We start from the raw sequence: 288,358 nt of genomic DNA, 5'->3' as shown, positions 1-288,358 counted from the left end.
CTAGAGAGACGTATAAGATATAGTTCTTGTTTGTCAAGAGCTGTGTTACTGGGAACCCTGAAAGCAGTATTAAAAAGGGGGGGGCAATGCAGAAAGTTGAAACAAAAAGCTATGTGTAGAAGATATTTATATTCATTGATTCAACAGATATTTGCAGAGCACCTTTGAGTGTGGGCACTGTTTAAGCACTGGGATTATGGCAGAGAACAAAACAAGGTCTCTCCCCTTGTGTAGTTTAGTTTTAGTGGAGGGAGACTGAGTGAACAAATAAATAAATATATACTATATCAGCTGGAGAAAAGTGCTGTGAAGAAAACTAAAGCAGGTAAAGGGCCCTGGAGGGTGGTGGGAATGGGGGTTGCTATTTTGTATGGGATGGCCGAGGAAGGTGTTCTGATAAGCATGCACTTGAATGGAAACCTGTGGAAGTGAGGGGCAGACATGCTGTCTGTCATGGGGCAAAGACCTTCACATAAGAGCGTGCTTGACATATCCAAACAAAACCTTCATCTCTAGAATGTTGGCTCCCAGAAAATATCACCAAACTATCAACCTGTTGATAAGACAAAGGTGAGTTTGTTCTCACCAAGGGAAGGAAGAGCAATACTTTGACACAATCTTCATAGCTTCCTGTGAGTGGGGAGGGAACCTAAGTATCCACTCTTCAAGGCATGGTTGAGTAAGCTACAAGGGATTGTTGTCATGGATACAAATCTTCACATATCCAGATGAGCAGGAAAAACAACTTTCTTTATTTTCCTATAACTCCATTTATTTTCTAGGTAAGAACCTACCAGTGAGTAGCAGAAACTTAAAGCCCTGGAATCCTTTCTCTAAGAGTTCATCTCAGTTCTGGGGGCAGAGGCGGGGCAGAAGCAGGGCAGATGAAATGACAAGGGATTGGCAGTTGGGGCATGGTCATCTGATGCTCAGGCACCTTCATTCCAAATGGTCTGCCGTGACCAGTCCCTGAAGTTTATAGCTATGTCCTCCCACCCCCTGCTGCCAGGCCTCTTGAGGTGGGCTTTCTCTCAGCTGTTTCTGTATCCTTTTCAGCACATGGAAAACACTGGGTTTTTTTTTTTCCTGTCCTATGCTGAACATGGGGAAACTGAGGCTGTCTTACACCCTCCTGCGTAGAAACCCCACACAGCCATCTGTTCTCCTCATAAGTTGCTTTGGGTCTGGGGTCAGCTCCAAGGTTCATGACCTGCCCAGGGTTTCAGATCTGGGGCCCTCTATTGAGTTCCCCCTGCCCTGCCCCTTGGCCTAAGCAGGATGGCCCAGGGCTTTTTCTCAGGGAGCCTCTAACACCTGACTCTCTCACCCTCCCACACTGCTTTCTGTGCCCTACTCCTTTGGGATGGGAAAACCTGCTCCTGACGTTACATAATCTTCCATATCTCCTTTGTCATGTGTCCAGATATCAGCTCTAAAACCCAAAAGCCAAGAAGTTGACACTTTTCTTCTCATAATCTCTTCCTGAAGCCATAGGTGATGCCCAAGATCTAGGTTGAGTGAGAGAAAGTCGTGGATAAAAAGTAAAGAGTGGGAGGAAAGAGAGAACATTGTGAATTTCTCCCACCACATTACATAACTTGCCCACTAATTCTAGGTATTAAAACTTAGAATATATATATACACAAAATAAATCAAATATATATATATGTTACAATAAAGAACACATAACAGTCTATACACAATGTTTATAGTCAGTTAACAAGGAGTATATAGGTATCATTGCTTTTATAATCACAAAAACCTAAATGTTATTTTAAAAATTCATATATATACATTGTACCTACCCCATAGTATGATTGTGAGACCTAAATGAGACTAATTAGGCTGGGTAGGCTGGGTGTGGTGGCTCATGCCTGTAATTCTAGTACTTTGGGAAGCTGAGGCAGGAGGATTGCTTGAGCTTAGCAGTTCAACATCAGCCTGAGCAAGAGCGAGACCCCATCTCTACTAAAAAATAGAAAGAAATTAGCTGGACAACTAAAAATATATATAGAAAAAATTAGCCCGGCATGGTGGTGCATGCCTGTAGTCCCAGCTACTCAGGAGGCTGAGGCAGGAGGATTGCATGAGCCCAGGAGTTTGAGGCTGCTGTGAGCTAGGCTGATGCCATGGCACTCTAGTCCAATCTCCATCTCAAAAAAAAAAAAAAAAGACTAATTACCATGGAAGTCTCTAGTGTGTTCTAAGGGTAGATAGATAGGTTAGATAGACAGGATAAGATATAGATAATTAACTTTTAGAGGTGATGGATATGTTTATGGCATAGATTGTGGTGATGGTTTTATGGGTATATTCTTATCTCCTGACTCATCAGGTTGTATACATTAAATATGGATAGGTTTTGTATGTCAGTCCTACCTCAATAAAGTCATTTTATAAAAGATAGATAATAGATGATACATAGATAGATATGGAAATAGGTAGGTGAGTAAAGATCTGAAAAGTCCACAAAGCAGGGAGAGGTGGCAGAGGGTGTATGGGGGGGGCAAGTTTGAGAGTCCCCGAGTGTAGTGGGAAACACCAAGGCTGAGCATGTGTGCCCCTGACAGTGTACAGGGAGGAAGAAGGTTGAGCGATGCTGTCAGAGGGAGCATGAAAGTCAGCATTTCCAGGACTGCAGTTCCAGACTGCTTTAGGAAATGTGCTGCGGCATCAACGCTTCCTTGTGAAGCCAGAGATGGTTCAGCATGGAGATACCACACTGCCCGAGAGTGGGGACTGCCAGGGAGAATGGCTCACAGGGACCTTCCTGGAGGCGAAGGCTGGGAAGTGGTGGGCAGCTCCCTCCCACCAGGGGAGCATGTCCCATGACTGCTGTAACAAATGACCACAAACTTCGTGACTTAAACAACACAGATTTATTCTCATATAGCTCTGGATGTTAGAGGTCCACAGTGGGTTTCACTGGGCTAAAATCAAGGCATCAGCCAGGCAACATTCCTCTGGAAGGCTGCAAATCCGCTCCCTGCCGTTTCCAGTTCTGGAGGTTGCCTGCATGCCTGGGCTTCTGGCCTCTTCCTCCATCTTCAAAGCCAGCAGCATAATATCTTCATGTCCATCTCTGCTTCTGCCTCACATGTCCTGTTCGACTCTGCCTTTCCTACTTCCTCTTCAGAAGGACCCTTGTGCTTACATTGGGCCCACCCAGGTAATCCAGGATCATCTGCCCATCTCAAGGTCTTTAGCTGGAGGGACATCTGCAAGGTCCTTTTTGCCACATAAAAACATGTTCACAGGTTCTGGGGATTAGGACACAGACATCTTTGGGGACCATTATTCTACCTACCACACGCAGTGAGGGCTACTAGGTGTTTGTGTTGCAAAGCCCTCTTCTGACCATCCGACTTTTGGCTTTTAAAAATATTACCAAGTGCCGAGTGTTCAGACAGGCTCGCCCAACTCCTGACATTGCCCCTTTATCCCTGTCCACCCTGAATCTAACCCAGGCCTGGTCCCAATCTCCTCCTGACATGCACCACATCCCACAGCCTCCCCGACTCCAGCCCTCCCCACACCATACCTTAGAGGCTCAGGGAGAGGAAGGGAAGGGATGGAATTAAATGTTAGTAAGGGTCAGGAAAAGGTCAAAGTCTGGCCTGAAGGAGTCAGGTGAGAATGTCAAAGTGTCCACAACCAACCAAGTGCGGGGAGCAGAGTCTGTGGTCTCTTCAAGTCCATCTATAGCCAGTGTTAATTTACTATATTCGTTTCCTAGGGCTGCCATTACAAATAGCCATAAACTGGGTGGCTTAAAACAATAGAAACTTACTCTCTTACAGCTCAGGAGGCTAGAAGTCAGAAATCAAGGCGTTGGCAGGGTTGGTTTCTTCCAGAGGCTCTGAGAGAGAATCTGTTCCATGCCTGTCTCCTCACTCCTGCTGGATGCCAGCAATCCTGTAGATGCCTCACTCCAATCTCTGCTTCCATCTTCATGTCGCCACCCCCTCTGTGTGTCTTTCTGTGTGACCTCTGCACTTCTTACAAGGACTGCAGTCATCGGGTTTAGGGCCCACCCTAAATTCAGTATGTTTTTATCTCGAGATCCTTAACTAATTACATCTGCAAGGGCCCTATTTCCAAATAAGGCCACATTCTGAGGTTCAGGGCAGACATGAATTGTAGGGAAGACAGTATTCAACTCACTATAATTACTATTGCTCTGTATATACCCTTCTTTAGAATATAACTTACCCCATACCTCTGCCTACTCCTTTTCCATGTGGTCCATTTCAATTTAGTTGGTGACTCATGTTTAAAGCTCATGAAAAATTTGGAGCAAATGCAGCAAATAAAAAAATATGAAATGTGGGTTTATGAAAACATTTTCTGGCCCTTGGAGCTTTAGGAAGAGATTGACATTGTAGCTTACCCATAAGGCAGCCTCTCAGGGCACTAAGGCACCATGTGGATAAACTCACCCTCCAGATTTGCTGAATTTGAATTTTTTGAATGAGCCCCAATCATGTATTTTCCTATCCCTTATATTTTGACTTCTCCTGTCTTCAAGATGATGGGAGTTGAGACTCAGGTCACCCAGAGGGCAAGTACCTTTCTATAAAACCAGTTCATAAATACGCCTTTGTGTGCTTCTGCCAAGGTCAGCATTTCCTACGTGCTGCCCATGCTTCTGGGGAAGCCCCTTCTCACTCTTTCCCTTCCCTGGCTGTTTTTATGAGCCAAGTCACCTGTCGAAATGTGTCATCGGCCTGCCAGCAAAGAGAGTGCAAGTCAGCAAAAAGCTCAAAGAAATCAAAGACTAATGCCTGATTCTGAAGATGCAAAGAGAGAGAGAGGGAGGGAAAGATTAATAGGGTAGCAAAGTGCTGGGGTGAGCCACATGTAAACACCTGTCCTCGGTGTGGAAGAGCCTTTTCCCGACTTTGATGTGGAGATGAAAAGAAGATGACAGAATCTGGAAGCATTTCAAAGGTTGAGAAAGCGCTTACTTTCAGAAAGTCTTTTCCGCTCCCAACCCTAGTAGTCCAACAGTTTCTGTATTTTTATGGCATTTTAATTGAACCTGCTGTTCTGTGACACTACAGACAAGGTGGGAAAGTAACAATTGCTTTCATGAAGAACAAATGTACTGCACTTGATTTTCCAGGGATTGTTAAAGTTCAGTTCTTTGGACATTGTTTCTGGTGAGCTTGATTCATACTTCACCCTTGTTAGTTGCTAATATTTATCACCTTAAGTTGAGAGAGCACTTTCACATGTTACTTACTTTTCTCAGGAACCCTATGATGAGGTGTAATTCCCAGCTGAGAAAACTGAGGCTCAGAGAAGATGGATACATTTTCCAAAGCCACATGGTAGAGAAGAGCATTGAAGTCAATTTTCAGACTATAATTCCAATGATTTTTCCCCTTCCAACCCTAACAAAGTGGTCCCCAACATTTTTGGCAGCAGGGACCATTTTCATGGAAGACAATTTTTCCATGGACCGCGGTGGAGGGATGGTTTTGGGATGATACAAGCACATTACATTTATTGTGCACTTTATTTCTGTTAGTATTACACTGTAATATATAATGAAATAATTTTACAACTCACCATAGGTTGGGGAACCCTGCCTTAACACATTGAGAGAAAGAGAGGTCGAGAGCTGTCTTAACGAAAGGCCATGAGATCTGTGGAGGAAAAAGGGAGAGCTTTATTTTCTATTTAAAAAAAAAAATTCTGCACAGCCTTCAGTACAAGTGATAGTGTGCTCTCCAAAGAACAAAGAGAAGGTTAGAGGTTTTATAAAAAGGAGAAATGTTACGTATTGCTCTTTGAGAAGTTTCATTGGCACTAGTAAGGTTTTGAGTTGCTGGCAAGCTCTGGTGATGGCAGTGAGCAAAACCAGCCTGAGAGTTGCAGCAGATTATTTCAGTAGTCATTAGACAAAACTAGTTTCAGGTTACTGCAGGAAGTTTCAGCTGCCAAGCTTGCAGAGAATTACAATTTTGGAATAATGTTTTGTGCCCTGACTGCTTTTTTCCCCTCTGGTTTCTCCACTCTGTTTTAGTTGGGTATGACAAGAATGACCCAATTCATATGATCAACTTTCCCAGCTGGGTACACGCTAAATGAGCTATAATAAGCATAGCGGTGATAGCAACAATGTGATTATGAGCATGGGCTTTGGGGTTAGACAACTTGCTTACATATCTGGCTGTTGGCTGGAGAAACAGAGCAGCTGGGCCATGTGTCTTTGGTGTCTAGCAGGCCAGCTCAGGCTCTTTCACATGGTGGCTGGGTTCCAACAGCAGCAAGAGTGAAGACAAACCCAGTGCATAAGTACTTTTCAAGCTTCCTCTAGCATCATATCTGCTAATGACTTAGTCAAAGCAAGGAATACGGCCAAACCTAGATTCAGGGGGTGGGGAAATAGACTACTCTTCTTGGGAAAAGCTGTAAAACATTGCAGTCATTTTTTGCAATCAACCAGAGGGGAAACACCTGAATTTGTTTCTCTTTCTACTTCTCTTCCTCTTTCCACCTCCAATTCTATTTTGATGGCTCATGTAGAGTGAAATTTGAGAAATGTAAATACATATAAGATGGACAGTCAGGCCAGTGTTAGTCTGTTAACCAAGAAAGTTGATGAAAACTTGTAAGGATTGGTTATCTTTTCTCTCCCAATTCTTGTCCAGGTAGTCTTATATTCTCATTTGGAATTTTGTGTCATCCTCTGATCCCTTTCTGGTCCAACCTGTGTTGGTCACTTCCTTTTTATCTCAGGTCTCAGGTCTGTCACCTACAACTACTCACAAAGTTCAGACACTATAAAGTCTGCATTCATGTTGCTTTAGTGATTCTGTTCCTGTTTGGTATTCTATAGGATCCCACACTCAGAACCTTCTAGAGATGTGAATTGTTCATTCACTGGCTAAAATGTCTGTAAATATCTATGAGAAATTGATATTTATGATAATGGTGAGAGCAATTTAATGGATTTCCCTGGTTATATGCTAAGAGTTGTTTTAAAGACCTTCCCCTTTTAAAACTTGACAATTCTTTTCTCCACCATCAAGTGTTTTGCAGCTGTTGATTTGGGGTTAACTGCTCTCCACTTGCTACCTCATCTGTGGGTTTCTCTGTTAAATATTTCATGCCGACTTCCATATAAATTCTATTGTCTGATAATATTTTGTGTCTAGATGGAATTTAGTGACTTAAAGAGTTTCAGAAGACCCTGCCTGCTCTGGCCCCTTCCTAATCTCATCCTCTATGACTCACTCCCTTGTTTATTGGCCTTTTTCTCTCTTTATGCCCATTACACACATTGTTCCCTGTGACTGAAAGGTCTTGTCCCAACTCTTTGCCTGTTTTCTTCTTATCTTTCAGGTCTCAGTTTAAATGTCACCTCCTTGGAGAAATCTTTTTTTTTTCTTTCCTTTCTTTTTCTTTTTTTTTTAAATAGCTTTATTGAGGCATAATTTATATTCCATAAAATTCACCCATTTAAAGCATACAACTCAATGGTTTTAATATATTTACAGAGTTTTGCAACCATCACCATAGTCTAACTTGAGAACATTCTCATCATCCTAAAAAGAAACCTTGAACAAATTAACACTTACCACTCCCCACCCCCACTCTAAAACTAGGCAACCATTGATCTACTTTCTGCCTCTAGAGGTTTGCCTCTGGACATTTCATAAAAACAAAATCATACAGTATGTGGTCTTTTGTGAATGACTTCTTTCGTTTAGCATAATGTTTTCAAGGTTCATCCATGTTGTGGCATGTATGAGTACTTCATTTCTTTTTATGGCTGAGTAATATTCCATTGTATGGATATATCACATTTTGTTTCTCCATTCATCAGTTGATGGACATTGTGGTGTTTTCACTTTCTGGCTACTATAAATAATGCTGACATGAACATTCATGTTTTTGTGTGGACATGTTTCCATTTCTCTTGGGTACATACCTAAGACTGGATTTGCTGATAATGGTAACTCTATTTTTAACCAACTTCTAGATGGTCTTTCAAAAGAAATTTTTGGTATTGGTACCTGAATAATGACTCTAATGGTATGGTAGTGTCCACCTAATTGAGATGTCAATATGTAATAACACTTGGGACAAAGTAGAGATAACCAAGAATTGGTTGAGAAGCTCTAAGCTTATAGCCTGTAGTTATAAACTCCATATAGTCCTCTACAATGTAGTAATATGAAATGAACTGCCATGCATGTTCAGAGGCATCTGAGATCAGTGTTCAGTTTCATCTACCTAAGAAAGTGAACACATCTACCTGGTAGGACTAAGGGCTGAGTTCAGTGCAGGCTGGGTTCTACCACATTCTATTCTGGCGTACCAAACTCTGCTGAGATGCCCACTTCTTGTGTCAACATCCTTATAACTGGGTCTAAGTCTTTGCTCAAGTACCATTTATTAATGTTGAATCCTTATTAATCGACTCCTACATGATACTTGACTTTCCTCCAAAATATTGCAAATGCTGGCTCTGACTAAGGGTTGCTGCAGCACATTGCATCTCTAACCAGAGCATTTACTATTTACAATTCTCAATGAGAAAGCCCACTATGATGTAGGAGTGAGGGTATATTGATGTTTGTATATTTTTAAATATAAGTAATTCATGCATATGGTAAAAAAAAAAGTTAAACTGTGGAGTATCACATGGAAATTAAAATTTTTCCTTCCTCTCAAGTTCTTATTCACTCTTCAAATATATTCATGGCAAAAGTATTTTGTATATTCTTGAAAATACAATGGAGTTTACCTCCACATACCCACATCCATACACACACATTCGCTTACTTTTCTCTTTCTTTTTATAAGACAGGCATTTTAAATTTCTAATGAAGAAAGTACTTATTGTCCAGAAGTCTGAGCTGAAAACAAAGTCCCCATTTGTGAGGCCCTGTGAGAATTCCATTGCAACACCATTAATACATCCTCAAAAAGAGGGCTCAACTGACAAATAAGTGATAACCAATAAATAAAATGTGGCATATCCATACAATAGAATGTTATTCAGCCATAAAACAGAATGAAGTACTGATACATGTTACAACATGGATTAACCTTGAATGCATTATGCTAAGTGAAAGAAACTAGTCACAGAAAGACCACATATTGTATGGTTCCATTTGCATGCAATGTCTAGGCTAAGCAAATCCATGTAGACAGAAAGTAGATAACTGGTTAAGGAGAGGAAGGAATGAGGAGTCACTGCTAATGGAACAAGTGCTAATGGTTTCTTTTGGGATGAAAATGTTCTAAAATTGATTGTCATAATGATTGCACAATCCTGTAAATACTCTAGAAACCACTGAATTGTACACTTTACGTGGTAAATAGTATGACATGTGAGTTATATTTCAATAAAGCTGATATATATAAAAGAGCACTCAATATATTAATATATAATTTTCTGTACTATATTGCATGGTTAAAGTAGGTATCATTATTTCTCTTCCTCCTACAAGAAAATTGGACCTAAACTTGGTATTCTTATTCAGTCCAATGTTATGAAACTTTTGTCATGTAAATAATATTAAATTAAAAATAAAAGCCATAAATGAAAAAAATTAATAGAGAGTGGTTGATGCAAGAGTTGAGCAATATGATTTCTTAGTTCTCCTTTAGGACTAACTTACAGACAGACCTACAGAATTACAAGTCAACAAAATTAAAATGGCAATAAAAATACATCGTAAGTCTTCACTTTCTGGGTAGAAGCCAGAGTGTTGGGTGTCCTGGCCAGAATTTAATATTGCCCAGGAGTTAGGTTCCTGCTGGGAAATTTCTCCTAATTTGTTACATAAAATTAAAGTTCCAAGATGAGAATTATATCCATGAAACAAATAGGAGGTGACAACATCCACTCCACTTGCCCCTCTACAGTGATTGCCTTCCTCATCCTTCTTCTCCTGTCTCCCTTGATAACAGCAACTAAGTAGATAAATGCGACACCATCTGCTGATGGTATTTTGGGAACTTCACAAAGCCTAAAACGCTAAACCTCACTGCTAAGTCCTGCCCCTGTGTAATTTCATCTTAGGCACCGCAGACCGTTTCTTGGCAGAGGGTAGGGTCTGAGAAGGCAAAAACAACAACAAAAAAAGATGCCTTTAAAGGGATTTCATTATTTAACTGTTAATGATCTTTTTAGCTAATCCTCCTTTGGACATCTGTCATCCCACCTATGGGGGTCTTGGTGAGGAGGCTCATCAGCTCCCGCCAGCAGGAGGATGAATGAGAGGGGCGTGGAGTAGGACCCGGGTTGCCAGGATCAGTGTGTAGGGAAACTCGGTGCTGGCAGGGAGACAGCTGCTCTAGCCAAAGCTCCCATTGAAATGCGCAGGTGGGTGGTCAGGGTCTTCCCTGGGGCTTCTGGCAGGAACGAGAACAGCTGAAGGCTAGACTGCCGGGGGAGTGAAAGGGTAGTCTGTTCAGGAAAGGAATGTGCTCTAGGTGGCCAAGGCTTGGAACTCGTTTCTGCTTTTTTCCACTGGCTTGGCTGGTTTGCTCCTCTAGCCTAGATCGCAGACTCCTTGATTAAGCCAAAAGCTCCCTTTTGTATTGTGAACTATTCTTAATCTTCCAGTAGATGGTCAGCCCATCTATCAGACTTCACATTGGCAGAGGGTATTCTCTTAACCAGCCTCCTCAGTTTCTATTTTCTCATCTGTGAAATGGGACTCATAATTCCTATACATGGAATTGTGAGGACTTAATCATAAAAGCCAACACTTTTATAGAACGTACAAGGTGACTGGCTCTGTTCAAAGTGCTCTGTTAATAACACGTAGTGTGCGTTAACTTATTTAGTTCTCACAACAGCCCTATGAGATAGGTGCTGTTGTTATTGCCACTGGTAAGGCAAGGAAACCGAGCCAACAGAACGGGCAAGAAATATGTCCAAGTCCACACAAATAGGAAATGGAAAAGCTGAATTCAATACCATACGAGTCTGGCTCTATAGCATTTGTAATCATTAAGTACTACTGCCTATTAAAGTCTTGTAGTTAAGGTCCTTACACAGTGCTTGGTGCGTAGTAGGCTCTATAATAAATGCTATGTATCAAAATAATTATTATCTCAAGACTGAAAATGTCCTGTGTGCAGAGACAGCACCTCCCTCAGGGCAAGCCTGGAATGCCTAAACAGTGTCTTACATCTAGTCATTATGCAATATGTATTTGTTTAACTGAATCCATTTTGTCAACTTGATTCAACAGACTTTTCTTAAGCCCCCTCTCTGTGCCAGTTGCTGTGCCAAAAAGAGAGAAAGCCCAAAGATGATTTGGACACAAACACACAGTGTGATGCTGCTGATCCAGAAAAGCTAATAAAACGCTCAGCTGCATTCACAGAGAGTACCAGGGAGATAAAATTCACACCTGCTTGTTCTTCACCATCCAAATCCTAGATGGTTCTTGAATCTCTCTCCCCCAAGCCCTAGTCCAAGCTGCCGTCCTCCCTCCTGGACCACTTAACTGCTCCTGATCTCTTACCTGGTCTCCCAGCATTTACTGTGGTCCCTCACCAATCCATTTCATCATATCAGCTCCTTGCTTTGCTATTAAAACCCTTCTATGGCTTTTTGCTCTTTTTTTTTTTTTTTTTTTTTTTTTTTTTTTTTTTTTTTTTTTTTTTGTTGTTGAGACAGAGTCTCACTTTGTTGCCCAGGCTAGAGTGAGTGCCGTGGCGTCAGCTTAGCTCACAGCAACCTCAAACTCCTGGGCTTAAGCGATCCTACTGCCTCAGCCTCCCGAGTAGCTGGGACTACAGGCATGCGCCACTATGCCCGGCTAATTTTTTCTATATAGATTTTTAGGTGTCCATATAATGTCTTTCTATTTTTAGTAGAGACGGGGTCTCGCTCAGGCTGGTCTCGAACTCCTGACCTTGAGCAATCCACCCGCCTCGGCCTCCCAGAGTGCTAGGATTACAGGCGTGAGCCACCGCGCCCGGCCTGCTCTTAAGATAATTTATGATCTGGCTTAGAATTCCTGCATATCTGGCCCCTGACTGCCAATCACTCCCGTCCCATCTACACCACCCTCGACTCTAGGCACACTGGCTTTCTTTCGGTCCCTTGTATGCACTGTGCCCACCTCCTTCCTCAAGGCCTTTACACACACAGTGGCATCCATTTGGAACACATGCCTGGGTCATATGTCCACCCCCGATTCAGTCAGCCACAGCCAAGGCAGCAGGGCCTCATGGAATGACAATCGTGGCCAGCAGAGCTCATTCCTAAGGCCCTATAGATGGGGGTGGGGTGGGATAGGGCTTGTCTCAAAGAAGGGGTGTCTTAATTGGCTGAGCAGGTATGTGCCAGCCTTCCTTCCAGGAAGATATTCAGGCAGAGGCAGGGTGACCATCCTCCAGGAATGTGACAGGACGGATTCCTGTACTCTTGGTGACTTCCATCACCTCAGCTGAATCAATGAATTTGTGATTTTTTCTTGTAAATGAGTCACATTTCTGTTTTTTTTTTTTCACAGAAAAATAATAGCAGTGATGTTTAATCAGGACGGAGGCATGGTGATCAGCAAAAAAGGAAAAATCGTAAGGGAATGGATGTGGCCTTCAAAGGGAAAACTTGATGATCCAGTTGAAATTTGGGTATCATTTCACAATTTTTACGGTTATTTCTTATGTTGCAACAATTTACTTTGAATTTTAAAAATGTACTATCATGGGAAAAGAGAGGACTGAATTACTCAGTTTGGCTGTCTACACTAGCCAATGGATGCGCTACATTTTTTGTCTTTTATTATTTTTTCACTTGTGCAAATTTACAAATTTACGTACACGTGAAATTTTGTTACATGTATATAATGTAGAGTAATCAAGTCAGGGTATTTACGGTGTCCATCACCTGAGGACATTGTTTTTTTTGAGGCAGTGTCTTGCTCTGTTACCCTGGGTAGAGTGCAGCAGTGTCATCATAGCTCACTGCAACCTCAAACTCCTAGGCTCACGGATTCTCCTGCCTCAGCCTCCCGAGTAGCTGGTGGCGTGTGCCCCCATCTGCCTAATTTTTTCGCTTTTTTGTAAGATGGGGTCTCACTCTTGCTCAGGCTGGTCTCAAACTCCTGGCCTCAAGTGATCTTCCCGCCTCAGCCTCCCATAGTTCTAGGATTACAGCCACGGCGCCTGGCTGAGTACAATACATTTTTAAGTATAGTCATCCTACTCTGCTATCAAACACTGAGTTTATTCCTTCTGTCTTACTGTATGTTTGCATCCTTCAACTTGCTTCTCTTCATCTTCCCTCCACTGCCTACTCTCCCTTCCCACTCTCTGTTATCTATCTTTCCACTTTCTACCCCCACGTGATCAAAATTTTTAACTCCCACGTATAAGTGAGAACGTGTGATATTTGTCTTTTTGTGCCTGGCTTATTTCACTTAAGATAATGATCTCCAGTTCCTAGATGTGATAAATTTTTATTTCAGTCCTTCATTTCACTTGGCAAGCCATGCTTGGCCCTTTCTTGATGGATTTGTCTTTGCTAAGCAGTAGTTGCTTTAAATAGCAATTTTAAAAAATCGTTATTAGAAAAGCATTTCAGGCCTACTGTAAAAACATTTTTAAAATAAGAAAGTATACAATTTTCAAGGCGAAAGTTTTCCTCCCCCTCAATCTCATGCTGCAGAAATCAACCCTGTTAAGAGGTTGGTGTATATCTTTGTAGGATCAAGGATTCCAAATTCAAACAATAGAAGAGTGAGCCTGCCAGGCAGGAACCGTGGTGAACTGGAAGTGTCCCACCTGAAGGGGGCAGCCTCTACCCAGGGCCAGAAGACTATTGCCACATGGGACTATGGGCCTGGGATTGCTATATTTTATGATTTTTTTAAGTCAAAAATTTAGATTTTTATATGAAATATTCTGATATTTTAAAGTTGGGAATTAATTCAAACTTTGAGAAGACTAAACCAAACACTCCTGAGCTGCCAATCTTCAAGTTTCATGCTAGACTTTCTTGATTCATATACAGTTATTTCGTGTGTGTGTGTGTGTGTGTGTGTGTGTGGATGCGTTTGTCTGTTCAAAATGGGCTGCACTAGTTCGGGGCCGCTGTGTATGGATGTGTGAGTGGTGCACTCCACAACTAACCTTCAGGGCACCATGAATATAGAACTGTGCTGTCCAGTATGGTACCCACTGGCCAACCATCATTATTAAATCCTTGAAATACACTGTAAGTATAAAATACACACCAGATTTCAAAGTCTTACTACAGAAAAAAGAGAACATAAACTATCTTATTAGTAATTTTTATATGTAGCATGTTGAAATGCTAGTATTTAGAGATATTTGGTTATAAAATATGTTATTAAAATTAATGTTACATGCTTTTTACTCTTTTTAACATGTCTACTCATGAAATTACTCATGTGGCTCACATTTGCGGCTTGCATTATATTTGTACTGGACAGCACAGTTATAGGGTATTGTGTGGAGAGTAACCTCTAGGTCTCTGTTCTATACAATTTACAAAATCATCTGTGCTGGCCATGTGCCCTAAAAATATTATTTAGGAGGTAAATTTTAAAGTACTGTTTAGCTCTGGAGGCTTAGGGAAGTAAAGAGTAGACAAATAAATTTTATCAGGTAAGATTCCATGTGCAAATTTCCTGACACTCTGAAGTCAGGATTTCCTTACTCTTCATCTAAAAAAAAAAAAAATCAGAATCACTAATGGAGTAGATTTTTTAGTTCAGATTACCTCAGCTGGTAGCCTTCAGCAAGCAAAGGAGCATAATTTGTAACCAAAATAAGAGTCGTTGCTGCTTGGAGCTGTTTACTTAATTAGGATACTTTCTCTGCAGATGCCCTTTAAATATGCTTTACTAATCTGCAGATGTTCCCTTGAGTTTTTAAGAAGTTGTTCGTTTATTGTTACTTTTCCATTCCTGTCCCTTATAAAATCTTTTGGAACTTTAATGAGTTTCACAGTCAAATTAAGGCTTGTAAAACTTCTAAGCATTTGGCAGCCATTAATGACTTTGCTCAACACCAAGGCAGGCAGATGTTATCAACCGTATTTTATAGATGAGACTGTCTGTATCTCAAGGATAGAATTAGGGCTCAGAAGTACTTGTAAATCAACCCAGCATTTTCTCAACCTAAAATGAATCTGACCTTTATAAGACATGACTATGTTACTTGCAAAATAATTCTTCCCCCCTCATCTTCCTTCTCTCAGTAAGTTATAGCAACATATGAATTAGCAGCACAAAACCCATAACCCATTCTTGACTTAATGGAATTAAGTGAAGAGACTGAAGTGGTCTGCAAATGTCGGTCCCAAATTTCCTTCCATGCATTATGCAAATATCTGATTTCCACCTGAATTATGAGAATGAACATTCTGTGCAGGAAATGACCTTCCTTTCTGTTGTCCTCAGGTGAATAGTTTCATCACTGTGAAGATTTCTGGGCGTTTTGCCATCACTTTGCTCTACAAATGGCATCCCCAAAGCCTGAAGCTGTCTCTGGCACCTGTAAAATGCAAGCCTTATGCTCCATGCTTACCTGAGGTGGTAGGTCCAGAGGTTTCTTCATCATCTTCATGTCACCTCTTCAGTGCAACCAGAGCAGGAGCCATGTTAACGATTTTAGATTCTTAACTTTTAGAGTCACCTAGTAAATTCTATGAAAAGGATGCTGAATTCTTGCCTAGTTAAAAATACTACCAGGGCTATTTATGGACCTTACCTGTGAAATAACTGAAAGTTTGGAAAGAGGAGAGATTAGAAGGCAAAGGTAGAGTTGGGAGAAAAATGAACACAGTGTCTTCTAAGGCCATGATCCCTAAGCTTTGGAGAATTAATTTGCTGTCTCCTAATTGGATGAATTGTTCGCATTTATATAATCTATGATCTCTTATTAAAAAACAGAAATGACATAGGGCTTATATATGCTTATATATTGCTTTTTAAGTCAGATGAAATTAAATAAATTTAAAGTTACATTCCAAAGAAACATGGAGATGGTTGAGCATTGTTAAAACTGTGGCCCAGAATAACATCCCTAAATAATCATTTCACACTTACACTAAATCTCTGTTGAAGTATTCTAGACTAAAACCTTTTGTTTGTCGAGAGGTGAGACACTAAACCATTAGTATCTCTAGTTTCATGAGTTAAGTAGTGAGCTAGCTTGATTGATTTTGATCAAACTGTTGAAACTTTAAAAATTTTTGAGTGCATTTATGTGAAGGTTACACAAATTGTAGAACATGTACGAACACATATAAGAGATCTTTAATTTTAGGGACAGGCATCAAAACTGTTACTCTTTAGAAGTCTTGCTTCCTTGGGTTTTTATGAACCATGTCTTCTGAAAAGACCTTACAATCTTTCTCAGTCATTCCCTGATATCAATCCCACCTCTGGAGAAGCCAGGGCATTATTCAAGGCCTACAAAATGAAGTGCAAACAGTGGGGATTCACAACACAGAACAAAGACGTAAGTGTGAAATATTTTCATATTGCAGACAAAGGAGGGTTTTGGTTTTCATGTTGTTCTAGAGGTGTGTTTTTCTCTTCTGAAATAGGTAGGATTTGTTTTAGAGAGCCAAAGAGTCACGCTATAGAACACAAGTAGGATCATTTATATAATTCCTGGAAGGAGCGTAGGCTGACTTTTATTTGGGTGTTTTTTTGTATTTAACCATTTTTAAATATACAGGTCAATAGCGTTATGTGCAGTCACATTGTGCAACCATCACCACCGTTCATCTCTAGAACTTTTTCCTCATTCAAAACTGAAACTCTGTACCCATTAAACATTAACGCTCTGTTTCTCCCTCTCTCTGGCCTCTGACAATCACCATTCTGCTTTCTATCTCTATGAATCTGACTACTCTAGGAACTTCATATGAGTAGAATCACACAGTTATTTGTCCTTTTGTAACTAGCTTATTTCACTTAGCCTAATGTCTTCAAGGTTCATCCATGTTGTAGCATGTTTCAGAATTTTCTTCCTTTTTAAGGCTGAATAATATTCCATTGTTTGGATATACCATATTGTATTTATCCAGCCATCTGTCAGTAGACATTTTGATTGCTTCTACCTCTTGGCTATTGTGAATAATGCTGCTATGAACATGAGTATACAAATATCAGTTGAGACCCTGCTTTCAATTCTTTTGGCTATATACCAGAAGTGGAGTTGTTAGATCACATGGTAATTCTATTTTTAACTGTTTGAGGAACCACCATACTATTTTCCATAGCAGCTGCACCATTTCACATTCTTACCAATAGCACATAAGGGTTCCAATTTCTCTGCACCCTCACCAACACTTGTTATTTTCTGTTGTTTACTTTTATAGTAGCCATCCTAATGGGTGTGAGGTAGTATATTAACTTTTTAAAAATCCACTTTATTGAGGTATGGTTTCTATACAGTAAATGCATACGACTTGATGAGTTTTGGCAAATGTATACACCTGTGTAACCACCACAATCAAGATATAGATCATTTCCATCGCACCAAAAGGTTCCCATGTGTCCCTTCCCAGTCAGTTCCCCCACCCTGGGCCTAGATAACCACTGATCTTCTCTCTAGCACTATTAATTAGATTTGTATTTCTAGTGTTTCATGCAGACAGAATCCTTCACATTAGTAGAACCAGTATGCACTCTGTCCTGTCTGGCTACTTTTGCTCAGAAAAACATGTTATTGCATTATCTGTAGGTTTTTAAAAAATGGTTTAGGGGTGAGTGTATTGCAGTGTATGGATGGACCACACTTTGTTCATCCATTCACCAGTTGATGGACATTTGGGTTGTTTCCAGTCTTTGGCTCTTATGAATAAAGCTGCTATGAACATTTATATACAAGGTTTTTGGGGGGAATTAAATGTCTTTTATTTTATGAAACAATAGTGGTAGAAGATGGTAGTAATTTTGTTTGATGTACTTACTTAGTAAAATTAAAAGTTGACAATCTGTTTCGGTTCCCACCATTTTTTGAAATTTAATGGTCTACAAAATCCTGAATCTAGAAATCCTTATTTCTCGAGGGGGCATTAACAACATTTGGGGCAGGATAATTCTTAGTTATGCGGGACCATCTTTCACGTTGCAGGATCCATCCCTGGTCCCCACAAACTAAATGCCAGTTGTGCCATCAATCAAAAGGCCCATGGACACTTCTGAATGCCCCCAAGGAAGGATATACTCACTTGGGTTGAGGACTACTGTTCTATATTGATTATTCCTGGGGAAATATTTTGTTATGTAGTATGGGGAGATCAATTATAAGATTATTGCACTAATCTAGTCAAAATATTATGAACTGGACTAAGATAGTGAGAATGGAAAATAGACAAAAGCTACAAGTTAATTAGGAGGCAGAATCCATAGGACAGTCTTCTGGTTTATGTGATGAGATGGAGCATCTATCACTAAATAAGAGTAGGTAAAATGTGAAAAGAAGACGGCCAAGTCAACCTGCACCAAGGAGCAGGCAGAGAGGGAGGAGGAAAAACCATGTCACCATGGTGGGCACAGTGAGCTCCATGTTTTTTCTCCACTCCCTCTATTATACCTTTCTGTACTGCAGAGGTTGGAAAGCCGAAAACTACATTTTCAGACTCTTTTGCAGATGGATTTCTGGAGGCATATTAATTCCCACCAATGAAATGCATTAATGTGAGATTTGGAAGATGGAAATAAGGTTGAGACCATCTTCCTGTTGCTTTGATAAGCAAGATCACGGAGAGGTTGGGTTCCCCACGGCAGCACTGCATTATCCAGTCACTAACATCATGGCTACTGAGATGTGAACAATCACAGCTTCCCGGTTCTGAGATCACAGCTTTGGTAGACTGTCCCCAAGCCCAGTGGCTCCAGTGGAGTCTCCTGATCACCACCTTGCTGATATGACAGAGGTAGCTGCTACCCTGAGCCATCAGCAGCTGGAGATGACCATTCCTGCTCTTTCTGTGATTTTATAATTGGGTACTTACAAGTAGCTAGAGAGATTTCTATTTCCTATAATTGATAACAACATGCAAACTAAAGGGAAAGAGTTTCAAAACGAGAGAGTAGTAACAGGGTGAGTGTTCCAGAAAGGCCAAGCAAATGAGAAATAAAAAGTGTCCATTTGTCTCTAAGGCGATCAGTGGTGACTTCAGCAAGAGCCATTTCAGGGGACAGGTTGAAATGGAATCCTGATTAGAATGCATTGAGGAACAGATACCTGAAAACATAGATGTTCTTGTGCTATTGTTAGCATCTGCCTGTGCTTTGGATTTGTGTGATGTGAGAGAAGACATGAGGGCCTGACTGTCCCAAGTCTGTGTTTTCGACCCTAGCTCTCAAGGTTTCCTAGACCTGGGTCAAACCGTTTAACTTCTCAGTTTGCTCTGGGGCAGCCTCCAGATTCCCGTTTTTCATTGAGGCAAACTTAGCAGCAACCCCAGGGTTCAGTTCTGTGTGTTGCTACAGGAGGGAACAATCTGGAAACTTGCACTGAGATGGCATGATTTCTTGTACATAGCTCCCAAGCCCTATTTCCCCTTTTAGCCATGCTGGATCCTTCTGGAAATGATTTTACCTCCATGTAATTCCCCTGCACTACCAGGTAGGTGAGAAGGCCCTTGCTGGTTTCTGTCTCAGATGGAGGAAGCCAGAGCCATACTCTCTGGCCCAAGCCTCTATAGCTCCTCTCACCTCAAGTTGGATAATCTTCAACTCTTAAGTTGTCAAAAGAACTTGGCACTGTTAAACTGGTGATTATTCTTCAGTTATTTAATACAAACCAACATTTAGAAATGTTCTTTATAATGTTTATAAATGGAGTTAAATATGCTTCTAGTCATAGTTTCTCAGCATGAAGAATTTGGTTCTTTTTCATATGTAAGGTCTTTAGTTTCTAAAGAAAATAATACCACAAAGGTTCTTTGATGTTCATAGTATGTTAAGTATGGGAAAAAAGTAGATGACAAGGCAGCATGCACTGTATGATTCCATATTAAGTCAAAGAAAAAAATATTCTTATATGATTTAAATAGACAGGCTGTATACCTAATTTTTTATATTAAATACATTACCTTTGAAATAAGAAAAAAAGATATTTGTGAAATATATAAAGTATGTCAAAGGTGAAACCATCATGTGCAATATTAGCAGAGAAACCAAATCAGAAAAAAAGAACATTGTAATTATTAAAGGTCTGTGGTTCTGAAGGTTTGAGCACCATAATTTATGCTCATTTCTGTCATGAAATCTACCATTTTCCAGACTGAGAATGAGGACACTTCCCCACATGCGTGAAAAGCCTTCTTGTACTATTTTCTTAATAAAGATTGACATATTTATCTCTTGCATTCACAAACGGTAGAAGTTATCATCGCCCCTTTTTGTCACTTCTGTAAATAACTCCTACAATCAGCAATTTTCCCAGGCATCCTTTCCCCTTAAAAATAAACGCTCAATGTTGTGTGAGCAAGAATAGTGAATCAATTTCTCAACTGTGACAATTTATTCTTTTTTCAAATCTTTTTGAAATATGGATTCTTTTGTTTCTTAGATGTTTTATATTTTCTTTGTACAATATTCCCAAAGGAGAATGTTAAGGCATGATATTTTCAAAGAAAATTTTTTGTTTATTTGTTTAAGTTTCTCCCAGTAATTTAAGCTTTCACATGAATATCTGATGGGCTAACTCTAGCATACCAAAACACCAATTATAACAAGTATACCATTGTGTTTTCTACTTTTGAAGCTTTACACATAATTCACAGATAGACGTCTGACACTTAGGAAACTATTTTCCTACCATACATTTCTGTGACCACCTTTGTCTGTGGCCTGACATGAAAGCCAAGGTGCTTTTCAAGCATATTATCCTTCCCAGGACCCTCACTCTACCCAATGCGTTTGCAAATTAAGCTAATTATGAAGTCAAGAAGGGAGTTGGGAAAGTATATTTAAGATCAAATAAGTGATATAATTCAACTCAAACAAAAAAGCCCAACGAAAAATGAAATAGAAATGCAGCTTTGTGTGATATATACACAACCTATCCAAAGAAGACAACTGAAGGAAACAAAAGTATTGGTGGTTTGGGGGTGCCTATTGCTCCCTCTTCCTCCTTTTTGAGTCTGATTGCAAATACAAGGAACCAAACAGAAATCAAGATATTTATTACTGAAAGGATAGGCCTCCCTGCTAGAGCTGTATTAGAGACGATAGTTTGGATTTGAGGCCAAAATGGGGTTTCCTAAGCCCTTCCTCTAAATTGAAGAAAATTATTTACCTAATCCACCAGTGTGCAAGAAACTGGAGCTAGAAAGAAACTGCTAGAAACTTGAGCAGGGAGTACAGACACACCTCACAGGGATTCCTCTTGGATCTTCTTACGCCACAAGGATTGGATGTGCAAGGCAGACTCACTCTACATGCTGGGTAGTGTTCTGTGAACTATCACATCTCGTCAATTTTACTTACTGTGGCGTGTGTCTCTCTCTCTCTTTCTCTCTCTCTCTCGCTCTCTTCTGACAAATTGTGTGTTTTAGCAACTCTTAGAGAATTTTCTGTCAATTTTATTCTATTAAAAGAAAACCTCTAAAGAGATTCACCTTGGTTGTGATTAATCAATGCAGTTAACCTTTAACGGGGAAAGGCTTTAAAAAGTGTAGCCTAGGTACATGGGAGGTTTTTAATGTCCAAGATATTTTTGTGAATAGAGAAATGCAGTCACTTTGGTTTTAAAATTAGAATTCGTTTTAGTAGAGTGACCCATTAAAAACCCTACTTTTCATTAAGTTTTAAGGCCATTAAAAATCTATAAATATTCTATCTATAAAGTCTACTTAAGGTAACACTTATCTTTATTTTTTCCTTGATTAATGTTTGCTTAATTCAAATTGAGCTGACTAAACTTCCTTTAACAATTAGACTCATATGCAATTTAATGAACAACTCTTTATATTAATATATTTTTAAATGTATTTATAATTTTAATATATTTTATTCTCCTTTAAGTACTTTAAATGCATATTTATAACCCTAACAAAATGTTCTCAAGTTCTTAACTTTTGTAAAGCAAATAAATTAAATTTGGGGGAATCTCAAGTTCTGTTAAATATTCCAATTATATATTTTAACTTAGTCAAATTATCTTAAACTTTTAAACTTAATGATCATAAGCCTAAAATCTGTTTACTGAATTAAAATTAAAAGCCCAATTGAAATCTCTCAGATTCTCCAATTTACCAAAATCTCTTTAATATTTCAAACATAACAAATACACAAGATTATCCCATAACTCAAAATCCATTCATCTTCATTAAAGTTTCAATACTATAGGATTGATATACTTTATCTCTCTACTTAAACTCTAAACTTTTCTGGAGTTTATTTACCCACCAGATTTTGGAGGCTGAGACTCTGGACCTAAGTTACACATTTTTGAGTGATTTTTATCAATGCCACAAATGGGTTCTCTGAGTCCTTTTTGGAGTCATTAATGCAAGGGAGTTTCAAGTTCATGCCCTTTAGATGTGGTTGATTTTTCCCAGATTTAAGTTAAAATCTCAACTCTTACCTGATTTCTGTAGACCAAATTCCTCAAAATCTTCCCCATCCACCTCAATAATCTCTTCCTGGATCACTGAATCCTGTGTTCTCTTCATATTCCTCCTGGTTTCTGCACATCTTCCTCTGGCCCTGCTGTAACACACCAAAATTATGCAAATGATACCTGGATAATGAGTTAAGTATACAGTTATGCATAATTTCATAAATATGTAAATTTTCATCTAATTATGTATACTTAATGAATATATATAAAACTAAACTATCAACAATTTTCGTAGTCACAAAATCTCATCCCAACCTAAATTACTTCTCTATATACCCAATTTATTGTGAAAAGATGACACATAATAGTCACTGTAACTATATATTTTAAAGTCTAATGTCTTCATGATGTACTCCTTTGAAACTTTCTTCTGCTAAATAGAAACTCAACATTACAAACACTAAATTTTCTACTTATGTTCTTGTAACGTTCTGCTTACATCTAATATAGCCCTTGTACTGTAGGGTAATTGTTTACCCATTCAGTTCTTCCACTGACTCTGAGCTCCTTGAGGATAGGGAAATGGCTTTTTTTCCCTCCATTTTTTATTGTAGTCAGATATACATAACAAAATTTGCCATTTTAACCATTTTTAAGTGTATAATTCAGTGGCATTAAGTACATTCACAAGGGAATGTGGCTTTTTTCTTTTCTTTTTTTTTCTTTTTTTTTGAGGCAGAGTCTCACTCTGTCACCCCAGGTAGAATGCGGTGACGTCATCATAGCTCACTGCAACCTCAATCTCCTGGGCTCAAACAATCCTCCTGCCTCAGCCTCCAGAGTAGCTGTGACTACAGGTGCGCACCACTGCACCTGGCTAATTTTTCTATTTTTTAGTAGAGACGAGGTCTCACTCTTGCTCAGGCTGGTCTGGAACTCCAAGTGATCATCCTGCCTTGGCCTCCCAGAGTGCTAGTATTACATGGGTGAGTCACGGTGCCCAGCCTCAGAATGTGGCTTTGATATATGTCTTTAGTCTGTTTCTGGCATAGTGTCTGGCCTATAAATGGTATAAACGCTTGTTAGATGACCTATCTAATGAATGAATGAGTGAATAAATAAATGATAGAATTGATATTTGTTAATCATGTAGTAAGTAGTCTCTCTCTTTCTATATATGTGTATATATACATATACACACACACACACACACACACACACATATGTCTTCTTGTTTTGAAGCCTTCAAGTTTAGCAGATCCAGTGGATACAGATACGTTTGATCCAGCGATGGACATAAGCCCTATGCATGACATTGCCACAGCTATCAAATTAAGAAGACTACAGAGGAAAGTCAAGCACATTCTCCTTCACTGGCTGAATCACTACAGATTTGTATTAGGTCAGTTATGAAATCCATTGTGTTGCTTCCTATAACCAGTTCCCATCATTCAGACTTGCAGAGAACCGACATTTAAACACTTCCTGCCTCCAGGGTTCCTGAGGTGGTGAGTTTGGATACTGTAAAGCCCTGTCTGTACAGATTCTTGGCATGGATTGAGGAGATTGGCTATAATAGGAAAACAGAAAAAGCTTGATTTCATTTCCTTTCTCTTTTTGGAGAAGAGAATCTATTTGATCACTTCTGTGTATTTATAAGGAGAGGTGCTTTCATATTCATCTTTTGGATTAGAAAATCCTCTCACCCCTCAACCATCACCCCTCGATCTCCCCACCAAAATTTCAATCCTTGTCTTTTATCTGCTTGCTGTGTTGAGAAGGGTCTATGTCTTCATGTTACAATGTGATGTTGCAATGTCGACTCATAGTTGGTGGTTAATTACAGAGCCTATCACAGTTTCAGTTCTTGACTGGTGATATAACACAGTTTATTCTTCTTATTCATGGAAGTTAGGTTCTATAAAGTCTCTGCAAATGCTAACCTAGTGAATACTGAACCATTACTCGTAGGGGTAGCTCACAGGGTCATCAGTTGGTCAGTAGATAACCTTATTTTATGTGTGTTTCTGTCTAAAGACACCTCATTTAATATATGTTGTTGATACATTAACATTGAATTCATGGCCAACAGTGCTGTAAATCGTGCCCGAGAAAAGCTTATCTAACACATGTATTTTTTTCCTTACAGCACATCACAGCCTTCTTGAGCTTAGGAACATAGACAGCACTTGCAGGCCATTTGAAACAGCAAAATCACCAACAAAAAGCACAAAAATGCAAAACAACTGACATTAAGTAGACCATGATGAGGATGCTTATTTACAGTCTGAGAGCTGAAATCAGGCAGAGCATGGCTTGTTCCACTTCAGCTGGGAACATGCACAAGAGGCAACTCAAATTTTTCACTGCTCTGCACATGTCTGCAAATGACCACAGGAGTTCTATGCATACTGACTTTGGGGTTACAGATAAATTTTAGTGAGTAGACACATTCAAAAATGCGGAACCCGTAAATAACGAGCATCAGATATGTGCTAAATCCAAAGGCAAGCACCTCCATTTGAAGAGGTAGTTTGCTACACACGGTGGCATACAGCAGAGCTTCCCAAGGGTTATGCCACAAATGTTTTACACAGGAACTGAGAAATGGAAATTCTCAGCCCTCAGAGCCGCCCAGCTAGGCTGGGTGATTAAGCCCCTGGGACCGTGGCCTCCACTTACAAGCTGCCTAGTAAATTTATCCCAATGTGCTGCACAAATACATCATATTTTCTTTTTTAAATATCACATTTTCTATGATAAGAATCTCTCTATATAAGGCTTTACAGTTTGTAGTTTTCTATGTGATTAAAAAAATAGTTTGGGAAGTACTGATCTATACATAGCATGGGAAAAGCACAGTCTTGAGAATCAAATAGACCTGTCCAAAGCCTGATTGTGCCTCTGTCTAGCTGGGTGACTTGGACTTGCCTGTGATATCCTGAAAATAAGAGTACTCAACTCACAGGGGTACTTAATTCAATGGGATAATGTATTTAAAGTTCTTGGCTCATTTCCTGGCACAAGGTAAGCACAACTTCTATGGACTAGATTTGCTGATAGCCTAGAAATATTCCTTGCTTATTACATAGATGCCATGTATCCTCTGAGCAGACCAAGAGGTGCATTTAAAAGAAAAGAACCCACAGAAAGGAAGTTCTGTAAATGCATGAAGGAGCATCCAGGCTATAGCAGGCAACTGGACCCCTACAGCTCAGCCCGCGGATGCCTTGTTCTACTAAGGCTGTTCAGTGGGATGTTTATATTTCAGGAATGGAATCACTGCACATTTGCAAAGTACCCATGTTTCCACACAAAGTAGTCAGGAAACAAGAAGTCTCTTTAGCAAATCTTCCTCTGAAACAAGGAGCAAAGGAAAAAGACGAAGAGAAGGAGTACCTTCGATACCGAAATACTTTCCTGGAGCTGAAGGGTGTCTTTAAGCCGTTGCCTCTCCGTCGCACCCAGAGGACCCCAGCCAGCAATCGGTCCTTCCGGTAACCAGCTTCATTTGTCTTAATAGTTCATAGTCCAGCTCATGTTTGAAAGGGCATTACGTGAACGTCTCATTCAGTCCACTTGTAAATGGTGAGCAAGGCCTGTTGTTAAGTTGCTTGACACACGGGTTCTCTCTAAGCAGGCTGAGCTAAGAACTTGCCACTTTCATGTAATCAATGAAAAATCTTTCCCGAAACAGGGACAAACTTGCATGCCTAGGTTCAAGCATTTGAGTTCTCTTCAGTCTGTTTCCTACAAGGCCTCCCATTTAGCAGTGGAATTCGAATCAATCAGGAACAAGACTCACTTTGTTTTTACCCCTTTAGTGAATGCTTCTTTAAAACTGACCCTAGCTGAAAATTCCTTACTCTATGCTTGCTGATAGTATACAAGCACCACAAGTTACTGCTTCTCCTGCTCTTCTCATACCAGTTCTTCTGAGGGAAATGTGCTCTTGTTTTCTTCATCAGCATAAAAAGCTTGGTTCTCTACGGTTTTGTATCTCTGGGGTGAACCGGCAAACAGGGATGGTTCCTACCTCAGGTGGAGAAGGCCTTGGTGTCACCTGTGTCCAGGTCTAGGTAGAATGGGGAGGGGGGGACCCTGGAGGAGCAGGTTGGTTGGTCTCTCCACTTAGCGGCAGCTGTCAGAAGCCAGAGGAGATACCTCACCCCCTCCCACCACACAGTACTGCAAACAGCTGGGCACACATCTGCCAAGGGCCCCAGGAGCTGAGAATCCCAAACCTAATATCACTTCACTAACATTTGGTGAAGACCATAAATCGAAAGAAAAGTTGTAAATACAATGAAGGAAATGTTTCCTGTATCTGAAGTCTTGCCATTGTACCTCACTAATGCTGCTAAACAGAGCAGTGCTGTCAGACAGACACCTGGACATGGAAAGAGTTCATGCAACCAGTAGCTGTCACCTCCTTTATGTTGCTGTTGGCCAGGCAGAGCCAGCAACATAAAGATTTGGCCCCAGTCCTCTGAGGCTTCAAGTCTGCAGGAAGACTTAAGATGTACTGTATACTATTAATCAATGGAAAATAAGGAAAAAGTGCTAGCAGAGCTATTATATATAGATAGAATGCTAAAGAAGTTTTGGGGAGGGAGAATATTTTTGGAAAGGAAGGATTTTTTAGGGAGCACTTGACTAGAGTCTTGAGTAATGGGAGAGAATTTGGGTATCAAGCAGGAGGGAAAAGCACTCTAGGTGGAGAGATGAGTGATGAGAAGGGCAGTGATCATACTAACCACGTCAGGGATGGTTAGCATTTACTGAACACTTACTATACATTAGACCCCATGTTAAACACTGTGCTTGCAGCATTTCATTTAATGTTCATGACACATCTCAGGGGTAACTGTAATTAATCCCTCACTGTTCTCCCCATCCCTATTTTAGAGCTAAGGAAACTAAGCTCAGAGAAGTTAAGTAATTTGCCCAAAGACACAGCTAGTGAGCAGCAGAGCAAGAATTTGAGCAAAGTCCTGTAGGAGGGACGGTCAGGCAAATTGGAGGAATGCTGAGCAGCTTGGTTTTGCTGGAGCTTTGGGTGTGGATGACAGAGACAATAGGCAGGGTTGGGGCCAGATTATGGCCCCTTGACTCCAGGCCAGAACTGTATGCAAGTAACAAAATTAACCAATCCTTAAAAATCTGCAATAATGAAGTGAACAGGCACTGTGGAAGGCAGCTCTAAAACATTTGTTCAAACTTTCAAAACTACTCAAAGAAGGATGGGCGTGGTGGCTCACGCCTGTAATCCTACACTTTGGGAAGCCAAAGTGGGAGGATCACTTGAGGCCAGGAGTTTAAGAGCAGGCTGGGCAACATAGCAAGACCCTATCTCTACAAAAAAACAGAAAAATTAGCCAGGAGGCTGAGGCAGAAGGATCACCTGAGCCCAGGAGTTTGAGATTGTGGTAAGCTGTGATGATACCACTGCACTCTACCTGGGGCAAGAGAGTGAGACTCTGTCTCAAAAACAAAAACAAAAAAACATTTAGAAGAAAACATAAGGAGAATATTTTTTTATCACCTCAAGGTAGAAAATAAATTCTTAAACCAAATGAACACAAAAAAATGCAATTATAAGAGAAAAGGTTGATTAGTTTACATTAAAATGAAAATCTCCCATACAGTAAAAGCATACCATAAACAAAAAGACAAGCCACTAGACAGGGAGAAAATACTAGCAAAACATATGATTGGCAAATAGACTCTTTGCTGAACAATATGGCAATACCTAGTAAAGTTGAAGAGGCAAATATGTTGTAATCCAGAGAAACTCTGTACCCTAGGAAATGTACAAAAATTTCATTGCAGCAGTTTGCAATAGTAGAAAAATTGGAAACTACCTATAAGTATATATATCTCTTACACAAGAGAATGTGTAAATGGTTTGTTATGGACAACTGCCATTTGCTCTGACCATGCAGCATCTGCACTTCCCTCCTGTGTGTGTGGACTCCCCTACCTGCGGAGGCAGAGTCCACTCCCACGATAGAAACTGATAATGCCAGATTCTTAATTTACAGTCTCGCCTGCAGCTAGGGCCCAGGCACGTGATAGGCTCCACCAATCAGATGTGCCTGCCCCTGCCTTTCACCCAGCTTCAGGGGCTGCCCAGACTCCCCTGGGAGGAAGGGCAGTAGTAGCACGTGGCTTCCAGAGGCTGCAGTGGCTGTGGTTCCCACAGCAGTGTCCGGGGTCAACAGGATCAGCAGTGCGACCTGTAGGGTCCGCCCAGCAGCTACGGCTGTGGTGTCACTACTGGACACGTTCTACAGCATGATTAGGGACATTTTCCCTAGCAGTGGATCCTGCAGGTCTGAGTCTTCCACTCTTGAAAAGATTTTCCAAGTTCTCTAATAAACTCTTTTTTCTTCATTTGCTTAAATTAACTAGTTTGTTTCTGCTGCTTGTAAATAAAAATCCTAATCCTGATAGATTATGGAATATTATATATTCATATGACAAGCATGAGAATGACATAAACCAAAATCAGGGTAAAAAAATTGATTGAAATCAGGCAGGGGTTCTTGGGCCCGTCAGTTGTATCTGAAACTATAACAATGAAAAAACAAAATCTATATATATATATAGCAAATGGAGTAAAATATTAAGATTCAGTAAAGCTAGGTAGTGTATACAAGGGTGTTTGTTATATTATTTTTCATATTTTTATGAATATGTGAACTGTTCCATTATATGCGCATACCAACACACATAAACTTTTAGTATAATTAATACCAACCTGACCAGATTCTGAACATTTCAGACAAACAATATTCTACTGGTATTATTTGCCCTTTTTTTCCCATAAAAGAAGATCCATTTCTAAGTTAACCTGTATCTAAATTCACTAATAAATATTTTGCTGAAAAAGGAGGGAAAAAACATTGAAAACAGATCTGGTGGGGCATTAAGGCAAGTGCTGAAATAATGCATTATATTTACCTGCATGGGTTTTCTTATGACAAGTAAATACTGTATGTAATCATCCTTTCATAGAAATGTGTTTCTACTGAGGGGAGGCATCGAGACATTTCAAAAAGCATGACTTTAATAAACATAACTGGTCATTTATCACATTAAGTTTCTCAGTGTATTAATCTGCTTGAGCTTCTTTGACAAAATACCACAGACTGGGTGACTTAAACAACAGCAATTAATTTTCTCACAGTTCTGGAAGTCCATGACCAGGTTGGTTCCTGTGAGAGCTCTCTTCCTGGCTTGCAGATGGCCACCTTCTTGCTGTGTCCTCATATGGCAGAGATAGCAAAAGCCAGCTCTTTGGTGTCCTCTTCTTATAAGGACACTAATCCTATCGGATCAGGGACTCACCCTTATGACATCATTTAACCTTGATTCCCTCCACAGAGGCCCTATCTCCAAATATCTTGAGGATTAGGGCATCAACATAAAAATTTTGGGAGGACTCAAACATTGAGTCCACAATACTGAGCTTCAAGGTAAAGAAACTGAAGCCAATAGTGAATATTTTAATGACAATAAAATGTACTCTTCTAGCTACCCAGGAATGCCAGTTTTAAATAACTTAATTAAAATATTATATTTTTAAAACAAATTTTAGCATCTCATAAAAATTCTTTAAGCTAATGAAAATTCATGAAATGTGGTTTTATAAGCTTCATAATCTCCCTGGAAGATTTGTGGAAATATGAATTTACCCCTACATAACAGATGTTAGTACTGAGGCACAAAGAAGTCAGATTTACAGTCACATTGAGAGTAAGTGACAGATGATGGGTCCAAGCTTAGCTTTCTGATTTCTGTTCTGGCTACTGAGTTACATGGCTTATGCAGTCTATTAATAGACATAATAAACCAATTCAGAAGTATGTTATAGATATTTCATCTTCAGGAGTCAGCAAGATAGCAGTATTATAATAGGAAAAAAAAAAACATGGGTTCAAATCATAGCTCTGTTATTTACTACTTACGTGTTTTTGGTCAAATTACTAAATTTCCAGAGCCCTCAATTTTCTCATCTCTAAGAGAATAAAAGTATTAATAAGTATCTTATAGACCAGCCTTGTGCTCATTCCTCTTGCAATTAACACTCTAATTAATCATTCTTACTGGTTAATTATTTGCAATCATTTGGATTAGTTGGTCCTCTGAACACATAGCTTATGTTTGTTTCAGAGCCGTAGGTGCCCGTGTAGCCGAAAAGGCTTACATTTTAGTGTATCGACAAGTATTTTTATGTGTTGGCAAGTACAATTCTGTCCAGAATTAAATGTCAGTGCTTTACCAAAGCAGCCACTTTCAATTCAGGGATGTTTCAGTTCTTTGATATGATTTCCAACCACTACTTTTCTAGGGTTCCTCCTCTCATGGAAAGCAAGGATACATGGTTTGCTTCCCAGCTTATTTGTCCTGCGGTCCTAAGGAGAATATTGTGTGGGAAGGAAGGGGACATATGCCGATGTAGCCCTCACAGCATCCCTGAAGTGACAGACCTGGAGTTTGATCGCCTTATAAGCAGGCAGCTGTCCTCTGTGGATCAGATCATCATAGTCTGTGTGTTCTCAGCCAAGAAGGACAAGAATATAAATGAGGTGGCCAAAGTATATAGAGAACTGAATAGATCTAGAAGCATGCCTTGCATTCAGGTGGGTGTCATGTGTATAAAGACAAATTGTGGGAAAATGTTTACTTGTGTGTTTCATCTTAATAAATTTGCTTAGCTACAGAGAGGATCATAGAAGGGATGTCCCCCCACCATCTTATTGAGGTACATATTCATGTAAAAAAGGTCACAAATCTTAAGGGTCTATAGCTCAATGAGTTATTAATATTAGGATGTCTACACATGTGTAATCACCACCCAGATCAAGATATAGAAGATTTCCAGGCTGGAAAAAAGTTTCTCCTGTACCTTCTCAGTCAATAACCCACCCACTTGCCCATCCCTAGGTAACCACTGACTTTTATCATCATAAATTAGTTTTGTCTGTTCTAGATCTTCATTGAATCACACAGTTGTGCACTTTTTGAAACACACAGTTCATTTTAATGCTTCTTCCTCCAAATAATAGTACTTGTGGATACCAGTCGTGTGTCTACATTCTCCGATTCTGCATCCCTGGCAGACATTATTAATCCATCATTCTTTTCAAAGAAGCCTAGACTGGGCCCTAACTTATTTTTTTCTTATTTTACTCTAGGTAGCCACTACCAGTTGATCTCAGTAGCCACTCATGAAACCTCTTCTACATTTCATAAGTCACTAAGCCTTATGGATTCTATCACTGTGACTTTTTTTCTAACTGCCCCTTCTTTCCAATCCCACTGCTTCTGCTTACTTTAGGCCTTCATCACCTCCCACCTGGTTTTCCCCAATTCCCTCTGCAGCTGTTTTTCCTGCTTCTGTCTTGTTCCCTCTGATATTTCCTATCCACTTCAGGGTGTTCTTTTTAATATATGAACATGACTACATTTTTCTCCTGCTTGAAACCCTCCAGGAACTTCCCTTTGAGTCAAGTCCATGTTCCTTGGCATGACATTGAGGGCCACTCCCACTGGGGCTGTCCCCACCCTGCCTGTTCAGCTCCCCATCCCAACCCCCGGGGATAGGTTAGAGAGCCCAGGTCTTGTTTTCTACCATGCTGAAGCGTGTGTGAACTGTAAGCTTGGGCTGTGTCAAAGTACTGAACTGCTCTCATTGAGTTGCCTTTTAGGGTGTTGCCTTAAATACGCCCTGAGCTCCTTTTGAGGGATATTACAATATTTGCTACAGGCCTGGTGTCCCCAGTATGAAGCCCAATGTGAAAATCATCTCTCTGAATGAGAAGCTAGAAAAGCTTTACTTCCCATGAGGATGTTGTAAGTTTCCTCTTCCCCAGTAACGAGATTTTTGGTGCCCACCTTGTTTCTCTTTTCACTTTGCCTGAAAGTACAAAGTCTACGAGTGAACTATAATAAAAGGGCAAGAACTTATAGACCACTTACCCGAAATCCATTTCTTCTTTTGGATTTAGAGCTTCTTTTTATATTGAAATTTTCTGATTATATTTTTTTAATTTATAATTTTCTCTTACGCTATACTTGCTTCCTATAAACCACATCAGATCTTTTGCTAAAAATGCAGTGCATAAACAAATTAAAATATAAATTTTGACTAAGGAAATATTGTGTCCAGTAGGGTTGATAGCAACCTTGCAAGGAGGTGATATGCCATTTTTTAACACTGAATGCAGAAGAAAGAGAATCTGGGCATAAATGGCTGAGTACCCTAAGCTTCCAAAAAGTAGATTATTTTTCACATCAGAAAAAGGAGAGGAATGATTTCATGACCAAGAACGTACAGCGAATACAAATAAGAATGAAAACCATTATAAAACATGGACAACTTCGCCAAGAACTCTAGTCTCCTCCAAAAGGGCTGCCTGGCTGGACCAGAGCCTTGGCGGCTTTCCCATTCTCTTTCATCCCATCTAACCAGGGAACCACAAGGCCTGCATGGTGGTGAAATTATTGAGCTGTACTTAGAAGCTGAACAGCAGTGGGAATTTGCCAGGTACTCTGGTGGAAGCATCAGGGTGTAGACAAAGCCCCCAAAAGGGTGGCCTGAGCCACAGAGGGTGTGTGGTGAGTTCTGGGAAAACAGGGAAGACAGCCTCATCCTCCTAGCCTGCCTTGAAGCTGGAATCCTCTGCCTATAGATTGGAAGCTTCTCGATGGCAAGACTGTGTCTTGTTCACCACTGCGGCCCCAGTACCTATTCTTGGGCGTAGCTCATGGTAAACATTTAAAACATATTTGTTGAATGAATAAATGAACCAATGAGTGAGTGAATGGCCCCTCAGTCTGATGGCCCTGGTCACTGCCAATTCTTTCTTGGTCTCACTGGAGGCGTTTCTAGGACCACAGGCTTGTGAGCTGAGCTAGGTTTCATCTGAAGAGACAGACAAGCTGAGTGGATAAGGGGGGCAGAGTCACAGTCCAGAGGAGTCACACTCCTCACTGGGACAACAAGGTGCATCAAATCCCACAGGCTATGATATCCTTGGGTATAGAAAGGGTCTTATTTATGTACCCCCACCCCTTACCTGGCACCTAATAAAGGGTATGTTTGCTGCACTGATCAGAAATGGCAAGGTAGGAATAAGCAAGAGAGCAAATACTTATTGAGCACTTCCTGTGTTGTGACCACTGTTTACATGGAGTATCATTTAATCCTCAAAAGAACCCTAAATGGCTGGCCCTCTGCATGAGTCCATTGGGCACGGTTCAGCGGGGGAGACAGGGACAATTAAGTTACTTGTCCAAGGTTACACAGCTGGAAGTGGTGGGCCTGAGCTGCGGACCAGGCAGTCTCACTCCAGGACACACACTCTTAAGCACCGTGCCGTGCCACACAGTGGTGTGTGGTAGAAAAGCCAGCGGCTCAGGGGGTCAAGAGTGGAGCAAATGAGGTGAATGGATTGGGAAGAATGGCTCATATGCAGCTCGTGCTCACACGTGGAGGCAGGAGGCGTGCGAGAGGCTTCATATTATGCTCAGCTGATAAAGGCTGCCATGCCTGGCTGAACCCTTTTAACCATGAAGAAATACACTCATCATACTAGGAATATCTCCTTGGAGATGATCAATCTAAGAAGCATTTTTGATAGCACAGTTGTATATATTCATTAATTCAGACAAACATTTACCGAGCTCGTACAACATGCTGGGGAGCGTGATAGGATTTGGAGAAAGAAAAACAAATTCGACTCTGATCTCGTCCTCAAGGAAAAGACAATTCAGAGACCAGACAGTCATCACATGGTAAGATGAAGGCTGGGTCAGAAGTGCAAACAGAGCGTCTGGGCAAGAAGCATCTTGTAGGACTAGAGAAGGTTAGATGGAAGACATCTCCCGCACTCTGCCTTTTGGATGGCATGTTGGGAAACTGCATGTTGGAGAGCAAGAGGGGAGAAGATAGTCAGCTGAATCTGGGAGATGGGAAATAAGTCAGGACTGGGGGGTGCATGTTGAGGGAGCTGGCAGCTAGTCAGGTTCCTGGAAGCCTGATGGTGAGATTTGATAGGGAATTTGAACTCTCCTTGAAAAGCAGGAGGATTCATTAAAGGCTTTTAAAAACTTTTTATTTTTATTTTTTTTAGAGATGGGGTCTTGCTCTGTCACCCAGGCTGGAGTGCAGTGGTGTGATCATAGCTCCCCGTAACCTCCAATTCCTGGGCTCAAGTGATCCTCCTGCCTCAGCCCCCAGTAGCTGGGGTTACAGGTGTGCACCACAATGCCGGACCATTAAAGGATTTTAAGCATACAAGTGACATAAAGAGGGTTTGTCTTTTAAAAGGATCATTTTGACAGTATGATAGGGGAAAGGCCAGAGTGACAGGGAGATCTGTTGCATTTAACCAGGTGAGAAATGATCAGGCAGTGACAGTGAGAATGGACAAGGATGCTGGGTATGAGTGATAGTTATTAATAGAAGCAAGACTGTAAGATTTGACGTGTTAAGTGAGAAAGAATTTTAGGTGTCTCTCAGCTTCTCATTTGGACAATTAGAAGAGCAGCACTATTTTTTGAGATAGAGAGTTCAGAGGAGGATGAGAAATGTCTCAGTTATCTATTACTACATAACAAACCACGCCAAAACTTTGAAGCTTAAAATAACCGCCATATATTTACTTATGACCCTGCTCAGGACTTAGCAAGGATGGCTTGACTCTGCTTCACGTAGCAACGCTGCTGGGGCAGTTTGAGTGCGGCTGGAGAGTAGCCTCAAAAAGAGCCTCTTTCACAGGGCTGGCAGGTGGCGCTGCTGCCATGTGGGAGCTCAGTTCTGGCCGTTGGCCAGGGGTCTCTGTTCTTACGAGGGCCTTTCCACGTAGCTGCCTGAGTCTCCTCAGAACATGGTGTCTGTTTGAAGAAGAAATGTTCCAAGAGGTGAAGATGGAAGCTATGCATCTTTTAATGCCTGGTCTCAAACGTTATGCAATATGCTATTTGTCAAAGCCTGTCACAGGTCAGCCCAGATTGAAGGGGAGTCAAAACAGACTCCCATCTCTGGATGGGTGGAGCGGCAAAGAATTTACAGCCATCTTTAATTTGCCATAAGAACATTTGAAGAAAAAGATGAAAATTTCAGGCTGGACAGGTTGAGTTTGAGGTACCCGAGTAACATCACTATGGAGCCGTCCAGAAACAGGGAATTCCGTGCACAGGTCTGGTACTCAGAGGAGAGCAGTAGCTTTGGTAGACATTTGGTCATTTGGCAGACATAAATTCTAACATAATAGTTAGAATTATGGGTCACCCAAGGAATGTGTGAAGAGACTGAATGGCAGGAGACCAGACTGGAGCTTTTATTAATAGTACAGTAAATATCTAGAAGGCAAGTGGGGAAAAAGTTGTGCATGATGAAAACTAGCAAGGAAAACTTAGAGAAACAGGAAGAAGATGCAAGAGAAAGAGGCCAGAGAAGCCCAGGAGAGAGCTGGAGAAGGAGGGTCCATTCAATGATTTCAAATGCCATAAAGAGGCCAAGTAATATAAGAAACATGAAAATGTCCAGTGGCAACACAGAGATCTTTGGTAAGCTTTTGAAAGCATTTTTAATGGAGTAGTGGGGATAGAATTTAGAATTTTTGGTTCAAGGATGCAAATACTGCCAATGGAATAAAAGATTTGTTGCCTGGGATTTAATATCTTTACAACTCATTTTTTTTTTATTGTAGAGTCATTTGGATTCCTTTCGATTGCTCAAGTACAACATCACCTCTGCATCTAAATTTACAGGCAGCAATTGTCCACTTCTGGTTCAAAGGCACAATGTCATCCCAGGAATTTTTTTGGTATGTGCTTTGAGACATATGATTCTTTTAACTGATTATGTATGATGCTTGCATGACTTGGAGATCATTCATAGACTCAACAGAAGGCTAGAGAGAGTGCAGAAATAGCTCAACTTGAATCACAACCTTCTGTGATAACCCTTGACTACAGGTCTTCTTATAACTGCAGGTTGTAACTGGTAATCTTATAACTGTTGGACTATCCTTACTGTTACTCTAATGAAGTTAAAAACTGGATACTCTGTTAAAACTGAGGTGGCCAATCATCCATCTCATGAGTTCATATGGAAATTGTTTTAAGTGCTATAATTTAATTCTCACCTTTGAGAAGCTTATAACCTAGTTGAGGAAATAAGGGTACATAAAAATCCATAATCTAAGCCCCAGTAGAATAACTACCATCAGTGAGACAGCCTAGTTTGGTAGAGAAAGCATGGACTTTGAAAACTAACAGATCTGAGTCCAAACCTTGGTTCTACTATTTGCTTGCTGTGTGACCTTGGGCAAATTACTAAGCCTCTCTGAGCCTGTTTCCTCCCTTTCAAAAGGAGGAAATTGCCGGTGTGGTGGCTCCTATAGTCCTAGCACTCTGGGAGGCCGAGGCCAGAGATTGGTTGAGCTCAGGAGTTCGAGACCAACCTGAGAAAAAGTGAGACCCGTCTCTACTAAAAATAGAAAAATTAGCCAGGCATCATGGTGCGTGCCTGTAGGCCCAGCTACTCAGGAGGCTGAGGCAGGAGGATTGCTTGAGTACAGGAGTTTGAGGCTGCAGTGAGCCACAGTGACACCACTGCACTCTACACAGGCCAACAGAGTGAGACTCTGTCTCAAAAAAAAGGAGGAAATTATAACTCACAAAATCATTGTAAAAACTCATTGAGACAATGTGCACAAAGTGCTTATTTCAATTCCTGGCACATTGTAGGCACTTAATAAATGTTAATTCCCTTCCACTGATTTTTCAGTTCAACAAATGTTTATTGACTGCTCTGTGACCAACATAGTATTGGCTCCTGCAGATACACTCACTCACTCAGTCAATCAATAAAAAAATAAGCCACCATCCCTTCTGCCAAGGAGCTCTTAGTTCAGTGGGGAGAGCCACACCCCGAGGCTTCGTGAGAAGTGTCATAGCTTTCCACGTAGCTGCTTGGGGTTCCTCTAACATAGTGTCTGTTTGAAGAAGGAATGTTCCAAAAGGTGAAGATGGAAACTGTCCATTTCTTAAAGCCTGGCCTCAAATGTTATGCAGTATGCTATTGATCATGCTATTGGTCATGCTATTGGCCAAAGCCAATAGCATACCGGGCCCTAAAGGTGGGTGGGATTTTAACAGAGAGAGATGAGAAGAAGGAGGAAAAGAAAGAGGTTCCAGGCAGATGAAATGTTGTAAGGTAAGGTTTGAAAAACAACGAGCTAGGAGACCTGGTTTTTAGTCTTTGACCTTCCACTATAACCAGCTGTATTTGTCTGGGTTAATCTCATCTGGAAGAGCGGAAGACTGGATTAGATCAGTGGCTCTCAACCCTAGCTGATGCCCTGAGTGCCTGAAAAAAATAATGATTTCTGGGCCTCGCCCTCAAACAATTAGCATTTCTGTGGGTGAGACCCAGCATCAGTATTCTCTTTATTATGACACAGTTCACACACAGTGTGCTGTGCTCATTTTAAGTGAACAGCTCTGATGAGTTTTGACAAATGCATATACCTGAGTAAACACCTCCGTGATCAAGATAGAAAACATGGCCATCACCCCAAAAAGTTTCCTTTGGCCCATTAGCTGTCAGTCCTTCCAACTTCATCCCCAGGCAACCACTGATCTGCTGTCACTATAGATTAAGTTTGCCTTTTCTAGAATTTTATCTAAAAGGATTCATATAAGTATCCTTTTGTCTGGCTACTCTGGGGTATCAGTGTTTTTTAAAAGCTTCTCTGGGTGATTTTAATGAGAAGGAGTGACTGGATGATCTCTCGGGACCCTTCCAGCTAAAAAAAAAAAAAAAAACAAAACCATGATTTTATCTGCTCGTCTAGAGGTACTTTATGAAAGCTGCATTTGGGGAATAATAATATGATGGCTGTCATTGTAAAAATTATGATAATGGTAACACTAATGTTTATTGGCTTCTAAATATGTGCCCAGGCACTGTGCTAAGTTATTATTCATGTGTACTTTTTTTTTTTTTTTGAGACACAGTCTCACTTTGTCACCCTGAGTAGAGTGCAGTGGCATTATTGTAGCTCACTGCAACCTCAAACTCCTGGGCTAAAGGAATTTCTTGCCTCAGCCTCCCTAGTAGCTGGAACTACAGGCACATGCCACAATGCCCAGATAATTTTCTATTTTTAGTAGATATGGGGGAACTCAGGGTTGGGGGGTGGTTCTCATTCTTGCTCAGGCTGGTCTTGAACTCCTGAGCTCAAGCAATCCTCTGGCCTCGGCCTCCTGGAGTGCTAGGATTATAGGCGTGGGCCACCAGGCCTGGCCCGGAGATTTTGCTTTTAATCAAGACTCTTCTAGAGCTCCTGCAAGGTAAAGTCTCAGCCCTCACCACTTTGGACATGCTTCAGAAGTGTAAAATGATACCAGATGAATGCTTTCACTTTGTTGATGAGTTCCAGCTGGGGAGAAGAAACTAATTTAAATGTATATTTAGCAAGAAGGCACAGAGCTGCTTACTTCAATATGCAAAGTAAGCCAGCTTGTTGCAAGTGTCAAATGACAGCTTAGAGAAGGGGACTCAGTACAAATGAGATGAGACAGAGGCCACATCCCACACTTGTCTTCTGAGATATATACAAAACAGAGAAAACAAGAGTAGCTCATCTGCTGGTTTCACTACAGTAAAGCAAATTATTTCCTGAGATTTTAATCCACACATACACAAATCTATCTTCAGTTTTCAAAAGACACATCGTGGTCGCTGTGAACAGTGAGTCTTAGTCTGTGGTAGGGGAGTCCTGCCACAGTACCTGGCAGGTGTCCAAACATCACCCTGCTGCTGCAAGCCTATTTGATCCTGGAGTCTTGGCAGACATGCTTAGTGGGTTTATAACCTGCACTTCCTATAAATTCACTAGTGGCTTAAAACAAAAAGGCATAAGCACAATGAAAATGTATGTCTTCCTTCAGTTGCACTCACCTGTGACATCCAAACCAAAGGCTTGTCAGCTGAGGTCATCCTAGCTCCCTGTAAGAGAAGGAATATAAACAATTAATCCTGATCACCTGAAATAAACAGTTTCCAGTCAAATACTGGTGGTCAGAGTCTGGCTGCCTCACTGTCTGCCCACTGGGTGACAGTGTTGATCCATCTGAAATAAATGTGCTTTGTCCCTGGGCCAGAAAACGCCAGGTCCCTAAAAAGGAAAGATTGCAGCCAGCTGGTGTCCTGAGGGCCCCGGGAACTGCTCTGCCCTTCCTCCCGCAGTGAGGCAGAATGGTTCTATGTTCTCTTTATCTTCCAAAGGAAAATGTGCGGCAAAGAAGTGTTTCAATGTTACCACATTGGGCTAGGTTTCTTTGGGCAAAGTGCTACAGAGAATGGGTATGATTACTCCTAATAAATTAACCTGCACTTTCCCGAAACTTTAATGAAAGCAAAGAGCTTGCAAATAGCATTGTAAAAACCTCAGCTGAAAATTCTTTTCAGCTGTTTAGTCAAATGCATTGGGATGGAACGATTCTTTAACCAACGTGTTCATTCTTACACAAACGTGCATCCAGGGCTCTGAAGAGGGACAAGATTGTCTCTGTGGAATGTTATTTCCAAATTGTGGGGTCACATATTTTCATTATTCTATCTGTTCTGGCATGATCCTTGCCTTCGAGAGGAGAGAGAGATAGGCAGGAATAAATACTGTAGTTACCATTCAAGGTGATCAGTGGAAATGATGGAGGTGTGTTATGATAATGCCACAGAGGAGACAGAATGGTGGAACTAGCCATGTCCCCATTTTAAAAGGGCAAGACAGAAAGAGAGTTGAGTGTTTGCTTCAGGAGGCTTTAAAAAGGATGGTTTGGGCTATTTTTTGTTCTCCCCAGAAATGGAGCAGAGAGGATAATGATTTATCTTCATTACAACGTTTGTGAGCAATGAAGCCACGTTAATGTGGCACTTTGTCCCCAATTCTTTTTAATCAGGTGGAAAGACTAAAATAGAATTACCAATTTAAGAAATTATAGCCCAAAGGTTTTAAGACTTAAAGTTTCTTTTTTTTTTCCTTTGCTTTATTTAATATTATTCGGTCCAATCTATTTGTGCTAAATTAGTACATTTATATTTTATTACACTTAACATAATAAAGCTTTCGGGTTTTTTAATAACAAAGGTTTTTGACAGTTAAGTTACACTAAAACTGCGGTAGTCTTTTCTAAGGGAGTTCTACCTGAGATCTGAGAACCTCAAATGGGGGTCAGAAATGCAAACAGGTTGCCTGTGGATTGAGCTTTCCCCCCCTGAGATTCACACAGACACCAAGCAGCACAGAACAAAGGGCCATGGAAGCCAGAATGTGCTGCTCCTGAGCTGTGAGTCACTTCCCTGTCTCTGCCTTTTGGACACTTCAAAGCCTTTCCTAACTTTATCTACCGAATAACCAGACAGCATGGGCCTACTTAGGGCACACTGTAACCACAAGCATTTTTATATTCTCTTCAGTGTATGTTAAGGACATTTTATCAGGGTTTTGGTAGTCTCGACCCAGCAGGGGCCAACCATTTAATCCGCAGAGAGGTAAAAGGATTTATGAGAGGAGGCCTTGGGCAGCAGAGGTGGGGAACTTTTTGGGACTCTCCAGAGTAGAGCAATGTCTCCTGGGAAGCAAACCTGGACATCTCCCCACAGGTCTGCCTTTTTCACTAGTGAGTCACAATGAAAACAAAACTAAAAAGAGAGTGGGGTAGAGATGTGGTGTCTACAGGAGCTCCAGGAACACCGATTTGTCTGTCTCTGTAGACAGATGCACAGATCCACTCATCTTCCTAGTTCTTTTCCCTTCTCAGTTTCCCAATCATGAAGGTCTGTGGAGGCTTATATGACTGCTCTGTGAGAAGCCCACACCACAGATTATTTGTGGGGAGGGTTCTGCTGGTATAGCTCGATTTTTGGAAACGCAGAAAAGCATAAAGAAGGAAATAAAAGTCACTCACACTCCTACTACCCAGAAATAAACATTGTTAATGGCTCCACATACAGGTAAAACTCACTTTACTACATTTTGCTTTATTACACTTTGCAGATACTGCAGTTTTTACAAACTGAAGATTTTCGACAATCCTGTGTCAAGCAAGTCTATTACTGCCATTTTTCCCATAGCATGTGCTCACTTCGTGTCTCTATGTCAATTTTGGTAATTCTCACAACATTTCAAAGTTTTCATTATTATTATATCTGTTATGGTGAGCTGTGATCAGTGATCTTTGATCGTATTCCACTAACCAACCATTCCTCATCTCTCTCCCTCTCCTTGGGTCTCCCTATTCCCTGAGACATGACATTATTGAAATTAGGCCAGTTAATATCCCTGCAACGGCCTCTAAGTGTGTAAGTTGAAAGGAAGAGTTGCATGTCTCTCACTTGAAAGCAAAAGCGAGCAACGATTAGGCTTAGTGAGGAAGGCACGTCGAAAGCTGAAAACTGGGCCTCTTGCACTAAAGAGTTAGCCAAGTTGTGAATGCGAAGGAAAAGTTCTTGAAGGAAATTACAAGTACTACTCCAGCAAACACACAAAATAAGAAAGCAAAACAGTCTGATTGCTGGTAGGGAGAAAGTTTTGGTAGTCTGAATAGAAGATCAAACCAGCCACAACATTCCCTTAAGCCAAAGCCTAATCCACAGCAAGGCCCTAACTCTCTCTAATTCTGTAAAGGCTGAGAGAGGTGAGAAAGCTGTAGAAGGAAAGTTTGAAGATAGCAGAGGTTGGTTCATGAGGTTTAAGGAAAGAAACTGTCTCCATAACATAAAATTGCAAGGTAAAGCAGCAAGTTATACAGAAGATCTAGCTAATTGATGAAGGTGACCACAGCAAACAATGGATTTTTAATGTGGATGAAACAGCCTTATATTGGAAGACATGCCATCTAGGACTTTTAGAGCTAGAGAGAGTCAATGCCTGGCTTCAAATCATCAAAGGACAGCTCTCTTGTTAGGGGCTAATGCAGCTGGTGACTTTAAGTTGAAGCCAATGCTCATTTACCATTCTGAAAATCCTAGGGCCCTTAAGAATTATGCTAAAGTGATGTTGCCTGTGCCGTATAAATAAACCAACAAAGCCTGGATGACAGCACATCTGTTCATACCATGGTTTGACTGAGTATTTTAAGCACGCTATTGAGAACTACTGCTCAAAAAAAAAAGATTTCTTTCAAAATATTACTGCTCATCGACAATGCACTTAGTCACCCAAGAGCTCTGATGGAAACGTACAAAGAGATTAGTGTTGTCTTCATGCCTACTAACACAACATCCGTTCTGCAGGCCATGGATCAAGGAGCAATTTCAACTTTCGAGTCTTATTATTTAAGAAAAACATTTCATAAGACTACAGCTTACATAAATAGTGATTTCTCTGATGGATCTGAGCAAAATAATTGAGAACCTTCTGGAAAGGTTTCACCATTCTAGATGCCATTAGAAACATTTGTGACTCATGAAAGGTCAAAATACATTAACAGGATTTTGGAAGAAGCTGATTTCAACTCTCATGGATGACCTTGAGGAGTTCAAGACTCCAGTGGAGGAAGTAACTGCAGATGTGGTGGAAGTAGCAAAAGAACTAGAATTAGGAGTGGAGACTGAAGATGTGACTGAATTGCTGCAATCTCATGATAAAACGTGAATGGATGAGGGCTTGTTTCTTATGGATGAGCAAAGAAAGTGGCTTCTTGCGATGAAATCTACTCCTAGTGAAGATGCTGTGAATGTTAATTGAAATGACAACAAAGGATTAGAACATTACATAAACTGAGTTGATAAAGCAGTGGCAGGTTTGAGGATTGACTTCAATTTTGAAAGAAGTTCTACTGTTGGTAAAATGCTATCAAACAACATTGCAGACTACAGAGAAATCTTTCATGAAAGGAAGAGTCAATCAGTGTGGCAAACCTCAATGTTGTCTTATTTAAAGAACTTGCCACAGCCACCCCAATGTTCAGCAACCACCACCCTGATCAGTCAGCAGCCTTCGACATCGAGGCAAGATCCTCCACTGGCAAAAAGATCATGACTCACTGAAGGCTCAGATGAGTTGCATTTTTTAGCAACGAAGTATTTTTTTAATTAGGGTATGTACATTTTTAGACATAATGCTATTGCACACTTAATAGACTACAGTACAGTATAAATATAACTTGGATATTCACTGGGGAACCAGAAAATTAGTGTGACTTGTTTTATTGTGATATTTGCTTTATTGTGGTGGTCTAGAACTGAATCAGCAATAACGTGCGGTATCTCTCAGGTATGCCTATATCCTTCCAAAGTTTATACACACACACACACACACACACGCCCCTCAAATTAGGATTTTTGCTTTTTTTTTTTTTTGAGGCAGGATCTTGCTCTATTGCCTGGGCTACCATGCAATGGCATCATCATAGCTTACTGCAGCCTGAAACTCCTGGGCTCAAGTGATCCTCCTGCCTTAGTCTCCCCCAAGTAGTTGGGACTACAGGCATGCACCAACACACCCAACTAATTTTTTTTTTTTTTTTTGGTATAGATGGAGTCTTGCTATATTGCCCAGGCTGGTCTCAAAAGTCCAGGGTTCAAGCAATCCTCCCACCTCAGCCTCCCTAAGTGCTAGGATTATAGGCATTTGCCACTATGCCTGGCTCCAAATTAGGCTTTTGATGTACATATAACAATATATTATAAGAATTTATCTATACATTTTTTTACAGTAGCATCATTTGTGTTGGTTGAATAATATTCCATTATGTGAATATAACATACTTTACTACTTAATACATCATGTGTTGCTGGATATTAAATTATTTTAAAGAAGAACATTTAAAAAATTAGAGCTGTCCAATATTGGAAAACATAGCCTTACAAAGCAGGGAGCTCTCCTTTTCAGAGGCTAGAGTTTCTTAGAAGACATCTCAGAAGGAATTGCTACCCTGAGTGGATGCCTTCCTTCTGTCCTCTGCTCCCCATTTCTCTTGGCAATTACGTCTCTTCCCAGGACTCATCCTCTTCCCCTATGTTCCAGTCTCCCCTTGACCTTATGATCCTGGATGTCTCCTTCCCCCTCCTCAGTGCCAGATTCAGAAAGCACTGATTTTGCTTCTCTTTCCCCACCTTCGGTTTTTGGAGCCTAGGAAGAAAGTCCCTTTTCTGTCCAATATGACCATATAAACACTCTGTAGGCTCAATAACCTTTTATGTTTAATAGTCGAGAAGCTTAGCATCACATCATGAAAACATTGTAGGCCTTTAGCGTCCTTAAAAATGGAATACTATCCAGGATAGATGCAGGAAAGAGTTGGCAGAAGAAATCTAAGTGCATTTAAGAAAAAGAATCTTTAGAGGGATGCTCTACTGTAAAGTTTAGTTACATCATTTTAACCTCATGAGATCCTCAGTTCAGACTTTGATCACCTAAAGATAAGACCTCTGCTCTTCTTACTTTTGTTGCATCCTTTACAATAACTACAAAATCAATATTTGTACAGTTGCTCTGTGATGAAAGAGTGAATTTAATAAAACAGGCTTCCCTAACTTTCCCCCAAAGCCAGCATGTAGCCTTTATTTCCTATTTGAGAGACCACTATTTAATCTACAGAAGTAAAACTAAGCCTGTGATTTAAGTTCAGATGGAGACATTTGTTGGACATATTTCAGCAACTGTTATCATCAATCAAAGGGAATAAGCCATGCTGTCCTAGGAATGACCTGTTTATAGGCGATTATAAACACAATTCTAAATGCTTCTGATAAAACATTGAATTTTAGAGCTTCAGTCTGAAGCAGCTGACTGATCTCTGCCACTGCTGCTTTCGGATGTGCTGATTTGCCTTTTTCTCAGTCTCTTGCAAGCTGGCGGTAACTTAGCACTTGTTCTTAGGGACAATGTTCTTTATTTAGGGTCCAACTGCCTAGGTTTTAGAAAAAGAAGACCTTTAGATCAAAGTCATTGCTGGATAGTATATTTATTTTCTTCCTAATAAAGAGCTCTTTCTTTCCTAACACCTCATAGTTTTCTCCTTTAGAGTTGGATTTGACTCAGATTTAGTACAAATGACTAATGACAGCTGACATTGAAGAACCTGCTTTAATTTATTAAGCATTCTGTTTGTCTCATTTCGCATGTGCATCACATTTATGACAATTTTGTGAGGTCAGCAAACCAAGGGTCTGTTATCTCTTCTTGACTGGGGAATTGGAATCTGGATGGTGACGTGGCTTCCCCAAGATTACACAGTTAATCACCCTTGAGGTTGGGGCTGACAACTGCCAATCCAATACTCTCTCTATTGCACACCAAAAAATAAGCAGCAGAAATGTAAAATGGTGCAGCCCCTGTGGAAAACAGTATGGCAGTTCCTAAAAAATACTAAATATAGAATTATCATATGATCCATACATGACAGAAGATAGAACGGTGGTCACCAGAGGATAGATAAGTGCGAAATGGGAGTTATTAAACTAACTTCAGGAGTTTGGGATGATGAAAAAGTTCTGGAGATGAATAGTGGTGATAGTCATACAACAATGTTAATGTACTTAATGCCACTGATCTGTACACTTAAAAATAGTTAAATGGTAAATTTTATGTTGTATATTCCACCACAATAAAGAAAAATTTAAAAAACAATAAAAAGGAGAGGCAGTGTAGGGAGAGCAGGAAACCTTAATTCTAGTCCTGGTCTGCCTCTGGCTTGTTGGGTGACAGTAGATAATTGACCTTTCTGGTCCTTAGTTTCTTTATCTGTAAATCAAGGGGGACTGGGTTAGATGATCTCTAGCATCCTTCCAAGTTGAACAGTCAGTCAGAAAAGTGCACTTTCCGAGGACAAAGCCACAGCCATGTCAGGGGACTGCTATTGAGTTCCCACCTGATGGTTGAACACTTGCGGAGAAGACACCTTTCTCAGGCAAGTGATAGAGAAAAAGTGACATTTGCTATGCTCTTCAGAAAGGTTGGAGTCACCAGGCTTATTAAAATGCAGGCCTGTGGGAAGAAGTCCAGACAAAATATCTAGGTGCTTTCTGATATGAAAACAAAAATTTAGGCACCAGTTAGAGTCTGGAGAAGTTACAGAATAAAGTTGATGAAGTTAATTATCTCAAGCTTGGTGGGTAAAAATCAACCTCTTATACAAATAGAGTTTATAACTGTAAGTAAACAAACATCATCTTAATAAATGTGGTTTCCAATTACAAATATTTATGATCTCAAGGATACAAGTCAACAGTCCCTGGAACCATTACAATGTATCTTTCTATATCACCAGAAAGTTCTTTGCCCTTTTTAGCAAATAGTCTGAAAAACTCAACTTGATAATGACAAGCTACAGAATAAGTATATAAACTTTATGGTATCTTATATGTAGATATTCATAATCTTTTTTCTTAAATCTATCTAAAATGTGTTGGTTTGCTGAGTATTTGTCTTGACAGATACTCAGGTTTGTTGTTGAACCGCTGAGGCTTGCTTCAATAATAATTTATAGCCAGTGTTAAATTAAAGAATGTAGGGAAGAATTTTCTCTCCTCCAAAAACCAGAAAGAGGAAGGATGAACTGCAATTAGGAAAACTAGTTCTTTTGATCTGGATCATGAAGGGATCAAGATATTTAAGAGGACATTCCTGCTTGAGGCCCTTCCTGGATGTTGGCACTCCCCAGTGTTCTGCCATTAGTCCTCTTCCAAGTGTCCACACACTCATTACTTCCCACAGATTCAGTGACTATTTCTCTTTGCTGGTGATACCCAAATCTCCACCACCAGTCCAGACTTCTCACCTGTGCTTTAGACCCAGATACTCAAGTGCACACTGGACCTCTCCTCTTGGAGGTGTTTCAAGTACTTAAGAGTCAACATGTCCAAAGACTAAATTCATTTGGATCATAAAATATAAGGTGTGAGGAAAGCTGCAAAAGATGAGACTAGGCTAAATCATGCAAGGCCTTGTAAGCCAAAAAAAGGAAAGGAGGAGGAGGTGGTGGAGGAGGAGCATGAGGAAGAGAAGGAGCCTGAACTTGATCCTAAAAGCAATGACAAACATTGAAGTGTTTTAAACCGTGAGTGACATGATTATACATCGTGGTTTAGAAAGATCACTATTGTTGCAATATAGAGAATGAATTGGAGAGAGACAAAGGTGTATGTAGGGAGTACTTTTTGGCAGCTATTGAGCAATCCAGGTGAGAGAGCATGAGGCAGTGGATATGGAGAGGGTACTCTGCTTGGGCCAGAATGTTCAAGGGCTGCAGTCCCCAATATCCGTGCTGCCTGCGCTGGTACCGGTCCGTGGCCTGTTACGGACCAGGCGGCAGAGCTCCACCACACCTCCACCTCCCTAGTCTATAGAAAAATTGTCTTCCATGAAACTTAAGGGTGGGGGGAGGTGCACAGCAGGAGGTGAGCAGCAGGCGAGCGAGCAAAGCTTCATCTGTATTTACAGCCACTTCCCATCACTCACATCACCACCTGAGCTCCTCCTCACCCCCACCACCCGTCTGTGGAAAAACTGTCTTCCAAGAGACCGGTCCCTGGTGCCAAAAAGGTTGGGGACCGCTGTTCAAGGGGGATGTAGTACCCCAGCAGCCAAAAGATGATACCAGTGGTAATGGCCACAGTCCTAGGAAAACTCTAGAGAACATAGTCAGGGCTACTTGGTCACCTGCCCTCTCTCTACCTAAAGAGTCTCATCTCAAAGTAGGCCTCCTTCATTCATTTCCTCCCAAAAAATATCTAGTGAGTGCCTACTGTGTGCCAAAACACTCTTCTTTGATACTGGGGATACAGTCATTAACAGGGAAGACAAAAATCCCCTGTTATCCTGGAGCTTACATTCTAGTAGGGCAAAAGACAATAACAAATATCATGTTGGTTGGCTGGGTGTGGTGGTTCATGCCTGTAATCCTAGCACCCTGGGAGGGCAAGGCAGGAGGATTGCTTGAGGTCAGGAGTTCGAGACCAGCCTGAGCAAGAGTAAGACCCTGTCTCTACTAAAAATGGAAAAATTAGCCAGGCATGGTGGCTCACACCTGTAGTCCCAGCTACTTGGGAGGCTGAGGCAGGAGGATTGCTTGAGCCCAGGAGTTTGAGGTTGCTGTGAGCTGGGCTGATGTCAAAGCACTCTAGCCCAGGTAACAGAGTGAGACTCTGTCTCAGAAAAAAAAAAAAAAAAAACCAACCAAACAAACAAAAAATCACAAATATCATGTTGGAGAGTGATCAATGCTCTAATAAAAAGAAAGATAAGAAAAAAAAAGGGATAGTGAGAAAGAAGGCAGCAGAAAAGGGTGACCCCAGGTGCTGCTGCTCAGGGTGTTGCTTAGAATGTTCTAGGTTTTGTTTCCTTCTCTTGTCTTTCTTTCTCTTTTTCTGTTATCTTTCCTTCTTTCCTTCCTTCCTCCCTCCTTCCTTTCCTCCCTCCCTCCTAGTCATTAGAGTCCAAAATCACAAGATCTGAAAGGAAAAATGATTCCATGTGGGTCCCTACATATAATACATAGTTTTTCATATATGTATGTATATAGTTATATTTTTGTTGTGATATATTTTTATATTTGATGAGAGCCTGGTTAAGGGTCATATTTTTAACAGTCCTCTAGAGTGAACCTTGAAAACATTATGCTAAGTGAAAACAGCTAGGCACAAAAGGCTACGTATTATATGATTCCATGTATATGAAATGTCCAGAATAGGCAAATCTATAGAGACTGAAAGTAGATTTGTGTTTTCCAGAGGCATGGGAAGTGACTCCTAGTGGATATGGGGTTCCTTTTAGGGTGAGGAGAATGCTCTGGAAGTAGATAGTAGTGACGGTTGCACAACTGGAGAAACAATGTGAATTATATCTTCAGTTTTTTAAAAAAGGTTGAAAAAAAGGATCTTTTCCTCCATGCCCCCTTAAAAAATTACCAAGAAGGACAAAATGTAGTCAGAGATCAAGGTTAAGAGTGTCACAGGAATTATTTTTGCTGTAGAGGATGTGAACCGATTTGCATAGAGCTATACAAACAGCACAGAAACTAGAAATCTGTTTAGTTTAGCCAGTAACTATGTTCCTGAATAAATTACTCTGTGCCAAAGTTCAAAGGCTTCCTTCCTTTCTGAATTTCTAAATGTAGCTTCTAATCATATAAACACATTGAATAACAATGAAGAGGTAGTAACAATGAAAGAAATTGACATTCTTCCTCCTAGTTTTATCCTTCATTTTATAGGCATAAAGATCTACATTTTGTTTCTTAATCAGTTAAAGATGCAAGCAACAGAAACCAAGCAATTTAAGGCAGGAGGCGGGAGGGGGGTGCAGTGGTTTAAAGGATTTAGGGCAATTTACAGAGTCAAAGACAGACTTGGTCAGCTCATTAATAAAACCCCAGGGGACATGGGAGCCAGGGCAGCCCCAAGGATCTCAGCAGCAGACACTGGGCACCTTCCTTCCAGTGCACTGCCCCCAGCTGGCACCGGCTTCTAGTGTTGCCTACCTCAGTAAGTTTGTGCTTTGGATGCAGCTCATGAGAGAGAAAGTCTGATTGGCCTAATTCAAATCATATGTTCAATCACATGCAAAATCATGTGTAGCCATGAGCCATAGTTTTGAAAAAGAATTCATATGTGCGTATCCAAACTCCATCGTGTAACAGGAATGGAAAGGCATGGCAGTTGAGAGGTCAATGATTTTGAAAGTTTGCACCCTTTCTATAATGCTGCTGGGTGGGAAGGCTGGGCCACCCTTCCATTAGGGCTTTTACTGGGGAAAGCAGTGAGAATGAAATTGCTCTTTATTCTTCTAAGTAAATTACCTTTTCACCACTTTTCCCTGCCTGATAACATACAGAGTGGCTGGGAAAATGCAGAAAATGAGGCTTAGGACAGGGAGAAGTAGTGCAAACAGAATATGCTTAAAAGCTAAACAGCAGCTTCGTTCTGAATAGCTTTACCCATTGAGAGCCATAGAAGATGGGCCATAGGGGCATAAATACTTGCAGCTATTTTTATGGGCCCCTGTTTTTCTCCTCTAAGAAAAAATAAATAAATATTGCCTAGAGTTTAAGAATTAGTCAGAAAAAAACCAACTGGTATTTAGACAATTACAAATAATCAAATTTTTCATTCTGTTTTCTTTCCAAGTCTAGTACCGCCTTAAATATGGCTTTGAAATGTTTAAATTTTAACTCTAAGTATGTAAGTCTGGTACCGTGAAAGCCAACAAAAATATCTAGCAGCAGCTGGTTTGGGCATGTCTCATTTGACTTGGGAATTAGAATGCAGGTTTTCCTTGACTAGGAGGCTTATCCTATAAAGCTGCACTTGGAAATTCTTCTATGACTATATGGCAACTCAAGAGGTCATATGGTTATCAAAACAAGTTTAAGAACTAGGGATCAAAATCACGGTAAGAGACATAGATTTTGTAATGCTGAACTCTGGGGAAAAGTCATGATGTTTAAGGGGGTTTGGTTAGTCATAGACAGAAGGGAAATGAAAGTCCTCTCTCAATGTGGATATACTTTATAACCTCCCTCACCAAATTCTGCCAGCCCAGCTTGGATGTGGGAGCAGCCAACAGCCCTACTATCTCATTTCCAGTCTCTGCTTTAAGAAGCATATTTGAACGGCAGCATGCATATCTTTTACCTGCAACCCTAAGAAAAAGGTTTTTTAATAAAAGACTCTGAGAGCAAAACCAGTAGCTATCCAAGAAGTATGAAAATCAACTTAAGATTGATGTCATAATAGTTATTTCAAAATCAGGGATTCCTAGTGCACAGCTATTCCTTATCCTTCCTGAGATGGCTGTCATGGTTCTGTGCTGTAAATGTTAACCTAGTTTAGTAGCCATTTTTACAAAATAAGGCAGAGCAGTGATCAAATTCTTATATTTGATGAAGTCAGAAACTTGAGTTTGAATCCCAGAGCTACCACTTCTCTCTGTGGCTTGCCTCAGTTTCCTCATCTGTAAGTTGGGAGATAATCAATCACCTACTTCTGTTCAAATGTTGTGAGGACTAAGTGAATTAGTAGCATACCAACAGGACCTGGATATGATGGCTGGATTTAATTTAAGTAAATGTAATCATTCCCTGTTGCTCACAGGGTTGATGTGAGAATGTGTGTTCAGATGAGAAATGTATGTTCAAATGAGAAAATGTATACAAAGCTATTGAAAACCAAAAAATACCATATAAGTTATTATTATAGTCATCCCTCAGTATCCATGGGAGATTGCTTCCAGGACTCTCTCAAATACCAAAGTCCAAGGTTGCTCAAGTCTCTTATATAAAATGATGTAGTATTGGCATATAACCTATGCACATCCTCCCGTATACTTTAAACTATCTCTAGATTACTTAAAATGCCTCATGCAATGTAAATGCTATGTAAGCAGTCATTATACTGTATTATTTATTTGTATTAATTTGATTACTTTATTATTTTTTATTTGTTTTCTTCCCCAAATATTTTTCATCCATGGTTAGTTGAATCTATGGATGTGGAACCAAGGACACAGAGGGGTGATAGTATTTTGAGGGAATGGGAGTCACACTCACATGTGAGTGTAGAGCTTAGTCTTTAAGACTTTGGTTATGGTGATGGTAAAGGTCGTGGGGAGCGTGTGTGTGTGTGTGTGTGTGTGTGTGTGTGTGTACGCGGAGGCTTAAGTGGGTTTATTAGTTCTGTTGAGCCCCTGGTCTATTTATTAAAATACTACCTGAACCACAGCTTTTCCTCCCCTCTAATAGTCGGCAGACCTGGCTGTCCACCGGCGGCACTCTTTAAAGACTACAGCAGGTTTCACCCCCTGGAAATTCTCACACAGTAGATTTGAGTGAGCCTATTTTTTTAATAGCTCCTGATGTGATTTTTCTATGCAACCAGGGTGAAGAGAGGGCCATTTCACTGGGCCTCTGGGAAGAGATTAGAGTAGTTCATCTCCCGTCTGCTTTCTCTTCCATCTTCACTTGCTCCAGATGACCTCGCCCAATGCTGTGGCTTTAAAAGCCATCATTATGCGTCTGACTCCCACATAAATACCCCTATGTGCGATGTTTCCTCTGACCTGGGTTCCTCAATTCCAACTGACCACTCAACATCTCACTCTGACTTCACCGACTTTTCAAAACAGAACTCTTTACGCCGCACCCTCCCCCGCCCCGCTCGCCCTGCGCCTTCCTCATTTCAGGAAATGGCCCTCACCCAGTTTACTGAGACCAACAATATGAAAATAAATCTGGACTTATCTTTCTTCAGACCCTACTTGCAACCCACCCGTCAATCCTGTGGCCTCTGCCTTCCTAACGCATCCAGAATCCGACCTCTCCCACCACCTCACCACCTGCAAGAATCGCCCTCTTGCCCAACAGCCCCTGACTCACCTTCCTGGAACCCTCCACTGTTCTCCACGGAGCATCCAGAGTAATCTCCATAAAACATACATCAGATGACGGCACTCTCCTGCTCAAAACTCTCTCATGAGTACTCGTCACACATGAAAATAAATCCCACATCATTTCCTTGGAACACAAGAACTACAGGTAAATCTGGCTCCTGGCTCCTCCTCCGCTCGCCCCTCGGGGCCGCCACACGTGGCGCGCCCTCTGGTGGTGGCTCTTCTCCGCGTCGTTGCGTGGCTTACTCTCTCACACCCTCAGGTCTCTAGACGAACGTCATCCCCTCAGTGGCCTTCCCTTTCTGTTCTACCTAAAAGAGCAACCCTTTTCACTCTCCGTCCCTCACCCTACTTTATCTGGTTCATAGCACTCATCACTACTTGGCATCTGACACATCTACTGGTTCATTGTCTGAACCCCCTACTGAGAACAGGGATTTTGTCCATTTTGTTCATTCCTGCACCCCTGGAAAATCCCTGGAAAAACAAGTAGACCGTCAATAAGTATTTTTTGTCTGAGTGACTCAACACTCACCATTCCTTCAAAAAGGAGTTTTTACTTTACTTTGTCCCTTTCACTTACCAACTAGTGAAACTTTACTTTGTCCCAGCCTTGGCAAAGTCTAGGCCTTTCTACAAGGCAGGAATTTCCCCACAAAAAGATGGATGCTTGAGACCCAATGGAAAGTATTATCTTCTGAGAATCACACCTTTCACGTAACTAATTCCTTGAACCCTGGCAGCGATTCTATGAGGTGATGTTGCTGTTTCCATTTTATATGTAAGGGGACTGAGGCTTTAAGATCACAGAGGTGGGGAGTGGAGCTGAGCTATGAACCCAGGTATTCTGATCATAGTTCAAAATGGAGAACATAGGGTGTCTGTCGGCAGCGTTAGGACACAGTGCGTGGACAGGTAGGATGGGGAATTGTCTCCTCTTTGCTTTTATGTGACTGAGATGTTTTAGTATCCTTGAGAAGGGAATGTTTTGGAGGTCTCTACTTAACTGAGAGTTGTTCTCAGGAAGCATCTTGGGAAGTTTCACTGAGGTTAAGTGGTAAGTACTGCAGAGAGTAATTAGAATCTTTTTGCTTTCATTTAATCATTCAGTCAATATTTGCTCACCACAGGCTGACATATTTGGTCTGAGAGAGCAAATCAGGGAGTGTTTGCTTGGTTTGAGTTGTTTGGAAAAGTCTTTTAATTCCACTCAATTCAATTCCTGGAACAATGGTATAACTGGTGTGGTTTAAAGAGTTAACCTCTCACCACAGTCAACTAGATAAAGTGGACTGGATCCCCCAACTAGATAATAAGAAAAACTTTCCAGTTTGCACAGTGCTTTTGCAATAAGATCCCCACATCAACCCAATGAGTAATAAGGAGTTTCAACACTGAGGACCGTGGCGTGGGGAGAGCATCCAGAGAAATGAGATTAACAGTTTTAATGTGAGTGAACAATGCACAGAGGAATTAACTGCCTATTTGGTTAACTTCTTTTAGGGATGCTGGGATTAAATTAAATGCAGCCTGGGGGAACTGTTATGCTGCTTGAACTAGTAATTAGGATCCCATGCATGTGTATGTGCATACACGTGTAAACACGTATGTGGAGGTATGCTCTTGTGTGAGGTAACCTGTGCAGGAAAATAAGAGAAAACTGACTAAATACAAAGAACAAACTCCTAATTTGAAGTCAGGCCAGGCATGGTGGCTCACACCTATAAACCTAGCACTTTGGGAAGTCAAGGCAGGAGGATTCCTTGAGGCCAGGAGTTCAAGATCAGCCTGGTCCACATAGCCAGACCCCATTTCTTAAAAAAAAAAAAAAAAAAAAGGCCAGGCTTGGTGGCTCACGCCTGTAATCCTAGCACTCTGGGAGGCCGAGGTGGGTGGATCGCTCAAGGTCAGGAGTTCGAGACCAGCCTGAGCAAGAGCGAGACCCTGTCTCTACTAAAAATAGAAAGAAATTATCTGGCCAACTAAAATATATATAGAAAAAATTAGCCGGGCATGGTGGCGCATGCCTGTAGTCCCAGCTACTCGGGAGGCTGAGGTGGTAGGATCGCTTGAGCCCAGGAGTTTGAGGTTGCTGTGAGCTAGGTTAACGCCACGGCACTCACTCTAGCCCGGGCAACAAAGCGAGACTCTGTCTCAAAAAAAAAAAAAAAAAATTGTAAGCTATAGTTCTGTTTAAAAAAAAAAATGAAGTCAAAGAGCCTTTTTGGAGAACCTAATCTATTATTTTTTCTGGATAAGAGACTTGGGCTCTTCAGCTAGCTCTTTAACTTACCTGAACCACTTTTCTCATCTATAAAATAGGGATACTTATCTTACAGGGTGGTGTGTCTAGTACAAAAAGGCCACTCAATAAATGTGTATTGAATTAAATATTCTTTCTACTTGTTACTGTCCATTATTAATAAACAAAATATTGTAAAATCATGGCTCTTTTGGCTTTTTTTAATACCATTCAGGTATTCTTTATAGAATTTATTCTTATTATATTTTCAAAATGTATTCCTTCCTAGGGTATCTTAGGATATGTGATAAATCAAAAAGAAATATAAACCTTAAAAAAAGAATAAACAGGAGCCAGACAATAGGGTACAAACCAGACTAAATAAATATGACTTACATCCTGCCCTGAAATGTGGCTCGTAAGGGGAAAGTGATCAGGACTGGACGTAGTTACTCCACTGCAAACATCTTTGCTTTGGTAGCTGGCGGAACTCAGCAGGAGCACCATGTTCTGTTTACTCACCAGCGGATGAAATTCTCAGACAGAACTTCTGCCTTGTACTCACAAATCAGCTAACATGTGTTCTCATGTCTGCAACCAAAACAGAGTGAACAAAAAGATCCATTGATATGTTCAAGGATAATATATAAGCACTTGCTTCTTATGGCAAGGTCTGAGGTTGGGTAAGTTGGTGGACATCACAAACTATGAGGGATGCAGTGGCCCAGGAAGTTGGCCTAAAGACAGAGGCACCATTAAGAGTCAGGCAAGGCCGGGCGCGGTGGCTCACGCCTGTAATCCTAGCACTCTGGGAGGCCGAGGTGGGCGGATCGTTTGGGCTCAGGAGTTCGAGACCAGCCTGAGCAAGAGCGAGACCCCATCTCTACTAAAAATAGAAAAAAATTATATGGACAGCTAAAAATATATATAGAAAAAATTAGCCGGGCATGGTGGCACATGCCTGTAGTCCCAGCTACTCGGGAGGCTGAGGCAGGAGGTTCGCTTGAGCTCAGGAGTTTGAGGTTGCTGTGAGCTAGGCTGACGCCACGGCACTCACTCTAGCCTGGGCAACAGAGTGAGACTCTGTCTCAAAAAAAAAAAAAAAAAGAGTCAGGCAAAAACTTTCCATTAGAATAAAACAGCAGCCAATATTGTTGCAAGCATTTGATGTCTATTAATCTCATCCTATTACCACTGCAAACCTGTAAGCCAATTATCTGTAAAATGAGAATACCCCATGTCCCAGGTGGCTGTGCCTGGTGGGACCTGGTATGCTGGAAGAACTACACTGTTGTAATGTTAAGACAAGACAAGGAGTCAGAAAGGAGCCATTAATTATGACATTAACAATTAATAACTTACTATGATGCTTATCCTTCACTGCAACCAGCCAATGGCCGTATGAAATAGGAATAATTGTCCTCTAAGAGTGAAGGAACTGGAGCTCTGGGAGGTGACCTTAGGGGTTAAGTGGCGGAAGACCAGAGACTTTACCCAGTTGTTCTGACTCCAAATCTAATGTTCTCTCTGCTATGCCTCAGCAAAGTCTCACAGGTTCAGCCTTGCTTTGGAGCATCCTAAGAGCTGAAACAGTAGGAGACCTGGCCCTAGAAACCAGAAAGAGTCTAGCAAATTTTCTCAACCCTGTAGAGTTTGGCATCTGCCCGTCACACCACTGTCTGACCTTTTAGGTGCCATGTCTAAGTTTGTTTGTTTGTATCATCTCTGCAACATTTTGTGCTGTTGATCATGCTCTTCCTGAAACCCTCTACTTCTGTGGCCTCCATGTCACATGTCCTAATTCTATGCCTTTGACCCTTGGGTTTTATACAACAAGCTTAGCCTGGATAATAGCTAACATTAATGGAGTGCTTCTTATGTGGCAGGCACTGTTCCAATCCCTTTACCTGTATTAGCATGCATTAATTAATCTTCATAACAGCCCGTGAATCAGGTGGTCATTATTGTCCCCTTTGAAAAAGATAAGGACACTCAGCAACAAAAAAAATAAACTGGACTTCAGCAAAATTTAAAACATTTGTGCATCAAGGGACACTGTCAAGAGAGTGGAAACCCACAGGATAGGAGAAAATATTTGCAAAGCAAGTATTGGATAAGAGATTAATGTCTAGAATATATGAAGAACTATAACTCACAACAGCAAAACTATACAACTCAATTCAAAAAATGAACAGAGGCCGGGCACGGTGGCTCACGCCTGTAATCCTAGCACTCTGGGAGGCCGAGGTGGGTGGATCGTTTGAGCTCAGGAGTTCGAGACCAGCCTGAGCAAGAGCGAGACCCCATCTCTACTAAAAATAGAAAGAAATTACATGGACAGCTAAAAAATATATATATATAGAAAAAATTAGCCGGGCATGGTGGTGCATGCCTGTAGTCCCAGCTACTCGGGAGGCTGAGACAGGAGGATCGCTTGAGCCTAGGAGCTTGAGGTTGCTGTGAGCTAGGCTGACGCCACGGCACTCACTCTAGCCTGGGCAACAGAGTGAGACTCTGTCTCAAAAAAAAAAAAATGAACAGACATTTCTCCAAAGAAGATATACAAATGGCCTCATCTTTCTTGATCTTTTGGTGGCATTTGACATGTTAGTCATGGACTCATTTTTATATTTTTATTTTTATAAAAATGTTTTCTTCACTAAGCTTCCAGGACACTACTTCTTCTGTCACCACCTGTTCCTTTTCAGTTTCCTTTGCAGGTTCCCTTTTATCTCCTGACTTCAAAACTGCAGATTCCCCAAGGATCTCAGTGTTCTGACTCAGTCCTCTGACTGTGGTTTATGACTTTAAACACCATCCAAAATGCAGACATTTCCCAGTCTTTCTCCTGAACTGAGATGCATATACCAAACTGCCTAATCAATTAAGCTCTCCAAAACCAACTCCCTGCTGATCTCAGTAAATGACCTCTGTTCTTGCAGATGCTTAGGCCAAACACCTAGACTCAGCGAGACTTCCCCTTTCTCACACTGCCTTCTCTACAGCGGCAAATCCTGTGGGCTCCACCTTCCCTATATATCCAGAATTCGATGGCCCCTCACTGCCTTCCCTACCAACCATCATCCCTCACACAGACTACTGCAACAGCCGGCAGGTCTCCCTTCTCCCCATCCCCATCAGACTTCCCTGCAGAAGTAAGAATGCTTTTTAAACTTTTTTTTTTTTTTTTTTTTTTTGAGACAGAGTCTCACTCTGTCGCCTGGGCTAGAGTGCCATGGCATCATCACAGCTCACAGCAACCTCTAAGTCCTGGGATCAAGCAATCCTCCTGCCTCAGCCTCCCGAGTAGCTGGGACTACAAACATGCACCACCAAGCCTGGCTAATTTTTTCTATTTTTAGTAGAGATGGGGTCTCGCTCTTGGTCAGGCTGTTTCAAACTCGAGTAATCCTCCCACCTCAGCCTCCTAGAATGCTAGGATTACAGGCGTGAGCCACTGCACCCAGCCTGCTTTTTAAACTTAATAATGCTTTTTAAACCTAAGTCAAATCATGTCACTCCACTGCTTACAACCCTCCAATGGCTTCCTGTCTCTTTCAAAGTCAAACCATATTCATTACAAGGCCCTCCTTGACCCAGCCAGCCCCTTTCTCACTGGGCTTCAGCCATTTCCTTCTTTAACTCCTGGCCTCAAGTGATCCTCCCACCTCAGCCTCCCAAAGTACTACAATTATAGGCATGAGCCACCACGCACAGCTGTTGTACTACTTTGGCAATTGTGTATCAGGTATTGTGGGACTGGTTCCCTCACTCCTTTCACGTGTGATTGTCCTATATAAAAAAGTATTCTCCATCCCCCATATCCCTCCTGTTAGGCTTTATTTTCTGTATAGTGTTTATCATCACATGACTGCCAATATATATTTATTGTCTCTATCATCTAGTATCCAATGAGGGCAGATACTTTGTTCACTGCTCTGTCTTCAGCACCAAAAACACTGCCTGGCATACAGTACACAAACTCTGAGTGGCAACTATGGCTTTGGTTAATTAAGAAAAAGGGGAGGGGGTGTATGTGTGTGCAGAAATTACAGAGTTTTTAGTGAATATAGATTTTGTGGTAAACAGAAATCCTTCAAAACATGGGGTTCATGATGAAAATAATATCAGGGGTTCTTGGTTGTTATAATGCTGAGAACCCCTGGATTAGATTATTCTAGGTTTTGAAGCTAACTAAAATTCAAACTCAACAAAACATCATTAAGAAAAAATTTAGAATTTTGGTACTGGATCTGATCATATCTTGGCCTCTGGGACAATAGAAACTTAAGTGGTTTTTTTTTTCTAGTTTAACATTTCTCTGTATTATCACCAAGTTAGTCCTGCAAGAACTGAACACTCTATGCCCCAGGTTTGGCCTATGAACTAATAGTTTGAATATATACAGAATGGAAAGCTTTCTTCTTATGTGTGAATACAAGCTCCAAATAAGAATGAAACATTCTCAACGTATCAATTTTTTAAATTATACCTTTTCCCTGTTATACAAACATATCACATTCATTTTGGAGGAAAAAAAACTGACTAAATGTCATCCTTGTGTCACTGTTTAGAATTATCACTGTTAAGTTCTTCAGATCTTATATTCACATGCATATTAAATATTTTGTATTATAACCTTGTCACTAGCTATCATTACCCATGTATGAATATCATAGCTTAATCTTCTAAGTTCAAGCAAGATAAATGGCTTCACGGCTAATCAGCATAGGTGCTAAAGAACAGAGACAAAGCATTTTGCATCAAGAAGCCACACAGGACTCCATTTCAGCCAGCAATGGCTATATAGATGGTCCTAGATGTGAAATAAGAGATTCTTTTGTTGCAGAAATGAAGGCAAACCAGAAAATTCTATCCACAGAGAAAACCTTATAATAGGATATCCCTTCACGATGAAAAGATCATGCTATCTAAGGGGAAAGGAATAATGTGTAATCATAGGGAACTATTGTTCCTTTTGACTTTCCTTTTAATTGTAAATACTTGTGTTGGACTGCTTGAAGATACAAGGTATACTCTGTTCTTAGCAGTATTAAGTTCTGTGTTGGAACCAGATACACTTATTTTTTAAAGTACTGTCTCTTTCCTTTGCTATCTTTTCTTATCCTTCTGTCCAGTTGCTAAAAGTTGAATATTCTAAGGTGTTCACTGTGCCTCAAAAAAAGCTCTCTCTTGTTACCTTAGGACAGTGACAAACTTGGTTTCACGTAGTAGAGTTGTACATCTTTAAGAAAGAGAATTTTAGAAATGAAAGAAACTTTTAGAAGTCTAGTCAAATTCATAAATCATAATTAATGTTTTTTTCCTTACAAAGGAAACTGTGGCTCAATATGGTTAAATGATTTGCCTGAGTTTTAAAGTAATAGTTTTGTCCAGAATTCAAGTCTAATGACTTCCAAATTCAAGGGCTCTGTACTGTCTCCCAGAGGCTAGCTGTAAAATGAAATGTATAACTAGGAAGCTTATCATAAAGATTAACAGATGTTGGTAGCTTTTAGGATCTAATTATCTAATTAGGATACTGGTTCTGCCACTTTGTGTGTGTGTGACTAAGAAAACTACGGAGCTGTTTTTTTACTCTTAAACAATGTATTCAGGTTCTAGGAATATGTATGATGACTATTTTTGTGTTATACATACAATGCTTTCTCATAAGGACACATCTGAAGATCTTCCTTCAAATAAATAGAGCTACTTTTTTATGACCAGATTCTGAAAATGTTCTATTAACTTTTACAGATGTACATTCGGGGAAAATTACTATTTGCCAACTTTATTTTCAATGGCTATAGCACATCTGCTGAAGACCTTCAAAAGCAAATTGTGAAGACAAGGAATGATTACCAAATGGGATATTTCCTACCCAATGACTTCAGAATCCGGTAATTACATACACCTTACTTACCCTATCTCACACTTTTTTTTTTTTTTTTTGAGACAGGGTCTCGCTGTGTTGCCTGGGCTAGAGTGAGTGCCGTGGCATCAGCCTAGCTCACAGCAACCTCAAACTCCTGGGCTTAAGTGATCCTCCTGCCTCAGTCTCCCAAGGTAGCTGGGACTACAGGCATGCACCACCATGCTGGGCTAATTTTTTCTATATATATTTTTAATTGGCGAGATAATTTCTTTCTATTTTTAGTAGAGACAGGGTCTTGCTCTTGCTCAGGCTGGTCTCGAACTCCTGACCTTGAGCGATCCACTGGCCTCGGCCTCCCGGAGTGCTAGGATTACAGGCGTGAGCCACCGGCACCAGCCTATCACACACTTTTAATTAGAAAATCCCAGACAAGGGCCAAGTTTCAAAAATTGCCTTTATGGATATGTATTTTTTGCTTCAAATCTTTTCTGGAAAGAGATGGCTTATTTATTTAAAAGTTCAGTTCAAGGAAGGCCACTTTCTCTTTAACCAGCATTTAGTCTATGGAACCATTTGGGAGTTCCATGAATATTCTCCAAAGTGTAGGTAAGCCTAGAAAGGTTCAAACCAATAATTCATTCATTCAACCAACTCATTAAAGTATGATCCATTGGATGTTAACGTCCTTTGTGTCAGTATTTTTTTTCTCAGGGAGGTCATATAAGTCAAAAAATATAACATGCTTAGAATGTATCCAATGGCGGACAGTCACTGAAAATGGCAAAAATGGAACTTTTAAACTTAAACTGCTGTTTTCACTCTGATAGATTATCATGTCAGGCACTTAAATGAGTAAATAAAACTTGGACTAATGAATCAAAGGCTTTCCTAGAAATTTGCCCCTTTTTTTGTTATATTAATAAATTCTGAAAAATAGAGACAGAAGGAAGAGAAAAAGGATTTTTACCTTTTGGTTATTAATTCATGTTGTAAATATCAGAATAAAAAAAGGTACAGACAAAAAAGATATAAGAAAATACAGACTTTATTTGAGATTTCTTAAGATTAGGATGAACGATAATACAGACACATATATAAACCTGCAGCTGGGTTCTTGTAAAATCCTTTAAAATGGTTGACAAAAATTCAATGTAATAAGATACAAAAAGTGATTAAAGAAAGTACTACATCAAAATAATTGTCATAAATATTTGCACACCCACATTCACAGCAGCATTATTCACAATAACTAAAAGGTGGAAGCAACCCAGATATCCACCAACAGAAGAATGGATAAAAAAATGTGGTAAATACAGACAGTGAAATATTATTCTGCCTTAAAAAAGAGGAAATCCTGTCACATGCTATAGTATAGATGAACCTTGAGGACATTATGTTCAGTGAAATAAGTTACAAGACGACAAATACTGTATGATTCCACTCATATGAGGCATCTAAAGTAGTCAAATTCCTTGAAACAGAAAGTAGAAAGGTGGTTGCTAGGGGTTCTGGAGAGGGAGAAAATGGAAGTTGTTTAATAGGTAAAGAGTCTCAGATTTGCAAGATGAAAAAGTTCTGGAGATGAGTTTCACAATAATGTGAATATATTTAACCTTACTGAACTACACACTTAAAATGGTTAAGATGGTAAAATTTATATATTTTTTTTAAAAAATCATAATTTAAAAAACATAAACAAAAAGAGTCCCCTTCCCTTCCCTAAAAAAATTATAATCTCAAGTCTTCAGGTAGGGTAGGAAATGTACAGTTCTAATACATAAAACACAAGTGATCAAAAAGTAAAAATGAAAATATCTCTGAAAGAACATTCTCAAAAGATATCTTAAAAAATACAGTTTTTTAAAGCTTCAATATGAAAAAAAATGAAAAAACGAAAAAATTCTCCAATAAGAATCTGAATTGAAGGCAGACTTTAGAAAAAACTTTAGTACATAAGCCTTAACTCTTTAAACAGTTCACAAATTCCTATTTTCAGTGTTCATAATTAACAATGTTAAAGGATAGTGCGGGCGAATGCCCCCAAAATATTGAGAACACATATTATATATAAACCTAAGATGGGTTCACTCATTTCAGACCATGTCAAGAAATACAGTTAACTACGCTCCCAGGAAAACACTGTGCAGAAAGGAAAACAATGAGAAAGAAGTGTAAACATAGTAAGATTTAAAAGGCAAAAATAGTTGAATCTATGTGATGAAGCATTTATGTGATGAACATAGAATAGAACTCATTCCACAGCTGAGTTCTTCACAGTGAAGCTCAATAGGCTCACAGTCCTATTTTAAAGGATGACTCTACTGCCCCAATTTTGCTGATGTGATAAGGCTTGGAGGACCAGCACAATTTCAAGCTCCTTTCACATGTGGATTTCCTGATTAGTCTGCAATTATTTCCTTCCTTCCTTCCTTCCTTCCTTCCTCCCTTCCTTCCTTTTTTTTTTGGAACAGGGTCTCGCTCTGTTGCCTGGGCTAGAGTGCAGTGGCATCATCATAGCTCACTGCAACCTCACACTCTTGGGTTCAAGGGATCCTCCTGCCTCAGCCTCCTAAGTAGCTGGGACTACAGGTGCACACTACCGTACCCAGCTAATTTTTCTATTTTTTCTAGAGATGGGGTCTCAACTGTTGCTCAGGCGGGTCTCGAACTCCTGACCTCAAGTGATCCTCCTGCCTCTGCCTCACAAAGTGCTAGGATCACAGGTGTGAACCACTGTGCCTGGCCAGTCTGCAATTATTTCAAACATGGTCTAAACCGACTGCAGAAGCCAGCATGACTAAAAGTACACATTTTCATTGTGCACCGTTAACTTTTGGATTTGGGATCCCTTCATGCCTTTTCAGAAATCTTGTCTTCTAAATTAAACAGAAAAAAAACATGTATGTGACTATAGCAATGCCACAGTTATGATATGAGACCATGTGATGAATCAACTAGGTCAGAATATTTTAAAAATCCAGAGCAGCAGGGAACAAAAGCTGAGAAGCCTACTTAAAATCTCCGTCTGCAAAATACTGATGTAAAATGTGAGGCATTAACCCATCTCTACTACATCATCCTTGCTTGTTTTCATTATCCACAGCAGAACCTCTAAAAGTGAGCTCTAAAATGTGGCAGATTTAATAACATATTAAAGGAAAAAGGCATTAAGCTCCAGAAACAAGAGTTTAAAATCACTTAGCATTAGAGCCAGAAAAAAAAGACCAAATGCCCATCAGAAACTATGAACAATTATTCAATTAAATGAGATTGATATAATATTGTAGGAAGTGTTTAAGAAAACAGAAACCATTAATTTGGGGGGAAGATTTTCTTGGGGAGGGGAGGTTGATTTTATGTGGCTAAATTGCTTCAGCTAAAAATAGAGATCTGATAATAAAAGTCACCATAGTCTCACTCCTCACTGGAATTAATGATAACCATATAGAATTTCTATGGTGAGAAATTACTATAATGTCAGTCTGTCTGAGAAGACTATCTTTTTACCAAACGTCATCCCTCGAATTTTAGAAGGGTTAGCAACCAATTCTTGCTAAAATGTAGGCACACATACAAAAAAATATGAATCTTGGTGAACGTCAGCCTCAGGTTATCTTCAGTCTTCACATTCTTGATGTTCCAGGAATGATGCGCGAGTTTAGGTTGGTTCTAGGATAGGCCCAGGGGCCTGGTTTGATCTGGGATCCCTGGGACCATACCTAGAACAAACCCAAACAAAACCAAACTCCTTGGGAGTCCGTTCAGCTCAGGTAGACTTCTGGGTTTTTCACTCACATGGACTTCCAGGTCTGTACCAGCACCATACACCAACCTTTAAGGGATGGGAGTAACATATCTGGAACCCTCTGTACATTGTCATATGCTAGTACTGTGCCTGAGTAAGTGCTCTATAAGTCATAGTATGAACAGAAGGCACAGATTGGTGCAATAAAAGTGCAGAAAATACTTAGATTTAGAAATGGAGTTAATTTCCTTAAGAATTTACTTGGGAAGGGGGAAAGGATATGTAGTTGTTTTGGATATTATAAGAGAATAAACTTGTAAAAAGACATGCTTAGTTTTAGAAAAAATATTCAATAATAAACTCATTTGTTGGTAGCCAACCTTCAGGAAATGTTATAAAAGTGAAAAACATAAAGCCTAAAATAGTAAAATTATCCCTTAACTTAAGAAGCTCTTAAGATATAAATATGAGAGGAAATATATATTTCTACAACCATATCTCATAGAATATATCCATTTTTAAAGATAGTGCAGTTAGAACTATACACAGCTCAAATACTGTTCTATTGCAATAACATGTTGCTAAATGAAATTCAAGACATAGAAATAAAACTAATTTTATGGCTAACAACCTAAAATATATTAAAATGTACAGCATTTTAAAAATACCATATGCATTTTAATTTATCACACATTTTAGGATATCCATAAAATCAATTCCTCCTTATTCATGCTAAACTTTTGCATGTGTGAATCCTTAAATCAATTTATCCTCTTTTTGATTTACAGCAGTTACACCAAGTAGAATCACTTTCCTCTCACAACTATACTCAAAGAGAAGCTTGCTCCTTCTATCACCAAGCCAGGTTTGGCGTTATGACTAGCTCTTCTGGAATGGCAGTCTCAACTCAAGAAATGGTTTGGATAATTTATTTTTTATGAGTATTGTATCATAGCTCCCTTCCATTAGCATGGATAACTAAAAGCTGACTATGAGGCATGGTCATAACATGAATAGATTGATTTTCCAATTACTCTGTATGTGATGGAAGCATGAGTCAAAATATGGTTACTAAAACATAATCAGTATATTGGTAAAATAAGTTGTTTGATGCTAGCATATCCATTTCTAGGCAGATTTGAATTTTACTTGCAAATATTATAACATGCAAATTTCAGGTGTACTTTTCATTCAAGACAGAAAAGTCATACTGCTTGATTATTTAAGATATTAAACGATAATTTAAACATGCCAAATATAGAGTGACACTGGGAATTTAGTCATTCAAATACCTGTCTATATCATTAGATCTAACACTGATAATTTTTGGTAAGCTTTTAACATACATTTCCTTTAATTGAATAAAAATAAAGATACTGTTTTAAAAAGTAGTATAATCAAAAAATAAATCCTTTAGGGTATAATTGCCTAGACTCTATAAACCTTATTATTTCTCATACCTCTGTGCTATCAATAATGAATGTTTTCTTATTTTTCAGGGCTTGATCTATTTCATATCTTGGAAATGAAGATATATTTCTCTCTAAACAACAAAAACAAAAAGCCAAAGAAATTATTAACAGCATGTGGTATCCAATTCAAATAGAAAATACTATAGAAAACGCTAACTTGGGTGGACCAGTTTTAATCGGAGCCAAAGAATTATAGTATAGAACTAACTTTAGAGCAAGTAAAGTATGGAAACAAAATGGTTCTTTTTGTATAATAATAACTCTTCTATTTTGAGAGCAGGTATAGAATCCAGTACCTTCACATATTTTAAAGATAACAATGAAACAGGTAGTGACTAATAACTGTCACAAAACCCACACACTTAAGCATAATCTGCCTCTTCCGGTCTTCACTCTGAGTCTATTCACTTTTACTTTATACATAATTCTAACTGTCTTAGTCATCTGGTCTCCAAAGCAAAAGCAGATCAGAAGGCACAGTATGAAGGTGGAGAAAGGCTACTGTTACAGGCACACTTGAGTAAGAAGTAAAATAAATGGAGGAATCAGAATGACTATTAAAAAACAAAGGCATGAAAACTAAAACAAGCACAGCAGAATGGAGCCATTTAGTAGAGGGATAAACAGCTCTCAATGTCTAATTAGTCTAGCTGAGTATAAAAACTCATGTTAATGACTTTTTATATCAAAAAATTAAATAAATTTCATATATTATTTAAGAAGAAAGCAATGCATATAAGTTTCATAAAGATTTCCTTCAGAAATTATTTCAAAAAATTTTAATGCTGACAGAGGTTCAAGCTCTATAGGAAACTCGGATATCTAGAATGACTCATTGCCCAGATATTCAGGTTAGCCAGTTCTTAGTAAATTCCATGTTTAGTTTCAAACCAGTAGTTCTAGAACATAAGTCTTAGTGAATAGAGTTGAAGTTACATTTATAATGCTGTAAGTTTTAAATCTGTGTATTGTATTAATAACAATTAATGAGAACAAAATATTTGACATTTTCCTGAAATATACACAATGATTTATACAAAGATGATAGTCAAATTTTCTTTTACAGTTGAATTCATTTAATGGAGAATCCTAGAAACATCAATATACAAAAACTCAATATTTTAAATATATGGCAATCATATATTCAACCAAATATTTTTAGCAAGTTCTTAGTAAAGAACGAAGAGGCAAACCAAAGAATGCTTAGGCAGCCGAACAATTATCACAAAGTCCATGCACTTTACTGACAGAAAAGCCCCTCAGCTTTCTTTCAGTCTACTTACTCTTATTTTAGACACAATTTTAGCAAGCTTGGCAATCTGGCTTCTCAGTCCACAGCAGATTAGAAGCAGCAAATTAGGGGCCTATTGCAGGAGGCAGGCACACAAGACAGCGGCAAAAGTGACAGCTGATTGTAAGGGAAGATAAAGAAACTGTGAAAAACAGACATAACTCAAAAAGCATAGCAATGTGAGCTCATGTAGTAAGGGGGCACGTGCCATGACACCATATATCTCAATAGCTCCTGAGGGTGAATTTCTGTTAATCGCCCCCTGAGAGGAACTGATATTCTTAAAGGTGATAGAGAAAAAGTTAAATTATCTTCTATATACTCTAGAAAAAGTGAAGAAGTAGAAAGTATACCTAGTTACTAAAATGTTAAATTTAATGATTGAAAGGATTTGCCTTAGTTAGCTGAAAAATTAACTTACGCAAGTTAATCACCTGTCAATGATGACACATAAATGAATTGTTACTGTACTTAGGCATTTTTCCTATGTATTCTCTTCTAAAATATTTGCAGTTTCATTTGCCAATGTAAGTATGATTTGCATAGGTATGTTCTTATTAATAGAATTAGAAAAATAAATTAATCTTTATGCTTTGGCTGTCATTCATAGTATAATATCTACTTTAGTTCAAAGAATGATTTAGCTGAGCTATACCACAGTCTTAGGATACTTAGCTCTTGTTTCCTTGTTTTGTTTGGGTATAGAAATATACTATGATTAACCCAAATTGGTTGAACTTTTATCCCTATATGATTCCTAATATTTTGTTAAAATATTTCATATTTTACATTACTGATAGGAAGTAAAGAGTCAAGAGTCACCAAAATGAAATGATCTCCAGGGTCTCTTCTGATTAACATTCCATTAATTTATTTTGTTGATTCTTTCTATGCTTTAACATTAAAAGCTTTATAAATTTTATTATGTGAATAAGAATATTACTATTTATTTTTAAAGAAAATTGAGTTTTAAATTGATTTTCCTATCTGTGGGTAGACAAAGGGTGAAAATCCTGTCTTTGAGAGTGACCTAAATAGACTCTCACATGCATTCTTCTGTTAATTACTAGGTTTGGCCTGATTGAACAAACTATGGAAATCTTTGTATTAAAAGCTGTCAGGATGCTATTCCTAAAAACAATTATACTATCAAAATAATATTATAAAATTTGGAAAGCACAATTCTAAGTTTTCGCCATAAAATATTTTTCCCAGAGGGCTTCCTCTGGATAGAGGATGGCAGGTATTAAAACTAGCCAAAACATTTTACTCTCTCCAAACTAGATCAATACGTTTTTGGAAAGGAGCACTCACGTTGAAGAATAATAATAATAATAATAAACAGTTTTAAAAGAAAAAAAGTCAAAACCTGATTTTTAAAAAGTAAAATATTCTTAGAAAAGTAATGAAAAAAGAATACCTACTTATATTCCATTGGCCTTTTTGTTTATATTTCCTAAGGTATTCATGGCAAGAACAAAGTCCTAGACGGAGGTACTTAGATTTTATTGGGCATGAACATGACCTAAATGACCAAATGACCAACTAAGAATCACTGGGAGTGTGGCTTAAAACCTCCATTTAAAACATAAGAATTCAAGTTTATTCTGATGCAGGTACCCCACTAAAACAACTGAGAAACACTGACTTAGAATATGAGAAAATTAGTTAAGAAATTTTCGCAAAGAAAATAATATTTTACGTTGGAAATATTTTAAATATTTTAAAAGATGAAAACTACATATAAGAAAGAATATTCAATTAAAGTTCCAAGATCTACATATCATAATTTCAACAAGTAGTTTTCGTGTAACTAAGTAACAATTAGTGAATAAAACAGAGCCTAAAAGATTAGAAATTTCTGATTAAAATTGTTTAGTCTTTCAAAATTAAAAAGTATCATCTTAGAGAACATTAAATAAAACTGATCCAATATTATGAAGATATTTCCCAAAAATTAGGGTAATAAAAATAGAATACAATAAAATAATTAAAAATTATTAAACTCTAATTCTTCCTGTGTATGGTTATAGGTTAAGAGAGAAATTACCAAGTTTTTCCGTAATTGCTTCTTCTAAATCCAAAGAAAAATGAAGTCAGCAAACTAAATAAGAAATCAAAATAAGAAAGTAAACCCTAAATATTATTATTTAAGAATATAATAGTCAGGTACAGCACAAGAAGATTTTTTTTCTTAACATTTAGCTATTTCCAAATGGTAAAGTTAGGTATTGCTCCTCAGAGGTTAATTATGGATAAGTCCCAGAATTTTGGCAAAAGGCAAAACCACTTATAGTACAAAGGATCTCTACCTGAATCATATAAAGCAGAACCAAGTTTTTACTCAGGATAAAAAATAAATTTCCTTAGATTATTGAAAGAAAAAAAAAATCCCCTTTGGTAAATTTACTCACCAAAAGTGCTAAATTATAGAATTTAAATGTATTTCTTAACTCTAAAGACAATCTAGATTCTCATGTAATTTCCTTTCTAGGAAAGTGAGTTATACCTACCATTTTTCCTAAATAATGTCTATAAACTATGTCAGTGCATAGGAGTTACGGGTTTCAAAAATAGTATACTTCTGGAAATATCATTCTTTGAAAAATGCAGTCACAACACAAAACATATGAGATTGGCTAATCTGGAAAGCAGTCTCTTTTAAGAGGTAGTTTGTAAATGAACCAAGAAGCTGGCAGGATGTTTCCTGAATCTCATTAAGGTGAACAGGGCTAGAAAACAGCAGCATTGTGATCTGCCTGTATTAATGGCACCCAATCATCTCTAGGCAGACTGATACAAAGAACTTTATGCTTTTGACAAGTAAGCTACTGGTCAAAAAAAAAAAAAAAAAAAAAAACACACACAAAAAAACTTTATGCTAAGTTGGGGGCCCCCGCCTTGGACTATAGGGATCCCACTTTGATTATCATCTCTTTTAGTTGCAACAAGAATGGAAGAAGTAATAAACAAAAACATTGAAGGTGTAATTCTTAAAATGGTACAATGTTCTTTTCTTTAAAGATCATTAAGATATCTTAAAATTAACTACTAAATACACATGAGCAAAGAAACTTAAGAAATATGTCACAACCCAAGTACTTTTCAAACTACTTTTTTGTTCCAAACCCCAGCACACATCAATTGTATGAATTAATTTTTTTATTCAGAACCTGTATCTTTGTTTGAAGACTGGTATAAACAAAAATAAAATACAAACAACTGGTTATTAACATAATAGCTGCAGTTATTAACTGCAAGAATACAGTAAAAAGGAGTCATACTAAATATTAATGTTCTTGCAACAGAATTATCCCAATTACCTTATGGTAGCAAATTCTGGCAAGAAATGATGATTCATTTCTTATTAAAAATACTTAAAGAATTCCCAAGATTGATCAGTTGTGCCACAAATAAAACAGCAGTTTATTCAAGAGAGCCCTTACCTTTCTCTTATTTTCCTAACAGATCTGCCATTTACAGGTAACTACTTAATTTCAGATCAGTTATTCAAACCAGGGTTCTTCCTGTAAATTCACATCTTAGCATTATATATATAGTAAACTTATACTCATTTTCCCTTTCCAGTCTTGAAGCTAAACACTTTCATAAAAGGAACAATCTAAAATCACTTCATGTGAATCTTGGTTCTTACTTTTCTTCTACATCATTTTTATTTTCTTCCATTATTTGTTCTTCCTCCTCATCGCCAAAAGTCTGTTCTTGCATGGTGGTAAAGGAGAGAGATCTAGCAGCCACTTCTGCAGCGAGGCCAGCAGTGAAGGTAAAATCTGGTGACAGCTGTAGCCGTGCCAGCCTGTGCTTAATGGAGGGCTGTAATGAGTCCCTGTGAGTTGGAGGGGCAGTGGCCAGGCCACCTCCATCTGCCTGCTGAGATTCATCTTCACTCTCACATTGGTAATAGATTCTTTCTTCTGCTCCTTGAAGGAAGACTTTGTTTGCAGAATTGTCTTTATTTTTATCCTCTACAGGGTTTTCACATAAATACTCAGTCCTACTTATTTCACTGTCAGTTGTGGAGGGTTTACTATTTTCCTCTTCAGTATCATTTTTACCAACTTTTCCCATATCTGAATTCATTGATGGTTCTGAATTACTTATGGGTTCCACTGGGTCTACAGGAGACAAGGATTTCAACACGGCTTCAAGGAAAAAACAAAAGAAAAAAGAAAAAATAATAACTAAGGACCTAGCAATGATTTAAACTTTTAATTTAAACTCCCAGTAGTTTTTTAAAGAATGATAAATAAAGAAATAAAAGCTAAATAAAACATTCTAGTAAAATCAATCAATGTAAATTTATAAATCCAGGGAACTTTATAATAGAGATAAAATGCCTAAGAAATTAAATGAGATAGGGATTCAATGAGTTTGTTTTTTCTTTTTCCTGTTTTAGAGACAGGGTTTCACTCTATAACCCAGGCTGCAGTATAGTGGTGTGATCATAGCTCAACTACAGCTCCAAACTCCTGGCCTCAAGTGATCCTCCTATTTCAGTCTCCCAAGTAGCTGGGATTAAAGGCATGTACCACCACGCCTGGCTAATTTTTAGATTTCTTTAGAGAAGGGGTCTTGCTATGTTGCCCAGACTGTTCTTGAACTCCTGGGCTCAAGCGATCCTCCCACCTTGGCCTCCCAAAGTGTTGGGAATATGGGTGAGCCACTGCGCCTGGCCAGATAAGAATGTTTAAAACACCTCACATATTATCGTATTCAAAATATTAAAGCAGTGGTTCTCAAAGTGTGGTCCCTGTTCCAACAGCATCAGTTATCACCTAGGATGTTAGAAATGTGAATTCTTGGGCCTTATCGCAGACCTACTGAATTGGAAACTCTGGGAGTGGGGACCAACCATGTTTTAGAAGCCCTCCTCTTGACTCTAATATACACTAAAGTTTGAGACCAATTGTATTAAAGAATAAGCAGCATGGTTTTCACTGATAACGTGTCAGATAAAAGGCCTATAGTAATCCAGATAATAATCATATCTTCAACATATATATATTTACAAGTTAAAACAGCATGAAAAAAAAATGTAACATACAATTCAACTTACTTGCCAACCACCTAACAAGACCCTAATGAAAGTAAAGCCATAACTTCTACACATTTTGTAGTGCCACAGAAAAATACAAATGAAATAAAATCTGCATTTAAGATCAACTATTATACAAAATATAATACATAAATATAACATATATCCATACGGCAGAAGTTGTCCTTGCAAGGAAAATGAAGTTTTATTTAGCCCCTCTTGATGTTAGTAGGCAGTGGGTTGCTTGCTAGGCAGTCTCTCCTCCCAGCATGAGGGGGTTAGTACAATACAATATATTATGAAGCATGACGGATGAAAAAAAAGTGCTTCTTGAAGATCTGGCGTGTATTTAAAAAATACTTTGGGAAACGCGTCCATTTCCAAGAAACATCCCTAAGCTGCAGTAACTCCACTAGAGAAGCAGCAACAACAGAAAAAAATGGCCACAGCAGGTTCCAGTGTAGAATTTCCCTTTCTAATTCCATTCGGACTTTACAAACCCTGTAGGCAGAGATGAAAACAACTCTGGAAGATGTACTGAAATTTTTCATGGGAAAAGCATTCTGTGGTATCAGCAGCTTTTTACTTATTTTCACAAACTAAAACAGCATTATTGCCTTTTCCAATGCAAACTGTATCAAAAGCACATACCTGAAAAAGAGACACATTTTTCTCATTGATATATCTTTGCCCGTAATGTCAATAGGATAATTTTGAAGAAAATACTAAACAATAAAAAAGGATACAAGTTTATATATAATGCTATTTTCAGTCTATATACATTTTTAGTTTATAAATCTGCTAGTTCTTAAAGAATGCAACATATAGTAGAAGTTGATTGCTATTCGTGATTATTGCTAATTAAATGGGGGATATACTCTGTATAATGAGAGGATTAATTGACAAGTGTATTAGAATGTAAACCTCTAGGAGGGTGGGCATTTTAAAATTTTTAAATTTTCATTTCAATAGATTTAGGGGGTACAAATGGTTTTTTGCTACCTGGATGAATTGTATAGTGGTAAAGTCTGGGCTTTTAGTGTACCTATCACCCGAATAATGTGTAGTGGGTAGGTATTTTTGTCTCTTGATCTATGTGCTAGGGATACAGCAGTATGCAATGCCTGGCATATAACAAGTACTCAATTACTACTTGTTGAATGAATAATTTGCTGAATGAATGCTGTGAAGATAATACAGCCCCTATGTAAGGAGACTATAATTTAGTTATAGAAACAAAAAAACTGAATACATAGAAAACAATAGTGCCTAAAACATAATACCATTAATCTCTGATTAGTGTAGGCCCAATATATGGACAAGCAGATTGCTGGAAAGTTCTTAATCATTTTCCTTCTCTGCTATACGCTTTGCTGCTCAGGACTTCCTTTACGTTTCACTACCAGGTCTCTCTAGCATGAGGGTCTATAGTGGTAGGAGAGGTGGCAGAGCTAGAGCAGTCAGAGAAGGAGTCATGGAGAAGGAGAGACTAGTAGAGAGGATAGCTTGGTGGAGAAGACAGAATTCTTGGTAAAGGGAGAAGCAGGAATATTTTTCATGGATAAAAATAGCACATTTGTGGAACTGTACTCTAATAAGATAAACATAAGTAGAAGAAGATATTCATATTAAAAATAGTGAAAAATACAATTACATATATGATGGATTCCTATGATGAAGAGGCTTGAAACTCGGAAAAGGAGTTTAGATTTAATATGATAAGAAAGGGGGAACCACTATAGGTTTTAAGATAGAGAGAGCTATCACTAATGCACTGTTTGAGAAAAATCTGGATAGAGCTTGTAAGATAGCTTAGAAGAAAAAGGTACTGAAAATGGAAGTCAGCTAAGAGGCTATGATAAAGTACAAGCATAATCTAACGAGGACCTGGGCTATAAAGTGGGCTTGTGGAAAGAAAAGGAAAGATAAAACCAGAAAATATAGATCTGGACAAAGGAGAATTGTAGGACTCCTAAAAGAAGAAAAGAGAGCCTTCCAGAAGGTATAGTCTGTATACTTCTAGTGAGGAAGGGAAAAGAAGATGCTTGATTTTGAGGGTCCACACAGATACTCTAAAAGGGAAGGAAAGTCTCACTCTGTCTTCTTAGAAACCCATAGGCCTTAATTCAACTAGGAATTAAATTAGCAAGGCTAATATTGTCAAGTATCAAGCTTCCTCTCTCATTCCTTCCCCTGCCTCCCAGGAAGTTTGACCGAAGGAAAGAAGGGTAAGAAACATAAAGGAATTTAAGGCTACTTAACTATCCCACTCTGCCCAAATCAGAGTATGGAGACAGCATACACAGAAATCACCTCCACATCTCCCATCTACTAAAGTGCTCAAACTACTTAAGTAACTCCAATTATGTGTTTAAATGGTAAATCTTAATTCATTTTTTTAATAGCAAACATAGAGTTATTAATTTTGTGTTTCACTGAGGTATTTTTACCATTTTAACATACGCAGAACAGAGTTTAGAATCTCAAATTCACTAGATTTGAAAATAACATTTAAAACATCCCAAATTATTCAACTCACTGCCCATTCATTCTAAAACAAATTTACTAAAAAATTAGATAACTGATGAAAAAGTGTGACTTCATATTCCCAACGTGATTACATACCTACTCTTTTATTGGTAAAACTGATTTCATGTCTAGAAGAAAAAGTATTATGCTTACTAGTAGATCCCCCTAAAATTAAAGCCACAGAATTCTATAGCTAAAATAAGATTCATGGTTGAAGAAAAAAAGGATTTCCTACATTGAAATAACCTTTTATTCTAAAATCAGTGCTTACCATGATCACTAAATAGAAGTTGCTTCCACTTCTGCCTTTCTGCCTCTGAAGCTTTAAATCCCAGCACAGATTTTAATTCTTGGAGTACCCTCTTGGATTCTTCATGCTCACGCTTCTGTCTCTCTTTATCTTCTTGAGACAAGTAATAAAAATCATCCTTTCTGAAATCACTGTCTATGTCTATATCATCTACATAAGCTTCTAATTCCTGAAAATGAAAAAAGAAAAATCATTTTATTTCAAGCAGACATTTTTCTAGTAAACATTCATTTACTTATGCCTACCTATCTCCAACATTAAAAAAATGAGGACTTGCTCTTGGAACAGGTCATTTAAGCAAAGCTGGGCGGAAAAAAAAAAAAGCAAATATACATATATATACATACATATAGAAAAATCGAAATCTTCAAAAAGCATAATAGTTGATACTACAAACAGTTGTGGATAAAAAAGTTTAACAACTTCAACTCTGGTACCATACTATACACTTAGCTAAGATTATAGTTATTAGCCATGTCAAAACCAATCAAATTAGAAGGGCTAGCAGTTTAGGGAAGTGGTTAGGCATGTTAGTTTTCTTCTGGTAGACATTTGTGATTCTTTGTGCCTTCCCAGGAAGTTTGAACACTCTTTCTAGGATTAGGAAACACCTCGACTAATGGTTCTCCATTTCTCTAAGACAGAGGGTAGGATACTTGCTTACCTAGCCTCCCTTGCAGTTTCGGTTCAGGCAAATGACCTGGAATCCTCTAATCAGACGTACCTGCATCAGATCTGATTCAGAAGTTTGTGATAAAGGAAGCAGGGACCTTGTGGAATCCATTCTGGCAAGGATGGTGGCAGATCAAGTTTCCAGAGGTAGTTCTGAGGGTAGTGTTTACTATTCAGCATTGATGGAGCAAGTGGCAATGTCTGTACCCAGTGACTTAGCAATAATATTTCCACTAGAATAGTTCTTTTTAGGGATTTTGGCTGTTCATTCCAGCCTGGTTCAAGCCTGCCTTACCTGGTCCTCTGAAATATGCTGTAAGCTAACTAATGGTTTTAAATAAAGTATTTGTCTGTCAAACTAACTGGAGTTGGTTTCCATTTGCAGTTAAGAATACTGAATAAATATGGGCGAAAGTAATGTTTGTCAGTATCTAATGCAATCATTAAAAATTGTTTTTCAAAGTGAGACAACATGCAGTCAGGTGTACAGGATTTTTACAGATGTATACATACTGTAACCATCACTCAGATCAAGATAAAAACATTTCCAGCATCCCAAAAGGTACCTTTGCCAATGTACTACTTTTTAATGTGTTTAATTACTTTTAAAAGCCTTTAAGAAGGCTAAGTACAGTGGCTCACACCTGTAATCATAGCACTTTGGGAGGTCAAGGCAGGAGGATCTTTTAAGCTCAGGAGTTTGAGACCAGCCAGGGAAACAGCAAGACTCTGTCTCTACAAAAAATTAAAAAATTAGCCAGGTGTGGAGGCACACCTGTAGTCCCAGCTACTCCAGAGGCTGAGGCAGGAGTATCACTTGAGCCCAGGAGTTTGAGGTTGCAGTGAGCTATGATGATGCTACCGCACTCTAGCCCAGACAACAGAGCAAGACCCTGTCTCTAGAAAAAAAAAAGCCTCTAAGAAATGGACAATTAGATGTAAATAACAAAAAAAAAATCTCCTGGTGGATTCAGTGAATTCAAATTCGAGGCACTAAGAACTAATGATTTGATAAAAATTCAATACATTATGATATAATTTTAAAGCTCATTAGAAACAGAAATTCAACAAATTATTCAACAATTATCTATATCACTTAAAAGAAAGGTAGATAACCTTTGTCTGTGAAACTCTTCTTTAGGGGAAAAAAAGTAATTTTCATCCTTACCTGCTCCTCAGGAATTGGATCTTTGTCTGCAATGTGTAGAGTGGGCTTCATCAAAGGTACCACAGTACAATGTGGATTTTCACATCCTGCTTCAGGCTTGCCTTAAAAAAGGGGGTCGGGGGACAGGGTGGGAATAAAGGTAAGAAACAGGCTCCACAGTAATGAGTGAATACCTAATTAAAAACATCCATAATACTAATATTTTGTCAATTTTAAAGTGCAACTAATTAAGATAATAACTTTTTATTTATAAAAAATTAAAGATATTAAAATTAACAACAGTAACATCAGTACATTTACAATTTAAGTTAAATTAAGCTTTTTGGAGGAAAGGACCTGGTTTTCTTCCTTCTTCATCTCACCATAGTATCTGGCATACTCTATAAACACTTGCTGAACAAAATTTTTTCACTCATAGCACAATCTTAAGACAGATACCACTCTTCCTCACAAAAATCAAACTCAATCTCACAAATATGTTGTTATAACTCTCAGAAGTTAGATTTAGAAATGAGTTTCACAAGTAAATATCTTAAAAAAGCTCACCCAAGTGAGTTTAACTTTGATTAATTCTTAAAATTTGTATTTGGTATCTAATCACAGGGTTAGTTGATCTCATATCTAGCTCTTCAGCTTATCTTCCTGCTTTCCCTCAAAGATACCCCCTAGCCTGAATTTTAACATTTCCTTGCTGATAAATTACCATTAAATAATGACACTTTTATACTTAGATCCTTAATAATGAATATGAAGTGCCACTAGTTATATCATTTGTATATCACTTCTAAATGTGAAGTAAGTACTTTATCTTAAAAGAAAAACTCAGTTTCTGGCCCCTGACTATCAAATTCATTCTTTTATAATCCTAACTGAAAGAGAGTTTTTAGAAGTTCTAATAATAGAAAAATACTATCAAAATTTACCCCCTCATTTCCATTTTTTTTAAAAGGAGGAGGAGGTATGATTCACTGTCAAATCATACTCATTTTTCAAGTTACAAAATAAGAGCCAAGACTTTCAGTGTCACTTTGTACATATAAATTCAACTTTTTGAAGTAAACTAAAAAATCCTGTGATGCCAGTTTCATAATGCAGACAAGAAATACATCTAATAAAATCTTACTGGAGTGGAATGAGCATGTCTGATAAGCATATGCCAAAGAAATCTCTCACAGGTACCTTTTTTATCTGTATTTCTTCGTAGTAGTTTATCCACCTGAGCAATGGCCTCTTCCCAGCAATTGTTGCTTGCTTGAACATGGGGCTGAATCAACTTTAATTTCTGTTCTAAGATCTGATAAGCCTCTGACACTAATTCTTGTGTTTCCTTAGTACAAACAAGCTTTTCAAGTTCATCTTCAAGAATTATTACCCTGAATAATAAAGAAAAACAGAAACAGGTCTCCAAAATTAAAAAAATATATATATAATTAATAAGGCTTAAAAAATAAGCTTGTAAGATGAAAAAAACTTCTGGAGATGAGTGGTGGTGATGGTTGCACAATAGTGTATACATACTTAATGCCACTGAATTGTACACTTAAAAATCGTTAAATAATAAATTTTGTTATATATATTTTACCACCACCTTTTAAAAGTGCATAAAGAGTATCATATATTTATTTAATGAATATTTTTTATATTCATACTAGGTATTTTGTGAAATAAAAACCCATTTCTTATTTATAAGAAATTTATAACTGAATCAGGGACATTATATACATATATGTATATAAAATACAATATCATAAAAGTTAAAACTAACACTTTATTTCCATTTTACAGGTAAGGAATTAGGTCCAGAGAGTTGAAGAAACTTGTCCAGAGGCACAAAGGTGGTAAGCTGTAAAGTTGGGCTGAATACAAGCACAGAAGGGTAATACCACAGAGAGCTATAGATACTGTTACGAGAATTCAGAATAAGGTGAAAGTACTACCAGCTATAAGTACAAACAGGGAACAGCCAAGGAAAAGGTACTTAAGGAAGAAGTAGTGTTGAAGGATGGATAAAATTTGAGCCTGGACAAAAGGTGAGGAAGGTCATTTTAGATGGAACATGGGAAAAGGCATTTATACAGTTTGGATTGAAGAAAAAGAAATAAAGATAGAAATGCAGACTGTAGTCAGGTTATCACAAATCCTACAGAATTCTATAGAATTTATAGAATGTTTTGTACAGACTTTAGTTTAAGCTGCTATACTCGGAAACCAGTGAAGATTTTCAGTTAAGCGAAAAAGCAAATTATCTGCCTCAGTCACATTAAACTGGCAGCACACACTCTGGAGGCGGGGAGAACAGTTAGAGGTTAATGCCCTGGTGTAAGCAAGAGACAATATGGTCCTGCACTGAGAGGCACTGAGAGTGGGAATAGCAAAGGGGACAAGGGCAAGAGAGGAGTGAAATACAAAAAGAGCATTTTGAAATAGGAAACACAAAACAATTTTTTAGGCAACCATTTCAAAAGTTGAGTGTTGCCGTACTACAGAGCAAATCAGGTATGATGGTGTGTGACTGATGTACTTTCTAGTTAGAATACTTAGAAAGGTGACAGATAGTAGCATATACAGAATATTCCAGTTTAGAAGAGCACATATACTTCCTGTGCATAACCCACAATCCCTGCCCAAGGTATAAAGCTCCTCTTTTTCGTGTTCACGCCCACCCAGTGTAGCACTCTTCCTTCCCTGAGCCATCTTCCCTCACTCTAATGCATTCCAACATGCCCTATATATTTCTGACTCTACTGCCAAAAATTAATTCTTCAGGGACTCTGGCTTTGCCTACAACCTTTCCAGTAAAATCTAATTTTCCTCTGATGATGATCCAACCTTTGGCACCCACTCAATAGGAGATGGCCTTATCTTCCATGTTCTCTGTAGGAGACAGGACTGGGAGTTTGGTTAGCATGCACCTGCTGTCTTAGAATAGCAGCTACGGACCACTGGAACACCTTCACTTCATAGTCTCTTCATTTTTCCCTGTGCCCTAACCTTTATATCAGCCTTGTATCTACCTATCTCAGGCTTTGAACTGATGGTTAAAAACTTATCTGCTCAAAATGTCTTTCCGACCTTAAGTTCCTATCCTTGTACATCTTATTCTCCCGCATTCCAGTGAGACAGGCCTTTTGATTTTACTGATATGTCAAGTCTTTTTGACCCATTTTCTTATCTTACAAAATTAATTACTGTCTTCCCCCCTCTATTTCTTGCCTGGTATACAGGGACAAGCAAGTACATCTTATCAGCTCATTAAATTCCTATACCTTCCTGATAATAACACATGAACCCAACCATTATTTGATCCAGTCCTATACTATGAATATTTAACTATTAGAGAAAAATTTCACTGGAAATGATTGTATTCAATTAAATACCTTGAGTTAATTTTTAAACTTGAAAATTTCCATGTAGAAATATATGAAAATATTATTTTCAGTTGATAAAAGTATACCAAAGTAGAACATAAAAAATTAGAAATTAAGGTGGAATACCAACAATATCATGCAAGGTAGAAGATCAACAAATATAAACTATAGACCCTACATTTTACTATTTGACTGGGACCATAAAGCTTGTCCTGTGCTACAAGAAAATTTCCAGATCTGCTACAGTTTATTTAGAAAAATAGCAATATATTACTCTTCAACTATATATAACAATGCCTCTTATAATGTTCCAGTGCTGGCAGATATTTTTCTCAGTCAGCAGGTTCCAGTTTAAGAGCCCTACCTTAAGAAAGTTAAGAGAAGCTCATTCTTCCTAACCATTTCCATTTCAGCTCTCAAAGAGAATGAATACCACCTGCTTTTTGTCCTATCTTTCTAGGTTTTCTGCTGAAATCAGAAAAAGTAAAAACTACAATGCCCCCAATTTATAGTACATAACAAATCATTGTTTCTATGCTACATTTGCAGTTCTAAATCATCCTTCATGCTATATGTCTCAATTTTGTTTCTTCTTTCTAGCTAGGACACAAGCCAGCTACCACAATGGTACAAGAATGAAGCTTGCTAATCACAAGGACATTTCTAACATAGCTTCTAAACTTACTCATTCAGTAATGCTTTCAGATGGAGCTGCAAGCTGCGCACTGCTGTGTGAACATTATTCAGTTCTCTTGACTTCTGTTGAGTTTTAGATAAACGCTGGGGTGCTGACTGGTGCTGAGTTTCAAAGTACCGATAGAACTCATAGCTGCGCTTAAGTTCTTCCAGACAGGCAGAATGAGCATGAGGTAGACCTTGAGTCACATCAGATAAGATACAGTGAGGCAAAAGTGCTGGAGTAAGTAAGGGCCCAGGAGGTGAATTGGCTGTAGAAAGTAATAGGGCTAACCGTCTGAAGAACTCTGAACTCTGTGCCACCCAGAGTTGGAACAAAACCTAAAAAAAGGAAAAAAGGATTAGATCAATAAAAAATATTGGTCAACATTCAAAACAAACCACAGATTTGTTTGTCTTAACTTCTGGCTTAAATTCTTCACTTTATCCTAAATAATGAATATAGCTGAGCTTGAACTAACTCTAAGATCAGCCAAGAATAATATCAAATTATATAGTCATGGCATATGGGAACTTCTGATCCCAATATAACAGGTAACAGCAATATATAATTTAGTACAGTTCTACCCTAGATGGGAAGTGATGAGGGAATGAGATACATTTATTAGAAATGAATCTTCATTCATGAGTTATTTTTACAAATTTTCACATAGGAAAAAAGAAGACAGTAAGACCCATGGATATATATAAATCCAAAGAAATGAGTCACTGATGGATCCAGAGTTTGGGGTTCAAAATTAGACCATTATCCTGGCCTAGCAATTAGCTAAGAAATTAACATAAAAATCAGTCCAAGAATGATCATACTCCAGGAATGTCTAGCATGAGAAACGGCAAAACCCATTCTTGAGAGACACTTTAAATCCAGGCAGCAAAGGATTTCTCCAGATACAGTATTATTCAAGATGAGGAAAATACCCCCAAAATAAACACATGTGGAAACAATGTAGTTGTAGCAGACAATGTAGAGGTAGCAGACAATGAAAAGAGGATAGAACCACTTTCAATAATTTAGATTCCAATTATTCACAACCATGAAAATGGATATTTAGTGGGTTTTTTTTTTTTTTTTTTTTTTATATAGAGTCTTGCTCTGTTGCCCAGGCTAGCATGCAGTGGCATCATCATCGTTCAATGCAACTTCAAACTTCCGGGCTCATCCTCCTGCCTCAGCCTTCAGAGTAGCCAGGACTATAGGTGTGCACCAAGATGCCTGGCTACTGTTTCCATTTTTTGTAGAGACAGGGTCTCGCTCTTGTTCAGGCTGGTCATGAACTCCTGAGCTCAAGTGATCTTCCCACCTTGGCCTCCCAGAGTGCTAGGATTATAGGCATGGGCCACCATGCTTAGCCTAGATGATTTTATTAAATGAATTTTTAAATTACGTGAATAAAGATTTAAGTAATTTCATGTAAATCTATTTTACCATTAGCTAATTTTTAAAAAGTGAACAAGGCCAAATTTCCAAAGACACAATATCTACAAATTCTTGAATATAAACAAGCTTAATTGCAAGTCTTCTTATTTAACTATTAAATTTTATGATTACAATGACTTTCTTTATTCCTTTATTCATTCACTCAGAAGTGCTTTCTTGAGCATCTGTGATGTGTCAGGCAGTGAACAAAAATGAAAAAAATTATGACTCTGGTGGAGCTTATATTCAAGCGGTGCAGGTGGGGGACAGGGAGGTATAGATAATAATCTACAAGTAAAAGACAGTGTTTCCCTTCTGTGGTAGTGACTGTCCAGGGGAAAAAAGATAGTGTTTCTTGGTTGACGGGCTATGGAGAAAAATACAGCAAAGAAGGGGAATAGCAAATGTGTATGTATATGTGTGTGTATATACATATAAGGGAGGGAGGGAGAGAGAGAGAAAGGACGGGAGAGAGGGGGAGAGGGGAAGGGGGTGGTCAGGAGTGTCTCTAAAAATATCACCTGAAGGAAGTTAGCCATAAAAGTATCATCAGGGAAGAGAGTTCTAGGAAGCAGGAGGTTTAAGTCATATGGTAGGAGTCGCCATTCATTTATTGCTGAACATTTAGGCAGTGTTCCATATTTCGCTATTATAAGCACAAAACTAATAGGCCAACTTGGCACATAAAGCTTGACTATATTTAGAATAATTTCCTTCAGAAAGATTTGTAGAAGTGGAGTTACTAATTCAAAGGATAAACCATTTAAAAGGCTATATGTCAAATTGCATTGTTTTCTCTTACCAAGTTGTGATTTGATCAAATTTCATCCTTGAACAAATAACGTTAGGAACTGAGGAAACTAAGAAAACTATTGTAGCAGCTTAGGTAACAGATAATGGTGGCTAGACCTAGGATAGTGGGAGGGGATATAGAAAAGAGTGGATGGGTTCAAAATTCATTTTGAAGGTAGAACTGACATAAGAATCTGCTGACAAACTGGATATGAGAGGGTAAAAAAGATAAGAAGGATGGTGCCCAGGTTTCTAGTTTAAATTGTGTGTCACTGAGATGGGTTAGAATGAGGGTAGGAATAAGTCAAGGCAAATTTTAAGTATCAGGACAGAAAGAAAAACAACAATAGGGAAATTAAAACATTTATGTGGATTAGAAAAATTTAAAGATGTTGAAGTTTATACAGTCTCAAAACAAAATAGATCTTGATAAATGCTGTCAGCTACACTAGCACTGATTTTCATGGTGTCATGGGAAGTTTTAAAGACTAGAAACAAAGAAATATCTAAGTAGAGCCTGCTGAATATTGAAAAGGAATTTAAGATATTTGGATTAACATCTTAAAAATACTACTTGAATTTTACTGCAAAAATGGTTTTGCTAACTTGCATAAGTTATGTTTTCCCATGATATTATTTTCCTTCAATATTTTTCCACTTTTAACTCCAAAGCAGTTCATCAATTATAGGTACCATAAATCATTACCAATTCCATTTTATTGAACTTTTAATTTGTTTCCAATGTTTGCTGCTGTAGTGATCTCATGAATATACTTTGGGTTTATCTTTGATTACTTCTTGGGATAAATCTGTAAAGGTAAAATTGCTGGATTAACAGGTATACACCTTTATGAAAATTGATATTCACTGCTAAAACGAACCAGTTTATACTTTCACCACTAGTGTGTGAGGTTTTCCTAAATCTTCATTGATAATGAATATTACCAACTTTCAATATCTTGGCAAGATGTTTAACTTATTACTTTTATTTGTATTTCTTTAAGTACTAACATTGAAAATTTTATCATATTTATTGGCCATTTGTATTTCTTCTTTTGTGAACTGCCAGTTCATGTACCTGACCTACCTTGTGCAGGTTTTAGACACCTTAGTGCTCTTCATATAGAAAGAATTCAAGCCCTTTGTTATAAATCATTGCAATTTTTCTTGAGCTTGTTTGGATTTAAAAATATGCAGTATTTGAAGTTAGAAGTTTAATTTTTATGTAGCCAAATGTATCCCTTTATGTGGTTTTTAAAAAAATGAAAAAAATTCTTGTCCTAAACAAGAATTTTGGAGATAGTGCTTTCTCCATGTTTGTTGAAACAAATGGCTAGTCATAAAATTACTCATAATGGCTTCCAATTAAAAAGTGAATTCACTTATCTCCAAACTCTATTTTATTTCTTATATTAAGAATTTTAATTATTTTGACATCAAAATATAAGGATCTCCTCATCCAATCTCTCTGATGCCCCTAGCTTATAAAGACAGCATCACAAACATCACTATGCACTTATGATGATGGTATTCAGCAAACAACGAAGGGGAACAGATGCACCGTTTACATGCAGAAAGCACAGGCACAATCCAAGTGCATACATCTTCTCTTTAGCCCTTCCCTTACACATATAGATTACCTTCAGTGCAGGCAGGCTGAAGCCATCTGTAAAGTTATGTGCTTCCTCTTCTGAAATCTGCTCTTCACTAAGTCCAAGGCCCAGCTCCTTAAAAGGCACCACACAGATGTAGTTGGTTACATTGTCACTCTCAGAGTTCAGGGGGTAGGTTAAATTAGGTTAAGGCAATCAACAAAGCCTTTTCATTAAAGCATAAGAGGGACAGTAAAATTGTCCTAAATTACATTTACTAATCTTTATTCTGAATTTTTACATGAGGAGATTTACAGCAGTTTTTAAACAGAAATTTATCTTAAAATCTAACATATTACCATAAGTATTCTCAGATATCTTAGAGGATACTTGTGAATACAATTTTTTTATGTCTAAATAATTAAAAGTTTGACTCTACGAAAGTTCTAAAGTGCTAATTTAGTTATTTTTGACACCTACCTTTTGAGGCTGTATTGTGTATTTCATTGTGTCATGGGGTGGGGAACCTGCAGCCTTGGAGCCACATGTGGGCTTCTGGATCCTTGATGTAACCTTTTGACTGAATCCAAATTTTACAGAACAAATCCTAATAAAGGGGATTTATTTGTATTTCTTTAAGTATGAAGACTGAAAATTTTATCATATTTATTGGCCATTTGTATTTCTTCTTTTGTGAACTGCCAGTTCATGCACCTGACTTACCTTTTGCAGGTTTCAGACATCTTAGTGCTCTTCATACAGAAAGAATTCAAGGGATAGTTTAAAAAAAGGGATTTGTTCTGTGAAGTTTGGATTCGGTTGAGGGGTCACACTTGTGGATCTGGAGGGCCACAAGTGGTCTTGAGGCCGCAGGTGCCCCACCCACAGCTCAGCTGAACATTATTTAAAAGACATGGACTACAGATGTAAGTAGTACTAAGCCTGCTCCATATAGGTTGTTTGGCATAGACTACTGTTATGTTTCCTCTGTCCTCTTCCTTATAGACACATCAATCATATCAATAAAAATGATTTTTCCCTTTAATTGTTTTTGTAAAGAATTATATCCATACAATTCTTGATATTGGACCATCTCTGTATTTCTAGCATATTCCTATTTGGTCATATTGTAATAATTTTTTGATATGGTACTAGATTAAACTTATAAATATTCTATTTAAATATTTTGTATTTCCATTTGTTAAGATTGATCTATACATTTTATTCTTTGTAATATGTGTTTTGATAGTGAGATTATATTATTTTCATGAATAAAATGATGTAGGGAAGCTTTCTAACCTTTTCTGTGATCTGAGATTTTTTTTTAAACTATCTGGACCTGAGAGTTAAAATTTTTTATTCAATTAGTTTTTGAATAGGTAATACATTCACAGGATTCAAAATTCATGAAGTTCCTCTATCCAAAGGCAAAGGCAATCCCTGTTACGAGTATCTTGTGCATTCCTCAAGATATTTCATGCATTTATACATAAAAGCAAGTCCAAATATAAATGTGTGTACCTGGAGATATGTAGGCATATATATACATATGAGTGCAAACAAATACACATGTATTCATCCCTGCATATAGTCCCTTTTGTATACAAACGGGAGGGTATTATACTGATCCGTGTACTTGCTATTTTTTTTCACTTACTATAACTTGGAGAACATTCCATACCAGGGCCTCAGGAACTCTATCATTGTTTTTTTTAATATTGCATATTTTTCATTGTTTACATATAACCAGGTGTTTTCTTTTTTAAATGGAATATTTTAAAATCTCTTCAAGTTTTTAAATTATTACTAGGTCAATTTTGCAGATTTGTATTTTTATAAGAAATAAACCATTTTGTCCTACATTTTCAAGTTGCTGCCAGAGTTGCATTTACTAGTCCTTTATAAATTATTTTAATCTTTCACATCCATGGTTACCACTGCATTCTTGTTACTAATCTTGTTTATTTCTGCTCTTTACTTTGATCAGGCATATAAGGGTTTACATTGGTCTTTTCAAATGGCTGGTGGATTCTTTCTTTAATTTCTTAAGGTTTCATGTAGGGAGAATAAGATCTGAATCTCATTTCATACCCTGATCCCGAACTTACTGTGCTCCAATAATGATGATCTTCTTTGTATACTCCAAGCATGCTAAATTCATTCCTGCCACAAGATCTTCATACTTGCTGGTCTATCTAAGTGAACACTCTTCCCCACAATCTTTCTCATCATTCAAATCTCAGTGTAAATGACAGCTCTTCAGAAGGCTTTTGCCTACCATTTAATCAAAAGCCTTTGGCTTTTTTTCTTTATAGCAATTATTTTATATGAAAATCTCATCTGTTCATTTTTTATTGATCATCTTATCCACTAGAAGGTAAGTCCATGAGACCAAGGATCTTATCTGTCTTGTTCACTGTTATGTCCCCAGTTTCTAGAAAAGTGACAAGCACAGGGAACTCACGCAATCTGCAATCTTTATTAGGCTACCTCCCTCTCACTCCCTACTCCACACTGAACTATAAGCTCCATGAGGCAGGGCTCATGTCTATTATGCTTAGCACTGTATATCTAGTGATTAGCATATTGCCTGGCACTAAGTTTATGCTACATAATTATTCACTGAATAACTAATTACTTGCAGTTTACAAGCAGCACTGTCATAGCTCTATTTCTTTCCACATGTTCTTGCTTCCTTCTACCTGGAATGCAGACTCTTATCATCCTCATGGCCAATTCCTACTTGTTCTTTGAGGCTCAACTCAGATGTCACCTCCCTGAAAACTTTCTCTGACCCCATAAGCCGTACATTGCCCTGCTATGTTGGAAGGCACCCTGGGCATTTATACTGTATTATGATTGCTGGCCTACCATTCATACTCAAAAATCTTTAGAAGTGGGTAGCACATATTTTTACCCTGTCTTCCTAGCACCTAGAAGAATGGTTGACCCATAGTAGGAAGGCATTTAGGCAATGGGGGAACAAAATGGATAAATTCTTAATGAAAAGTAAAATGCTTTGTCTCCATTTCCAAAGAAATAGCCTAATATGGTAAGTATATACATAGAAAAGGCTTTAAGTCGTAAGTCCTACAGTCAAGACACAATCTATTACTAGTTGTGTGACACTGAGCAAGTCACTTACCCTCTATTTTAGTTTTCTTGCAAAGTAGAAACAAGAGAATCTAGCAAGTAAGGTATATATAAGGACATAATGATAGAACATAAAACGTTATATAAAATTTAAGTATTATATTTACCAGTGCCATAGTACCCAACATACTAAAGGTACAAAGTAGTCTTTTTGCCTTTCATTTCACTAAAACAAAGATCTTATATGCCTTTATTTTTTGGCTAATAGAACTAATTTCTTGATTTAGTAAATTTAAGTGACAGTCTTACTGTAATCAGTTCTTGAGGGCTTATTATATACTAGATATCTTTTTATATGCATTATTTCATTTGATTTTAACAAAAACACAATAAGGAAGATTATGTTATTATTCCCATTTTAAAGATGAGTAAAGCAAAGTTCAGAGAGGTTAAGAACCTTGCTTAAGGTCACTAAGCAGTAACTGATAACAGCCAAAATTTGAACTTAGCCAATCTATCTATAGAGCCTGTTTGTTTTTGAAAAGGGAAGGATTTCCTGTTGCCAGTTTATTATCATGTCATGATACGAATTTGCCATGTTCAGAAATTTTTTTAAATGTCAGACTTGGCTGGGCATGGTAGCTCATGCCTGGAATCCCAATACTTTGGGAAGCCAAGGTAGAAGGATCACTTAAGCCCAGGAATTCAAGGTTACAATAAGCTATGATCACGCCACTGCACTCCAGCCTGGGTGACAGAGTAACATCCTATCTCAAAAAGAAAAAAAAAGTCAGACCTAGCAAAGCCAGGCTTTTCTACTTTATTCTTTGGACCACTAAAGAGAGGAAATTCAAGTTTTTCCTTGTTAAAAATGAGCTACACAAGAGCAGAACTTTCTCCCTATCTGTTATTATCATTCTCCCTAGAATGCATTTCCAGTTTTAAAATAAAAGTGATGATAGACACTAGCTTCAAAAAAGGCAATCTCAATTTATAGTTAACATTTACAGGATGCAACTATAATATCTATATTCAGGACTCTGGAAACATTGCTTATTCTCATGTAAAGACAGAAAAGGATATTTTTTCAGCATATATAGGGTAGCTAGCCTTGCTGCTTGAAAGTTGGCTCTTACAGTTCTGTAGACAGCTTTCCGAAGACCGATGAGATGCTGACTGGGATGCTGTCCAGCTTTATTAAATGGGCAAGCAGCACTGACCCTGTCAAGCAAACTTGAAAAGTAAAATGTGATACAACTGTACAGGTGTCCTAAAGTCTTTGTTTCCTAAATTGACAATTCTATTAAACTTAGAAAACAAATTCCTTTCTCATGATTTTCATTAGAAAATGATTATACGTATGTCAACTCAGGTCTCATAATATAGTAATTTCTCTGATACACATATAGCCACCAGAAAAAAGACAAATAAAAAATTAACATCTCAAAGAGTAAAGGCTTCCTCTGATTTGGGGAAACAATGAATTTTAGTTGAGATATAACAGAAATGTAGGAATATTTACGTAAGAATTTGCATCTTTTTTACATAGACACTTTATCTGCTAAAATCTACTAACGTGGAAATACTTTACATTCAGTTTTCAAAATCTGTATCTGTAGGAAGTATGAAGGCCTTAATTATAAACACTTTCACATTCTTACTATACATTTATATATGTTCACTAATCATATATTTGGTCACTTGTACAGAAAAAATACTGTATAGAAATACATTCTGTACATTCATAAAAGTAGGGCAAAATTACTTACCCACCTGCTGCCACTGGCACTTACCTACTCAAAATGAAGTAGGGGACGCGGAAAGATAACAGGACCAGTGGCCAGCAGGGGAATGCAAGTAGAAAGGCAAAGTAAGGGTTACTATGTAGTAGCATAGCTACTCTCAAAACTGTTCAAGAGGAAGCACATTTCATGGCATTTTCCGTAAGATTAATGGGGAGTACCTATTTATAATGATGACATATGATGTACTATGTTTTATAACTGAAAATAACACATGATTAAATATTACATAGTTATCAGATAATAGTTTTTTTTTTTTACCTAACCAGTAACCTTTCCCAATAGTAAAACAAAACATTGGCATTTGTAAATTTCTTGAACTATAACCACAAACCTATAAAACAAGACATCTAACTCAAAACTTTAAAAGTGTTAAACCATACAAAAATATATCCAGGCATTAAAAATCTACAAGAAGGCCAAGTGCAGAGGCGGGAGGATCACTTGAGGCCAGGAGTTCAAGACCAGCCTGGGCAACAGTGAGATCTCTCTCTAGAAAAAATAAAAAAATTAGCCAGGCAAGGTGGCACTTGCCTTTAGTCCTAGCTACTCAGGAGGTTGGAGGAGGACTGCTTGAACCCAGGAGTTGAAGGTTGCAATAAGCTATGATGACATCACTGCACTCTTGCCTGGGCAACAGAGTGAGACCCTGTCTCAAAAAAGAAAAAAAAAAAAAATCTATAAAAAGGCCAGGCACAGTGGCTCACACTTGTAATCCCAACATTTTGGAAGGCCAAGATGGGAGAGACCAGTAGTTCGAGACCAGCCTGGGCAACATAGTGAGACCCCATCTCTTAAAAAAAAATTAGCCAGGCATGTGGCATGCACCTGTATTCCAAGCTACTTGGGTGACTGAGGCAGGAGGATCTCTTGAGTGTAGGAGTTCAAGGTTACAGTGAGCTATAATTGCGCCACTGTACTTCAGCCTAGGTGACACAGCAAGACCCTGTCTCTTAAAAAACCCAAAAAACACAAAACAAATAAACAAAAAAACCCTATAAAAAGCAGAGGATAATGACAAGCTTATTTTAAAACAAGGGAATTAATGCAAAAAAAAGGGTTAAATTATTTACTAAAAGAGGGCAAATTGAGGCAGAAACAAACAGCATTCATGATTTCAATATATGACGTTACTGCTTGTATTCCATTTTAGTGAATCAGCTTTAAAAACTGAAAATATTTCTAAAAAATTATGATTCAAGATTATTCATCATAATTTTTTTCAACCCATTATCCAGTTAGATAAAGACAAATGAAGCAGTTTCTTCTAATATTTCTTCTGCCTGTCTGCCATCTGAATGGGTAGAAAGTATAATTTGCAGGTGAATCATGTCTAACCCGCCAACTTTACCTCTTCATGCCCATCCCATACGTATGTGTATATGTTAGAAAACCACAAAAGGCACAGAATCCTATACACTTGCCTAAACTTCACTAACACATAGCCACTTTGCTTAACCAGTCGGTCCTCTCAATAAAATGAAAAGGAGCTATTACTTAATTTGTGATTTTTTTAACTTTTAAAATTTGATACTCAAACCACTTAAAATGTGCTATCCTCTATCAACAAGAAGTAGACTTCAGCCTTCAGCTAATGGAAGGACAAATATGTCAACAGATACTAAGGATTATTATACTTTGAATTGAGCAGAAAGAGAAGTTATAAAATCCCTCTTAATGTCCTGGGATTGTTGTATAGAACATAACAGAGTGAAGAACAAAATGATTCCTGGAACTTATTTTAATTCTCTGTTCCATAATTTTCCAGAAACAGCGTTTATGTCAACACTGTGTAAGTAGTGTTCTAGAGCTGAGCAAAGCAAAGGATGAGATGACTACCAGAGGTTCTTCACTCCCCCTTTTCATGATTTTCCAGATACAACTAATTAATAGCAATGATTACCCTTTACCATGTACTTACTTTCTCTCACCTATAGATTGCAAAGGTTATATAAATTATTAAATATACCAGAGTACAACTGTCATCTGTTAGTGCTTAGCAGACAGCCTAGTATATTGGAAATAGACTTTAGAGTCAGATGGAATGGATTTGAATAGAAGTGCTCTACCACTTACAATTGTATGCCTTTAAGTGTATGAAAAAGTGACTAGCATAGCATATGGAACATAGTTGGTACTCAATAAATGTAACTTTCCCTTTAAGAATTGATTAAGTAGCCAGTATATCCTGTAGCTTAATATACTTACAGCTAGACTGGTGACTATTTAATTTCCCAAGGCAATGTGAAACATCACAATTTGCATGACATTCTGAGAGTATCAGTGCCATAACATCTGCTAATATTTACCTAAAGAGTATTATTAACACATGTCAAGATTTTTAAAAATAAATTTATATCAAATACATCTATCATTTAAACTGGGGAAAGAGGGCATTCAATAGGGAGTAAAGGGAGCAAGCATTTACTAGGTAACAATTGCATGCTAGGTTCAGGGTTAGGCACCCTCTATACGTTTTCTCATATAATCACACGGTAATATACAGAAATAATCATGATTCTTAAAGTACTTTGGTTTCTCAAAGTAGATAAGCAAAATTATACTATATATTAAATCTAGCACATAATATATTTAATCTTTCACTTAGCAGTTAATATACTTTATTAAATGCTAAAAAGAAATCCACTTTTTTGCTATAAATGCAATAAAGAAACGAAAGTGGTAATAAATACTCTCCTTTAACTATGTAGTAGTCAAGACTCATTTAAAAATTAAAATAAAAAAAATGAACTCACAGTGTAAATCCTCTGGAAATTACTTCAGTTTCTTGAATGAGACGTAAAGCTTTCCTCACAAGGTTAGTAAAAGCTCGGCTATTTGCTGCCATATCTTCCAAACGAACATTATATTTTTTTAGGGTCACTTGTAGTTTGGCTGTCCTCCAAAACCGCAAAGCTCTTACGACCAGATAAACAAATATAATCACTCCCCATACCAGCCAGGAAGATACAATCCACCAAGTGGGAAACATAATGAGCAAACTAATGAAGGCAAATAGCATTGAGACATCCCTAGGAACAGAGAAACCAAGAAAATGATATCCATCAGATTAGATAAAGAAAGATGAGTTACTTTAATCAGTAAAAACAATTATGAATTTAGGTTTAATGAAATAGATAAAATGCTAGCTTCTTTGCAAAGCATAACTTTAAAAAATATGACATTTAAGAAGGCAATGTGAAATAGTTTAAAAATATATATCAACTAGACAATGCTGCTTGGTATTAAAATTTAAGCTGATAAGTTTAGGTAAAGGACATTAGAAATAGGTGTCTTCAAACCAGCTAAAGGTGATTTCACAAAAGAAATTCAAAGAACTTCTCTGTAGGTGGTGACTGATGCTTAGCAGCACCAACAAAAGGCCTCTACACTTTCTAAATACATACAGTCTGCAACTAGAAATATCATCTGTTGCCTACAGGATAAAATCAAAGTTCATTAACTCAGTCTATAAGACCTCTCAAAAGCTGGCCCAGCCAGGCACGGTGGCTCATGCCTATAATCTCAGCACTTTGGAAAGCTAAGGTAGGAGGATTGCTTGAGGCCAGGAGTTCAAGACCAGCCTGGGCAACATAAAATCTCTATAAAATTTTTTTTTCTTTTTAAATTAGCCAAGCATGGTGGTGAGTGCCTATAGTCCCAGCTACTTGGGAGGCTGAGGCAGGAGGATCACTTAAGCCCATGAGTTCGAGGCTGCAGTGGGCTATGATCGTGCCACGGCATTTCAGCCTGGGTGACAGAGCAAGACCATGTCACTTAAAGAAAAAAAAAAAAGCTGGACCAAACCATGTCTTGAGTCAATTGTGAATCCCAGCCTCCATGCACTGTAAACCAGGACATCTCTCCCTCTCTTTCCCTTTTTGTCTAGTGTTAATCCCATATTTAGTGCCAAAATCCTACTCCTTCAAACTCTCCTCTGATACCAACTCTTCTGTGAAGATTTTATCAAAAGTTTAAAATGGCTGCCTCTAATTCTAGTCAATCTCTCCTTTGTGACCCCAAAGCAATTGTTACCTTTCTCTTTAATGACACATATATAATAAAAATGATGATAATAAATACAAAAAAATGTTATCTTGTAAAACAACTGTTTTTTCTGAATATAAAAGATATGGAATCATTAACCTAATATGCAAAAATTATAGATTTTAAAATCCACTATATAGATTTAAAAGTAAAAATATCATTTCAGAAATATTGTGAATTCCTTTTTCCTAAAATCAGACTTCGTTTTTCTAATTAGAAATAATATATACTTGATGAGCAATTGTTTTGAATAAAGTCCTCTAATTTTAAATAATCAGCACTAATTTGGAATATACATACTTACCATGGACCATGATATGGACAAGATTTATACTTTTATACAGCTTTAATCGAAGTAAAAATATGCACAAATTTTTTTTATTCAGGTCAATTACAAATCTAATAGACTAAAATATAACTCTTAAGCCATGAAGGCTTTGGGGAAAATGTGTATATATAAGCAAGAGGGGAGTATAGGCGGGATGTATCTGAAGATAGCTGAAAAACATCAACAATATTTGAAGAGAGTTACAATCCATCCTACTGCAAAGAAAGTCACATGTAAGAATGTTTCTTAATAAATATTTGCCCTAATTTCCCTTAGAATCCTTAACTTTTTAGATGATACTGGTAATATCATGAAGTAAAATCTCATCATATACTTTTATGTTTTAACAGCAAACTCTAAAAGCATATACAGGTGTCATAGTTGCTTGATCACATTTGTGGCTAAAGGAAACTTAAAAGCAAAGTAGTATGTTCTTAAAACCTGTGGTTCCTTCTAGCAGCTCCTTAAATTGTTATGTTTTTGAAGGATAAGATGCTTTACTTCCTTGTGATGATATCTGAGTGACTACAGATTTGGAAAATACCATACTTTGCTACCTGTTACAATATGAAGCATTTGTTGGTGTGATAGGAAAGACTTAAATCCAGAACCTTGAGGCCAATGAATATAACTGCTGGTATAACTTGAACAAGTTTGAGCAGTGATTTAGCACACTGCTTCATTCCTCCTTCATCTATCAAATTGAATAAACTCTAATAGGAAGAAGCTATCAATAATTCTTTGTACATAATCCTTTTTTACTATTCATTCATTCATTTGTTTTTTTTTTTTTTTTGGTCAGATTATTACCTAGGACTTCTGCATTAGAACCAAATACTTAAGTGGTTGAAGTTTTAGGATAGTCTGAATCATCAAATTATGCTCCTTATGATCTCTTCTCAGCCAACACAGCAAGAATCAGCTATCTACACCTATGTCCCATCCTACTCTTGGAGTTTCTATAATATGGTTACGATAAAATCTATTAATAATAAAGAACTGGCTAGGTTTACATGTACATAGGTATACGGGTAAAAGAGATTCTTTTTGGCACATGTTATACCTATTTATTGGGTTGGCAAGCACAGAACTAATTTTACTGAGTTGAGAGTACATAATAATCCAGTTGGATTTTTTTCCCACCTTGATTTTAAATAGCATTTACTTTAGAAAGGCACCTTTTTTTTTTCTTTTACTTCTGGCATATTGTTACCTCAGTTGTACTGCTAAATGTTTATGCTTTTACAATGGACAGCATGATGATGGATTTCCTTTGCTAATATTCTATATGTAAGCAGCCAAAGGATAGATGTTTCCTGGACAGTACCAAATATTAGGGGTTGCCAGGGAGCAAAGTGTTGGAAGGTGTCCATTTTCCTGTTGTTGAGGTTGCCCTGCAGACAGGATACTGGGATCAAGTAGCTCAATCAGCTCCACATCCTCTTGTAATAAGACTTCCTGTTGCAGGATGGTATGTAGTGAGTCAAGTCGAAATCCAATATCCTTGCCATTAAAATACCAGAAGAGAGGTATTAATACGTACATAATATTGCACTAAATGCTAAGCTCCTAATGTACTAATAAAATCTAGTGGTATTTATTAATATTTTCAGAACAGACTCCAAGAAGAAGAAATAACAGTCCAATCTATCTTCAGTATGATGGATAGGTTTTTATTTTCACTGTAAATGTGAAACAATAAAGATTCAAGTAGACATTGAGACATCAGATGTAAAATATAAATTTTTAATAATGAGATGTAAAGTAATTATAGATTAATAAACCTGTCCAGTTAGGCTTAATTAATTAAAGTGCTGGGATATAACATGGAAAATATAATCCTATAACATAAAAGATGCTGCCCCTGAAACTCTAACAATATTGCCAATATTTAAGAATTATATTAGCAGGATCAAGGCCTTCTAAAAATAAACATTCAGATATTTAAAAATACATGTTTAAGGAATGTAATGCAAAATCACACTACCATTTGCATAGCAATTTATAGTTTACAAAATGCCTTCACATATACCAGCTCATTTATTCCTCCTTCTCTTCCTTTTATTCATCTATTAAGGAATATCTTCTATAAGCCAGGTACCATGCTTGACACCGAAGACACAAAAAATGAAGAAGACATACAAGTCTACACTCTTTTAAAGAGTTCATGATTTAATGGAGAGAATTGATGCAGAAAATAAGAGATACAATAGGCTGAAGTTTTGGGGAAAGCTTTAAGGAAAAGCTAGGACTACTTATTGAAAAGATTCCAATGGATTGGGGAAAAAATGGAAAGAATTCCATCACAGCATAATAGCACAAACATAGACATACAGAATAAGCATGGAATGAAGGAAAAGGAAGACTGAGTTTGCTGATGAAAATACTGGTGGAAAGGTAGGTTAGGGCCAAATTATGCAGACTGGTTAATGCTGAAGTGATATATTTGTAGTTCATTTGATAGATAATAGAGTTCTGTTTATGATCTAAATAGGGAATATGATCTAAGGCATGAGAAAGTATCTTAGGAAGATTTTTTCCCAGATGGAATGAAAAGGGTATGAGAAGGCACAGCTAAAAAATTAAGAGATTTCTATTTTTTTTTACAGGGACAGAGAAGGGAACTTACTCATGTGTCAATATATTTCAATGATCTTACACACTTTTTAATATTACAGTGCATTTCATAAAGCTGATATGAGGATCAAATGAGATAACGTGTGAAAGCACTTTATGGGCTAAAAAGTACTTAAAAAGTGCTATTACCACTATCATCATAGTTGCTATAAAGGAATTTTTATTAATGTTTAAGAAAAGTACTATAAAAATGAATAATAATAAAATGTTCAGATATCATGGAGCAATTGCCAATATTTTTGTAAAAGGAAAGAGGGCCTGCTTCAATATCTGTATAGCTCACAAAAATTTTAAATATGTCACAATCAAGGGGAAAAAGTCAAGTAATCTCATGCCAAAAGCCAACTGGGCAATTCCTTGTTCCCTTAATAGTAAACTGTTTCTTAGGTACATATTCCTACAATTTTCTACAATACAGGCACGAAGGGGATGCATACAGAAGCAGACACTATATTATAGTGAAACATAACATGAAACATGTGGCCAATGACAAAGAGCCAAGAGTGAAAAGACCAGGCCTGGCTGGGCGCAGTGGCTCACACCTGTAATCCTAGCACTCTGGGAGGCCAAGGCGGGAGGATTGCTTGAGGCCAGGAGTTCAAGACCAGCCTGAGCAAGAGTGAGATCCCCGTCTTTACAAAAACTAGAAAAAATTAACTGGGCATAGGAGCAGGCAGCACCTGTAGTCCCAGTTCCTGGGGAGACTGAAGAAGAAGAATTGCTTGAGCCTAGGAGTTTGAAATTACAGTGAGCTGTGATGATTACACTATTCTCTAGCTAGGGCAACAGAGTGAGACTGTCTCCAAAAAAAAAAGAAAGACCAGGCCTACACAGACTATGATTAAACCACAGAAAAATGTATGATGGGTCCATATACCTTACCACAGTCCTAGTATCACTGAAGAATGAGATGGCTCCACCTGGATAGAGATGACATTCTATGTAGATGACAAGACACTTCACTGACCTTTTCAATACACCTTCTACAAAGATACAACCCTGAACAGAGAACTTGACAATTTGGATTGCTAAAAAAGTCATTTTAGTCAGTCAAAAAATAATAATACTCAAGCTAGAGAGGCAGTATGTTATAGTGGAAAGAGCATGAGCTCTGAAACCAGGAGATCTGGGTTCAAATTCTGGCTCTATCTCCTTCTGCCTGAACAGTTTTGAATAATTCACTTATTAAGTTATTAAAACAAACTGAACTGTCTGCACCTCGGCTTTCTCACTGGTGAAATATGCTAAACCTTATAGTGTTCAAATTACCAAATCAAAAATGTGAAAGCACTTTGTAAACCATCTTTTTACAAATGTTAATTTACAAGAATGATAATTCTTAAGGTCACAGGCCAACAGAGGATCTTAAAACCTGCCCACTTATGGCCGGGCGTGGTGGCTCACGCCTGTAATCCTAGCACTCTGGGAGGCCGAGGTGGGCGGATCGTTTGAGCTCACGAGTTCAAGACCAGCCTGAGCAAGAGCGAGACCCCATCTCTACTAAAAATAGAAAGATATTATATGGACAGCTAAAAATATATATATAGAAAAAATTAGCCGGGCATGGTGGTGCATGCCTGTAGTCCCAGCTACTCGGGAGGCTGAGACAGGAGGATCGCTTGAGCTCAGGAGTTTGAGGTTGCTGTGAGCTAGGCTGACGCCACGGCACTCACTCTAGCCTGGGCAACAGAGTGAGACTCTGTCTCAAAAAAAAAACCTGCCCACTTATAACTTGATTACTCCTTTTGAGAGCCATGAGAATCTTATAACTTGAATTTGCTAGCTGAACTCCCTGGATTTTGTATTGTTAGGATGTCAGAATGTTGGAGTATGCCGGCTTTGGAGTTATATTACAGCAGAAAGTAGAAAAAAAAGAAAGCCTCACAGGAATCACAAAGACTCTCAATGTTGACTATTTCAAATCTTTGGGAAATTCTGTGATTTATCAGTCTCATGAGATTGAACTGTTCCCACTAATGAATATATTCCCTTCCCTACTGAGAGGAATACCTGTCAATAGAGGAAGATAGTAGTAGTAAATTAGTAATCTTAACCAATAAGGTTTTAATAACTACCAGAATATTCCATTCTAAGTGGCTAATAATCTCTTATAAAAGCTATGAACAATACCAATAAGCCCAAATTAAAAGGTTCCCAGTTACTAAAAAATTTCTTTTTTTTCTTTTTTTTTTTTTTTTTTGAGACAGAGTCTCACTCTGTTGCCCAGGCTAGAGTGAGTGCCGTGGCGTCAGCCTAGCTCACAGCAACCTCAAACTCCTGAGCTCAAGCGATCCTCCTGTCTCAGCCTCCCGAGTAGCTGGGACTACAGACATGAGCCACCATGCCCGGCTAATTTTTTCTATATATATTTTTAGCTGTCCATATAATTTCTTTCTATTTTTAGTAGAGATGGGGTCTCGCTCTTGCTCAGGCTGGTCTCCAACTCCTGAGCTCAAACGATCCGCCCACCTCGGCCTCCCAGAGTGCTAGGATTACAGGCGTGAGCCACCGCGCCCGGCCTAAAAAATTTCTAATAAAAATCAATCTGCTCAAATTGGGAACAAAACAAATTCTGTTTCAACAATTCTCTCATTAATAAATTGGAGAACTGAAAAGTGACAAAAAGAAGTAAACACTTACCAACTTGTGAAGTAAGTCATCTTTCTTACTGCATTGAGAAAAAAAAATCCAACTTTTGATGATTTCAGCCACTTTTAACAGGATGCCTTGCTGAAGGAGATGAATGACAGTGTATAGGATTATTAAGCATACACAAACAGCAGAAAAACTTAACTTACCTCCAATCAATCAGAATTGTTATCAGAAAAAGGGAGAAAAAATTGTTATACTCTTTGTCAATATGTCTCAGCCTCCTTAACTGCACATCAGAATCACCTGGAGATTTTAGTTAGAAACATATTCCTGGGCCCCCAAACTAAAGATTCTGATCGAACAGATTTGTAATGAGGCCTAGAAATCTGATTTTTTAAAAAAGTATACTTAAGGGGTACAAGTGGTTTTTTGTTACATGGATAAATTGCATAGAAGTCTAGGCTTCTAGTATACCTATCACTGGAAATCTGATTTTTAAAAATTAGAGGAGCCAGTAGTCCTACTGATTCAGCCCATTTATCTTTGGAATACTATATGCTACCTAGGTCAAGATGACTATGGTATTTATTTGAGAATGAAAACACAGGGTACTCCAAGTTCTCAAATATTAAGAGATTATAGCCAAAGGAATAATTACAGCCAAGGAGCATGATTGGGAAAATATTTAATAATTCAGTTTAATTACAATAAAGGCCTAAAACTAGGTAACGAATGTAAAAATGATAATGAAGAAGAGTTAAATTTTAGAGACATAGAAGTTGCTTTGATATATCACTTAGTGACCAAAGCAAAGCAGGAGTGATGGGAAATGGTAAGATAACTGAGTGGGTGGTGGTTTGGGCATAGAAGGAACATATTTTTTGTTTGTTTATTTTGGGGGTGGCTGAGGAAAGAAGTCCTATATTAAACATGTCAAATCTGAGCTTCCTGGGACACGTGAAAGTAGAAATGGCTAATAAGCATTTGGAACTCAACAAAGCCTGGAGAATGGGTGTTAAGTGGCCAATGAAGGCAAAAAAGTAGATAACATTGATCAGGGAAGGCACCAAGTTGAGAAGAGGGCCCGATGCTAAAACCTTACGGAAAAAACTTTAAGAATAATCACAGGAAAAGACCAGAAAAAGAGAATGAATACTCATGGTAGGAATACTAGGACAGACTACTCAATAAATACTTAACAAAAATCACATACAAAAGTAAAAGTTAGGAAAGAGAGGGCAATTAACACTACGAACTGTTTCATCAAGAATTCATATTACAGCCGGGTGTGGTGGCTCACGCCTGTCATCCTAGCATTCTGGGAGGCTGAGGCAGGATGATCACTTGAGGTCAGGAGTTCGAGATCAGCCTCAGCAAGAGCAAGACTCCGTCTCTAGTAAAGATAGAAAGAAATTAGCCAGGCAGCTAAAAATAGAAAAAATTAGCCAGGCATGGTGGTGCATGCCTGTAGTCCCATCTACTCTGGAGGCTGAGTCAGGGGGGCTGCTTGAGCCCAGGAGTTTGAGGTTGCTGTGAACTAGGCTGATGTCACAGCACTCTGGCCTGGGCAACAGAGCGAGACTCTGTCTCAAAAAAAAAAAAAAAAAGAAAGAAAGAAAGAAAAAAAAAGAATTTATATTATTAAAATATTGCTTTTCAAAGAAAATAATTAATACTTTACTCCTTAAACAGAATTGTGGGAGCAATTCTAAAATTATATTCCCTGAGAATGAACTAAATAATTCAACCATCTTTCTAAAATTTAGCCGTCCCCAGATTTAGAAAAAAAATCTATTTTAGAAAAATATAGCTCATACAGTTAAAAAGTTGTCTTAGAAATATGCAATATGAAGATAAAACAAACTTTCTAGACATATGGTAATTTTTAAAAATATCCTCTGGCTGTGCTTTTGTGCTATTGAGGAACAATACCTCAATTTCTGAGCAGATGCAATTTTAAATTCTCATTTGATTTATTTATACACATTTCTATAAATAAAGATACTTGTCATAAAAGACAAGAATTAAATACTTTAAAAACCAACGTTTGTACCAAAACAAAAAAAAAAAATAAAAAATTAGAAGTGAATGCCCATCTCCTGCCCCAAGACCATCACTTAGCTATTCTTTGTCGTGTGTTGCCAAGTAATCTCAAATCCAAGTTTTAATCTATAATAGCCTATTAGATAGCCTATTAGATATCCCTAGATTTTTCTTTCAAAGCCTTTCCCAGGAACATACTTGAAAGGGTCAAGGGAAGAAATGGTAAGTATGGAGGACCAAAACTGGTTCTGATCCATGTGAGGTCTAATTCTCCTAACTCTCACCTTTTGGGTGTTAGTCAAAAAATTCTCCAAGCTGGTTTGACAGCTCACGTCTGTAACCCTAGCACTCTGGAAGGGTAAGGCGGGAGGATCACTTGAACTCAGGAGTTCGAGACCAGCCTGAGCAAGAGTGAGACCCCGTCTCTACTAAAAATAGAAAAAATTAGCCAGGCTTGTTGGTGCCTGCCTGTAGTCCCAGCTACTTGGGATTGCTTGAGACCAGGAGTTTGAGGTTGCTGTGAGCTAGGCTGATGCCACAGCACTCTAGCCCAGGCAACAGAGTGAGACTTTATCTCCAAAAAAATAAATAAATAAATAAATAAAAAATAAAAGAAAAAGAAATAAATTAAAAAAAACAAAACAAAACAAAAAATTCTCTGATGTTTACTTGGCTGTTGCAAATGGGCCACCTTGGTTACTCACATTTTAGGTGTTTTTGTGAGACTAGGAGAAAGGATCCTTCTGCCAATCCATGCTTTCACTCCCTATCACAATGGAGTAAATCACTAGTTGAAAGCTTTAAATGCCTCCTCCCAATAGTAATTGAGTCTCATAATAAAACACTGATTAAACTGGAATGCTCAAAGAATGAGGAAATCTGTTTTTTTTTTCCCCTATTAATTAGAATTCCTTTGGTTAAAACTGAAATGTACTGGAAAATTTTCTTATTTTAGAAAATACGGATAACAGAACATAAATGAATTTATTAAATGTACTTTATAGAACAAAATGGATATTCTAATATCACAGCCTCACAATGCTGGACATCAATTATGAGATATTTACTATATAAAAATATATAATTCTATAGATATAAAAGGCATTAAAAACTGAGGTAAAATACCCACACTCCATTATATACATACGCTTGAAACTATGTTTAAGAAATATTAGTTTGCTTTCTTATAATTTGTGCTTTCTTTTAAAAAAAGATTTAAAGAAAAAAAATTCCAGTTAATAGAGAATTCCTATTAGTTGGGTTCTCATTAACATTTTATTATACTTTCCTGATTCTCTCTGGATGTCAATATTTAAGCAAATAATATATTTTAATTCTCAACCATATTAATTTCCTTACCAGATATAAACTACCCACAAAATATTCCCAAGCAGCAAGGCTTCATATCATCTAAATAGTTGATAAAGTAAGATAAAGTCTTACCAGTGTGAGGAAGGTCAGGAAGGTGCTTATGAGGTGGTTTTTGTTTTAAGGGTAAGGGGAAAAGCAGTTTGAATAGTTAGTAAGGTAAAGAACAAAAGATTAAGCTGTAAAAAATGAGCATGCTTTCTTACTTTTGGTAGGACTCTTGCAGGAGGCTTTTGTTGTCCCTCTGCCATGCATTTTTCTGTTTTTGGTGACAAAGAAGAACATATTTCAAAGTCTGTGTGTCCCAGATCCTGCAAGTACTGATAAAGTGGAGAATTCTGAAAGAGACATATAAAATAAAGCAAATTTCAAGATTGTTGTTATTTCAAAAGTTTTAGAGGCCAAATTCAATATTAAACTTCACTATCAAGACTAGTATATCTAATTTATTTAAGGCTTCTTCTATAAGAACTGAATTATCTGTTACAATGCCATTTAATGGCCAAAAACCATATGAAAATATGTTCAACATCACTAATCATCAGGGAAATGCAAATTAAAATTACAATGAGATACTACCTTACCCCTGTAAGAAGGGCAATTATTAAAAAGTCAAAAAACAATAGATGTTGACGCAGATGCAGTGAAAAAAGAAAACACACACTGTTGGTGGGAATGTAAACTACTACAACCTCTATGGAAAACAGTCTGGAAATTCTGTAAAGAAATAAAAGCAGGCCGGGCGTGGTGGCTCACACCTGTAATCCTAGCACTCTGGGAGGCCGAGGTGGGCGGATCGTTTGAGCTCAGGAGTTCGAGACCAGCCTGAGCAAGAGTGAGACCCCACCTCTACTAAAAAAAAATAGAAAGAAATTATATGGACAGCTAAAAATATATATAGAAAAAATTAGCCGGGCATGGTGGCACATGCCTGTAGTCCCAGCTACTCGGGAGGCTGAGACAGGAGGATCGCTTGAACTCAGGAGTTTGAGGTTGCTGTGAGCTAGGCTGACGCCACGGCACTCACTCTAGCCTGGGCAACAGAGTGAGACTCTGTCTCAAAAAAAAAAAAAAAAAAAAAAAAAAAAAAAAAAAAAAAGAAATAAAAGTAGACCTACCATTTGATCCAGCAATCCCTCTACTGGGTATCTACCCAAATGAAAAAAAGTCATTTTATAAGAAAAGACACTTGCACCTGCATATTTATCACAGCACAATTCACAATTGCAAGGATACAGAATCAGGTTGATCATCACCTGATAAATGGATATAGAAAATGTGGTGTATATACACCATGGAGTACCTCTCAGCCATAAAAAAGAATGAAATCATGTCTTTTGCAGCAACTTGGATGGGACTGGAGAACATTATCCTAAGTGAAGTATCTCAGGAATGGAAAAACAAATACCACATGTTCTCACTTATAAGTGGGAGTTAAATGATGGGTATATATGATCATAAAGCGGTATAATGGGCATTGAAAACTAAGAAGGGGTGGACTGACAGGGGTGAGAGATAAAAATCTACCTATCGGGTACAATGTACACTATTCTGGTGACAGATACACCAGAGCCCTGACTTCAGCGTTATATAATTCATCCATGTAACAAAAAACACTTGTGACCCCTAAATCTATTGAAATAAATAAACAAGCAATAAGATGCCATTTAACACAAATAAATCACCAAACAAGTCAACAGAATGCCCCAAAATGGAAAAACTCTAAAAAAAACACACAGATTTTTTTGAGCAAGTACCAGCAAGAAAAAATGGATTTAGGAATATAAATAGATTGTTAAGCAATTTCTTTGCCCAAATTTTTTGTAGTCTGAGAGTAGACTGCTTCAAAATAGCCAATGCTGGCTATAGATAGCTCCTAAGAAGATCTACAGTGAGAAATAGTTATTACTCAAAACCAAGAGAAATTAAACAATGACTGTATTATATTAATTATGTTATACCATCATACTCATTAATTCATTCAAGCACAAATACATATCATCTATCATATGCTCAGCACCGTGAACAAACATAAAACTCTTCAAGAAAGTTACCTTAGATAAGCTATATCTCACATACAAGCATATGGCAAATGAGAGACAGTTTGGCTAATAAAAGCATTAGAACAGTGGTTAAAAGCACAAACTTTGGAGGCAAATACATTTAAATCTCAACTCTGCCTCTTACTAACTAAGTAATCTATGGCAATTTATATAATCTTTCTGTGCTTCTGCTGTCTCATCTAAAAATGGGAGTAATAATAACATTTAGTTCAAAGAGTTCTTACGAGAACTAAATTAACATATAGCATTACAACAGTCTCTGGCACATAGTAAGCACTCAGTGTACACTTTTAACTATATATAAGCTATGTGGAAAAAGCACAGGTTTTTGGAACAGCAATCCCCCACCCCGCAATCACTCCAACCCCATCAAAAACAAATATCAACATTGTTTGACGTAAATCTACTCAATAACTCTTTCTGGATAAATAGCAAGCTTTAATGTTAACTTTCAACCTTCTCTAAAGCACAAAGCTGGTAACATGTTTAGAAATAAATCTTGGTTCCATTCAACAAAATATTTACATCTTCCAAAAGACTGTATGTTATGTGTTAGAGATATAACAGCAACAGCAGCAAAATCCCAGCAACACAGCTAACAAAGTACCACATGGCAAAATCTTAATTAAGTATTTTACTAGCATCATCTCAGTTAAGGTTCAAAACAAACCCTAAATGGTATTACAATTATCATCATCATCATCATTATTATTGTCATTCCCATTTCATAGATGAGGAAACAGATTCACTCAGTTAGAGAAAGCAGGAGAAATAGGATTGACTGAGAAGTCTGACTCCAAAGACAACACTCTGAAATATTATACTATGCTACCTAAATAAGAAACAATTTCCCCTGTGTCTAGAGAGGAAGACACCAAAAAACTTACTTATACTTTAGCATAAAGTCACTAAGCAAGTTAACAATGACAGGGATGTACTGGATGCTATGGAAACAGAGGAGAGACAGCTAAATTAGACAAAGACTTTTAGGGGATATATTTTTACATTCAGAAGAATGAGGAAGAGTGGGAATTTGCTGGACTGGTAGCAATTTGCTGGGTATCAGTTTGAGAAAACAGGAATTGAATCAAAAGTTCATGTAATCTCTTTTTTAAGAAAAATATTTTAAAAATTATAAGGAGGCATATCTTTCTCATCCCTCCACCAGATTTAAAATCTCTGGTAGCAAAGAATGGTTAATCTCTATATCACCCACAGTATATATTCAAATATTGCCTTGAATTAATCTGTATTTTCAAATTGAACTGTGACCCTCACCCAACCCTGCTCCCAGGGTGACAAAAGAACAAGAACGCTAGTTCATTTGTTTGGGCTGACCTTTTGAAAAGTTTACATACTTTAAGAAAAAAACTTGTTTTTGAGGCAGTAGAATTCTTTCTTCAAATGAACTCCCATGGGGGAAGAACAATAAATAAGATGGATCAAAGTGGAGTTATTCTAACTCAGGGTCAGAAACCTTTTTCTGTAAAAGGCTAGATAGTAAATATTTTAGGCTTTGCAGGCCATATGGTCTCTGTCACAACTAATCAAGTCTGCTGCTATAGTGCAAAAGCAGACACAGACAATATGTAAACCAATCAGTGTGGTTATGTCCCAATAAAACTTTATTTATGGACACCAAAATTCAAACTTGAAATAATTTTCATGTGTCACAAAACCGTTCTTTTGATATTTTCCCAAGCCATTTAAAAACATTAAAACCATTCTTTGCTTACCAGTCATACAAAAATGGGCAATGGGGCTGGCAAATCTGGCCCAATAGCCTCAATTTGCTGACCCCTGTTCTAATTCAAGTCTCAGTCAAGATCTGGAGGCACACTCTATCTGCTATCTGTTCTCTGGGAAGAGGCTTAGAGGCTGGGGGTGGGGGTAAATTTCTTGTAATTTAGATTGTAACATCATTTTTTACTGCACATATAACTGATGCCCCCTCAGCACCGACCCCAATGTCCCTTCCTTTTCCGGTTTATGTCACAGCTCAGAAAATAACAAAATGGATTACCTGTAGCATAGAATTTTTTTAACAATGATAGAAGAGAAACAATGAATACTTAGTTTTTCATATGTGTTCTGCATATGAACTAAGAGCATATATATTCAGTTTGAATCATCATAATCTGGAACACTTGCTATTTCATATTTCACAAAAACAGCAGCATTAATCATTCACCTGGTGTACCACACATAATGTCCAACTGCATCATGTGATACAGTAAATTCTACCAGTAGCTTCTTCTGCAAACATAAAACTTCTCAACTTTTTGGCTGGTTACACAAGCTTCTTGCTAAAGGTGTGATATAACCATTTCTGCTATATAACTGAATTATGCCTTAGTAGTTTTGGTTTTTTCCCCATCTTCAGTGACAGACTTCATCACTTTCATCCTAGAAAGTACTGTATGACACTTCTAGAAAAATCTGCCTTGCTAAGGTTATCACTGTACTTTGTTACATGGCTTTCTGTAATAATCTGACAAAGTTTCATAGAAGACAATCTTTTGGAGACCTGAGAGAATGTACTTCAAGTCCAATAAAATAGTTTCTAGTCATCTACCACTACATTTCACATTTGTACTTCTCTATTTTTGGCTGTTAGTGCAAATCATATCACTTCCTAACACATACAAACCCAGATACTGTACGAACACTAAAGCTCTATTCATTATGTTTACATTAATTCTTTTAAAATGTTTGGGGATAAAATTACTATCACTTTTTCTCTGAAACTGCCAAATAACCTGTGTATTATTAATTGGTTTCAGAAAAATCACATCCTGACCAGTGGGTCTCAATTTTTTTGGTCTCAGGATTCCTCATAGTCTCAAAAATTATTGAGGACCTCAAAGAGCTTTTGTTTATGTACATGTCTAATGACATTCATCATATTAGAAATTAAAACTAAAAAAACTAAATATTATTATTTTACTTAAAAACAGCAATACACCCATTACAGTGTTAATGTAAACAACATATTTTTAATGAAAAAAATTTCCAAAAGAAAACAAGTTTATTGAGAAGAGTGGATTGTTTTACATTTTTGCAAATCTCTTCATCATCTGGCTTAATAGAACAATGCTGGATTCTTATGTCTGCTTCTGCATTCAATATGTGGCAATTTATTGTTTTGGGTACAGTATACAGAAAATTAAGCCATAAACAGATACGTAGTTGGAAAGGGAGAAGTATTTTAATAGCCTATTCTGCTGGGCGCAGTGCCTGACGCCTGTAATCCTAGCACTCTGGGAGGCCAACGCAGGAGAATTGCTTGAATTCAAGAGTTCAAGAATAGCCTGACCAAGAGCGAGACCCACATCTCTACAAAAAATTGAAAAAATTAGTTGGGCATGGTGGTGCACACCTGTAGTCCCAGCTACTGGGAAGGCCAAGGTAGGAGGATTGCTTGAGCCCAGGGGTTTGAGGTTGCAGTGAGCTGTGATGCTATCACTGCACTCTACCCAAGGTGACAAAGTGAGACTCTGTCTTAAAAAAAAAAAGCCTTTTCTGATAACTGTAGTATCAAAGAATAGCCATACCAAAACTCAACAAGCGATAGTTTCAGAAAGGTTCATTTTAACATAGAATATGCAACCATACTGGAGAGCTTTTTGTATACTGTGCATGCATGAAAGAATGAGTGGAAAAGGTAAATAGTGTCTTAGTATTAAAATGTGATCACCAAATATAAAATGTTTTTATTTTTTCTTTTACAGCAAGGTGAGGCAGTTTTCTCTATTATTATAACTTTTTTCCCCTGGTTGAAGAAAAATATGACCACAAATGTTTTAGTTGTTTTCTGAAGACAAGTCATTAGAACTGGACTCAAACTGTAATTTCAAACTATTGGAGAATGTTACTATTGCCAAAAGAAATATGAGAAACCTCAGACACAGCATGTGGGAGCTCCTCCTCAGGAAATCCTTCTGGTTCACTATTCCTGTAAATTTTAGCTGACAGAAAACACATATCATAACACCAGAAAGAATTTTGCTAAATGAAAAAGCCAAGAGCCTTTGGTTCTCGTGGCTGAAACATATTTTTGTAAGAAAAATAAACAAAAATGGACAGAAACCCCCAAAATTTTTGTTGAAGAAGGACTTCAAGAAAAATGACTCATTCAAGACCTACACTACTGGCACTGCATGCCACCTTCCCTCCCCAGCCCATGTAAAGATATCAGATCCCCTACCCTAATGGATACATAAAGTATGAACTATCCATTTAATGCACTGCTTAGTTTCTGCATGATCTATGATGCATTCTGTAAAGTGCCAGTATCATTATCGCTGGTTTGCTTTTTTTTTAAGAGACAGGGTTTCTCTCTGTTGCCCAGGCTCGAGTGCAGTAGCATGATCATAGTGCACTGTACCTTGAATTCCTGGGCTCAAGCGATCCTCCCGAATTAGGGCTACAGGCACGTGCCTGGCTATTTAAAAAAATTTTTTTTGTAGAGGCAGGGGTCTCGCTATGTTGACCAGGCTGGTTCAACTCCTGGCTTCAACTGACCCGCCCTCTTCAGCCTCCCGAAACACTGGGATTACAGGTGTGAGCCACCGTACCTGGCCTGCATTTTAAAATGAAGGTTAACTAGTTCAGAAATCGAAGTGATGGGTAAAATGCTTTATTACTAGCTTCACTCTTCCAAACTGCTTTAAACCTTTACAGATAGAACAAGTTGCAAACTTTCAGGTCTATGACCAGAGAGGAATAGGCCAAAGATGGCAGAATTAGGCAACTCACTTGATAATAAATATTAATACTTACTGAACATCCCCTATGTGACAGGAAACATAGATAAAACAAATGCGATAAAAGAAAACAAGTTGAGGTCTTTGCTAAAATGTTTCATCCTGTGATACTTCTGATAAGACTGTGGTTTATCGGGCTTTCAACATTACCAAGGAGAATACTGAGTGGTCTGGTACTTTTTAGGAAGGCTCTGTTTTTGGAAAATTCTCTTGGTCTCAGCATCCTTAAGTACAAAATAAGAATGTTATGAGACTCTTAAACTTGTTCATGTGGTAAAATGAAATTCATGATGCTCTCTGAGAAACAAGATAAAAAAGTGATATGCTAAAATATAGACTTTTGTACTAAACCAAATGCCATGTTATCCTACGCAATCAGCTAAATCCAGAATATAGAAATTCTACAGATCAAATTATCCACTTTCTTCAACAAATAAATGACATAAAAAAGGTAAGGGGTGGGAAAAATGTTAAAGACTAGAGGGACATTATCACCTAAATGCAACATATGGACCTTGCTTCAATCCTGGTGGGAACAACTGTAAGAAGACATTTTTGAGAATTTGAGGAAATCTAAACACAGACCAGGTATTAGATATTAGGGAATTATTATTAATTTTGTTAGATGAGATAACTGTATTGGGGTTATCATTTTTTAAAAAAGTTAGGTCTTAGTCCATTTTGTATTGCTATAACAGAATACCTGACACTGGGTAATTTATAAAGAAAAGAGGTTTATTTAGTTCACAGCTCTGTAGGCTGAGAAGTTCAAGGACATGGTGCTGGCTTACGGCAAGGATTTTCCTGCTGCAACATAACATGGCAAAAGGTCAAAGGGGAAGTGGACACACGTGAAGGGGCCAAACACGAAGGGCGTCCTCATTTTTTAACAACCCATTCTTATAGGAACTAATCCATTCTCAAGAAAATGAATCCAGTTTTGAGAAAGAACTCACTCACTACCATAAGAACGGCACCAAGCCACCCACAAGGGCATAGCCCACATGACCTAAATGCCTCCCAATTAGGCCACTCCTCTTAAAGGTTCCACCTCCCAAGCTGTTATGTTGGCAATTAAATTTCAACATGAGTTGTGGTGAAGACAAACCACATCCAAACCATAGCAAGTACTTATCTGTTACAGATACATATGATGCATTTACAGGTGAAATTAGGTGATGTCTGGGATTTGCTTTAAAATACTCCAAGACAAAAGGTGGGGATGGGAGAAGATGAGACAGTTTGATAAAATGTTAACAGCTGCTGAAGCTGAAGCTGGGTGATAGGTACACGGTGTTTTCATTGTAGTATTCTCTTTTTATATGTAATTTTAAAGTCTATAATAACTATCTTTTAAAAATCAGATGCTATATTTTCCTAGATACTGGTATGAAAGGTTTAAAAAATATAATGGTAAAAAAATTGAAAAACTTCGACTTATTATTTTAAGCTGAGGGAAGATTAGCTTAGATGTTATTTATTTATTTTGTTTTTTATAAATTTTTTATTTCAGAATATGACGGGGGTACAAACGTTTAGGTTATATATATTGCCTTTGCACTGCCCAAGTCAGAGCTACAAGTGTGCCCATCCCCCAGACAGTGCACACCGCACACATTAGATGTGAATTTACCTATCCCCCCCCCCCCCCCCGCTCCCACCTGCCCAACACCCAAAGAATGTTACTACCATATATGCACATAAGTGTTGTTCAATTAGTACCAATTAAATTGTAAGTACATGTGGTGTTTGCTAATCCATTCTTACGATACTTCATTTAGAAGAATGGTCTCCAGTTCCATCCAGGATAATACAAGTGGTGTTAGTTCACCATCATTTTTTGTGGTGGAGCGGTACTCCATGGTATACGTATACCACATTTATTAATCCTCCACCTGTAGTCCCACATACTCAGGAGGCTTAGGTGGGAGGATCACTTAAGGCCAGAAGTTTGAGGCTGTAGTGCACCATGATCACACCTGTGAATAGCCACTGCACTCCATCCAGCCTTGGCAACGTAACAAGAACTGGCTCTAAAAAAAATTATTTTTTTAGTTCAAAAAACAAAACAAAACAAAACAAAAAACTCAAGTCTTACAAACCTCCATATAGTGGTAGTGGTACTTTTAATAAACCTATAAAAACAACTCATTGAAAATGAAGAAAAAAATACAGCTGACATATGATGCAACATTTTTTAATTTACAGTAAGTCCATATAAACCAATAAGAAAAATACTTTTTAAACTGTAGAAATCAGTATAAAACGATATAAAGAGGTGGTTCAAAGAAAAAAATACAAATAGGTTAATACAAATGAAAACACAATCTTTGAAGAAATACATATTAAAATAAAGATGTAATTTTTATCTGTTAGTTGGCAACAGTTAAGAAGTCTGAGAATTTTTAGTGTTGACAAGCGACTCTTAGTGGGAGTACAGGTATAAACGTATAAACGCAAATATCCATTGACCTAGCAATTCCATTATTAGGCATCTATCCTATAGATATAAAAGTATGATATGGAAAAAACTAAAATAAAATAAAAACAATAAACTACATTCTACATGAAATGAGAAAAAAAGTATGATAAACTATACATACAAGAATACTAACTACTGCAACCACTTAAGCACACCATTTGTTTTTTTAAAAAACCACAAAAATCAAATTATACAATATACTTATGTGTTTCACATACATACACACACACATATATATTACTATATACATACACACATATATAAGAATGTAATTGCACTGAAGATAGTCTGGAAGAAAATATACCAAAGTCACTACAGTGGGTACTTCTGGGGAGAAAAGGAGACCTGGGGAGGAAAAAAGGGAATAAAGGAGAGCTAATGTTTTCTCTGTATTATTTGAATTTTTTGTAATGAGAACATATTCATGTATTATCTGTGCGGGGGAAAAAGTACCCAGCATAAGGCTTGCAAAAAAGGTGCTCAATTAAATTAGTTTAGCAAATTAGTGGAATGATCCTATGCACTTTTCCATACAAAAACTACTAATCTACTTCTACTATTACACATTCTTTTATTTAAAATGTCAGAACTATAACAAAACCACACTATTAGGTCTGGCAAAATAGTAACTATTGTCAGATGTTATTTGGGCTCTGCAGTCTATATTAAAACAAAAAAGCAACAAGAAAACACAGGCACACCAGGTACTAACAGAGAAGACTGTATGAGGCACAAAGCACTGGCACAGAAACCTGAAATTGCGTAATATTTGAGAAGAAACGTTAACGTTAACTTCCCTCCTATCTGAATCTGTGCTCAACCTGGTTCAAAGGACCAAGCTACAGAATTCCAGTTACTTTGACTTCCAATCCCAAATTACAGAATTCAAGTTACTTACAGGTAGCTTTTTGTTAAAACTTTGTATCCATTTTTAATTTCTTTAAGGAAAAGATATCAGTAATTAAAGGTATTTGATGGAATCATACCTGCCTTGAAATAATTATTTATTAGTTATTTTAAAACATTTTAAAAATCTCTTCTCTTGGAATATCGCTTAAAACTATAGATCTAAATGTGATTATGACATATAGAACAGCAATTCTCTTTTTTGAAAAATGCCATTGAAAAGGATAAACTCCCATTGTTAATTGCTACAATTTCCATATTTCTTTCTAGGCTAGCTGTAGAACAATACAAAATAAACTGATGAGGAAGACTGTCATTAACAAATTATACAAGGCAGCAATTTTCTCAATTTTTAATGAAGCTGCTTAAAGAGTTAAACAATGTCAAAATTAACAAAACCCTACAACGGAAAATAAATTTCCCATCATCAATATAGAAATGCCAATATAGTGAATTTCTATAGAATTTTCACTTATCTTTAATTCAGTACAGAATTAGAAAGTATAATTTGAAATTAAATACTTACTGCCTTTCCCTCCCTTAAACCTTGGATAATACCATAGGATAGTAACCTGCAAAATTAAAGATATTACAAACTAATAGGAAATACTTTTTGGAGTTTACATATTTCAACATAACTCCTAAATTACTATATACCAAGAAAGTCCTAAATCCAAGCATTAATCAGCAAAGCAAACCCTAATCATAGAATTAAATAAGACTAAGCTAAGAGGGTCCATTAAAATTGGCTCAACTAATTAAACTACTCACAGACGGCATAGTTTTAATTTCTCCAGTTGACCTAGATGAAAATTTTCTGCCGCTTGTCCATACTCTCTTATGATCCATACGCTTCTTTCTTTGAAGATTCCCACTTGTTTCTCCAGAACTACAGTACAAAATGGCCACGGAATTGGAGGGCGTGCCTTTGTCATTACTAAGCATTTTCCTATCAGAAGCAGCTCTTTGAAAAAAACATGAACATTATTTCTCCAGTGCTATTATTACTCAGCAACTGTAGAAGAAAATAATAGGAAGAGTGGGGTTTTAAAAATGCCTTCAAAGGATGTTATTTAATATTAGTGTTTATTTAAAAGTTTTTAAATAAACCAGTAGTAGGTGAGACATATATTTATAAATTTTCCAGGCTGCAGGCTTCTAATATTTTCCACTGAAATGCCTCTTACCCAATTAATCTTATATGAGATGTAATAAACAGCAGAAAGCTCTTAAAAGAGTAACTTTAAGACTTTTCTGTACGATAGTATAAATGTACTTAAGTAAAATAGTATCTAAGTCCAAAAACTAAATAAAAATCCAACATACCCAGGCCAGGGGCAGTGGCTGACACCTATAAATCCTAGCCTTCTGGGAGGCCAATATGAGAAGATCACTTGGGGTCAGGAGTTCAAGACCAGCCTGAGCAAGAGTGAGACCCCTGTCTCTACAAAAAATAGAAAAATTAACTGGGCATGGTGGTTTGAGCCTATAGCCTCAGCTACTTGGGAGGCTGAGGCAGGCAGATCACTTGAGCCCAGGAGTTTGAGGTTGCAGTGAGCTAGGCTGACGCCATGGCACTCTAGCCCGGGCAACAGAGTGAGACTCTGTTCCCCCCCACCAAAAAAAAATCAAACATACTAATCAAAAGAAAGACTAAGAGATACAAAGGGAGGAAATTGACTTGCACAGCTTATATACTCAACTGACTAATACTAACTAGCAACAGTGAATTTGTCTTAACTAAGTGGAAAGAATATAGCAATAGTGGATTGAGTTCTCCTGGGTTCCGAAGCTACCTTAATATTTTCTGAAATCTGGTTAATTAACCAGTATATATTGAGCACTTACTAGATACAGAGTAGAATCAAGGAGAAGTAAAACTATCATTTTTAATTGTTAAAAAACAAAAAGGCCGGAAGATCAAACACAATTGGCAAAATGTTGAGTGTGAGAAGAGTGAGAAATAAATATTAAAATAAGGTTTGGATATTACAAGATCACATTCAACCTTATATTCTTTTCTCCCTATCCCAAATTAGAGAGAGAGAGAGAAAGAGATCTTGTCTTTCTGTGAAGAGATAAAAGGAAGAACTTTCTCTCAAAATGATTAATTATTCCCTGTCTTAGAAAGGGAGTGTCTGCAATGAAAAGTAAAAGAAGGACAAGGTATGTATTGAAGAAGAAAACTCATTTTAATAACGATCTTAAAAAGATATGAAATGAAAGGTTGTGGATCAATCAGGAAAATCTCAACAATAAGAGACAGGTGGCTATTGTCTGTCAACTACACAAATTACAACACAGATTTAAAAGTAAAGGACATCTTCAAATATATTATTTCAAATAAAGAGTAGTGGGCATTTTGATTTGCAGTAGTGGAAATAATAACAACAACAGGAAGTCTCAATGGATACTGTAAGCAATTCTCAAAAAATCCAGAGGCAATGAAGTTAGCATACTAATACTGTTCCATTTTGGAGTACACTGAACTTTAGGCATTTTCTCCTAGATCCTTAAGGCATGATTTGCTTCTAGGAGCTCAGGGAACGCTCGGTACAGAACCAGGGAAAACTAAAATTGAGTCACTGGAAATGAGTAGATTCTCTTCCTATATTTCCTAATTAATGAAAGTCTCTAAGGACCTACTCTCATTTACTCAACACAGTAGATAACTTCAGATCCCCTAGAACAGATTTAAGAAAAATTTCAGGCCGGGCGCGGTGGCTCATGCCTGTAATACTAGCACTCTGGGAGGCCGAGGCGGGTGGATCGTTTGAGCTCAGGAGTTCAAGACCAGCCTGAGCAAGAGTGAGACCCCTGTCTCTACTAAAAATAGAAAGAAATTATATGGACAACTAAAAATATACATAGAAAAAGTTAGCCGGGCATGGTGGCGCATGCCTGTAGTCCCAGCTACTCGGGAGGCTGAGGAAGGAGGATTGCTTGAGCCCAGGAGTTTGAGGTTGCTGTGAGCTAGGCTGATGCCACGGCACTCACTCTAGCCCGGGCAACAAAGCGAGACTCTGTCTCAAAAAAATAAAAATCAGAAAAAGAAAAATTTCATACTAAAGGATGATCTGGGCCAAGAGTGGGTGGCTCATGCCTATAATCCCAGCACTTTGGGAGGCCGAGGTAGGTGGATGGCTTGCAGCCAGGAGTTCAAGACCAGCCTGAGCAAGAGAAAGACCCCATCTCTGAAAAAAAATAGAAAAGCTAGCCAGGAGTGGTGGCACATGCCTGTAGTTCTAGCTACTCAGAAGGCTGAGGCAGGAGGATCACTTGAGCCCAGGAGTTTAAGGCTGCAGTGAGCTATGACTAAGCTACAGCCTGGGCAACAGGGCAAGACTCTGTCCCCTCCCCCCCCAAAAAAAGATGCTCTGGTATAAAGTATGATCATGTTACAATTGGGAAACAAGCTCTAGAGAAATTAAGTGATTCATTCAGGATCTCATTGCTAACTAACATCAGTCTGTCTCTTGACTTCTAGTCTAGTCCTCTTTCTACAATGCTTTTTAAAAAATGAAAACCTTTGATGAAACTGCATAAAATACTAAGGAGACCATGTTAGCACTGTGTATCATACCTTGAGACAAAGGGACTTGCATGTTAATATATGCAATAAAACATACATAAAAGAGAGACGTACTTACTACTTTTTTGGAATGTTTAGACTTAAAAATCTATATTGGAGCCCTGAGGATATGTGAAGAAACCAAAATAAAAGAAACAACCCAACACAAATAGAAAAAAAAGCAGACTTGCTCCCCAAGAATGATATTTATAATTTATATTAAACAAGTAATTTCTTCTTGCATATCTAGTGATTAAACTAGATTGGTCTTAATGGTGAATCTTTTATGTCAATAGGGTTGTGATTTAATAATGCCATTAATAAATATTCTTTCTATTATGAATTGTGATAAAAGCATGAATTTTGCTATGCCTCTAATCTTAGCTACTATTTAGAACTAGATTACATTACATAATGCAGTTTTAGGGCTTTATGTTTAACAAACTGAAACCAAAGATACATTTTAAGGAAAAATGAGATGACATAATAATACCTTAAATTTTATATGTATGATTATTCCAGATAGCAAGATCCATTATCCAAATAGCAAATGTTGTCCATGTATAAATTCATAGACAAGAACAATTTTCTTCCATTAGTCAAATCAATAATGCAGCCAGGAAAGAATCTACAAATATCACTTAGGAAAAAAATGCCTTAATGCTCTTCAGAGATGTATAATAGTCCTTAAAAATACAAAGAAATAAGAATGTCTGACGGAAGAGAGGGATTTTTTAAAGCTTTCTTTCTTTTAAATGTGGGAGATTTTCTGAGAGTCATTTCTTTTCGTTTAATAGATTAAGTGCTATGGGCAAAAAAAGCACCCAAAGCTGAATATACTACCAACAAAGGGTTAACATTTAATAATTTATGCAGAAGTATGAAAGATGGAGGAGGGAAAGAGGTCATGATAAAAGGGACAAAAATTATCTTTTTCAGTCAGGAACAAAGGCTAAGAGGGAGAATTAATTTAAATAAATACCAAAAACCTTTGCCAGTAAAGAGTTCACCTGCAGAGAATAAGGTTACCAAGGACAGAGATTTGAAGAGAGTGTAACAGATTCCTTGAAGACAACATTGTGTCTGTTAGAAGGAAGTTACAAAGAAATGGTTTAGATTCATTACAAATAACACAAAGAGGTAGAAAAATTAGTCCCTCATATAAAGAAGTCTTATTTCCTGGCACAATTCCCCCTAGGAATAACAGGGTTTAAGATAGAATGAATGACTCAAAGTTTCTGTGATTAATTTATAATAAAAAAAATCTGAAAGTAAAGAAAGCAACATCAGAACTTTTAACAGCTTTCTAAGGGGACTAGAGAATCTTACTCTCAAAACATCTTAATTAACGGTGACAATAACAGAACAAAATGACAATCTTGGTCATTTCAGTATTTATTTTGCTTAATATTCATGTTAGACATGGTGTCTGTCATTTTCTAAACTTTGTCCTGTTGCTGTTACAGTCCAAGAGTTGTCCAAGACTGAGGTTAGGCTATCTTTCCCAATTCAGCCTCTTGGGGTAAGATGATTATAGATTGAAGGTTCCGATTAAAATAAATTATCTTAGAGAAAAAAGCATTCAGGCTCCAATATGATGGAATTAACCTTGAAGGTAGATAGGGAATCTAGCTCTGATGAAATGAAGGTGGTCAGATTCTAGGAATTGGGCCTGGGCACCTCACTCTTCCTTTCCTCCCTTAGTCCCTTCTCCTACACGATCTTCCAGTACACTTCTACTCCTCTCAGACTCGGAGAACTCAATGCTAACCTCTGGAAAGAGAAATACAAATGACCAAAACTATAAGAAAAGATGATAAAATTTGCTAATATTCCAGGAAATAGCAATTAAAACAAGATACCTCAAAAGAGTTTTAAGGGATGGGATGTTGTTGGGATACTTTCTAAAACTTTGCATTATTTAAAATTTTAAAACAAATTAATTTTTTTTGAGACAGGGTCTCACTCTGTTACTCACGCTAGAGCACAACAGCATCATGATATCTCACTGAAACCTTGAATCCCTGGACTCAAGTGATCCTCCTGAGTAGCTGAGACTATAGGTATGTGCCACCATGCCCCACTAATTTTTAAATTTTTTGTAGAAATGAGGTCTCACTATGTTGCTCAGGCTAGTCTCAAACTTCTATCCTCAAGTGATTCTCCTGCCTTGGCCTCCCAAAGTGTTGGGGATTAACAGGCATGAGCCACCACGCCTGGCCTAAAATTTTTAATTTTAGTGCAGCATGTGACTCTCTGGGTAAGTCTCAAGACATAAATGAGTCGACTCTGAAGATCATTAATATAACAGTATTACAACAAATATGCCAAAAATATCACAGTTAAATTTTCTTAGGGGAGGAGCGGTTAGGCCCTGTGATGGATATGGTAGACTGGTTTGTCCACCTTCATTCTATCTTCTTTCAGATATCTCTTGTACTGCAGAAGCAGGAAAGCTACATCTGACATTTCCCAAATTATCTTGCAGCTAGGGTGCTAGACAAATTAATAAATTAGGCTTCTCCCAAGTAGGTATATCTGTGAGAGATTTGGAAGGTGGAAGAGAAGCAGAGATCCACTTCTTGCTCCTTTGGCTTTCTCTCTTTCTTTCCTCCTACCCCCCATTCTTTTTGCTATAAAACAAAGCTGTGGCAGCAAAATGTTTTTATAGCAGTGTTCTAATATGTATTTTACAGCTTCTTGGTAACACAGAGGCAGCTGTGGTACAGACAGTGGAGGGGCTCTGAGTTCCAGTACCAATGGATCACTTTGTTAGGTTATTGATAAGCAGATGTGTTGATGGCTTCTCGATTCCTGGATTGTAACATGATCATGATCATGTGTTTTTGGCCTCATGAGCATAGCAACCTCGGTAAAGCTTGATCCTTTTTAGCCCTTCCAACAATCATCTAACCGCTAATTCCCTGTATAAAATCACTTTCTGCTTACAGTAGATAGACAGGTTTCTGTTTTCTGCACTAGGATGTATGGATAACATTGTACTTAGTATCCAGAAGCAGGGCTCACTTAGCAGAATCTGAAATATGTTCCACCAGCTAGGCTGAGTAATCTAGTGGTAGACATTAAGCTTTCAGCTCTTCAAAAGAAGGCTTTTCTCTGTGTGTGACCTGAGATTTAAACTGAATAAAAGTGGTAAAGTGGGTGGGTGAAGAGGGGGTGTTGCAGTTCTCATAGTTGGAAAAGCCAAAAGGCAAGAAATAAGATGGTTCCCCCAAGCCTTTCCCAGAAACCTCCCCAAAATAATAGGAACCAGCCAGCTGCAAAACTCTGATTAAGAGTGATATCTCTCCAACCAAGTCTCAATCAAGGTGCTTGCCGTTAAATTGAAAAAGAGGGAGAAAAGATCCAGAACAGAAACAGTAAATAATCTACAGCCTTTAGATTTAAGAACTATATCTAGATGGGCTCTGTAGCTTTGGTTACTTGTATACGAAACTGTTTGGAAGCAAACAGACTGGACACCTACTATATTTCAGGAAACTGTACTGCCAAAGGAACCAAAATCCTGTAAAAACCTGTAATTATTCAACCTCTAAAGCAATTCTTAGGCCCACAAACCTGTACCCATAGGGATCTGACCATAAAAGGTATACAGTACCCAAGGAGGATAGACTTTAACAACCATTCCATATGAGGCTATGGAGCACTAAGAGATAAGGAATAGGTTCTCAGAGCACAAAACCAGAGGCCATGGATGACAACAGACAAGAGTTATTCCCAAGAGAACAGAACAGGGGCAGCAAAATAGGTTAGCCAAGAAGGTCTTGTAGGAAGACTGCAAGAAACAAAGAGCAACTCAAAAGGGAGAATTGAAAAGAGTATGAAATGACCATTTACAAAGCTGCAAGCAATACTGAGGCAACCAACAGGGAATAAAAAAGCACCAGGGACAAGTAACAGCAGGAAGTTACTAATTCCATAGGCCTTAAAGGCCAAGGGAAAGAAGCAGTATTACTGGATCTCCCTGTAAGAGCTGAAACTAAAAGAGAAGACTCCCCCAATAATACTTGTGGCTTTAGGTACAGGAACAAATGACAGCCCTATAGGGAGGGAAAATACCCAGAAGTCTCTGACACCCTCCTCCGATTTGCAGGTTCTTCACACTGGCTAAACCTAAATGGAATCAGAGGACAAGGGAATACAGGTGATATAGTTCATAATGGTCAAAGTAGAATTATGGGTCTAAGGGACACATGGAGAAAAATCATCACCAACAATAACATCAATCCCTCACCATACACCTGAGTATTCAATAAATCATGAGTTAAAGAAGAAATCAAAATGGAAATTACAAAATTCTGAGACAAACTACATTTCAAAACTCATGCAATACAGCCAAAAGAGTACTCATAGGGAAATTTATAAACTTACAAATTATTTTCAGTATTGTTTTTAACTCAAGACGCTAAAGAGGAAAAAAGATCAAAGTAAACACAAAAAAGTAGATGAAACCAAATAGATAAAAGTAGAAATTTTTAAAATTTAAAAACTAAATTTCATATAGAATCAAAAAAGAGCCCAAATAGCCAAAGCAATCCTAAGCAAAAAGAACAAATCTGGAGGCATCATATTACCTAGCTTCAAATTACACTACAGTGCTATAAAAACCAAAACAGCATGGTACTGGCATAAAAATAGACACATAGGTCAATGGACAGAATAGAGAACCCAGAAGTAAAACCATACACCCACAACCAACAGATCTTCGACAAAGCAAACAAAAATATACACTGGGGAAAGGATGCCCTAGCCAATAAATGGTGCTGGGAAAACTGGAGAGCCAAATGCAGAAGAATGAAACTGAATCCCTAACTCTCACCATACACAAAATATAACTTAAGATGGATTAAAGAGGTAAATGTAATATCTGCCACCATAAAAATTCTAGAAGAAAACTAGAAACTGTGGCCTGTTAGGAACCAGGCTGGACAGCAGGAGGTGAGCGGCAGGCAAGCCAGCAAAGCTTCATCTGTATTTACAGCCTCTCCCCATCACTCACATCACTGCATAAGCTCTGCTTCCTGTCAGCTGCGGCATTAGATTCTCACAGGAGCCTGAACCCTACTGTAAACTGCGCATGTGATGGATCTAGGCTGCACTCTCCTTATGAGAATCTAATGCCTGATGATCTGAGGTGGAGCTGAGGTGGTGATGCTAGGGCTGGGGAATGGCTGCAAATACAGATTATCATTACCAGAGAGGTTTGACTGCACAGTAAATATACTGTGCTTGAATCATCCTGAAACCATCCCCTACCCCACCCTGTCAGGTCCGTGGAAAAATTGTCTTCCATGAAACTTGTCCCTGGTGCCAAAAAGGTTGAGGACCACTGTTATAATGGACTTTGCAGATTCAAAAGTGGGGGAGGTTGGGAGGAGAGTGAGAGATCAAAAACTACCTGTTGGGTACAATGGACACTATTTGAGTGATGGGTACACTAAAAGCCCTGACTTCTCTTCACATACAATTCATCCATGTGACGAAATACCACTTGTACCCCCTAAATCTATTTAATTAAAAATAAATAAATTTAAAACATTAAAAAATTTTAATAAAAAGTTTAAAAATCACAAACATACTCAATTGAGCTAATCAAACAAAACTAATAACTAGTTCTTTGAAAAATCTATCTCAGAAGTTGATACTGTGGCAAAACTATGCAAGATAAAAAGAGAGGACATGAGTAAACATAGGAAGTAATAAGATCTAATTAGTTTTACAAATGAGACTAAAAATTAAGAAACTACTAAGAATATCAATAATTTTGAAAGAATAATTTGCTGAAAAAATTTAGTAGCACATAACATTTACTGAATATTTACAATGCACCAGGTACTCATCTAAGTAATTCACTTATATTAAACCATTTAATATTCACAATCACTTTATGAGATAGGTACTGTTACTTCTATTTAATATGAAGAAAACTGAAGCTTAGAGAAGTTAACTTATCAAAGTCACATGAACTAAAAAATAGCTGAGCTAGGATTTCTTAGGCTGTCCAATTCCAGAGCTGATACCTTTAACTATATTATAGTGCCTTTCAGAATAAAAAAAGTTATCAAAATAGAAAATTGTAACCGAGCAATAACCATAAAAGAAATCAAACTGATAGACAACGTCTACTTCTTTTCCCCAGGAAAGGCCTAGATCATTTAAGGGCCAATTTAGCTATACCTTCATGGAGTAGATAATCTCCATTTTGTAAAATCAGTCCTAGAGCACAGAAAAGAGATGGGGAGCTGCTTGACTCATTTAGAAGGCAAGCAATAAATGTTCATGGATTAGAAGATTCAATATTGTAAGTTTCCCCAAATTAATCTATAGATTCAAAGCAATCTCAATCAAAATTTCAGTAGGTTTTTTTTTAACTGAAATTAACTGGTTGATTCTAAAATTCATATAGAAATACAATGGGCCAAGAACAGCCAAAGGCAATCTTGAAGAAAAATAAAACCTTAGAGTTTTATCCTATCAGATATTAATACCTATTATAAAGTTACAGTAATTAAAATAATCGGTTATTAGCACAAGAATAACAAAATGACAAATGGAAAAGAAGAAAGAGTCCAGGAACAAATCTACACATGCAACATAGCCTGATTCATGACAAAGGCAACACTACAGTTCAGTGGGGAAAAATGGTTTGTTTAGTAAACGGTGCTAGGTCAACTGGACATCCACATGTGAAAAAAATATGTTGATCGTTACTTGATATCATATAAAAATGAGTACCAGATGGATGGCAGATCTAAATGCAAAAGGTCAAATAAACCTTGTAAAGAAAATATCAGCCAGTGGCTCACACCTGTAATCCTAGTACTCTGGGACATTGAGGCAGGGGGGATCACTTGAGCTCAGGAGTCCGAGACCAGCCTAAGCAAGAACAAGACCTGTCTCTACTAAAAATAAAAAAATTAGTTGGGCATTTTGGCGTGCACCTGTAATCCCAGCTACTTAGGAGGCTGAGGCAGGAGGATTGCTTGAGCTCAAGAGTTTTGAGGTTGCAGTGAGCTATGATGATGCCACTGCACTGTACCTGGGTGATAGAATGAGATCCTGTCTCTTAAAAAAATAATAAAATAAAAGATAACAATAAAAACCAAAAATAATATAAATAAAAAAGCTATGCAATATAACAACTATTTACAAATATTCTGTCGCCTGGGCTAGAGTGCAGTGGCACAATCATAGCTCACTGCTACCTGGAGCTCCTAGGCTCAAGGGATCCTCCTGCCTATGTGTTTGGAAGAGCTGGGACTACAGACGTGTGCCACCACACCCAGCTAATTTTGTTTTCATTTGTTTAGACTCAGGGGTCTAGCTATGTTATTCAGTTTGGTCTTGAACTACTGGCTTCAAGCAATCCTCCTACCTCAGCCTCCTGAGTAGCTGGGATTACGGGTGAGAGCCACCCTGCTTCCACAACTCCGACCCCTACAGCTTTTTTTTTTTTTCTTTTTTAATATTTTTGATGAGTTGGTTGAATCTGTGTAGATGGAACCCATGGATATGGAGGGCCAACTATATATCCAACAAAGGACTTGTATCCAGTGTATGTCAAGAATTCTTTTAAATCAGTAAGAAAAAGAGACAACCTCATAGAAAAATATGCAAGAACCTTGAAGTGGCTTCACAAAAGTAGATATACAATTGGCCAATAAATACATTAAAAGTCTTAACTTCCTTATCAGTGAAATACAAATTAAAACCACAAGGAGACAGCAGGACATAGCCACCAGCAGAATAAAAGAAAAAGACTGAAATTAGCAAGTGTTGGTGAGGATATGTAGCAATGAGACCTCTCATACAATCCTGTCAGGAGTATAAGTTGGTACAACCACTTCGGAATAATGTTTGGCAGTATCTATGGAAGGTGAATATTTCCTATGACCCAGCAATTTCACTGGAAATATGTTTAACAAAATACATAATAAAAGGTTCACAGTAGCACTAGTAGTTTAAAGCTGGAAACCATTCAACAACCATCAACAAAGAATGGGTTAAAAAATGACCATATATTCACATGGAATACTATGCAGAAATAAAAAATGTTCATGTAACAATATGGATGAATCTCACAAAGCAAGCCAGGGAGCAAAAAAAGTGAGACACAGAAGAGCATATAAATGAAATTACACAGAGTGTAAACAATAAAAATAGACAAAACTAATCCATGTTAGTTATTGTAAGTCTCAACAGTGGTTATCTTTGGGGTAAGGACTAATGACTGAAAAGGACCAAGAGGGAGCTTCTGGTATGCTGATGATGTTCTGTTTCTTGATCTGGGTGCCAGTTACATGGGTGTGCTCAACATACAGAAATATGTCAGTCTGCACACTTATGATTTGTGTACTTTCTGTATGTAAATTATACTGCAATAAAAGCTAATGTGTATAACAAAAAGCCAATAAACAGCAAACTGGAAAAATTTTTCTACAAATATGGCAAAGATTTAGTAATATATGAAGAACTCATATAAATCAATTTTTAAAAAGCTAGCATCTAATAGAGAAATTGGCAAAAAATATGAAAAGAAATGCTCAAAAAAATTTAAATGGCCAATAAATGTATAAACATATAAAATGTAAACTAAAACAATGGCATGCTATTTTTTCTTATCAAATTAACAGAGCCTAAATGAAACTAATAAGGCTGTTGCTGAGGATTTGTTGAAACTAATACCCTCTTACTCTTAATGGCAATGAGAACTGGCATGATCTTACTGCATAAGTCTTAAATGTTCATATCCTTTGACCTACTAGATCTAGAAATCATTTTAAGGAAAATCAGAGTTGCAGTTAAACATAGACTTATATCAGTGTTGATTACAATGGTGAGTATTTTGAAACAATGTACTTACCCAATAATGTGAAAATGGTTACATTATGATACATGTAAATGATGGGATATTATTAGTAATTTTTTCAAAGAATGATGAATGTGAAAAGATTGATGATAAATTCAAGTGAAAAATATATACAAAATGCTATGTGGTATACCTTTTGTGTTAAAAAATATTAAACACACATAAACACATTTGCACAGAAAAAAAGTCTGTAAGAACACATACAGTTAATAGCAGCCATCTTTGGGTGGTGGGATAATGGATGATTTTCATTTTTTGGCTTATTTTCTACAGTAAAATGTTCTTTGAGCATGTATTACTATTATATTCAGAAATCAAAGAAAATAATGGGGTAAAAAAAATACATCCACCCAGTTTTCCTCACCTAGAAATCTAAGCAACCTAGATTTCTCTCTCCTTCAACTCTCACATTCAATCTGTCATTGTTACTTCGATTTTAACTTAGAAATGTCTATCCAAGCTGTTATTCCATTACTCCTTCTCTCATTTCCAAATTCAGGCCCTTGTCTTCCCTAAAGAACTCACATCTAGACTTTTCATTTCGGTAAAATGGCCACATTTTCCACTACTTCTACGTTGTAGCCACATCAAACCACTTTATACAGCGACCCTCCACCACACCCAAGCCCCTACTTTCACACCTCCCAACCTTGGTATACTCAGTTCCTTTTCTATGTAATAATACATTTTTCCTTTTAGTCTTTCTAATCCGATTCATACTTTCAAGATTCACCTTGGATATCACTTACTAGGTGTAGCGTCTTGGAGACTGCAAGAAGAGATGGCCATTTTCAAATTAATCCTCCAATGACAGTTTGTACATATTTCAATATTTAACATTGTACTGTCAGTGCCTCGCTCTCCCGTTGCAAGGCACTGGCCACTTCTTTTTTAAAAATTTAATTTCTTGAAATCTAGTTGGATGATCAAAAGTAAAGCGGATATGCAGGGGTGTGAGCTTTGAACTGTGTCTGATAGAAAAATGGCACCAAAAATACTCGTCTGATTTTTTTCATTCAAGATGGCAGAGAATGTCTTAAAACAGTTCCACACAAAAGCACTCAATTCCAGAGCCTTGAGTCAGAAGAACTGGCTACACCTAGCGCAACAGCAAAGGACAAAAGAATCGAATCTAGATGCTGAGATGCTCTGGCTCTAACCACCCACAGTAGGTCCCACATATACAGATTTTAAACCGTGTTAGAAAACTGGCACCTGCTGCCTTCATTCGAGGGCCACGCCTTGACTGTGAACAGTGACCTGAAGCACTTCTGGATACTGACCCAAAAAATCGAGAATGAAAAACGAGGCGGCTAAGTTGTGAGAATCTAAAATGCACGATTCGGCCCCGCCCAGCCAGGCGCACTCCCCCCAACGGCGCATCCATTCCCCGGGGAATGGACAGGGCTCCCGCCCATGGGCCTGGCAACCCAGCCCGGGCTGGGAATTCAGGGCGGGCCTGAGGCAGAAGCCAGCCACGGCCAAAGCGTCTCACGCTACACCTGTCAGGCTGCGGCCGACACTAGGCCCCTAAATTGCAGGGGTTCGGTGGTCGAGGCCAACAGGAACGCGTCACCCGATTTCTCGCCCCAGGATCGCCTTGCCTCCTCGCTTTACCTCTCGTCCTTCTCAAACAAAGGCAATCCACACCCACCGCCATTTTCCACTTACCTCAAAAATCACCTCTTCGTCAAACTCCGGTGTCATCCTTCTCCGCCATGCCACCCGCCTCAGCACGATGGGAAATGAAGGCGGGAGAACAGGCGGCACCGATACTTCGGCTTCTGCCCGTCGTGTGGATCTAGAAAACTACAATTCCCAGCATGCCTCGCCGCTCACGCCCCCTTTTCAGGCCCGTTTATTGGAGCAGTGGGTGAGCGAGTGAGCAGGAGGGGCGGGAGCGGGATGAAGCTGGAGCCCTCGGATTGGTGGAGGCTAGAGCTTTTGTCTGACTTTTACGACCGCGACAAGCAGGGGGCGCCAGGAGCACTGATTTTTTTTTTTTTTTTTGGAGCTGAAGAGGGGCACGCGCCGGCGGAGCCACGGTGAGCACTGCTCGTGCCCGCGCCTGGCTGTCCGCCCGGAGCTCGGCTGGGCGGCGCTCGTGCTCGCTCGCCCGCCGCTGGCGGCTCGCGCCCGGGAGCGCTGCAGGGTCGCTAGAGCTGGCCGCATCCTTTGTGCGGCGCTCGGGCTGCTCAGCGGGGCGGCGGGACGGAATGTGGGCGCTGCGGGGGCTTTTCTCTTCTGCCCAAACTCTGGAAACAATGGACTGAGAGGGGAACATGGTTTGAGGGGCGCGAGCGGGGAGGCGAGCTGCGCGGGGAATCATGACTTCTGCCGCGGGTAAGTGACGGCGCTCGCGCTGCCGCCGGAAAGTTTGTAGCGAGCGCTCCAAGGCTTGGGCTCTCGAGCAACTTTCTCCGCTGGGGTGGGCGAGTTCTGTGCTCTCTACCTTTCCCGAGCACGTCGGCAAGTGCGGAGTCCGGGGCGTTTGTTGCCGGATTTCTCGTCCCTTCCTGCCGAGAGGGGCTGTTTGGAAATCGTGGACCTCTTGGGACCCCCCTTCAAAGGGAGGCCCGTCCGGGGGGCTCTCTTTGCGCCTGGTGAAACGCGAAATGTAAAGAAAGGGCATTTGCTCAACTCTTCAACAATTTGAGTTACTTTGCCTTTGCGTATGAAAACGGTGTCGCTTCCCATGTTAAGAAATCAGTTATTCTAGGAAAGGGCAGTGTTCCCAGGATATGGCACTCGGGAACTATGCTGAGTCGCTTTAAACCTAGTGTCGGCTGGAAACCCTTACCCTTATTAGATAGAGAGGCTTAGACATTGTTACTCTTGTCCTGGTCGTTTTACTCCTGTTACCTGAGAAGCAGAGGGGAGGATTGCTCATGGCAATTGTTTTGCTCATCTTCACCCAATTTCTTATGGATTTTTTTTTTCTATTTCTACCTGGTTAGTGTAAACAAAGGCTTATTTTCTGTCTGCCTCCCACAGTCCTTTTCCCCTCATCCAGATGACAAAGCCTGTATTTACCTTTGTGTGGATTTTGAGCAATTCTGGGCATTGTATTTCTGAACATTCTTAAGGAACAGTTTTTATATTTCAAAATAATTGCTAGTGTTACATTCACTTCATAAAAACATAGTTTAATTTTTAAACCAGAACTTAATACCGTAGTAAGTAAAATATTAAGGGCTTTTTTTTACACTTTTTGTCCACGTTGAAATAAACTTCGGTAGAAATTTTGTAGTATAATAGTTTAAAGCTTCCCTTCAAAGTTACTTCTAGAATCAACACTTAAGTATCAGATTAAATTTTCATTGCTTTTCTTGGCATTTGTTTAAAATTCCTGCAACTTGAAACTGTCAAACAGCACTCCAAATGTTCTGATTTGTATTATTTCTAAAACCTAGATATATTGTAATGTTGCATTGCTAGGTGTAATCAGATTACAACTAAGGAAACAAGAAGTTAGCCAATAGGAAAAGAAAGCAAGGAGTGAAGTTTTCCTGTAGAAGATGTCGTGGATCTTCCCTTTTGATGTTATATGTATGTATATGAGACATGTCATCATACACTGTTGTAGTTATAGTCTTTATAAACTATCCTTTCTTTAGCAAAGGGAGACTTTCTACCTACATAAGGTAAATCATTTTCATCCTAAATTACTGTGCCTTACCTTTGTTCAAGTAATTAATTTAAATTTAAAGTGACTGTAAGTTTAAAAATATTTCCAGCCAATTTTAGTTCTTCCCTTTTTTACACAAATGTATTTAAAATATTTATATCTTACATGTATCAGTTTCAATTCCAGTCCTAACAATTTATAATAAACAAGTACAGAAGCATTTAATTTGACATTTATATATGTAAACCTAATTTCTAGGGCCCAGTCTGGAAGTTTATCATTCTTTCATTTGAATTACCCTAGAATAATAAGCTATTTTTATATTTTATCAACTTTATAATTAAAGAAGTCCACAGACATTTTTGTGGTGCTTAAAAGAGGGACACTTCCTGTGCCTAGCTGAGTTAGTTGGTTTTTAGCATGGCTTGCTGAGAAGCATTAACTACTTTTTGGCTCACCCATCTGTTAAGATTTATTATAATTCTTTCTTGTGTCTAAATGAGGACTATGGAAGAGAACTGGGTTTTATTTCCACCCCATTCTTATAAAATGATGTATACATAGTTCTCACAAGCTGATTATCGTGTCTTTTTGGAACAGTAGTCAAATTCATTAAAACTTTTAGGAAAGTGATGTGCAACTTGGGGAGGCAATGTTTGTTTCTAATCTAATCTGTGATATTTGGGAGGGTTGGTTTAATTTAAGAAAATAAGAGGAATGTTGTAGAATATCTAAGTTGTATGTATCCTGAAGAAAACCTTGCTTTGTTTTTCTGCATCTGTGACAGAGTGGATCCTTAGTAGAGATTTTAGAATTATTCTAAGCAGTATATGAAAAAGATGAGAGAATTATAGGTGAATATTTTATATGTTTTTGAACATGTACAGGTCACTGTCTCAGTAATGTCTGTGCTTTGCTTTTTGGCTGGTTCAATAGCCAAGAGAGTGTACACGTGAACCACAGCCATCTGTGTGTAACAGATGACGAGTATGTTTGTAATAGTAAAATGGTTACTAGTGCTTTACTTTCTTACCTTATATATCCCTGGAGCCAAACAGCTGTGTAAATAAAAGATTTGCTGCTTTGCTCAAGGAAGCTTTGGGTCTGACTGTTGATACAGTATTAAGATCCAAAGGTGCAGGATTCATTGCCAAACATCATGCACTTCAAGAGTATGACATTTGAGCAGGCTATAATATAATGGCTTATTATTTTTTGAGTTGTGTTTCTTTCAAAATGGAGCCATTAAAAAAATAATAATAATGAAGGATTTTGGATACTGCTATACCAATGACTTAGTTGAATACTTGTTCCTATTAATAATTAGGGAATTAGTCAATAATCCTATTGAAGTTGATTCCTGCTCACTGTTCAAAATATTCCACATTAAAATGGATATTGATTTTTTTTAAAAAAGAAATTTCCTGTTTCTGAGACTTATTAAAGTGTATGTGTATGTGGCAGCTCTGATTATTCCCAGGCCCTGTTTTCACTGCCGGAATATAGCGGTGAATGAGACAAAGTGCCTGCCCTCCTGGAGCTTGTCTTCTAGTGGTGAAGACAAAGGTGCACTGAAGAAAAACACAGGAGAAAGAGGCTGCAGCATATCAGGGTTCTCTTGAAGCAATTATCTCAGAAGTTATAATCTTAGATTCATATGGGCTTGAGAGATCTGTTAAACTTCTTCATTTACAAGTAAGGAAAGTGAGGCAGCCAGGTCTGCACAAGACACACAGTTAAATTAGCCAGCTCCCCAACTTACATTATTGGCTTCCTCCAATATACAGTTAACTAACAATGGCAAGCTGAAATTCACAGTTATTTATTGAATTCCCTGAGTATGTGTTAAAAGCTTTAGGTACACAATGCTGTGCCATATTTATTGGGAATCAACCCCAGCTCATATGTAGCTAATTGAATTCCTGTGACACTAAGAGAGAGCAGGAATTTATGTCTCTTGGAAGCAGACTCATATACAAAACACATTTAAAGAAAAGAGTAAAATTGGTACCAGGGGAAAAAAAGATTTAACTCAGAAGCAAAAATGAATTGCTTAAACAACTCTGAAGCTTCTGACAAGGCTCTAAGATCCAGAAAGTAAAAGATTAATTTGATGAGATGAAGTTTTTTTTTTTAATTGTGATAAAATACACATAATGTAAATTTATGATCTTAACCATTTTTAAGTGTACAGTTCAGAAGTGTTAAGTATTTTCATGTTGCACAGCCAATCTCCAGGACTCTTTTTATTTTACAAAACTGATTTTTTAAAAAATTATTTTGAAAATCCCTGAGATAGGATGTTTTGAGAATGGTTACAGAAATGAAATCAACGTGACGGTCTGTCGGTTTTTATTTAGTTAGATGGGAAGTTGGGAAGAAGCTTAAGGCATTCATACCTTCTCTTAAGACTTGACTTTTTTTTTTTTTTTTTTTTTGAGACAGAGCCTCACTCTGTTGCCTGGGCTAGAGTGCCGTGGCATCAGCCTAGCTCACAGTAATCTCAAACTCCTGGGCTCGAGCAATCCTACTGCCTCAGCCTTCCAGAGTGCTAGGATTACAGGCGTGAGCCACCGAGGCCGGCCAAGACTTGACTTAATAGATGAAGAATAGTCCATCACAGCAAACTTTATCACTAGGCTTTGAAAGATTTTACAGTTAGTTTCTACCTTAAAAAAAAAAAAACAAAAAACAAACAATCAAAACTAATAGTATGCTTATTGAGAAGCTAATTGAAATTGTATAGCTTTAGGAATTTGTATTATTTTGAAAAATAATTCATTATCTTCTTTATTTCTGATAACATTATACCTAGAAATTGAGTGAGAAGACATCTGTTATCATATAATCTTTGCTGTACACATAGTATTAGGGGTTTAGGAAATTCTTTGGTTGATAAAAGGAAGTAGAGCACCCTACTAGTTTTCTTTTTTTTTTTTTTTTACTCAGTTCCATGTAATATCTTCCCAAGTGTTGTGACTAATTTCCTTTGTTGAAAAGAAAATCATCACCAGATGAAATATCAAAGTCTCTGTGTGTTCAAGCAGTCCTTTCCTTCAGATATTTTGAAAAGATTTTTTTTTCCAATAAATTAAGGTTTTATTAAGTATTAGATTCTGTTGAAGGAACAAATATAAGAAGTATAAGGTAAAAACACTTTTTACCTCAAGTCTCGTTGGGGAAATATGGATGATAAGTGACAATGTAGGTAGAAAAACTTAAAGGAACTTTAAAGAAATACAGACATACAGTCTCTATATGTCTTTTCATTTTGCAGGTCTTTTGTGTAAAGCTTTTTTATTTTATTTTATTTTATTTTTGAGATTGAAAGATTGAGTCTCACTCTGCTGCCTGGGCTGGGGGCTGGAGTGCCATGGCTCAATCATAGCTCACTGCAGCCTTGAACTCCTGGGCTCAAGCAATCCTGCCTCAGCCTCCGGAGGAGCTAGGACTACAGGCACATGCCATCATGCCCTGCAAATTTTTTTAATTTTTTGTGGAGATGGGGACTATTGCCCAGGCTGGTCTCAAACTCCTGACCTTAAGCAATCCTCCTGCCTCAGCCTCCCAAAGTACTAAAATTACAGGTATGAGTCACCACACCCAGCCTTTTTGTGTAAAGCTTTTATTAGGTTCCTATAGGCTAGAAGCAAGTCTGTACAAATCAAGCATGATATAATAGATGTTAATTAAATACTTCATATATATTGTCAAGGACGAATTGCTACACTAGCAATTGTGGTCATTTTTTAAATGCACTAGAACAGTGGTTAATGATGAAGAATAAACAACATAATCACCTGTGGAACTTAAAAGAAATACAGATGTCCAGGATCTATTCCCAGAGACTCTGATTGGTTAGATCTGAGGTAGGGCCTAGAATGCGACTTTTTAAAAAATAAAGCTCCTTGAAGGAAAATTCCCAGTTGATATCCCCTGCACAGGAAAATATCAGCTTTATTATGACCCTCAAATAATACCAAAGAATTAATTTTCAGTTTTTAAGTTTAGAAAATTTATGATTTCTGTATTCCTTTGGGGTTCTATCTATTGAATTGGACAGACCATTGATAAAAGGCATCTATGCAGCTTTATTATATTAGCTGAGATAGAAGAATACGACTGCTTACTCATATGAGAAGCTTAAGAATATGACTGTTTACTCATATGAGAAGCTTAAAGAGTTGCAGCCTACATTTAACTTAGGCAAATTCAGCTCTCAGCACTCAGCAAATGAACTGAAGAACTACTATATGGGTCCCAAGCAAAAGTCAGTTATTTCATTTATTGTCAACTAAAGATATGGTAACCTGTTCCAAAGTTGGTGGAAAAGCTGTATTGGACCTATTTTAACATGTACAATATACACAAAGCTATGTGTACTGGAATTGAAAGACAGTTTAAGGAATTTTCAAGAGTAATATTGATTTCATATAATAATCTACCTAGTAGATTGCAAGTAAAATATAAGTTGATATTGTTAAAAGTAAAAATGTTATCAAATTTCATCATGTATCATCTTGTGCTTTGGTTTTTTTAACATCAAATTATTCTTTTTTCCTTTCTAGAGATTAAAAAGCCACCAGTGGCCCCCAAGCCAAAGTTTGTTGTGGCAAATAATAAGCCAGCTCCACCTCCTGTCGCACCTAAGCCTGACATTGTGATTTCTAGTGTTCCACAGTCAACAAAGAAAGCCAAACCGGCCATTGCTCCCAAACCAAAAGTTCTGAAGAGTTCTGTTCGAGATGTTGGGCAGTCACCATCAAGGAAAATTACTTCAAATCTGGAAGAGTATAAACAAGAATTACCTGAAAGCACTGACAATTTTAATTGCAAAAATATAGGAGATCAGAATAGTGATTGTACTTTACCAACGTGTTCCTGCGGTTCTGAGTGTGTCCATAAGCTTGGAAATAGAGAGAATTTGTATGTAAGGCAGCTTGTTTTAAAGCCCCTGGAAATGAATGAAAATTTAGAAAACAGTAAAATTGATGAGTCTTTGACTTTAAAAACTATGAGTAAGTATGATTCTCATGGTGAAAAGGTCAAGAACCAGACTAAAGTAGTTTTAAAGGCAAGCATCCTAGAAGAGAAGCTCAAAGATGTTTTAACACACCGAACGTCACCTTTTATTTCCTCAAAGAAGCACAGGTCTGCAGACAACCCAGAAATGAATGGTGACTGTAATTTAAACAGACAATTCAGAATTGAATTTGCAGATTTGTCTCCTTCCCTGTCCAGCATCGAAAACGTTCCTGATCATCACAGTTGCCACTTAGAGCTTCCTGGTGATGAATTTCAAAATTTTGAAACTTGTCAGGATGGAAGTGAAAAAAGCAATAATTACTTTCATTCATCCAAATTAGAAGCTCTAGAAAATGGTCAAAGGAGTACTTTTATATCTTCAGATGAAGTTAGTAAAAAATCAGAAGTCAAAGACCTTGGCCCCTTAGAAATTCACTTAGTACCATATACCCCAAAATTTCCAACTCCCAAGCCCAGAAAGACACGCACTGCTCGTCTGTTACGCCAAAAGTATATACATACTCCTAGTGAAAGTACTGAAGACCCAGAAAATTCAAACAGTAGCTCTTCTTGTCTTATCGAAGATAGTTTGAAAAACAATGAAATCAGTGTTTTTCATCAGAATGTTTTGTGTAACCACGAACAGGTGAACAAAATGAATCCAGGAAATAAAAGTGAATTAAATATGGATTCCAACAGTGACAGACAGGACTTAGTCAGTTCACACAAAGCCCTGGGTCATGAAACATCTTCCTTTGAAAAAATAACTCCTTCATTAGATACAGACTCTAATTTGATTTCTGACAGCACTACAATAGATGCTCTGGACAAAGGGACCAGTTTTATAAGATGCAGTACTCTATCTATGAGCCTGCCTAAGCAGCTCAAATTAACTTGCAATGAACATATGCCTACTGCCTGTAACCTGGGAGTTTCTGCCCCTCAAATGCAAAAAGAATCTATAATAAAAGAGGAAAGTTCCTCAAGAATTGTCCCCAAAAAACCTCAAAGACACAGCTTGCCTGCTGCAGGAGTGCTTAAAAAGGCTGCATCTGAGGAGCTTGTGGAGAAAAGTTCTTATCCCTCAAATGAAGAAAGAAAGTCTGAGAAAGATCTAGAAAGAAATCATCTTCCACATTTATGTGCCCAGAACCATGGTGTGTCATCCTCCTTTGATATGCCTAAACAGACTTCAGAAAAGCCAGTGTGGAAATTACCTCATCCTATTTTACCCTTTTCAGGGAATCCAGAATCCTTGAAATCTGTCACCGTATCCTCAAATAGTGAGCCTTCAACTGCTCTAACCAAGCCTAGAGCAAAATCATTATCTGCTGTGGATATGGAAAGGTGCACTAAACCTTGCAAGGACTCTACAAAGAAAAACTCTTTTAAAAAGTTGCTCAACATGAAACTGTCCATCTGTTTCATGAAGAGTGACTTTCAGAAATTTTGGTCCAGGAGTAGCCAACTTGGAGACACAACCGCAGGGAACCTCTCCCGTAGGGAACGGAGAGGGATTGAAGGTGATTGGCATGGATTGTTGGTAGGAGACGGAAAGAGAAGTAAACCTATCAAGGCATATTCTGCAGATAACTCCAGCCTGGAATCTCAAAAAAAGAGGAAGAAGTCTCGGGTCCAGGCCGGTACAGCTAATGGTCTGAGAACTGAGTCTTTGGATGACCAAATGCTCTCTAGGGAATTGTCACCTCAGGCACCTTGCAAGTCTGTTACAAGCATCTGTGCCCCAGAGTATGAAAATATACGCCATTATGAGGAAATACCAGAGTATGAGAACTTGCCATTTATTATGGCTGGAGGGAAAACTCCAGAGTTGGAATGGCAGAATTCCAGCAGCATGGAGGACACTGATGCAAACGTGTATGAGGTAGAAGAGCCATATGAAGCTCCAGATGGCCAGCTGCCACTTAGACCCAGACATCAGCATTCCAGGTAATACCTAGGTGCCAGACACTTTTGCATGCATCAATGCAATAAACCCTCAACAACCTGGTGAAATAGGAATGCAGGGGGAAAAATCTCTTTGTGAGGGAGTGGTTTACAAAGCATATATTAATTTATTCCTAAGTGCAGCCTCTTTTTATCACATAGTGGGAGTGTGTATTTGCAATGCAAGCTTGTAGTAGTCAACTTGTGTTAGTAACTGATTCAAAGAATTTGAACCAGTAACAATGTGGGTCCTACAAGGAAGGCCTGGAACAAAGAGGGTCCCAGGGCCTCTAAGCAGCAACTCAGAAGTCATAGCAGGAAACCTGGGGCATGAAATTGGCCCCAGTCAGTGAGGTTTATTGACTAGGTAAAAGAAATCTGAAGTTTTGAAATCCATCGGTTTACCTGTGGTGTCCTTGTCAGGTGGAACCTCTAAATTTACAGAAGTCACCAGTCTTAGAGGATTGGTTATTTTACTTGTTGAAGGCTAATTGCTGAACTCAAATGGATATAGGAAAAATGCAGGCAACATGTCATTACTATTCATTCCTCACTTTTGTATATGCACTTCTGACTTATGGAGTGCCTACTGTATCCCTCTTATTAAAATCTTGCCCCATCCTTGGTAGTCTAGCTCATCAGTCTTTGGCTTCATGAAGCTTCTACAGTTTACCTAGTGGGAAGTGTTTATTTCCTATTCTGACCACCCAGTTATTCTGTGATATCCTTTAATCTCAGTATGTCTTATGGTATAATTATTTATTGGTGTGTCTGACGTTCTGTGTTCAGTTTGAAGCTCCAGGAAGAGTTTTAGTCATATCTTTTTATCCTTGCAGGATGCTAAGCAAGGGGCCTAGTAGACAATCAGTAGTTGTTTGTTGGGTATGTGAGAGAATGAATGAAAAAGAGGCAAAGGAAACAACTACTGCAGCTGCTTCCTTCCCTCTCCATACCCACAAAGGTAGCCTTTGCATCATATTTCAAGTGTTTATTTTGTGTTTAACAAAAAAGCACACAGACCCTTTTGGAAGGCTTCAGATTATTCTTAGGCCACTACCTTCAGGCCTTTGAGTACTCAGGTCTTAAAATGTGACATTTGCAGAAATACTCACATGCCTGGCAATAGTGGGGGTTCAAAAAAGCATAATTGGGTGAATTGAATAAATAAAATTGTCAAACAAGTCAGTGTACCAAGTAAAGTTAATTGTTTAAAGTTCTTTTAACTGTCAGATACTCCTAGCATTTTTCTTTACTTATAATCCTCTCTGCCCTTCCTCCTTTTACCTGTAAAAGGGTACTTTCCTCCCTTGCTTAATTTTTCTCATAGCTGACTCCATTCTGTTTACATCTGTTGCTCCCTGAACATTAATACCTAGGCAAAAGCCCCTTGCTTGGCATAAATATTTCGACAGAGAATTGAAATTAAATATCCAACTTTTTTTTAAATTGTGTATTTTCATCCTTTCTCTTCTCACCATGGAACAATCTTATTGGAACTGTCCTCTTTTTAACATGCTTTTTTTTTTTTAATTCTACTCTCATGCTCCATTGTTTTTGTGCAGATATAACATGCTTTTGTGTATTATGCATTTGTGTAGTGAATTTGGTTGGCTTCTTCATAATGTACTTACTACTGTCTTTGGCTAAAATAAAATTTTTTTTCTTGAAATTGGAGGTTTGGCCATTGGGGTGAGTTTCCTGTTGGCTGTCAGGTAAATCCTGAGGGTTTACTACTATCTCTGACACTGCCTCTTCACTTCTAGAACTTGTTCTTTATCTGGTATGCTTCTTCTACAGTTAGGGTTCTGCAGCTCAGCTCAGGGGAAGCTGGTTAGGAGGGCACAGCCAGCCAGGATAGCTGGATGGCATTCATAAGCATAGTTCTTTCTGGAGGCCACGGGGAAACCGAGGGCAGCCTTGGACAGGTTGCCGGCTGTGAAGGGTGAATGAGCTCTGCTTTTGAATTTCACTTTCCATGGAGATTTTTGTTTAGGCCTGGAGCAGGGCTCTCTGAACAGGCTTGAGACTCCTAAAGTGTGCCAGCTGAATCAAAAGCCCTCAGTCACAGGGTCAGACTCACAGTATTGCCTGGGAGGTTGTTCCTTTTGTAAACATTGAGAGAAAGCAAAATCCAAACCTTTACAAGGACACCTGGACACAGTGGAGTAAGATAAATGAGCAGTTGGGCATACATTTTAAGTGAGCCAAGAAGATCCAAGTGGAAACCCTATTTGGTAGTCTTGGCTGTTGAAAATATACCTGTGCCTTGGAATAATTAAGTCAATATCCAATACCCTGCCTGGGGTTCTAAAATGATAACAAAAGATGCAAATGAATCCAGCTTAAGATTTTTCTTCGGGAGTCATCAGAAGAGTATCTTTAAGGCATTGGTCCCCAACCTTTTTGGCACCAGGGACTGGTTTCATGGAAGACAATTTTTCAACGGGGGTAAGGTGGGGTGCTGGACCCATGGGTTGGGGAGTGGGTTGGGACAGCAGCTTTAAGGGATTCTCAGCCCTCAGGGAAGAAAGTGTGAGTCAGAGTTCTGGTTCACAGAGAATCTATAGTTTTGCAGAGTCTACAAATAAAACCAACCAATTCTGGATTAGTAAACAGTCTTTTGGCAAGCTTGGTGGTGGCTCATATGACCACCTTTTTTAGAATATAGATGTTTCATAAATCCAACAGCTTAACATTTATAAGTTTATAGCAGAATGTTTATAATTTATCAGGAAACAATTGTAAGCAGTCCCCAATTCCTAATAGGGTTGTGTTCTAAGAGCTCGTGACAACTTGTATCTCAGTGTATTTCCCAAAGAAACAGTTTTGGGATAGTGGTAAAGGTGATAATTTGGATCTTGGTGTATTTCCCAAAGAAACAGTTTGGGAGTAAAGGTCCCGTTTAGCTCCCAAATTACATTAACCATTACTGTCTGGGCCTCCCCTCCCGCCCCACCCTGAGGCAGGTGATTCTCTACCCTTCCTGGTTGGGGTTGAGCACCTGGGATCTCAGAGGAGCAAAGCCAGAGAGTCAGGCCCTAGGGTTTGTGGAAAGGGTGAGGTAACTAAGGAAGAATGAGGAAATGGGGGCTGAGCAGGCTGTGAGGAAGACTGTCAGGCCTTGGGAGTGATAAGGGGAAGGGTGGGGTGGGGTGGGGTGGCTGGGAATTAGTAGGCAGGGAATTTCTTTACCTCCCCTTCTCATTCCTGTTCTTTCTCTTTCCCTCTCCGTATTCCTTTGCTAACTGCCTGATTCTGCTAATTGAGTTTCTGACCCCAGGCTAGAGTGAGTAGAAGAAAGAGGAGGAGGGGAGCAGAATAGGAGTGGAAGGAGTGGTTCTGGGAAACCCCAGAGTGGGGAAGGATGAACAGCTAAATCTGAAGATGAAGGATGGTGAAAGGGAAGTTCCCTTGGCTGCAGAAAGAGTAGCTTTAAGTGCTGCCAGATTGGTCATTTGGTTACTGCTGTGAATTCTCAAAGGCAGTTTTTGTTGATAATAAGATTGTAAGCAACTCTGGAGTATTCCAGTGTGTTTGGGGTACAGTTGTGACACCTCCTCCCTGAAATGTTTCAGATATAATAGACCTAAAACAACTAGCGGGCAATGGGCCTTTCTCACTCATTGGTATGCAGGTGATGAGTGCCCCCATTTACTATGATTTTTATTTAAGAAGTTTGATGTTCATAGAGAAGTTACTAAACTTTGGGCTTTTGATATTAGAGGGTTATAGACAAATCAGCAAAATATTAATAATAGTCTCCAAATGTTGGAATTTTCCCCCTGAATTTGAGGCAAATTTCTTGATCTTATAAAGAAAACTCTCCCTGGAAACATTCCAAGTTTTCTCCTGTGTTGTTTTAGTTTGTTCTTATTATAGGCACTTCAAAGAAAAAGTATGATAATTGGGTTTTCCAAGGTAACCCAACAAACCCAGCAAACCCTCAATTTATTTATTCCACAGATATCGACCATGTGTCAAGTACCATGCATTCAAAGGTGAAAAGGGGTGCCTATTCCCAGGGAATTTTTGCCCAGTGAGGTGACAGACAATTATATTACAATTTCGTTTTACTAATCCAAGCTTTGTCAGAGTTGTCTTTGTCTGATTTATACCCTGCATATGGCATTAAAGACAACCTCACTGAGGTGGTATCGCTTGAACCAAGGCTTTTAAAATAGACATGATTAGATTTGGCATTTAGGAGGTTTTTTAATGTTGGTAAGGGCAATTTTAGTGGTGCTCTGGGAGAAAAAGCCAGATTGCAGACTGAAGACTGCGAAGAGAGGAAGTGGAATCAGAAATGTGAATTGCTGTCCCTTGAAACTTTGCCCAGAAGTCCCTGTCACTTGACAGGTTTGGATTTATCTTTTGGTCTTCTTCAAGAACCAGAATTCAAAATGAAATAAACGCCAAAATTATTTCTTTTTGATTAAATCAGTATACCCTCATCTCTGATGAAGGAAAGGAATAAATTGTTTGTTCATTTGTTTCTTCTCATTTTAAGCATGAGACTGAGCTCGAAGAGCTGCCGAATGGCATTACAAGTCGTGTCAAATCCTGTTATGGCATTTGCATTATAAATCATCAGCCCTAGTCTAGAAGACATCTCTCTTTGGTTGTTTTTACCGTCTAGTGGTATTGTTGGATTTTAATATAATGATTAGAGTTTACATTAGCAGCCCTAATGAGCATTTCCATGTTGTCATGTCATAGATAAGATTGTGCAGTTAGTGGGGGTTGGGACTTATATGTCTCAACAGCAGCCCTTTCCTGTAAGTTATTTTCAGCATCAGCTCAGGAAATATCAAAAATTTGTATGCCTCTTTAACTTTGTGTTTCTTGTGTTGGAATCACAGCTACACAGTTTTGGCAAATCTGTTTGTTTACATACTTCCCTACTTTTGAAACTGCAGCTAGAAGTGTTGGGTTTTATTTCTTGGCAATAATGCTCTTCTTTTTTCCCTTTTAATAAGGAATTAGGAATAAGTATTAGGAATTAGTTAAATTGCAGTATTTTGTCCAGCTGTATTGCTTGCAGGTCTCATTTCCTGCCAAAGCAGATAAATGATATTTATCATATATAGGCTTTTATGTGGTAGAATGTCACTTTATATTTTTAGAGACATATTTTCAGTTGGTGATGGAAGAAGAAGAAGAAGAAAAAAATATATAGAGAGAGAGAGAGACTGTATATGTATATGGAAAACAAGATCGTGTGTGTGTGTGTGTGTGCGCGCGCGCGCGCGCGCGTGTATACCTTGTCCTGCTTGGTAAAAATACATTGCTTTGAGATAGTTGAAATTTGTGCACTTTGGGAGAATAAAAGGTTGCATTATTATTTTTAGAGGTAACTGATTGGTTTTCCATGCTGGGTTTTTATCAAGTTCTTGAACAATAAAAATCTAAAAATCTTATAATTTAGCCAAGGATATGATGATTTTGATTTTTAAAAATTGGAATTAATTATATCAGTGACATAGAAATTGCTTTGTAAAATGAGCTTCTGATCTATGTCATGTAAATCTTTTGGGAAGATTTTGGGAAGGGCAGATGTGGGGAAGGGTGATGAGGAGGGCCCTCTTACCTAAGCAATTGCAGTTCTTTTAAGGACCTGATATGTATAGGTAATCAGACAATCCTTCAATCTTTGGATGGATTAAACCTACTAGTAGGATGTTTGGGACTCAGAATGCATTTTTGCAGCAGTAATAACTGTGAGTGGGTGTTACTTTCTCAGCCTGCCTGCAAGAGCATATTGAGAACTAAAATAAAATCTTAAGCTCTCCAGCTGACTGAATGGAACCCCTCTGGCCAAGGGGACTCTAGAAATACCCTAAAGCTGAGTTGCTGGCCATGAGAAGGCAGGTCAGACATGCCTGATCATGCTCTCCTCCTTCTTGGAGATAATATCTTTGTAACTCATTACAAGGCGTAAGGCTAGGCAAGACAAAATTCACACCTGCAAGTCATCCATTTATTTAACAGATTACTTGAGTCTGGGTATATGTGTTACGTATATGTCCAGTGCCTTGTCTCCGATTAACAGACTTCCTTATCTTAAAACATTCCAAGCCTTTAGACAAAGCTTCACTTCTTTAACCAATCACAAATCAAAGACTCTTTAAACCCAGCTATAACCTATAATCCCCTGCTTTGAAATGTCCTGCCTTTTCAGGCCAAACCAATGTATGCCTTCCATGTATTGATTTATGACTTTACATGTTAATTCCTGTCTCGCTGAAATGTATAAAACCAAACTAACCCAACCATGGTGAGACTGCTTGCCCAAGGCTTCTTGGGCATGCCTCTCCGGGCCATGGTCACACATACTCAGCTCAGAATAAACCTTTTTTTTTTTTGTCTGAAAAATCTTTCTTTTTTCTTTCTTTCTTTTCTTTTCTTTTTTTTTTTTTTTTACTACTATCACCTCTTTAAATTATAATATTTTGCAGAGTTTGGGTTCTTTTTCATTGATAATATTTAGCTTCTAATATATGAAAAATGTGATGGAAAGTAATAGGAAATGAGACTGTGGCAATAAAAAAGCAGTAATAAAATTAAATAATTTTTGTGACTCTGAGTGCTGGTGCATTCAAGGAGAGGAAGGTTAGTATGTTGAAGTGGAAAATATTAAGAGCAAAGAGAACAGGATGAAGAGGTGGGGAAGGTGAACTTTGGCTCAAGGATCCTTCAGGTGGTTCAGGGGAGTTCTGAATCTGGGCTGGAGTTTATATGGAAGGGGATGAGCATGTTCCTACTTCACATATTCAAAAATAATGCTTATATATTACTTTTATAAGCTGTCTGTGTTCTTGAATTTTTTTAAATTCATCATCTTTTCCTGGAATTGTATAGATAAATTTGGTCATTAGGGAAAGCCCTTTTGGATTTAAAAAAAATTAGACATGTTTAAAAAGCCTATTTATTTTAATACTTTCTCAGAACTATATTAGATACAAAGAGCAGTTCGTGTTATAGCACATCTGAGTGTGGCAAGCTATAAATAGGAAGTACTGAGACTTTTTTAATGCTATGTCGTCCTTAAGTTCAAGAATGGAACTGCCTTGTTTCTTGTTTCTTTCTGGGTGGCATGGAAAAGCTACTTTGGTGGTTTAGTCTGCTTCTGGTAATTGTTTGTGTGTGTGCATCTCTGGAGGAAAAAAAGTCCTGTATTTGTAAGTTATTTTGACATCAGGCAGAGATAATCTAATATTGGAGCTATAAAAATAGAGGTGACCAAATAGACTACTATCAGTGGAGTTCTAGGAACAACAGCTATCTTCTGCAGTTTTCTTTCCCAGGTTTCTCAACCCTTCTTGTTTGCCTTTATTATAGATCCCTTTTGGTTTCATATAAGCATGAATTAGAGTAAGGTTGTATTTGGTGTCAGGATACCCATTTATACACAAAGAAATTGAGTCATGGTGGAAAAGTGATTTCATCAAAACTGAACAATGATGGAAATGCAACTGGATTAGTGGTTCTGAACCCTAATCTTCAAGGGTCTGTTTAGCAGACTCTCCCATTTATCAAAGTATTTTGGTTTCTGATGCAGGAAAGGTGAAATAATAAACACTGAACAAAGAAAATCAGTTTCCCCTGAATGTTTGGATAAAAATAAAAAGGAAAACAAACACATTTAGTCTTTTTATGTTTGAAATAGTGCAATTGCTTGTTCTTTTGGCTCCTGTGGATTTAGTTGAAAACTTCATGTTTTACTTACATCATTTATTTTTTTGAAGTGAGTTTCTTAGTTACATTTATAACAGTTAACATACTTAGGCTTACATTATTATCATATGAAACGTTAGAAATTAAGGAGTAGATCTGGTTTTTAATAAAATTTAAAATAGCTTGTTTTGTTTTTTAAATCTGAAAGGCAGTTCTGATTTTGAATTTTTTGGCAACTATAATTTCAAGTGCAGGAAAGTAGATATTATGTATAAAGAAGAAATAGTTTGTAGCTCCCCCCCACCACATACACAACCTTCTGTTGGTCTTTAGATGTATCCACAGTCTCTAGTAAAGAGAAATTTCAATTTAAATGAGTAGCTTTTTCATTACTTAATTTTTCTTTCCATAGCTCCACTAGAAATATGCAGATAAAGCATAAAGCGTAAACCAAAATACTTTGATAAATGGGAGAGTCTGCTAAACAGACCCTTGAAGATTAGGGTTCAGAACCACTAATCCAGTTGCATTTCCATCATTGTTCAGTTTTGATGAAATCACTTTACCACCATGACTCAATTTCTTTGTGCCTAAAAGGTATCTCATAACACCAAATACAACCTTACTCCAATTCATGCTTATATGAAACCAAAAGGGATCTATAATAAAGGCAAACAAGGAAGGCTGAGAAACAGTCCATCTCTATCACCCTTGTTATCAGGGAGGAAGGTAGGGGTAGATAATCAGATCGTTTACAAATCCAGTTATGATTTATTTGGTAGCAAAAGTTTCTGAAATCTTAGTCCTTTAGAAGTTTTGGGGTAAGGAAAATTAAATAGGGTTCTTTTTTTGTTATCAAGTAATTTGAAAAATTTGGATGCAAAAGTATGTCTTTTAATGGTTTTAGGTTAAATATAGCCATAGAGTCATTAAATTTTAGAACTAAAGTGATCATTATAAATCATTTAATCCAGGCTCTTCACTCACTGATGAAACCAAAGCCCAGCAAGACTTGTTGACTTTCCCCACACCACAGAGATGGGAAATTGCAAAACCAGGGCTCCAACCTGGAGCTTCAAAAGACCACATTCGCCTTCTAAGGCTGGGGTGGAAGCATTGTAGAGAAAATCAGCAAGATTTAGAAGACTCAAGTAATCTTAATTGTTGTGCAGAGGTTCACATTTGCTTGCCTCGTTGCCCTTTTTTCTCCTGTTATAACAGATATTGTTACCCCTATCAAGAAAGAGGGCTGCACACAGCTGCATGTGAACACAGAATTACATGGCTCCTATTTTTAAGAGGTGATTTCAGCTAAGTTGAATATTTAAACTAGACAGAAACTTTCAGCAAACAAATATCTGGAGTTTTCTGGTTTGTTTTTTTAATTTATTTTTCTTCATCTTTATTTTTACACAACATATCCTTCACCTTAGAAGCAAGTATCTGATGCTACTAATACAGGTTAACAAAACCTTCTTCCCCCTAAACTGTCTGACTCCCTATCAATCTAATTTTCTACTCCCAAAAGTCTATAAACCAGACAATATCAAGGATTAGAAATGCTGTTCACATCAAATAGCATGGATTTTATGCTTCATTAGTAATGGCTACTATTTACTCAATATTTCTGATATGCTGGCAGTATGCTAGGAGCTGTTGCATGTATTATTTAGTCCCTGTAAGACAGATACTGTCATTTTCTTTTACAGATGAGAAAACTAAGACCTAATAAGGCTAAGTAATTTGCCCAAGGGCAAACAGTTAATATGTAGATAAACTGAGTATCAAACCACGTTTTCTGATCCTGAGACATACTGATTTTAAATCAGATCATGTTTATGTTGTTCTGTGCTGTGAGCCATGGTTTTACTATTATTTTTTATGTTTTAATATTGGTAGAAGTCTGTGAGTCTTCTATTCAGGGGACCACAGTGGTAAAATATTCCTGTCCCCAATTTATTCACTGTCTAGAGGGGAAACACAGAGACACCTGCAGTGATATGTATAGACATTAATGACCATTTTCAGAGGCCCCAGATTTTTCATGCAAGAAGAGTTCATTGATTGGAAAGCTTTCATGGTTAGGTAAGAGGTATTTCAAAGGTTGGAAACTGAATGAATTATGTCATATTTGCATTTGGTCCAGTTAGTGGTGGCTGCTATTCAAAGCAAGTTAAATATGGTTCCTGTCATTTACTAGTTGCATGTGGACATTAATGACATGGAAAGGATTATGTATGTCTCATATTTCCCCACTAATTTACATGAGAGCTGCTTTTTTAAAAATCTGTTCTCCCTGTTCTTCTTTTCCTTCTCTCTGACAAGTATAATACATTCTGTCCTCTAAAGCACTTTAGTGTAATAGTTAATCATCACTATTTATGGATCTCCAAAGTAAATAATTTTGTCAGGCTAAAACACCTTTTATAAAAAGATGATACCCTTATTATCTTAATGAAATAATAGAATTAATTGAATGGTAGAGGTTTTTATCCCCAAAGAGGCTGGTGATACAGTTTCTCTAATTAGTTGAAGATTTCTTAGAGGAGATAGGCTTTCTGGAGCCTTTTGAATTATGAGAGTATAAGACCTGGATACTGGATGAGGGAGCATGTTCAGTTTCGCTGTAAGGTTGAAAGAAGTTCTTAGGCACTGCTGGTATTTGCTGGAGCTGCTAACACAGGTCCCAGGCACCAACCTTGTCCCCCAAGGGGCTTGCTGAGTCTACTTCTGAGGTAAAACTGATTGAGATGCCTCTTTGTGACCTTTTAATTTGGCACCTGTATTTCATCCTGTCTAGGCTCAACTGAACTTGGTTTGTCGCATTGTAAGCAAATAAATGCTGTAAATCATACTGCAGAAAGCATGTTTAAATTCCTTCTGTGCACAACCCACTGGGCATTTTAACACTGTATCTCCTCGAAATAAATACTGTGCTAATTATAACAGGCTTCACTAAAGCAAGCCTCACAAGAAACTGCGTGGCTGTTAAAGGTAGAAATGAATATGTGAAAGTACTCAAACTGTATTTCTTTTAAAATACCCTGTAAAACCAGGCATGTGAGGGTGCACACCCGTAGTCCCAGCTACTTGGGATGCTGAGGTGGGAGGATCACTTGAGGTTAGGAGTTCAAGGCCAGCCTGGGCAACATAGCAAGTCCCCATCTCTAAAAACAAATCCTGTAATTCAGACTTTTAATGAATTTGTAATTTTTTTCCTCTCAATTTAATTCAAATTAAAATCTACCCAGAAATAGCTGCACAGTTGGCCTGGTTGTCAGGATGTTTCATTATCAAAGGGCATACAAGTATAGGCTTACGGTGTTTAGTCTACAGGTATAGATACATGTATGTTTCACTGCCTTACCTGAGTTGTTTCCTGCCTCTCCTCTTCCCCTGTGTCTTATGCTAAAACAGGGGATGGACAAGGGACAGTGGTGTGCTAGTGCTCTGAAGGCTTTTGTTATAGGACCTTGATGAAATCCTGTGGCCTCAATCTGCCAGTATTCCTTGGCTCTGGTGCCCCAAAACTCCTGCCTAATGACAGTTGATTTCTGAGGTCTCTGATTCTCCTGTGAACATAGTGACATTTTAACTGCCAGAGGGGACATTTTCAAGTGATTTTATTCCCTGGTAGCTAATGAGGCACTTCGGAGAGAGAGAGTTGGATTTTTAGATTTTATTTCATAGAATTTACATAGTAAATATATAGAATTTATAGTAGAATATGGATTTTACTTATAGACATTAATAAACTTTGGTTCCCTTCAGGTAAATCAGGAACCAGGTAATTACTTCCTATTATGTTCTTATCTCCTGCTGCTCTCAACGTTTGGAAATGGAGGGGAAAAAACAGTCTACACATCTGGTAAATTAAGGACAGTTCCTACTCACAAAGAATTTACAATCAGATTTATCACTGTTTTTAAACGAATTTTATTGATGTAACTGTAGATTCACATGCAGTGAATAAATAATACAGAGAGAAACTGGATATACTTTAGCTAGTTTCCCTAAATGGTAACATTTTGTTAAACTGTAGTAAGATGTCACAGTCGGTATATTAACATTGCTACAATCCACTGATGTTTTAGATTCCCCCAGCTTTGCTTATACTCATGTGTGTTTTAGTTCCATATAATTTTATCACACATGTAGGTTTGTGTAGTTGTCATCTCAGTTCCACCACCACAAGCATCCCTCTTCTTGCCCTTTTATGATCACACTCACCTCCCTCCCACCTCACCCCTCAATCCCTGGCTACCACTAACCGGTTTCACATTTTTTTGTCATTTCAAAATGTAACAAAAAATTGAATGATACAGGATGTAACCTTTTGGGATTGGCATTTTTTATTCGGCCTAATTCCCTGGAGATCTGTCCAAGTTGTGTGTACGAGCAGTTCTTTCCTTTGTATTGCTGAGTAGTATTCAGTTAAAGAACATCTGGGCTGTTTCTACCATGTGGTTCTTGCACATCAAGCTGTAATGGACATTCATGTTCAGGTTTTTGTGTGAACATACGTTTTCATTTTTCTAGAATAAACGCCCAAAAGTACATTTGTGGGTTGTGCGGTAATTGCATGTTTAGTTTTATAAGAAGGTACCAAACTGTTTGCCAGAGTAGCTGTACTATTTTGCTTTCCCACCAGCAGTGTGTGAGTGATGTAGTGTCTCCACATCCTTGCCAGCATGTGGTGGTTGTCACTATTTATTTTAGCAATGTTGACAGGTGTGTAATGCTGTCCCATTGTGGCAGTGTGCCTTTCCAATCTCATAATCTTACCACCCACCTACACGAAATTGACCACATTCCTAAATGCCCCATTCTCTTTCATAGCTTTGTTCCACTGCCCAAAACACCCATTCCCTAGATAGATTATTTTTCATCTTTCTAGACCTAACTCAAATGTTACCTTTTGTGGAAATCTCTCCTTCCAGCATAGGAAAGGTAACAAAGAACACCCGCTTCGTCTACCCTGTTGCTTTCTATCCACTCATCCAGGCCCGTTTTTCTTTCTTTCTTTTTTTTTTTTTTTTTTTTTGGTGAGACAGAGTCTCACTCTGTTGTCCAGGCTAGGGTGCTGTGGCGTCAGCCTAGCTCACAGCAACCTCAGACTCCTGTGCTCAAGCAATCCTCCAGCCTCAGCCTCCTGAGTAGCTGGGACTACAGGCATGCGCCACCATGCCCAGCTAATTTTTTCTATATATATTTTTAGTTGTGTGGCTAATTTCTTTCTGTTTTTAGTAGAGACGGGAGTCTCGCTCTTGCTCAGGCTGGTCTCAAACTCCTGACCTCGAGTGATCCTCCCGCCTCAGCCTCCCAGAGTGCTAGGATTACAGGCGTGAGCAACCTCGCCCAGACCCGTTTTTCTAACACTTCCTATTCTCGTCAGTATATTATCTGTTTGTTTGTTTAATATATGTCTCTCCTACTAGAATACTGCCTGCATGAATGGGACATACTAAATTTTGCTACATTGCTTTATCCTCAGTGCCTAGAACAGTGCCTGCCACATAATAGGTGCTTAGTAAATATTTACTGAAAGAATAAATGAGTAAGTGAACTTTTGTATATTTGTGTCCCCACTCCCTTCCATAGCATATTGCGCAGCATATCCTATTTTTAGTATAATAAAAAATAATAGCTAACATTTACTGAATTGATTTTACGTTTCAAGCAGTGCAATGGGCCCCTTTCCTTGGTCTTCTACTGTTGCATTGCACTAACTCATCATTCTATCAAAACACTTTAATGAACTCCCTCTGCTTCTGTCCCCAAACACTTTAATGAACTCCCTCTGCTTCTGTACTGTCTACCTTTCATATCTATTGGTTCTACATCTGTGGATTCAACCAACTGTGTATCAAAAATATTTGGGGAAAAAATGGATTGTTGCATCTATACTGGACATGTATAAATTTTTTATTCTTCTCATTATCCCTAAACAATATCATATAACAACTATTTACATAGCATTTATATTGTATTAGATGTTACAAGTAATCTAGACATGATTTAAAGTGTACAGGAGGATGTACATAGGTTTTATGTAAATACTATGCCTTTTTTTTTTTTTTTTTTTTGAGACAGAGTCTCACTTTGTTGCCCAGGCTAGAGTGAGTGCCGTGGCGTCAGCCTAGCTCACAGCAACCTCAAACTCCTGGGCTCAAGCGATCCTCCTGCCTCAGCCTCCCAAGTAGCTGGGACTACAGGCATGCGCCACTATGCCTGGCTAATTTTTTTCTATATATATATATTTAGTTGTCCATATAATTTCTTTCTATTTTTATTTTTTATTTTTTATTTTTTTTTTATTTTTATTTTTTTTTGAGACAGAGTCTCACTTTGTTGCCCAGGCTAGAGTGAGTGCCATGGCGTCAGCCTAGCTCACAGCAACCTCAAACTCCTGGGCTCAAGGGATCCTACTGCCTCAGCCTCCCGAGTAGCTGGGACTACAGGCATGCGCCACCATGCCCGGCTAATCTTTCTATTTTTAGTAGAGACGGGGTCTCGCTCTTGCTCAGGCTGGTCTCGAACTCCTGACCTTGAGCGATCCACCCGCCTCGGCCTCCCAGAGTGCTAGGATTACAGGCGTGAGCCACCGCGCCCGGCCGACTATGCCATTTTATATAAGGGACCTTGAGTATCCCTGGATTTTGGTGTCCTCGAAGATGGGAGGGCCCTGGAACCAATCCCCCACAGGGATGACTATATAAGAATAAATATTTTGAGAGATTACAAGTACCTTTGTATCCTTGGCTCCAGCAGATACCTGGCACAAATTAGGTGGTCACATCTGAGCAAATAGTGGTCAGTTTAAATATTGCTTTTACTTGTATGAAGTCAGAATCCAGCTGCATTTTGAATAAACCAGTGTCCCACTGACCATCCTTCCAGAATGGTCACAGGAAACATCTGTTAATTTTGGAAAGAAATTATACCGGTTTGGTGAATTACTGCTATTTGCTAAAACAAAGCTCCCTTGGAGAAGAGAAATTGAGTTAAAAGGCCTCACATGCGTGTCTTTATTAGCTACATGATGAGCATCCTTCCATATTATGGAATGGTTAAGCAAGAAACATTCCATTTCTCTAACTCTACCAGTCCTGTTACCAAACCTGCCAAAAGAAGGCATGGAGTCTAAATTCCCACCCCAATCCAAAGAAACCCTTAACAGTTTCTTAAGTAATACAGATCTTAACATATCTTCATGTGCTATTCAGAAAATGCGAAGACAGTTGTCTCACTAAAAACATCTGTTTTGGTGAAACTTTTTAAATGAAAAAATTGTCCCTATGTCCTACATGTAGTTAAGACCGAAAGTGAAAAAATCTGGGTGGTCTGTAAGTAGCTTTGGAGTTACCAAAAATTTAGTAAAATGTCCTAGTGAAGGGCCTGGTAACATTTTTATATATATGAGGAAATATATTATCAGAATGATTTAGCTATCTAAAACATGTTTTACCTTATGGGGCGAATTGTCCATATAATTATTTCAGGATTTCCACATGTATCTTTCTGCCAAAATATATTATTTTAGACTCTTTGCTCTCTTGTCTCCATATAACATATGGGTATGGCTTAAATAAAGTATTTTGTGAGCTCCAGTATGACTAATTGGATATCCATATGGAAAAAATTTAGTATTACCTAAAAGAGCTACAAAATCTTTTACAAAAATGCTATCTTAAGAAAATTTCTCACCCATTCATTCTCACTGTACAACAGGTAAAATATGCTTATGGATTTGCAAAAGTAAGCTATGAAAGCTATTTAATAGATTATATCTTTTCTCTTTTTTTTTTTTTTTTTTGAGACAGAGTCTCACTCTGTTGCCCAGGCTAGAGTGAATGCCGTGGCGTCAGCCTAGCTCACAGCAACCTCAAACTCCTGAGCTCAAGCGATCCTCCTGTCTCAGCCTCCCGAGTAGCTGGGACTACAGGCATGCACCACCATGCCCAGCTAATTTTTTCTATATATATTTTTAGCTGTCCATATAATTTCTTTCTATTTTTAGTAGAGATGGGGTCTCGCTCTTGCTCAGGCTGGTCTCGAACTCCTGAGCTCAAATGATCCGCCCACCTCGGCCTCCCAGAGTGCTAGGATTACAGGCGTGAGCCACCACGCCCGGCCTATCTTTTCTCTTAATGTATTAAATACTATTTCTAGTTAACAGGTACTTATTGCATATTCACTGTGTGTAGAGCACCATATTCCAGAAAATATGATAGGAACTTTTACAATGAAAATTGGTACTAACACTTTAGTGAAGAATATAATATAAAGATCTGAATGGTGAAAGTTTTCTATGACTATTTTGTTGTTTGTTTGTTTTTTGAGACAGAGTCTCACTCTGTTGCCCGGGCTAGAGTGCCGTGGTGTCAGCCTAGCTCACAGTAACCTCAAACTCCTGGGCTCAAGTGATCCTTCTGCCTCAGCCTCCCGAGTACCTGAGATTACAGGCATGCACCACCATGCCCGGCTAATTTTTTCTATATATTTTTAGTTGTCCAGCTAATTTCTTTTGATCTTTAGTAGAGATGGGGTCTCGCTCTTGCCCAGGCTGGTTTCCAACTCCTGAGCCAAACTATCCACCCGCCTCGGCCTCCCAGAGTGCTAGGATTACTGGCATGAGCTACCGCACCTGGCCTTAGGTGTGTTTTTTTACCCAGTGGTTGCTTGATTAACTGTTGATGCTTTCATATAGTAGGCTAAAATGAGATCTTAGCCATTTTCTTGAATATGACCTTATTAGATTAACTTTTGGTAGTAGTAATTCTAAACACCTTTAATTCTTGATGAGCCCTAACACTGTCAAGAAGCAAAAGTATGGCTGGGCGTGGTGGCTCACACCTGTAATCCTAGCACTGCCTGTAATCCTAGCACTCTGGGAGGCCGAAGTGGGAGGACTGCTCGAAGTCAGGAGTTTGAGACCAGCCTGAGCAAGAGCAAGACCCTGTCTCTACCAAAGATAGAAAGAAATTAGTCGGACAACTAAAAATATATAGAAATAATTAGCCAGGCATGGTGGCGCATGCCTGTAGTCCCAGCTATTCGGGTGGCTGAGGCAGAAGGATGGCTTGAGCCCAGGAGTTAGAGGTTGCTGTGAGCTAGGCTGACGCCATAGCATTCTAGCCCAAGCAACATAGTGAGACTCTGTCTAAAAAAAAAAAAAAAAAAAAGAAGCAAAAGTATTTTTTTTAAGTATTTTTAATATGCTCTTCTGTACTCTACAAATTAATGTTTTATCTGCTGCTCATTGAAATTTTGGTCCCAGTAAGTATCTATGCTTGCTATTTTGCTAATGCCCTGTGGGTAGATTCCATTAAGTAAAAATCTGTGACTATGAACACAAGTGTTGGAATTTACAGAAGCTTCCATTTTATTATCCATACTTAGCTGATGCTCAGGGTGAAATCTTTCTTTCTTCACTATGTTATAAAGTGCAGGGAGGCCAAGCGCGGTGGCTTAGGCTTGTAATCCTAGCACTCTGGGAGGCCGAGGCGGGCGGATAGTTTGAGCTTAGGAGTTCGAGACCAGCCTGAGCAAGAGCAAGAACCCATCTCTACCAAAAAGATAGAAAGAAATTAGCTGGACAACTAAAAATATAGAAAAAATTAGTTGGGCATGGTGGCGCATGCCTGTAGTCCCAGCTACTCAGGAGGCTGAGGCAGTAGGATCGCTTAAGCCCAGGAGTTTGAGGTTGCTGTGAGCCAGGCTGATGCCACGGCACTCTAGCCAGGACAACAGAGCGAGACTCTGTCTCAAAAAATAAAAAAAATAAAGTGCAGGAAACTTATCATTTTCCCAGGAGGGTGGGGAGGGGGGACAGAAGGGGCTTAGAAGAAATCATTTAGACACTGTCTACAGGAAGCAGACCAAAACCTATTGCCATAATGCATATGTCAGCATGGTTTGATCTTTTTTTGCATTTTGGGGGATGATCAGCTGGGGATAGCTGTCTCTAATCCATCCTCTCCCTTACCTTTGACCTTTCCTTCTTAAGTATTAAAAAAAAAAAGTTTGTGAGGAATACTTAAAATAATTGAGATTAGTAAACTTGAGGAAGGGAGAATGAAAATTTTCAATTCTTTATGTATAATTTAATTATACAAGTTATTTAGAATCCTTGTTTTAAAAAGAAAGTTAAATGTGTGTGAAGTGAAAAGTAAAATGTTCCCCCCTTTCCTTTTCATTATCTCCCCTCCATTCCATGGGAGAGAGAAGGTTTTTTGGGGATTTGTTTTGCTTTTCAATATGGAAAGTTTTAGAATAAATGGAAAGTTTAGGTGTAGTTCAACTCTGTCCCCAGGAGGCCATTATTATCTTTGAGGTATTTGAGAAAGACAGAGGCTGACAGCACTATTTCCCCCAGGGGAGGAACCCTGTCTTCCTTCTCCTGTGTGACCTCTGTACCTAACACTAGGCCTGGCCTACCAGGAGTTTAGGAAATGTCTCCTGTAACATGTGCCACACCCACAGGTGGGTGGTGCTTTGTCTTTCTATCTGCTCCTTATTTCTCTTCTTTATCCTTATTTTATCTTGTTGTTTTCTGGTATCTTAATTTCTCCTTACTTTTCTCTGATTCTTCTTCTTCTTTTTTTTTTTTTCCGTGCCTTCAGCAAGTGGCTCAGAGCAAAGTGATCAGTGTTTTGAAATGTAGTCTCCTAGACTCTTTCCACTTCAGTTCAGCATGAAAATGTGTATCTAGAAAATAAATAAGGGTACTCTGCTTTCTTTATATTGCAACATGAAGTTTACATTACCATAGGAATTAGCAGCTTCATTGTGCATATGTGACACATGCTTATCGCCTTCTCGCCTGTGTCAGTCCTCAGTGTGATCGTTAAGAATCAAAGGAGGACAAAGCTAGCCTTTGAAAATGTGCTTGAAAAAGTATCTTAGGCCGGGCGCGGTGGCTCACGCCTGTAATCCTAGCACTCTGGGAGGCCGAGGCGGGTGGATCGCTCGAGGTCAGGAGTTCGAGACCAGCCTGAGCAAGAGTGAGACCCCGTCTCTACTAAAAATAGAAAGAAATTATCTGGCCAACTAAAATATATATATACAAAAAATTAGCCGGGCATGGTGGCGCATGCCTGTAGTCCCAGCTACTCGGGAGGCTGAGACAGGAGGATCGCTTGAGCTCAGGAGTTTGAGGTTGCTGTGAGCTAGGCTGACGCCACGGCACTCACTCTAGCCCGGGCAACAGAGCGAGACTCTGTCTCAAAAAAAAAAAAAAAAAAAAAAAAAAGAAAAAGAAAAAGTATCTTGATCTAGTCGAATACCTCTAAATTAGTCATTATTTTATGCTGGTGACTAAACCTCTTTTAGAAATAAGAGACAGTAACTGTAATTATTCTGAGTTTCAGGATATTACTGTCTGAGTAGTAAGCTACCAAAATTAAGCAGTGAAATTAAACTCAGAGAACAAGCTCTAGGAGTAACCTGCTGTAAAACTGTGGCTCACATGACCTCAGTGTAGTTCTTTACTCAGACTTTTAAGCTGGCGATGAGCTGTTTCACATGACTGATAATGCAGAAGCTTCTCGCTGAAGTAATGTTTTACATAATTCTAGACTTTTAAGTGTCTACTGCCATAATTTGTTTTTCTTAATATTATAGATAACACTCTTTAGGTACATATATATGCGGAGAGAAAGAACAAGTGAGCAAATGAGATTTCTATGCGCAAGGCATTGTTGTTACTGCATTACTTGTATTAATTCGTTTAAACTTCATAAAACCCTGTCAGGCAGGCATTATTATTATCCCCATTTTGTGGTTGAAAACCCGAGGCACAGCGAGGTTAAAAACTTATTCAGTTTCACCTAGTTAGTAAGTGGCAGTGCTAAAATTCAAACACAGTTTTGCTCCAAAGGGACTATCCTACCTCTTTTGGGTAATCTGTACCCAGAGTCAGCAAACTTTTTCCATAAAGGGCCAGATGATAAATATTTCAGGCTTTGCAGGCCATAGGGTCTGAATTGCACCTATTCAACTCTGCTGATATGGTGCAAAAGCAGCCACAGGCAGTACAAAAACAAATGAGTGTGGCAGTGTTCCAATAAAACTTTATTTGTGGGCACTAAAATTTGAATTGTTTATAATTTTCATGTGTCACGAAATATTGTGGGTTTTTTTCACCATTTAAAAATGTCAGAACCATTCTTAGCTCATAGGCTTTACGAAAACAGGCACTGCATGTACCAGACATGTTGACATTATCTCATTTAATCTTCATAGCAGGTGGCATTATGTCAATTTTATATAAATAGTTTAGGGAAGTGTAGACTTACAGAACCCAAATAACTAGGCAGTTATACGCAGCCAGGTGAACGGTAGAGCCTAGCTTCAAATGCAGGTCTGTCTTAGGCTGAAACCAGTGTTTTTTCTTCTCTACTGCCTTTCCTTTACACCTAGAAATGTATGAAAATTGATGGAATGTTTGTGATCCTGTCAGAAGCGAATCTGTTTATCTCACTTCTTGAAAATGTTATCTGAGTTTGATAGAAATGTTGTGATTTTTCTTGCTTTGTCCCAACCAAAGAAGCTAAAAATATACACAGAGCTGGTCAGCAGTGTAACAGGGGGAAGGATACACTGATGCGTGGGATTAAGAGTGGAGGAAGAAATCCTTGTCTTTTCCTGAGCCACTTTGCAGTGTCCCCAGGGTGCTCTCAGAAAGAAATGAGTTCCATATGGGTCTTTGGGGTTAATGATGATTTATAACTCGTCCAGAGTAGACCTTTAAGACAGAGCTCTTGTGAATAGTATTTGAAGAAATGGTAAAATTGTTCGTGTATAGTTTTAAATAAGGAAGTAGAACAACAATGTAACCTCCCCTCCCTGGCTTCTTATGGGCTCCCAAGAAACCTACTGTCGTTTTCCCCATGTCAGTGGGAAATCCTAGTTATGGCTGTGGTATTAGAAAATGATACATTTAAAAAGAAAAGAAAAGAAAATGATACATTTAAGTAGGTTTGGATAAAATAAAATCTAGGCCTGAAACTACTGGTTTCCTTGTAATTCCCCACCATTTTATTATAGTGAGATCTGCATTTAATGTAACATTTAACATTCTGTAATGGGGATTATTATGTCACTTTTCTGTAACACGTAACATTAATGCCTTTACCTTGAAAATTGCTTGAGTTTATCCTGCAGAGTCTGGATGATTATGCAAAATATAATTAGGTATATATGAAGCTAACTTGAATTTCAATATGATTTCTCAGGATAATCCTATTAGAAACCACCAGTGTACCTGCTTTGTACCTCAGGATCCCAAAGAATGGCACCCTCTTTAGTGATTGTTTTAATTATCTTCTCTTCACTCTGTTAGTGAGAGAGGGATTCCCACCCTGGGGTTATGGGAATGGCTGAACATATGACACCCGGCACTGGACAGATAAGGTCAGCAGCAGTTTATGAGTCACATTTATTCACAGCCCAGGGGAGGAGGACACAGCATGCCACACCTGGTCATACAGGGGTTGTACTCAGGAACTAGGGGCTGTGGGAGGCAGGCTTTGTATCAAGAGGGTGGGGTGACTCTTGGTTTCCATGGGAGGAGGTGATTGGCTTGTTTCGATAATTCTGCAGGCCAGCAGGGACCTGAAACCCACCACTCAGCAGGATGAGCAGACATTGTGCCAGATCCCTGTAATAAGGAGGTTGTTTGGCTAAGGGGACCTTATCTGTGGGAGCAGAGTAGGAAGGGCAACTTGTAGTTAGATCATTCACGGCCCTCCTGATTTCTTCCCCAGATATCAAGGCAGAACATAATATTGGACCTTAATTTTCAGCCTTACTCCACAGTAGTTTTGTACTGAGTCACAATCAAGAGCATAGCATGGGCAGAGGGAGCGGTCATATTTTCCAAAAGTCTCACCACTTTTTCAGTGGCTGTTAGGATTATGATGACAAGACATTAGGGGAAGCAATGGGGCATCTCTACTTACTCACCAGCCAGTTTTGCCCCCCTGGCCTGCCTCCCCTGCTAGATCTCTTAGCCTAGTGTTAGAACCCGGCAAAGCCAACGGGAGGGGTTTGGTTTGGATCCCAGTTCCCATCATGGATGGATGATTGTCCCTGCCTTGGCTACTTGCCAGCCCCATTGGCAGTCGGGACCTCTCCCGAATTTGGTGGACTCTCCGACCTCTCATCACATGAAGTGCCCACCCCACACTTCTCTCACCCCCTACTCAGATCACCCTCCTCCTCACTTCCATTCCTACTTCCAAGCCTTTGCTCACAGCGTCTCCCCGCTAGTCCTCTCCCACTTAGGATGACCTTGACTTGCATTTGCTGGAGTCATCCTCAGCCTGCATGGGCTACTTACTTCTCTGGCTGTGTAGCCCCAGTGTCTGTGCACTGCCTTTAACATTTAGCATCATAGGAAAAAAAAAACAAAAAACATTTAGCATGCACTCACTTTTGGTTGTCTCTTTGTAGAAAGTGGCCCTTGCCTTTATCCTACTTACTATGGTATTCTCAATTCCTTCTGCCTTTGTCTGTTCAGGAAAGTCTCAGCAGGAAAACAAAGAGAAGCAATCAATAGAATTTATAGTTTGAGCCCCTAAAATAATAAATGAAACATAATAAGACCTCAATGAAATGTTTATTGAAATAAATGACATGGCCATTTCATATGTTTTAAGTATTATTAAAATATTTGTATAAATGTATATGTGTAACTGTGTGTATGTAAATATGAAGTTCTGCCTTGTAGCCATCCCAACCTTATTATTTATTTCTAGTGGCCTTTATTTGTTTTGGTACTAAGTAGGTACATACCGTATTTTAATAGTGAGGAGGTAAAAAGGGGAGAAATGATTTTGGGTCAACCCTAACTTTATCTAAAAACTTCTTATTTTCCAATAAAAGAAACATCATCTTTGGTACAATGACAAAACTGGATTAGGAACTCACTATATTTTGTTGGAAGCAATTTTAGGCTCAATAGGAATGTGTTTCTATTTGTGTTAACAAAGATTTCTATCCACATTTCATTAAACACATCCTGATTTTAAGAAAGCAAAATTGATGGTAATTAAGTGTTATTTATTTTAGGTAGCACTTGTTTCAGGAGACATTTTTGTAACAATTTATTCCTTTCTAGCTGAGAACAGCTCAGGCTTGACCCTGATGCTTCCCAGCTAAGCGAGAAGGCAAAGGGTGTCATCAGCCTGGGCTCTGCCTGTGTCATTAAGATAGGGCATGGTCATCCTAACTTGTAGGCCAGGGAGCTCTTCCACAACCCAGAGAGAGCACTGTGGGAGATACACCATGCTGTGTGCTCTTCCCTGTGGCATGGTCAACAAGTGTGGTCACTCTGTGGCCCCTGCAGGCCTTTGAAAAATCCCTTTACTGACTCCTGTTTTTCTTTTTAAAGCTGTCAACTGGCTAGCCAGAAGATCATCCCTTCCTATGTGTTGTGTAGAGACTTAGGATAATGGTTCTCCCAAACAGACCCCTGCAGGCAGTAGGGGAAAGCCATAGACTGTATTTTAGCAATCCAAGAAATAGTTAAAAGAGATTTAAAAAAACAAAGGCATCTGGCTCACACCTGTAATCTTAGCACTCTGGGAGGCCTCTGAGGCTAGGAGTTCCAGACCAGCCTCTCTATAGAAAACAGAAAAGATTAGCCAGCCTGGTGACACTGCCTGTAGCCCCAGCTACTCTGGAGGCTGAGGCAGGAGGATCACTTGAGCTCAGGAGTTTGAGGTTGCAGTGAGTGACGCCACTGCACTCTAGCCAGCAGTGACCAAACAAAACAAAACAAAAGAAAAATACAAGGCAACGCTGAACTCTGAAAATACTTACACAGACCTCCAGGCCTAGGGGTTGGGGGAAAAAAGGTGAAGAACAGAAGAATATCTTTATTTTTAATTCTCATCACCCTGGGAAGGAAATAAACTATTTTTTTTTTTTTTTTTTTTTTTGAGACAGAGTCTTGCTTTGTTGCCCGGGCTAGAGTGAGTGCCATGGTGTCAGCCTAGCTCACAGCAACCTCAAACTCCTGGGCTTAAGCGATCCTACCGCCTCAGCCTCCCAAGTAGCTGGGACTACAGGCATGCGCCACCATGCCCGGCTAATTTTTTTCTATATGTGTTTTAGTTGGCCAGATAATTTCTTTCTATTTTTTTTTTTTTTTTTTTTTTTTTTTTTTTAGTAGAGACGGGATCTCGCTCTTGCTCAGGCTGGTCTCGAACTCCTGACCTTGAGCGATCCACTCGCCTTGGCCTCCCAGAGTGCTAGGATTACAGGCGTGAGCCACCACGCCCGGCCGGAAATAAACTCTTCCCAAAGAGTTTGTATACATATAAAAATGTATGTGTGTACATATGTATAAATACAGATATGCTTTGAATCACCTTTTATAAAACTTTCGAAATTTTCTGTATTTGGGGAAGGGGTATTCTCTGAAAAAGTAATAATGCATGTGATAACAATCTTTTAAAACGTACCAAAGGGTAAATAAAGAAATCTCTTTCTTTCTTACCTCAGGACTTTAGTCCCAGAGGCAACCATGGTTATCAGTTTCTTCTGAATCTTTCCAGGGACAGCCTGTGTATACACCAGCGTATTTATACGTGTGTATACACATACACACACATTTTATATATATATTTTTGTGTATGTGGGTTTTTTTCCTTCTCTACACAAACAGGAGCACAGTCTGAGCCTTGATTTCTTTTTAACCTAGCAGTATTTCCTGGAGAAAGAGCTGGGTCATCATGCATAGATCTACCTTATTTTTTTTTTTTTTTTTGAGACAGAGTGTCGCTTTGTCGCCCTGGCTAGAGTGAGTGCCGTGGCGTCAGCCTAGCTCACAGCAACCTCAAACTCCTGGGCTTAAGTGATCCTACTGCCTCAGCCTCCCGAGTAGCTGGGACTACAGGCATGCGCCACCATGCCCGGCTAATTTTTTCTATATATATTTTAGTTGGCCAGATAATTTCTTTCTATTTTTTAGTAGAGACGGGGTCTCGCTCTTGCTCAGGCTGGTCTCGAACTCCCGACCTCGAGCAATCCACCCGCCTCGGCCTCCCAGAGTGCTAGGATTACAGGCGTGAGCCACCGCGCCCGGCCTACCTTATTTTTTAAATAGCTGTTTAACAACAGTATGGTTATACCCCAATTTATTTAACCAGTCTTTTATTAATGGCCATTGATGGAAACTCCCTTTAAAACTACTTACTTTGAATTAAACCTTAATGGCTTTAGAACCAATTACACAGCCTACGCAACATAGTGAGACCCCATCTCTACAAAAAAATTTTTAAAAATTAGCCAGACATGGTGGTGCACACTTGTAGTCCATCTACTTGAGAGGCTGAGGCAGGAGGATGGCTTGAGCCCAGGATTTCAAGGATGCAGTGAGCTGTGATCCAGGTACTATACTCCAGCCTGGGTGACAGAGCAAGACTCTGTCAAAAAAAAAAAAAAAAAAAAAAAAAAACCAGTTACATAAAAAGGGTGCAAGCATCTGGATAGATTCTTTAAGGAATTTTGACTTCTACTTGTTTTTTAAACTATTTTCAGAGTTGTCTTGTGAGGACTGTATTTTAACACCTTGACTGCCACACTAGAAAAAAATTTTTTCCCTAGGACCATGGTGTTTTATTAAAACAAAATGATTCTTTCTAATTTGTTATTTTTTATTGTTTTCTTTGTGTGAGTTATATGCAACACAATCCGTGTTTTTGGAATTAAATTGTCAATGTTAATTGTAACAATAAGAACATCAACAAGTAAGATTTTCATGAACCAACTGCAGGATTTTGCTGCAACCAACTCAAACTGGCCGGAGTTAAATACAGCTCACATGGCAGTTAATGCATTAAATAGCAGCCTCAAGGTACTGATCCTGACTTCATTTTTAATCAGTAGGGTACAATTCTAAGAATCCTAGCAATAAATGTATTCCTGCGGGAAGGAGATGGCAATGGTATTTATAAGGGTGGAGGTTGCTCCTAGAAAATGAAACAGGCCTGTTTTTCAAAACTCCATCATTGAAGCTTGATATTCCTTCCTAACAGAGTCACCCAGAGCCAGTTTTAAACAGTTTCTAGTTTATATTTCAGGGAAGTTGAATATTTTTGCAGTTTCTTTTTTTGAAGCTGTAGAACCCTAGCTTTTGCTAGTTTTAAAGGCTTGGTTGTTAAAACCTTTAAAATTCATGAACCAAAAAACAAAACACTAATTGTGTACATTTCATGTTACAAGATCTTTTCATTTTTTCATTCTTCCTCTTTTCTTTTGGATAACAAATTCCTACTATTGCCATCTCTTTAATATTATAGTGATTTTCTTTATTTTTATTTTGTGGGTATTGATCAAAGACTTTAACTCAAAAAAGTTAATATGCTACATACATGCATGTTATAGGATTTTTTTCCTCAAATCAAGATGATAAAAATCATTAGTTTTTGGTTTTGTTTTTTTTTTTTTTGGGTACCTATTTTATTTTTTATTTTTTATTTTATCTTGTTATGGGGGATACAGAATTGCAGGTTACATATGTTGCTCCTGTACCGCCTTTCCCCCCAAGTCAGAGCTCCAGGCGTGTCTGTTCCCCAGGTCGTGCGCGTTGCACCCATCATGAGGTATATATCCCTCCCTTCCCCACCCCCCCTTCCCGAGTCATCACCTTCAAGTGTTGCCACTCCCCAAACGGTGCGCAATGCACTCATTGTGTAGGCATACCCCCATCCCCTCCCCCACCCCCCACCTTAGTCTGATATCCAATTGGTGTCGTAGTTTTTGGTTTTTTGATTTTTTTTTTGATCTCGTTCTGTTGCCGGGCGAGAGTACAGTGGTGTTAGCCTAGCTCACGGCAACCTCAAACTCCTGGGCTCAAGCAATCCTCCTGCCTCAGCTTCCCAAGTAGCTGGGACTACAGATGCACGCCAACACACCAGACTATTTTTTTCTATTTTTAGTACAGACCAATGTCTCACTCTTGCTCAGGTTGGTCTCGAACTCCTGAGCTCAAGCGATCCTCTCACCTCAGCCTCCGCATCCGGCCAAAATCATTAGTTTTTAAAATTAAAATAAAGTTTATCCTAACTTTTAGGCAGGCAGCCTCTCAAAAGAAGATTAAAAATTAATATGGCCGGGCGTGGTGGCTCACGCCTGTAATCCTAGCACTCTGGGAGGCCGAGGTGGGTGGATCGTTTGAGCTCAGGAGTTCGAGACCAGCCTGAGCAAGAGCGAGACCCCATCTCTACTAAAAATAGAAAAAAATTATATGGACAGCTAAAAATATATATAGAAAAAATTAGCCGGGCATGATGGTGCATGCCTGTAGTCCCAGCTACTCGGGAGGCTGAGACAGGAGGATCGCTTGAGCTCAGGAGTTTGAGGTTGCTGTGAGCTAGGCTGACACCACGGCACTCACTCTAGCCTGGGCAACAGAGTGAGACTCTGTCTCAAAAAAAAAAAAAATTAATATGTATAATTTTCTTTGGAGGGGATGAGTTTCTGCTATTATACTGTAATCAGAACATCAGCATCCACAGGCTTATGCTTTATTGAAACATTGGGTTTTTTGTGTGTGAGGTTTTTTGTTTGTTTGTTTTAAGTCAAAGCAGTTAGTAATGGAGATGACCTACCAGATGATCTGGTTTACCTCCCAGGACAAAGGAGTCACATTTGTTGAACCTGATATTTGTTCAGGTCAGATAAGTTTGCCTCAGACTCTGTGTTATCTCTTGGCTTTTATATTCTGTCACCTGGCTGTGCGCATACTTAAAATAATTGTGCCAGATCCTATGTTTGGAAAGCCTAAAAACATGACATGACTACATGACACTTGCTTCATTAGAGGATGCAAATGGCCACGTGTGCCTATTTCTCAAGTCGTGCCATGTTTCCTGCAAGAATTAGAGAGATGACTTACCCGTTTTAGGGGTAGTTCTCAGGAAAATCATCTGAGTGGGGGATGGAAAAATTACAGAAGTACTGTGTAATTGAGAAGAGGACCCAAAAAGGAGAATAAGAAGGGTTTTTACATTTTTTTCATTGATTTGATTCATAGTTTCACCATGACACTGGAATCTGCAGTTCTGTAAGGTAACTGAAGTAATAAAATGTTTTCTGATAAAACTAACTAAAAATAATTTTCTGGTGAAAGTTATGAACCAATTATATATGTATGTGTATATATAGTTAGCATATTTTAATAATTATTAAAAATATTATTTTAAACTTTTTTGCTAATTTTTCCATGCAACGTTCATCCTTCAAGTCCTTAATAGTTTTTTCCGCTCATTCTGTGATAAATATGAGAGCCGCCAAAGGAAACACATAATCACCAAGTCATAATGAGACAGCATTTGAAAAAGAATTATAACAACATCCTGAGGACGAGCAGGTTCTGTTCACTTTGGGCCAGGAGTAGAAAGAGGAAGAGGAAGATCACAGAAGTTCAGATTTACATGTTGTGACTTGGAAATGAGAAAGAAACTTCTGAAGGTGAGGGTATTGGAGTGGACTTCTTTCTTCAAGTTTGGGTGGAATTACATAGAACATTCTAAGGGGCTTAGAATAAAATCACAGGCAAGAGAAAGAAAAAGATAACTGGATTTGTCAACAACAGAGGCGACTGTTTTGAAAGCATTCCTCAGCTAACTGCTTCTCCTTTCCCTTCTCCCAGCCATCTTTGTCCTTCTCCCTTCCCTTTGCTGGAACTTTTAATTTAGTGGACACTTTGTCCTTCTCCCTTCCCTTTGCTGGAACTTTTAATTTAGTGGACACTCTCCAGGATGTTTTTGTGGTGAACCCAGGCAACTGTTAATGCCTGGCTCAACACTGTGCAGGTTTTTTGTTCCTAAAAACTCTTAGAGGAAATGGATTAAGTATTTTTCAAAAGACAAATCCTTCTAAATTAGAAGGAATTGGTTGTGACCTCTTACTTGAAAGAGAAATTTGATATACTTCCAGTGGAGGATGTACTGTCCATATATAGAAACAAGCATATAGGGTAAAAATGAGTCATTTTTTAAAAGTGATGGCATTGAATAGTCATCACTCCAAATGCATAGGTCTTGGCACGTGGAAATGAAGGAACAGTTACTATCAGTAGGAATTTATTTCTGGTTTTACTTGTGTCTATCTTTGTTCCAGTATACTAGGAACAAACCAATTTTCTAGAAACTGAGCTTCTTCCCGAAGCAAATCTGACTTAGAAAGGATGGCCTGGGCAAGTCGAGCCTGGGCTTTGTTTTGGTTGCTGTTGCAGCTTACTTTCTTTTCACTTCGACTATCAAATTATGAACTAACTAGGCAGGAAGATGTGGAGGAAGCGCTATGTCGTGTTCCTTTAACCCGCAAAGCAGACAGTGTTAGGGTATTATCTTCCTGACAGTGGGAAGGAAATAAAAAGAATAGAAGAGCCCCAGACTATATGATTGGCATCAGTATGGAATCCTTGTTTCATTATCCAAAGTCTAAAATTATCTACGTAGATTCAAAAGCTGCTAACAATTGTGTGGGAAAATAGCTTAATTAACAGTTTTACCTTGGATCCTAAATGCCATCTCTCCTGATTTTGCTGCTAAACCTGTTTTCTTTCCTTTAAAATCAGGCCCCGTTACAAATTTCGGTTTCAGTTCATGTCACCTTCATTCTTCTGCTGATCTGGACTTGAAACCTTGAAGTCTTCCGTGAGTTTTTCCTCCCCACCCCTTTACCCTAAGTCCTGATGATTTTTCTTCCTTTTATATCTGTCCCTTTCCTCTTAATTCCTGATGTAGCCACCCTGCTTCAGGCCACCTGTACCATTGAAATTTAACACCAATTGCCTTCTGACATAATTTTCATTTATTCAGTAAAAAATTCTTGAGGGCCTATTGTGTGTCAGGCTGTATGCTGGGGATGTAGGTGAAAAACACAATGTCCTTGTCCTTTGGAGTTTACATTTTAATGAGGGAAACAGGTGTACCACCAAGTGCAGTCAAGTGAGAAGGTATGGAATTCAGAGGAGACATTAAAGTCTCCCGCTATTTCATGGCAGTATGTTTTGACCCATGTAGTTTTAATATTTAAAGCTTTTTTTTTTTATTGTTCTTAAATGTTAACTTTTGCACTTTGATTCCTTTTCTATCCCTAATGGATATGGCAACAACTGGTTACTATTTTCTTAATAATAGCTCTCCAAATGTTTGACCAAGAAACACCTCTCAGCTCTCTCTTTAGTCAAAATAAACTTAATTTCTTCACAGGTGCTACATCCCTATTACTAATTATCTGAGTCTGTCAATACTTTGGAGTCCAAAACAGTACACAGATGGAATGATTCAAAAAGCCTTTAGAGGAGAGCTTCTCACACCTATCACTGGGATTTTGTTACAACACAGATTCTGATTTAGTAGGTTCAGGTGGGGCCTGAGATTCTGCATTTCCAAGAAGCTTCTAGGAGGTGCTGATGCCACTGAGAAATCGAACATGTGTACTGCTAATAGGGTTTTGGAGGACGTAAAGAGATAAGGAATTAAGATAAAAACAAGTGAAGGGGGCCAGGCAGGGTGGCTCACACTTGTAATCCTAGCACCCTGAAAGGCTGAGGCAGGAGGATCACTTGAGATCAGGAGTTCAAGAACAGCCTGAGCAAGAGTGAGACCTTGTCTCTACCAAAAATAGAAAAAAATAGCTGGGTGTGGTGGCGAATACCTGTAGTCCCAGCTACTTGGGAGGCTGAGACTAGAGGATTGCTTGAGCCCAGGAGTTAGAGGTTGCAGTGAGCTAAGATGCTGCTGCTGCATTCTACCTGGGCAAGACTCTGTCTCAAAGAAAAAAAAAAAACAAAAAAACAGGTGAAGGTATGTTTTCTTCTACCTGTATGGATGGATCCTGTAGTCTGTACATCCTGTTAACTCACATTTAGTCTTGCTAATCTAAAACAACGATTAACTAACTACTCAGCTGGGTTGGCAGTGAATCTTGCCAGTGATCTAACTAGAAAGCCTCCACCCTCCACACCCCCATGTCAGCCTGTGGGGAGTGAGTCTCCTCCATGTCATGGTGAGCTGTGATAAGGTTTGCACCCACCTAATCGAGGCTGTGATATGATTCCCCGAGGCCCCCAGCCACTGAGTAATAGGAAACCCCGTCTTTGGCAGTGGGAGGTGTTCCTTTTGGCATTCTGCCTCCATCCAACTGGTTTGTGTAACAGTTGGGCTTCAGCAATGGCTTCTGAGGCAAGTCTGTATCCTACAATGTGTAATCAGGAACTGGCAGAAAATTTATCTTTAGCTTTTAAGATTCCTGTTAGAAATTTTCAACCTGTAGCTTTGGCAGTTAAGTGACCTGCCCATGACCTGCTCAAAGACCCTGCCAGGGTGGAATGCAACTGTCTCTTTATTTTGCTTGCGTGTTTTTCCCAGTGATTTTCTGTGGGCCTTCTGGCTCCACCTATCTCCTTCTGTTCTGCAGATATTCTTGTATTCTTGTAGACCAACGACAGCAAAGCAGTTGCTACAGGCATTTTGTTCCTGCGTCTTTACAACCAATGTTGGCAGAATTATTTCCGTCACCTCTCTAGGGAACTTTCCTATGGAATTCCCCCCACAGATTGGATTGCAACAATGACTTTTAGATTCCTGAGATCTGTCTCAATAGAAACCGGCAAATCTTGATGATGTCAGTCTGGGGAGGAGAGTTGGTAAATGGCCTGTTTTCAAACTTCAGCCTGTGTCAGATTCACCTGGAAGTCTTGGTAAAATGCAAATTGCTGGGCCCTATACCCCTAGAGTTTCTAATTCAGCAGGTCTGGAGCAGAGCGTAAGCATGTGTAACATCTGCTGTTCCTTCCCTTATCTTGTGATTTGGGTACGTAACAATGATGACTAGAGAGAGGGGTGGGCACATGTTCACAGTAGCACATGCATTGTTGATTATCATCACCATCATTACCTCTCAGTTCTCATAAAAACCTTGTTACTTGGTTTTTGTTGTTGTTTTAAACTCTGAAGCCCAAGGAAGCAGTGACTTTCTGGTGGTGTACCTGTGCAGCCAGTGCCCTTTAGGGTAAGCCAGCCCACTCCATATAAGGCTTCTTGGCTTATACTAGGAGCAGAGACCTGATCTTCTAGGGGAAGGATATATGGAAGAATAGGATGGGAGCAGCTGGGAAACTTGCTTCCCACACATCTTCCTATCATTAAAAAATTTTTTAAACGAATTTGGGTTTTAGGCAGCTGAGACATGGTAAAGGAAGGGGAAGTTTGGCACATCTGGCTCTTCCCATCCCTCTAAATCCTTTAGCCATCCCTTGCTCGCATTACAAGGATAAGATGGTTGGTTTGGGTTTTGTTTTGCTCGTACTCCTTGTTATTAAAGGTGACTAATGTATACTTTCTCTTATAGCAGTTCTGGAACATCCCAGGAGGAACAGAATGATCTTGATCTTGGTCTTGGTGACCTTCCCTCTGATGAGGAGGAAGTCATCAACAGTTCTGATGAAGACGATGTCAGCTCTGAGTCCAGTAAAGGAGAGCCTGACCCATTGGAAGATAAACAGGTACATTTTGGTTGTTTTTACTTTTGTGTTTTTTGGCCTCTCACTATGCTTGGGATGATATTTATCAGCCTGGTAGGCACAAAAACCCTAGTGAGTTTTCTTACAACTTATAATTATAAACATTTTCCATATTTAAATATAATTCCTGCTGTAATGTAGCACCTAACATAGTCTCATGTTTCTAAGCCCGTATCACTTAGAGATTACTCAGTGATTTTTGAGAAATTATTTTCACTAACATCTTCTGGCTTTCTTTTTGGTACTGAAAAGCCCTCTTAGGATTGTTCCTTGTAATGCTACCAATTCTTCTTAGATTTTTTTGAAAGAAAAGAATTATATGCATTTCAGACTCAATCAAATCTTTTTAGGGATAGAGTAACGCTTGCTGTAGTAGTACATTATTGTTTGCTTTGAAATAATTCAGTGTGTATGTGTTTGGGGGAGCACAGCATACATGAAGATTGCCCATGTGTTCATAGTTGTTCAAGATGTGTCACAGGGGCTTGCTTATAGTGTCTTGCTTAGTTTGGGTTGAATGTCTATTTATCTATTTCTTGTTAAATCACATTTATTTTAATTAATATATTAATAAGGGAAAAAAATTAGTATATTAGCAGAGTCCCCAGGATGTGGAATGTTACAGAAGATAGAATTTGAAAAGATCCACACAACATATTGAGCCATGGAGAAAATCCATGTCACCTAACTCCTATACCATAATTTATCACTCCATTATCCTTCCTGTTTAACATATTTTTGCTCTGTTTAAATTCATTTTCAGCCTTAAATGAATGGTACAAATACAGTTGTCTGGATTTAAGTCCCAGCTCCACCAACTACAATCTGAGTAATCTTGGGCTAATTATTTAACCTTTTTTGGACTAAAAAAAGACTAGTACTTACAGAATTGTGAAGATTAAATGATTTGATGTATGGAAGCCTTAGAACACTATCCAGTACACAGTAAGAGCTCACTGATCATTTGTGTATTATTTATTACTGGCAAGACTTCCTTTCTATGCTGTAAGGTATTAAATCATGGTTTCGGGAGTAACCACTAGAAATTAGTTAGGCAGGTGAATCTGTAAAACTCCTAAGGCATATGAATGACTCTGTTCTTCTTAAAGACCCACAGCATTCCTCAGCAGCCTCAGGTTTTACTTTGACTCTCTTTGACTCTTGTGTCTTATTGGCATCTATCTTGCTAAAATTTGAAAGCTCGTTTCCCACATTTCTGCTTCATGAATATAGATTCTACAAATATTTATAGAATGCCCATTATGTCCTAGGTACTACTGGTATTTACTAGAAATAAGGTCCAAGCTTCTGTGGCGCTCACATCCTAATGGGACAAGAGGATCCATAAATGCATAAACAGGAAGAACTTCATAGTGTTATGGGCTATGAAGGAAACAAATCAGAGTGGTGTGCTAGAAACTGAGAAGGCTACTTTGATTTTTTTTTTTTTTTTTTTTTTGCGACAGGGTCTCACTATGTTGCCCAGGCTGGTCTCGAACTCCTGGGCTCAAGACATCCTCCAGCCTCCGCCTCCTGAGTGCTGGGATTACAGGTGCACGCCACTGCTCCTGGCTTAAGGAGGCTACTTTGGATAAAAGCCTCTGAGAAAGTGATATTTAACTATTTTTTTAATGTCCTTTAAATTCCTTTTTTCTCTTTTTTTTCCTTAAATCTTTCATTTGTTGTCGTCTTCTTTTTTTTTTAACCATGTTCCCTATCATACTGAAATTGACAGAGATTTAAATGACTACCAAAGCCTGTGAAGAGTTTGAGGAAGAGCATTCGCATGGCCTTCCTCTCTAAGGGCCATAATGAAATCAACCACTACCCTCTCTGATGGGCAACCCTAAGTTCTTTCATATTCTTTTCTATCATTTTGGTTTAGTTGTTTCTTTTCCTTGAACCTTTTCCAATCTCCCCCCATACTTGAAGTGGTGACCAAAATTGGTTTCCACATCCAACTAGGGATCTCCCTGATACACGGTATAAAGAAGGATTACTCTCTGACCTCGTTGTGTTGTGCCTCTTCCCAACACATCCTGTGATAACACTGCCTGGTTGACTCATTCATTTTGTGGGCAGTGGAGACTCCCAGTGTTCCTTCCTCTATGTTTGTGCCTGCCTTTCCTATCCCTTCCTGTATTTATACTATTGTTTTATGTTCTTGGTTGTGCCACATTGCAATATCCCAGTTAAATCTTTATGTTTTTTTTAAATGGGACTATTTCTTTGGTTAATCAGGGACATTTCACATTTTTTACCTGATGCCAGTAGCACTGATAATTTCCCTCTTTTAGAATTCTCAGCCACTCTAATGAACTTACTCTTTGTCTTGTCATCTGAGACAACAATAGCAATAATCTAACTCTCCCTTTCTAGACAGTTGTTGATTCATCATCTAGCCACAGCTTGGTGAATGCTATTCTCTCCATTTTTCTTTGGCTTAGTTTCCCCATCTTTAAAAAGAGAAGGGAAGGGAGTAGAGTGGACTCTTGTCTTTATTTGCTAAAATTGGTGTGATCATTAAATGATTATACACTGTTTAGAACACTGCCTGATACAAAATGAGTGCTTAATAGATTTTTTAGTTATTATTACTAGTTTTTATGAAAATAAGCAAAATCTTAGACATCTTAAATCAAGCTCTATGTAATCTTACCAATTAATATATTCTTTCAAGTTTTCCTTTTCTTATCTTTAATGAATAAATGTCAAACTTGTTTACATGTAAGGTAGTATTGTGTTTTACTGGAAAATTTTGAAATTTGGCATTCTTTTATTTTTCTTAAAGGAGGGGAGAGGAGGAGAGTCTGAAGGTTGGCATTCTAAGACCTGTGTTTCAGTCCCAGCTCTGCCGCTTACTAGCTATTATATATGACCTTGATCAGATAATTTTTAAAAGTCAGTTACTTTACTTACACCAATCCTATTTCACAGTAGGTTTTAGGTGACTTAAATAAAGTGCAAAAAGTCAAAATATGTATAGTTAAAGAAATCAGGATGTTAATAAATAGTACTGTAATTACTGGCTATCCACCTGCAAAAGAATGAAGTTGGACCTCTTCTTTTCACCAAGAACAAAAATGAACTCAAAATGAATCATAGACTTAAATGTAAGAACTCAAGCAGTAAAACCCTTAGAAGAAAATACAGAGTAATTCTTTGTGTCCTTGAGTTAGGCAAAGGCTTCTTAGATACAACAGCAAAAGCATAAGTGATGAGAGGGAAAAATAGACAAATTGAACTTCATCAAAATTAAAAGCTTTAGTACAGCAAACAATAAGATCAAGAAAGTGAAAAGGCAACTCACAGAATAGGAGAAAATATTAGCAAATCATATCTCTGATCAAGGACTCATATATAGAAAATATAAAAACTCTTACAACTCAATAATAAAAAGATAAATACCGCAGGCCTAAGGATTGAATAGACAAAGGAAGATGTACAAGTGTCCAATAAGCACATGAAAAGATGTTCAACATCATAAGCCATTAGGGAAACACAAAGCAAAACTTTGATGAGGCACCACTTCACACCCACTAGCATGGCCATAATCGAGAAGATAGACAATAACAAGTGTGGGTGAGGATGTGGTGAAAATGTAAAATGGTGCAGCTACTTTGGAAAACAATCTGGCAGTTCCTCAAAAGCTTCAACATAGAGTTACCATATAACCCAGCAATTCTACTCTTATTCTTAGATATCTGCTCAGGAGAAATGAAAACATATGTCCATGTAAAAACTTGGAACGTTCATAGCATTATTCATAATAGTCAATTAAGTAGAAAGAACCCAAATGCTCATCAACTGATGAGTAAAGTAAATATGGTATATCCATACAGTGGAATATTATTCAGACATATAAAAAGGATTGGGAAGTGACTGATAATGGGCATGGAGTTTCTTTTTCGGATGATGAAAATGTTCTAAAGTTACAACCCTGAATATATTAAGAACCCTTGAATTGTATACTTTAAAAGGGTTATAATATATTTTATGGTATGTGACTATCTCAGTAAAGCTGTTAAAGAGTAAAAGAAATCCTGCTGAAGAAAAAACAATAGTGCTAAATGGAAGATTAGTACAAAGTAATGTATATCATATAGCCCTATACTTCTACGAAGGATGAGCCAAAAATTTTGGCTTTCTAGCAACTCAAGTAAAGAAGGTGATATCAGTGTCCAAAAGAAAAAAAAATAAGTTCTTTGGAGTAGAAGCATAGGAAGAGAAGTTTCTTTATGACTGCTTTGATACTTAGTTTCAATTTGGAAAATGGGATAATATTATTCTCTGAGTTGTTTTGAGGCTCTAACAGGATAATAGATGCAAAAGCATTTGGAAAGTCAAGAAAGTTTATGCACATTAAGCAAATGTAATTCTATGATTGTGTTTGTGATAGGTTGTATTAGTTTCCTAGGGCTGCTGTTATAAATTATCACAGACTGGGTGGCTTAAAACAACAGATATTTATTGTCTCATGTTTCTGGAGGCTAGAAGTCCGAAACCAAGATGTCAGTAGGGCCATGCTCTCTCTAAGACCTGTAGGGGAGACTCTTTCCTTGCCGCTTCTGAGCTTCTTGTGGTTTGCTGACAATTCCTGGGGTTCCTTGGCTTGTAGTTGCAGCACTTCATTCTCTGCCTGCATATCACATGGCGTCCCCCACTCGTGTGTCTGTGTGTTTGTGTCTCTTCTTGTCAGGATACCATTCATATTGGATTGGGGGCACAGCCTATTTAGAATGACTTCATTTTAACTTATCTATGAGGACCCTGTTTCCAGATAAGATTCTATTCTAAAGTCCTGGGGGTTAGGACCTTTTGCAGGGGAAACAATTCACAAGTGCTATACTCCATGGACATATAATAGGCATGTCACTGATGCGTGTCTAGATGCCAATTACATTTTCTCATGAAAGTGCCAGATTCAGTAAGAGGAGAAAGGAATGGGTATGTACCACTATGCCCTTGTCTGTGAAGGAAAAGCAAACAGGAATTCAAAAAGTTACTCCTGTAAAGGTAAAAATGACACCATGAAAGGAAAGAAAATTAACTCCTGTGTACCTGTGCTTATCCATGTGCTCTGGGTACATGTTATTACACTTGATCATTGGAAATATTCTATGACATAGATCTGACATATGTACTGTTTTTGTTTCATGTGCAGAAAAGGAGTTTTATATACATATACAGGTTAAATAACTTCCTCGGAATCACCTGAGTTGGGGTTTTAACCCAAATCCTCCTTTACTAATGACTTGGTACAACCACAGAAGCTGAATAATGTCCACAGAACATGTTAGGGTATACTAACTAGCCATGTTAATCTCTACTGTTTCCTTTTCCAAGTTTTTAGTATTACATTTTTTGGTCTTTCTTTCAGTGCTTAAAAGCTTGTTTTTTTAAAAAAGTGAGGTGTATTCATTCTGCTGCTTTGTGGTTAGAATATTCATCCACTTCACCTTCCCTATATATTGACTTTCCTGTCTTTTTTCAAATCATCTCTGTAAAATTGCCCATATGCTATAGATTCTCATGAAGAAAAGGATGAAAGTCTAAGAAAGCATTGTTCTTTAGAGATTTATCATGGTGTCACCTCATCTTTGGAATAATTTAATGATAGATGTTTCTCAGACAAGTCTGGATATTATTAATAACATTTTTTGTTTTTTATTAGAACTCTTGAGTAGAAGAGGCCTTTTAATAATTCTATTAAAAAGTAACTGATAAATTTTACTGAACATTACTTGTAATGAACAAATATGAAAAGAGGAGAACACAGTTAAGAATTTACATAGCTGGACTGTTATAAAGAGATTGGAACATAAAACTGGATTTCAGATCAAAGATTCTATTTTGGAATTTGTTTGACTTATTTTATGACCTTGACAAAGTAATTTCATTTGTTTGTGGCTCATGTTTCAACTTCCACAGCAGTGTACTTTTGGGAGATGCCGTTATTTAACAGGCATTCTGCTTAAAATGCAATGTAATTTAAGTGAGGATTTTCATTAACTGAAAAGTTGAGATGCCAAATATGGACTGTCTTGAGGCTTTAGAGTGGGGTGTGTTTTTCCATCATTGTTTGACTTGGGTCAGAATCAGTCATTGTTGTTACAAATTGAAGATAATAATAGAGCTTTTAATTTTGTTTTTTTAGTTATCTTTAACTTCTGTCTACTTTGAAAAAGATTATAATCCATTAACTTATTTTTTAATAGCTTTCCTAGTTTAAAAGGTAAAATATACAGTAGAATACATTGACTCCTAGAATTTTAGCATTGGAAAAGACCTTAATCATCTAGTCCAACCCCCCCTTACTCTTCTATGTGATGAAAGCTTTTGGTTCATTTGAGTTTGTATTGTCATGGTATGCAACACATATTCAAAAGCAATGTGCTCTGGGTCTGAGGAGATGGCAGCCACCCTTGTATACATTTACTTATTCGTGAATATTAATTGTACAGTGGGCCAGGCACCGTACTATGTGCAGAAGGATACAGACTGAATAAGATCATAGACTAGAGGGAATTCAGATATTTCAGCAAGTAAACACAATCCACTGGGTTAAGTCTTATAAATGCTCCATGAACAAAAGTGTAATCTTATCCTCTGGAAGTGGCAGGGAGAGAATATCAAGACAGCCTTCATTAAAGAGAAAACCTTTGAGTGTCATCTTAGAGGATGGTTAGAATATGAGAGGCAGAAATCCTTGGGGAGACGGGTAGGTGACCAGAAAGGAAGTAAAGGCAGGAGGAAGAAGGAAGGACACATAAGTGCAGAGCACGCTTGGAGAGTTGCAAGGAGGTCTGAGTTTGGCTGGAGTAGAGAGTACACAGTCTGAAGGAGTAGGAAAGGCACTAGTGACGATGAATGGACACATTGTGGAGTAAAAGTGCCTTAGGTACTTGGTAAAGAAATATTCAGAAGGACAGATTGACAGGACTTGACTCAGTTGCCATGATAAAATGTGGGTGTGAGGCCAAGAAAGTGGAGTCCAGATTGTAGGCATTGATGAGTTAGTATCTACAATAGCTAATATGCAAGTACTTAATGGATTATTTAAAGAGTGATTTGAAAATCATCAGATGCTTTATTCTTTGCGAAGGCCTTCCTGATTTACACTCCTCGGTCTGATTATGATCTTTTTCTCCCTTAAGATGTCAGCATGTTTCATAGTTGCCCATGTATTTGTATATTTGGTTTTCCCCTTATTCACTTCTTGATGATTGTGAGCTAGTTCTTATTTATCTTTAATTCTTTCTTCTAACATCCACTTTTATGCTCCATTTTAGACCTACAGAATCAGATCTTTTATTATTTATTTGTTTGTTTATTTATTTATTTATTTATTTAATTTTTGTGACAGTGTCTTGCTCTGTCTCCCAAGTTAGTGTATAGTGGCAGCATCGTAGCTCACCGCAACCTTAAACTTCTGAGCTCAAGCGATCCTCGTGCCTTGCCTCCCAAGTAGCTGGGATTACAGGCACACACCACCACACCCAGCTAATTTTTCTTTCTTTCTTTTTTTTTTTGGTTAGAGAAGGGATCTTGCTCTGGCTGCTCTGGAACTCCTGGTCTCAAGCAATCCTCCTGTCTTGGCCTCCCAAAGCATTAGGATTACAGGCAGTGAGCTACCACACCCAGCCCAGAATTGGAATTTCTAAGACAGTACTGGAATCTGAAATTTAAGATCTGCTTGGTGATTCTAATGATCAGTAATGTTTTCAAACTTAGCTGTAGAGCGATGAATCAGCTGGCAGTGGAGCTGTTTCCTCTTATTAACTTCAGATTTTAAAATGATGGAGTGAAGATGGTACTGACTCCTCCCTCTTGGTAATGATAACAAGGAGGAGACGAAATAAATTTTCTGTCCTCATTGGTATTAAGAGACAGCAGAAAGTCTTGTCAACCTAAAAGAAAAAAAAAAAGAAAAAAATGAGGCAAACTTAATGCAAGTATTAATAGTTTATTTGGGCCAAGTTTGAGGGCTGCAACCCCAGAGCATAGATTCAAGTTGCCCTGAATGTAGGTTCTGATTCGCATCAGTTACAAATGGATTTTTAAAGGAAAAGGTGTTTCTTAGTTGTTTACTAATAATTTACATTAACATAAGCTGTTGATTGGCTATACATTCTTTGTGTTACAAATTCCAGAAACTTGAAGATAATGGGTGAGGCTGGAGTCAGGAACAAATTTCTTTAAACAATTGCTCCTGGGTATGGGGGGCACTTAGGGGACATGACTGAAGTCCAAGCTCTTGTCTCTCTGGGTCTGATAAATTTTGCATACCTCACATAGCTCAGACTGCTCTGAGCTTTTGTTTTCTTTTCTTACCCCAATCACAGTGTGTAAGTAAGGGCTACCATGCTCACCAACTATATATAAAGATTCCAGTTTCTCCACATCCTTATTAACACCTACTTTCTGATTTTTTCTGATAGCCATTCTATGGGTATAAAGTTTTATTTCATTGTGGTTTTAATTTGCATTTCCCTAATAACTAATGACGTTGAACAACTTTTTATATACTTATTGGCCATCCTTTTATCTTATTTGGTGAAATGGCTATTCACATCTTTTTCTCATTTTTAACTGAGTTGTTTGAGTTGTATTGACTTATCAGAGTTCATTATGTATTCTGGCCACTAATCCTTTCTCAGGTGATGTGCAAATATTTTCTCTGGTCTATGGCTTATCTTTTTCTCTTCTTGATGGTGTCTTTTGAAGTGTAAAAGTTTTAATTTATGAAGTTCATTTTATCAATTTTTTTCTTTTATAGATTGTGCTTTTGGTATTGTATCTAAGAACCTTTTGCCTAACAAAAAGTCACAAAGGTTTTCTTCTATGTTTTCTTACAGAAGTTTTATAGTTTTAGCATTTTTAGTTAATTTTTGTATATAGTTTCAAGCAGAATATAAACTCATCTTTTTGCTTGTGGTTGTCTAGTTGTTCCAGCAACTTTCAACCATTAGTTGAAGAAAACTAACCTTGGCCCTGTTAGGTTTTAGTCTGAAAATGTTTGTTCTTAGTGCACTCATGGTCAAAGAATGACCAGACACACCAAAGTAAGGCAAGCACGAAAATGAGGTTTATTGAGGAGAGAAAGATAGAATTATGGGGCAAGAGCAAGACACAGGTTTACAGAGCATGGTGCATACGCCACAGATGACGACTGGGCCCATTGTCGCAGCAAAAGGAGAGTGGAAGGAAGGGCGCAAAAAAGGGACTTGGTTATGGTCTGCATTTTGTTTTATAGTGCCCAGATTGAGACCTCCCTCGTGGTTCAGAGGTCACCATGGAACCACTTTGACTGGGCAGTTGGGAGCTGCATGACCTGAGTCTTACTGTGCATGCAGATCTCCCATGAGCCTCTCTGAAAGCCCATGTGCGGGGAGGGTGAATTGCAGCACATCCACTTTCATCCTTAGGAGACCCGGAATCCATCGCTATCTACCTAACAGCCCCGTTAAATGACCTTGGCAATATTATCAAAATGCCACTAACCATTAATGTGAGGGTTTACTTCTGACTCTCAGTTCTTTCCCACTGATCTACATGTCTTTCTTTATGCCATTACCCACCATTTTTTCCCCAAAGGTAATAATCTGAGTTTTAGAAAGGAAACGCATCCTTCATGTTCACCAGCCCCAGAGCTACCTCTGTGAATCACTGCCACCCTCTGTCTTAATGACTTGCCACACCATACTTGAGATTTGAGAGATTGTTTAAATGTGAGGATTTTAAAGTTGAAAGTTCAGCACTCTTATTTTACAGAAAAAGAATGTGTGACCCTCCATATTATTCTTCTAAATGAAAGTATAGTTCCGTCACCTGTTGTAACGGAAGCATGATATCTGACTAGGGATAGCGTATATGTATAATTATGGAGCAGCCCACACTATACAGTTCTCTCTATAACACAGGCCCTGGCAGAGCAAGGTCCTCAGAAGAAAAACAAAAAGGTACAGAGTAGAAACTTAGCAAAAGGATGGCTAGATGCCAAAAATAAATTATACCTACTTGAAATTTCTATATAGAGCTTACACATTTTAGCTGGCTCTACTAAACAAATGCTTCCACATCTATGGTGTGCTTATGTTTCTTTAAAGCTCTTGCTGAGATTCCTCTCCTGACATTTAAGGGCCCTCACATTATTTGAAAATGGAGAGTGCAGAGTCAAGACTTCAGTTCTCTTAATAGTTTAAGTTTGTTTTTCATTTTTAATGCATTTCTAATTTTAAGTATATATACTGTATTTTATAAACATTAAACTTTCCAGCTACAGATGATACAGAGAAACCTATTGTAATAGAAAAGCATTGATTTGCTAAAATATTTTCAAAATAACAATTATTGGTGTGTGTGTATATACACACACGTACTCGTACCCAATCGTGGTTATTAGTGCATGACTGATACATGGTCTGCAAGATCAGACTGTACCTAAGCCTGCTTCCTGAAGAATTTTAGCTATGTGTAGTTTAAAAGGTGAGTGAATGAAGTTGGGTTGAGCAAAACTTATGCAACCTGTTAGCTTCAGTCATTCAACAACCTGTCTTAGAAAGAATAATAGTGCAGATAAGAGTCAAATTCATCCATCTAATTGTCCCTTTAGGAAGAGAGTTTGGGAGGTAAGATAAAGTAGCAAGACAAATTTTCCTAAGCTGATTAGATTGATCTGTTATGGCACTCTGAATTAGTAATTGATTGTTCTTTAAAGATTATTTTCATAAATAATTGGCTTCATAAGCTTATTTGAATTTTTTTGTGTTTGTATAATAGTATTTATATTCTGACGGAAGGGTTAGGATTTCTCAGTACTCCATGTAAATTCTTCTGTAATAAAGTATGAAAACCTGGGAGAGACCGATATACACAAACTATAAGATTGGTGGTTACTTCTGGAGGGGAGAAAGAGAGCTTTAATGTTACATTTAACAATTTTTTTCATAAAAAGATACAAAGCAAATATTGCAGAATGTTTGTTAAACCTTAGCTGGGGAGTAGATACGTGGGTATATGTTTAGCAGTTAATGTTTGTAAGGATATGACAAGATTACCAGCAGATATTGACAAGAGATTCAGAGTGTAATACAATAATTCTTAGAATAGATATTGGGAAATCTGGGTTCTCTTCCCAACTTTGCTGATAATCAATTTTGAATCTCGGCAAATCTCTATTTTACGTGAATATTCTTTGGTCCATTTCCCACTTTACATATTCCCTGTGATTGATCTCATTCACTCTCTTGACCAATTATTTAAGACCTAATGATTCTCAATATAGTAAAAAATGAATCCAATTATTTCTCCCCTATAGGTCTCTGATTTCTTGAGTATAGATGTGATTGCCATAAAAAAATCTAAATTTTAACGTACGTACTATAACCTTAAGGAAGCCTCTTCCAATTTATTAATACTTACTTGAACATCATCTATGCTTTAAGTAAGTAAATAAAAAGGTTTTAACATATGTGCAGAACATAAACAGGCATACTTCTTAAAAGTCATTAAAATGTAATGTTCAGAAGAGCTTCATTCATTGTTAAATTGCATCTATTTTAATACCTTGGTTCTGACACTGAAATTCTGGAAGCAGGTAAAAAAATTTTATTATAAAATAGTCCTTTGTCTATCACAGTGATTCTCCTGTAAGCAGATCTGCTAGGATAATTCATGATTTCAATTTAAAAAGAAGACTACTTTAGAGAGATTACCATTATTTTTTTCCTGTGGCATTTCATTAATGAATGACTACTGGATTGTCATGGTCACTTTTGTGGTTATTGTGTCATTGTCTTGTCCAACTGTGCCCTGGACAGCAGAAAATAACTGTGTCCTGGTGTTGCCAGTGCTGGCCAGAATGCAAAAAGACCTTTCTTTCTAAAACCAAGAGCATTTTCCTTTCAGTGGCAGCAGTCATAATTTTCACCTTAGGTATAATAGCTAAACTTACTTGTTCTGTATTTACTTTTCCTTAAATTGCTTATTCTTTATTTACTCTGTTTTGCCCTTTACTGTGGAACTGTAGTGTTCAGATCTTTCACCGGAATAGAAATGGAAAGAAACTCCCTCTTTTCTCTGATTCCCTAGAACCAAAGCCAGCTCCATCAGTATTTTATTGAAAACACAAACTCACCTAAATACTAAGACCTCTTTTTGAGTCATCTTTATTTTCTTTTCCAAACATGCACATTTTTTATCCCTGCTAGGGCATTTAATTTTCACACAAAGCAATCCATAAGTAAAAGAATTTCAGCTCTTTATGATAAAATTGCCTTCACTCTAAGAGGGATTTTAAGGAAATGTAGCGAGCCTGTGGCTATAATAATGTTGACTTGTATTTGGTATAAACTGAAGAAGAGCCCTGTTGAGACTAGTTAAAACGGCTTACTCAGGGTGAAGTTCTCCTGAATATTCCTATTGGATATTCACTAAGAAGTCTTAAATTACATATGTGCACCTAAAGGACTCATCTTCAGTGCTATCTGTAGGGGTCATTTCCCCTGCAGACTTTTCTGTTTGTGACTCTTTGGTTTTCAACCACTGATGGCTGTGCTCCACGAAGGCCCTGTGGCTACTCAGGGCCCTCCATCAATCCAGCTAATGTCAGTGAGGATTGGTACCTATACTCCTGTATTATGGTTTATCCCTCACCTAATTCTCCATGTTTGCCATTTGAGATATTATATAGTATGAATTTTGCGCTAATAAGAAACTTACAAATATCAGAGTTAAAATTCATATCTGACTAGTTCCTATCTGATCTTCATTATCCTTTTTTGAGTTTTTTTAATGTACTCTTATCCACAGGATGAAGATATTGGAATGAAAAGTAAAGTTCATCATATTGCCAAGGAGATCATGAGCTCAGAGAAAGTGTAGGTATCTAGTTTACAATTCAGAAGAATGCTTTTCCCCCCATTGGCTCATTTAAAACATTTTTTTCATTGCTGTTTTTTTACAGGTTTGTGGATGTGTTAAAACTTTTACATATTGTAAGTATCTGCTAATATTTTTTTGAAGTCTACAACTATTCCCTTTTGTATTTTCCCTACCCCCAAAACTTTTCAGCATAACTTAAATGAATTCCATGTATATGCTAATACATGGTTATGTTTTAAAATTCTCACATATATCTAAATATACTATGGACATTTTCTAAAATGTATATATCTCATGTGTATGTAGGTAAAATGATTTCTGAAATAGTCTTTATATCTCAAAGTCTTCAAACTTTCTATCTTCATAGTAGTTTTTAAGATAGATAATATATCTTCTTGGACATTTGCAGATGATACCTGCTATTAGTAGAACTTCGGACTAAAAATGGATAATGTCATCATCATTGTTCAAAACTGTTTTTCTCCTATCTGAATAAGCTCCCAGAAACAGACACTTGAAATAGACATTTTTACAACTAACTTTTTAAAGTTCTATTTTCAATTTTTATAATTGTCAACTTGAACAGACTTGTTGGGAAAAAATTGATATGTATCTGACCACATATTCATTTTTCTCATGCACTCCTTTGTGCTTGCAAGTTTTTACACGTTTCACTGCACATTGGCAGTTAACATGCTTTTAGTGTTACTTTATTCCAATTATATTTAGGTAAGAGATTAAGACTTAAAAAAAGAGGTAAAAAAAAAAAGAAAGGGGTAGAGGAAAAAATTTAAAAAGAAATTGAACTGAAAATTTACTTATGTGGTATAATTATTAACATCGTAAATTAAGCTTAATTGTTAAGAAATGGAAGGTTCACAAAAATATACACCCATTTATGTCCCTGCAAAGATTATCATTTTCAGTTTTTCTTTTAATAGATACATATGAACATGAAAAGTGGGTTACGTTTATGGGTGATTCTCATTCACCATATGCTTCCCTTGTGTTCTATACTTAATCTAGTGGAAACATGGAGGCCCAATTCCTATATGAAAAATCTCTAGCTTTGGAAACATTTTCTAAAAAATTTCATAACATTGCTAATTCATTTTGAGAAAATATTTCCCTGTGAATAATTTCTCACATTAACTTTTGACTATATTGGTAAGTTCTCTTTTGTAATTAATTTTTTTAAAATGATAGGACAATAATTCATCATTCAAATCTATAGAGTTTCAAGCATATTGTCTTTTTTTTTTTTTTGGTTCCCTTCCCCCATGCATATTTTTTTTTATATAGATGATATTATGTTTATTAAATAAGTGACTTTTCAGAGTCAACTCCCCGTACATTAGCTGCTTTTCCTTGAATATCCCCACCACATCTTAGACATGTAACATAGCCTAATTACATATGATATAATAGGTTTTTTTCATTATATTACTTCTCTCATGGGAGATGGGTTGAGCAAACATCTCTATAAATGTATTTTATAAATGTCCAAATAGTATACATTTTAAAAAATATTTTGGAAGGAAATGATCAAAGACTTTGGGGTCTTTTGGACAAAGATGGGCTGGCTAAATAGTGCTAGTAATGAAGCACCTTTGCTGAACTAATTTCTTTAGATTGAGACATAGCTTCCTTTGAAAATTTGAGAGGGACTCAACAAACTCCATAGAGCTAGAGGCAAGGCTACTGGGACATACAGGTGTATATTATTACTGAATAGAGTATATCTTTTATTTTTTAATGCATTATAAAAAGGAATAGAAGGCTTCCTCAGTTCTCATGTTTTTCCCATTTTAAAATCACTTCATCATGTTTTATTGAATATACCCTGTCAAAATTTTGAGTCTTGTGAACCATTTAATTATCATTTCTTTTGGTTGTAAAGAGTCCTCCTCTAATTTCCATTGACATGGCTATTAAACCTTCACTTTTGAGCAACTTCATTCATGAGAGGACTGTCCTTCACTGAATGAAGTTCATTGTGCAGAGCACTTCTGTTTTGCTGCTAAGGTGTTTTTCCCACCTTGGTTTGGTATTTCCTTCTCTTTATGTGCCTCTGTTTCAGAGCTCTTTTTCCAAGCTTCCATGGACTTGTGGATCTTAAATGATGTTCATTTGATGATTTAAGTTAACCAGATCTTTAACTAAATAAATGGCCTTCTGCTGAGTGCCCTCTGTGTGCCTTACAGCATTCTATGTTTCATAAATTATTTATTTTAATCCTTATAACAAGTGTATAAAATAGATATTATTATTTTTTAAAATGAGGAAAGTAAGCTAACTATTAAAAGTAACTCACTACTAAATGGCAAAGCTGGGCTTTGAAGTCTGGTCTGTCTGAGTCCTTGCACTTAGTGATTGTTTAGAAATTGCTTAAAAATTGTTACTTGAAATCTCTACCATGCTGAATAGGGTATAGTGTATCTGTAGGTATATTCACTTGCTTTTAGAATTCTTTCTGTTGCCTTGGAAACCAGAGAAATTCTTGTTTTTCATCTTCTAAAGATGAAAATGAAGTTAGCTCTTAGTCACTTGGGATATATTATGATGATTACTTGATAATGTTATTAAAGGGGTTTGGAAACTTGAGATAAAAGGATTGATTTCAGGCATGTTTTATCCAGTTTTGCATTGACAATTATGTACCATATCACCCACCAGGTTTGTGTAATAGAGAGAGGAATAATTTCATTGGGAAAATATTTTCATTTTAGAAACAAAGTCAAATTGTTAATGTGGGGACTTCCCTCCCCCTACTTTTACTTCATAGTTTCACACTCATTTCTGCATATTTATCATAGCTCTTTGACCTCAACAGCTGCTTTGCTTTTGCTTAATATGAACTGATTCTCAGTGTACTTCATGAGGACAGGGAGTCTTACAGAGCTCCCTGTCTCTCCATATGTCCATCTGGTCCTTGTAATTCACTTTATCATGATATTGGTTAACTAATGCCCTGAGGTTAGGAAACCCAGTTAGGACAGCTGGTAATTAAGTCACATACTCCTCTTTGGCACTGGAGATATTAAGCCTGACCCTGAACAAGGCCATCTGTTTTGTGCTTCATTGCCCCAGAGGTTTCATACTTGACTTTATTTGCATTGATTTTTGCTTAGGTCTTCACCAAGTGATGAGAACTGGCAAAGCTAGTATGTTAATACTGCAAAGGAATTAAAGATCAATTTAAAGTTGATCTGGTCTTTATTTGTAAATTTGGGTGCAATTATTAAGAATAATAGTATGATAAGCTTTATAGTTCAGAGCCCCATTTTTATCTCTAAAAATTCTAAGTTGAACAATCATTTGGTTATTTTGACCAGAAACTAGAGTGTAGGTGGTTCAGTTTTACGCAGAGTCTCGGGTAGCTTTTAAGGACTGAAGTATAGATACTGTACTTGATATTAATAAACTGTGTAGCTTGCCTAACTTTGCATTCTAGCCTCCCACCCCGGCCCCTCTTAATATAATTACCCAGCTTTTCCAGTGTGAAAAAGTAAACTCTGGATCTAATTTTTTTTTTTTTTTTTTTGAGACAGAGTCTCACCCTGTTGCCCAGGCTAGAGTGAGTGCCGTGGCGTCAGCCTAGCTCACAGCAACCTCAAACTCCTGAGCTCAAGGGATCCTCCTGTCTCAGCCTCCCGAGTAGCTGGGACTACAGGCATGCACCACCATGCCCGGCTAATTTTTTCTATATATATTTTTAGCCGTCCATATAATTTTTTTCTATTTTTAGTAGAGATGGGGTCTCGCTCTTGCTCAGGCTGGTCTTGAACTCCTGAGCTCAAACGATCCGCCCACCTCGGCCTCCCAGAGTGCTAGGATTACAGGCGTGAGCCACCGCGCCCGGCCTGGATCTAATTTTTGAAGTGCTAGTCCTGCTGTCTTGCATCCTCATTGATTTAGTCAAGGATGTGTTGGCGAATGTAGATTCTTCTGCCCCAAAATAGCTTTGCCTCTGGCTCTTCAGTGTCATCACACTTTCCCAAATTATCCTGGCTGTTAACTTTGAGAAAAATAACCAGACATATGTTGTAATACTCCTGTTTTTATTTTTTTTTAAAAAAAGATGTTACCTCTTGCCAATGGCATCAATTTTGGCAATGGTTAAGGCTCATGAAGAGCTGAGAAGTTAAAGATTTTGTGTGTAGTTCCTGTGTGAATTAGTTACATCTGGCACTGGGGCCAAACACATTGCTGTCAGTGGGTGGTGGCCCAAGAGGAAAGGGAATGAGTTTGGGGCCAGGGCTACTGCAGGTTGTGGAGGACATAATTGCGAGTGGAGGAAGCCCTTGGTGTGAGTTGCCTTGGCCTAGAGTAAAGGGTTCCCTTTTCTGTTTTCAAAAGGGCACCCTGAAAACCAGTGATGGCCCCGGTAGTGTTAAAGAAATAATTATTCAGTGACACTATTAATTTAGCAAATGGGCTAACTGCCTGATGCACACAGAAGCCAATGCCACAGCACTGGCTTTTGAGAAAAGAAAGGCTTTATTGCAAGATTGGCCAGCAAGGAGACAGAGGTGGGCTCAAATCTGTCCCCCTTATTTGGGCTCTAGGGCAAGTTTATGAGCTTAGAGAATAAGGGAAGAGATTTTGTAATGTTAGGTTGGCAGAGTCTGATTGGAGGGCTTCAAATTTGACCATTTATAGTACGGTATATTAAGGATCTTCCCAGCCGATGGACCCCTTGCTTCTGAAAGAGTTCTAGTGATCATGTTCCGTTCATGTGCTGGTCATGTCCCGGTCTTCTTGGTTCCAAGGAGAAGAATTGTCGGTTCCAGGTGCTGTTAGAAGTCAAAGCTTTTTCTGTTGCACATACTTGCGCTACATTGACTTGTAGTTTTTGGCTGTGCTATGCCTACAAGGTAACTGGACGTTTTGTTACCAGCAGAGTAGGCCCAGTTTGGGCTGGTTGCACGGTTCCTACAATTGTTAAAGCACAGTAAGGCAGACTGTATTCAGGACTGTTCCCATAGGCATAGGGACCACTGCAATGGGTTTTTGCAGTAAGGGAGGGAGATTGGGCACACCTTCAAATGCAGCATGGGCAAGTGGGAATTTATAGCCAAGGAGCAAAGTGGGAGTCAGTGGAAAATTACTAAGAGAGTACATCAGAGGTAAGGAGGATTCTGCCTAAACCAACTTAACAGGATTCTTGCTGAAGACAGGTCAGGGCGATCAGACGTCACCTGAGGGATGGTGGATGATGAGGAACCCGAACAGATATCAAGGATGGGGGGGGGGTTCTTGCTAAAATGAGATTTTATAAGAAAGTGCACAGATGGCGTGAGAGAAGTTTCAGGAACCTGACTAGTTCAGTCAAACAAAGAATCTTGTCAGGTGCTTGCTTAGAATATATAATGTTCTAGCCTGAGCAAGAGGGAGACCCCATCTCCACAAAAAATAGAAAAATTAGCTGGGCATGGTGGCACACACCTGTAGTCCCAGCTAGCTGCTGGGAGGCTGAGTCAGGAGGATCACTTGAGCCCAGGAGTATGAGGTTCTCTAAATTTCTGTGGTCTTTATTAAATGTTCTTTTTCTATTTTAATTATTAAATTTCTACTTTATTCTGACATACTACTTGTAATTTAAAAGAAGACTGCTGGACACGGTGGCTCATGCCTATAATCCCAGCACTTTGGGAGGCCAAGTCAAGAGGATCAATTGAGGCCAGCAATTTGAAACCAGCCTGTGCAACATAGCAAGACCCCATCTGTACCAAAAAAAAAAAAAAAAAATTACCCAAGTGTGGTGGCATGTGCCTGTGGTCCCAGCTACTTGGGAGGTTAAGGCAGGAGGATCCCTTAAGCCCAGGAGTTTGAGGTTGCAGTGAGCTATGATTGTGCCACTGTACTCCAGACTGAGTGACAGAGTGAGACCCTCTCTCAAAAAAAAAAAAAGAAAGAGGCCGGGCGTGGTGGCTCACGCCTGTAATCCTAGCACTCTGGGAGGCCGAGGTGGGCGGATCGTTTGAGCTCAGGAGTTCGAGACCAGCCTGAGCAAGAGCGAGACCCCATCTCTACTAAAAATAGAAAGAAATTATATGGACAGCTAAAAATATATATAGAAAAAATTAGCCGGGCATGGTGGTGCATGCCTGTAGTCCCAGCTACTCGGGAGGCTGAGACAGGAGGATCACTTGAGCCCAGGAGTTTGAGGTTGCTGTGAGCTAGGCTGACGCCACGGCACTCACTCTAGCCTGGGCAACAGAGTGAGACTCTGTCTCAAAAAAAAAAAAAAAAAAAAAAAGAAAAAGAAAGAAAAGAAAAGAAGACATCATGGGCCATCACTTCATTCAGAGCTAGCTACAAACATCCAGTAGTACTAGAAAAATAAAGTTTGCCTGGCATGTGACAAGGAAGGGCCTCTATTTAGAGGTGGCCCTCTCACTGGTCAGCCCAGTTTGGATTTGTCTGGTCTCTGTTAAATGTGTCTTAAATAAACAAGTTTCCTTCTTGGCAATGGTGGCAGACATATGGAATGCAGAGTCTGGCAAAAGCTGTGTCAAACTGGGTCCTTAAGTTATTTAGCAGCTAACATGTACTGTCACTGTCGTGGTTGAGAAAATACCTTCCAACTGGAAAACAAAAGTTATCCTGGGCCACGGGACAAATATAGCCATCACTTATTTTACCAGAAGAAAAGGTGGTGCATATTGCTTTTCAGAGCAAGAAACTCTTGCATCCAAATTAATCACTACACTGGTAAAAAATACAAATAAACAAAAAATACCATAGAGAATGTTGAACTGTTGTGCTTTGAATACATTTGCAGTTGAGGAAGTTATTCCTGATACCTAAATGTATTCCATAGCTCTTCCCCATAGCAGGCAGTCTAATGACTTTCAAAAGTGTTAGTAGTTCTATTTTCTCTTGCTAAATGTGAGTGCCGATTGAAGCAAGCCATTGGGAGGTGGAATGTGGCCAATATCCATTTGAATTCTGGAGATGTTTTCTGGATTGGAGCTTGTGCAAGTTAAATATTCTTATATTATACTAATTAGTTATACAAGTTAGTTCTTTAGTTACTAGTGTGAGTAGTAGATTCTCTCCAGCTAATGTGACTATTGGATCAATAAAGTTAGTCCTAGGTTCTGAGTTCTAAGTGAAGGGGTTTTTAGCATTAGTTAAGCGTAGAGGATTTGACTTACCTAAACTGGCCATACTTTAGAAAAGGAACCCTTTCATGTACTTTTGAGTTACATATGAATTTTTTTTGTCCAGGAGAAGTATAAGAAATGCTCATGGCTAATATAAGTATGTTGGGGGCACATGTTGATGGGCTTAGGGGAGGAAATAATCTTTTTTGTTTATTTGATTTGCCCAGTGAATCCCTGAAGGGAAAGCACTTGGAAATAAAGGTCAAGGAAGATAAGGCCTATTAGGGAGTCATTTTACCCAACCTTTGCTTTAGGATTTTAATTAATTAAAACTGCTATTTCTGAGAAGTAACAAATCTTTGTTTTTGAATCCTCAAGCCTGTATTTTACTTATATCTTGAGGCCCATCCTCAGGGGACGAAGAAATCTAGGCAAATAATCATCTCCTGCTCCACCCTTTCTAAGTCCCCTGGAGTGATAGGGTGTGGTAGTGTTGACCTATATTAAAACATGGTACAGGCCGGGCGCGGTGGCTCACGCCTGTAATCCTAGCACTCTGGGAGGCCGAGGCGGGTGGATTGCTCAAGGTCAGGAGTTCGAGACCAGCCTGAGCGAGACCCCGTCTCTACTAAAAATAGAAAGACATTATATGGACACCTAAAAATCTATATAGAAAAAATTAGCCGGGCATAGTGGCGCATGCCTGTAGTCCCAGCTACTCGGGAGGCTGAGGCAGTAGGATCGCTTGAGCCCAGGAGTTTGAGGTTGCTGTGAGCTAAGCTGACGCCACGGCACTCACTCTAGCCTGGGCAACAAAGTGACACTCTGTCTCAACAAAAAAAAAAAAAAAAAAAAAAAAAAAAAAAAAAAAAAAAAAAAAAAAAAAAACATGGTACAAATAGGCTAGGAACAGTAGATGAAAAATAATATATGAAAAGCAAGTTTTTTATTTGTCAAAAGTATGTAAACCCTGATGAATTTATTGGGAGGTTGGCTAAAAGGAGGGGGGAATTTAAGGTCCAGAGTTAAAACATTTTGTTGATCCTGTGTGCCAAATACATTGCCAAAAGCTTTATGTGCAATATCTAATTAAAGACTCATAACCGTTATACTCATTTGACAGATGAGGAAAATGAGGGTGGCCCAAGGAAGCACAGTCAATCAGCAAGGGCTGGGATCCAGGCTTCTGATGATGGGGCCTGTGCCTCCCCTCACATGCTCTGCCACTGATAGAATGTTCCAGTTGCTGATCACCAAAAGTGGACAGGGAATGGAACTATTAAATCCAGAATAAAATTAGTTAAAATCTCCTAGGGACTTTTAAAATAAATGGATTGTGTTCACACAGTGATACCGGAATAATTTTAAAGACTAGAAATTGTAATATAATTTCCAGATACTCTCTTAGTATAATTGCTGAGTTTGAAGATCGAACTTAAAAGGTTTAAGAGACATATCATACAGTCTATTATAAAATTCAATATCCACCCCAACCACTGTGTGATAGGCTTTTTTGTCAAGTTACATTTGTGTGTATATTGTTTTTCCTGCTCTGGACTGTAACAGGACTTCCGGGATGCAGTAGCCCATGCTTCCAGGCAACTTGGGAAACCAGTGATTGAGGACCGGATTCTAAATCAGATCCTGTACTACTTGCCTCAGCTGTATGAGCTTAACCGAGATCTCCTGAAGGAACTGGAGGAAAGAATGTTGAACTGGTAAAAATGGACTGAGTTTTGGACTTCATTAGCGTTTCCAATTTTAGATGAAGCCATATGGGCCCCATGTGTGACAGAGAGGAGGTGTTCCTTACATTGAGTTGTTTCAATATATTGATTTTTTTTTTTCAGTTACCTATGGATTAATTATTCTAGATGGGTAAAAGATCACAACCTTGGCACAACAAAACTCAATACCACAATTTTTTTTTTTTTTTAAACAGGGACTGCAACCTCAAACTCTGGGCTCAAGCAATCCTCTTGCCTCAGCCTCCTGAGTAGCTGGGACTACAGGCATGTGCCACCATGCCCGGCTAGTTTTTCTATTTTTAGTAGAGATGGGCCCTCACTCTTGCTCAGGCTGCTCTCGAACTTTTGAGCTCAGTCAATCCTCCCACCTCAGCCTCCTGAGTAGCTGAGTCTACAGGTATAGGTCGCCGTGCCTGGCTAATTTTTCTTTTAATTTTTGGTAGAGACAAGGTCTCTAGGGCCGGGCACAGTGGCTCGTGCCTGTAATCGTAGCACTCTGGGAGGCTGAAGTGGGTGGCTCACTCAAGGTCAGGAGTTGGATAGCAGCCTGAGCAAGAGCGAGACCCCGTCTCTACTAAAAATAGAAAGAAATTAGCAGGCCAACTAAAAATATATAGAAAAAATTAGCCGGGCATGGTGGCGCATGCCTGTAGTCCCAGCTACTCGGGAGGCTGAGGCAGGAGGATTGCTTGAGCCCAGGAGTTTGAGGTTGCTATGAGCGAGACTGACTCCACGGCACTCTAGCCTGGGCAACAGAGTGAGACTCTGTCTGGGGGGGAAAAGAAAGAAGGTCTCCAATACCATAATTTTTAAAATTCTTTGTTAAGAACTGCCTCATAAGCAAGAAGGGCCCAGATTCAGCCAATTTAAATTTCTATAGGTGACCTTTGGTAATTAGAATTTTGCATTTGAAGGAGGATAGTTGACATATTCACATCGGAAAAGTTTTTAAATGTTTTATCTGTCTTCTGGAGCTGCAGGTCTTGAAACTCCCTTTGCATTTTTGAAAAGAGGCCACTGATTGAGATCACAGGATGACAGTTTGTTTTGGAAAGGCAAATTTACATAGGTATGACATCATTGTAGACACTGTAGATTTCAGAATGGGAAGAGAATCCCAAAAGGTTAGTATTGGAAGCTACTTTAATTGGGCTGAAGAAAAACAGTAAGAAGAAGCTTTGGTGACTTCCATGGAAATATGTAGAAGGAATGGTCTGGAAGGATTGAATTTATTATTGAAGTCCATGGGGCACACAAAATGATTAGAATACGAAATTAGTATCGCCTACTTTCATGTGCAAAATTTCTCTCTACGCTTTGCTTATATATAAACCAGAAAAATATCTCTGCCTGCTATGGAAATATTATCATGCCTCTGCATGTTGGGAAGATAAAGTAGATAAGCAATTAATACTTAGCTGTCACCGAGGGATAAAATAATGGACTGAGGAATGACTAAAGGTAGTTTTTAAAAGCACAATAGAGATAAAACGTAATTACAAAAAATATTATTGTATATGCTTTGCCATTTTCCTCTTACAAAAAGTATCATAAGAAAAGATGTTTTAAAAAACAAAAAGCATTATTTTAAAAATTAAGCTGAGCCAGGCATGGTGGCACTCGCCTGTAGTCCCAGCTATTAATACTTGGGAGGCTGAGGTGTGAGGATCTCTTGAGTGCAGGAGTTTGAGGCTACAGTGAGTTATGATCTTAACCAGTATGGGTGACAAAGCAAGACCCTAGCTCTAAAAAATAAATAAATTAAAATCTAAAAAAGTTTAAAGATAATTAAAAAAAATCTGGAGAGACTGCCAGAAGCAGAGAGGAGTAAACACATTTCCCCACTCAGGGACCTCCTGACTCACTGGAATTCCAGCAGTGCAGAGTAAGTGCCTGCTCCCTGCAGGCCCTAGGCTAGGCCCTGGGGCTGCAAGAAAAGCTCAAATAAAAATGGAGAAGGTCTGAGCTGTGATTTTCAGCACTTAAGGAAAAGCCCTGTTGTCGTGTCACACGGGGGTTTCGGTCTAGGTCCATTTGCTCATGACACAGATCCAACTATTGAGACAACCAGGATTGCCAAGAAAGAAAGGAATTTTTAATAGGACAGACAGAGGTCTTAGAAGCTGCCTTAAATCCTTGTCTCTGACTAATGGAGATCATGGGCTTTTAAGGTGGGGCCGTGTGCCTTGGGGCAGGTTGAGGGGGATGGTGAGTCCTAGTGTCAGGAAGTCATCCATCATTTCTGGGAAACAACTCAAAAGTTCAAGTAGTTAATATTACAGCCAGGCACAGGAATGGTGGCTCAGGCCTGTAATCCTAGCACTCTGGGAGACCAAGGCGAGAGGATTGCTTGAGCTCAGGAGTTGAAGACCAGCCTGAATGAGAGTGAGAACCCATCTCTACAAAAAATAGAAATATTAGCTGGGCATGGTGATGTGTGCCTGTCGTCCCAGCTACTTGGGAGACTGAGGCAGGAGGATCGCTTGAGTCCAGGAGTTCAAGGCTGCGGTGAGCTATGATGATGTCACTGCACTCTAGCCAGGGAAACAGAGTGAGACTCTGTCTCTAAAAAAAAAGAGAGAGAGAGAGAATTACAGAAAACATATAGGGGTCATTGAAATTTGTTCATGGAGTGGGTTACAGCCTCAGAAAGAAACACATGAAGATGAGGCTACTGAGAATAACAATGAGTTGAAGACACATCTTGGCCACTGTGCTCTTCAGGAGCCAACCCTGTGAGAGGGAAGCATACCCCAGTAGCGAGACTGGCTCTCCACTATCTCTGAACCAGGTTCTGAAAACAGAATCTTGACTGTGATTCCCATGAGAGACTAAGGAGTATCACAGTTCCAGGTACTCATGGCTCTTCCACTTCCCCGAACCCAGTGTCATGAACATGACATTGGAAATTGAAAGGACAAAAAGAAAATTAATCTGAATTGGCTTAAATAGATAAGTCTAGTTAGGCAAGCAAATGTTATAAAGAGGATTAAATATATTTATGGTTGTACTAAAAGTTTCCTCAAGTTTAGATCTGTAGATGTTCTATGTTAAAATATTAAGCATTCCTAAGAAACAGACTAAACTGATGAAAGAGACAACTAAAACTACAGTTCAGTTATGGGAAAAGCTCCACCGTTACTGACATAATAAAATCCTTTTAATCCTTGGATGAGATATTAAAATATTTTTCTCTCAGGGATCTTGGAGTCAAGACATATTCTTTGGTTTTAGTAGAGTTTCAGAAATAACATTTTTCCATTGACTTTTAATAACAATTGATGAAATATTTTATTTTCACATTCAACAAGATTTTATGACATATATCTATGTGCCAGTCTGTGCTCTAAGTATGCAGAGGTTATCACAGTGCACAGAATAGACAAGGGTTTTGCTCTCTGAGGAGCAGACATTTAATGGAGGAAGGACCAGATAAATAGACAAGAAAAATATCAAAAGCGGTTTCTGATCTGCAGAGACATAAAATAGGATGCTATGGTAGTAAGTGAAGACTGGGTGGCCAAGGAAGGCCCTCTAAGAAGGTGGAGCATTTAAACTGACAGCTGAATGAAAAAAAAAAAAAAAGAGCAGTCAGGGTTCCATATTTCCAGGCAGGTGGAACCATAAGTAAAAGTCTGCAGTGTGGGAATGAACTCTGTATGTCCAAAGAATATAAGGTAGAGTTTCTTTTTGTTCTAAGTGAAATAGAGGGCCATTGGAAGTCGCATAATATACACAAGTTTTAGATTTCTGGCTATGCTGAAGAATAGGATGGAGAAGGTAAGAATGGTAACAGAGAGACCTGTCATCGGGCTGGCAGCATCCAGGGAAAATGTGAAGGTGGCAGTAGAAATAAATGGTGAAGAGTAAGCAGTTTGAAATATATCTTAGAAATAGAGAAGAAAATATAAGCTAATGGCTGGGATGTGGGGATGTGCTCACCGCTGGATATGTTTGGGATGTGTTAATGACTCTTTTTATAATTTTGTGTATCTATCTATTCCCTCTCCATAGGACTGAACAACAAAGAATTGCTGATATCTTTGTAAAGAAGGGACCATATCTAAAAATGTATTCTACATACATCAAAGAATTTGATAAGAATATAGCTTTGCTGGATGAACAGTGTAAGAAAAACCCAGGCTTTGCTGCTGTCGTTAGAGAATTTGAGGTATATTCCTACCATCTAATGTTGAACACTTCTTTTTCTTTCTATTTGTTTTTGAAACTTTAGTAATTTGCAGTCGTTAAAAACAGAGCTTACAAACAAAAAGATGCTAGAATATTATCCCTTCAAAATCAAAGAAGGAATTAAACAAATTAAATGGTGAGAACTTAAGCAGTGCACACTATTTAATTTTGAAAAGCTGTTATGGCACATTTCGAATAGTTTTTTACTTGGAAAAATAATATTTTGATGGAACTTTTTTAAAAATTGTGGTAAAATACACATAACATAAACTTACCATTTTAACCATATTTAAGTGTACAGTTGAGTAGGGTTAAATACATTGACATTGTTGTGCAACTAACTCTCCAGAACTCTTTTTGTCTTGCAAAACTGAAACTCTACAGCTATTAAACATTAACTCTCCATTCTCTCCTCCCTCCCAGCTCCTAGCAACCACCATTCTCCTTTCTGTCTTAATGAATTTGATTACTCTAGAAAACGCGTCTTATTTTTAACTTAACCTTTCCTTTTACTCTTATAACTAATCTGTAGTGAGGGATGGGAAATATAATTTGTTTCCCTTTAGGTAAATAAATAACACAGTTTTAGTGTCAAAGTTAAGAAAAATTAATAATCTGTTCATAGCATGTGTGAGCCAAAGCTTTGTGTTTTAATTCAAAACTATGAGGGTGTAAGCTTGATTTGATTAGGGATGTAATATAACACTTTTTTTTTTTTTAAAGAAAATTAGTTTTCCTTATTATTTTTTATTTTTTTGTGAGATAGGGTCTTGTTCTATTGCCCGGGCTGGAATATAGTGGCATCATCATAGCTCACAGCAACCTCAAACTCCTGGGGTCAAGTGATCCTCCTGCCTCAGCCTCCCAAGTCGCTGGGACTACTGGTGCATGCAACCACACCCAGCTAATTTTTCTATTTTTTGTTTTGAAACCAAAAAGATCAGCGAATTCTACTCACACTAAACTAGAAATGAAGTTTTAAAATATTACAGTATTGCTGACATCTAATTTTTGCAATATACAAATAATTAAACTTTCAAATAATTTGTGGTCTTCTTCTTCTTTTCCTTTCCTTTGGTGTCTTTATTCTATCAAAAAACAACATGTGATATTGTTATGGCAACTGAGAAATGACCCAGGTTTTGATTGGAGTCTAGTGAATTGTTCTGTTGCCTTGGCAACAAAAGAAGACAGGGAGCCATAAGACAGGGAGAGTTAGTTATCTTGATTAATGCTGCTTGAATGAAAGATACTTTCTAAATATATATTATCATTATAATTTTACAATTACTCTGTGTACCAGGCCATGGAGATGCATATTTAGAAAAAGATAAAAGTCTGAGCAAATCTGAAAAAAACTTACCCACCAACCTGAGCTGTGTTAAGAAGCATAAGACATTTTATCGGCCGGGCGCGGTGGCTCACGCCTGTAATCCTAGCACTCTGGGAGGCCGAGGTGGGCGGATCATTTGAGCTCAGGAGTTCGAGACCAGCCTGAGCAAGAGTGAGACCCCATCTCTACTAAAAATAGAAAGAAATTATAGAGACAGCTAAATATATATATAGAAAAAATTAGCCGGGCATGGTGGTGCATGCCTGTAGTCCCAGCTACTCGGGAGGCTGAGGCAGGAGGATTGCTTGAGCCCAGGAGTTTGAGGTTGCTGTGAGCTAGGCTGACGCCACGGCACTCACTCTAGCCTGGGCAACAGAGTGAGACTCTGTCTCAAAAAAAAAAAAAAAAAAAAAATTTTATCTTGGCCCTTAGGATGCAGAGACATTTTCACCTGGCCTTTTTGATGCCACCTCACAGTAAACTCTTGGATTGCAAAATGGGGGTGAGGCTTAGGAATGGGCAGAGATGTCTCTTGTACATACTAAGGAAAAGAGCTTTAAAGGTTGAATTAAATGTCTTTATAATCAAGTCAAAATGTGCTTCTTATATACACTGTGATTTGGGAGCTGTCTTTTATAAGGTCATTCGTCTGAACCTGATTTTGACATCTTCCAGCCTTGCTACTTTTCAGGTTATCTTTAATTTCTGTACTTCTCCCCACCACCACCCTGTTATTATTGTGAGTATATTGACCCCAAGGCTCTGGTCATTATTTGAATTCAGTCACTGGTAGTTTTATTTCTGCTGCCTTATTTGAGGGGGCATTGGAGTTTGTTTGTATTTATGAATACATTGGCAGAGGCTCCCCTAAGTGGGAGCTGCTGTGTAGGGTGGGCTCTGACCATCCTAGAACTCAGCCTGTGGCCACCGTGCTCTGTAAACAAGTTTACCCTGGGAGCAAGTGATTTCAGAGACCTACCCACAGGAGAGGGTGGGGTTGGTGTTGAATCTGGCTGGGATTTCACTCTCAATGTAACTAACAGCTGGGCCTTAAAATAAAAGGGAGCTTCTCTAAGAGTCCCCTTCCATAGTTGCTGGCTGTTTAAAGTTTGGCTTCCTGAGCACTTGAATCAGGGTCCCTTGCTTCTTAGGAAATGCTTGTGTTTACTTTGGATGCCTTCTCCTTGCAGATGAGCCCACGCTGTGCTCACCTGGCCCTCAAGCACTACCTCCTCAAGCCGGTTCAGCGGATCCCCCAGTACAGGCTGCTGCTGACAGGTGGGCTTCTCCAACAGTTTACCAGGCACCCAGTGATTTATCAGCCAACCAACTCTCGTTGCCCTTATGAAACTCTGCCTTTCCTAAGAATGCCTCTCTTTTTATATCACTCCAGTAACCACTTTGCCTAATATATGGATTTTTTTTTTTTTTTTTAAGAGACAGGGTCTCACTCTGTCACCCAGGCTGGAGTGCAGTGGTGTGATCATAATCCACTGCAGTCTCGAACTCCTGGGCTCAAGTGATGCTCCCACTTCTACCTCCCAAGTAGCTGGGACTACAGGCACATGGCCAATATATGGATTTATAGATTGCTTGTATACCTCGCTTACACATTGCTTGAACTGAACTGCTTTCAGTTCTTTGGTATCCCTGTGTACATTCTTGCCTGTGGGCATTCAAACCTATAATCCTATTTGCTCAGAACATCTTTCATAAGCCCAATCCCACATCCTTGCATTATTTTGCCTGTTTAACATTATTAATTTCTAGAAGATAGTTTCCCAACTACTGAAGAATGGGGTTTAGAGGGTCACTTTCACATATTTGTATAGCACTATCATGGCCCTAGTTACTTACCTCAGTAGTTTGTTATAAGGATTGATCAATGAGCCAAATGTGGACAGTGCTTAGAATAGTGCTTTAATCATTGTCAGTTCTAGGCCGGGCGCGGTGGCTCATGCCTGTAATCCTAGCACTCTGGGAGGCCGAGGTGGGCGGATCGTTTGAGCTCAGGAGTTCGAGACCAGCCTGAGCAAGAGCGAGACCCCATCTCTACTAAAAATAGAAAGAAATTATATGGACAGCTAAAAATATATATAGAAAAAATTAGCCGGGCATGGTGGTGCATGCCTGTAGTCCCAGCTACTCGGGAGGCTGAGACAGGAGGATCACTTGAGCCCAGGAGTTTGAGGTTGCTGTGAGCTAGGCTGACGCCACGGCACTCACTCTAGCCCGGGCAACAGAGTGAGACTCTGTCTCAAAAAAAAAAAAAAAGTACACTATATGAATCATAGTCAGTTCTAAATAAGTATTACCTGCTAGTAGTAGTAGCAGTGTTCTTATCCTTACTATTATTACTATTTTGTTGTCATGATTATCATCTGTCTACATCTTTTACTAGACTGTAAACTTCAAGATAAAGAGCTAATTTACCACTGTTACAGTTTCAAAAAACTGTAGTCTCAGTACCAACCATAGTTATCCAGCACATACTACTAGGTCCTCTGGAATATTTGCTGAAATGTATTGGATGTGCAGTGACTTCATATGCTTATATCATGTGTATTAAAAATTGTGTTGAAATGGACGAGAACATCGAAATGCCACCACTTTAAAGTCTATCTGTTGTGATTATCTGTAAATAGATTTTGAGATACTTGGTTCCTGTAACTGCCCGTAAGAAATAGTGTACATGCTTTTCTCCTTTACTTAATTAATCACTTTCTCCTAAGCCCAGAGTTGTATTGGAGGCAGTAGGTGAATCCTGGAAAACCGGGATTTCCCCATTTGCCTTTAGGCAAAGGCTTCAGGCCTTCCAGGCTTGCCTAGTGAAAGGCAGACTTGCTGAGGAGGAAGGCTCTCCTTTCAACCCCAGTACCGGACCACCCTAGGTGTGTCAGGTACTTAATTTGAATTTCTAAATGGGACTGAGGCACTAGATTTCTCTCTGGAATGACATTCAGCAAACTAAATAATTTGAGGATATCCTGTCCATCTGTACTTTTTTCCCTCTGCCTTTGGCAGAGATTTAGAATACACAGGACAAAAGGAAGTACTGATACACATGTTGTGTTTTTGCTAGATAAATTCAGTGCTCTATCATAAACCAGCTATTGAATGGCTAGGCTGTTTCCACAGCTGTCAAACTGAGTACTGTTTTTAGTGACAAAAGACAGCCATGGTCTCAAATGTGAGAAGAATGGAGCAAGAATTGAAATTTTAATGTTAAAAAGAATTTTGACATATTTACTTACATTTTTTATCCATTACTACAACTGATCTAAGTAGTAAAAAACCTACACACATTTAATTTAGGTTTCATGCTGAGTTTGTTTTTGATTGGGAAAAGGTGAAATGCCAAAAGCAAGTTTTAGAAATTCTCTTGAAGAAAGCAGATTTCATTTGTTTTATAATACCAGTGCCATGTGAGCTTGGATTATTTTTAGTTTTGAGCTGCCTCTTGTTTAATCTTAAATCAGTTTCTCTTCTTTCTTAAACTGGAAATCTTTTTCATTATTTAAGGGACACATGTTATATATTGTCAACCCTCAATAATTGTGGATTTTTTGAGTGTCACAATTGATGGGTAGGGCGGGGTGCAGTGGGTGCCTCACGCCTGTAATCCTAGCATTTGGGAGGCCAAGGAGGGAGAGGATCATTTGAGCTCAGGAGTTCAAGACCAACCTGAGCAAGAGCGAGACCCGGTCTCTACTAAAAAAATAGAAAGAAATTATCTGGACAACTAAAAATATATAGAAAAAATTAGCCGGGCATGGTGGCACATGCCTGTAGTCCCAGCTACTCGGGAAGCTGAGGCAGTAGGATTGCTTGAGCCCAGGTGTTTGAGGTTGCTGTGAGCTAGGCTGACGCCACGGCCCTCTAGCCTGGGCAACAGAGTGAGACTCTGTCTCAAAAAAAAAAAAAAAAAAAAAAACAATTGATGGGTAGTTTGTTCTGGGTCACAAAGTCAGGACTAAAATTAAAGAAGGATCATAGGCTTTGTATTTTTCATCCTATGCCTTTTCCTCCATTGATTCAAATTCTTCCCTTCCTCCAAGCCTGACCTAAAGGCCTCCATGCTCTTTGAAGCCGTCTCTGATTGCTCCAGTTCTCCTTGACCCTTACTTAGTATTAGTGCCATGTGACTTAGCAAATACTTGTACGATACCTTGTGAGATTACTAATAGTTAATTTAAAATATTGATTTCTTAATTTGATTGTAAACTCCATGAGATCAGGGAATATATCTTATAATTTGGTGCCACCTAAAATATTTTTATTTTTATTTTTTTATTTTTAGTAGAGATGGAGTCTCACTCTTGCCCAGGCTGGTCTCAAACTCCTGAGCTCAAGTGATCCTCCTGCCTCAGCCATCCAGAGTGCTAGGATTACAGGCTTGATCCACCGCACCTGGCCTGCCCCCTAAAATATTTCGGTCAGTTTTAGATATCTTGAAGCTGTCCAGGAAATAATTTTAGTTGGTTTTAAACTAGGTTTGAAACATACCATTAACCAAAATGTTTTTGTTCCAAAGAACAACATGAGACATAGAATTTTAGAGATCTAAGGTACATTGGAGATGAGGTCTTCTAAAAAGGAAGACACATGCAGAAAGGTGAAATGTCCTGTCCAAGGCTACGCAAATAGTATTACTTGAAGCACCTATGGTCTTATAATCCTAAGGACATATGGGTGTCAATACTAAGGGTTTGTTTTTATTTTTATTTAAAATTCTGGGCCAGGTGTGGTGGCTCATGCCTATAATCCTAGCTCTCAGAGAGGTGGGAGGATCACCTGAGCTCAGCAGTTTGAGACCAGCCTGAGCAAGAGTGAGACCCCGTCTCTACTAAAAATAGTAAAAATTAGCCAGGTGTGGTGGCTCACACCTATAGTCCTAGCTACTCAGAAGGCTGAGGCAAGAGGATCACCTGAGCCCAAGAGTTTGAGGTTGCTGTGAGTTAGGCTGACTCCACAGCACTGTAGCCTGGGTGACAGAGTAAGACTCTGTCTAAATGAATGAATGAATGAATAATAAAAAATAAAATAAAATTCTGATTTTCCAATACTCATTTTTATACTTGATCTTAGCCAAAAGGCCGAGAAGCAATAGCAATACTAATTTTTGTGATGTTCTGATTGCTCCCTACTTTGCAAGATATTTCTACTGTCACATACTGTCTATGCACTTAGATTTTTTAAAGTTGGATTTTAAGTCTTAAGTTTACATCTATTCAAACATGTTAATTAGCTGGGTCCCCATCTTTGGCTAAACAAGCTCAAATGATTTAATCTTCCCAACAACCTTGTAAGGTAAGTAATTTTATTTCCATTTTAGAATTTGGCGTAATTCCAAATGCATAGAATGTACAGGAGCAGAAAGGAGTGATACTTTGTTTGAGGCAACTCCTAAACAACTTTGATTTATTAATGAGTTTCAGGCAGAGAAGGGAGGGATTCCTGCCTGACTTGTGTAAGTAAATTTATGCCCACCTTGGTTCCTTAGGCTGGGAAGATTGAGAAATACATAGATGACCAGATAAGATGGTTTCTTTTGGAATCCTTTTAGAGAAACATAAGTGGAAATCCCCAGATACTGCAGTCCTGCCACTACTATTCAAACAACTGTCCTATTGTTTTGCAATATTTTTTTTTTCTCACTTAATTTGGGTTTGTAATAGGGTATTCTACTTAAGCTCTCTCTTCCTTTATTGTAGTAAAAAACTTCCACCTAGGCTGGGTTATCAGAATCTATTAACATTAGTGTCACTAAAGTTGGTATACAACCCCCCACTGCTAAATTTGACTAGCTAAACACAAAACAAAACAAAGACAAATGAAAAAAACTTCCACCTCAATTCTTGGTAGTTTTTTATTTTTTTTAAATCAACTTAAAACAGGACCTAAGGCAGGTCATGGTGGCTCCAGCCTGTAATCCTAGCACTCTGGGAGGCTGAGAAGGAAGGGTTGCTTGAGCTCAGGAGTAGAGACCAGCCTGAAAAAGAGCAACGCCCCCCCCCCCCACCCCGTCTCTACCCAAAATAGAAAAAAATTAGCCGGCAAGGTAGCACACACCTGTAGTCCTGGCTACTTGGGAGGCTGACGCAGGAGGATCACTTGAGCCTAGGAGTTTGAGGTTGCTGTGAGCCATGATGATGCCACTGCACTCTACCCAGGGTAACAGAGTGAGACTTTGTCTAGAAAAAAAAAAAAAGAAAAGAAAAGAAAACCCAGGACCTAAGAGAATGCATAGTTATGTAATAAAATGAGTGATTTACTTAATTTAAGTCTAAAAACTTATAAATTTTGCTTTTGTATTGGCCGCTCAAGGCCAGTTTATCAGGCCAGATCTTTAAATCTGTTTGGGGCTCAGATCCTATTTGAAGTTTCCCTCTACCTCTGGTTCCTGCTCTTTCCATTTTCTGGTTATATTCCAGGCGAGGCCTTTCTAAACTCGTGCCAAATTATAGCAGTATCTTCCTACTGGTCATGCTAATGCTTATCACTGCCCCGTGTAGCCTAGCACAATATTGCTTAATTTCTCTTCCAAGAACACACTTTCATTCTGCTCATTAGAAAAGCTGAAAACCTCATTCACAGTGTAAAAAACCTCAGTGAATAACCTAGAATCACTTGAGCCTTATTTTCCTTTGCTCTAGCTATAGTAGGTTTCTCACAGGCTCCTGAAACCTGTCCTTCCAGGCCAGATCCTATCTCTATTAATCACTTAACAAATATTTCTATGAGTGGACCCTGAGCAAGACACCCTTTTACACTTGGGAACAACACGTGGGGACCTCCTACCCTGAAGGAGTTTACATCTTCCTCTCAGTCTCCCACTGAAATTTCTTCTCAATTCTTAAAAAAATTTTATTGATCTTGCCACTTAAGAAAAGTTTCCTGACTGAATCTTAGTTGTTTAATTAATTCACAGCTCTATGTCACGTCTTATCAAGTAGATTGTAAACCCATTAAAGTCAGAGGCAGACTTTAATGTGAGTAGCAGTCACAGCAGATATTCATTCATTTTGAGGGAGTATATTCTGGTGATTTATTATTTTTGTAAGGGTAACTTTTTGTCAAGGGATCTTTTGTGCATATAAAAATATATAAGTATTTTTTTTTAAAGGTCCTTTTTCATCTTCTACCATCCACAGATGACTATTGTAGATCCTTTTAGTTTTTCTCTCTACCTGTGTTATATATTGTATAATTTTTTTTCAAATCAGAAGCCTTTCATTTGTGCAAAGTTATTACACTGGTGTTGAAATAAGTTGAATCAGTGAGGGGATCATGGTGGAGAAAATATAATGAAAAATATAATTTAAAAATTCCTCTGAAAAATCTTTTCCACTTCTATATTTAGGAAAAAAATAGTCCTTTGAACTTTGATTAAATGTGGATCAGGTAGTTTCTTTGATCTTGTTCAAAATATTTATGTTATATTAAAGGTTGCTTTAATAATGTATTATATTACTTTTTCCTGTAGTCTTTGCCTTCAGTCTGGGATGATATTAATTCTCTTTAGGTTTTAGAAATCCAGGATTTCCCATGTTGGTTAAAAAATGGGATATTAAAAACATCTGTTATAGTGTTTCAAAGCTATAAATTTGAGCTATGTACAGGCTAATAAGCACATTTAAAAAAGATAAGAAATTAATGGATGATTAAAAAAAAAGAAAGAAAAATCCTAACTGAAAACCTTCTGTTTAGCAAGTATTTATTTTAAAGCCGAAGGTTAATTGTGTATATCAAATGTCATTTTAACACTTTCTCTAGGGCAGAACTTAATAAAAAGTAGGGCTGTCCTGGACTCCAGCCAAGGAATTTAATTTTTGACGAACTCAAAGGCCCTGATAAAAGGCAGTTCCATCATGATACTATCCAGAATTCCGTTGTAATTAGTTCAGCTCTGGTTCTGTTGCAATTCATTTTTTCCTTTTTTGCAATTCATTTTTAACTGTAGTTATCAACAAGGTATTTTGAGAGTTGGTAGTGAATAAATTATGTACATGAAATATCTTACTACTATGGAAAGTCTTTAGGGTATTAGAGGTAAGTGCATTTATCTGCATATTGTATCACCTTAGAGCTTTTAAATGTAATCTCATTTTCTCTACAGGGGTTCTTAACCTTTTTGTGCCTGGATCCCTCTGGCAATCCGACACAGCCTACTGACCCTTTGTAGAATATATATTTTTTAAGATATAGAATAAAATACATAAGATTAAAAGGAAAACCAATTAAGTTAAAATAGTTATTTAAATTTTTTTCTAATGTGACGTAGTAATACATGTACTTTTTTAGTACTGCATTAAATAAGATCTGGTGGCAGATCTAATAAGTGTTAATACCATGATGTTGAAGTAGTGGTGAGAGTGAACAATATTTTGAGATGTGTGCCACAGCCATAATGTGCTGTAAAAATATCTGTGGTGATAAAGTCACAGCTATTGCCAATACTATCGTGGTTTGCTGCCCACATTTATAATGAAAGGAAATTCTATATTTCACTTAGAGGTTAGTGAAAAGAGTTTGTTGGCTTTTGTGCTTTTGCCCATGCAAGGCTGCAGATACCCTGAATTCTACCCATGGACATTAATACAAGGCCATTCTTTTTCCAATTCTAAGGCAGATTTGACCCAGATTCCCTGCAAGTAGCCAAATGCCTCTATTGCTAGGACTTGTCTTGGCAAAGACATAACAAGCAGAATCTGTTGCTAAAGAGTTTCTCTCACAGTTTTTGTTAGAATCATGGGCTCAGGAACTGTTCCAGTTGGAGAAAACACTAAAATTTAGTTAAACTTGAACTTACTTTCACGCTTATATTTGCTTTATTCTTCATTCGGCTGCTGGGTAATAAAATATGCCTATCTTCCTAAATCTAAATTCGCTCTTTGTTGATAATCAGGGTGATACAGACCAAATATGGGTAAGAGCTTCTTTAAGTGTGGCTTGACTGTGCCAAGGCCATTTGTGTGTGCTTAAGATTCTTACTTGATAAACTGGCAGCCTCAAGGATTAGAAAATGAATCCACTAAGAAAAGCAGTCTCAGACAAGTCAAAATAATGGATGTTTACTTTTGCTGAGAGACATCCCCTAAGTTGATTCTCCTGCGGGCATTCTGTATATGCCCAGCTAGTCTATCCTGCTGAAAAGGAACCTAGGAGAGATTCTGTCCATTGTGCCATCTGACTCTGGGCTTGGTTTGTGAGTCCTTTGTGGATGCCACCTTGGGACCAGGGTTATCAGAGTCGTGGAGAGACCAGAGCTTCCTCACATAATTCCTGCACAAGCGTGCCTGACCGAGGTCCAAGTACAGACTGTCCTCTGCTCGCCATATTTTGTGCCCCAAGAGAGGAGGCCTTTTCTAATTCATGGAAAGGTATTTGCTTTGCAAGCCACGAACCCCCCCACACACTTGATTTCCTTTGAGATTTACTTCCCTCTGTGCACATGTGTGCTCATCAGTTAGTTCCGATTCATTTATTTTTGAGACAGGGTCTGTCTTTCTCTGTCACCCAGACTGGAGTGCAGTGGTGTCATGATAGCTCACTGTAACCTCATACTCCTGGACTCAATTTTGATCCTCCTGCCTCAGCCTCCTGGCTATCTGGTGCTACAGGCACGCCAGCACACCTGTCACCACACCCGGCGAATTTTTCTATTTTTTGTAGAGACAGGGGTCTTGCTCTTGCTCCAAAAAAGCTAGGCTTATTTTTCTCTAGATCCCATAATTCTCTGCGTGTTGTTGATCTCTGTACGTATTTATGGAGGAAAGAAGAACCTGAATAATACAAAGCAAGACATGTCTTCAAATTCAAAACACTTGACTTTGGAATGTTATTCCCCCTATATGCTCATTTCCTCTGTGCTTGGCTGCCAACCGTGTCTCAGCACACGGTCTGACTGGGTGTTGAATGAAAAAAGTCCCAGATTCCCACAGATGACTAAATTTTAGTAAAGGTTAATCATTTCTGCTTTAAGTTGGCCACTTATTGATTTAGGTAATCAAGGAGTGGCAAGGCTCACTGGGAGCCTCTAACACGACATAGTATGTATTAGGTCCGCATCCTTTCATCCTGGGCCTTATAAATGAGAAAAAAGTTAACTTGCATATCCCTAGAGGTTGTACATGATGTGTTTCAGTTAATCTTGTGCTGCTAATGTTGGGTGGTGGTGAGCAGAAATTAATTAATTTTTATTATATTAATCAATGATGCCACCTGGTGGCCAGAGAGGATAGGCGTTTTTGTGGTACCCATATACACTGCACCAACTTTTGGTTTTTTTCTTTGATAAAAATAACCTCAGTGGTGTTTGAGGCATTTTTATTGGTGAAGTTTTGAACAATGCTTAATTTGTTTTGGCAGGAGCAGGAAAGTCATAGAATACTACTAGTTTAACATGGCAAACCGAAATAACTGCTCTCCTCATTGTTATTTTGCAAGTTTCTGCAGAGTACTAGGTCCTAAGTAATAAATAGTTCCTTATGACCAACTTAGGCTTGTCTGTCTGGTCTCCTTTCCTGGGTTTCACCTTGGTCATAACAGTCACTGGTGCAGCTAGTGGTTTCAGTGTTCCTCCTGTCTGACTCAGAGTGATCGGTCATGTTCTCATGCTGCAGTTAAGGCACAGGGTGACTCTTAACTGTTTAAAGGGCCCTGTCTTCTTTGAAAAGGTAAAAGTTCTCAAAAAGATGTACTGCAACAAGATGTCCTGAAAACATGGATGGATGGATAGATTAGTTGGAGAGTTGAATTTTGGAGATCATTAAGATGTTTCTAAAAATGTGCCAAGGAGGGTAAACCTAACTCTATCCCATCCTCAATTAATAGCATGATATTGATGTTGCAGCATGTTAGTGGTGGATTTTCTGCTCAGAGTGTATTTAAACTATGTTCCTAAATGTTTAGGTTGGCAGGCCAGCAGCCAGGCTTGAGTACAAGCAAAGAAAACGCAACTCAGAAACTTATCAGGCACAGCACAGTGATTCTGAGGTCAGGATTTCCTAATACGGACGTCTTCCAGTGAGCTCTTTTCAGTTGAAAAGTGTCTCAGTTTTCATGGTTATACTCCTACGTTAAAGAAGAGAAATTTAAGACAAAATAGGAACTGGCCATGAATCTAATATTTAGGTACATCTGCTTTCCTTTCCATATTCTTCAGCTAACTAAAGGATTAAGGGAAATCACCTTTAGTTAACGAGGCAGCTTAGGCATTGAGAACATCTAATAAGAAGGGTAAGTTTGTCTACCCAATCCTGTAACTGTCAGCTATAGAGATGTTGGATATTTGCACTCACCAAACGTGGCTTATATATTGAATGCATTCAGAGTGCAGTCAGTGTGAGAGTAAGTTTATTTTCCATCTCTGAGTGAGGCTAGGTGTAATGTATAATCAGTGTATTTTGTTTAATTTTTGTGGTTTTCATATATGTTTTATCAGAAGCAAGCTCTCCAACCTGTAAGTTCAGATTATTTAAGGTCTAAATTGCTGGTGATAATCTCTCATAAAATAGAACCTATGCTGTGGCACAGGGAAGCTTAATGTGGCCATATATGACATCTCATCATGGCTTATTGCCAGTGCTGGATATTTATAATATGCATGTCTAGACTCACACAGGCTCTTGGATCACTGTCTCAAAGACATGTGAAGTTTCAGCAATTGGGCTTGTCTGTTTGTGTCATCTGTTATGTTTGAAAAGCTGGCACTGACATGCAAGTTTCCCTTTGTACCTTTGAGCATGACTTCATTCATCTGTGAGATGAATGTATATCTGTTTCATGATATTCCCAACTAGAGACTGGGTCCGATAAAAATGCATTCAGTCTCTGAACACACATTTCCTGTTTCTATTTTCTCCATTCCCCCTGGCCTTTCAGCCTTTATTGCCTTTTACCTTAACTAAAATACAATCCTGTCTAGCAAAATAATGTATTCTTTTTATTCATTAAGACTTTATTGTTCCCTGTGTGCAAAGCCCCTTGCTAAGTACCGTGCAAGGGGAAAGGTAAATCAGATGTACTGCCCGCAAGGAACTTTGAGTCTAATGACAAAGAAAGTGATAGAAGGCATGAAGTGAGACTGCCATGTCATGTATTATTCAAAGGGAAAAAATGATTCTTTGGAACAAAACAGGAACGTTTTGTAGGAGCGGAGGAATTTGAGATGAACCTAGATGAATGGGAGTAGAATTTGTATGTGCAAAGACAGAGAAAAGGATTCAGAAGGGAACATTAGAGATGAAAAGGTATGGAGCCAGGGAACACATGGGAAGTGTTTAAGGAATTGAGCAGAGTCAAATTCAGGTAAGAACATAGGGCCTGTGTTAGGTGGTAGGAAGAGAGAAAAGTCAAGTCTAGTGGGGGACTTTAAATTCCAGGGGAAGGAATTTGTGTTAATTTGGTAGGCAATGGGAAGCTACCCAACATTTCTCACCAAAGAAGGAAGTATTGCCTTGAAATCCTATGACATTCCTTGGTATTAAAGATTTGTTAAATAAAACCTATTGCCTCATGTTTTTTCTGTTTTATAAGAACTACCATATAGCACATTGCTTACTTACAGACCATCTTCATCTAGACCAGAGTTTCTCAGTCTCGGTCCTATTGACATTTTAGGTCAGATAATTCTTTGCTGAGGGGCTGTATTATAGGGTGATATTGTATTGTGATAACCACAACCGTCACCAGACATTGCCAAATGTAGGCAAATTCGTCCCTATTTGAAACCACTTGTCTAGATATGTGTATTGAGTTTCCTTGGTGTCTTGGGAATTATTAGACTCTTAGATTGACAAATGCAGGGGTCCTTTAGGCATGAATTTATTAATGCTTTAGAATTTTATATTACACATGCATTCGGCTCTCAAGATTAAGGCAGTTCCTGTGTGTTGGGGTGAAGGAGCTGAACTGGCCCCAGGGAGACCTGGATTCTCATGCTGGCTCTGCCACAGAGAGGTTATATGACTTGGGTGAGACTCTTTGCTCTGTAATCTGATTCCTCATCTCTAAAATAACCAGTGTTATCTCTGAGGCTCTTTCCAGCTCTCATTCTACATCCTGATTTCAAATTGGTCTCAGGGCTTTATTCTTTTACATTTGTAGAAAATTAGCACAAGTTAACTAATGTATATATTAACCAGCAGGACTGACAAGTACTGAAAAAGAAAGGTAAGTGTCTTAGGCTCACTGCTTTATTGTGCTTCAATGCTTTAATTTTTTTCTTTTCTAGATTATTTGAAGAATCTCAAAGAAGATGCTGGAGATTACAGAGACACTCAAGGTAAATAACTTTTGTGGTCTCATGTTACAGAAGTTTTTACATTATGTTTATTTCGATCTAGAAAGTAAAAATATACTGATAACAAAACCCATATATGAAACTGTATTCATAAGATGTGAAGCCTTTTTTAAAACTCTGTTTTGGACAGATTTAAAATAGAACCAGATAACGTAGTAAAGTGGTGCGGGAGGCAGGTGACATACAGGGACAAAGAGGCACACAGTGAGCACTGATGAAAGCCAGCCTCCTGTGAGGGTGGACCTGGCATGGCCGGGGGTCAGGGAGCTTTGCCCTCCTGTGCTCGGTCACGCTCCGCCTGTGGCATGTTTGATTTCTGTAGACATCCCTTTCTTCATCTTGTAAAATCAGGAACTGAACCAGGTGATCTGCAAGGTCCTTTTAAGCTTTAAAATCATGCGTCCTTGAAGTGACGAAACTACAAATCAAGGATAAAGTCTAATAAAGTATACTATTCTGGGACTGTTTAACGTTAGGCATCGGCCTTACCACCCTTCCACCCTCACCCCTAGCACCTAAGGGAAAAAGTCTCTTATAATACAAGGGACTCTTTGATATTCGTGGGGCTATTGGAGTTTCTGTCTGTATCTCTCCGTCTATCTGTGTCTCTCATTGTCTCTGTCTCACACACACACAGATTAACTCTGTTCAGGTGTTTCTTTCTATGTATCCCCAAACTACCTCTTTCAAATGTCATAGGTATAACCCTGGTTCTAATCTGCAGAAATACATTAAACAAGTCCATGTCTACCCTTTAATTTAATGAATTTTGATTACACGCTTGTGTGTACTTTACGATTTCAGAGTAAAAAGTTTAACAAGTTCTTAACCCATTTTGTAGAGATTCTTATTCATTCTCTCAATCATTTACTTCCCCTTCTCTAACATCTTTTATTTGCAAGTGTTAATGCTTTTAAAGATGCTTTATTAAAGGAAAAGATTGTGCTGGGGAATATGACGTGTTTCTTTTCTTCAGTGAACATGTGCTCTACTCAATGAAAAAGTTTATAATACTCATCAAGTAAAGAACAAAGCAGATGGCTTCAAAGTAAGGCCACACCGCTCAGGACAGAATCATTCTGAAGAGGAAGAAAGGTTGGAGATTGAAGAGGCAGGGAAGCTTTGCTGGAGATGAGTGGGAGGGTGGTCGAGAGCAAGAGTAGGCATTCCAGACCAGAGCCCATCTCATGAGGATAAAAATTATATACAGAATTTAGTGATTAGAAAGAAAACATCTATCTGCGGTCCCAGGCTTCTGCCTTCAAGGAAAGTGAATTATTAGCTCCATTTTACAGATAAATATGGGGCCAGAGATTAGGAGATTATTTAAAGGAAACTACACACTTCAGCAAAGACATAGATTAGAATAAGCAATGAATAGTGAGGGCCAGTGTATGGCCAGAGGCCAGTCACATGGTGAGCAGCTACAGATGAGACTACTCAAGGGTGAGAGAAGGTGAGACAATATACCTTTGAAAGGTAAGCAGAAGAATTAAAGGAATAGAGTCATTGGGGCCTCTTAAAGAAATGCCATGGGGAAAGTAGATTTGCTGGATGAATTGGAAAACTCAGCTTCAAGGCCAGGTGACCAAATAGCAGCTTTGTCATTCATCCATTCATTAAATCATAAGGCTTATCTACCCTGCCCCCTGGAATTCTAGCAGGCCAGGAAGCAAGGAATGTGTCCAGGGTAATTCTTGAATATCTGCTGTGAAGAGAGTATCAGGTACAGTAAATTCTCATATATAGTTGGGGTCTCTATGTAAGGAAATACTGCTTTCCTTTATAATAGTGACGATAACACACACTTAAAAAATACAGAAACCTCCACAGTTGGTACCAGAAAGAGAATCTCTTGATAGGTTACAGTAGTCGGACCAAAATATCTCAATCCCTTTTCAGACACTGATCTTTTGTTTTTTAATGGTCCTTTCATCACTGACCGCTGTCACTGCCACAGCAGCCTCGGGAGGGCAGGCTTCCCTCTTTAACACTGTACCAGTTTCTCTCTATGGGCGTGCTACTCTCATACCGTACAGGATAATCTTCTTTGTGTGGGTTTCTAATGAGTATTGCATGGTGATTAGCATCCCTGCCTCCTGCCCTAAAGGCCAATTGGTCTTCCCAGTCATTATGACAACCAAAAATTATCTTTACATGTGTCCCTAGGGGAGCACTACTGCCTGGGGTTGAGAATAGCTACAGCCCTAAACCAGATAAAATGCGGACTTTTTCCTGTATATCTAGTTATAAAGATAACCAGGCTAGAGCATTCAAAAACATTTTACTAAAGGCAAAGGGTTAATAAAAAGAATAAAACACAGATAGTCCCGTGAAGCTAAATAACCCAGCTCACAAAAATGACACACGTAATTTCCTAAGGTCTAGTATGCCTCCATGGGGCATTTCTCCCATTTCTAATTCACACTTCTTGGAATTAGACTAAGAGAAGGAGGCTGAGCCCTGCCCCTCTTAAATAGTCATTTCTTATAGGTTTTGTTTCCTGTATCAGGGTCCTCTTCCCTCACAATCGTTCTCTCCTGATACAGTTTACACTGGAATAGTCCTTAGCTTCCAGGTGAAATCTTATCCTTGTAAACTGTAACAGGACAATCAAATCTCAGCACAAAATAACCCTGATTCATGCTGTTGATTAACATTGTCTTCAATGTCTTTCTTTAGCTCATTTTTTCATAAGTATTGTTTTTGCCTGTTTTTCCTTGATTTTGCCTTCATCCAACCTCATATTTCTGCCTCTTCACAGTCAAGTGAGCTCTTCCTGAGGTTGGTTGCTGTGAACTAGCTAGCTTGTCATCTGGAATTGCTTAATGCTGCAAACTATTTGTTTTACTGGTATTGACCAAATGCACCTTCTGTTCCTACACATTTTAGATGCCCTTGCTGTTGTTATAGAGGTAGCCAACCATGCCAATGACACCATGAAGCAAGGAGTAAGTATCTTGATGTCAGAGGTTGGTGTACTCTTAAACCTGAAAGCCTGGGCCTTCACATGCTCTATGTTGTTTTTCTGTAGGACAACTTTCAGAAACTTATGCAAATTCAGTACAGCTTAAGTGGACACCATGAAATAGTGCAGCCTGGACGGGTGAGTGTTTTAGACTGCCTTTTGCAAATTTAATACAATGCATTTAGGCACCATTTGTAGCTATTTTTCATTTCAGTTATGAAAATAGGTTGTTACCGTCACTCTTCATTGATCCAAACTCAATCACTGTATCCATTCCAAACTTTCATGATGTAAGTCACTGTGACAATTTAATTAGGAGTAAGTCCATTCATGATATAAATCCAATTCAATTAGAAGAATGGCAAGGGACCCCACAGAGTATCTGATTTAATGGGATCATTTTATTGTATATTACCAGCTGGGCTCACGCAGCTTTCAAGACAATTTCATTTAAAATCTTTAATATAAGAGAGGATTATGAAGGGAGGGAGAAAATTGGTATTTTGATGCTCCTCATAGAGCACAAAAGCGGCCTAGGGAATGAATTCAGGAAAATTGCAAAATGCAGTTGTCAGGATGTTGGATGTGCTTCAGGATCAAGTGTGCACTCGGTCAATTAATTACACGTCTCTCCACACAGTATCCCTGGGGCCAGTATTGGATTTATGTAACTCTGCTTGCTCATCCAATTCCTAAATGACTTATAGGATTTAAAATTAACCATGACTATAAAAAGTCACAAGGAAATTACGTCTCCATGGCCCTACACAAAAAAGTTTCTGAGGAAAGAAAGTTGATAAGGAGCTTATATGTCTATTGTCATTGTGTTATGATGGTAGGACTAAATAGATGTTTGTTTGGATGAATAGGTTTTTCTCAAAGAAGGAACTCTGATGAAGCTATCTCGGAAAGTCATGCAGCCCCGAATGTTTTTCTTGGTAAGAGGCTGTGTGTAGTTCTGATGTGTTCGAGGCAGGAATAATTGTTTAATGAAAGCAGACATTTATCCATAGCAGATAAGCTTAGCACATTCAAATATTAGTTTTAGTGACATTTTTGGCTGTATTACATAAAGTCTGTTTTGATGCATAATCAGAAAATTATTTCCTTTTGGAATGTAGTTTATTTCATTCATAACTCAGAAGAATTGTTTTAATCATTTATTTCGGCAGACTGTAATGCCGTAGTGGTATTTAGAATTGAGAAAACATTAAATCTGATATAGAACTTGGAAAGGAAGCACATTTTCCAGAAATTGCCGTTTTAATAATATTCTAATACAACGTTCTAGGTGGTTGTAGTGTATAGAGCTGAATGTATGTACCTTATTCAGAGCTGTTAGTGAGGAAACAGTATTTTTCCTTTATTTTTGTATCTTATTAATATCTTTGTAGCTGAAATTTGTTTTTTCACTTTGTGTCTTTACTTACCGTGAAATGTTTCTACTTGCAGTTTAATGACGCCTTGCTGTACACGACACCGGTGCAGTCTGGGATGTATAAACTGAACAACATGCTCTCATTGGCTGGAATGAAGGTCTGTGTATCTGTTAGAAGTTTTTTTATTCAAATATATATATATATAGTTATGTATTTGAGAAAAATCCCTAAGATAATCATCTTTCTCACATCCTTAACTTTTTTCTCTCCATATGTTACTATCATGCTTTCATGTAGTCATTTGTTCACTCATGCATTAATTTATTCATAAAATATTTATTGAGAACAATTATAAATAAAATAAAACATAGTAGTAGGTTTGGTGGAAAATAGGAAGATGGGTTGATTCTTTTTCTCTCTGCCCTACCCCAACCCCCCTTTCCTCACCCTCCCCCCCTGCCCCCCACAACAGAACTTAGCAACTACTTGGGAAGATAATACACTATACATAAATACCTATAAAGTAGACAGTAATAAATATCACTATAAAGGCACAGTTAAAGTTTTTGGGAGTTCAGAAAATGAAGAACGTGCAGCTTTTGATAGTCACAGTGGAGGGATTGGCTTGCAGCTTTTGATAGGCAGCGAGGAAAGAGGGAGAATCCAGGAAGTCATTTTAGACTTCTAGAGGAAGAGCCAGTAGGCCTGAAATTATAGGTGACATTTGGCTGACATTTGGTGACATTTTAGGCAAAGGCATTCCGGGTATAGGGAATATTGTGAGTAAAGGCCTGTAGGTGGGGAAAGCTGGGCCTGTGTGTGGGTATTTAAATTCCCCTGAAGAATAGAGTAAGTGATGGAGAATAGTAGTAGATAAAGCTAAACAGGAAGGTTGGCTGTAGATGTCAGCTGCTAGGGGCATTCGGCAAATCCATCTGCAGTTCAGAGTTGAGATTTTCAATACAAAAGGTGTGCTCAAATTGTTATGCTTTCTTCCAGGTTAGAAAACCCACCCAAGAAGCATATCAGAATGAATTAAAGATTGAAAGCGTAGAGCGTTCCTTCATTCTCTCAGCCAGGTAAACTTTTAAAAATTTGTGTAGATGAATTTTTGTCAGTATAACAGAATCAGATATCGCCAGCACTGTTTACATGTAGGTTAACTATTAGACTTTGTGTTTCTTCTTCCTTGTCTTTTCCAATACCATGTAGGTGGCTCTAGATTTACCATGCAGGTAAATGGCTGAGAGCTGATGCAATAGGGTACTAGTAGCACAGAGATAAAAATGTTCCTCTGAATAGAATAGTAATGGTGAAAGTGCTTTGCTGATCTTTTTTTAAAGTGAATATTTCAAATTGTTTTTAAAAAAACTAGTGTTTTGTAGTTTACTTGGAAATTTTCACAGATCATTTAAAGGTTATAACAAACCTATGAGGTAGGTGTCATCTCATACTTAAAATGAGGAAACTAAGTTGCAGAAAAATTGGGTTGCTTTCTTAAAGATACGTAGCTGGCAAAGCTGGGATACAAATTAAAATTAAGTCTTTTGTTTTTAAATCCATTGTTTTTTGGTTTTTTGTTTGTTTGTTTTGTTTTTTGAGACAGAGTCTTGCTTTGTTGCCTGGGCTAGAGTGCTGTGGCATCAGCCATAGCTCACAGCAACCTCAAATTCATGGGTTCAAGCCATCCTCCTGCCTCAGCCTCCCAAGTAGCTGGGACTACAGGTGTGAGCCACCACACCCGGCCTATCCATTGTTATTTATGATACCACCTTGCCTCAGACAGGAACCTGCAGTGACTTCCGTGTAAATCAGAATATATTACCATAATGTAATTCAAGCACTAAGGAAACCTGAAGCTATATGACTCATATATTATTGAATTATTGGCTGAGTGTCAGAAGTGGATATTTGGGAGGATTTGACTGGTGAAGGGGGAGACACCAATAGTGATAGAATGTTCCACTGCAGGATCTAGATAGTCTATGTGGCTCTTCTCAGACTTAACCTTTGATATAATAAAAAATAGTACCAAACAGTGTTGTAATATTTACTGTATGCCAGATGTTATCCTAAAGATTTTATGCATATTAATTCATCAAATCTTCACAGCAACCTTTTAAGGCAAGTTACTATTATTGTGCCCATTTTATGGTGAGAAAAGTGACCGAGTTGTTAAGTAGCAGAGCCAGGATTTGAACCCAGGCAGTCTGCTTCTAGCTGGGTCCATATCACTAAAATCAACTAGGATCTTAGTCGCAGAGTAGTGGTTGGAATCATTTATTACTCTGCATCAGGCACAGTACTCAGTGTTTTATATTTATTTTCTCTTTTAAGTTCCATGATAACTTGTGGGTTGGGTATTATCTCTATCTTCTGGGTGAGAAAAATGGAGAGGTTCATAGAGGTTAAACAGCACATCTAAAGTTACACAGGTAGTAGGCAGTGGAGCTGTATTTGAACATAGGTATATCTGACAACCATTATAATTCTGTCTGTGTCCGTGAATGTCAAGGGCTCAGACCAAATGTCTGACTTCCCCAAATCAGAGGACCACAGAAATCCTCTTTGGGGCATGTCACTTCTCTGAAATGAAATGGCCACTGCTACCTGACGTACAGGATGACAGAAGACAAATGCCTGTGTTCAGGGTTTGTCGAATGCTTCCCAACTACCAGTCAGGGCAAGCAAAATTCCTGGGGGTACCTGGAGCATCCCCCAGATATCAATATTTGATGAACGAAAGTAAACTCTTAATCACTTGGCACTGTGACCTTTTTTTTTTCTTTGAGGGGTGGGGGACTTTGAACAAAAGTTCAAAGAATGTCAAATCCGTGTATATCAGGCTTCTGGCGAGTACTTGAGCTTGGTTCTTTAAATCAATAAAGTTATTTTCAAATGTCCAAAGTGGAAATACCTATAGAAAGGTCAAGTTTTCAATTGTACTTATATGTAAAAATGGGCTTTGGTAAAAACAATATTCTGTTTTATTAATAAAGATTAAATAATTTGAGAAATGATAGTAAATCTTTCTGGTTGCCTGTCAGGTAAATACCTGGATGTCCATGTTTTTCCAGATCGGTACCAGACAGGTGTAATGAACAGCTCTGATAGAGGTTTATATTTGTGTAACTTTGTTTTGGTTTTTTTTTTACTTTTTTTTTTACTTTTTTTTGTTTTGTTTTGTTTTACTTTTTTTTTTGTTTGTTTGTTTGTTTACTTTTTTTTTTGTTTTTTTTTTTTTTGAGACAGAGTCTCACTCTGTTGTCCAGGCTAGAGTGCCATGGTGTCAGCCTAGCTCACAGCAACCTCAAACTCCTGGGCTAAAGCAATCCTCCTGCCTAAGCCTCCCAAGTAGCTGGGACTACAAGCATGCACCACCATGCCTGGCTAATTTTTTGTATATATATATTTTTAGTTGTCCAGCTAATTTCTTTCTATATTTTTTTAGTAGAGACGGGGTCTCGCTCTTGCTCAGGCTGGTCTCAAACTCCTGACCTGGAGCGATCCTCCCGCCTCGGCCTCCCAGAGTGCTAGGATTACAGGCGTGAGTCACCGCGCCTGGCCTATATGTGTAACTTTGAAAGAGAATTTCTAACTGATTATGACTTAGTCTTTACTATTCTTATTCATTTGTCCTTTGTTTTATTCTCTTTTTTTTTTTAATTTATAAACTTTTTTTTTTTGAGACAGTCTCCCTCTGTCACTGTAGCTAGAGTGCAGTGGCGTCATCATAGCTCACAGCAACCTCAAACTCTTAGGTTCAAGGGATCCTCCTGCCTCGCCCTCCTGAGTAGCTGGGACTGCAGGCGCATGCCACCATGCCCAGCTAATTTTTCTATTTTTAGTAGAGACAGGGTCTCACTCTTGCTCAGGCTGGTCTCAAACTCCTGAGCTTAAGTGATCCTCCGGTCTCAGCCTCCTAGAATGCTGGGATTACAGGCGTGAGCCACCGCACCTGGCCTCATTTATCCTTAAATGCAACTTGCTATCCCTGGAGTTAGCCTTTCTTGTTTTTCCCTGTATGATCACAACCCCACATGTGCTCTGCTCTGTGTCAGCCACAGCAGGGGAAAAACAGTCCTTTCTCCGTCAGTTTTACAGACTTCTATCTCACAGCTCCATCTCAAGGAAGTACTTTTTTCACAAGACACTAAGATACTTTAGCACAGGATGAAAAGTCACAGTCTTGCCAAGAAGATGCTAGAAAAGCAGAAAGTGTGCCTTTCATAAATGAGACTTACGCAATAACAGAGGTACAGAGTTGGTTTTCATAAACTCTAGCTTTCATAAAAATCACTTGTGTGGAGAATAGTTGTGCCTCATTTCAGGGGTGGACAGGAAGGTCATATATAAACCATTTTATATATTGTTCTTTGAATATGATATATGGATCCCTTCTGCTGTTTGTCTTTTTGATAGTAGCTAGTCTGGTGCTCAGTGATGGGCACTGATTACCGTCAGCAGTCACTGCTGAGTCAGAGTAATTTTAGTGATGGGAGAGAGTCATTGTTTGGAGACTGGCACATGGGGAGCAGCTCGGGAAGGGGACTGTCTAATGTCCGTCATCCATTCAACAAATATTTATTGAGCACCTACCTTGTGCCAGGTACTGTTCCAGGAGCTGGGGGTACAAAGTCCCTCACCTTAAGTAGCTTTGTTCTAAAGCGGGGGTGGGGGGTGGGAGGGATATATAATAATCAGGTAAAATATAATTTGAGGCATTTTATGTTATGAAGAAAAATAAAGTAGACTGAGCACACAGAGAGTGATGGGGCAAGCTATTTTAATGGGGAGATCAGAAAAGTTCTCTTTAAGGAGAAGCAGAGACCAGAAAGAAGCTAATTCCAGGTGGAAGAAACAGCAAAAACATAGGAAGGAGGCAGGAAAGAGTTTAGTATGTTAAAGAAACAGCAAGAAGTCCAATGCGGGTGGAGCCTAGTGTTCCAAGGAAGGTTAAATGTGAGGTAAGGTAGGGGGCGGGGCAGGGATGTAGGGCCAGGTCCTGTGAGGTCTCCTAGACCAAAGTAAGGTCATTGGATTTTTAAGTGTGATAGGAAACCATCCAAGGGTTTTAAGCTGCAAATTTACATAGTCTAGTTTATAGTTTTAAAAGATCGCACTGGCTGCTTTATAGAAGACAGACCATCGGGGGACTAGAGCAGAAGTTGGGAGATCAGGTAGGAGGCTGTCAGTCCCTGATGGTGTCTTGGATTAGAGTGGTGACAAGAGGTCAGGATCAGGCACAACCACAGGATCACTGATGGGTTGAATGTGGGGTATGCAGGAGAAATCATAGAAAGTTCTCAATAAGGAAAAAGAAATTTCCAAGGGCAGATTAAGCTGGCATGACTATTGAATGCCACCAGTGAGCCATGGTCTCCTTCTCAATTCCTCCTCCACAGTGAGGCTGATCCTGTATCACAGGTTAAAAGGGGGTAGGTTTTGGCTGCAAAATGAAAGGGGAAATAAAATTTTAAAAAGAAAAAAAGATAGGGGTGGTAAGAAGGCTTCTTGTAATCTGGTTTCTCTCTGCCTCACTGGCCTTATCCCCATTCACTCTCCCCACATCCCCAACACATCGCATGTCCCATCAACACGGATCTGCCTGACTCTCCATGTGTGCCGGCCTACTCCACAACCTTCTGCCTTGCACAGGCAATACCTCCACCTGGAATTCATCCTTCATTCATTGTGGAACACGCAGCCTCTACTTGGGCCAGGCATTGGCCTAGGGATCGGCCCACAGTGGAGAATTAAAAGGGTCCTTCCTTCACTGAGCTTACATTCCACTGGGGAAGACATATACTCAGCAGACATTAACACAAGTAAGTATTATTGTGATTAAGTGATACACAGGAAAAGTACCGGGTGCTATGAGGCTGTAAAGCAAAAGACCTTGAGCTAGACTGGGAGGCCAGAGAGGGCAGTCGGGAAAGCTTCTGCTGTGGATATGGACTCATGAAGGATAAGTAGCAGTTGGATAGCCAGACAACGAGGAAAGGAAGAACCTCCTGGGCATCAGGAACAATGTGTACAAAGGTCATGAGGTGGGAAGGAGCATGGCATATTAAAGAACTGGAAGACCAGCGTGGCATGAGCTCGTGCGTGGGTGGGAGATTGACCCAAAATAAGCCTGTAGAGACAGATGATATAGATTACGCAGAACCATCTTGTGGATTTTGGTCTTTAGCCTAAGAGCCGTAAGAAGCCACTGAAAGGCTTATTTATACAAGGGAGTGATGTGTAATGTGATCAGATTGGCATTTTTAAAGATACGGCTTGGGAGCTGGACTAATGGTTAATTGGAGGTAGGGAATGAGAGGGAGAGGTTCTTCGGAGTGAGTCTCCAGCTTGCACGGTGTCCTGGGTTGTGGTGCCATGCACTGTGATAGGGAGCACTGGGAGAAGAGCAGCTTTAGGGGGAGAAATCAGAGATTTGTTTCAGACATGCATACTGAGGTGCCTGTGAAACATCCAAATGCAGCCATCAAGGAGCAGTTTCTATAAGGATCTGGATGTAAAAAGGAAGCCTGGGCCAGAGCTGTATATTTGGGCATTGTCAGCTTAGAGATGGCGTAAGCTTGGGCGACCAAATGAGGGTATCCAGAGAGACGGAGAGTTCCCTGCCAAACTCCTGTAATTCTCCAAGTCCTAACTTTGTCATCACCTCTGCAAAGCCCTCCTTGCTGTCCTAATTCGGTACTTTGCTACTTTTATGTTATTTGTCTACCTTACATTTGTTATATCGTATGTTAATTTGTCACTTCACCTAAGTTCCGTGTGAGCCCTCAGAAGTGACATGTATTTTATGTGCCCAGTTCATGGCTTAGGTCCTAGCCCTTAGTAGGCTCCCAGTGAATGTTACTCACGTGAATCGAAGTTATGTGGCCTTTGAATGTCAGAGTAGGACAAGTAGAAAATGGTGTGGCAAGGTCCAATCAGAAATCCCTTCTATGGGAGGGCTTTTCCCCTTGGTAATACATTTCAGTCAATGGGAAAATGGTTCTTGTTTGACACAAATTTGCTTGCTGGTAATGTACACATTCTACAAAGGAAAGAATACTTGGCTTAACTGTTTTTCAATCTGAAGAAGATGCTGATTCTTCTGCTAATCATGTATAAAGGGAGACCTAGAATGTCTCCACTGGATGCCGCAGGCAAATGTGTGTGGTCTGTGAGAAATGTGTTATCAAGAGCTGGTAAACATTGTCTTGGCAGAACCCCACACAAGAGAGAGCCAAGAATGATTAAATGAAAGAACAGCATATGTGACATGATTTGCACAGTCGAATCACATTCCACATGCTTCCAAGGCTCCAGAAGAATCCAACAGCAATTCTCAAATTTGCCATCTGCCTTTCTGCTTTCTGTTACTTCTTCCAGTGAAGAGCAGGGGAGGGAGGAGGAGGTGGTGATATTTTATGAATGTTTGCTTGGAAGCCTAAGCATGTGTTCTCATGGTGTAGTTCTTCAGAGAACACGAACAGAGGCTGGCAGTGACCTGGTGGTGAAGGGGTCCAATCCTTAACTACACTTGGGTCTAATACCAGCTCATCACTCAGTGGCCTGTTGTCTATAAAGCAAATTATCTAACATTGCTAATCCTCAGTTGCCTTTTCTGGAAATGGCAGCGGTGGACTGTGATGCTGTCATGGGGGCATGTAAAATCCAGTATATATTCCACGGGGAGCTCTGAGGATGAGACATGGTGACATTTGCAAAGCATTTGGCACAGTGGGCTGACATAAAATAACTATATAATGGTATCTAGTTTTGACAGTAATGCTAGAATAGTAGAGCTAACTAAGCTGGTTTTGTTTGGTTTAGAGAGAAAGGGGGTTGTTTATTTTGTTCTTTGTATATAATGGAAATTTGAGAAATATATTAGTTTTTAAATTTTATTTGGAAACTAGGTTTCTACCTTTTCATACCCATAGGAATGAATATTCTAAATGCCACTCAAGCTATTTAATAGGGAGGTACATTCCAGAGAATGATTCTCTCAGGGAAGGCAAACAGTTGCTACTATCTTCTTTTTTTCCCTAATATCTTCTTAACATGCCCTGGGTTCTTCAAAATACAGCAACATGTTGCCTACATATACCATTATTTGTGATGGCATTTTCTATTTCAGAAATATTGTTTAAAAGTTCAAATAGACTTAAAATTAGAGTGAATAATGCAATGAACTGCATATGCAATCACCCAGACACAAAAATTAAGAATCTGCCACCAATTTTCCTGTTTTATAACTTTCTAATGTACTTTAAAATAAATTGCAGGTATCAGGTCATTTTACTCCTACATATTTCAGCATTCCTCTCTAAAAAATACAGACCTTTTTTTTTTTTTTTTTAATACAGTCATAATCCCAACATGATGAATCTTATTTTATTATGATGGAGTTTTAAATTGACTATATTAAAGTCTCTCATTCTCTCTCTTTCCCTTTCTTGCTGTCTCTACATGTATATGTAGAGATTTATATATTTATTTATATTTAGAATGCCTAAACTGTGCCTCTCAGTTTTGAATATGCAAAACAAAATTTAAACCACAGCTTCTTAAATGTGCTGATGCCAGTGATTTGGAGTTGCCACAGAGGTTTTAGGGAGAGGCATGGTTGTAAAAATACAGAACAAAAATACCCTTTTCTGAACAGGCTTTCCCCTATTCAGCTCATTATCAGAGTTGAATTAAAGATATCTCCCGATGGGCTGGGCATAGACACAGAACACTTGGGGGGCTAAATAGGTAGAGGAGCCCTAACAACTACAAATAAGGCTATTTGCCTTATTAACTACTCCTTCAACATCTGTCTTAAGATACTAAAAATATGTTCTCTTTACCCCACTGTCCGTCCAAGATATTTTTAGTAATGTTTAGTACTCTAAATTTAGATAGTATTTTATGCTAAAAATTGGCATTTTAAACTTGATTTCTTAGAAGACTTCTAAATTCTAGGAGTATGTCTTAGGAGACTCCTTGGTTATGTAAAAATCATAATCATTAATTGTATGAGTGGATCTTAAACTAAACAGAAATAATTCCAAATTTAGGAGACTTCAAAAGCTACTATATTTAACATAAAGTAGAACGTTTGGGGAAAAAAAAAAAACACCGTATTTGCTAGAGTGCCATAGGTTGCCTCTCTGATTATTTGTTCCCATAAAACCTCAGAGGTGCTTCTTTTGACTGGTATTGTTGGAGGGTGGTGGGATCTGTTGCCATGGGTGCAGGAAAAGAAGTAAGAAAAAGGCAAAGAAGAAAAGCTGACATCTGGTTGATGGAATCTTCTTTTGCCCCCAACAGTTCTGCCACAGAAAGGGATGAATGGCTAGAAGCGATTTCCAGATCAATAGAAGACTATGCCAGGAAAAGAATCACCTTCTGTCCTAGTAGGAGTCTGGAAGAGGTATTGTCTTGTCCTTCTTATTTTTTTCAATGCATTTCAAACAGTTTTTACCTTTAAGATACATTTCTGAGGGGTTTAGAAAAGCAACATGTGTGTCAGAGAATAATTGGAGAAGTGTCTAATTTCAGCACTAAATGTTTATCCTGCTATTAGTGTCTAACTGCAAGTCTGTGATACCATATAGCATATCTGTGTATTTTCCTAGTTTTAAAACTTCATTGTAGAAAATTTAGAAAATACAGAATAAAGGAAGAAACTACTTGGCTGTCATCCTTTTTAAGTTAATTTTGGCATCTTTTTAAGTTAATTTTGCATTAGAGGATTTTCAGAATGTAGCTAATCTTAATAGTCTGAGCACATGAAAAATACAATGGCCCATATTTCATCCCATATCCTTAGTGATAACCGTGAGATGCCACTACCAAAGAAAAAGGCTCAATTCTGTAGCAGGCAGTGTGTATGGAGATAATCAGAAGTTGTTCTTCTTCCGCAGGCAGACTCGGAAAATAAAGAGGAAGTTAGTCCTCTTGGGTCAAAGGCTCCCATCTGGATTCCTGATACCAGAGCCACAATGTGTATGATCTGCACAAGTGAATTTACTCTGACCTGGAGACGACACCACTGCCGAGCCTGCGGAAAGGTTAGCTAGGATAACACCCATCTATGTTGTGATTTTCCCGTCGTAAACCATAGTAGTTAAAAACAACAACATGAGAACGGTGGTGGAAAACATGGATGGTGTTTTCTCTAAATATTTAGGGGTGTGGGGAATTTTGTAAGGGAACTTCCCCCCTTCCATCCCAAAGTTACTTTAGAATGTCAGTAATAGATAACATTCATTCAAAAACAACAACTAACAAATCCACGATGAAATAGACCCTCACATTGACAGCTAATTGGGAACTTTCAGTGTTGCAGTTATCCCTAGTGATATTTCTAAGCCTTCAAGACGTATTAGTAAAATGAGCATAGTAACAATGACATCACAGACTTCCTGTGAAAATTAAAGGAGGTCCTGTTTAGCAAACATTTAGTACAGAGCTGGACCCTTGGTGGAAGAGCAGAGAAGTGGTCACTGCTACAGCAATGATAATGATTATGTTGACCATGATGATGGCTATCAGAACAGCTAACAGGATTTATTGTATGCCAGGCACTGTTCTAAGCATTTTAGATATATTAACTCCTTTATTATTTTATCTAGTAAGCACTCAGTAATCTGTGGCCTCTTCATCTTTCAAGTGTGATACTGTGTGTTAGTTCATTACATGGTTGAACTCCATTGAGTTATTATTAAGATGAAGTGAGATTCAGTGACTATCAAACTGTTTTGAAAAGTGGATGGTACTATACATTGTAACATACTATATGGTTTGGAAACAAAAGTGTTTCTAATAAAATAATTCCAATGTGTTTTATCAGATTGTATGCCAAGCTTGTTCATCAAATAAGTATGGCTTAGATTACCTGAAAAATCAACCAGCAAGAGTATGTGAACATTGTTTCGAAGAACTGCAAAAATTAGGTAATATATAAGTAAAGATTTAACCAAAAATTCCTTTATTCCCCAGATGCTTTCAAACAACCTTCTGAAAGAATTATCTTTGGTACATTAGCAACATGATTATTGATACTTGTCTCAAAATTTATATTGAGCTTTCTTAACTCCTATTTTGTGGGAATTCCAAGAGAAGTTGGACTAGAATATGTTTCTAATCTGCGACAAAGGTTTTGCTAAGAAAACTACTTGTAGAAATGTAGTTACAGTGTAAAATGCTTAAAATAGTTAATAGGGTAACTTTAATTTTCAAGTAATTTTGAAGTTTCTAGTTTCACACAACAGTATGCTCATTACAAATCATTTTTCTCTATCCGTAGAGTAATTCTCTAGGGAAATACCAAAATATACTACGCGGCACTTTGTTATCCTAATTTTAGTCACTTGAACTCATTTAGTGAGATTTTATTATATGTCTGACTGTGCAGCTTTTTGACCAAATACAAAACAATACTTCATATTTGCCTGCTCATTATTTGCAAGTACCCTACAGTTAAAGTGAATGCAGCTAGCAGGACTGCTCAGGTCTATATTTTGGGAAGGGATTTTTTAAATTCCTGAAACCTATATGATCTAAATAGTAAAAACTTTGTCCTTCATTTCCATGAAGAATAGCTTTTCATTAGCAAAGAGGAATATCTAAGTGAATAAAACTAGATGACATGCTATTTCAGAATTCATGTATTTATAGATTAATAGTTTATTGTCTATATACATTCTCCAAGAAGACCCATCCATCTATTCCTTTATGTTTCTCCCTTTCTTCTCTGGGTATATAGTATAAGCTGCAAAAATTCAAAATTCATCTTTGAATCCTCCTCCCTTACCACCTACACCCATTTGGTCAGTAAATCTTGTCAATTTTAGCTCTGAAAATCTGTCTTTGTCTTGATTTCTCCATCTCAGCCCTATTAAGACCTTTGTCTAGACTATTAATAATTTCCTAACAGGTTTTCCTGCTGGTAAATCCTTCCTTCTTGCTACTGCCAGATTTATTTTTCTATATTTAATCTGCTTATGTCACTCCCCAGCCTAAAAAGTGTAAACAATAGACCAGGTTCCTTAGAACCAGCCTCTTTTCTTTCCAGCCCCATTATTCTCCAAATAGATGATCTAATTTCATATCTCTCTGCCTTTGCTCATGCCAACCTCTCTATTTGTAGTGTTCTTGCTCCTTTTATTTTATTTTTTTTTAAATTTTTTAAAATCTTTCTCTCTTTTTTTTTTTTTTAATTTTTATTTTGCTTTCTCACAGCACCATTTCTCAGTCTGACTCCTCTTTTTATTAACCTGGAAAATTCCTACTTATGCCATAGTGGCCAGCTTAAATATCTTATTCTCCTCCCCACTTTCTCTGTACCTCTGCAGTTAGAATTAATTGCTTCCTCATCTGTGCCCTATAGCCCCTTTTCTAGTACTTTGTTCATTGTAATATTATGATTATTATCTAGACACCGAACAATGCTAGAGCTTTTTTTTTTAAGTCAGTAGGTTTTTTTTTTATTTTAAAAAACTTTTTGGTAATATACTCACATGTTTCAAATTCTGAAGGCACAAAGAGTAATCCTTTCACATGGTTTAAAGTTCCAAAAGTATAAAATCATAGATAGGGAAAGCCTTCCTCCCACTCACCACCCAGCCATCCATCTTCTTTTCCCGGGAGCCATCAGTGCCATCAGTTTCTTGAGTGTCCTTCCATGAATATTTTATGCAACAACGTTTATTGATTTGAATTAAATTGAATTGCAGAGTGCTCGCCATTGGCTACATAAATGTACCTGATTTGTTTTAGATCACCAGCACTCCCCTAAGATTGGATCTCCTGGAAATCACAAATCCCCTTCGAGTGCCTTATCTTCAGTCTTACATAGTATTCCGTCAGGGAGGAAACAGAAAAAAATTCCAGCGGCTCTCAAAGAAGTAAGTGTTTCCATTAAACTTGCAATGTGATAGAAGCTGAGTTATTCATATGCATATAATACACTGTTTTTCTTTCATAGAGGAAGATGTCATTCCCACTGCTATAGAGTCATGAATTTTAACACTGATGATGGATGTGCCTGATGACTCACAATCTTGCTTGGTCTCCCTTCTGACCCGAGCCATTTAGAAAATGGCTATTGAAAAGTTTAGTGAACATTTAATGGCAATGATAGAAAGTAAAAGATAAGTTGGGCACACATGAATTTTTAAAATTACTTTGAGGAGGCCCTTTACCTGAGGCAAGAAGTCCATAGAATATTTTGGGCATTTTGTTAGCATTTACTGATCTGCACAGTTTATTTGTAGGCATTGGTTATATGAGGGCTGTCCGGAAAGTATCCAGCCATGTAATATGTTCTCATTATATTAACAATGGCTGTATACTTTCTGGACAGACGTCATATATAGCTGATGTCACTGATAGTAGGTTATCTTTCCTTTAAACTTAAAAGAAAATTTTAAACAGTTGTAATCGCATGTAATGCTTAGACCTGCTAATGGCATAATCCACAGGCATTGTTAATATCCTATCCCAGTCCCTCAAATTTAAGTGTCAGCAAGCTTCAAAGAGCAGACAGCATGGCCATTCTGGCTACTCCATTATGATTAGTTTATTAATGAGTTCCACCTGTGCTAGTTTTATGGCCACCAGAGTAGGGTTTTAAATTTGATTCTCTTGTTTAGTTACTATGGACATGTTCTATCATGCAAAGTGGAAGCAAACAACTCTAAATATTTGACCAAGATTATGTTTTTTTACATAAGTTAAGAGTATATTCCGAGTTGAAATAGTATGAAGTGATTAATAGTCAATCTCAGCCAAGCACACCATGTCCGAGGGCACCAAGGTGGTCACCAAGTACACCAGCTCTAAGTAAGGGTGCTTTAGAGACACTCTAGATAGATCAACTATAAAATTTTATAAAAAAAAAATAGTCAATCTCATGAAATAATAAAAATAGGACTGAAAGTTCTGATTGCCGAGTTTTATATGAAACTGGTTAAGCCAATTTAGTCTCTTCTCTGAACTGTCTCTTGCATCCCTCAATTCCTGAGTCTTAAGTCTGCATTCATAACTTTGAGGTTCTTAATCAACTGAATTGGTTCTCAGTTTTCTGTACTTTTTTACCATTTTACACCAATGTCATAGTTTCCAAATACAGTTCTTACCACATGCTCCCCTCTTCAGTCTAAACTCCACAACACTGGTTACAACACTCTTTATGGTCTAGACTAGACTCTAACTGGAGCCTCATTCATACATTTTTCCACCCAGCTATACAAACAGGCCTTCCATTTCAAACCTCTTCTTGCCAATTGCAGCCATTTCTTTTATTCCCCTGGTTCTCAGAAGTGTCTCCAGACCAGTAGCATTGGCATCACTCGAGAACTTACTAGAAATTCTTGGGTCTCACCCAAGATCTACAAAATCAGAAACTCTAACAAGTACTCCTGGTGATTCAGATATATGCTAAAGTTTGAGAACTATTAATACTTTGCTCCTTTGCAGTCAGACCAGAGAAATTAATATATCTAGTTAAGAGCGATAAAAGCCAAAGTATAGTATTCTCCTTGAGAAACTGGGTCTTTTGGTGTTTTTAAATTGAGGTGAAATTCACATAACATAAAATTAACCATTACAGCTCAGTGGTATTTAAGGTACTCACAATGTTATGCAACCACCATGTCTTTCTAGTTTTAAAACTTTTTCATCACCCCATAAAAACACCCTGTACCCATTAAGTAATCAGTCCCCTTTATCCCTTTCCTTCACTCCCTGGTAACCTCTAATCTGCTTTCTGTCTCTCTGGAGTTGCCTATTCTGGATATATCATATAAAAGGAACCACATAATATGTGACCTCTGTGTCTGGCTTCTTTCACTTAGCACAATGTTTTTCATGGTTCATCAAAATTATAATATATATCAGTACTTTGTTTCTTTTTATAGCTAAATAATATTCCATTGTTTGTATATACCACAGTTTATCCATTCATCTCTTGATGGACATTGGGTTGTTTCCACCTTTTGGCTATTGTGAATAATGCTGCTAAAAAAAATTCATGTACAAATTTCTGTGTGGACATATGTTTTCATTTATCTTGGGCATATACCTAGAAGTAGAATTGCTTGGTCATACGGTAATTCTATGTTTAACTTTTTGAGGAACTAGGAAGTTGTGTTCTTATTCCAGTAATGTTCAAAACATTTTTAGAAACTCCTCTATTTAGAATTACACTCAGAGCCTCGGTATTCTTAGTAATGGCAGACTGTGTCTCTCTTGATTTGGATTTGATTTAGTTCTTAAATAGTGGAGTCACTGGAAGAAAAGTTTTGTGAATCACTTAGGTGATTAAGTTGGTTAATACCAATTTTATTTCAAAAAAGATAATAGAGGCTAGTTGGTATTATGATTGATCTTGGGTGGCTAATAAACTAATTCTAAAGTATTCTAAAGGAGGAATGTAACATATTTTGAGCAATGTTAATAATACTTATATATGTAAGTACATAGTAGTATCCCAGTGTAACAACATTTTAAGCAAAATCTCATTTGAAGGTTAAACATTCTATTTATTTGTTTTTTTTAAAATTACTTGGTAGTCTTTTATAAGAATGTATAACTTTATACAAATCTACTCTCACTTAATAAATATTTCTAGTTTAATGTTAGATCTTAAATTTCTACTTAATACTATATAATCCTTTTCATGAAATTTATAAGAAATTAATACAATTCATCAATTATTATATAATTAAAGATACATTTTTAAAATTCACAGTGCCCACCTGCATTAGTTTTTCACTGCTGCATAACAAATTACCACAAATTTAGTGGCTTAAAACAACATACATTTATCATCTCACGAGCCCAGGCGCGGCGTAGCTGGGGCCTCTGCAGGGCTATAATCAAGGTTTGGCCAATACTGAGTTCTCATCTGGAGGCTTGACTGTGGGGAAGGATCTGCTTCCAAGCTCATTCAGGTTGTTGACAGAATTCATTTCCTTGCAGTTGCAAGACCGAGGGCCTTGGCTTCTTACTGGCCTTTGGTTGGAGGTTGTCCTCAATTCCTTGCCATGTGGGCCTCCCAACATGTCTGCTTACTTCTTCAAAGCCAGCAAGGGACGCAGTCGCTAGAGCCAGTCTACTAGCAAAATGGAGTCTTCTATAATATAGCGTAATCATAGGAATGACATCCTATCACCTTCGCCATATTCTCTTAGTTAGAAGCAACTCACAAGTCCTGTCCACACTCCAGGGAAGGAAACTGCAACACTGTGACTCTCCAAGGCAAAGACCATGGGAAGCCACCTGAAGAGTATCCCTGCCATAGCACTAACAAGGCAAATCCTAAACGTGGTGTTTTTTATGTCTCTACTGTTCCTACATTTAAAAAACAATTTTGAATTTTTTTTTTCTTTTTTCCTTGAGACACAGTCTCACTCTGTCACCCTGGCTAGAGTGCAATGGCACGATCGTAGCTCACTGCAACCTCAAACTCACAGGCTCAAGCATTCCTCAGCCTGCCAAGTAACTGGGACTACAGGTACATGCCACCACGCTAGGCTAATTTTTTATCTTTTTTATAGAGATGGGCTCTTGCTATGTTGCTCAGGCTGATCTCGAACTTCTGGCCTCAAGCGATCCTTCCACTTCTTCCTCCCAAAGTCGCAGGATTATAGGCATAAAGCACTGTACCCAGCTCTGAATTGCCACATTACAATCATTAAAAGTTGAGTATCTTTTTACATACAGATTAAAACATTTTCAACCTCTTATGAAGCAAAAATAAGTTTCTTTCCTTGCAGACCAATATTGGGGAACCAAAGACTAACCTGTTCCTTAAAATCACCTTCATTAATAGTAGAATTTTCTATTTACTATTCTGTTAATATAGTTTTTAGAAGTCCAGAAAGTTATTTTAGGAACAGAATTAAAGGTTTAAATAATTTTCCCTAATATCCCAAAAAAAGAACAATAAACATATACAGTCCATAAATTGCAGCTTTAGAAAAGCATCTTAGGCTTTTGGGATTATTTTTCTTCTCTTGCCAACCCAGAAAATACAGTTGAACTCACAAAGAAACATGTACAAACACATGCAGGCACAGTTAAACCAGCTAAAATTCTAGAATTTCCTCTGAAAGAAAAGTTTTTTTTTTAATGCTCACATGAATAGCAGTATTCAGTTTGTACCTTAGCACACTTTGAAAATGTAGATTTCATTCTGAAACATTCTATTATTGTTATGGTTATTGCTTTCAGTACCTAATGATTATAAGCAATTTTGTTATTATAATTTGTCTGAGAAACATTAAACTTTGTATGGGGCTTGCTTACTTAGGTATCAGCAAATACAGAAGATTCTTCTATGAGTGGCTACTTGTACCGATCAAAGGGCAATAAAAAACCTTGGAAACACTTGTGGTTTGTCATAAAAAATAAAGTACTATATACATACGCTGCAAGTGAGGTAAGATCTGAAATCTAAAGATGAGTAATTTTGGGGTCTTGTTTGATAATGCCAACTGAAATAATTATAACATTATAAAATCCATTTGTTTTGTGTGTGGTTTTTTTGTTTTGCTTTTGGAGGGGGAGGTGGTATTGCTGTTATTTTTAATGTGAACAGTATTCTTGCTTTGTTCCTGGAAAGCTCTTACTCAAATGTGTTAGGAATTTTTCCATATTATTAAAATGCAAGTATTTCTGTGACTACTGACTACTTCACTAAAGGCAGACACTAAAGGAAACTTCTTTCTCTTTCTGCCAAGCTCTCAGGAGTGATACTCTCTTTACTGTCTTCCCCAGATAGTATTGGTCAGATATCAGCATAGATATGATAGGCTTTGAGTTGTTGAGGGAAATATGGCTGGAGGTTGTAACAAAATTATCAAATAAAAAGAAAAAGGATAGGCTTTGTTTGGGTTATAAACAATTTCTAGCTGTTTATTTCTGTCCTTTTCTCCTATCTGATCATCCTGTGTTCCAACATCCTATGAAAACCATCGCTCTAGGGTCCAGGCTTTTCCTTAGTGGGATCTGGGTAAATCACCTTTCTGAGCTATGTTTTCTGCATCCATAAAATGAAAGTCATATAATCACCTACCGTCTCTGGTTGTCACGAAAATAATGTGAAATTCAATGGATGTGAAGATGCCGAACACAGATACAGTGTCTGGCACACGGGGTAGATGGGGAGGGGTAGCTCAGTAAATATTGTGGAATAAATGAAAAATGAATAAGTTGCTAGAAGTATCACTGCTTTATATGTGTGTAAATGAAATTAAATTAGAGATATATAGATCGAGAGTTCTCAAATCTGAATTTTGTCTCAATCTAAAACAATCTCCATTTGTGTATTTTCAAATTAGGACGTGGCAGCCTTGGAGAGTCAGCCTTTATTAGGATTCACTGTTACTCAAGTCAAAGATGAGAACTCAGAGTCTAAAGTATTTCAGTTACTGCATAAAAACATGTTATTTTATGTATTCAAAGCAGATGATGCTCACTCAGCTCAGAAGTAAGTAACCATATTTTTCTTTTATTCATGAGATTTCACATTGTTATTTTAAAGGATTGATTTTAAAATTACCTACATTAAGGCATGAGGACAACTCAGAATTTAAATCAGAGATCTTAATTAGAAAGACTTGACATATTATTCAGACTCTTTGGAATTTTTTTAAGACAAGGCAAGGGTATCTGGAATATTTTCAGGAGGCGGGGTGTGGGGGAAGAAAATAGGTAGTTCTGTATAAAGTATTCTGTCTACACGTGACTTCAGAGGAAGCAGCGTGATGCTGCTCTGCTGAAAGGAAGGGAAGCCGAGGCATTTGACCTCTCCTTCAGTGAGGGTAAGAATCTTCCCTTGAAACATTCCAGGACTTTGGCAAGCCAATGATTCAATTGTGCCACGGAACAGCAGGAGTTTAAACAGCTGCTTGCTAACTTACTTCTTTGGGAAAAAGGTCAAACGCATTAAGAGGCTCCCATGCTGTTCCCAGTGACTGAGTAGAAGGAAATGGATATGAGTTTAGATGGTAAAGGCTGAAACAGTCTCTTCAAAATTCCAATAAGAATCTTTATTTAGATGTTATGAGTTTGCTTAACATAGAGATGCATATCTCTATGAAATCAAGGTCCCTTCTGAACAAAGTAGTTCAGTTCACCTCTGAACTGATTTTTCATTTGATTTTTACTTTGCCCTCACAAAAAGTACATGTCTTTTTTTTTTTTTTTTTTTTTGGTAAAAGGTGTTTGTGTTTCCTCGGTGGGCTTAAAAGTGCATGAAGATTTAGAAAAAAAAAAAGAATGCTTTGATTAAGCAAGGCTTGTTGTTTCTTAAGGCAGTTAAAATTAATGTACCACAATTGCATGGGTTCCTAAATGCCTACCAGGTACAATGTTACAAACATCCTGTAAGACTTTTTTAAGACTTTGTTTGTTTGTTTGTCTTTCTTTTCTTTTTTTTTTTTGAGACAGAGTCTCACTTTGTTGCCCAGGCTAGAGTGAGTGCCGTGGCGTCAGCCTAGCTCACAGCCACCTCAAACTCCTGAGCTCAAGGGATCCTGCTGTCTCAGCCTCTCGAGTAGTTGGGACTACAGGCATGCACCACCATGCCCGGCTAATTTTTTCTATATATATATTTAGCTGTCCATATAATTTCTTTCTATTTTTAGTAGAGATGGGGTCTCGCTTTTGCTCAGGTTGGTCTCGAACTCCTGAGCTCAAACGATCCACCCACCTCGGCCTCCCAGAGTGCTAGGATTACAGGCGTGAGCCACCACGCCCGGCCTGTTTGTTTGTCTTTCTGAGATAGGGTCTCACTCTGTTGCCCAGGCTGGAGTGCAAGTGGCATGATTGATCGTAGCTCACTGTAGCCTGGAACTCCTGGGCTCAAGTGATCCTTCTGCCCTGGTCTCCCAAAGTGCTGGGATTACAGGCATGAGCCACCATGCCCAGCCTGAAGAATATTTTTATTTTTTACCCCCAGCCCCCAAGAATATTTTTAAATTCTGTAACCTAACTATCTTTTCTATAGAAATTACTTCAACAATATAGTGATTGCCCTAAAATTCTGTCAGATGTTATCTTTCTTATAATTTTTTCTGTATTCATCAAACTGATAAAAATTACTACTTTTCAATATACATCATCTTTTGCTTATATCATTAAGTTTACAGGATAGAAATGCTGTCAAGACAGAATTAAAGGTAGTTGGGTAAAGGATATCAGCTTACTTGTAATTTAGAATTCACCCAGGCTAAATTATAAGTTTCCTCTGTGAGGTTATTAATACCATATGGCTTGCTTTTTTTACACATGACAGAATATTAAAATGTGTTAATTTTAGTGGAAAGTTTGGGGGGCTTTTTTAAAGCCTTGCTATTATGATATAACTTACAAGCTATTTATGTTCCAAATTTAAGTTGTTGATAATTCTGTCCTTGAAATTTGAGCTGAATCTGTTATAGGCTGCTCTTACTAATTAAATTGAGTGATTTCAAATGTTCTTACTTCCCTGGGCTTTCTTTACATAAAGTATTACTGTAAGAAATGATACTACAGTAAGAAAGGAAAAAAAAAAGTTAAGTTCAGAAGCAATTACACTCCCAAGTGTCTTTTGAATAATTACAGCTGTGTATATTGTCAAATAAAACTTTGTTTTGAGATTAAGGCATTTTGGAAAGACTTCTGTGGAACTCTGAGAAGCTTTTATATTACATACAAAATTTTGATCAACTAGATGCCAGATTCCCTTTACCTGAAAATATTGAAACAGATCTGGACTAGAGGATATACAAGGAAACTGGTTGGTAGCGTTAAGGCAGGAGGAGACAGGGACATAGCTAGTGTTTCTTAAAGCACAGAGTCAGAATATCACATAAAAGAGAAAAGGAGTTGTAATAAAGGCCTTGGGTGGTATATCTACTTTCATAACCAATTATCAGGATTTCATAGAACTTCTACACATGAAATGGTCCCTTCTTCATGCCTCACAGATATAAGAGGCTTACTTTCCAGGCCAAGTTTTGTACTAAATTACCAAATAAAGGGCAGTTCCATGTATGCAGAATGCCAGTTTGCTATAGGAAAGCTCTTACATATGCTGTTAGGGTAATCAGGTCCACAGGCCCAGCGATTATGTATATTGTGTTCATATATATCAGATGATTGGATTTTATAAGCCTAACAGATTTCTCTTATCAATAGGTGGATAGAAGCATTTCAGGAAGGCACAGTATTGTAGCAGTATTGGTTTCATCTCTTCTATGGCTCCAAGGAGGTGGAATTTCATCCAAATGGAGTAAATGCAATTCAAAAGTTTTATAAAAATGAACACTGCCAAGATAAATCCAAGCAGACTCTTCATCAGATATAAGAAATTATTTTGTAAGGTATCAGTACCTGTTTTGAAAATGTTTGTTTTTTTCATATGTTATTTATTAAAATTTTGATGTTTACTTAATGGTCAGAATTATTTCTGAGATTCACACTGAATTGTAAAGTACCATTTCTTTAGAGACCAGAGAACCTACTTAATACTGTATACTGTATTAACTATCTGTGACACAGTCCACACTGTTTTCTCTACCTTACATTGTAACATTCTTACTAGTGGTAAATCTTTGTAAGTTAAAAACACATATCAAGGGGTAAATTTCCATGCAGTCCTTGGCTTAGAAATTATTATAAAACTGCTGATGAAAAAATGCATGTCTTTGAATCAATAAACTTAGATGAATTTTTGTATCTTTTAATGGAAAAATATATGGCCAGCTTCTACCTCAGTAACTGTGAAATGAAATTTCAGTATATTATCTAAAGTATTTCTACTGTTATGTACCTCTTTTGGCATGAGTTAATATTACATCATCAAAGAATTATAGCAAAGGGATAGAATCTGAGTACTTTTTTTTTTTTTTTATTTCATCTTATTATGGGGGATACAGAATTGCAGGTTACATACATTGCCCCTGAGTGCTTTTTTAACTGTGAGTAGGAACAAGGATGTTTTCATTTGCAGAGGAACACACATAATCAACTCTATGGGCTTTTCATTAAGTCTAGTCTTTTTTAAAAGCCTCTGTTCAACACAGACATAAATGTATTATTTTTTAAAATAGCAAAATATGGCAAGCATTATATTACATAATATCTTCTGCTATTGTAAGAGTTCTGAGCCCAAGGCAATGGTGGTATTTGTATCTTAAAAAAATTTCCTATAATATTGTGCTTTGCAAAATGAACTGGAATTACCATATCAGTAAAGCACAAATTCTAAGCCGGTAATAACTTAAATTGTATAGTATTCATTTTTAAAAGGTCTTCGTATACCATTTTGTAATATGGCCTCCCTAGTAATTATTATTTTATTTTTTTTTTTTTTGAGACAGAGTCTCGCTCTGTTGCCCGGGCTAGAGTGAGTGCCATGGCATCAGCCTAGCTCACAGCAACCTCAAACTCCTGGGCTTAAGCGATCCTCCTGCCTCAGCCTCCCAAGTAGCTAGGACTACAGGCATGCACCACCATGCCCGGCTAATTTTTTCTATATATATTTTTAGTTGTCCATATAATTTCTTTCTATTTTTAGTAGAGACGGGGTCTCACTCTTGCTCAGGCTGGTCTCGAACTCCTGACCTTGAGCAATCCACCCGCTTCAGCCTCCCAGAGAGCTAGGATTACAGGCGTGAGCCACCACGCCCGGCCGGCCTCCCTAGTAATTAAAAAAAAAAAATCCTTTCTTTTTTTAACCAGGTGTCAGTGCATCTCATTAGGAAAGCTTTATTTTCATAATTCTGGTGCACTTATTGTTTAACATAGGAACTACCTTGTATATAAAATTGTTGATTAGCAAAAGAAAAATGAAATTAACACTGTGATTAAAGTCATTCCTGATGTTCATAATATATTAATACGTTTTATTGGCTGAGTTTAAACTATAAATTATCTTACAGGCAAGGTTATCCATAAAACAATTCATTAAAGGGTATAAGAATTTTCCTTTCTGCTTCTATACAAAGGATTTCCTAATTCAGTGTGATACATAATGGCAGTCAAGAGAATTACTGAGTGCCTTTCTGGGGCTTTTTGAATGCTGTCTGCTGCAGCACCAGAGTCCCTACTAGATCTGGAGTTGGCTGCTATAGTTTTTTCTGGCTATTTCTTGCCATGAAGTCATTTTAAATCCTGTTACAACTTCATACAGAACCCTAACATGCCATCTCCTAAGTCTTTCTACCATAGCAGGTAAACTAATATTTCGTGGCAGCTCACTTATTTTAATCAAGATCACATAAGTATGGCTTCCATGTTAAAGTTCCTATACAGTTTTTAGTGTATCCTTTGTGGAGGCCAAGATTATACGTTATAAAATGCTTCCTTGTCCTGCATTAAGTCTGGCATTTAGCAAGACAAATTATTGGGGGCTTCCTCCCCCTCCTCTTGAGCTCTCAGCCTTCTAACTACAACGTTTGGCTTAAGCCTTAGAGTCTGAAAAAAATATCAGCCAGGCTATTCTATCTTCCAAGACCTGACAGAATCAAGAACCAGTTATAAATCTAAACAGAGGGAGAGAGGAAACCTGGCACAAACTTACAGTAATTATCCTTAATTACATGTGAAACTCACGTATGATTGTATTAACTATTGGCTTAGCCCCATGGAGGGTTTTGGACAATATAAAATATAGCCTTTGAGGAAACTATCAGATTTACCTTCCCCTCATTAAAGATATTTGAAATGTGGAAAGGTATTACATTCCCTTTCCCCTTTATCAGTCCTTCATAACTTACTAAAACTGATCCGTTGTTATTTATGTAACCTGGCTCATTCACTGTCTACCAAGAACCTAATTATATGCAATTTGTCGTAAAGCTACTTTAAAAAAATTATCTCTTGATAACTAACAATTTAGAGGAAAAATTTTAGGTGCAGTCTGTAAATGGGGAGAAATTTTAAAGAGTATCTAGATCCCAAGAATACTATATTTATTACACAGATAACATGTGCTTCCATCAAAAACCTTTTCCAGGTATCTCCTTTTATTCATAAGGAGGAAAAAGAATAGCATTTATAAAGCTAAGCTAAAAAGGATGCTGAAAATAACCCAGACGAGATGCCAGGCTGAACTAGGGGAAGGCTGGAATTCTGAGCGAGTGTCCCCAACTAGTGCTGCTCCTTTATCTGTGGCAGCTGTAAATTAGAGTCCTAAGAAAATGAGAATGGCTGTCTCTGGCGTCATCCACATTTATGAACCTCTTCCCAGTGTCTTTCCCCCTGTTCTCTAATATACCCAACATCCCCCTATTGTCCTTTGGCTGCCCCAGATGCTTGATTCTTTGAGTGTTTAGTAGCATTTCTTTAAATGAGATCAGCAGACCAACTCTTGATTCACATTAAAGCTATAATGGTATAACTAAGTGAAGAAGACAACTTTATAGTTTTGTTAGCCAAAGGTATGTTTTATGTGTGGTAGACTATATCTGAAAAATTAGGAAAGCCTCCTATGTGATAATTTAGTTAAAATGTATATGTTGTTATAGCATATATTGATATATCTTGGAATATACTTCCATTGTGCTCAGCTTTTGATCCATTGTAGTCAATCAAATGTAGTCACTGGGATTTCCAGAGAAGTATATCCTGATTCTCTTATACTGTACACTCCTTAAAGGAAGATATTGTATCTAATATGTCAGTTTCTTCCATAGTTTCTACCCTGGGTCTTTTTTTTTTAAGAGACAGGGTCTTGCTTTGTTGCCCAAGCTGGACCCCAATGTTCAAGTAATTCTCCTGCCTCAGCCTTCCAAGTAGCTGGGACTACAGGGGTGGGTCTTTTAAGAAAAATGCTGGGCTCCCTGGGTCTTTTAAAAAAAAATACTTGTTCAGTTGAATAGAAGAAAGTGAGGGCAGGATTCTTGTCCTCTACAATGCAAACACAGTCCCCAAATGCCCACTTGTGTAACTGAGACCTTAGACCTACTCTCTCCACTCTCCTGCAAGGCCACATTTGCAACTACCTGTTGGATATCTATGTGAGTCCTCAAGCATTTAAAACTTTACATGACTAAAACTCAATTCCCTTTCTTCCCATTCAAATGTTTATTTTCTTCTGTAATGGAAAGACACCATTCAAGGCTCCAGAATCTGGCTCCAAGTCTCAACAAGACTTAGCCACTGCTCTTGTATCCTTTCCACCCTCCTCGCACTGCTGTTAATTGCATAGGCCCTGGCTCAAGTCCTTGTTACCTGTTCCCATGATTGCAATATCTTTTTTCCTAATTTCAATGCCTTCTTTGTGTGGTTCCATTTTAAATACTGCCAGAGAAGTCTTTGAAAAACATAGTTCTAATCTAGTTTCATCTCTGCTTTTATAACCTTCAATGGCTTTCCCACTGGCTTGGCATGGAATACTTCCTCAGGTTTCAGCTAACTCTGACGCCACTTTTCTCTGTTCACAGTTTCCTTTCTTTCTTTCCCCCTCTTCCTCCCCAGTCCTCATCTTTGCCTATTTATCTAAGGCTTCTCTGTCACAGTTGTTCCTAGTCCTCTCCCCTATTTTTGCAGACTAAATCCACTTGCTTCTTCCTCTGTGCTCCCATAACCTTTAGTTCGTAAACTTTTGTGTGATGCTTAGCACATTCTGTCCTTGAAAACAACTTGTCTTCTTCATTTGAGATTCCCCCACAGCATCTGGCAGAGTGCCTTGCATGCAGTGGACACTCAGTATTTGCTGAATTAATTTCCTTCCTATCCATTCCTTCTGATTTTTTTTTTTAAAGTGCCTGTAATACGCTTATCGTTCTGGAACCTATGCCACTTTTAATGTCTTTTTTTTTAAGAGGAAAATCTTATCTATGACTTTTTCCTCTGTTAGAAAAAAAGATAGTTTCTAGGAGGATTTTTTAAAATGATAAAAAGTAGTAGGAAATTTTCAAAAAGCCTAAATATCAAATTCCTTTTCCTTTGGGGTAGGAGGAAAGGATGAAGAGGGGGGCAACTTTTTCATATGAGTTGGTCATAGCATGTAAGAACCAATCTTGAAATACTACTTTTTTAAATGACTTACAGTGTATTTCTAGAAATGTTTTTTACTTAAAGTGATAATAGTTTGTATCTTATTGTCCATATAAAGATACAGATCCTTTATAAATAAAAATTAGCATTGTAAATAATGTTAATATGTATTATATTTATAAAAAATAAATTTACTATAATATCTACTGCTGCTGTGATATCTTTTAAACACCTTTTTCTCAAGTCACACATTTTATTTTATTTATTTATTTATTTTTTTTGAGACAGAGTCTCACTCTGTTGCCCAGGCTAGAGTGAGTGCCATGGCGTTAGCCTAGCTCACAGCAACCTCAAACTCCTGAGCTCAAGGGATCCTCCTGTCTCAGCCTCCCGAGTAGCTGGGACTACAGGCATGCACCACCATGCCCGGCTAATTTTTTCTGTATATATTTTTAGCTGTCCATATAATTTCTTTCTATTTTTAGTAGAGATGGGATCTCGCTCTTGCTCAGGCTGGTCTCGAACTCCTGAGCTCAAACGATCCGCCCACCTCGGCCTCCCAGAGTGCTAGGATTACAGGCGTGAGCCACCACGCCCGGCCAAGTCACACATTTTAAAGATGAACCTCACTGACCTCTTTTCCTGAAGCATCATTAAAGGAAACTCTTCTTCACCTACAAATGATGTTCCCCAAATGGCTTCCACTTCCAAGTTTTAACAAGTCAACTTACTGTGACTTAAGTCAATTAATTGGATGATAAGGGGTAACCACAAGCATCACTATAGGCATGTATATTCTGCACCAAGAATAGAGAAAAGGTCTCGGATTGCCTCTTTCCATTGGATCTATAGTGTACAGTCATGTGCTACATGATGTTTCAATGACAGACCACATACATAGCAGTGGTCCCGTAAAGTTCTATCACCATATTTTCACTGCATGTTTTCTACGCAAATAACATTGTGTTACAATTGCCTACAGTATTCAGTACAGCACTGAGCTGTACAGGTTTATCCTCGGTTTTTAGCCTAGAAGCAATAGGCTATACCATATAGCCTAGGTGTGTCATAGGCTATACCATCTAAGTTTGTGTAAGTACACTCTGCGATGTGCACACAACAATGAAATCTCCTAATGAATTTCTCAGTATAGTCATCCCTAGCATGACTGTACTTTCATAGCTTTCACCTTTGGGACCAGCTTAAGGATATATGGGAGGTGTGGGAAGGGCTACCTTAAAACCAACCCAAACATACAACAAATGATGCTAAAAGGTAGAGATGGACTTTTAGCATAACACAAAGCATATTTTTACTTTTTAGGGAGTGTTACATGCCCTTTATCTGTGTCCAGCTGCCCAGTTCCAGAGGGAAAATAACAGACATTTCTTGTTCCCAGCAAACATGTTTTTCCCTAACTTGGATTTCTGCCCTGAATCTAAGGCTGCTTTTCTACAGTGCCGATATATTTTGAGGACCCCTTAAAATCTAAGCTACAAAGTATTTTGCACATAGGACAGTTCTTCCAGCCACACCTGACTGCCACAGGTGGTCACTGTCAGAATGTGATATTTCATCAGTGCCCTTTCATTTCACAAATCTTTACTGACCAGCAGGCATTGTCCTGTACATTACTGAACAAAACACAAAAATCAGCCTTTGGGTCGCTTACATTCTAGTAATTATATTCTTGCTCTCTTCAGCCATTATATCTCTTTACTCACAATAGTTGACAAGTAAAACGTTGCTTCACTATACATCATTCTGCCTCTGTTTGTTATATTTAAAGGAAGTTGTTTTTTGTGTGGTTTTTTTTTTTTTTTTTTTGAGACAGAGTCTCGCTCTGTTGCCCGGGCTAGAGTGCCGTGGCGTCAAGCAATCCTCCTGCCTCGGCCTCCCTCCCGAGTGGCTGGGACTACAGGCATGCGCCACCGTGCCTGGCTAATTTTTTCTATATATATTTTTAGCTGTCCAGATTTCTCTCTATTTTTAGTAGAGACAGGGGTCTCGCTCTTGCTCAGGCTGGTCTCAAACTCCTGACCTTGAGCGATCCCCCCCCCCCCCCCCCCCCCCCGCCTCCCAGAGTGCTAGGATTACAAGCGTGAGCCACCACGCCCTGGCTAAAGGGAGTTTATTTTATTTTTTAAAACTAGTCAAGTAAAGTAGTGAGTGTAAGGCTGGTGGCGGGCACCCCTCCCCTCCCTAACGAAAAAAAGAGGAAGCCCAGGAGACCTCCGGAAAACAATGCCTGCAGGGCCCAGCTAAATTAAAGAATAGCCACACCTGGATGGTTACCCGGATAAGGGTCCCAGTTCCTGGAATCCATACATACCACCAGCCCCTCCTAGTTCTCAATACTCACCCTAAAACCGTAATGGAAAATTCCTAACTCTTCGCCAAAAGACCCCCATGCCCCAACTCTAAAACATATACAAGCCCACACAAGACTTCTGGGCGGTGCGACTTCTCGGGCTCCTCTCTCGACCCATGAACCTCGGTTGGGCCCCTCTCTTGGGACCCGTTACCCTCGCCGGGGAGCGCCCCAATAAAGCCTCCTTGCTTACCCCCTTTCAACTCTGTTCATCTTTTTTTCTCTGGCACCAACCATCCAAAAACCTTACAGTGAGAAGGTGGGGAAGTAGTAGAATAAGAAATTCAGTCTGTAACTGAACGATCAAGTGAGATAACTCACTACCAGCCTAAAGAAAGTTTAAATATCTGACTGGAATCTATCCAAAGAGAGCCTCTAACAGAGCCCAGTTTTCCAGAAATCAGACACAGAACTGCCTGAAACCGACTGCGTTATTTATTACTCAAATCTGAAACGATGATTCAAAATTTCCTTTAATAACCACCTTTGGCAAACCTGATGCTAAACACACGTGGCTTCTAAAAGTACCTGAAGGAGACGCGCCGTCTCCCTCCAAGCCGACAGGGGGCGGTCGACTTTCAGAGCCGCGGCACGGCTCTCGGTTAACTCCACCCCACCCAGGGAACGTCACGACCTCCTCTCGCCGCTTCTCCTCTTCGCCAATGCGCAGGCGCGGGCAGGATCGCGCACTGCCGAGCCGAAGGAGGGGTCACGAACTCTGACCCCCCCCACAAATACACACACCCAGAAAGGTCCCTCCCCCTTTATCTTTGATCCCCCCTCCTTTCAGCTTTTTCCAATCTCTCCTCCTGAACCGCCCCTGATCCAGCAACCGCCGCGGCAGGACTGTCGGGTTTCGGCGCCCGACGCAGGAGTAAGGCGGCGGAGAGGCGCAGGTAAGAAGTGCTGGGTGGAGAGACAAGCGCCCGCGACGGGGGGCGGGGGTGCTCCTTCATCCTAACTGCCAACCGACGCAGCCCTGGCGCACCGGCACAGCCGGCGGGCTCCGGTCGGCTGGGCCGGCCCGTCTGGGGGTGCCGCGGCGGGTTGCGCGGCTTGGGCTGGGAGCGCGGAGAGCGGCGGGAGCGGCGGGTGTGGCGGGCCGGACGCCTGAGGCACCGAGAGCGGCCGGGGCGGCGGGGCGCGGGACAGCCCGCGAGCGGCTGGGCGCGCACGGCCGCCTCTCCCGTGGCGCCTCTGACCTTTCACCTACAGGAAAAACTTCCGTCTCGGCGCCGCAGCTTCCCCGGCCCCAGGGAGCTGCGGCCCGGCCCCGAGGGCGCACGGCGGGTACGGGCGGGACTAGGAGGAGCCTGGTCCGCTGCTCCGGGGCAGCGGGCCAGGCGTCAACCCCCTTCCCCAGGGCCGCTCACTGATTCTCGTGCTTACACGGGACGGACAAAATGACGCCCTCCACTTTCACTTTTCTTTTACCACGGATGGGGCGAGAGTAGCCGCTGTCTATTTATTGAGGGAAAAAAATGGAATGGTCTAGGGTCCTCACTGCGCTGGGCACGTCCGAGCTTCCAGTAGCTCTTTTGTTTAGAAACCTTTCCTCCAACTCTTAACAAATATACTTTTATAAAATACAAAGGTTGCCAAGTTGTCCCATAACCTTCAATAAGTAGGTCAGCCTGTAAACAAGTAACTGGAAAAGAAAAACAAAAAGACTTGAAATTAAGGCCTTTAGGAATTTTGTGCCTCCATGAGTTGTAAATAAGCCTTCGTATTTGAGGACCTGAGGCTGAGGCAGGAGGATCGCTTGAGCCCAGGAGTTCGAGGCTGCAGTGAGCTGTGACGACTCCACTGCACACCAGTCTGGGCAACAGAGTGAGACTCTGTCTCAGAAAAGAATAATGATTCCTTTTAAATTTAATTTTCTTTAGAAAACATTCAAAATTGTGTGTCTCTCTTCCCTGTTACTGAATCCCTCCTTATGAGCCTCCTCTATCAAAGCTGAGAATAAAATAAAAGCTAATTTCATTCTTTTCGAACTCTGTCAGTAGTCCCTCCCCATCAAGAAGATTCTGTGTATCAGCACAGCAGGGTCCTTAAACTCCAGTCTTTAAGCTTTGAATGTTGAGGATTGCAAGGCTGCCTTGCCCCTCACTCCTTGGGCCCTTTTCCATTTTTGTTTTTTTATGTTTATAGCATGTTTACTTGCGGGAAACAAAGCAAAATTTTGAGAATTCTCTGGAAATTCTAGTTTGGAGATTATTTCAGATAGCCTAACTGTTTAGCTAAATTTGTCATTTACTGAAGAAATTCACAAGAAACTAGGAGGACCTTCATCTGAGTGTGGCCAAAAGTAGACCTCTTGGTGTAGTATTTTATAAGAATAGAGCTTTTCCCCCTTTCTTTTGGAGATTTCCCCAACTAACAAGAGAAATTTGGAGTCAGTAGTGATTTAAATTCTTTGAATAATCTAGTGGTGCTCAGTGGACTTTTGGCTGAAGAGTTCTGTGTATCAGGAGTAGAAATAAATTTAAGTGGTTGCCTAGCTCATGATAGTCTCCACCTTTTGGGAAATAGACCTTCCAAAAATGGAAGCTGCCAATCATAACTCTACCTTTCCTCTTGGCCCAACTATGGTGATTAACCCAAAACATGAACATATAATCTAAGCTGGGCCAATCAGAAAACGTTACAAGGATTTTTAAATTGGAATTGGAGAAGACTACTTTTCCTTTTCTGATGCTTTATGACAACATTGAAAAGAGATTCTTTTTTTTTTTTTTTTTTTTTTTTTTTATTTGAGACAGAGTCCGCTCTGTCACCTTGCCTAGAGTGCCGTGGCGTCAGCCTAGCTCACAGCGACCTCAAACTCCTGGGCTCCAGTGATCCTCCTGCTTCAGCCTCCCGTGTAGCTGGGACTACAGGCATGTGCCACCATGCCCGGCTAATTTTTATATATATATATATATATATATATATATATATTTTTTTTTTTAGTTGTCCAGCTAATTTCTTTGTATTTTTTAGTAGAGACGGGGTCTCGATCTTGTTCAGGCTGGTCTCGAACTCCTGAGCTCAAACGATCCACCCGCCTCGGCCTCCCAGAGTGCTAGGATTATAGGTGTGAGCCACCACGCCTGGTCGAAACAGGGAGATTCTTGACAGCATCTGAGATCCCACCTCCAATTTTTCCCAAGGTCAGCTCTACCACTATCCTAGCAGTGCATATTTCCTCCCCCTACTGGTTTGGATTTTTTTTGTGTTTAAACTAGCATTTGAGCTTTTGTCATGATCAAAGTGACTGATATACTCTCATAAATATCTGTCCATGCCAAATACCTATTTCATGCTCACCGATTTCATCATTACCAATTTTTAATTTGTCTATCCAAGTGAATAATAATCTCCTGTAAATACCTGAATTTTAGTAAAACTGAATTTAGACTGGATTTTTAATTAATTTAGATAAATTCCCTCTTTTTATTAAAAGAATTTTTAAAACTGAACAAGATTGTAGGATGTATTTGAATTATTTCATAAATCTATTGCCATACAAGTATATATCATATTTATAGATAGTTTAGGAGGGGAAATAGGTAATGATCAAAATAGGATTATAGATTTGACTTTATGTCACTGTATCTGTGCCTTCCTAGACTTGTATCTTAAGATAACTAGTTGGTTGACAGACACTCGATGGACTTTATAAATAGGCTATGATAGTTTGGGGTCACAATGGAAGATGTGTTTTGTTGGGGAGAGGTAAAAAAGGGAAGGGTTTTTTTAAATCTGCCTTTCTAGTCCGAATCTGTTCTGCAGACTGCTCTCGTTACTGTTTTGCCCAACACAAATTGAGATGTACAGTATGTAAAGCAATTATGTTAAAAACTTTCCCTGAGTCTTCTGTTGCTGAACAGTTTGGGTTATATGGCGGTATAATGCAATATGAGAGCTCTAGAGTACTGTAGTAGCGCATAGGGTTTATACAGAAAGAATTAGAAAATTTTTGTGCTGGATCACGAATATGGAATTCACCAAATATATGTATGTATATGTTTTTCTGAGGAAAGTGTACAGTTTTAGTCAGATTCTCTAAGGAGTCTGTAACTCCTAAAAAAGGTTAAGAACCCACTGCAGTATCTGGCTCATTTTTCCTAAACAGAAGATAATTGGAATAGCTGGGAATTCGGTACTCAAGCAGTCCCCAAGGAACCGGTTTCATGGAAGACAATTTTTCCACGGGTGGAGGGGGGAGCTTAGGCGGTGATGCCAGCGACGGGGAGTGGCTGTACATACAGATGAAGCTTCATTTGCTTGCTCGCTGCTCACCTCCTGCTGCGTGCCCCCTCTTCCTAAGTTTCATGGAAGACAGTTTTGGGGTGGGGGCGGGCAGCAGCGGAGCTCTGTGGCCTGGTCCGTAACAGGCTGAGGACTGGGCCCAGGGGTTGGGGACCACAGCTCAAGAGTACCATTCAAGTCCATTGGCATTGTGGTACTCATAACATTGCTAATGACAGAGTACACAATTAAACATGAACCTATACATGCATGTATACATACGCACATATACATCACACATTATGCTGTGGTCTATTTGACTGAAATAATAGCTGATCTTGTAATAATTGTTAGCTCATAAAATTGTACTGATATTTGAATTCAGGCTTTCTTATTCATGTCCTTTTAAGTCATCAAACGATGTATACAAATATTAATAGTTTACCTAAGCTGTCATTATGAGGTAGGTTCTTAGAGTAATGTGCTGATACACTGGTGTTGATTTTAGAATTTCTGGAAAAGATTTCTTAAAGTATTTTTTGTAACTTGTGATTATTTTTTGTGTTAATGGTTGTATTTAAGCAAAATTTAAAAGGAACAAACACTTATTCGGTCAAAAATAAGTCTCCCTTCCATACCTGTTCCCAAACTTCCAATTCCTTTCCTTGAAGGTAGTCATTGTAACCATTTTCTTAAATGTCCTTCCAGATACAGCTTTTCTCATCTTTAGGTAGCCTTTTAAAGCTTTCTTCACATGGATCTTGCACATTCATTACTAGGTCTATGCCTGAGCATTATGGGCTGATAGATCTTGCACATTTGTTACTAGGTCTATGCCTGAGCGTTATGGGCTGAATTGTGTCTGCCCCCTCCCCCCAAATTCATATGTTGAAGTGCTAACCTCCAGCACCTCAGAATTGACTATATTTGGAGATAAGGTGTTTAAAGACATAGCTGAGTTAAAATGAGGTCATTAGAGTGGACCCTAATCCAAAATGACTGGTGTCCCCATAAGAAGAGGAGATAATGACACAGACACTCAGAGTGAAGACACAGGGAGAAGGACCCCATCTATGAACCAAGGAAAGAGATCTCAAAAAAGCCAACACTGCTAACATCTTGATCTCAAACTTCTAACCTCCGGAATTGTGATAAAATAAATTCCTGTTAAAGCCACCTGATCTATGGTGCTGTGTTATGGTAGCCCTAGCAAACCAGTACAGATTTTGGTACCAGGAAATTGGTTGCTAGTGTAAAATATCTAAATATTTAGAACCTGCTGATGTGTACAGCCCTGGAAGAGTTTTCAGGTGCATGCTTTAAAAAGCCTAGATTGCCTTGAAGAAGTATTAATGGAAATATGGCTATTACCAGTAATTCTGGTAAGGGTTCAGAACAAAGAGAGGAGAGCTGCAGAGAAGGCTTTGTCATCTTAGAGATATAAATATATCATCATGAGGCCGGGCGCGGTGGCTCACGCCTGTAATCCTAGCACTCTGGGAGGCCGAGGTGGGCGGATAGTTTGAGCTCAGGAGTTCGAGACCAGCCTGAGCAAAAGCGAGACCCCATCTCTACCAAAAATAGAAAGAAATTATATAGACAGCTAAAAATATATATAGAAAAAATTAGCCGGGCATGGTTGCACATGCCTGTAGTCCCAGCTACTCGGGAGGCTGAGACAGGAGGATCCTTTGAGCTCAGGAGTTTGAGGTTGCTGTGAGCTAGGCTGACGCCACGGCACTCACTCTAGCCTGGGCAACAGAGTGAGACTCTGTCTCAAAAAAAAAAAAAAAAATATATCATCATGAACAGCAGATTGATAGAAATGTGAATATCAAAGGTGCTTCTGGTGAAGTCTCAGGAAATAAGGAATATATTATTGGACACTGGAGGAAAAGTGGCGGGGAAATTGGTTGAATTTTGTTCTAGTGATTTATAGGGGGTAGAACTTGTAAGGGATGAACTAGAATATCTATCTAGTTAAGGGGATTATTTCTAAGCATGCTGTTGAAGGCACAGTCTGGTTTCTTCTTGCTGTTTATAGTAAAATATTAGAGGAGAGAAAAGTTGAAGAAGGAATTGTTAAGGAAAATGGAACCAGAGCTTGAAGATTTGGAAAATTCTTAGCCCATTCATATTGCAAAAAATGAGGCAGCCTATTCTGGAGAGACTACCAAGGATATAACTGGACGATCATCTCTAAAGAGATTATATTAATAGATGTGTGACTGAGGGATACAATCAGCCATCTCGTTAGAAGCCAGGCATAAAAATGGGGCTATCCAGGAAAAATCGAAGGACCCTCTTGTCTTTTGGCTTAGACCTCCATGAATTGCACGGGAGGCCAGGGAGGTTATTCCAACCGGAATGTTGCCAAGCTTCTACTGAAGGAGACAGAGATCAGATGAAATAAAGGAAGGCTGTTGGGACTTGGGGGATTCTGCAGGATGGGGCAGTAGAACTATCCCGCTGTGCACCTTGTCCTTCAAGAACAGAGAAGAATGACTCCAAAGGTGGATCCGAGGTCAGCCATGCTGCAACAGTCACCATAGGCTCAAAGGGCATAGGATCCCAGAGAGCGAAGCTGTCTCTTCCTCTGTTGGTTTCAGAGAGATTAGGGCCTCCCCATTTCAGTCTAGTGAGAGATAGTTGAATAATCAAGCTAAATACTGAGTATTGCTTTTAGCACAATTAATTGATGGATTTAAAATTAAGTCACTAAAAGAAAATTCACGTAATTTGGCTATTATAATTATAGAATATTAGTGAATATATGATATAAACTATATAAAGTCACAGATAAAATTTTGTATTCTTCACTGCATGATGTAGAGAAAAAGCAAAAGTCAAAGTCAGTCCATTAATCTTACAGGTTCTCATTCATTTGGAGACAGTTATGCATTAAATTCAAATTAACCTTAATATTCATATGAGAGATTACCACTAATGAAGAAAAATCACAAAATTCTACAGAAATCTTACAATGGATGCAATTTTTTTCTTTTTAGTTTTTTATAAAATATTGATAAAAGAATGTGTTAAATGGCTACAGTGATGAGTTTGTTCACAGATAGGGTTGCCCTTAATTTAAATTAATAAACTACAACTCCTATATCAGAGTTCTGTTTAAGCTTCAACATATTTGAAAAAGAAATTGCTAGGTGTTGAATAGTTTTGTTAATAGACATTTTCAGAGTATACAAAAGCAGAGAGAATGGTTTCATAAACCCATATATATAAACTTCACCAGTTGACTGTGTCCAACAATTGTCAGTATTTGACCAATTGTATTATATTTTGTCTAATACCTCCGAATCCTACCCACCCCAACTGGATTATTTCAAAGCAAATCCTAAACATCATACAATTTTACTTGCAAATTCTTCAATAAATATGTTTTTATGAGTATAATTATTAAAAAGCATTTTTTCTATTTTTGGCAGGACATTTCAGCATTTAGATCATGGCAACCATAGAAGAAATTGCACATCAAATTATTGAGCAACAAATGGGAGAGGTACGTCTACTTTACAGTTCATTCACTGACTCACCAAACTTCTATTATTTATAATAAATGTATATGCTAAGTTCTGGAGACGCAGATATAAAAGATATCTGCTAAGATAGCTTTTCAAGTTAGTGAAAGATAGTTGAATAATCAACAGTCGCAACAGAATGTGGTAAGTGCTATGATAGATGATTGTATAGGGTGAAGAAAAACAGCTAATGAAGTATTGTAGAGTGGGTAGGGACCTGACCAGGGAATATATTTTCGAGGATACAAAATCTGAGGCCAGTTTTGATGGACCAGTAAGAGTTAGTTTATGTCAGTACAGCCCTATTCCTTAGTAAAAGGTACCATAATCTAGAGTTTCTCAAAGTATCGTCTGGGGACTCTTTCAGAGAGTCATCAAGGTCAAAACTGTTTTCATAATAATATTAACTATTATTTGTCTTTTCACTATTATTCTCTCACAAGTATATAGTAGAATTTTCCATAGGCTATATGACATGTGATGATACATGATGAAATCTGTCATTATTTAAAGGTATACATAACTCAGTGGACCACTGTTTTCCAAATGACCAGTGCATATTACAAAATCATGCGTAAGAAAAGGATCCATTCAAATTGCAGGATAGACCAACAGATTTTAATACAGTTTCTGATCCCACATTGCAACTAACCTTTAAAAAGCTACCACTTGTTGAATTTTGGTGTAGTATCAAAGAACAATTTCCACAGTGTGAAAAGGCTGTTAAAATACCCTTCCCCCTCTCAACCAGTAAATGTGAGGCTGGATTTTCTTTATGTATTTTAATCAAAACAACATATTCGAACAGGTTAAATGAAGAGGTAGATACGGGTTTCCAGCTTCTGTTAAACCAGACATTAGCTGGGTTAAGTAGCTTGCACCTGTGTTCAGTTATTTGGGAGACTGAGTTGGGAAGATCACAGGAGGCCAAGAGTTCAAGACCAGCTTGGGCAACATAGTGAGACCCCCGTATCTTAAGAATACATTAAAGCAGTTTGCAAAAGTGTAAAATGGTGCTACTCTCTCCACTAATTTTTTTTTTTTTTTTTTTTTTTTTTGAGACAGAGTCTCACTCTGTTGCCCAGGCTAGAGTGAGTGCCGTGGCATCAGCCTAGCTCACAGCAACCTCAAACTCCTGAGCTCGAGCAATCCTCCTGTCTCAGCCTCCCGAGTAGCTGGGACTACAGGCATGCACCACCATGCCTGGCTAATTTTTTCTATATATATTTTTAGCTGTCCCTATAATTTCTTTCTATTTTTAGTAGAGATGGGGTCTCGCTCTTGCTCAGGCTGGTCTCGAACTCCTGAGCTCAAACAATCCACCCACCTCGGCCTCCCAGAGTGCTAGGATTACAGGCGTGAGCCACCGCGCCCGGCCTCTCCACTAAATTTTTGTTTGTTTGGAAAATAAACTTTTTTTTTCATTTAAAAAAATCATGTTAATATTTAGTGGGTTATTTTTAAATCAATCAAATATTTTAAAAATTTCTTTGAATTTCTAATGTTACATATCAATAGATACAACCCATATGAACAAAAGCTTTTCAGGACCTTCAGTGCTAGGATAGTTTATTTATGAACTTGTTCTTCTCCAGAGCACCCCATCCCAGCAGATGGCAGTTCTGTCCTCCCAGTTGTTCAGGCCAAAGTTTTGTAGTCATCTTTGTCTCTTCTTTCCTCATGTTCCACTCCAATTCATAAGCACATCCTGTCACCTCTCTCATCCAAAAATTTGATCATTTTTCACCCCCAGCATGACTACTACTCTGTTCCTGGCCAGTATCTCTGCCCATATGTAATAACCAGATACTAACAGAATTTGCAATGGCATCCTTTCTGATTTCCCTTAATTCTACTCTTTAACATTCACAGTCTGTTCTTCATACTAAATCCAGAGTGATCCTTTTTTAAAAAAAGAAGATCCTGCCATTCCTCTGCTCCAAATCCCCCAGTGACTCTCCATATTACACAGTAGGAAACCTAGACTTTCGGGCCTAAAAGTCCTATAAGATCTGGCCCCAGGTGTCGCTCAGATCCCATCTCCTACCATAGTGCCTGTCTTCCACTCTGTTTCACTCATGGCTGTCTTGCTGGGCTTTGTGCCTCAGTGTTCTCAGACATACTCCCTCCTGCATGAGGGATACCTTATCTGTTTTATTTCCTTTCCTGGGCTGCCCTTCCCTCTACGTGGTCCTAGACTTTGGTGTGTTTCTTCACTCAGGTCTGTGCAAAATTAATCATCTCCTTAGAGCTTCCTTCACTGTCCTCATTCTGTCAGTGTCTCACCTTACCTTGCCTTGATTTTCTTCATAGCACTTACTACCACCTGACAATATTATTATTTGCTTATTTGTTATTTGTCTTTCCCCGCTAAAATAAAAGCATCATGAGGGCAACAGTTTTTTTTGGTTCACCACCACATCCCGGGATGCAGAACAGCAAGTAGAATGCAAATATACATAAACAAATATATTTAGACAAACAAAATATATGTTTGTCTAAATGAATGGTGGGAGGGAAGTGGGGGAAAGAATCAAAATAGGTCAAAATGTTCCTACTATCATACCTTTAATTATTTGCGCATTTGTTGATTTCTTTAGGGTAGAATTTTATGGAAGTAGAATTGCTAGTTTAAAAAGAGTGTGTGTGTGTGTGTTATAGTGAACATATGTATATGTAATGGTGTGATTTCCTAGCTTGGAAGATAGTAGGAAATTGTGTCACTAGAGAAAAAAGATTGAGTTAAATTGATCATTAATTTGACATGATTGTGTTAGATTGTTACAGAGCAGCAAACTGGACAGAAAATCCAGATTGTGACAGCACTTGACCATAATACACAAGGCAAGCAGTTCATTCTGACAAATCATGATGCCTCTACTCCAAGCAAAGTCATTCTGGCCAGGCAAGATTCCACTGCAGGAAAAGTTTTCCTCACAACTCCAGATGCAGCAGGTGTCAACCAGCTATTTTTTACCACTCCTGATCTGTCTGCACAACACCTTCAGGTAAATAACTATAGAAATGTCTTTTCATCTTATACTTGAAAAAAAGTAAAATACATATTGTAAGTCTTGCCATTAAGACTTTAGATATATGCATACTCAGTAGGAAAAAAAAAAATCTTGTGCAAAGTTATATGAAGTGCAGAGTATCTGTGGTGACAGCCTTCTCCTTTGGGCCACTGTACTTTTGCCTCACAGTCCTCACACTCACTTTAGTAGGTTCTTTGCATACAGTAGGATCCATCTGGCTAGTGTGGCCAGAAGGGAATTTAATACAGGATATAGAGAGCTCACAGAACTGTTTTTGTTTTTTTGGGTTTTTTTTTTTTTTTTTTTTGGTTTTTGTTTTTTGAGACAGAGTCTCACTCTGTTGCCCAGGCTAGAGTGCCATGGCATCAGCCTACCTCATAGCAACCTCAGACCCCGGGGCTCAAGCAATCCTCCTGCCTCAGTCTCCCAAGTAGCTGGGACTACAGGTGCACACCACCATTCCTGGCTAATTTTTTAATAGACTTGATTTTTTAGAACAGTCTTAAATTTGCAAAAAAATTCAACAGATGGTACAGAGTTCCCATGTTATCCCCCCAATACACAGTTTCCTCTATTAACATTTTATATTAGTATGATATATTTATTAAAATTAGTAAACAGTATTAATACATTATTAACTAAAGTTCACTGGCTTTTAGGCTTTCCTCAGTTTTTACCTAGTGTCTTTTTTGTTCCAGGATACCATGTTGCATTTACTTGTCATGTCTCCATAGGGTACTCATGGCTAAGACAGTTTCTCAGACTTTCCTTTTTTTCGATGACCTTTGAGAAGTGCTGGTCAGGTATATTGTAGAATACCCCACTACTGGACTTTCATGTTTTTCTCATGATTGGACAGAGCTTATGGGTTTTGGGGAGGAAGATTACGTAGGTTAAGTGCTACTTTGTCACATCGTATAAAATGTACTTAATTTCAACATGATTTATGACTGGTAAGGTTCACTTTGATCACCTGGCTGAAGTGGTTTGGTATTTGTCAGGTTTCTCCATTGTAAAGTTACTCCTTTAAAAAAAAATTCTCTGCCTGACAAAGACAAGGCAATAAAAAAAAAATCTCTGTTTTAAAGGTGATATTGGTACTTTGCCTACTTTATGGATCATTTCTAAAAGCAATGAAAGGTGAAACAGGTGGAGGTTAGAATTCCCCTGGGCCAAGAAGATTTCATTTTGGGTCTAATGACCGAAGATAGCATGTGGGCAACTCCCTTAACCTCTCAATATCTTTTCTACCCTTAAGAATAATAGCAGATAAAAGATTAGCACCATTTGCAGTAGATATTCTATTAAGGAAAAGAGTGATACTTGTCATAGATGCTTTCAAAGAACATCAAATACCAGAAGTTTTTGTTTTGTTTAAATACTTGTTGAAGATGGATTTTTGTGGTTATATAAGAAAGAATGATGTTAACATGTCAAATAGTGTGGGACAGTCATTTTAAGAACCATTTAAAGTTCTTAAAATCAGAATTTCTCCTGAATGCATTCACAACCTAAGAGGAAAAAAAGAGTGAAAGTAGAGGACTACTTTGTTGTTTTAAAGCAGGATTAAAGTGTTTACTAAATACCATATTACATTTTTAATTTTTATTTGTTTACTTATTTATTTTTTTAGAGACTTGCTCTATCGCCTAAGCTGTAGTGCAGTGGCGCAATCATAGCTCACTGCAGCTTCCAACTCCTGGGTTCAAGTGATCCTCCTGCCTCGGCCTCCTGGGTAGCTGGGATTTACGGGTGCACAACCACACCTGGCTAATTTTTTTAACTTTTTTTTGTAGAGATGGGATCTGGCCATGTTGCCCAGGCTCATCTCATATCATATTTTTTTAGATTGAATTGATTTATTCACATTTCAAAAGAATGAAAGAAAATGATGAAAAGGTTGAAAAATAAATCTAAAAGAAGAAATTCTAGTATTCCTTTGCAAGTATCCTATTAGCTGTGCCTAGTGATGAGCTCTTTATATAATTTCTTCTTTTTTTTTTTTTTGAGACAGACTGTTGCCTGTTGCCCAGGCTGGAGTGAGTGCCATGGCGTCAGCCTAATTCACAGCAACCTCAAACTCCTGGGCTCAAGCGATCCTCCTGCCTCAGCCTCCCGAGTAGCTGGGACTACAGGCATGTGCCACCATGCCCGGCTAATTTTTTCTATATATATTTTTAGTTGTCCAGCTAATTTCTTTCTTTCTTTTTTTTTTTTTGAGACAGAGTCTCACTTTGTTGCCCAGGCTAGAGTGAGTGCTGTGGCGTCAGCCTAGCTCACAGCAACCTCAAACTCCTGAGCTCAAGGGATCCTCCTGTCTCAGCCTCCCAAGTAGTTGGGACTACAGGCATGCACCACCATGCCCGGCTAATTTTTTCTATATATATTTTTAGCTGTTCATATAATTTCTTTCTATTTTTAGTAGAGACAGGGTCTCGCTCTTGCTCAGGCTGGTCTCGAACTCCTGAGCTCAAACGATCCTCCTGCCTCAGCCTCCCAGAGCGCTCGGATTACAGGCATGAGCCACCAGGCCCGGACAAGCTCTTTATATAATTTAAGAGGCTTAATAATTTGCTTAAAGCCATCCCCTCTAGCCCCATTTCTGGTCCCTGATATGCTATCCTTTATCAGACTCCAAAATGCATGCTCTCAATCTACTTCTAATCCAAATCTTATTAATGAAAAATTTATACCTTTGTATAGCAGTCATATTTTCATAATTATTAGTTATTCAAGAAAATTCATTTACAACCCCTTTTCTGTTTAAAAAGTTTAGAGTTATCTTATTATGCTATTATAAGCTTATTTTTGTCATGTCATTCCATGTGGACAGGTTCTGAGGTCTTTAAAGATAGATTTTATCTTATGACTGATAACTGCTACAATAATTTGACATGTTCCATATGAATAATATTAGTGTTTAATGGGCAAAATGCATTAAAAATATTCAGGTATTGGTGTGTTGGACAGTTTGGTTACTTTAATGGAATTGTTATAGAACAAATTAAAAGATATTCTTAATGTCTTTGTTTCTTAGAACATTGAAATTTTCACCTATGTATAAAGAAAATTATAACTAGTTTAATTGATATACATATAGTCATAGAGTTCGAAGTTTAAGAATAACTTGTGAAAAAGAAAGCAAAAAAGTAAGACTGACTGTTCTTTAATTTTTTGACAGAATGAGAGTGTTATTGAGTAACTTTTTTTTTTTTAAGCTCTTAACAGATAATTCTTCTGCAGACCAGGGACCAAATAAGGTTTTTGATCTTTGTGTCGTTTGTGGAGACAAAGCATCAGGTAACATTAAAAATAACCTGTATGTGTTGTTTTGTTAAAATAGCTACCACGGTATTATGTTTCTTCTAAAAGTAAAAAGAAAAATAAAGGAGCATGTCATTTTTATGGTTCATATTTGTAGCCTGTAAAATTTAATTTTTTCCAAAAGCTGTTTTTTTGTTGTTGTTGTTGTTGTTGTTTTTAATTTTTTTTTATTTCAGCATATTATGGAGGCACAAATGTTTAGGTTACATATATTGTCTTTGCCTCGCCCAAGTAAGAGCTTCAAGCATGTCCATCCCCCAGATGGTGTGCAGCGCACCCATTATGTGTGAATATACCCATCCCCTCCTCCGCACTCCCACCTGCCTGACACCCTATGAATGTTACTAAATGTGCACTTAAGTGTTGATCAGTTAATACCAATTTGATTGTGACTACATGTGGTGGTGCTTTTTCCATTCTTGGGATACTTCACTTAGTAGAATGGGTTCCAGCTCTATCCAGGATAATACAAGAGGTGCTATGTCACCATTGTTTTTTGTGACTGAGTAGAACTCCATGGTATAGATATGCCACATTTTATTAATCCACTCATGTACTGATGGGCACTTGGGTTCCTAAAGTTTTGTAATCACCTTTTTTTTTTTTTTTTTACTTCAGTTGGATTTGTGTAATAACATAAAATGCATATTGCAATGGATTATAAAAGTTTCACTTGTTGAAAGTAAGCATGTAGAAATACTTCTGAATATGAAAACTAGAAAATTTGACAAAGAAATCATTTAAAAATGACTTGTGATTCTTAATATATTCTGTTCCAGAATACAGCGTAATTTGAGTTATTGAGGTTAAGAGAGAAAACTCTGATTAACCTTTATTTAATTCTCTTCATAACTGAGCAGGCTATTCTCAAAGCCTGTTTCTACTAGTGTTCAGGATTAAGTCATTTTATTTCTGTCTTTTGTTACTTCATGCCAGAAATACATGTCTGCTCATGTACATTCAGAAATGCCAGTGGGATATAGTTTAAGGGCCCAGTTTGTTTCTGTTAATCTTTTCCAAAGCTTTATTACAAAAACTCCATTAGAGGTTTTTCTAGAGTGTGTTTGATTCTTTAATAGGTATGCAAAAGAAATTGTTTGTGAAATAACAGGTTAATCAAAGTATAAAAGATTTCTTCAAAAATTTCAAAAGTGAAACAGTGAGGAGGTATTTTTATATTTCACATACCAGCTGACATCCCTTTTTCTGGAGCATAGTTTTCAGGTTAAAATGTCTGTAATACGATATTTAACAAAACTAAAATTTGTAAGTGATCTCAGAAGTAAAAATAGTTTTTATGTTAAATGATGGGATTATGGGTGATTTAGTTCTCTTTCCTAAATTTTCTATACCATTGTTAAGCTTACCTTACAAAATTAAAAATATTTCATATTATTTTATCAGAGAATATCGTTGTTTCATTTTCTGTTTAATAACTCCTAAAAATGTTTTTTGTGTCAGAAACTCAAAAATCTGTTTCCTCTCATACATTGTTGTTTAAAGGGAAGAAATGGATTTATTTCATTTTTGTTCTAAAATAATATGACTTCTGTATTTTCTTAAACATTTTATCTCTAGGACGTCATTATGGAGCAGTAACTTGTGAAGGCTGCAAAGGATTTTTTAAAAGAAGTATCCGAAAAAATTTAGTGTATTCATGTCGAGGATCAAAGGACTGTATTATTAATAAACACCATCGAAACCGCTGTCAATACTGCAGGTTACAGAGATGTATTGCATTTGGAATGAAACAAGACTGTATGTATTAGCTCTGAAGGATTCTGGCAAACTAGAAGTGTATTCAAAGTAATACATTAAAATATGTGAAATATATGCTTTTTAATTTACAGTTTTTGAACTAAAAATATAACAGTACATATGTATGTGTGTTTTATTTATTCAACAAATATTTATCGAATGGCTATGTAGCATGCATGTATTGTAGTTTGACCCTGGCAAAAGCCTAACTTAATACTGGTTTACTTTTTGATTAAACTACTAAAACATGATTAGTAAGATAATGATAATGGCAAATATTGATTGAGCTCTCACTATGCCAGGCACTGTGCTTAGCATATGTATTAACTTATTCTCTCAGCAATTCTCTGCTGTAGGTACTGTTGCTATCCATTTTACAGTTGAGTAAACAGAGGTTGAGAAATTTGTTCTAGGTCTAACTAATAAGTGGTAGAACTTAGCTTTTGAATTCTGGCCTTTTAAGAAAATGTACATTTAACTACACTACACTATTTCCTAAGTATTATGAAATAAAATTCCTATAAAACATATTACCTCTATTTTATAAACAGATGAAGCAGTTGAATCACATCTCATTCTCTCTGCCCCTAGTTAAAAAAAAAAATCTATCTTAGGCCTTTTTGTGTCTGTCAGTATTATTTTCAACTGATTTAAGTTTCATTTCATTTTTAAGCTCTCATATAGATTCGTGACTCCTAACTTCAGTTCTTCCTTCTTGATAGTGAGCTTTTAAGAAATAAAGAATCCCTCTACATATATACCACAGGAGCAGGGGAAAGGGGAGAGAAAAGAGAATGAGAGATGCAAAGTTGCCAATTTTATTAATCTGAAACAACTTTGTTCAACTTGCATATAATTTCTAATTGTTATTTTCAGAGTTTAGTATGGTAACCGTGTCTCAGCAGCATTGCTAGAGTTTACATTTATAATTGCTTATAAATTTTGTATTGTGATATAATAGTTTAACACATTTTTGTAGCTGTTCAGTGTGAAAGAAAACCCATTGAAGTGTCACGAGAAAAATCTTCCAACTGTGCTGCTTCAACAGAAAAGATCTACATCCGAAAAGACCTTCGTAGCCCATTAGCTGCAACTCCAACTTTTGTAACAGATAGTGAAACTGCAAGGTATAGTAAAACAAGCATTAAGTACCTGGTCATTTGTTTTTCCTCCCAATGAAACTAAGGCTAAAATATGTACTTACTTGTTGTTACAGGTCAACAGGACTGTTAGATTCAGGAATGTTTGTGAATATTCATCCATCTGGAATAAAAACTGAGTCAACTGTGTTGATGACACCAGATAAGGTGTGTTTAGTATAATTTAGAGCGTAAATTTTTTTAAAGCTTTTAATAATGTTTGATTTTCGTTATCTCTTTCATCACTTTGGTCAATTGATTTGGTCTTAAATATTCCCCATTACAAATTTCTGTTTTTTAGAAACATAAATTATCAACTATTTGATGAAAATGTTTATTATTTCACTAGGAAAATTAAATCTTCAACATAAAAACACCAAACGCTTAAAATTCTTCTGGTTTCTTTTGTTTCATCTTGAAATAAAAGTCCTCAGTAAAAGAAATTTATAATAAGTGCAAAATTCTTAATACTACTTTTATGTTCCCCTACAGATTTGTTAGTACCTAAGTACTTAAAATATTTTGACAAATGAAAAATTCTTAGCACACCTCAGTCACTACTTGAGACAAGAATAGACATAGGATTGCAAGAGCTCTTCTAGTATACAAGGGCTGTCCAGAAAGAATCCAGCCAGGTAACTGTTCTTGTTACATTAACCATGGCTGGATACTTTCCAGACCACCCTGGTATATTCAAGTCATCCAGGTTCTCTTAGAGATCGGAGCAGCTCTTTGTTAGACAAGGGGTCTAAAGGAAAAAAAGTTTGTTTATTTAGATTGAACATGTAGAGTGTCTGTGCTTTTTAGAAACCCCTTATGAGAACAAGAAGCAAAAATTTCTCATGAAAACTCATACCTGAAAACAGATTTTTAGGGAGCCTGTGATCAGGGTTTCTTTCAGCCTGTAATGGGATCTGGTTTTATATAACCTATAAGATTATCCTGTTTATTGTCAGATTTGTTATATATTTGTTGCTTGTTGCTTTAAGGCAATCTAAACACTTGAGCTGCAAAATCAAATTGCATATGCCACTTCCCAGCCACATGACATTAGGCAAGTGCCTCACTTTCCTCATCTGTGTAATGGGAATAATAAGAGTGTCTACACTCCAAGTTAGGCTTTCACATATAATTATTAAGTGAGGCAATTTGGCCTCTTACCATGTATTTTGGGAATTATAGGAGTTCACTTAGCCTTGTCTATGTGATTCATGGTTAGAGTGGTAATTGCAATTTCATTGACATATTATCTCCTTTAGGAAAGAAAGGGAACTAAGTTTTGTTGAGAAACTACTATTTGCCTCGACACGGCTTTCATGTATGTCTCTATATTAAATTGTTATAACAACCTTGTGTGTTAAGTTTCTCTGACAAATGGCCAAAAACTGCGAAGTCACTAGATGAGATTTTTCTATGTTGCCTAAGTCTTTAGTGGCAAAAAGTTAAAAATCTAGTTAGACATGTTGCTAAATGGAAGAAAATATATAAGCTTCTAAGTTTTAGTTGAAGACACTTAAAAATTGTAACTACTGTGCCATTTGTTCCTGTGTAAGAAGGCTATTTGGAGCAGTGGCTTTTGCAGTCAGCCAGTCCATCCACCACCATTTACTATCTAAGTGTGATGGGTTATTCTCCTGGTTGGTGATAATAGGATGATTTCTATTAAACAGCATTGTTAAGAATACTTACCAAAATCAGTTTCACGTAAACTAAAAAATTGTTTTTAACATATGAAACATCAAGGAAACATACGTATTATTTTAGGATTAAGAACACTAAAAATAAAAACCATTAAGTATTGATGGACTAGTTGCAGTAGCTACGCCTATAATCCTAGCCTGTGGGAGGATCACTTGAGTTCAGGAGTTTGAGACCAGCCAGAGCAAGAGCAGGAGCAAGACCCTGTCTCTACAAAAAAAGGAAAAAAAATTGAAAAAACTAGCCAGGCATGGTGGCGCACACCTGTAGTCCCAGCTACTCGGGAGGCTGAGGCAGGAGATTGCTTGAGCCCAGAAGTCTGAGGCTGCTGTGAGCTGTGCTGATGCCACCACATTCAAGCCTGGGCAACAGAGAAAGACTCTTATCTTGGAAAAAAAAAAAAAAAAGACAAAAAAAAATTAATAGAAAAAAATGTCATTAAGGGATTGTGTCAATAGGACATAGAAGGCAACTTGAAGGTCCACTCATTAGGTTAGGATGGGAAAGCATTAAAAAAAGAATTAATAAATTGTTAAATAAAATCAAATATGTAAAACATCAAATATATAAAAATGTATGCATTTAAAATGATAGAAAAACAGATCTGTTATCAGAGGTTGCTAGGGTATCAACTTGCTCTGAAAATTGATAACTAAATGGAAGAAAAATCAAGCATTCATTTGCCTTTCCCGTACACGTTTTATTTCTGGGTAATTGAAGAGTTAAGGAAAGAAAATGCTTTTTTATAAAAGAATTGTAGCTAATGCACAAAGAATATATGCATTATTAACAAATGTAAAAAATGAAGGCAAATAGGAAGGTATGCAGTGCTTAACGAAATACCAATATCTCAACAATATAAAGAGATTTTTCTACTCCAGCAAGAAAAAAAGTGAAGAGAATAATGGGCATCTGATCAATTTCTTTTTATTTTTTGTGTTCAACACAGTGGCTGATATTTTACGTATTTAATTAACATAGTGCCTAGTAAAAGCTGGTATCATTGAAGTCTGTTCAGTAATACATTTGCTTTTTTCCCCACTTTTCACTGGTATTCTTTTCATTCTATGTAAGTTTATAGTTTATATAATAAGTTTTAGAACTTGTAATATCAGAATTTTAATGCTGAGAAGAACTTGAAAGATTGTCTGATTTAATTTCTCTTTATAGAGCAAGTGACTTGACATGGATAAATTAGCCATTAAGTGCAGTTTGAGGTTTAAAGTAACTTTTATATAAACATTTCTTAAGAAATATACTGATATTTTTAAACTGTATTTTCCTCAAGAAATTTCTGAAAGCTCAGAGCTCTTTGATTTTACATTCTAGGTTTCATTTATCATACTTTACTTTTCTTTCAGCATTTCATAATCTAGATTGGATATTTCAGATTTAAAAATGTGCTGATACCAATTTGCAGAATTTTAATACCCTTTTTTTTTTTTTTAAAGGCTGAATCATGTCAGGGAGATTTAAGTACATTGGCCAGTGTGGTTACATCATTAGCAAATCTTGGAAAAACTAAAGATCTTTCTCAAAATAGTAATGAAATGTCTATGATTGAAAACTTAAGCAATGGTGATACCTCTTTGTGTGAATTTCATCAAGAAATGCAGACCAGTGGTGATGTTTCAAGGTAAGGTCTATTTGACCTTAAGTGTCCTTTTGTTTAAGTGTCTCTTAGTATTTCTTAGACTATTTTTGTATTACATACTATTTATAGAAGTTTCAGAAAACACGTACAGATTGATTTTCCCTTATCCAAAATACTTGAGACCAAAAGTATCAGATTTTGGATTTTTTCGGATTTTGGAATATTTGCATTACCCTGTGGGTATCTTGCAGGCCTTTTTGACATTTTCAATAATATTTTTACACCACAGAGCAGAGAACAAGCAGAAAATACAGTGAGTAATGCATGTAGGTCTTGGCTTCTTATGGGTCATCGTGGAGAACCTTCCATTGGTACATCTGGCTTGTACACGTGCCATTTGTATTACCCTCTGTGTGTATGCTTGCATGGAGAAATCTAGGTGTGCACAAATAATATATATCTTAGCTGAAGGGCCCTGGGAGAGTCTTTTTTCCCTTGGGGATGCTAAATAAACTATGTTTTGTGCTCCTGTGTTTTGACTACAACCCATCACATGAGGTCGTGTGTGGAACTTTTCACTTGTGGCTTCATGTTGGTGCTCAAAAAGTTTTGGATTTTGGAGCATTTAAGATTTCAGAATTGATATGCTCAACTTGTATTTCTGTTGAACTTAGAAAATTTAAGACATAGTAAGTTTTAACTGAAAAACTGCATTTAGTATAAAATGTCAAACAGGTTACATTATAAATAACGTGATCAATAAATGAATGTTATGCGATTAGAAATGTCTTAATATTTAGGATTTTTTTTTTCCTTTAAAGATGATAATTTGGGTTGGACATTTCAAATATTTTAGTTGCCAAATTTTATCTTCTGTGTATATAGAGTGAAACATTTGTCTAAGTAGTCATGTTGATAACTTCTAGTGATGAAAATAAATGTAGGAGATTTACTTGAATCAACTACAGTTTTAAGTTTCATTTGAGTGTCAGAATTCTGTTTTTCTGTCAAAATTAATACTTAGGACATAGGAACCAAATTTATTTAGGCTTTTCACATGCATCTGTTTATCATTTAAAATGTTGAACAAGCCAGGCATAGTGGCTCATGCCTGTAGTCTCAGTTACTCAGGAGGCAGAGGCTGGCAGAGCACTTAAGCCCAGGAGTTTGAGACCAGCCTGGACAACATAGCAAGACCCTATCTCAAAAAAGAAAACAAAAATATAATAAAATATCAAATAAGCTGCATTTAGAGTAATGATAAGTGCTTTGTTGACCGTGAGATTTTAAGGGACTCTAGAAGGCCTATCATTGAAAAATATGAGGATCTATTTTGAATAATTGTTTGCTAACATTGATTTATTATTTATCATTCTAATCTCAGATTCTTACAGGTTAGATTCAGTTAATGTAACCACAAGTTAAAAATATTCTCTCAATTTTTAAATAAAATTAAGACCTAACTTTGTATTGAGTACAATACAGTAAAGTCAAGTTTTTCCCCTTTTTCTTTCTAAATAACTTCTATATATAAGATAAATGGACTGATAACCTTGGAGTACCAAATATTTAACTTTTAAAGGCATATTTTTATACCAAAGCATGAGGATTTTTCTCCCCTTTGCTTATACAAGATTTTTAAAAGAGACTTTAATTTCCTGGATTATTATGATAATCTAGCATTTCATACTATGCAGATGCAGTTTAATTCGTTGCTTTTGGAGAGAGCTGTAGATATAGCTGAAATAGAATGCTCAGTGATACACCAAAGTTTTATTTTCTAAACTTTTTTTTAGGCTTAATTTTTTTTTTTTTTTTTTTTTTTAATTTTAGACAGAGTCTCACTGTTGCCTGGGCTAAAGTGCTATGGTGTCAGCCTATCTCACAGCAACCTCAAACTCCTGGGTTCAAGCAGTCCTCCTGCCTCAGCCTCCCCAATAGGTGGGACTACAGGCACACGCCACCACCGCCTGGCTAATTTTTTCTATTTTTAATAGAGATGGCGTCTCGCTTTTGCTCAGGCTGGTCTCGAACTCCTAAGCTCAAGGGATCCTCCCACCTTGGCCTCCCAAAGTGCTAGGATTGCAGGCATGAGCCACCACACTCGGCCTAGGCTTAAATCTTAAATCCAGAATTTTGTGTGGAATTTTCATTTTATTGTGGAGATTGGCCAAGCTCACAGCTTCTGATGTCTCCTTATAGGGCATTTGATACTCTCGCAAAAGCGTTGAATCCTGGAGAAACCACAACCTGTCAGAGCTCAGTAGAGGGCATGGAAGGAAGTGTACACCTGATTGCTGGAGATTCGAGCATAAATTGCATTGAAAAAGAGGGGCCACTTCTCAGCGATTCACATGTAGCTTTCAGGGTATTTCTCTATTTTTTTTTTAACTTTTATATTGTGTTATCATTTGATTTTGATCTTCCCTTCAATAATCAAAGTGTATTTCTGCTTTTAAAGTCAGAAATATCCTTGATAGAATTTCTAAACAGGTAAAACATATGCTGGCTCTATAAGATAATGGCTCAATAAAACTATCTATCCTGTTTATAAATCAGTTGTAATAGCAATTAGTGGGTTTAAGTCTATAAAAGTTGCCTTTTAGAACTATTTAAACATACCAGGTTTTTTTTTTTTTCCAGCTGAGTATGAACATACAGTTTTTTTTTAAGTATTGGCATTCATGATGTGTTAAGTGCACACGGCTTTTGTTCAATGCCTATCTACTACTTGTAGTGTAATCGATGTCTAAGACCCAGATATTTGCCATAATAAAGACAAAAAACTCCATTTGTTATGTATCATCCTAATTAGCTAGCTTTCAGCATTATTATAAGACCTATAAACTATTTAATACATTTTAACTTTTGGTTTTTAACCATTCTGGAGAATGTACATTTGTAATTTATTTTGTCCCCTAAATACATTTATTTATGATGGAAAGAATACATGTGGAAGACTAGAAAATCACTTTCTGCTATTTGATTTGTCATTCAAATAATTTTTGGACCAGAGCTTGGATATGCTCACTATTAAGACCCTATTGTTTTGACCAGTCCGTTTTAACCACTCTTTGCAAGATGTATACAGAGTTATTGAATGTACATAGGAAATTTCACTTAATAATATATAGCAATCCTGGAATGCCACAGGGTGATTGCTCATAATTTTACTATGTATTATAAAATTCTATGAATTTCTTAGGAAAATATGCATAGTTAGCAAATAGATATGTGTATTACTGGTAGAAATAATGAACACAAAATAGATGTAACATTGGCCAAACTTGAATGTGATAATATTTGTATTTATAAAATTTGACCTGAAAACTCAATGACTAAATAATTGATGTAATTAGATATAGTCAATAAATTATATCAGTAAAACCAATTTTTATGTAACATTTTACTAAAGATAACTTACATGGAAAAAAATAGAAATGTTTTATCTGTACTGTATAGGAAAACGTTTTGTGGGTACTATTAGAAAAAGTAATTGGAATAATGAGTATTATCCTTAAGAATTATGGTAGGAGCTATGGACAACAGTGAAGCAAGACAAACTTTATTTTTCCCATTGTTCCAAAAAGATATTCTTTTGTTTTCTTAGTTTTATTTTCTGCCTTTGGATTTAAATGGGAAGAAGGATAAAATGAGATAGATGTAGGAAGAGGACCCATTTCAAGGAAAAAGGACAGAGTACTCTTTAGAAAGTAAAAGTAGTGCACCTTTTGTATTGTTGATGTTGGTCTTCAAAATTTTTGATTCTGGTTGAAATGTTTTGGCAAGATGAATTAGATTAAGTAGACCATTTTTTTTCCTTCTGGAATTGACTGTTTTCATTCCACCTTTGATCTCCTTTGCTCTGGGTATCCTCGGAGTCAGCACTATAAAGTTCCTTACTCTCCTGAAAAGAACAGCTCTTTCTCTGATTCTTGTTTCCAGCCCTGTGAAGTCAAGAGTTTTACTTTTCAGTGATTTCTTAGAGCCTAGTAGTTTCATGGTTAGTTCCTTCATTAAGGTTTTCTAGTCAGGGGCTTTAAGACCTGGCATCTGTAATCAAATAACTCAATCCTATCAATTGCTAAGCTGAATAGCGTTTTGTTTCTCTATTGTGCTTTTATGTATACTGTAGTTTGCAGCATATTTTCACATACATTCTTTCATCTGAGCCTTACCACATTCTGCTGAAGAAGTTAGAATTTGTATTCTCATTTTGTGTCTGAAGAAAGAGATTTAGAGATTTTCAGTGTCTTGTTTAAAGCAATCTAGGTAGTAAGGAGAAACAGTCTAACAATGCAACTTGAAATTTGATTCTGAAAAATCAAGGACAGTAGTAATATTTAGCTTTTTATTAAACTTCAGAGTTTTGGGCATGATTTCATACAGCTTATTTCACTTGATTCTTAAAATTTCCTCATAAGGTAGACAGTATTCCCACCTTAGAAATAAGTATATGCAACAGAAGTGAGATGAGTTCCAAAACTGTTACTCTCTTGTGTTTATTCTCTCAATGTTAGAATCACAGTCCTAGTTTACAGCTTGGGGGTGGTCTTCATGTTCCTCATGTCTTGCTCCCCCTCCATTCCATAGCTGAATCTTAACTATTCTATCACTTGAATCTTCCCCTCCTCTTCATTTCCATTGCCATATTTTAGGCCTTTTAAAATTTCTTTCTTGAACTATTACAGTAATAGCTTTGCTTCCAGGCTCTCTTTTCTGTCTTGTCCTGTGCACTGGTACTAGCATGATATTTGTTAAAAATCAAACGTAATTATGTCACTCTGCTACTTATAAGTCTTTAATAGCTTCCCCTTGTCTGTGTGGGATTAAGTCCAGTCTCCATAACTTGACCTTTTGGGTCCTGCCACATTCTAATCCAATTGTCTGTTGTTTCTCATGCATGTCATTTTCTTTTTTAGCCCTTTCTGTAGCTCATTCAGTTTTCATTTTATTCCTCTGCTGAGACAATAGCACTTAGCTGTGAACTTTCAGTAAATGGTTACTGAATGTATATACAATCTATGATCATACAAGTAATTGATGAAAATTTGAAAGTAGGATCTGGATCTCCTAACTCAAGTCAGATGATTTTTTAAAAGCCGTATCATGCAGGCTGTTATCAGAATTCAGTAAGAAACTGTTATAGAAAGATAATTGTAAAAGCAGGTAACAACTTCTAAAATAGGTTGGTCAGGTTTAGTTGTTGTCAGTACTCTTTAAAAATTCAGCTCAACATACTAAATTTTTTTAATTTGAAAAAAATATGTATGATTTGATTTGTAAACCTAAAGTTCCACAGGCATTTGGGGGAAGCTTTAACATCTTTGTAGTAGGAGCTCACCTTCTCTAGGAAGAAATCTTTGTCTTTTCAGTCTAAAACTGTGGTCCCCAATCCCCAGGCCCCAGCCTGCTGTTGGCCTGTGGCCTGTTGGGAATTGGGGTGCCCATCACCACCTGAGCTCCACACCAATGCCCTGCCTACCCATGACCCCCTACCCCTCACCCCTAGTCCGTGGAAAAATTGTTTTCCATGAAACCAGTCTCTGGTGCCAAAAAGGTTGGAGACCGCTGGTCTAAAAGACTTGTTGAATAGATTATTGTTTCTTTAGCTTTCTAATTCATAATGTTAGGAGGTGTATTAAGTATGTAAAGCAGACAAATTATGAAACATTTCCTCTCTATACAATAATGCAACATGGTGTAGCTAATATTTTAAATAAGTTCCTTTCATGTGTATGACAAATTATTTCATTTTATGATTAAATCAGCAGAAAGGTTTCAGCTGCCACCATTGTTGTATAAATCAAAACCATTATATCTAATTTTTAGATAAGTATTTTGTTAATTAAAAGGCAATTCAAAACTATTTAGCAAAGGATATTCTTTTTTTGTTGTTTTGTAACTTATCCCTTGCCCTTGAAACCAGTAATTGTTGATAATTCCCCTAATTTTGGGGGCTTTTTTTTTTTCTTACCTACTCACCTTGGACAATTCTGAAAAAGTTCCCAAGTTTTTTAAATATATATATACCCATATGTAGAAACAGTCACATCCTAATAATTACATTTAGATGTTTGATATTTGCTTGCCTACAATTCTCTTAGGAATTGTCTTTAAATAATTGTATTTTAATTTACTACTCTAGTAAGCATTTCTAAAACATTCTTAAACCATTTGTGGCTAATACTGAACAAAGGCAGTTTGTTGTTTTTTACATTTTTATCTAACATTTCTAGACAACTTTTATATCATTTTGATGAAAACCTTTTGGTCTGGTTGACACCTTTCAGAATATGATGAAAGTTATATATGTATGTGTGTGTATATTCATCCCCCAAAAAATATTTATAGGCACATCCACCTACCCTACCCCAGAGGTAGCCGCTGTTAACTATGTAGTGTGTTTCCTTCTATCCTTTTTATGTATACATAGATATATATACATGCATACACACCATACATGTTATTTAACATAAATTGAATTATCTACGTACTATTTTGCCTTTTTTTCCACTGAGATGTCTCAAAGATGTTTTTTCTATGCCATTACATCTCATTTATCTTACTAATTTTAATGTTTATAGGGTATTCTATAACATGGTTTATTATTTCTCTAGTGATGGAAATTTGGATCATTGCAAGCTTTTAATTTCACTATTAGAAGTATAGCTGCAATGGACATCCTTATACACGTTTTTTTGTGCATGTGTGCAAGTATTTTGCTGGAATAGAGATTTAGAAGTGGTATTACTAGGTCACAGAGTATACTTACTTTTTAAATTTTGGTAGATGACAACCAAATTGCTCTCCAGTTTACCCACCCTCAGTAGTATGTGAGTACTTTTTTTCCTCTATCCTCGCTATACTTGATACTATTGATCATTTCAGTAATTAAAAAGTAGACTGGGCACAGTAGCTCACACCTGTAATCCTAGCACTTTGAGAGGCCAGGGTGGGAGGATTGCTTGAGGCCAGAAGTTCAAGACCAGCCTGAGCAACGTGCAAGACTCTGTCTCTACAAAAAATAAAAAAATTAGCCAGGCATGGTGACATGTGCCTGTAGTCCCAGCTACTTGGGAAGGTGAGGCAGGAGTATCACTGAAGCCCAGGAATTTGAGGTTGCACTGAGCTATAATGATGCCACTGGACTCAAGCCCAGGCAACAGAGCGAGACCCTCCAAAAAACAAACAAAAAAAAAGATGAAAAATGTTTCTTATAGGTGAAATTACATTTCATTTGTAGTAGTAAAAGTTTTCTTTAAAAGATTTCCAAAAATTCTTTTAGAAATGTTTTGATGTAGGATATTTATTTTCAACAGTGGTCAAACATTTTGAAGAACTGCTTAAGGTCAACAATACAAACTGATAGCCGGCAAGTGGTATGTCCACAAACATATTTTATCTGTAGAATATTTTTGAAAATACTTTTTTATTCAGTACCAATTTTCGCACAGAACATGCTCTTTGAAAAATTGAAAGAGCTGGCAGTGCTGAGCCCAAATTTCCGTATGTTTTCATTATGCTGAGTTCAAGTCAGGATTTTATCTGGGAATATGCTCTCCCCAGTTGGTACCAGAAAGCCTATTTCACTCCTTGCTCTCCTGGCCCTGTAAGTATTTGAATTTGTTAACCTCATAGGCTAAATGAAGGGAACAATTAGCATACAGGATTTCTCCTTAAACTAAATTTGTTGTATGCCATTGTTAATGGAGAGAAGAGGAAGGAGGGAAGGTGAAAAATATTCTTAGACTAAGAAAGGAAGTAACTTTTAAAAACACAACCAGATAATATTATGGTTGATAATAAGTGAGATTCTGCTTGTCTGAATATTGCTTTGTTAGAACTGTGGTCTGCTTATTTAGTCTAAGCCTGCTGTTAGCTATAAAATCCAGTGACTTGGATTATTTCAAGATTTGCCTTTTTTGTGAATAATTTAGATTCATATAATATTTGATGTGTTATGTTTACATTCAACTTTTTCAAAGAAATAGTAATTTAAAACTTTCAGTCACAAGATAATTTACCTAAATCCCTGTTCATACTAGCTCACCATGCCTTCTCCTATGCCTGAGTACCTGAATGTGCACTACATTGGGGAGTCTGCCTCCAGACTGCTGTTCTTATCAATGCACTGGGCACTTTCGATTCCTTCTTTCCAGGCTCTAGGGTGAGTGTTTTGAAGTCCTTCAATATAAACGTGATTTTTATAGCACAAATGTACATTAAGCAAGAACTTTTATTTTGGGAGGATTTGCATTAAAGGAAAAAAATGGTATAACATTATAATTTTAAATTGTGTCATTTATATGACAAATCGTGGCAGCTATTACTTTGTCTACATTATTTTTGTGTGGAAGAGTATCCATATTTCATAGTTTGACTTAGTTAACAATTTGGATAGAATATAATAAGTTGAGTGGATAGACCATTATATTATATTGTAATAGGCCCTGTCTCTCATTGGCTCAAAGATAGAATCTATAGGAATGCCCTCGGTTGTTGTTTTCCTTCCAGCACTGCTGTTTCAGCATTCATCCCAGGGATTACTGGGGAGCTGAAATTTGCTTACATTGATTATGTTTAAAAATAGAGATAATTGTTTTCTAATCATTTGGTTCAAGAAAAAAAAGAAAGAAAAATGTGAACCCCCATAGTATTTCCTACAATGATTTAGAGGTTTGGTCTAAATCTAAAGAGTACATCTGTATTCTGTTCTGAAGCAATCAGATGAAATGGAAAATTGTCTACTATAAGAAACCCAAGCTTTACCTAAAGTTTTGTCAAATTTATTTAGATTGCTTTAAAGTAACTGGTCTAAAGAGGCAAGACAATGGAAAAAGTTAAGCCCACAGAATGTTTTTATTCAACTCACAGGACCCTACTCACCAGTATGATTTTGTAAACAATTCATTTTCATGTCCTGTATATCTGTTCTCCCATTTGCCAAATGGGAGTAACTGCCCATCCCTCATCCTTAGAGACTATTTTGAATATAACTAAGAAACATCTGAGTCATGACTGTAAAAGGCATAAAGAGAATTGAATAAAGGCATATTCAGTATTATAATTTGGCTTTTTAATCAGTTATATATACCATGCATTAAATCATGTACTCATATTACCACTACATAGACTAAAAGACTGATTTAGAATGGTTAACCTTTAAAATTATTGTTAGTCTTTTCTCTCAAAATAACATGCAGCTTTCAGAATTTCTCCAGTATGTTTTTTAGAAGAAATTAAGGTACAATGTAAATTTGCATATTAGCAGTTTATTAATTTTGAAGGATTAAGTGTAGTTTGCTAAACTTGTAACTGGCATACTTATGCCTGAAAGCCTATTTTTCTTAATAGGCTATCAATTATCATAGTAAAACAACAAAAGGAAGGAAATTTGGGGAATTATTTTTGAACTCTGAATTATTCCCAACACCAGTGATCTTAAATACTTCTGTTAAATTGAGTGTAATTATCCTATGAAAATAATCCAGATGTTGAAGAAACCCAAAATAAAGCTCGAGGTTTCCGGTTATAAAATAATTAATTTTATATTGGCAGCCACATTATCTGTATTGAAAATCAGTTTTAATGTAACAGCCACAGGATTCTTTGTAATTAGAATAACTGTTGATCTAGCAATCAAGGCTATTAAACAACCTCCTGTTATCCGTGTCTAGATAATTTATAGATCTTATTTATATGTTGACCTAGTCAGATGGATGAGGACTAAGTGCTAATGATGGAGAAATTCTGTTATGTGGAAATAAAAACTATTCTAAATCTAGAAACTGCCATTGGTTGCACTTTCATCTCTAAATACAAAAGTTGGTAACAAAGGCCTGATTTTACAGAGAGATACAGCTAAGCAACATTAATCATGTTCTAAAAGTCAGGTTTGTTTTGATCACTTACTTCAATCAAAGGGAACAATAGGTTTGTACCATTTGTATTTTATAAGGCTTCCGTATTTTACAAGGGTGTTGATTTTCTTTTTAAGATTCATAGTTTCAATACTTAGAGGAATTCAGTTGTTGGTCTTACGTTCTTCCTGTATAATGTAAGTAAGTGACTATATAGGTAATGGTAGATTCTGTTGTGGAGGGTACTTGGCATGATTATGCTAAGCACAAAAGTTGAATCTTTTAAAGTACCACTGAAACAAATGTAATGCTTGCTATAACTTTGTGAGTTTATTGCATATCACTGATTATTTTTCCCTGAGGGCCAGTGCCTTCAGTATCTCCAGGTATAGGTGACTCAAAAGTCATATTTCTTTATCAAAATAAATAGTATAAACAATGATCTAATCTCTAATTATGAGTCTTATATACATACTTTTATGAACATTAACAATATAGTATAGTCTTCATTCTCTCAGGAGCTTTCTTTTTAAAGGGGGCTTGCAGTTTTTCTTTCCTAACCTAATGAACTTTTTAAAAACATCTAAACAACATAGCTAGCTATACTGAGGGGTTTTGGGTTTTGGTTTTATGCAAAAAATGTAAATAGATATCTCTCTGTAATTAATTTGTACAATTAACTCTTTCACTTTTCCTTTGAAAATAAAATAATCCAGTAATTTATTCCTCAGTTGCCACTTAAATCTTTTTTCCTTAGTAATAATTGTAGTGTTTCTCATCCTCTTCATTGATAGTCCTTAAAAGTCATATTTCTTTATCAAAATAAATAGCATAAACAATGATCTAATCTCTAATTGTGAGTCCTGAATATTAATACATACTCTAACACATTGCCACACTAGAAAAAAATTTTTTTCCTTGAGGCCATGGTGTTTTATTACAAAAATAAAATAGAAACTTCAAAGACAAAACAATCCTAATTTAATGAAAATTTGTTATTTTTTATTGTTTTCTGTGAATGAGTTATTAATATATGCAACTTGAAAAATAGTTCTCCCCACTCCCAAGGTGAAGAGACATGAATTACATATGCTTCATGAGGCCCCAGGCTCAAAACTAGCGTGAGTTAAATACAACTCATATGGCAGTTAATGTGTTAATAAACATTAACAATATAGTACAACAGAGAAAAATACCTATACCTATTGTAAAAGAAATTGGCATATTTACTATTATGCAACTTAAGGCTTTTGTTTTTTTTTAACACTTGCATTGCTTTCTTGATTCCTGACAGATAACCTTAACTACATTCTCTGCCTAGCTCCTTTTGCTTCCAATGTGACTAGACTACAATAATCATTTATTTTGTTTTCCTAACAGGAAAAACTGGTAGCAAACGTGCTCTTCCCCTCCCAAAATACCTTAAATGGGGAAATCTATACTGAGAAATTTGACTTTAGCATTTACTTGCTAAATTGTCTAATGATTTATAAAGGAGCATAGACTTCAGCCACCTGGGTTCAAACTCTGGTTTTATTCATCTGCTGGCTTTTGTGTCTTTGGACCGAGTTACCTAAATGAAGCTCAGTGTTGTAAATTAGGGGCAAAAAACCTCTTGCTTATGAGCTATGCCACTTAGGTGAGATAATGAATATAAATTTATCTAACTCAGTGCCTGCTACAAAGTACATAATAAATGGTCATTTGTCTTCATTCTTTTAGGAGCTTTCTTTTTAAAGGGGGCTTGCAGTTTTTCTTTCTTAACCTAATGAATTTTTTAAACACATCTGAACAACAAAGCTAACTATAGTATGAGGGTTTTGGGGTTTGGGTTTTGGATGAAAATGTAAACAGATATCTTTCTGTAATTGATTTGTACAATTAGCTTTTTCACTTTTCCTTTGAAAACAAAATAATCCGATAGTTTATTCTTCTGTTAGCACTTAAATCTTTTTTCCTTAGTAATAATTTTGGTGTTTCTCATCCTCTGCATTGATACTCTGTAACTTTTTCTCTGAGCCTTCCCAACAATGTCAAGGTACTTTCTTAGGAGGAGGTGTGTAGCATAAGCCAGCTCTGATTTTTTTCAGTTATTTTTCCTTTCCTGTGTTCACTAGTTAACTACCTTGGTTAGCTGTTTCCTCCTTAAAGCTTCAGAGTCAGAGGTTAAGGTGAGAACTGAATTGCTTCTAACTTTTCCTTCATGTTTGCTTTTAACTTTTTCCTCATGTTTAAAGTGGTACTGAAGCGTAGACCTGTAAAGTAAAACCTCGCCTTCCAAAGGTAATTAACCCCACTGTTAACACTTTGGTGTCCTACAAGATTTTTTTCCATGCCTTATTTAATAAACAAATACATACACATTTTTACACATCCTGTTCTTTGCCTTGCTCTTTACACTTATATTATAGACTGCTTCCTATGTCAGCACATGTAAATTTACTCAGTTTTTCTTAATGACTATCTAGTATTCCTTTTTATGGATTTATTATAATTTACCTACTTGTCCCTTATTAGTAGACATTTGGATTGTTGCTAGTTTTCTTTGTTATTATATCCAATGCTACAATACGTGTTATAGCATTCCATATATTTTTGCCTATGTTTGTTCATACAATCATGTTGTTATAGGCATGCATTGCTTAACGACAGGGATACATTATGAGAAATTCATTGTTAGGCAATTTTGTCATTGTGCAAACATCATGGCGTGTACTTACACAAACCTAGGTGGTACAACCTACTAATACACACCTAGGCTACCAACCTAAGACAAACCTGTACAGCATGGTACAGTACTGAATATTGTAGGCAATTGTAACACAATGGTAAATATTTGTGTATCTAAACATAGAGAAGGTACAGTAAAAATATGGTATTATAATCTTATTGGTTATGCAGCGTGTCATTGACCAGAATATCGTTATGTGGTGTATGACCATATTTCTAAAAAAATTTTTTTAAATAAGCAAGTAAATAAAATAAGTTCTTATAAGTGGAAATATTTTCTATATGGAGATTTTGTTGTTGTTGTTACTTTTCTTTTTCTTTTTTTTTTTTTTTGAGACAGAGTCTCACTTTGTTGCCCAGGCTAGACTGAGTGCCGTGGCGTCAGCTTAGCTCACAGCAACCTCAGACTCCTCGGCTTAAGCGATCCTACTGCCTCAGCCTCCCGAGTAGCTGGGACTACAGGCATGCACCACTATGCCCGGCTAATTTTTCTATATATATTTTTAGTTGTCCATATAATTTCTTTCTATTTTTAGTAGAGACGGGGTCTCGCTCTTGCTCAGTCTGGTCTCGAACTCCTGACCTTGAGCGATCCACCCAACTTGGCCTCCCAGAGTGCTAGGATTACAGGTGTGAGCCACCGTGCCCGGCCTATATGGAGATTTTTAATTACTGGTTTTCTTTGCATTTAAACTTCACTTTCAAATTGATTTTAATATCCAATGTCTTATGGCAAGTAATTCTTCTCAGATAATAAAAAAGAGTTAAAAGCCTGGAGTTAAAATTTTACCCAAATAATTCCAAGTGAGCAAAATTACTCTCTGTGACTCTTAAGTTGGCAGTGTTAGCATTTGCTTCAAGTATGTTCAATTCTTTAATAAAATGTAATACCATAAAGGAGGCTGATTCTTCTGTTGTTGTTTTATTTTCTTCCTTTTTTTTCTCTTTTTCCCCCTACCCGTTGATTTGAAGGTAAAAGGGCTATGATTCTTAATGAGTTGATTTCTGTAAACACACTGATTATCCTAATTTTAAAGATTTATTAGGGAGAAAAAAATTGAAGTACCATTCATCAAGCTGTATTTCATTTCCTGTCAGCATGTTCTTATCAACTTAAATCTCTTGGGAGAAAGAAAAGAATTCTTACAGTTTCATTATCTTATTTATAACAAAGTATACAGGTTTGGTTTAAAGACTGCTTAATTGTAAAGGCCCATGCTCACAGCTTTTCTAACTCTGTCTTTTCAAAGTTCTCACTTCTGCCTGTTCTGTATCCCCAAGACCAGAAATTATTTGTGGAGTTCTTCTATATGCCATGTATTCCACTATTTGTTGAGATACAGAAATGCATAAGGGAGTCTTTGCCTTCAGTGAGGATTTAATCTAGTATGAGAGACCCCCAAAACAGTAAGTTAGGATACCATGAAATAAGCATAAAATATAAGTGTATAGGTGGCACCAAAGAGGAATGATTAACTATGTTGGAAGAGGAATGTGGTAAGATACTTATTTAAGAAAATGAGCTCTAAGCTATATTTTAAGGGATCAGCAGGTATTAACTGGGAAAACAAGGTGGGGAAAGGACATTCTGAGAAGATAGATAGCACTTAATAATTCAGTCAACAATTTTTATTGAACACCTGTTATATGCTCATTCTCACCTTAGCACATTTGCCCTTCTTCTTCCATCTTCCTGGAATACTATTGCCCTAGATCATTTTTTTTTTTAATTCTCTCCCATCTTTCTCTACTGAAATGACTCAAATGTCACCTTCTCAGAAATACCTTCTCTAACCACTTACCTGAACCCCTCCCCATTTTCTGATTTATTGTGCTACTTTATAGTAATGTAGAATTTTTATTACCTGAAACTAACTTAATGTTTATATAATCATAGATATGTGTGTATATTTTTTTTATGTAGAACACTTGAAATTATATGTTTTCCTTCTCTTTCATGAAGGCAGAATTAATCCATCTTATTAATTGCTATTTCTCTAGTGCCTAGGACAGTGCCCTTTTTTTTTTTTTTTGAGATGTGGTCTCACTGTGTTTCCCAGGCTGCAGTACAGCAGCTATTCACAGATGTGATCATGGCACAGTACAGCCACAGACTCCTGGCCTCGAGGGATCCTCTCACCTCGGCCTCCTGAGCAGCTGGAGCTACAGGCATATGCCACCACGCCCAGCTCATTCTTATATTTGCACCTCTTTATTTTTTTATTTTTTTTTATTTTTTGTTTGTTTTTCAGCTCATTAAGGGGGTACAAAAGGTCAGGCTATATACATTGCCCATGCCTCCCCATCCTCCCGAGTCTGAGCTTTAGTTGTGTCCATTCCCTAGACAGTGCACATCACTCTCATCATGTAGGTGTGCACTCCTCCCCTCCCCTCACCCCATCCCCCCCAGTCAGAACTTCAATTGTGTCCATTCCCCAGGCAGTGCGCATCGCACTTATCAAGTAGGTATACACCCATCCCTTCCACCCAGCCCCGACCTCTGTCCAATACCCAATTGGTGATATTCCCAAATGTGCACTCAGGGAAACCAGTTTGCTGGTGAGTACATGTGGTGCTTGTTTTTCCATTCTTGGGATACTTCACTTAATAGAATGGGTTCCAGCTCTATCCAGGAGAACCAAAGAGATGCCATATCGCCATCATTTCTAATAGCTGAGTAATATTCCATGGTATACATATACCACATTTTGCTAATCCATTCATGAATCGATGGATATTTGCACCTCTTAATACCTCTAAGCAAGATATAAAATATATATCTCTGTATTTTTTATAGTTAAGAAATCTTAACTATAAGTTTTTAACTTAACTTATAATCTTTAATCTAATTAACTTTTAAACTTATAATCTTAACTATAACTTAATTTAACTTTTATAGTTAAAAAATCTCTGTATTTTTTATAGTTAAGAAGCCTGAGACCTGGGAAGCTTATTTACCTAATTTCAAATGGATAAGTGGTCTTAAAACCCTGGTGCTTTGACTCCTGTTTTAATATTTTTTTCCTGCTCTTTTATGCTGCTGAGATTCTTATTCTGAAATTCAAGAAAGGACTTTTGACCTTTCTTATCTCTTGTTTAAAATCCTGGTTATTTCATTTATAGGAATGCTATGTCTCATCTGAAACATAACTTATACAATGAACCATTTCTCCCATGAAATGGGTTATTTAACTACTGTAATAATTCTAATTGCCCTTTTAAAAAATATATATATATATATACTTGCATTCAAAGCAAAAGAAAGCTTGAGAAAGGTTTTTTTAAACATACGCTTTTATTCCATTTCCATGGAGTGTGAGATTAAAGCCTCAACTTTTTTCCAACATGAAATTAGAGGTGAAAAAAAAAAAAATTAAAGCCTCAACTTTTTTAGTTTGAAATATTGCTTGTAATTGCTCTTATAAACTGGCTGATAACAAGCTAGCTAATATTTAAATTTCTAAGCATTCCTCATAAATTGCTATCAGCTATATATACAAAACACAGAATTTATCAAGTGCATGCACATTTGGTGTTTCTAGAGTAATTTTAGTGTTTTGTTTTTAAATATAGGGATCAGTTGTAAAGTTTATAAAATTCACTTTAATATCTGATTTATGCTTTTGTTTTTGTTTTTAATAGGCAAGAAAACAGCATATCATTGGTGAAAGCTTACTGGAATGAACTTTTTACTCTTGGTCTTGCCCAGTGCTGGCAAGTAATGAATGTAGCAACGATATTAGCAACATTTGTCAATTATCTCCACAATAGTCTTCAACAAGGTAAAAAGCACCCTATTTATTACCTTTTCCAGGATATAGGAGGAGGTGTCAATTTTATAAATTTTTTTTTTACTTAAATACTTAATTAGATTTTTATTTAAGCGTAGAAAAGGAAAGTGTATTCTATTTCCAGACACTGTTTTCACCTAACTTGAAAGCATTTCCCATTAGAGTCTAGGATTTCAGTGTGCTTTCACTAATGCTTTCAACCTGCCTGCTTAATTCATTCCAACTTTTGTTGCTCAAGGCAAGTGTCAAAATTAGCTTTAAATGCTGATTTAATCCGTGGCATAATTACATTGCTCTTTACCCCTGACGGTATGTCTTTTTTATTTTACAGAGGTACAAATGTTTTGGTTACGTGAATTACTTTTGTACAGTTTGAATCAAAGTTATAAGTGTGCCCATCACCCAGATAGTGTGCATTGTACCCATTAGGTGTGAATTTATCCATCCCCACTTCCCCCCTTCCATCTGCTTGGTTTCCATTGAGTTTTACTTCCATATTATGCACATGAGTGTTGATCAATTAGTTCCAACTTACTGGAGAGTATACATGGTGTTTTTCCATTTTCTCGGCACTTCACTTAGAAGAATGGTCTCCAGTTCCATCTAGGTTGTTAAAAAAGGTATTAGTTCTCCATTATTTTTTATGGCTGATTAGTACTCCATGGTATCCATATACCACATTTTATTAATCTGCTCATCTGTTGATAGGCACTTGGATTGATTCCACATCTTTGTGATTGTAAATTGTGCTGCAGTAAACATTCAAGTGAAAATGTCTTTTTGATAAAATGACTTTTTTCCTTCTGGGTAAATACCCAATAGTGGGTTGGCTGGATCAAATGTTAGGGGTACTTTTGCTTCTTTGAGGTATTTCCTTACCACTTTCCATAGAGATTGTACTAGTTTACAGTTCCACCAACAGTGTGTGAGTGTTCCTTTCTCTCTGCATCCACGCCAGTGTCTGTTTTGGGACTTTTTGATAAAAACCATTTTCACTGGAGTTAGGTGATATCTCATTATGGTTTTGATTTGCATTTCCCTGATGATTAGAGACACTGAGCATTTTTTCATAAGTTTTTTTGGCTATTAATCTATCTTCTTTTGAAAAGCTCTGTTCATGTCTTTTGCCCACTTTTTAAGAGGGTGGTTTGATTTTTTTTTTTTTTCCCCTTATTGATTTGCTTGAGTTCTTTGTAGATTCTGGTTATCAGATATAACAGCATGCAAATATTTTCTCCCATTCTGTACGTTGTCTGTTCTCTTTATTGATTGTTTCCTTGGCTGTGCAGAAGCTTTTCAATTTAATCAGGTCCCATTTATTAATTTTTGTAGTTGCTGTGATTGCTTTTGGGGTTGTCTTCACAAATTCTTTGCCTAGGCTGATGTCTGTAAGAGTTTTTCCAACATTTTCTTCTGGAATTCTTATAGTTTTGTTTTTGCCTTAGGTTTAAGTCTGTTATCCATCATGAATTAATTTTTGTGGGTGGTAAGAGGTGCAGATCATTTAATTTTTGTGAGTGGTGAGAGCTTCCAGGCAGAGTCACCAGGAAGGGTCCATAGTGGCCTCACCCAATCACAAATCTTCCATCCTTGCCCCCGAGGAATGTGACTGAGATCTTGGGGTATGGGATCTGGCCTGTGGCTCGTCTCTGGGTCCCCAAAGGTCAGTCCCTGACCATGCCAGCTGGAAGCACACTGGTCCCAAGTTTCCCACGGGGTGCCCAAGCAGGTTTGATGTCCCCCCACCTCCAGGTATGTCCCACCCTCATGGAGTCACCGGGCAAGCTGCACCAGAGAGGGCAGCAGGCAGGGAGTTCACAGTCCAAACCCCTGGGTCCACTGCAGGACCTCCAGAGGAAAGGCCTGAGCCCCACTATATACTGAAGCCTCAGAGCAGTGGCTCAATTATCTTTCTTAGCAGTCACAGGTGGGGGTCAGGAAGTTGAGAAACAGAGTCCAGAAAGGCTTGAGCCGCACACTCTGTGGGAGCCCCAGTATGGTGGATGCAACAACCAAGAGAAAAAGCAGTTCCTGCAACCTCCGGCCCATCCGTCTCTCAGCAGCCATAGGTGGGGTAGGGAAAGAGGAGGAAAAGGGTCTGAGTGGAAGAAAGCTAGCTCTCTCGTCATCTCTGTCCCCCTCTCCAGAATTTTAGATTCTTATTTAAAATACAATACCCAGAATGTCCAGGCTCTGGACATTCCGGGTCATGCAGATACCCTGGGACCCACTAGCTCTCCATGGCTTTTGCAGTCTCAGCTGGAGTTGAAAAATGTTTGTGTGGGTACTAGCAAGATTAAAACTGAGGGGCTGAAGCCCTTTGGGGAGGACAAAGGTGCACAGTGGGTGGAGAAGCAATATGGTGCCTGCCTTCTTGGCTAGGGTCTGTGGTGTTGGGAAGTGACCCCCAGGGCACCAGCAGTCTGGTGCTTCATCCTCAAGAAGCTCCCAGTTCACTTGTGGCAGCAGCTTTGGGGTTTGTGAGGGTAGAATTGCTCTCCAGCAGCTCGGGAGCCCACTGACTGCCGGAGACGTGGGGGAGGGAGAAATGAACTGCTCCATTTACTCTTCTCTCTGGACTCCACGCCTCTCACGGGTTGATCTCTGCTGATATCCCACTCCTATGTGTTCTGCTCTGCAATTCCCCTAATGCTTACACCTTCAGGTCTCCTCTTCTCTCTGCCCCTTACTAGCAGTATATCTTGTTTTTCTGGAATGAATAATATCTGAAGATGATAGTTTCATCTATAATTATGGAGATACCAAATTTTAAATATCTATGCATTGGTTATATTCAAAGCTGGAAATTAGTGATATTGCATGAAAATGGTCATACATTTTAGACAAAAACTAGAAGCATTTGTTTGTTTTTAAAGATAAAATGTCAACAGAAAGAAGAAAATTATTGATGGAGCACATCTTCAAACTACAGGAGTTTTGTAACAGCATGGTTAAACTCTGCATTGATGGATATGAATATGCCTACCTGAAGGCAATAGTACTCTTCAGTCCAGGTATATAAATATTTACTTTTTATTTAACATACAATGTTTGAGGATGTGGAGCAATCAGAACCCTTATACATTGACAGTGGGAATGTAAAATGATACAGTTGTCTTGGAAAAAAGCTTAGTAATTCTTCAAAATGTTAAATATTGCAGTTTCACTGGCAGTTTCACTCCTGTCGGCCCAAGAAAAATGGAAATACATATCTACACAAAGATGTGTACATGAATGTTCATAGCAGCATTATTCGTAATAGCCAAAAAGTAGAAACAACCAAGTGACCATCAACAGATGAATGAATAAACAAAATGTAATATATGCATACAATAGAACATCATTATGCCTTAAAAAGGAATGATATTCTCATACGTGCTATAACATGGATAAACCTTGGAAACATTCTGCTAAGTGAAAGAAGGCAGTCACAAAGGACCACATATTTTTTGATTCCATGTATATGAAATACGCAAAATAGGCAAACCTGTAGAGACAAAATAGATAAGTGGTTGCCAGGGGCTAAGGAGAAGGTAGAATGGGGAGTGACTACTAATGGGTAGAGAGTTCCTTTTGGAGTGCAGAAGTGTTCGAAAACCAGATTGTGTTGATGGTTGCACAACTCTCTGAATATACTAAAAATCACTGAATTGTATACTTTAAATTGGTGAATTTTAAAGATGTTAGACATTTATCTGAGCATGAAAAGGAAATTAAGAAATCAGTGAAATGACATTATGGACCTTTAATTTCTGTTTTCATATCAACATTTGAATTCTTAGGTATATTCTTTTAGGCATTATTAAATGGTAGACTGAGAGATGAGTATTGCTATGTTAATGGGTTAAATTTCCAAACATCTTATTAGAGTTACCAACAAATAGAAAAATGGGCCTCTTATTTTCCTGCTTGTTTATTAAAATGATAATAAGCCCTCAATGATCAGTTTCTGAATAAGCAAAATTGACTTTTCATTTTGATATGTATTTCTGTTCCTGTGCATCATAATAAAATTATCTGAGGAAACCTTCTTTGCCTCAGTGGCGATACCAGTAAGATCATGAAAACTTTTTTGTACAATTTTTTCTAATATTTCCCATGAGTTAATAACATATGTTTCCATTCTTATCACAATTTGCCACCTTCATTTTCGTTAGTTGAAAATTGAAAGAATATAGACTTGAAGTTAGAATTATAATGTAATTTTATTTTACTAAATATTCTCTATTTGTTTTTTTATTTTCATCCATGAGAACAGAGCTTTTCATATTTTTTAACATTTCTTAAGTTAGGCATAATTTTTATGAAGTTCTTTTAATGTTTCCATTTTTGTGAAATGTTATAATGACCAGTAAAATGCTTATATAGATTATTTCATATTTTTGTGTTATTTTTCTGATAGAGATAATGTTCATGGTTTCATAATTTTTAGGTACCTTTTACATAACAATAGTGGGATTTTTTTCTTATGAAAATATGGTATAGAGTATAACGTGCAAATATTTAATGGATTAAAATTTTGTTTTTTTAACTAAGCTAAGTCATTTTAGCTTTCACTGGTGTAAAAAGCGAAATGATCAAAATCCCTTTCACCACTTTTGGAAACAGAGGGAAAGCTATTTATTTTGGTAACATCCAGTGGTCTCATTTTTGTTGTTAGATTGTAGAATATATATATGTGACATATGTAAAATATAGTGCTTGATATATAGTAAGCAGGCTCAATAAATATTTATGGAATGAAAGAGCCACACATTATATGATGAGGCTTCTTTTTGAATGAACTATTCCTCCTATCCCTTTAAATGAGCATTTAGAACTAGAGTAACATATATTCTTTAATGTTTCAGATCATCCAGGCCTAGAAAACATGGAACAGATTGAGAAATTTCAGGAAAAGGCATATGTGGAATTCCAAGATTATATAACCAAAACATATCCAGATGACACCTACAGGTATCTAGAAGTTAGATACACTATAAAATTAAATTCAATTAAAAACCTTTGTGAATCTGTTGTTTCATTATTTTCTGTTCTAAGAGTAATTAAATGTTTTAGGCAACTTTGACCTTTGATAAAGCAGATGCTATAAACATCAATATTGCATTGTTCCAAGTGGTTTGAATGTAATATTTCATCCAATTCTCACATTTTATGTAAGAGCAAACTTCAGCACAGAGAGGTTAAGGTTAAGTACCTTGCTCAAGTTCATACAATAAATGGTAGAGCCTGACTGAACTTATGTAGTCTGACTCTAGAGCCTAAACTCTTTCTTCAAATAAATAATGGATTTTATTAGTAAAAGAAGGGAGGGGAAATCAAACACAATGAGACCGTTTTATTTCATTTTGAAACATGCCTATGATATACCCTCCAAGTTATTTCTTAGCAACGTCCTTTGAAAAAAATTCTTATAAGAGCCACTCAGTTTCGGAAGAGGGACAGGGTATCAGAGTAGTTAAAGCACAAAGCTGTGAGAGCCAGAGCACTTGGGTTTTTGAATCCTGACTCTATCACTTACTAGCTGTGTAACCTCGGCATGGTATTAAACTCCTTGGTTTCAGTTCCCTTACCTGTAAAATGGATATAATAATTATATCCACTTTTTACAATTATTTAAGGATTCAGTCAGTTAATATATGTAAAGTGCTTAGAACTATGCCTGTTACATAGTAGGGGCTATAGATGACTATTTGCTTATAGTAAGTAAAATATTTTTATTAGATTATGATACTTCAAACCAGTAAAAGAACATTTTACATATATTAAATAATATAGCTTTATAAGCCAGTTCCATCAAGAAAATCAGCCTTAGTTTATCTAACTTGTTTTCCTGTCCTGCTTCCTCCCAGTTTTGTGGATGCAGATCAGTTCCTAGGAACAGGAACTGAGTAGTTTGAGGAGTAGAGTGCATGGCTACAGGAAGATCGCTTAACCTGGGGGCTGCTGGTCCCATTTGGTCTCAAGTGTTAGAGTGCCAGGCCTTAGGAAAGAAGAAGGATAAATGTACCACAAGGTTTTTTTCTCAGTTTTTTAACGTTTCAAAAGTTGCTTCATGCCACATTATACAAATACACACAGCATTTAAATTTTTTCTCCTTTTTGACATACAGCTGTTCTATTAGGTTGTGGATGTTTTGAACTGAAACATTTTTCTCGGTTTTTACATTCCTAGTTACTTAAAACTAATACATTATGCTTGGATAGCAGTTTTCAACTTAAAATGTGCTTTCACACAAGACATAGTCCTGCTCTAAAAACCTTGCTACCTAGGACAAACAGGCAGGAAGCATTTTATTCATCTTCACAACAGCACTTGAGACAGGGAGTAAGTGGCTGGCACACATTCACATTGCTAGGGGGCAGTTGAATCAAGATTTGAACACAACAGTCTTGATTCCATAGTCTGTGCTCTTTCTACTGTAACAACTGTTGCCTGTTTTGCCATTTCCAATAGTTTTTTGCAGAGCAAAGCCAAGAAAGCAGTTATCATTGAACCTGGTGTGTTCTGATAACACAAAATATTGCTATTCTTTCAACCTAAAAGGGTTGCTAAGCTATTCTTAAATGAATAGGTCGACCCATGGTTTAATAACTTAGTTCCATGGTCCTTACAGCCAAGTGGAGGCAGCACAGTGTAGCAGTTAAGAGCAAGACTTTCCTGTGGAGTCTGTCAGAGCATTAATATCCATGTGATTGTCATATACTCTAAGGCTTGAGAATACTCATGTCTTGGCTTTAACTTTTGAAAATGTCACTATTATTAAATTAGGCCACAAACAATATACATGCAGAAATTAGTCATTTTTCTACTAAATTTTTCTGATTTACAACCTCTTTCCTACCTCCTCCTTTTTTCTTTTTAGATTATCCAGACTCCTACTCAGATTGCCAGCTTTGAGACTGATGAATGCTACCATCACTGAAGAATTGTTTTTCAAAGGCCTCATTGGCAATGTACGAATTGACAGTGTCATCCCACACATTTTAAAAATGGAGCCTGCAGATTATAACTCTCAGATAATTGGTCACAGCATTTGAAAGGCAAGGCCATAGTGCTATGAACTTACTGTTCTTTACCAGAACACAATAAGACACCAAATTGCAAAATGAACTCATTGCTTCTGGGGCATCTGGAAATTTTGACTTTAAAGAGTAACCAAAATCTAAGGTATTTTTATTTTAGCTTCCTTAAGAATTTTTGAAGTGACTGGTCAGGCAGCAGGAATTAGGATTTCCCTTCCTGTCTTCTTCAAATGAATAAGAAATACTATGAATATATTCTTGGTAAAGATGATACCTGTAGCTGTCACCTCTTGAATATCTAAACTAAGATCTCATTCTATTTTATAAAACAAATAAATTAGTCTTTGTTTTTCTGAATTGTGTTCTAGTCATATTTATCTTCATTGTGATCTAGCACAAACACTTACTGGTCAGAAATCCCTAGGTAGGAGTTCCTTGCATTGTACTCTGCCGTAATAATATAATCTGTTTAATTACCATGTCAAAAGAAAATTTATTTTATGCTCCATGGTATAATGATAATGTTAGAACTATAGGAAATAATAATTGACTATATATTTTTTGTCTTTTGTGAATATTATGGCATCTCTTAGCATATACCCCTCTCATTGCTGGCAATGAGACATAGGCCATTCATGATCTTAGGAGTTGACATTTTTAGTGTTGTATATTATTAGTTACAAGCACTTTTTATTTATGTAGCAGAAAATTGTCTTTGAGAATAAGATTGGGTTGATGTTTTAATATTTTTGGTTTTCTGCTGTGTTTTAAAAGTAATAGAGACTAATTGAGCCCAAAATGTTTCAGTTTTTCAAAATAGATATTAAAATTGTTACTCCTTCATTCCATATAAAAGAACTGATCTCTCTCCCACTTTTCTGACCTGTGTTAGAGCTTCCTGACCCTGCCATGGGTTTCAACCAATTTCTTTTAGGTCATTAGAAAAACCCCCACCCAATTTAGCAAAAAAAATAAATAAATTTATCATAGCCAATTTATGTTTACAAGGCGAGCAATTGATAATTTTTTTAAAATAAAGGAATATGCACTGATTTTTCGATGTAAAGCAGGGGAGGACTGCTTTAATAATAGTGTGAGGATCAGCCTGAAGCCTTGTTGCTGCCATGACAAAAGCATTTTAGACCACTTGGATGTCTTCCACAATAATTTTTTTTAAGTAAACCTGATACTGTTAAATATTTGCTCTGATTTCATGAATTATATTGGTATGTCTGTTTGTTGATTTTTAAAATACAAATACAAAGATTTTATTGCACTCAGAGTACATTTTTTATATAAAGATTTTTGCAAAAGAAGAAACACTAATGTTTTTTGTGGGGATGTGGATTTTACTAATTACTACTTTATAGTAATCTTAAGTTTGAAAATATCAAAAAAAAATATCCACTTAAAGTTTTTACCAACTTAGTAAGGGAAAGTTTTTCCCTATTTAAAACATGATTTTAGTCAATAGTTTTATTTATAATTATCAGCTGAAGAAACTACATTTAGTATAAAATATTCAAATGAAAAAAATCAGTAAGTTTATACCTTTATAAACCCAATGTAGTAATAAGCCGAGGAATCAGGGGAATAATCCTTTAATGTATTATGGTTAATTAAGATGTTTCTTTCAGGTATTTTTCCCGATTAAATTTGTAGTTATATTTGGAAGTGTTTTTTAAACTATATTAAAATGTGACTTGCATTACAAATTTCTGTATCTTGCCAATATATTTGTAAATATATTCAGTATCCTATTTGTTCAATGGTTGGTTATTCTTTGTCCTATTTTGTTTTCATCTTAAAGTGTAGATCTGCTATATTAAGAAATCTCTAGTAAAAATCATTACTCATATAATAGGTTGTTTTGGCTCTTAGGTGGGGTGGGTGATTTTAATTGAAGTGCTTCCAGGAAGGGAAAAACATGGAAAGCATTTCCATGTCCTGTATCTTAGGATTATTCACAATTCAGTTTGAAGACTTCCAGCTAAATACTGCAGATTATCCTTTTTTCTTTCTTTCCTAAAATGTCAGTAAAATATAACCACACAATGACGAATAAAATAGGAGAGAAGAAATCAAAGGATAGATAGAGTTCAATAAAAAAGTTTTGGAAAACAAAATGCAGGTGTAATAAGACCGACTGACTTAGCAGAACCAGAACCAAGGAAGCTCTAATCTGAGTGGCAGTGCAATGAGAAAGAAGCCAGGATACCTTGCAGTATCCAGACAAGATGCTCAGTGCCTGAAGGAACAAGGTGCTCAGATGCAGAGATGATACTTGAGACATAAAAAGAAAAGGGGTGATTAGGACTCTGAATCACTGGGCTATCTTTCTCTACCCTTACTTAAGTTAGGTGACCACTTTCCTTACCCTGACCTTTTCAGGCAGGAGGAGGCCAGAGATTAACTCTTTTGAGAAACTGAACTGAAGATTATAGGACGGATGTGTAAGGATACAGATAACAGAAGGCTTGGATAAGATATAGGATTGAAAATACGGGTTAAGTGAAAAAATCTGAATTCTGTCTGTGGGCTCCCTAACCTTGTTCCCAGAATCCTAACAATCAAGTATAGGCCTCTCTGCCAGGATTTTTTCCTTTGGGCAAGCTAATTGGCCCTAGAGAAAAGCTGAAAAGACACTCAAGTTTGATTGCCTTTTGATTTAAAAAAAAGGGGAGGCAAAAAAGCCTGCTTGCCAACTAATCACTTTTAAATGAAGCCCACAAATTACCAAATTATGTATGTATACAT

At 37.9% G+C, this 288,358-nt stretch overlaps 3 protein-coding genes and 1 pseudogene across 5 annotated transcripts; 2 read left to right on the top strand and 2 right to left on the bottom strand.

Moving 5' to 3' along the window:
* Positions 1–70,999: 70,999 nt before the first annotated feature.
* Positions 71,000–127,504, bottom strand: VEZT (vezatin, adherens junctions transmembrane protein). Of its 3 annotated transcripts, XM_069489300.1 has the most exons (12): positions 127,449–127,504; positions 103,306–103,437; positions 99,737–99,826; positions 95,787–95,962; positions 92,841–93,116; positions 89,366–89,503; positions 85,238–85,385; positions 81,378–81,709; positions 78,504–78,697; positions 77,325–77,425; positions 75,446–75,653; positions 71,000–71,752 (listed from the first exon to the last, which is right to left on the bottom strand). In XM_069489300.1, exons 1-12 carry the CDS (start codon positions 127,482–127,484, stop codon positions 71,241–71,243), a joined length of 2,343 nt encoding a protein of 780 aa, XP_069345401.1. In that variant the 5' UTR covers positions 127,485–127,504; the 3' UTR covers positions 71,000–71,240. The 3 variants fall into 3 exon arrangements, with proteins under 3 accessions (XP_069345401.1, XP_069345402.1, XP_069345403.1); XM_069489301.1 differs by lacking the exon at positions 127,449–127,504 and having other exon boundaries at positions 99,737–99,822; XM_069489302.1 differs by lacking the exons at positions 95,787–95,962; positions 103,306–103,437; positions 127,449–127,504 and having other exon boundaries at positions 89,366–89,515; positions 99,737–99,815.
* Positions 127,505–128,070: 566 nt separating this feature from the next.
* FGD6 (FYVE, RhoGEF and PH domain containing 6) lies at positions 128,071–234,734 on the top strand. The gene is made up of 21 exons (XM_069490642.1): positions 128,071–128,120; positions 133,974–136,380; positions 168,430–168,580; positions 181,412–181,479; positions 181,566–181,596; positions 190,162–190,313; positions 194,358–194,514; positions 197,058–197,145; positions 209,105–209,155; positions 212,066–212,124; positions 212,208–212,279; positions 213,011–213,079; positions 213,594–213,677; positions 214,520–214,599; positions 222,836–222,938; positions 223,432–223,578; positions 224,361–224,463; positions 226,289–226,416; positions 230,826–230,954; positions 231,856–232,004; positions 234,698–234,734. Exons 1-21 carry the CDS (start codon positions 128,105–128,107, stop codon positions 234,732–234,734), a joined length of 4,281 nt encoding a protein of 1,426 aa, XP_069346743.1. The 5' UTR covers positions 128,071–128,104.
* On the bottom strand, positions 200,820–200,975 carry LOC138397830 (U2 spliceosomal RNA; annotated as a pseudogene).
* Positions 234,735–242,595: 7,861 nt separating the features above from the next.
* Positions 242,596–286,080, top strand: NR2C1 (nuclear receptor subfamily 2 group C member 1). The gene is made up of 14 exons (XM_069489749.1): positions 242,596–242,770; positions 249,551–249,624; positions 252,421–252,651; positions 255,897–255,978; positions 257,581–257,760; positions 258,740–258,887; positions 258,977–259,067; positions 262,049–262,233; positions 264,394–264,559; positions 270,240–270,361; positions 278,427–278,566; positions 281,452–281,589; positions 283,426–283,531; positions 285,442–286,080. Exons 2-14 carry the CDS (start codon positions 249,571–249,573, stop codon positions 285,614–285,616), a joined length of 1,818 nt encoding a protein of 605 aa, XP_069345850.1. The 5' UTR covers positions 242,596–242,770; positions 249,551–249,570; the 3' UTR covers positions 285,617–286,080.
* The last annotated feature ends 2,278 nt before the right edge of the window (positions 286,081–288,358 follow it).

The sequence above is a fragment of the Eulemur rufifrons genome, chromosome 16, assembly GCF_041146395.1.
Source record: "Eulemur rufifrons isolate Redbay chromosome 16, OSU_ERuf_1, whole genome shotgun sequence".
Classification (NCBI taxonomy): domain Eukaryota; kingdom Metazoa; phylum Chordata; class Mammalia; order Primates; family Lemuridae; genus Eulemur; species Eulemur rufifrons.
The sequence above is the reverse complement of the archived record's forward strand: the minus strand, read 5'-3'. Positions and strand labels throughout refer to the sequence as shown.

What these genes read in the sequence shown, in the direction of transcription:
- FGD6 (XM_069490642.1), top strand. An exon ending in ATCATGAGCTCAGAGAAAGT is followed by an intron (nt 181,480 to 181,565) that starts GTAGGTATCTAG and finishes GTTTTTTTACAG; the next exon opens with GTTTGTGGATGTGTTAAAAC. An exon ending in TCCTTCATTCTCTCAGCCAG is followed by an intron (nt 214,600 to 222,835) that starts GTAAACTTTTAA and finishes TGCCCCCAACAG; the next exon opens with TTCTGCCACAGAAAGGGATG.
- NR2C1 (XM_069489749.1), top strand. Translation starts at nt 249,571, where the DNA reads ATGGCAACCATAGAAGAAATTGCACATCAAATTATTGAGCAACAAATG. An exon ending in TGTCTGCACAACACCTTCAG is followed by an intron (nt 252,652 to 255,896) that starts GTAAATAACTAT and finishes TTTTTTTTTAAG; the next exon opens with CTCTTAACAGATAATTCTTC. An exon ending in CCTTCTTTCCAGGCTCTAGG is followed by an intron (nt 270,362 to 278,426) that starts GTGAGTGTTTTG and finishes TGTTTTTAATAG; the next exon opens with GCAAGAAAACAGCATATCAT.
- VEZT (XM_069489300.1), bottom strand. Translation starts at nt 127,484, where the DNA reads ATGACACCGGAGTTTGACGAAGAGGTGATTTTTGAG. An exon ending in ACGAAGAGGTGATTTTTGAG is followed by an intron (nt 103,438 to 127,448) that starts GTAAGTGGAAAA and finishes TGTCTCTTTCAG; the next exon opens with AATTCTCCACTTTATCAGTA. An exon ending in CTGGCAACCCCTAATATTTG is followed by an intron (nt 93,117 to 95,786) that starts GTACTGTCCAGG and finishes CTCTGTTCCTAG; the next exon opens with GGATGTCTCAATGCTATTTG.